Genomic DNA, 270,387 nt, shown 5'->3' on the forward strand with positions numbered 1-270,387 from the left:
AAGCCTAAGGGACACTGTGAGCCTGTCTGTGGCTGCTGCCACAGTGTGAGCTCTGGACACTCCTCAGAGGGAAGCACTGAGCAGGGAACAAACAGCCTGAGAGTTCAGTCAGTCAGGTTCAAATCCCAGCTCTACCTGAAAAAGATACTTCTTTGGACTTTACTACCATTTAAAACATCCCTACAGATGACATTGCTCCCTCTCAGTAAAACACAAATACTTTTTTGGTTACTTACAAGTGAATTGAGTATTACACTCTTCCTTCCCTCCCATTTCATTCTTTTTTCAAGAGACATAATTTCAAAAGATGGGAGAAAACTGCAACAGTGGTGCCAAAGTCTCCTGTTGGTCTCTTCAGAAGCTGAGAACTGCTGGCACTAGCCCAGGAAAAGCAACAAAGAACAGGAGGAGTTTGGAGAGCAGCTAGACTTGCAAACCTCAGAGCACTGTAGAATAAACCCAACACAAAACAGAAAGATGATTGGCAGGGATGGGATGACTCTGATGCTGGAAATGAAAGTGCTATGAATAATCAGGCACCTCTGACCCGGGAAAACATTGACTTCATTGGCAGCACAAAACTGACTGCAGATGGTATCTGGGGAGGGGAATCCAGCTATTCACTGTGCTTTCCCTTCACCAGAAAAATTCATTTCCTCCGTACTGTTGAGCAATGAAATGCACCTGATTTGATCTGCTGAGACAGCTGCACACAGAAGATCTGGAATGAAAAAATTAAAGAGTCCATGGGGTTGATGCTAAAGGTAATACTATTAGAAGAGTGGGCTGAGAGGCAAATGCACATAGAACTCCTATTTTAATAAAGAATTAAAACCCTTAAAGGAACAAATTTATTTTGGACATTTCTTTGAAATCCTAATGAGATTGTTGCTGAATTGGATGCTGGATGGCAGTGCAGGAACAAGGACATTTCTCATTCCCCACTGCTCCTCCCATTTGTTCCTATTACAGCTCGCTTCTTCCTGCACTTCCAGCTGCTGCCTGCCTCCCTTCCCTTCTGGGCCCACCTGCCAGCCCTCCCTGCTCTGCCTCAATCCCTGTGAGTGCCCCTTCCTGTCCTGTCTGCAGGGACAGCTGATGCTTCACCCGGGGCTCTCAGCACTCCCTGCCCGCTCTGACACGTTTCCCATGGCCAGGACTCCAGGAGAGAAGGGAGAGTGAGGCAGGATTTGGCTTCTTTTCTTTCCTGCCGAGGTTGAGATAAAGACACGGGAAACGAGGGGTCGAGTTTGGACTTGGTTGTTTATTATATTTTGTTTATGTACAGACTCACAAGCTGTGAGCTCCAACTAGCAAGCTAGGAAAACCAGGTAAAATGGAGAAGCTTCTAACTTCTTCTATGGTTATTTAAGTGAACATCACATAATAACAAGGTGACACCTACATTATTTATACTTTTGACATAATAATGACTACATAAGGCTTGTAATGCAGACCTTTACAGAAAACCACCTAAACTCAGGAAGAAGAAGGAAGAAGGAGGTGAAGAAGGACTTGGACAACACCTAAAATCCTTCATTTGGTCTCACATGCGCTACTATATCTTAAAACCTTAAATTTAAGTTTTTCACCCTGTGAGATTACACACTACTATTCAAACTACACCCCCCAAATTTTTAACTTCCAGGGTTCTAACAGGAGGGCAGCAGCAAAGGCCCATCGTTGCAGCAGGCTGTTGGCCCTGGCTGCTCCTGTCAAACGCCGTGTCCTGTCCACAGCGGACACCAGGACACTGAGGCAGCTCTGAGTGGAAGGAAGCCTGAAGATACAGAATAACATTATCCCTCCTTAGCCCTGGGCTCAGCCCTTGGCTGGAGGAGAGCAGGATGGAGCAAAGCCTGGCTGGGAAGCAAATGCAAACAGCCCAGACTGTCCCTCTGGCAACCTCCATTGCCTTCAGCATGTGCATGTCTGACACACACAGGTCCTTGCTGGAGCTCAGGGGTCACAGCCCCTCTGACAGATGCTGCCTCTGGACAAATGAGCTTTAACACTGGCTTTCCAGGGCCATTAGAAATAAAATCCAGAGGTAAGGAGGAGGAGGAACAGGAGGATGCATTTGGATTTTTTTCTTGCACCTCCCCAGCATCACTGGAGGGCAGATGTTTGTCACATCAGGAAATAAAAGGGGGGAAGGAGTAGGAAGCTCAGCTTGGGTTTAAGGCAGGTTTGCCTCAAGAAGCAACAGGTACTTACCTGTAGTTAAAGGAGCCTGCTGTGGAATTGTTGGGATAACAGAAAAGCCAATCACTTGTCAAAGCAGACCCATCCCATTCCCACACCTCTTCTCTAAGCTCTCTACTAGATCTCTCTTCACCTAAACAGGCTATACTTTTTTGGTCAAACATTTGCATTTCATGGAACATCAGCAAATGGAAATCTTTCCCCTTTCCTTGCATACTTTCCCCTTAAAAAGAGACAGAAGTTCCTCAACTAAGTTGGCAAGACCAGGCAGTCCCAGTAAGCAACACCCTCAGACCTGCATTTCTTAAAGTGATGCTTTCATTAAGCAGGATATTTTCCTTTCTCTTCCTGAAGAAAATGCCAAGATTTCAAATGTATGTGCCTAAGACTGGGCACACTTCTGCACAGCCTTTTGTCTTGGCAGGTTACATTTTCAGTGCATGAACTTCACAATTCCTAAACCAATAATTAAATCTTTGAGCAAATGGCCTGATCTTCTTCAGTGTTGATCACACAGTGACTTATCCCACCTTTGTTAGGAACTGAGGGGTGCAAGGCTCTTGAGAAAACAGAAATGAAAAAAGAAAAACATCAGGCCCCTTCCCAGGGTACACGCTGGTAGAATTAAACAGGTAGCTTGAAGTCAGCACTTTCAAAAATTATTCCCTCCATGCTTTTATATCACTTGCAAGCCTACTGCCCAACACATTTGATACCGAAAAGCAAATTATACCTGCACACATGAATGCATGAATTTACCTCTGGATTCAATTTAGAAGTATTTTTCACAATAACACAGAAACATATGAACTGTAGGAAAAGACCCAGCAGAGTGTATGAGCAGATGAAGTCAGACCTTGGTGTGGGTGTGAGCTGAGTCCTGGGCAGAGCGCGTTTGTTCACTGCACAGACATTGGTTTTAGGGACCCAGGGTGTGTTTCCTCCCTGCTCCCTTGGCAGGGTCAGGAGACAGACACATTCCAAATGTGGGCACTTCTAACAGGGCACTTCCAAAGCACCTTCCTGCAATGGGATTTGACAGCATGTCCGTTAATCTCTCCAGTTACAGCCATTTGGCTCTTGCAGGGCATGCGGGCAATTTACATGCTAATAACAAAACTGTTAGGAAACATGAAATTACACCAAGTGAGACCCACACAATTTTGATCAGCCGCACAGCATCAGGATCAAGAGTCTCCTCATATTAACCTTTGTTTCCCTTATAAGCCAAAAGCTTTCTAAGAACCTTTAGGCTTTATTGGATTACAAGGAGGGTAATTATAGCACTGAGATGAATCCAGTGGCTCTCTTGTAATGGAATAGAGCCAGTTCCAGCTACTTGAATGCCAGCCTGACTTGGCAGGGCCCCACAGACACTGTTCTTTCATGGGTTTTTTGCCCGTTCCAAGGGATGAGGTGACTGCTCCCCAGACCCAGGCACCCTCCCCAGTGCTCAAAGGAGGCCTGAAGAATGAACAGTGTTTGCAAACCAACAGAAGGATCTCTCAAGAAAACTTTTGCTATAAAAGTCTGGGGATAATGGAGGACTTTTAGCTTCCTTAGTTATTTCAGAATTTATTTCAACAGACACTGCACGTGCATTGTATTGTGGGGAAGGGAAAGAAAAAGCAGAGGTGATGGATCTACTGCTAAGAAAAACTAAAATCAGCTACAGCATAAATAAGGCTGATTGGGTCTTTCTGCACTCAAGGCACCAGGTGAGCTCCAGTCACTGGGCAGTGCAGGGCTGCAAGGGGAGACAAGTGCAGGGGAGAGGAACAAGGCAGAATTCAGCCAGCTATTCTGAAATAGAATATGGAGGGAAACACCAATTTTCATTGCTGGAGTACTGACCCAGGGCACCTGTGCAGGTGCTCAGTTTTTCAGTGGAAGTCAGGAATGAGTTAGTAAAAAACCAGCCATCAGGGTTGGTACAACTTGGAACCGACCCAGGCTCAGCACAGGCCCTTCAGAACCATCCCCTGAGCCCTTTTCCCCCCACTTTTGACACCCATGGCTACACCAGCAGCATTATAGAGTTCACAGCTGTTCTGCAGAACAGTTTGCAAAAGATGATTCGGCTGCAGAAGTAACGAGGGCAAAGAGGAATAAACCACAAGATGTTCTTAGGAGAGAGGAACCCAGACAGCATCTCCAAATCTGTTTCCTGGGAGGCCAAGCTCTGCCATCTGCACCTTCAGCCACGGCTCAGGGAGTTCCTGAGGTGCTGTGAAATCCCTTTCCAGAGCAGAGCACAGGGCTCCTGCTTTGGGAAGGAGAGGAAAAGTTACATGAAACATCTTTGGCAATTAAAATTCTGCTGACAGCAATGTCACACCACAACCTGGTATTGTGACTTAGACATGTCCTGCCCACTGGACACATTTACAGGCATTTGGCAGAACCTAGAAATAGTCACAGCTCTGAAGGCAATTTTTATGCAGAGCAGAGCTCTAAAATTTGTTAAAAAAATATCCACACAAACAGCAATAAAGGTCACCTGTCCCTGCCTTGGGAGTGAGGGAAGGGGAGGAAAAGATCAGAAGGATTACCTGAATGGACTTATAAAATCCCACCCTTTGGAGCTGTTTCAAAATGCCTCTTACTCACTATTTTGATTGGAAAGAGCAAAGAACAAATATTAAGGGTAGGAGGAGAACATACAAACAATTACAGAAAATATACATTTTTGACAACTTGTTTGATTATCATTCAGTTGCTGCAGGGGACAGATTCCCTGCAGCAGGAATGCTGCAAAACAAACAATCTCAATAACCAGCAGCTTCCAGCAGCAGCTCTTTCCAATGTAGACATTGGAAGCATTGGAGCAGCTGATTTAATAACTTTATTTAAAGCCCTCCATTTTTCTCTTACTTGAACTTAATTGGAACCATGGAAAACAACAGGTATTTCAGTTGAGGCCTGAAAACCTAAGTTCCTTCACTGGGTGTGAGCCAGGACTCTGTGACTTTCCCTAAGGCAGGTTGTTGGTGGCATGGAAAATCCGTGATGTCTGAAATAGCTACAGTGCAGCACAGCCCCCTCCATGCAGAACTTGGTGACACCCACTAAGAAGCAAAATCAAGATATGCAGAAAATGTTAAGAAATTCTACTCCTCATACAAATCCTAGTGAGGAAGTTCCATCGGTAAGAGACAGGACCAAGCAGCTGATGGAAACAGCTGCCCTGCCATGGAGGTGCTGCATCTCTCCATGGCCCCTGCCAGCAGCTCTCAGTGAGACAGGACAGGACAGCTCCAGGGAGGCCCAGGCACAGCTCAGATTATCCAGTTGTTAGTCCTGCTAAATGCAGGAAAAAACCCAACAAAAATCCACATCCTTTGCCCAGTAATTGCAGTAAGGAGAGAGAGGCACTCAAAAAGATGGGATGTCTAGTCAGTGTGATCCTGCTCATTTCTAGGCACTGACTTTCATAGAGGAGATTGGAGTAGGAGGAGGAAGGAGTTTGCCATGGACTGCTTGTACCATTTACAGAACAGCGTTTGGCATCTCTTGCTCATATGTCAGATACGTGCCTGCACAGTGTGCCAGATGCAGCTTCTGATGAATTTTTAAAGAGGAATTTAATGCTGACATAACAAAAGTGATAAATTGCTCAGCTGTTTGCAGGGTAAATCCTGAATGTACCCATAGAGAAGCACATGGAGCTGCTGAAATCCTGCCATGGCTGAAGCACTGAGGACCTTTGCAAGCTTATGCATTCGTATCCAGTAGCAAAAATCCCTTCTTGGATATGGGCTCTCTGGCAGCACAGGAGTTTCCAAAAGGTCAGTGGTATAATGGCCACGGCTAGTTTTTACAACCAGAAAAAGTTGCTCAACCTTCCAGAATACAAACTTTTATTTTAAAGACAATTATACACTCTTACTGAGTATCACAAAGTTTCTCTTTTATTTCCCACACTGGTCACATTTCACTACCTAGGTTTAAGTCAGATTTCAGAACAGATTTTTTTAAACGTTAGATAGACAGAGGGAAGAACAAAAACCTGCAGTAGCTGAATTGTGTTATTTACAGTGACATTAGACTTTCACAGTCATTCCAGGAATACTATGCTTTATGATCCTTATGATTTACTGGGAGAATCATGCAAGATGCACAACACTTCACAATTCACTTGCCAATATCTTCCTCAGACTTTGGCTTTAAGGTGAAACTGGGAACTAAGCCAGGAGAAACAATGGAAGTTGGCCACACTGGTCATGTCCTGTTTGGTATTGTGACAACAGATACCAGATCCCAAATCCCCTTCACTTTGGAGATAAGAGTTCCAATGGACAGTTATATTGAAGTGGTTTTACAGGTTCTACTGCTTGCTCATGAAAGGAGATACGTGCCCAAGGCCTGAGGATACAGTGAAGAGCCTCAAAGTATTAGCAAGAGGCATCCCATTAAGATGTTATATATAACATTATCACAGCCCTCCAATCTTGAATCTGGCATGACTCTGATAGTTTTTGCTTCTCTTGGTCATTTTAGACAACTTAAAACACTCTTTTTACTATCTACATTTTCCAAACTCTACAAGCAAATCTCATCCTGGTGAGAACTCACAGCCTTCCCTAATCTCCAGGAGATGTTGTGCCTCAGAAGCTCCTGCCCTGTTGAGGTCAGCAGTCCTGCTGGTGACAGCTCTGTGAAACACCCTCTGGAGCTCCCCAGCCCCACAGAGCACAAGGGCCTGGTTATGGCTGGGGGAGGAGAGTTGCCATATGCCAACGCATGAGCAATTTTTGACTCGCAGTCAAAAGCATCCAAAAAAAGTCAGTATGCAGGATTTTCTGCCATATGGAGGAATTGTGATTTGGCCTTTTCCCCAGCTGTATCTCATTAAGCAAAAAGGAAAGAAAGAAGGGAGAACATTCTTTTCTTCTGTGCAAATCTCACCCCAGGGTTCATCTTCCTTTGAGGGACAGTTCATTGCTGGTACCTGGAAAACCCCACCAGAGCAGAAGGAGCCTGTAAGAATCCAGGTGCTTGAGGACAGGGCTCTGTTCAAGTCAAAAGGTTTTTTTTCTAAGTCTTTTACACTTTGAACATGATTTCTTTCAGAGAGGAGGGAGAAGTGCTACAGAGAGACAGGACTGGTTCTACAGGACTGAGAAAGATCAGAGTAGAAGAAGAATCTCATGTTCCATGAAGTCTGCAGGGGTGCATTACAGTAAGGGATGTTATTTCCATGTACTGAAGCATTTTACACTAACAGCAATTTTGCTTGTGAGCTCTGTGGTCAGTTTTGCTCCATGTGGAAGGTTTGTTTAATCTGAGACTTGGCTGGGATTTTGCCCTTACCTATTTCATAGATACTGACATGGCATTAACATAAGGCAGACATCAGCATGGTTCAATGTGACAGAGAGGACACCATGGCTGCTGCCCAAACAGGTCACCACACCTGGGTTTCAGAGACACCTCAGAGCCTCTGTGCTTCTTTCCGATCTTCCTCGATGTAGAAAGATGTCAGGAGGAAAAAGCCTCCTCCAAAGACCCCAACAAAAGCACAGGTGACAAAGCTGTACTGCATGCTCCTGAAACTCCACTGCAGCGAGGGGATGTTCCTGGCCTGGATAGCGTTGGAGATCTGGGAAGGGAACAATTAATCTGCCATTAATCTGGAATAATAACACCTCCATCCTCTGCTGCTTTAAACAGACTGTTTACAGCGTGGGCCTTGGAAAGAATAAAAGAGGCAGGCAGGGGTATGAGTCTGCTCCCAAACTTTGTCAAACCCAGTACCCTGCACACCTGTACTCCATGGCTCTCCAGCTTCCAAATGGTCAAGGAATCTCATGTTGTTTAACACCTTCAGTGCCTCCAGTCACGAGGGCAGGAAACACATTTCACCATTCCCGAGCCCATCTCCAGACTGCCAGCTCAGGATGGGCATTTGGCAGTGACCTTCAGCATTTCTTGATCCTATTCAGTGACTTCCTGCCTCCCTTATTGGCATCCAGTGGATAGAAACGGGGCCAAGCAGCAATACAGGCACAAACAACAACACTCATAAGACAGGGAAAAGATGGAAATTAACCTAAGACAAGAGTGGGGTCTGCTTTTGAGCCAAAAGGCATTTGAGGAGTTATGGAATGATATTGTGAGTAAGTGGGAGGAAGAAAATACCAGGCAGGTGCTTTTTGCACTGGAGGGAGAATGAGGTTGTAAAGGCTATAAATGATACACGTGAATTTTATTTTTGTAGACAGAAGGAAAATCTGATTTCCAGAAACTCAGTAGGATTCAACACTTAACCCAGGAACTTGAAATCTTTTCTTAGCATAAACAAAAAAGATAAATGATGAAAGCAGTCATTTTTATTCCCGTATTTGTTCTTGATGGTTAGAATACACTGTGTGACTTGAAATGCATAAATATGAGACTCTTCAATCTTTGCTGGGTTTCTATGATTATTTATGACAGTTTAGGAAGATAAGAGGAAGCTTAACTCTAAATGGGTACCTAGGGACTACAGCAAGCATAATGGCCACGATGCAAACCTAATACATTTAATTTTAAAATGCTTAGTGAAAAAATCTCTGGAGTGCAGAGGGAAGAAAAACAGGCTTTGAAAAATAAAATTCCCTGATTCTTCAGGCAGATTTTAAGCTTGGCTGAAGTTTGGCTGAAGCAGGTTAGGAAACACTATCAGGACATGAAAGTAGAAGATTTGGTGTTTAACCAACAGCAGTCATGGGAAGTGTTGGTGGATGTGTCTGGTGTGTTTGTGCATGGTGTCTGGAATGTCCACAGAACAGCTCAATACACAGGAACCCACTTGGACACACAGTGGTTTCATTCCTGGATTTGTTGCCTCTGTTCTGTGGGAAGTTACAAGGTTACCTGAGATTAATCTCATTTGGATAAGCTTTTTTTTTTGGTCTTCACTCTTTTGATGAGCTGCTCTTCAAGGTGACAGCTGCAGGTCCGGCACGCAGGGACAGGCAGGATGCAGCACAAAGCCTCAGTTCTGCCCATGCCCCAAAGAGGGCAAAAGAACAGCAGGCAAGAGACACAAACAGTTCAATCTTTCAGGTAGAAAGCTTAAATCAATAGATTGGTCGAAGGGAGAATGAACAAGGTATATTTCAGTTTTTGGGGTACCTCCTATTTTTGCATCCCATTTCAGCCATTTTCCACAGGGATGTTGGTAGTTGTGTCCCAGCACACATACAGTCAGCTAAGTGTGAGAGCAGGAGCTTCCTAACACCTACGAGCAAAGTGGTTCCTTCATTTGCCAAAAAAAGGAAGTCAGCAGGGGTAATCCCTCAGGGAGAGGGGCTCTCTTCTCTGCCAGACAGATTGTGCAGCTGAGACTCTGGGTTTCACACAGCTGGGGACAAGGGGAATCCTCTGTGTGGCTGGGCCGCAGCAGCTGTGCAGGCATAGCTCACTTGGTCTAACCCTGACACTGTTAACATGGGGTGGACGTCTTGAAATAAACTTTCATACAAATTAAACTTTAAATCAACAACAAGGACACAATCTCCCATGTCAAGTAAAGCAGAAAACTCAAAATGGGTGCTTTGTTGGGGATGGATTGATGGATGGATGGATGGATGGAAGGAAGGAAGGAAGGAAGGAAGGAAGGAAGGAAGGAAGGAAGGAAGGAAGGAAGGAAGGAAGGCTGACAGATATAGTCCACTGGAACTAAAATTCATGAACTGCACAGAGAAAGCAGTAAGAGGCTGATCTGCACAGAAGCACCAAAGATCAAGTAAATGTAGGAAGAAATCAGGTCTCAAGAAAAATGGGAATTCAGGGTTAAGATGATTTGAGACCAGAGCTTTAAAGGTCAAGTAGTATCTAAAGACAACCATTGCCCCACTTTTGTTCTGAGAGATGATTGAAATTGCAAGATTTCAAACGTCAAGATTTGAACTAAGTCTTGGGTTTTAACACATTGAATTAATTTCCATTAAACTCCTCACAATCTTAGCAGCAAGTGCTTAAATCCCATTACACCGTCTTTGCAAAAATGTATGCCTCTAAAAATACGAGTCTGCAAATTTAAAATAAAAGGAAATTTCTACACACTGCATAGAACTAGTCACACCTACAAGCAGTGTCACAGGACCAAGTGCTTCATGCAAGTGAAAACATTTAGAAAAATGTCTCTGTGTCCCAGACTCAGGGCCAGCAATTTGAGTAATTTCTGGGTTTAGACCAGGTAGTGCCTGTGATTCTGCGAGTGTCTGTCTTTCATTTTTTAAATGTTTTATCCTAAGGAAAGCTCAATAAAGAGAGAATTCACTTACGACCCCGATGAGGTATGGGCTGCCTGCATCTCCCAGCAGATGGCTCACCAAAATCTGCAGGGCGATGGCTGTGGACTGTCGCCTCGGCGTCACCACGTACTGAAACAAAGCACAGCCCACAGCAGAGGGAACATCAACACACAGAACTTCAGGAGGGTCCAGCTGCTCCTGGAATATCCCACAGACATCAACAGAGCAACTTTTATGTATTTCATATTCAAACACTCTTTACAGCTTTGGAGACAGGACAGTTATTCGGAGCAAAAGGGTGCGCTGCATGTTTTTCTGAGGAAAGAAACCACTCAAGAAAGGAAGACACAGAAGAAAATAACAATAAAGTAGCTGAACTGTGACTCCCATGCTTCCATACACAGCTCAGAGCAGCTTGTACAAATCCCTTTGGCCATGCAACCAATAGAAGCCTCCAGCCAGTATCCCTTGCAGTCACAATGATCTGCTCATAAGGATTCAGCACTGACAGTCTCAGAAAAATATCTTATGACCTGTGTCAGCAGGCCTGGTCTAGACTGCTGGGGGAAAGTGGGGTACCTGGAACCTGGAGGAGCTGTAAAGTATCACCTGAGGCCTTGCGGACTCCTTGAAGACTGAGGGTGAGGACCCAACCTGCCAGAGCAGAAAGTGACTGGTGATGTTCTGATGGTATTGCCTGTGACACAAGGTACTGTAGTAACAACACCTCACACTGATTTTGTTTTTCAGTGCACACAGTTTAAAAAACAAGCTGGAGAAGAAGACGTGGTGCACATCCAGAACATGGCAAAGCATCACATAGGTTAGAACTATTTTGTCAAATGAAATGTAGTAATTTGGGGGTAATAAGAGCTCTATGCCTGTGCTACTGAAGATCAACTGTGCCTGAAGAAGCCTTTCAATAATACATTTATGCAAAAAGCATTCACAGTCAGAATGCTTCAGAAGCAATTTCAAACCTTCGTACCTTTGTTTCCCAACCACTTGCTCATATCAGAAATAAAATGCTTAGTATTTCCTCAGTCCGCTATTCCACAGTTTGGGGGGTTTTCTTGAAACTCACCCAAATGTCACTAAGTATGTCTCACACAATGATTAATAGAGACATTGGTGTTTTGCCAAGGGACAGACTCGAGGTGTATGATCTGTACTGTGGCTCTATCACTGCCTTCAAAGAACCATTAACATACGTGGTAAGTTTGGCTTAAAAAGACCCTGCTCTCACATTTGATTTAGAGTTTTGGTCCTGCTTACCACATACTGCAACCAGTTTCAGTAAAGAACCAGAGGACACTGGCAGTGCCTCTCTTAGGCACTTGGCCTCAAGCTTGGATACACAAATCACTCTTAAACCTGAATTTCTGCACCCAGTAAGAGAGCTCTGAGCAGCTGAGTTAGAAGAGACAACATCCTTCCTTCACACACGTGCAGCTAATGAGTAGCCCACTCCACTCCTAGTCCCTCCAAAGTAGATATTTCTAGGCATGGATAGAACATTTCTTTTTCATTAGGAATATTTAGGTAGAATGCTTCAACAATAGTAAATATTAAACCAGGGATGCTTTGGAGATCTCTTCAGAGTTACAGGAGACCACTGTGATTTCAGGTTGCCACGACACTGCATCCAGTCTGCAGACAGTGTAAGAGCAGAGTTACATGAGATTGGCTGTTCTGAAATCCTTGACACCTGTGGGATGAAGGAACAATTCAACAGCTCCTTCTCACTATGGCCTAGACTGAGGTGTGCAGTCTACCCACGTTTTTTTTCTCTCAGAAGCTGCCTGGATGATGAGCATACAACCTTGGGAACAGGCTCCCTTTTACAGAGACAAAAAACCTACAATAGAAAACTCTGAGCTTGGAAAGCTGACCTGGCCATGACAGACTGTACTAGACTGGAGACTGTCAGCTCTTGGCTCTCTGAGCTTTTCATGTCATCTGTCCTAGACTCAAATTTCTTTCATGGATAATGACAGGCTGTGTTTGAGAAATGCAAATCAAATACTGTTATGCACTTAATTTATCATGGGCATTGCAAGCATGAGAAAAGCTAAATGTGCTTTGGCTCTCCCAGTGCCTTGCACCACTTCCTCACTACCTTTATTTAACATCCCATATCTGCAACTACAAGAGACAGGACAAAACTCTAACAAGAAAAATGCAAGAGAAGAACGGGATTTTCCCTGTAGTTTCAGGGCTCATACAAACTCTGCCTGGGCTATTACTCAGGTTCTTCTGCACGACAGGCACTATTCTCAAGAGCTCAAGGCACTGTGGGATTCACTAGGAAAAGAAGAAACAAAAGACACCCTCCCACAGAGACTCTCCATGGGGTCCTGCCTGGCCACAGTGACTGCCCAGGACCCCACACCATGGCAGGAGTGAGGTGACATCCTGCACTCCTCCTCCAAGGAGATCCAGCCCAGGTGCCTGGGCAGAGAAGCAGGTGCCCCAAACAGGTTTGCAGATCGCTCGTGCTGCCTCTGGAGGTTTCAGAGTACCCCCTGCAGACTCTGCCACAGAGCTGTCAGCTGAAAAAGCAGATGGAACACACAAGCTGCTGAACACTGCTGTGCCTCCCAGGGCACTTCCAGAGACAGGGATACATTGGTAGCCTTCCCAAACCCCTCCAGTTCCAGCATCTCCTGCACTATTAGTTGCCAAAAACCTAAAAGACAGAGTTCTATAACCTCACAGAGGGCAAACATGTTTCACAAGGAATACTTCAAGTACAGCCTCCCAGTAAACCAGCAAAGCAGCTACAGCACTTCTCCACTTGCCCATTAGGACTGCAGGTGTACAGCAGATACATTTGTGTTTACACCGAATAGGAGGCACAGAGGCGGCTGCATGCAATGCCTCTTGATGCACCAGCCACAAGGGAAGTCCTTATCATTCAGTCAGCATCTTCTTTTATCTTCAGCTCCACAGGTTGCAGGAGAAATTAATTCCTTGCTACATTGTCTGGCTAGTAGTGCCATGTGGGAAGAAAGAAAAGTCATTTTCATGGCAAAATAAGAACATGCATTAGCAAATCCAGCTACATTATCAGAAATCCTACCAGTTCACATAGGAAGCAAGGCTGAAAGAGAAATTACTGCTGTTATCTATGGCACCCTTCAGTCAATATGACAGCAGTAATACACTGAACTCATGGGGCTTCAACAGGATGAAACACAACTCCCAAGTGAGATTACCACGGAATGGGCAGACATCTACAAATTCAGCTCAATTCCATCATTTTTCTAATAAAACAATTAGTAGCATTAAGAATTCAAGAGATCCAACCCAAAGCACATTTGTGGTAATAAACTTGATGTCTGTTCCCAGGGGAACACAGCACCACAGACCTCTGCTACACCAAACTTTGCACCTCCTCACTTGTTGCCAATTGATACAATATTGCTGGTAACTAATCCGACAATGTTCTAAAAGAAATGGAAGTTAGGGCTGTTGTCACCTGGGAGACAAGAACTTCCTTCTCTTCGAGATTAACAGGGATCCAGGATGTGGCAATGATGCTCCCCACAGATTTCCTGTGGGCTGCAATGAGATGCAGTGTTCCCTAAGAAGGTTGAAACTGGAGTGATGGAACTGAACAAAAGCCCTGTTCCTTGCAGGCTTTGCAGTTTGGATTCAGGAAGGAATTGAAAGAAAGAGCTGATAGTAACCATCTGCCTCACTCTCCTCACTATGTATCACCATTACCTAACTCAGTGATGTCCCCTTCCTCTTCAACAGTGACAGAGGACAGAATTAAAATGCAGATTTAGGAGTTCAAAGAAAAGTAAATTGAGGAACTTAAAAAGGTTGGTGCCTCAACTCATGTAAAAGGAATGGAAATGGTATTTATACTTGCTTCTGGTGCAAAAAACCCCAATCATTTCAAAATAAACTGAAATAGAAGATAAGCAAAAATGTCAGTCTGGACCAGTGAAAGCCTGCACCTGTCCACTGCTGCAAGGCTTCAGCTCTTTTCTCATAGGATAATTGTTTCTGACCATTCTGTGAGAGTCAAGTAAATCAAAATGCTCTTGGCTGCTGGCTGAGATTTTAAGCAAGCAGCCAACTGACTAATGCTGACTGCATTATTTACTATTTTATTAAAATTCCAGAGTGCAGAAAACTGACATGTAGGAAGCAGCACCGTGAAAGAGAACATAATGCACAGTCAGTGTCAGCAGGGCTTTGCTGAAGACCCATGAAATGTTAGTATTTCCATTCCTTCATCTCAATCAGAATGTAAAGAAAGGTTCTTCATCTATGAAATACAAAGATAAACAGGCTCATGTCAAGGCAAGCTCAGGCAGTGGAAGGAGAGTCCTGTAGTGCTTCACAGCTGGTCACTAGAGAGTGCTCAGCATTTGGCCAAGTGCTTTCTCATCCTTTTACACAGACACTGTAAGAGGGATACTTTTACCTCTCCTCTGCTCAGCTTGTCCACTACTGGAGTTCAGTCAGCTGGTAGAAATACCGAACAAGTTGTGTATCTGAGCAGCTCAGACCACAGTGCCAGGAGCTCAGGGGTAAACTTCCAGGTCCTGTGACAGCAAGGGACAATGACCTGTGTTCCACTGGAGCCACAGGCTGCAAGGTTTTTTTCCTGTCCTGCTTGTGGACTGCTATTGTGCATTGCTGCATGCACCTGAATGCACTCCCTGTGGTTCTTAAATGAAAGATTTATTACGGCTGTGGAGTTTGCAGCAGCAAACTGCAAATAGATTTCAGCTCCCTTAGAATGAAACACTATTACATAAAATGGGAAACACTCATGTGACTCTTGCTTGGGAAGAAACAAAAAATCTCTGTTCTGCTGTCCCTTAACTTTGTGCCTTCTCTCACTTGTCCTGATGGCTTTACACAATTTCCCCACTTCCAGTGCCACCTGCAGCAGCATTGTGCCTGTACCACACTGTCTCACAGGGAGCTTCCTGCCTGAAATACTTGGGTTACCATCACATCCACGGATTTTCAGCGCAGGGATCCCAAAGCAAAGAGTTTGGGTCCCTTGGGTGATCTGGTACTCTACTCCTAATAGAAAAAGGTAGTGTAAATTTAAATATTTTGTCTTCTGCCCATGGGTAGCAACAAGAGAATTGTCAATCATATAAATAACCTTGGTATTTAAATCAGCTTTCTGCAGTCTGACTATCAGATATGAGCATTTCTTTGCTTATTACACTGATAAACCATATTCAACTTGTTCATATGATGGATTATTTTAAAAAAAATCATATAAACTACTTGATAAGACTATAATGATCTGTGTAGTTCAGCAATCATAGTATCTGCCCCAGGGTTTACACAGACATCTATTAGTGACTGTGGAGCTACAACCTAAATGAAAGGTTGCCAAATTTTTATTTAGAGTAAAAACTCAAGTAAAATTACTAACTCTAAAAACTTTGGAAATAATAAAATGAAGCTGCTCATGACAGTCTAGACAAACTGTGCTACAAGATGTGTGCTTTTCCCATCACTCCTTTCTAAAGAAATTACTGATGACAGAATCCAAATGAAATCGTGCACTGCTATTCCTTGGCTTGTGGTGTCAGTCCAGGAACTCCCAGGAGCCCTTTAAGCATCACTGCTGGCCTGATGCTCTGGCAGTGTAGCACCACAAATGAATTGGACTTGCAAGAGCTGGAATTCATCTGCACTGTATTCTGAACTAAGGAGACTTGCTAATAGTTCATGGACTATCAACTTTGTCTCATTTGGATCATCCTTTCAAACCTCTGGAAAACAAATAGAAAACATGATTATGGACACAAAATCTCCTTGTTTCTGGTGCAGGCCATTTTCTAGCAGATATTTGACAGCACAGAGCTGTACAGAAGCTCAAAATACTATGGGTACAGGCAGCACTAGAGAGTACCACGTGCATGAGTTCCATCCAAATCAGCACATCTTTCTGGGATTATAATAACTTGGACTTGTGCACCACCACACCCTTATTGCCTCTGGCATCCCTGCCCAGCAGTGCATTGTGGCAGTGATTCCAAGCAGGATACCAAGAAGGGGATTCTCTGTAGGAGTTTGTTCATCTGTCCCCAGAAAGCAAAGATGCAGGCTTGGGAACAATATTACATTGACAAAAAGCTTGAAATAAGGAAAGAGTTTCATGAACACTTACCAGCAGTATGTCTGTCACAACAGCCCAGTTTACAGACAGGAACAGTTCTCCAAATGCAATAAAAATCTGCAAAACAGAAAAAAGCAGTGACTATACTATACTATACTATACTATACTATACTATACTATACTATACTATACTATACTATACACTGCATTCCCCTTCTATAATGTGAAGATGAGGCAGGCTCACTGACTATGCTGATCTATGTAAGAGTTGTCCTACATACCCATTACTTCTAAATTAAACACCTCTGTCGATGCTTACAAACACTAACTTCATCTTAAAGGTGGGGAAAGGAACCAAAAAAGGTATTTGTGTCACAAATCCTCAGCAGAAGGGCCAAAATAGGAAACCCTCCAGAATTAACTGCTATGTACTACTGAACCCAAGAAGAGAAAAGCCAAAAACAAAAACAAAAAAAAAAAAAAAAAAAGGAAGAAAGAAAAAAAGAAAAAAAAAAAAGATGGAAGAGAAACATTCAGCACAGCTTTACAAAGTGCACAGGGATGCAGATGAAGCCAAGTGAATACCTCTGTGCCAATACAAGTAAGGGCTCCTTCAGAGACAGAATTTCCAAAATGGAATGGACTCCAAGGAACAGGCAGTCTCAAAACATTGGTGTCCTATGGGAAATCCCTAATCCATCACAGATGGAGACCCAGCCACGAGGAAAAGGGGTAGGGCACCAACCAGTTCCTACAGCTGTGGTCTCAGAAAACATTAACCCTTTCAGCCAGCCCTGGACACAGACTGGAGCAGCCTGTCCAGACTAAGCAAGACTAGAGCAAAGGATTAAAGATACACTATTGAGGTGGAGCAGTGCTAGAAAGCAGAATCACTTCAGAATCACAGGCCACAAATTCACATGGCACCTGGCACATTACTCTTACCTACTGATCAGACTGATGGCACACTGTTACAACAGGGGCCAGCCTTGTGTTTGGTAAGGTCAAGATGTTGCCCCTGGCTGATGAAAACACAGTCTAGGAAAGGCACAGTGACAAACTCAGATGTTTTTGGAGGGGTGGCTTACATTCTCCTGAGGAGAACCAGACCTAGTATACCCAGATTATCCATAGATATCCTGTAGGTAATAGATAGAGGATAGACCTAGGATATCCATACATCCAGTGGTTTTTCTCTGTTCTGTTTATTTGTTTTCTTCTCCAAACCACTTTGGGGAAAAGAGTTCCTTTAAGCACTGACATACTTAGTATAGACCATTATCCAGACATCTTTTGCTTCACAAAGCCTTAGACTAGATACAAGGAAGAAATTCTTCCCAGTGAGGGTGGTGAGGCCCTGGCACAGGGTGCCTAGAGAAGCTGTGGCTGCCCCTGGATCCCTGGAAGTGTCCAAGGCCAGGCTGAACAGGGCTTGGAGCACCCTGGGATAGTGGAAGATGTCCCTGGCCATGGCAGGGGAGTGGAACTGGATGAGCTTTTAGGTCCCTTCCAATCTGAAGCTCGGCTTCCATGATTCTGTGACTCTATGATTCTAATAAAAGGTATATTTTGGTAGTTCCAACCAAATATATTGATTCACTCATCGAACACAGACTGGCAAATTAAACTGTTGTTCTCTGCCTTTAATGACAAAAAATCCCCTGAGGAACACACTAAGAGTGGAGCTATGTGGGACTCTGAGAAGCAGAAAAAGACAATGGTGAATTCTTCTGGGCACGCGGATCCCCACTCTTGGATCCAAAAATAATCTTTCATTTCACAATTTGCTTTGTGTTCACATTCTCAGACAGGAAAATCCACTTATGTTTTCTCTTGGTGTAAAGGTGTTTTTCCACAGAAATACACATTCCTGAGGAGTCAGAAGGAAAACCTCTTTGAACAAGCATTATTCTTAGAAGCAAAAAAATCTGCAAAAGTGCCCTTTCGCAGAGAACTGTTGATTACTGTAATTTACTTTACTTGGATCCTCTTATTTATGTTAATCATGGTGATTTTGGCTGTGGAGTCACAGGAAAAAAAGCACAGGAGGCTTTCCCTAGCTGTTACCAGATTATAGTTGAAATAGGGTTTACATTCAGTTCCCTCTTACAGGAATTTTTTTCCCATTCCTAGTAAGTTTCTGTTTTCCCCTTTACTAAGAATGGAATTCAAGTGATTTATACTTCAGTTTGCATTGCCAAAAACTTGACTTTGAAGATCAGCTAGTGATCTGGGGCTTTGAAGGTGAGGGCTAAATTATTCTTAGGAAGAACAGCGTGTATTGTACAGTCCCAACTACACCAACCTTTAAGTATTCAGAGAGCAAAAATAAATAAGAATACTAAATTAGCCACAAAGCATTAAAAATTAACATAAGATGGAGACTTGCTTTAACTGGATTTTTGCATAAGGGGCATGTTTCAATGCAGCCAAATGCAGTTACTATTCTCTCCTTCAGTGTGGGCACTCTGCAGGACCTGAGGCGCAGTTTTTGTGCTCTGTCTGCCCTTTATACTGTACCAAGGACTGCCCAGCATGGCACTCACAGGACAGATTTCAGCTACAGGAGCATCAGAGCCCAGAGCTTACCTGGATACCTTGTCACAAGTCACTGAAACCTCTTAATGGTCTAGAAGACTGCAGAGAATTCTGCGAAAGCCACCCCTCGCCTCCTCCTCCCCCTTCCCATTCTCCCTAGGATGCCAAAAGACATTTTGCTAATTGTCACTTACAAAAGTGGAAAGGATGTTTGTCTGGGCCACCATCAGTGCAATGTAGAGGCACAGGGCAGAAATGAACATGCTTGTGGCACAGATCAGAGGATCAGCTTTGTTGTTTCTTTTCCTTAATCGTCTCGCAGCTTCTGCCCCGGCAATAATCCCCAAGATTCCTGTCCCAATGGTGATGCCTCCAAATATTAGGCTGGTGACAAAGCAAAGGATTCAGCTGAGCATAGTAAGACTGTACTGTGGAAAAATAAATGGTGTTAGCTTGTACCTGTAGTTTCAGAGGAATCTTTAATGGGGAAGCTGAATTTTATTCCACTTGATGTAACCCTCCCACTCCTTTTAAATGGATGCAACCCCAAGCCTTAGCTGAGGCTTTGGCTCTGCTATGGTGGCTGTATCCCGTGGAGAAGATATTTTCCCATTTACAAAGCAGGTGTTATGCACCCAGGCTCAAGGAGGGCTCTGCTCAGAACAATCTGGCTTGTACATGCTGTGATTTAGAGGAGACACAGTCATCGTGGTTACCCTGTGAATCAATCTACCCAGTCATCCCTGAAACACAGATGGAGTATCCCTGTATCACAATCTGCTGCCTTGGAAGAGATCCTAGCACGTGGAATGATACACATCTAAATTATAACCCTCTGGTTAGCACAGCTGAGATGAGTCACTTCTGTGACTATGGGAAACACCTACCACTTCCCAGAAGAGTTCAGAGAATACTGAGTAGGTAACTACTGCCAGGTCCATGTAGCATTTTCTGAACTCAGAATTTCCAATACCATTCAGCTCTGTGTGTCTGCAAATGCAAATGTGTTCTTCAGGAACCACAAGTTCATGTTTCAAAAGAACATGTCTGAATAGTTTAGAAGATTCAGCTTCCAAAGGGATTTCCATGTGTGCTTTCATCTCTGTCCCAATGAGACGACCCCCCCCACTGACAAAGCAAGTCTCTTGCACAAGATCAGTGATGCCACTGCACTGTAATTCTCTGAAGGCAAGCAGGGACAGGACCAATATATTCTGAGCACAAGCACTTCTGAATATTTTAGAGTGCTACACAGTAATTTCTGTACATTTTCCTGAGCTTTTTCTAACTGCAAAGCAAAGTAACAAGCTGGGATATGATCTGTTCCTGTAAACTACAGCACTTCCACTTCTTAATTTCTTTCTGGCTGATTAGGAAGACCTCAATAATTCCACAAGAAAAAAAAAGGGTATTGTTATGCAAGATAACAAACTATAAGCAAATCTGTACACTCCCTGCAAGTTTTTCAGGATTCTGATCCATCACTGAGTATAGCTTGATAGTGATATAATAGATTGTCACTAGGCAGACTAATCTCAGGGATTTGTTCAAGAGAGGCAAGTTCCAAGGTGACATTAGTTGATTGAAGCATTCACGGACTTGTGTTTAGAATATTCATGTATTGTAAACTGTAGTTGAAATAAACCTGCAGCTGGAATAAAAGAGAACGGCCAAAACTAAATCCAAGCACAGTTCAGTTGACAGGCAGTAGGAAAGTACAGAAACCTCGTACCGGGTAAAGGCTCCTATGGGACCTTTTAGCGTCTGAGAATGCTCACTTATCTCTCTGATCTGTTCCCAAGTGTTTGCACAAAGACCTGAACAAAGACTTCACACCTCCTATTTCTCTACCTTGAAAGGATTGAGACTTGAGTCAGTTGTGGTGCCATTTGAGTCTGTGTTTCCGAGGAGTCTGACACAGTCCTGATCCTTAAACAAAGTCTGAAACTGTTGAACAGCCAGAGGGAAAAACATCTTTTAAGTATCCCTGGGCAGGCCTGGTAATGTGCAGCTCAGTTTCTCCAGCACCATCACATCTGACATAGTAGTTTATATTCTGTTTCTTTACATCCCCTTGGAATAACAATCCAAAACCAGCTTCTGGCATGAGCTTATGCCAAGGTTATATTTAAAGCATCCTATAAGAAGCAGTACATGAGGTTAAACTATCAGATGCTCTGTTTCACTTCCCTGTAGACCATGTCTGCTCTAACAACACTACTGTGGAATAATAATTCAGAAGTGGATTAGAAAACAAACTAGAGGCTAACACCTTCTACTTAACAAAGGAAATACTTACACTGCATCTGTGAACAGATACAGCCAAATATCTCTAAACTGTTCAGCTTCCCTCATCTGCCTGCCCTGAGCCAGACTCCTGTGTTTCACTCCCTTCCCAGTACTGTTCATTGACAAGTAATGTGCCACTGGTGGCATCCATTCAAGGACAATTCATTTCCCACTGAAGGATTTTGGGATGACTCTTCAATCCACCTGGTTTTTCTACAACTCAGAAATCACTTCTGAGTTGACTCAGTTATTCCATTGCAGAAAACCAGAAAAATCCCATTAGCACAGGTGTGATTACTACATTTCCTTATAATTTACCTGGAAAGGCCACACAGTAAGCACTTAGTTCTTTGCAATCCATTCCAAAAGCAGAGAACGAAACAAGACTTGGGATACCTCCCAGAGAAAGGGAGGATATCACTGACAGGGAGTCAGTCAGTCCCAGTGCTCACTGTTACTGAGGGAAGCTGTGAAGACTCTAGAGGAACACTGAACACGTATTTGTATTCTGGACAACACACTGTGAAGAAAAACTTCTCTTCCTTGGTGGGGAAAGAGGATCTACAAAAAGGTGTGTTGTGACTATTTCAAAGTGTTCTACTAGTGTAAATTCCCATTCTTATACAGTATTTGATAGTATTCATGCATCTTCATTGGTCTGGACATGCTCTGTAGGCAAAGCTCTGCTGGCAGCTGTTCACAAGATCCTGGTTTGGTGTGATGATAGGATACTACATCAAAATCATCAAGCTTTCTTCGAGCTGGGAGCCACAATGAACTCACCAACATGGTAGGGATTATAAAACCAGACTAAGAAGATAATAGGCAAGTTACTAAAACACAGGATTTAAATATACTTAAATGGGTATTTAAGTAGCCTGGGATGCACAGTCATTTGTCAACTAAAACCTCCTTGCTAAAGCTGTTCCTTTTCCCCCACAAGTGCTGCTATTACTGCTTCTCCCTACTTTACTTAAATAGGGCTGACAGCATCTTTCCAGTTAACTGTGTGATTATAAACAAACAAAAGGGAGTGTCTCTGATACCTGGAAGCAATTTAACATTCACAGCCCATTGCCTTCCCAAGAAATGCTCAGTCACATTCTCCCTTGTGCCTTTGGAAAGAAGCTGTGACTGAGCCCCGTGCAGCGTTTCCAGGTCCGCTCCCACAGGCACAACTCACCTGTTAGATGAATTGCACGACTCTTGGAGGCACGGTGGGACAATGCCCTGGACAACCTGAGCTCTGTACAGAAACAGTGGCATCCACATTCCCAGGGCTCCAGTGACAAAGGCCATGGCAGTCAGACCCAGCGAGGAACAGACAAAACTACAGCTGAAAGTCAAAAGAAAACAACTGAGAGATATTTGGAAGAATGGTGTGTGAGGAAAAAGGGAAAACCTACCTGCAACACCCAGGATTTCAAGCAATAACAAAACAATTCATTCAGACTTCTTGTAATCAAAATCCACTCCCTTGAATATCTGAACTCTGATCAGGCTTTATCATGAAATTCAACAATAAAGTACTAATTAGAGCAAAGGGTATGACCTACTGATTTCATGTTAAATCCTGGTCTCTGGCAGATTTCATGCCAACTTCTGCCAAAACAATTGCTGTGAATTTTTTGATAGCAGAAGTATAACAATAGAGAATGAGCAAGAATTTAATGGCTTAGTAGCTAAAGGAAAGGGTTCTATGTGCAAGTGTAAATGCCTCAGGTTTTAAGTTGTTTCTGTAACCAGTATAAATGAGAGTAACATCTGGGTCACGAACTGTGAAGTTGCAGTGGCTGAAGCACTTCTTAACTCTACCTGAGTGAGTAAAAATAGACTCAACTTCCACAGCAAGTTTCAGACAAAAGGGGAAGCATTTTTGAAAACTGTCCAAACCTTGTCTCCTTCCTGCCCTGTTCTAGGAGAAAATTAATTTTTTGTCGGACTCTTTGTCATCAATAGTTCAGGAGAAAACCCCCTTTGAGGTCAATAGGGACATATGAAATCTTAAGACTGCTGCAAATGATCAGGTGACCACCAAACTAGAGGATTTGTTAAGAAGTGAACCTAATTCTCCATTTTCTAAAGATAAAGTGCTCTTGGACTTGATTAAAAGTGGAACCACATAGGTTTTTTGCAGTATGTCTTTATACTTTGGAAATTAAATGCCCAAGGAAAAGAAAATGGAAATCAATTGCTAAAGGAAAAGAAAATTAAGATACATTTTTACACTGGAACGTCTCTGTAGGAAAGCAACTTTGGAAATAGTCTAGTTGTTGAAATGTCAGAAAGGTTCATTTTTGATTCAGGAAAATTATTTTTTTATTCACTTCAGAATGTAGTGCCTATAAACTGTGATCCTACAAAACCGATCTCTAGTGCACCTGCTGTTCGGGATGTACAGGGGATGCAGATTTAGCGGCAGTTAGAAAACGCTCGATCGTCTGGGAGAACACTCCAAAGACAAGGTCCAGGAAAGCAGGTCTTTAAACGAAAAGCGTTGGGTGGGGAAAGCAGCGGCAGCGCAGAGCCGGGTCTGGCGCAGCTGCACAGCGGCACCTGCTGTTCCCAAAGCTCCAGCTCCTCGTCCTGCCCCGCACTGTTCCCTTTGCTGTTCCCAAAGCTCCAGCTCCTCGTCCTGCCCCGCACTGTTCCCTTTGCTGTTCCCAAAGCTCCAGCTCCTCGTCCTGCCCCGCACTGTCCCCTTTGCTGTTCCCAAAGCGGCTCCAGCTCCTCCTGCCCCGGCACGGCTGTGCTGTCACCATCTGACTGCGGGGTCACAGGAGCGAGGGAGGAACCTGCTCCAGTCCGGATTTGACTTCGTCCTGCAGGTCCAGCTGCATCTTTAATTTTTGTGTGGTTAAAAGGAAGGTGTCATCTGCCAGCCACAGCTCAGCCCATCAAAACATATGGACAATTAGCTCATAAACCATATTGGGGTCCCACAAACTCTGACCTCGTGCACAGCAGGCTCCCAAATACCACAGAGAGTGCCTGAGACATGCTAATCCAGCCTTCCTCAGGCACTAAGAACTATAAATAAATTTACAGCAGAAAATTATGCAGTTTTATCAATCTAGCTTCCATAGGGAAGGGAAAATTTAGTAGAAAGCAGAGCTTTGGATTTAAATAGGAGCAAACTACCATCATAACTTTACCCCCATCCCCCTCATCAAAATGGGAGGATAGAAGAAGCAAAGAATTTTTTCCATCTCTTTTGTAGTGTCCCTGTAAAAAAGTGGAAGAAAGATTTTTACTAATGGTGTTTCCATTCTCTTGCCCAGAGCATGTGGCTCAAAGGAGTGAAGCAGGATTCAGTGGACATATTTCTTTTAAAGGAATGGTGACTCCTCAACAGAGGGAACCTTTGTAGCTCAAACCACTTACTTTTTGACAAGTGATCCCACATCTTGACACCAAGTAGTCTTGGCAGTTCTGTGCACACCTGGCTTCTCATCTGCTTCCAGTATCGTGCCAGAGATGCTCAGTGCTCTGTGTACTGCTGTCCTTCTCTGGATCCTGTGAGGGACCAGTAGAATCAGGAGAAGCAGTGCCAGTCCTCCCATGCAAGGAGTTACCTGTAGACACAAGGTTGGTTAGATCACAGACCCCTGTTTTCCTATAGTGAGAACTCCACAGCAATTCCAGTTGCATTAGAACCACTATCAGAAAGCTGCAGGTATGTTCAGAAATACATGTGTGCTGGTTTAGGTCATATTTGTAAAGAAAAAGAGTGACTCTGGAGACTTTGAAGGAAAGATAACAGATCCTTCCTTCCCATCATACAGATACATGATCGCTCCTCCCCCTGATTTTAAAGAAAAACAAGTGAAGAAAGAAAAATGTACTTTAGTATTCTAGCCCCAAACACAAGAATCACTGATACAGTCACCAGTGTTACCTGAATAACATCAGTGTTACTCCAGTAAATATTCTGTCCCACTCACCTGCACGTGCTAGCTGGTTTTGTATACAAGACACGAGGCTCTGACAAAGTGCTTCCAAAGCACTGAGTGAGTGTCTCAGTGAGAGACATCATGACAACATGACCAGAACAGAAGAGGTTATTTTCTTGAAACCCTCAAATAACAGAAGTTGTTCCCAACAGCATTCCAGAAAACTGGTGCTACCAGTATAATGATCATTTTATCTTCAAATTCCTCTCTTTGTGGAGGTCTTGATGCAGTAACAGCCATTCCAAATGTGCCTTCAGGTAAGAGGAACATCAGCACCTGCCCTGGCTGCTGTACAAGTTCACCTACACCTATCAGAGCTAGGCATTAGTATTCCACTTGTCCTGCAGGAAAGCTTCTCCTAAACACCATGTTCCTGACCTGTCAGAGGGTAGAAAGTCCTTCCACTGCTCACCTTTAAGACAATGAACATAAAGAATCCAAACCCCAGTGATGATTTTGATGTTGCAGAGAATGGGAGTGAGTGACTCACCCTGAATGCCCAGGGCCAGTCCCCTGTGCTTTTTGCCATGCCAGCTGCCAGCATATAACCACAGCCACTGTAAACAACAGAAAGCAAGGATCAGTAACCAGTGAACTTTGGATGGCTGAAATGACATGTCTTGCCAGCTAAGGAGGACACACAGAATTGTTCTGTCATCGTTTTCCAAAGGGATAAACAGAAATAACCCTCATGGTCTGTGCTAGTCTGCTTGCCAGCCAGTATTAAAAAGAAAGTCTAACCTCCTCAGAGCAGACTTGAGATGATGACAGTAATGTCCCACATTCCCCTGGGAATACATATTCTGTAGAATGACACTGCACACCTGGATCAAAGAGCCCATAAAACATTTTATTACCTACTCCCTTCTGTGCTAGCCACAGGAATTATGCCCTGCAAGAATTTCTTTAGTTTTAATCTCCCTTCTGGGCCCAGCCTTGGCTGCCTGCTCTGATACAGAGTATGACTCTAAACAATTTGAAAAGCCCTTCTCCACCTTTCCTTCAGACAAATGTCAATTTAACTAAAAGAGGAGAGGGAAGTACCAGGTCTTTCTTGGGAGACATTTAATGGAGGGTTCTTGAAAAATCTGTCAATTAAACTAATATCTAAAAGCTTTTGTCTTCCAAAACACAGAAATAAATTACATACTCTCAAGCACATATTTCTTTTAGAATTGATTCAATATTTTATTCAAAGCCAGAGTTTTCAGAGTCTAGATTTTCCCTAAAAGATGTTAGGGGGGAAAAGCTAATTTTATCAAGGTAAGTTGAAAAATACACCTATTCAGCTCTACTCAAACTTGCTAAGGAAGTGACAAATCCCTTTGCAAGACCCAATGCAGAAATACATCAAAATAAATCTGATTAGGGCTCAGGGTATATTGAATTGCAGGTGTGGTCAGACAGCATTTCAAAAGGCCACTGCAAGAAAACCAACCTTCCCACTGGAATGAAGATGTAGAAGATAGATAACGCTGTGGTCCGTTTTCCCTCCTCAAACAGGTCTGCAATGATGGTAGGTGCTATAGTGGAGTAACTGGCAGAGCCAATGCCAACCAGTCCTCGTGAAAGAACAAATATCCTGTAATGCTGCAGGGAAAAGACACATTATGGCAAAAAAAAAAAAAAAAGTCCATGCAAGAAAGAAAGCTTACTGTTAAAGAGGGGCATTTTAGTGGATGAAATCTACCAGAGGAAATCAGAATTGGACTGCCTTTTGCCTATGTCTGTATTCCCTCCCCTCACATCTCACTGCTCGGCTTTCTCTTTCTGCACAGCAGTGACTTCTCAGAGTGACATCCAGAGGGAATTTCAGGACAGGGTGGATAGAGCACCAAGCTGCCACACTGTAAAGTCATAAACAACAACCATTCAGGACAAAAATAAAATCCCATCAATCGCAACAATAACGTGCGGGCTCTCGATTGCCTAGGCTGGACTCCAGCGTCCTATGAGGCATTCCTGCATGGAGTACATTTAGCCCAGGCTTAAGGCTTGGGAAATGAGTGGTCACTGATGCTTTTCCAAATGGGATTAGAGAAGGACTGTATCAAGTCCTGCAAGATGTATGCAGGTTATTTTCATAGCACCCTGTAAAAAAGCAACACACCGACTCAGTGATGAACGAGCTCCCTAAGGTGACACCAGACCAGAAGAAAAGACCAGCTCCAAGGATGATTTTCCTGTTGTAGCGATCTCCCAGGTATCCAAAGATGGGGGCAGCCAGCATGTAACACAGGGTGAAGACTGAAAATCCAACAATGAACAAAGAGAATATTCGTCCAATTATTTTTGTCATATGTACTTCTCACCCCCCACATAAACTCAGGTTATTTTTGGAGCAGGGGTTAAAGGCAGGGCGAGTTTGTAGGACTAGGAGGGGGATTGATATTTGGAAAAAGATAAACGTAGACTCAAAGTATCTACACAACAATAAAATGTATGTGAATTACTCAACTGGCTATTCCTTGAGAAACTCTCCATGTTTTGTGATTCACATTCTGTGGAGTTTTTGAAGGACACGACTCCAGTCTGACTTTGAGTTTTGCATTATAGTCAGCCTGCCCACAAGTGGAAGTGAGCAATACCACATACAAGGAGGAACTAGAAGAGGTAAGTAACTGGACTGTGTTTTAGGAGCAGACCACAGAGGGGGAAGGCAAAGCCAACTGTTTGACCCGAGGAGATTTTATTACCTGTCTGCAGTAGACCTGCCTTCCCATCGCTAAGCCCAAAGTATTTCTGTATATCCAACAGGATCCCTGTAACAGAGACAGATAGTGAAGTACCCTGCTCAATCCTGGTAACTACCAACTCAAACCAGGGCTTGCAAGAGCTGCAGCACATTTAGTTGGTGGTTTGGATGTAAGCCATTACTCTGCCACAAGCACAAGATGCACAGAGACTTAAAAATTCTTATCACTATAGATAAAATTAATGATCTTCCACTACAAGGGTATTATGAGAGTCAGTTTACCCACTGTTTCAACCACACCTGTTCTGCTTCTTTTGCACCATTAGCACCTAAGTGCACAAACAGTTTGGAGTTCAAAGTTTAATGGACACAATGTGGAACAAGACAGTGCATGTTAAGACAAAAAGGTCATTTTCTTCTCTATACCATGCCAGAGCTGCAGATCTTCCATCTCACCTATCCTGTATTTCCAATTTGCACTGCTGAAAACCAATTAAAAATAGAAGATGCTGCTTTGAAAAAGCATACCTGTCCTCCAGTGTTAAAAGATATCAATTAAAAAGGACATTTACTTCTCATGCCACTTCAGCTTTGTCAAAATAGATAAAGTCATAACACTGTTAAGAAGATGAAACCACCACCACATAAGAGAACAAGTTCTGTGTAATTTGGCAGCTGTGCTCACATCTGCAGCAGAAGGGAGTGGGTGAGGTCAGCAAGGGGCACCCCTTCTCCCACACTGTGTTTTACATGTTGTGCCATGAACTACACTGCTCCAGCCACTTAAAAGGAATGTAGGACCAGCTAATTTAAAGCTAAATCCATGTTCTCCCACAGTCCCCATGGCTGTAGGATTAGTCCTCTCACTATTTACTGATGTGACTTCAAGTCATCTTAGATCAAAGTCCAGCCTAACAGCAGCTCCAGAGGTTTACAGCTATTTCTCAATGACTCTTGAATATATTTTACATTTAAGGGTTTCCTAATGGTTTCAGAAGTTTAAACAAGTGATTTAATTCAAACATTTTGTATCATCAAAACAAGACAATCAATTGTAGCCTTCCTTTCTGGCAGCCAGTGATCAATGCACAGAAATACTGTATTACAGGAACTCAGGTTTGGTCTCATGGAGTATTCAGAACAAATCACAGGAATTCAGGTTTGGTCTTATGGAGTATTTAGAACAAATCACAGTATTTTGAACAGACCCACAACCTCATCTCAAACTAACATTCACACTGAACACCCCTCCATGTAACTAAAATAACTGACCTTGCCAGTTCCTGGCAAATTACAAAGCATTGATTTGAACAGCTTGGTGGATAGAAAAGAGGGGAAAGGTCTCCATGGTCACTAGTTTCAAGAAACTGAAGTCAGCAGACAATTAAGGGGAAGAGCTTGTTTTCTGTGATGCAAACGCTGTCAAAGCCTGTGAGCAAAACTATCCGGAAACCACAGCTTTGTAACTGCTGCCAGTTTACTTCTAAGCAGATACTCACACCTCCCCTTCCTCCCTTTCCTGTTAGCTGATACCTAGCAACATGGTCATGCACTTGGACAGCCAAACTCAAATGCAAGAACTCTTGTTGCAAGAATTCTGCAGTGGCACTGAATTCTAGCAGGTGAACAATATATTGCTGTGGGGTAAACTGCAGCTTACAGACTTCCCCCATGGCCCAGGAGACACAGAACTAAGTAACAAGTGGGTTAGTCATAGTGTAATTAAAGGAGGTGTCTCAAAGGCCTGGGCACTATCCCCACCTCTGCTCTTGAGTTCTTACATGTTCCTGAAGGTACCTCACTCACAAGAGCGTGTTGGGAAAATTTAAACTCTTAGAAGGTTCAGGAGCCCCTGAATATTTCAAAGCCTGGAATGAACCAAATGGCTTCTTGATCTTAACCCTCCCAAGGGGATACCCTTCTGGCATCCTAGTTCTTCCTTGAAGATCTTTTCATCCTCTTCAGTCCCCTCCTCTTTCCAAGGAAAGTTACTTGACAACTGAACGCATACACAGAAGTTTTTCACTAACAGCCTTGCAGTGTCATTCAGCGTGCACTCCAACTGCACTCCTACTTGCTTCCTTCCCTCTTGTGGTGTTAAAAAGTACTCAAAAAACTCAAGCTGAAACTCCTAAACCCACTACACTCTCCATTTTTAAAGATACTGACTTTGTGTACTGGAACTAGGTACTAAATCCAAATTCAATAATCCTTCCTTTGGGTTTTTTCAAGGTTTAAAAACATTTCTGTTTCCCAGGCCACTCAGAAGTAAAATATAGCAAGCTCACAACAAGTGTCTTCCCTATTTTCTAAATCAGATCCTTGGAAGCATGGTAGAAGCTTAGGATACTAAATAGAAGAACTTACACAGACCACAATTTATATGGGAGAAAAAAAACCCACAAGAGTTTCCTTCCAGTTTACTATAAGCAACTCTTGGTTGTTTTCAGCCAGGGAAAAAATATAGTTAAAAATCATATCTTGGAGGAAGGATATTATTTATTAGACAACAAATCATAACCTGGGTAGGGGAAGGTTTAAGGAAGTGGGCTGGATTCTCTTCCCACAATCATGTTCCACTCTTCATTGCAGAAATCACACAACTGCCAGCAGCTCACAAGGAAGATAATGCTCTCCTAAGCAAACTGACATAGATAACAAAGTTATCTCAAAGATGACACAGTTTTTGAACTTGTAATGGAGGGAATGGCATCAGTATTCTTCAGATAAAGGAATACCATATAGAATTTACAAGATGCAAAGGCGGCTTTGTAAACTGCTGTGTGCAGTAAAGAGAAGCTCCTTAGTCAAATCTCTGTAGAATCCAGCCACAAAAATGGACCAGTTGCTCTGTATGCTGTAGTCTGTTTACAAGAGACCTACATTTTAAAGTATTACTTTATTCTACTATTAATATCTAATAAATCACTCCTAACACTTTCCAGATTTAAAATTAGAAGTTTCATTAAGAATATGATCAACAGGCTAAAGCAGATTAATGAGAAAAAATAAAAAGACATAAAGCATAATAAAGCATATCCTTATTTAGAAACATTTGTAGAGTTTAGAAACATTTGTAGAGCTGTTAAGAACTGAAATTTCTTTTTCTTTAGAAGAGGAAAATGGGTCCTCACCTGGCACAATGAACCAATCAATGAAATTTATGAAATTCCCAAAGCACAGCACAGCAAGTACCAGGCAATCCCTCTTTGCTGGATTGTTCCTTGACACAGACACTGATGGACATCGTGTCCCCTCTGCTGCAGCAGCTCCATAATTCTGTCCCTCGAGCAGTGCCTGCAGCAGCAAGCCCGTGTCTTCATGTTCACAAGGGGGTTGCATGTTTCCAGTGCAGACACTCAGCAGGGATGATGAAGCATTTCCTCACACAGAATTGATGTGTTGGGGCTATGAGGAACTTCAATCACTACAGTCATTTCCGGCACCGAGGCACAGCCACTAAGAACTGAACTGAAATGTTCCTTGCAGACAGAAGAACTTACAAAGAAAAAAGCTGCAGTGCTGTGTTTTGCAAAAGTGCTGAAGAGCATGGCCTTGAAGACAAGGAAAAGTAAATGTAAACAAAAGCAAAGTGATCCATTGTGCACCCAAGAAATAAAACAACTCTGCAGTGATCTCACAGAAGCTCCAAATGCAAAAATAACAATATTCTTTGTTGTCAGTGAGTTGCCAGAGTAAAAAATAGTCTTTCTACAGAAGAAAGGGAATGGAACAGAAGGGAAGGGAAGGGAAAGGAAGGAAAGGAAGGAAGGGAAGGAAAAGAGAAAGGGAAAGAGAAAGGGAAAGAGAAAGAGGAAGAAAGGGAAAGAAAGGGAAAGAAAGGAAGAGCAAACACAATCAGCCTTTAAAAAAGAGCTGTGTGAAAGAAAGAGCGAGCACAATCAGCCCTAAAATAGAGCTGTGTCTTCCCGTTTCTCCCTCAAAAAACAGGTCTGAAAGGGAGGAGGAGAGGGCAGAGGAAGGCATTTTTGTTCTTTTGGCACATGTAGACACCTTTATCTGCCTTCTTTCTTCTGTCCACTCACATTTTTAGAAGGATTCAGTCACATGTCTTTTGAGTGACTTTGTGGATTACCAGCTTCAGAAGCTAATTTATTTTTTGCACCCTGTTAAGAAAATTTCAAGTGAAAATTACCAGCAAACTCTAAGAGTTTAAGAGTGAGGCAGCTAATTTGAATAAGGACTGCTTATGCTTTATGACTCATGCATGAAGACACAGGTCTGCGGTTGGGCTTTTTTTAAGAACTGGGTATTTCACACTTTAGGCTAACTGAAAAACAAAATAGCACCTACCATCCTTGGTGCTTTTGGAAAAATGCAGACTCCTTTGCTTCCACGTGCTCGATACGAGTATTCCATTCTATCTTCCCTTTCTTTTCTCTCTCTTTTTCACACCACAGAACGTTCTCTGAGCAATGTCACCTTATCCGCACCATCCCAGCGCTTAACTAAACCAGCGAAGTCAAGAGTTCCTTGGAAGTTCCTGGAAGCAATAAAGAGCAGACCCAATTTTGAAGGAATTAAGAGCTGTCTCTGGGACGCCAGGCGCGGACAAAGGCAAATCAGAAGCCCCTGTTTTTCCATCACCAGTTAGTTCAGAGGCCCGGGACGAGCGGAGCGGGCTGCAGGCGCGCGGCTGCGCCGCTGGGTGGCGCCCGAAGCCCGCCGCCGCCCCGCCCGCCGCCCCGGGGCCCCCGGAGCCTTTCCCGGGAGCATTTCCCGTCTTTGATGCCCGGCCGCACTCGGACCTTGCGAGGCAGGCTCACAGGGCAGCTCAGCAGCGTTTACCTCTCACTTTAATGTCTCTTGATCCAAGCGTGCTCGGAGTATCCGGGGCACATCCTACATTGCTCTCAAGTGACGCTTACTGCTAGACCTGATGTTCTGACGCGGCCAAAAGCAGGTTTCTAACTACAACTGCTGTGGCAAGAAGACGATTCTGCTTTTATAGAGCAGAATTTCCAAATTCCAAATTTTCCAAAGACGGAGTCAGATTAAACAAAATGTTCCTCACAAACACAAACCCATCAGTTCTAAACACTTCTTTTGATTCCTTTTTTTGCTCCTCATTGAAGTTTCTAGATACCATTCACGCTTTTTGTTGCTGTACTACCCGGCCATCACCTCTGCCTACACATCCCCCTCCTCCCTTCCCTCAATGTCACAAGCCACCTCCTTCCACCCACTCTGGGTTTCACTGCTGGGTACAAATCTGCCGTGGTTTTTAAAAGGGCCCCTGTGAATTTGCCTTCCTCTGTCAGCTCCTGTAGCCATCATTCCTTGAGAGCCCTAACTGCATGCTTGTCCTGTTCTCCAACCACAATTTTCATATTTTTCCAGGCTGCACTGCGCCAAAAACTTCCACCAAAAGTTTGTGACAATCCACTCTGGCACTGTGGGCATACAGAATGCCACTGTACAACACAAGCCAACTTTTGTTAGGCAAGATCACAGCTCACTTCTTTATAGCCAATTAAACTTTTTCCTTATTTGTTCTGTCAGTCAGGCAGTTCCTTTCTTGGAACAAAGCGGAGTGTTTGCCTCCACAGCTTACCCTGTTGGTGCCAGGTGCCCATGCAATATAAAAAGCAGCTTTTTATCCCTGTCATACTCCTTCAGAAGCTCCGTTCTCTTGGTGGTTCATTTGAGCACGAGATCTCATAGCTGTGCCATGCAGTTAAACCCTCCCATGAGAGCAGCAAGTCAGAACCTCTTTATTCTCATGTTTGGCACTAGTCCAGACACAGAGCAACATATTTTCTTACACCATTTGGAATCTGGCTGTGGTACCAAAAGTGGTTTTGATGGCTGAACCTGACAGAGGCAACTGAGACCCCCCCTCCGCCAGATGAACAGAGATATCAGTAAAGTAGTAAAATAAACTAAAGTATCACAAGCTTGGTGATAGTTAAACTGGTTGGCTGATCCTCAGCAGGCCAACAAATGTGCCATGCCTGAATCCCAGTAGGACTGCTTACACACCACCAATGTGAGAGCATCCAGCTTTCCCTGAAAGGATTTCCAAGTATTTACTACAAAGTGCCTTTGAATGTACTTATTTATCCAAATATCCTCTAATGGTGGATGCTGCCACATCCGTGAACAGCTTTGGAGGTTTGCCAGAGCTTTCCCAGAAAGCTACATTAGAAGGGGGATTAATAGTGAACCAAGATGTCAGAAAGATATAAATTGAAAATATTTTGTTATCCCGATTAACTCCAAATCATTTCCATACATGTTAAAAAAAAAGAAGCTTATTAAGCCACTGAACAGCAAACAGCAGCAAAATCTGTGAAAAACTAAATATGAAAATAATAATCATTGTTGACTAGATCTAACAATACTGATTTTAGGAAGGAAGAAATAAGCCGCTTTTGGTATTTCTCTCATGCATTACCCAGACAGAGAACATGAAGTAACCAAAAGAAAATGAACACTTGTATTTGCAAGTATATATTTAATTGCTGGAATATAGTTAGAACCAACAAGCATGCATTTAATGCAGAACATATAAGACTGGTCTGCATTTTGAGGTGTATGTATTTTAAGCCCGTTGTGATGGAAGCAAATTCATAAATCATGAGATTCTGCAAATAATTGACATTTGGATTGGTGCAAAGCTTAATAATTTTCGTGTCTGACAAGATCAAAAAAGTGAAATTTAACATCATTCTGGTAGACAGACAGCTCAATAAATGCATGTCCAGACCCACCTGAAATATTCCACTCCAAGGAGACTCAAAGACAATTACAGTGACTGCAAAAAAACTGCAGAGTGACAGAGATTCAGGTAAGAGGCTGTGGGGTTTAAGATCTGTCACTGCTTGTACCAAGGCTGCACAATAACTCGCTTTGGTTCTGAACCCAGTCTGCAGTGCTAAAACATAAAGACAGACTTGGACTGAGCCATGAACATCTGGGCTGCAGGGGCAGCAGCTGGACAGTTTAAACCAAGCAGTGACCAGCCTGGCAGGAGGGCAGGCAACTCAAGAAATGTAGTCATGGATAAAAGTAGCACGATTTTCAGTTACAGATTTATTACAGAGTCAACACTTGGTCCTGCTCTCATAAAAGTCTGTATTACAAAACTCCAGAGATGACTCAGCTACTAACGTGTGTATTTTTCTTGCCTTTCAGCCCTCCAGACTGATGCACATTTGCCAAGCTGTTATTGCCTTGGAATACACAGCTGAGAGGGAGGGAGGTCGGAGAAACTCTGCACCTGTACTTTGTTGAATCTGCTTTATCTCTGTGTGGTGCTTGCAGCTACATTAGCTGTGATTAACACTCAGGTAAACAACTGCTAATGACGTCAAAAGCTGATAGGAAATATTTCGTATTTTAGCATGAAATTTAGGACTTGAATAATCAAAACTGGAATGCCAACAGTTTTTCTTCAGTTTGCAGGCAGGACTACATGTGTGAGCAATTATTTCAGTCCCTGTCCATATCTTGTGGAACAAATATGCTGCAACAGCCTCAACCATCCAGACTAAACATCTTTATAGTAGTCCACTACTACCAAAAACTTCAAGAAAACCAGCTGGACCACCTGAGCCACTATACACTTAATTGGAAAATACCTGCTAGGAAGATTCTCATTCTGTGAGTTTCAATAAATACTACATTTTTAGTCACCACATCCTTTTTACCTCCTCACCCTGCATTTCCATTGAAAATTCTTTCTTTTTTGTTGCCTGAGTAATAGCACAAAACCCAGGGTGGATTCACTGGAACATATTCTAGCATTGTGATAGCAGCACATAAAATTTACACACACTAAAGTATAAAACCTACTATTTCATTATTACTGACAAATAAACTCTATATAACTTCTTACTTCTTGGAATGCAGATCGTGCTTTTGGTTGGGCAGAGGAGCTAATTCAGACTCTTCTCCTTCATCTTTTAAATTAGGAAACAAACTGCAGCTTTGCAAAAAATTTCTTGGGGCTCTTACCTAGATAACTTATCTCACAGGTGACATTCTCCTTGGTTATATCCATATAATTCTGTCCCAAAAGGTACAGCAGAAGAAATTACAGTTCCAGCGCATAATGACAGAGCAGCAAAAGATGAACACGCTTCAATTCTATTAACTGCTCCCTTCTTCTTCTCTGGGAAAACAAAAAGAAAAGCAAAAACCTCCTTTGCAAATGAGAATATTTTGCATTAACACCAGACAAAGGAGAAAGTTGCACATGGCTGGAACAGAGCTGAGATTTAGTCAAGCACACAGCAGCTCGTGGAGGTCAAGAGAAGTGAGGAATTACAGTAACTGTGCACCAAAGATACTATTTCACCAACCGGTTTATCTGCTTTGGCCTGTACCGGTTTTTTTAGCTCAAGCTTATCTTTATTGGTGTAGCTGATAAGTGAATTTCTTGCATTTTGGGATTCTGAATGCTTCTGACACAATTATAGCAGAAAAGGGCTGTGACATCTGCTCAGATCCTGGAAGAAAACTGTAGAATTAAATGTCTATTTAACCTATGTTTTGACCTTTGTACCACAGTGAAACAGTCATCCCCAGAAGAATCATTAGTTGACCACTGCAGTCTTCACTGTGATACACCAGAGTCCTCTTCATTAAGACAACAGCAAAGCAGATAAGAGCCATTTATTATGAGAAATGACAACCAGACAAGCATTGATAGAACAAAAATGGAGGCCTTTCCCTATGAGGCCTCTTTCCAGCCTCACTACCTTCAGACTGAAAGGGAAGAACTGCAGTGAACACAGCTTTTTAATCATTACAGCTTTTTTAATCACAGAGAATGTTAAAGTCAGGGTTAACTAAAAAATTTGAATAAACATTGATTCAAATTAAAAATAGTCTAATTAAGTACTGAGAATGTCTTTCTTTCCCAGAAGTAAGTCCTGCACAAAGAGATTTACTGTCACTCTCAGTGCTTCCAGTAAGGCAAAGTGAGTCTGTCTTCACCCTTTTGGGAAGGGCAGGTTTGTGAATTCACTATAGCCATGCTGTGAAACAAATTCTGCCAGCAACAAAAGAAAAGCTTGGTCAGTTTTAAGCACTATCCCCAGGATGCTGATTTTTATGACAGTTGTTGTGAAAATATTTGTAAGTTCTTCGAGTTATAATGCAATTTAGATAGGGAATTGGGATTAAAATATATCTATACTAACATTGATAGGTACCCAACTTAGGCAGAGGGCAGCTCCCAGTCCAACAACAAGAGAACAAATGCAGAAAGTGGCCAGAGTCACCTCTTTCCTGGGCATCTTCTGTTTGATTTTAATCCACTAGAGATAAAAAAGTCTGCAAAAATCTTTACCAATCAAACATCTGCTGTTAATGAAGCAAAATTAAAATAAAAATCCATGAACATGGAGCAAAAAACCCATGATGTGTGGAAAGGATTGTCTATCAGTTATACTGGTAACCTGGGAGAAAAGAGTTGGGAAGAACTCCTTGCCCTGCTACTAAGTTCCTTTGCTAAAGCAAAGGGACCTCAAGCCTTCAGTCCTAAAGCAAATGGTGCCATAAATAATTTAAAGGGAGAAAGAAAACAATAAGCATTAAAACTTTGAAACACTTGCACAGTTCTACTAAACATCTGATTCTTGTTAACTAATGTACAAGATGTTTTCAGGCTTCAGCACTTGGTTCCTAAAGCTCTGGTTTGCATACAATGGTCTTCACAAAATGTAAAACCACAGTAATAAAACTACTATATGAATAATGTATTAATTACTTATCCATATTAAAGTAAAAAGATAGAAATTAAACTTCTTTCTATTCATTTCATTCACAACCTCCTTCCATTCACTCTTTATACCAGAAATTTTACCTGCTCTGAAGATGGTCTCAGGACATCTTGCATATAAAATGAATCAGTACATGAATAAACTCTGGCCTTCCTTTCTTTCCTGGAGTCAAGTTGGCATTTGCACACTTTACACACTTTTGATAAAGTATAAGAACACAGAATCTCAGGCTGCTGATAAAAGAATTTTATTCTCGTGATTTCAGAAGCTACTTTTCCTTAAGACAAGTTCAGTACCAGTGGAAGAACTATTATCTCTTTATTCCTATGAGCCAGCAAGCAGCAAAGTCTCTTTTCCATACTTCAAAGTAGCTTTTTGGATACTGTTCATAATAAAGCATTAATATCAACTTCAGCTGGTACATTTGCTTTAAAAAAAAAGTGTTATGAGATTTATAATTGTAAATCTTGAAGTTGAATGAAGCTTAGAAGAGGCTTTGTTTCGAGGTCCAGAATGGTTGCAGGACTTTAACGTGAAGAACTGCAATCACTCAATTTTCCAAACTATCCAAAAAAGAGAAAAATCCTTTACCTTCCAAGAAGGCTTATGTCAATAGAATATCTTCTGACTGGTTTCATTGAAATGTTGCCTTAAGAAATGATTTAAAAGTACAGAATAAGGACAGTGTAAATCAACGAAGTGATTAATCTGTTCAAAAAGCCAAATATAACTGAAGCCACCTGTGTTTTCACTGCCTCCATTCCCCCTCCCCCTTTTCTCCTCCTCCAACAAGTTCTTAGTCCTGACAGAAAACCAAAGCAGTCCTACACAGCCACACACTGAGCTCAGCAGACTCCACAGGTCTGAGCCATTCATCCCTTTCGTCCACTCACCCGTTCCCACAACAGACCTGCCTGCTGCTCCAAAGCCCAGCTTCTCCTTTGGCCTGCAGGTGAAATTAAATGCACTTCCAGGCTTCTCATGTATAACATAAGAATTGTGCTCGTAGAATTTTCTAGTAGAGGCAAATATTGTATTATATGATAACCCTACAGCCTATTGATGGCTGGACTTGCAGTATCTTCACCTATTTGGCTTCCCTGAGGAGACTAATCCTCAGGGAACATCTCTAAGTGCATCCACATTAAGGGATTTGGCACTTGAGGTGTGCAGTACATTGGTGTTGCTCATACTGTCACTGAGCCCTTGTGCAGGTGACATTTGTATTCACTGCTCCCTTCTTCTCTGGGCAATTTCTATCCCATCCCTCCCTGGCTGCAGGCATATTTCCTTCCCTTTTGTGCACTGCACTAATTCTGTACTCGCAAAGGCACCAGAATGTGTCAGGTACAAATCTGAGCATATCTCAAAGAACTGCAAGTTTACTGTTCCAGGAAAAAAATGAACTTTCTTGCCGAGTCCATTCTATACCTCATAATCAACAATTTCTGGACACAATTTGAGGTGACAGGCATCAACTGGGATACGTTTTGCAAAATGGATTTTTGGGATATATTTTATCAGATATGAGCAAAAGTAAAGAATTTAGCAGGTTAAAAGGAAAAACAACTTTTAAAGTGTAATTCTTTATTTTAAACCAAGTGTGCCTGTTCTTTTAAAAACAGCCCCATCTAAAATAAAATGTGAAATAAGGGCAGCCCACACGCCATGAAATCCAGCATCACAAAGTACAGAATATACCAGTAGTTCAGGCTTGCTGCAGAAATTTCAGAGAAAGTCAAAACACTGAACTGGTGGGTGTTACTGAGTAAGTGGCTGGAAATAGCATGTGGAGTGCTGAACCAGCTCCTTACAGCAGAGCTGCATCTGCAGGTGCAGAAAGAAATGTCTTCATCTGAGTTTATTCAACAAGTTCATTTTGATGCCTGCTTCATTAAGAGATGGAAATCAACATGGATTTGGAAAAGGAAGGCAGTTTGATTTTTCCTTTTCCAAACTTTGTGCGAAATCAAGGTGTGGGATGCTTAGCTCTAACTTGTGGGAGGATGAGATCTGGTAATATGAATATCTTGGAAGCGGGGGGAGCTAAACCCAAATTTCCATTTCTCATTTTTAATGATTCCTTTGTGCATTTTAACCGAATCCCATCAAATGTAACTTAACAGAAAGAATCAGTTAAAAGCTCACAGCATGTAATAAACAAAATAGTAGTTGATGGAATAAAGAAACAAAATCAGAAGTTTAAAAAGATATATGTTCACATATCTTAAATCAATGATTCCAGTCCTACTGGCTGTCTAAAAGTAACATCATGCCAAGCACATGGAATCTGCTATTTAGGAAGCCAATTAAAAATCATAAATATAAAATAGATTATGTAAATTAGTATTTCCAGCTTGCCATTTTAAATCATGAATCAAGTATTTAACTCTCTTGTTTAAGCCAACAATATGAAAAGGAAGTAGTGAAAACAGTATTTTAACTTCTGGCATCAAATTTACATACAAATAACCATTCTTGAGTATATGTCCTTGTTTCTTCAAGAAAGAACTCTGATGTATATTTTCTTCCAGTAACATGCCAGCAATTCAGAAAAGGCAAATCAATTACGACCTGCCTCATATTTCACATCTTTGTGTTTGTTCCAAGGACTGAACACTGACACAGCAGTGGATCTCATGACTGCTTTCCATCAGGTATATTAAACTGATTGTGAATTAGGTCAGGCTTTCAGTTACAGAGCAAAGATTTCTTACACTCAATTCTTTAGAAATATGAGTAAGAAAATTGCAACTTTCATTTTAGTTTAACCCTTCCCATAGCTATGTTGGATTTAAGATAGTTGTCCATCATTAATTTCTGCTGTTTTTGTTTGCAGATTTATTTTGATGTTGTTTTTTGCTAATCATAAGGAAAGAAATCTAATTCTAAAGCAATTATGTCCATGTTGTGTAAAGTGAACACCTCTCAGGGGTCATTTTACCCTCTCCTACCACTCACGACTAGGCATGTCTCTGTTTCCGAGCTGAGAACGCTATCAGTTTAAGTAATAGTTTAAGCTTATACAAATAAAGTTTGGAACAGGGTCATTCTGGTTTACCCAGGTCTTAAACAGCACCTTTCTGCCAAAAGCCTGAATCAACAGCGCCATAAGAATCCATAAGGATTTCCTGCAGTTCCAGACACTGTTTTACCACAACCATTCCTGTCAAGCCTGATTCATACCAGAAATCCTACCCAAAAGTCAGGTTAAAACACTTTGTTTAGGTGTCACCCCTTAGTGAACAACTTGGTCTGTGTCTGAATCTGCTCTCCTTGGCTCCAGCAATCACTGTCCACACTCCATGCCACAACTAAAGCCTTTCGCTGTGGTCAGTGACCTAGAGGGAATACTGCTGCATTTATTAAGGAATGACAGACAGACACATGGTGAGGTTTGAACATTAGGGTCATTGTGGTTTCGTTTATCAGGGAATGTAAGTCAGGACTAGCTCCTATTTCTGGCTCCAGGGCTTGCCCTGGTGTCTTGGGCAAGAAAATTTAGCACCAGGGACTGCCCTGCATGTCCATCCTGACTCTTTGGACTGGTAGGGAAGAATGGAGATTCTTACCTCTCCAGGAGATCATCAAGGATTAGTGTTAACCCAGCAGGACCCTGATCTGGGCTGGAGAAGCTGAGCCACAATACAAAGTCACTGTAAAAATATTTTCATCATGCCCTGCATGAAGGCAAGTTCTGAAGAGATGCATTACAGCAGCTGCAGCAGTTCCTGTGCCAGGCTTCCCTCTGTTTGCCATGCTCCTGACTCACTGGTCCCGATTTTTCCAGGAAATCACACTTCTTCACATACACACCCACTGCCAGTGAAACGTGAGCCCAACAACATTTCAGTAACAGTTCAACTTTTGAACCTGTTCTGTAGGAGTAGCCTTGAACTCAGCACAAATACTTGAGGCCAGACTGATGTGTTCAGCCCAAGTTTAGACCCCGCTCATTTATAGGTCACACTGGATTGGGAATAAAGCAGCTTGTAGTCCTTGTTAAGCTCTTATTCAAGCCAGCAAGGAGCTATGAATCAAACAAAAAATACAATGAATTGCTATCTCCTTTTTCCCAATTTCTCTCTTCACAAGGAGTTTTCAGACCATTTTTCCTTATGATGCATATCCATAGTAATGGTCAACTGTTACCTCTACACACAATATATGAAGAAATAACTTAGATTTTACTACTCACAAGCAAACTCAGTCAAGGCTTATTCAGAAAAGAGATTCCTTAGAGCAAACTACTTATGTATCAATAAAAGCACAGCAAACCCGAGTGCTAGGGGGTAGACAGGAACACAGAACTGCTCAGCAAACTGACATTATTTCCTGGTGACAACTTGGATCAGGAACATAAGCCTTTAAAACACTTAGCCTTTACTGTTTGCTAGATATAAACTGCAAGAAACCCAAGCCTGCAAATGTTATAAACGACATATAAATGGTCCCTTTTTGCCTAACAGGAGCTGTTTTTAAGCCTAAAAACTGATACTTCACAATGCTACCATTTAAAATGTCTCTTCACCAGCTCTAGCTTGTAAAATTAGAGGAGCCTTGCAGAACATGTTTCAGGGAGCTGTGTCTGTCTTACCATCAGCTTTTTGAGTTTGCCAAGAAGCCGAAGTAAGGGAGCAGATGATGTTAACAGTGTGAATCCACCTGGAAGACTCTATAGAACAGAAACCATCTACTAGTGTAATCTGTGATTTGTGTTGTGAAGGAGGAACTGGGAAGAAAGTCAAACAAAAGACATCATATTCGAGAAAAGTAAGATGCTGAATGTGAAGCTTTGATCCTTTTTAAGGTGACAGAAAAAGTGCCAGGGTTTCCTGTTCTAATCATGAGATGAATTATTATGATAATATACCCTTGCCAAGGGAAAGATTAATGCAGTAAGGACCACAGCAAATGGCTGTCAGAGCTGAACAGTCATTATACCAGAAATGGTCTCAGAAAAGAGAAAGTAATCTAAATTCTTATTACCCTTCCCCTCAATGCAGAGATGGGAGAGATGGCTGCAGAGAGGCTGCATGCCAGGGACAGTAAAACAAATTCAAACACCTATCTTGAGATCTTTTCCTCAAATGTGGTGCATGTTGCCTCAAAAAACAGTAGGACAAGGTGCTTGTGCATATTAACAGAATAAAAGATCATCTAGCAGGGAAAGGCTTCTCCCTCTTTTCAGACAGCCTGGTGTGTTAAAGGACAGGCAACATGAGATGCAAACCAAGAGAGCTCCTCTCTGCTGTGGCATGACAGCTCCATTTTCATGATGGGATTCCACAGAGTCTTTACTGCTGCAAGGAAACACTAAACTGGTTTCTGCCTGGGTCACACACCTGCCCTCACCACTGTGGCCATGCTGGACATTTTGCAGCTGCACACAAGGTGATTTCACAGAGCAGTGTTACAGCACTTCAAACTGCCAATGTTCCCCATAATGAAGCATACTACTTTTATATACCAGGGTTGAATTTGTTGCCAGAGTAAAGGAATCCAGGTCATTCGTGCCAGCATAAACCAAATCCTTTCTTTTCCAACCTACAGTCTCCTATGTTCCTTACAAGGAAAATCATACACAAGTACAGGAGACCACAGAAAACTTCCTTTCTTGAGTCAGGTAATTGCCACCAAGTGGCCCAATGGTGAACAATACAGAATGATTTTGATTAACAGAATGTAATAGAAATAGAGTTGTTTCATATAACCTTTCAGTCTTCAGTGCTGTAGTTAGGTCCTCTATTAATAGAACTGTCAGAAAGTGTACTCATGCCTGAACTGACATCAGGTACAGAAAGTTGAGTGAGTGAATTTAGTGCTGGCTTAACTGACATTGTGAACAAAGCCTACTTTTTATTCCTGAAAGAGAATTACCATCCACAGTAGTGTCACTTCCCATCAACATGCCTGAATTCCAATCTGGGTAACTGTCTCTTAGCATAATAAGTTTACCAAATGCACTTGCACATGATAGCCTCCTATGGACAGATTGTTTTTAAGATTGAATGGACCTGACTGAAGCACTACAAAATACAAATACAAAATACATTTAGGAATTAGGGTCAACCTACAAAGGAGAAAGGCTTCCACAAAGACTTTTTTTTTTTTTTGTCTAAGGACACCTTTATGAGATGAATTTCAGTAGTGGTATCATACACTAAGGAATGTCTTCTGTTATCCCAGTTTAATCATCGAAAAGGACACAAATTTAATCAGAACTGCAAGAATATCTGGGAATAGTATTCTGATTAATTGTACTAGCACAGTAATGAAACTCTCAGACTATACTGGGCCTTCTAAATTGGAGCACAGGAAATGACGTTACCATTGCTCATTCTCTTTCCTTTTGTTGCAAGCCAGTTTTGGTGTTCACAGAATAAAGCCCTTGTAGTAGAAAAAATAAATTTTAAAAATGCCTTTTTAAAAAGGATTTGAACATTTTGGCAAACTGATACAGGATGAATCCCTTTGTAGTAATTTCTTTCTGCAATAGTGGGGCGTTTCCTGCTTTCTATCACTGGTAATATTGCTTCATCCAATTAGCCAGAAACTGCATATACTTGAGGACCGAAATGTAAAATTAGGGAATCCAATGAAATACTTAAAGCCAGAAGAGCAGAGCAACCCATATGTTTTATTTCAGAATTGCACACACCTATTTATTGCACACTGTATTTTTCACAGTCAACATGTGAGACTACAGACAATTTGTATTTTTGTGAGGTTTCTCCTGGCGATTTACTTATTTCCTTGGCATAAACTATCTTGATTTTTAGCTCTTTCCCTCTGCAGTGCCTGTCCTCAGACTCGTAGTCATCCTTCAAAAGCCCTTTTTCTGAATGTTTTTGCTGGAGATCCAAACCCAAGCCTAGGTTGCCCTTCAAGGATACACTAATGTAGAAAAGCCCCTTTGCCCCAAAAGTGTAAGGGTTGATTTAGGCCTTTTATCTCTCTTTTTCTTCCCTGGGCACATCCTCAGTGCAGCGGCACAGTGCTCCAAAGCATCCCCATCACACACACAGACAAAAATGTATGTTTTGCAGCAATCCTGTGCGAGCAACTTTTACCTGGCAGCTGGTAACTCTTTTAACGTGTCCTGTTTAGCTGCTCTTTTTAGCTGCTCCTCAAAACCTCCTGTATTTAGCGGGTTGGGAGATGGCAGCGGCCTGGGGGCCAGCAGGGCTCTGAGCACAGACACTGTCTTTAGTTCCTCCCTGTATACCACAGTCCTGTGCAGCCTGGTGGGGAGGGCAGATGTGTCTCAGGGGCTGCTGAACCTCAGCAGAATCTTTTTCCACCCCCTGCCATGGCCAGGGACACCTTCTACTATCCAGGTTTGCTCCAAGCCCTGTCCAGCTTGGTCTCGGGCACTTCCAGGGTTCCAGGGGGAGCACAGCTTCTCCAGGCAACTCATGGCAGGGCATCACCACCTTCACAGGGAAGAATTCTTTCCTAATAATTCCTTCCTTCATGAGGGCCTTTGCAGATCCCAGGATCGTTAGGGTTGGGAGGGCTCTCTGGAGATCACCCAGTCTAACCCCCTGGCCAAGGCAGGGTCACCTGGAGCAGGTGACACAGGAAGGTCTAGATCAGTTTGGCATTTCTCCAGAGAGGGAGACTCCACGCCCTCCCTGGACAACTCTGTCCCAGAGCTCTTCCACATTCACGTAAAGAAGCTCTTCCTCACGTTGAGGTGGAACTTGCTGTGCTTTAGTTTATGTCCCTAAATGTCCTCCGTGAGGAGATGCCCCTCATGAAGCGCTCTCCCTTCCTCCTAGCTCCCTCCGGCTTGACTCAGGGAGGGAAGGCAGGGACCTTCCCAACATGGCGGCCAAGCCCGGCTCCCCGCCCCTCAGCCGCTCTCAAGATGGCGGCGCGGAAGGGCCGGCGGCCGGCCCCGGTGCGCCTGCGCGGGCCCGAGTGCGGTGAAATTCCTGGCGGGGGGAGCAGGAGGTGGCGGCGCTGAGGGCTCGGAGCAGGAGGCGGAGGGCGGCTCGGAGCCACGGCCGCGCTGCCCTGCCCGGGACCCTGCGTGCTGTGGCGGCCGGCGCCGAGCCAGACCCCCGGCGGGCGCGGAGCGGACGGGCTGAGGGACGCTCGCCGCCACCTCTCGCAGCGCCAGGAGCCGCGCCGTCCCCGCCGCCGCTGGGACTCCCTCCCCGGGCAGAGCGGGGGAGAATGACGGAGCTCCAGTCCGCCTTGCTACTGCGGAGACAACTAGCAGGTACCTGGGCCGGCGGCGGAGGAAGGAAGGGAGGGCGGCGGGTGATCCGCCGGGGGGAGCAGCGGCCGGGCGGCCTCGGAGGGGCCGCGGCCCGCGGCGGGGGAAGGAAGGGGCGCCGGCTCGGGGAGGGGGCGGGCGGGGAGTGCGTGTGTGTGTGAGGGGGAAGGGGAGATTACGGCCCCCCCTCGCCGTGCTGTGCCCAGCCGGGAGCCGAGGGAACTAGGCCGAGCGGGGGAGGGGGAGCCCGGCCGGCGATTGCTGCCAGGGGAGCCGGGGGAGGGGAGCGGGGCCGGCACGGTGGCGGAGCGTCCCCTCGGCTGCCCCCGTCCCGCCGGGGGAGCGCCGGGTGGCACCGGCCGCGCTCGTCAGCCCCCCCCCCGCCCCCCCGACCCCCGGTACCGAGCCTGGAGGACTCCTTGTCCCCTCCCCTTGCGCTCCGGTCTCCCTCGGGCGGGGGGAGAACCGAGCCGGAGCTCGTCCCGCAGCGCGGGGGATGCGTGCGGGCTGATGTTTGGGGGTGTTTCTGAGGCGCCGGAAAGAAGGGGAGGAAGGAGGATTGTTCCCCCACCCCCGGAACGAGGCGCTCCGGGCTCAGGCTGCCTCCCCGCACTCGCACCCCTTCCCGCGGGGACCTGCGGTGCCCTCGTCCCGCCTCCCCTGGCCGGCTCCCCCTCAGCTCCCGTGCCCGGGAGGGGGAGGCCGCCGGCCCCTTTGTTGTCAGGAGGAGCGGCGGGGGCTCCGCGGGCACCGGCGGGGGGGAGCTGACCGGGCAGCGGCGGCGGCGGGCGGGGGAGCGGGTGGGACCGCTGCGGGGGGACCCGCGGGGAGGGCGGGGGGGTCCGCCGGGGGCGAGAGGGCGGGACGGGCGCGGCGGAGGAGGAGTTGGGGAGCGGGCTGGGGGACGGGCACGGCCCGGCTGCTGCGCCCGGGCCGGCGGCGGAGGGCAGCGGGGGTGTCAGCGGGGTGTCAGACGGGCTCGGTGTCGCCGCGCCCCCTCCCTTTGTCCCCGGGCGGGCGGCCGAGCTGGCCCGGCCCGGCCCCGCCGAGGGGCCCCGCATGCGCGGGGCCGCACAATGCGGCTCCATGTGTGCGCTGCCACACTTAAAGGGAAACGAGCCGGCAGCGCTCCCTTCCTCCCTCCCCCACTTGCACATGTTCGCCGCATCCTCTGCCTTGCCTGGGCCGGGGTACGGCGATCCACCCGAGGAACCGCACGGGTCTGCACGGGACCTTGGGAGAATCGGCTCGCCTTTTTCGTCCCTTTACGTAAAAATTTGCTTCGTGCTTACTTAAGGGAATGTGTGCCAGGCGTACCTAAACTCGGGCAATTCCAGCGCTGGCTGGAGTTGGCAGAGTGTCCGTACAAAGGGACAGGGTCACTGGGTGGCACAGGAATTCCCGGAGGAGGATTTTGGCCCGAAACTTCAGTTCATGTCGTTGGAAGCCTAAGGGTGGAAGGCAGCATTGTTAGCAGTAAGGAGATGAGGTTGCATAACCGGGTATAGCGAGCTGGATGGTGTGTTTGTGCATCTCCAGCACTGTTTTCTGGGTTTGGTTGATGATCAGTTTGAGAAACTTCAACACCCTTAAGTACTAGCACAGAATGTTTTACCCCTTTAAGGTGAAGCTCTTAAAAAAAAAAAAAAAAATCTTGTACCGTGGCTAAAAATCGCATACTGTGGCCTTAGTCCTGAGCATAAGCATGCACCTGTTAATGCCCTGGTAACTGCTGAGGTTATTAGTGACACTCAGTGAGGTGTCTGCACGTTCAGATAAGCTAATAACGCCTCGGTATGGGCTTACTGCAGGAGCTCCAGGCTGGATGGGAGGTGAAGCTTCTCTCTCCTATATATGGTCCCTTAAGGAGAACAACAGTGTAGGATAGTTGCTTTCTAACTTGATAAAAAAAAGCATTTGGTAACCTAGGATAGTTGTTCAGCTGTCTGGAATTTCTCTTTTAATCTACTAAGTGTGCTGCACAAAAGAAAGTTGGACATCTAGTTGAAGTCTCTTGATAGTAAGTATTCAGCTTCTGTGGTGTATTTTTTTTTTTTTTTTTTTTGACTTGTGAGGTCTTAAGACCTTTTGTAAGCACAGACTGGTTGGATATGTAAGCACATTTGTAGACTACTAGGTCTAGGGGTTTAATTTCTGTTTAACTTTCTGCTCACTCTTATCTGAAGGCTTTATGTGTACTGGTAAAAACTGGTGAGCTTTTCTAGTTGCCCCTGTTCCTGATCCAGCTGTACTGACTGCGGCCATTTTCCTGCACCATGCCGCTGTTGTGGGGGTTTTGTGCTTTAAGTAATATCAATACCTTTAGTGTCCCTTTACATATACTAAAAGAAATCGAAACCATATTAAAAGTGACTTTGACTGTGCATGAAGTATGGTGAGCTTTGGAGAAGAGTCTTGAACTCTTCAAAACTCCTCTGTGGAATAAGTGACCTGAGGAAGTTACCTCGTATGGAAGGAACTCTTTTCTCTGGGATGTCTGAACTGAGCTGGCAGTGCACTAACACTGGTTTTTCTGGTGTCAGGCTGCTTGGAGTTGTAGTGCAGAGGCTGAGTGAGCTTCATGATCTTCCTTGCCTGCTGCTGACTGTCTTCCAAATCTCACCTGCTCCAACACGTCCCTTTGTTAATACCCACAGGATTTCTTCTACCTCAAACCAAAAGTCACTGCTCTGGTGGTATTTGCCCTGGTGGGGCTGATACTCAGTCTCTGTGCTCCATGCAGTTTTTGCCTGTATCAAGTGTGGTGTGTCGTGGGGTTGTACCTGGTGGTTGGGTTTTGGAGGACAGTAAACAGACAGTTGTTATGAGTTATGTGATCTAAGCTGATTTAAGTTGCTTTAGATCATTCACTTGTGCTTCAGTAATGACAAGAGATCTGAAGTTGGAGCAAGACATGCAAAAATGAAGGGAGGTTGAAGCAAGAATCTGAAACCTGTACAATGGGGGAGCAGTTGAGGAGTATAAAAATTCTTTATCGGTGAGATCCTGGTTATCTCTCTTCAATGCCCAGAAGAAAAAACAATGGCAGGAGGAGGGAGGAATGTTAAACAGTAGTTCTTAGAGTGGACCTGTTTGGTCCCCCATATGCTTTGGTTCTTAATTATGGGGAAAGGAGCTGTCTGGCATGGAGCACTTTAATGAGTTGTTTTAATTCCTGAGTACTTTGTCAAAGTACAGGTCAACTGATGAGGCTGCTGGTTGTCAGTGAGATGTAAAACAACAGCTCTTACCAAACAGAGCAAAACTTGGCAACAGAACCTGAAGTTGCTCCAATGAGTGTATGAAGACAGACTCAAATTTGTTGTTTTTTTTTTGAAAGCAAGCTGGCTTGTAACTCGAGTAGGGAGCTGGTACCACAGCACCATGTCCAACATGCTTGTGCACTTCAGTGGCATGTTCTGGATGCTGATAATGCTCAGAGAGAAGGGACATTCAATGACAGTCACAAAATACAACTTCAAGTTACATGTGAGTTATTCTTTTAGTCTCCCAAATTCTGTGTGGCTTCACAGTGCCTTTGCTAATGAAATTCTGAGATGGATCCCCAGGGACTAAGTGTAGTAGCTGTTTTTATATTGACATGTGCTTGCCCCCATTTGGGCACCAGAACAATTCAAGGTAGTAAGGATATTGGGTAATTTTTATGGTTTGGGGGTTTTGGGGTTTTTTTTTTTGAGTCTTAAGGCAGTGATGAATTGGGATCTCTTAATAGCAAAGCCATTTAAAAATGGGTAGTCTAACTAGAGCTGGAGGATCAGATATCTATGGATATCTGTGGAATTAAATGCTGTTCCCTCTCAAATCAACTTAATTGTAAGCTGTACCAGCTTCTGGAAATATCTTAAAATTCAAACATATTTGTTCTTTTTTTTTTTTTTTCCTTATTTTGAAGAGAGGGGCACTTTGTAGGTTGCTATTAATGTGAAATAGGAGCCCTGACCTGTCCACTTCTTCCAGGCAGGGTGCAGGAAAAAATAAAAAACCCCAAAGTGCCCCTGAACTTCAAGGAAAAAACTCCAAGGCAAGTATGTAGATTGGTGTAGCACTGGGTTAGCAGAGTTCACCCCTCAGGGGAGCTGGTGGAGGATAAACTGTTCCTTTTACAGCCCCAAAACTTTGTTCCTTAAGAAGAGATGCAGACAACAGGGTGTAAAGCTTCTCTTCCAGTCTCCAGAGCTGTCAAGCCCTAAGGTTTTACAGACTGAGGTATGTCTCTGAACACTTTTATTTCATCCTTCTGCCAAATTCTTGCTGACAGAGGCTTCAGAGTGGGCAGACTTGTCTAGTTCAACCAGCAGAATCACACGGGAGGACGCAGGTAAATCAGCAGCACACAGGGGAACTAGAAGTGCCAGTTCTTTCACATAAACATGGGGCATTGGAAATGGCAGTAACCATGCCTTTCTTGGCTGAAGTTAAGCTGACTTGTAAATAATCTCCAACTTCGGATACAGAAAAAACCACACTAATGCTTTCCTTAAACATGAGAAACGTGGCATTATTTCAGTTTAAAGTGTATACAGCTTCTGTTTCAAAGCAGAAATGATTAATTAAAAACTAACAAGTTGGAAAATGGTGTCAAATACTTAATGTGACAGTTGAACAATTTTTACTTTCTTCTGTGGAAGAATCTTGTGTAATGCTGAGCTAGTTGAATTTTTGGCAATTAGATAGGACTTAGTTTTTTAAAAATCTATTTGAGTGGTGAATGGAGAGGGAATTGCAGAGTAAAGATCACTCTATACATCAAAGCTGAGATGCATCTTTCTGGGGTGGCTGGTGTATAAGAAACCTTTGTTTACAGCTGAGCGCTGTCTTAAAGTAAGTTTGTCTATAAGATAGTCATTTAAGTAGCACTGATGTGAAGTATTAATTTGGTACTAGATTGCTTGTTACCTCCTTTGTGAAGGTCTATTCATATGGACAGTAATATTTTGTATTATCCCAAATAATTAGGACTCCAAGCTCCTGCACATGTAAAACTTAGCATTTTAAGTCGTCCTGAAATTATAAACACCCCTGCATTTTTTTTTTTTTTGAAGACACTTTCATATTTTTAGTTTACCATCAGTGGTTTTGGTCTGATGCTTTTTGGGGTGCTTAGGTATAGCACGTGTGTAGCAGTCACCTCAACCCCCTGTCAGCACAGGGCCCTGTTACAGCAGATGAGATAATTCTGTTTCTTGTGAGGTTGTGCTGACAGAATTTTCAAAGCTCCCTTTCTCAAGCTGACTTTATAGACAATATCGTTGCTAAAACACAGGCTTTGCTCAGACTGCAGTCACTCCAACAGCACAAGCAGCCTGAATTTCTGTTGCACTGTAAATAACATGATAAATGTGCCCAATGGCAAACTTTGCCTACTACGTGTTAGCTTTCCAAATGCTTCTCTTGCAGAAATAATCTGAACTTTGCATCTTCAAAGGAAAGAATATTTATAACAGCAGCCACCAGCAAAATTTCAGGGGTGCTGGCAGTTTTGTAAAGTGATGTTTAGCTAAACTCCAGAATGAAGGGCTTAATGACTCAACCACTTGCTTAAACAGGATGAAGCAATAACCTGCCTCATCAAGGAGTCACTGCCTTGGCTCTGCCCAGGTCAGCTTACTAATCTTTCAGGGAAAGAACCAAACTTACCATGAACTCTGAGTTCTTTCCTTCTCAGCTCCCCCCAAACAAGGCATTGTAAGTTACACTGAGGTAAGGGCATTATCTGGATCTGGCAGTAGAGTGATTTTTTTCCTGTTTTGTTTGAGGATAGTGGAATGGGAGAACATTGCCTGAGATCCTCTGAAGTAAGGAGCAAAATTAATACCATTTGAGGAAATACTTGCTTCAGAATTTTTGCTTTGTTGGTAAGAGCTTCATTTGGAGATGTTAAATCATTCAAAACCAACTAAAATGCCTTGACTTGTGTTGTTGATACTGATTCCAACTTCAGCATTGTAGTTATTTGCTGCAAACTAAGGATTTATTGATTTGCTAGATACGTATATTTCTTTAAGAGAAACTAATAGGGATAAATCAAGTAGAGTGAATGGTCTTCAGGTTAAACCACATGTAATTATAGCTGATTCTGCCTTGATGTTTCTGTGCATTGAGATTTCTTTTTAATGCAAGACAGACTTGGAACAATACATGCATATTCAACTAATATAGGATTATTTGGTCCCTTCTGTGGTTGGTACAGGTTGGCTTTTAGTTCCCCCAAAGCCTTATGTTAAACAGTTTGAAAATAAGTGACCTTTGTAGATGAAACTCAGTTTGCTTCAAGTAGGCATTCTGCTGAATTTTCTTCCTGTAGTGTATTTAATCAACCTCTGTTTTGTTGTAAGATACAACAGTTTGTTCCCAGCATAGAGACAGGGTTCTAATGAAGTGGAACTGATCTGAAGCGTGGCTGCTGCTCTGAAAGCAAGAACCAACCAAGTACTAAAATGAGTGTGCAGACCTGGGTGCCTGGAGAAAGGAGAGCAGGTGGCTTGTGTGAGGAAGGGGGCATGCGACTCCTGAAACTCTCCTGTCCACTTTCTGTTCAGTGTATGGGAACGGAATCAGGGCAAGGCTTCACGTGCAGGCTTTGCTCTCGCCAAGCTGCACCTGCTCTGTGCTTCACTTCTGAGTGTGCAGATCTGTCAGTGACTGGTTTGGATGAGATCTTTCACTTACAGCCTCTAGTAGGCTTGAGCTTTAGGCCACCCTGCAAGACTAAATGTTCATACTTGCTTTTCTTTCCTGCTCTCAAGTCCAAGGCATATCAGCTGGAGCAGAGATCAGATATCCAGGCCTTGTAAGAACACTAAGTATAGCAATCTAATTGAAATGGAGTTCCATGAATATAACTGCTCTCCTGGACAGAAATGTTAGCACTTTTTGCACAGGTTTAGGATAATAATAAAAAAGACTTTGATAGAAACCCTCTGTAAAGGTTTTCACATACAGTCTCTGTGTGTGTGGATTGTTAAGGGAAAGGTATTTCTGTGCTGTCATCATACACCTCATAGGTCAAGCTGGCTGTTTTTTTAGCTGGCTGGCATTTGGTGCTGATCTAGAAGATGGTGCTGTCAGGAGTCATTTAAAGGAATGTCTTAAAACAATTCTAAATAACAATGTGTCTCAAGTGAGGATATGCAAACCTGTTATTCATATTATAAGCAGGAGAGAAAACAAGCTGGAAAGTTGTCCTTGACTTGCACAACAACTTGAATGTTAACATCTCTGTCAGATGTTAACATCTCCCTGTGGCATAGGCATGCCACAGAGACTATTCAGTGGATTTTTACTGCTGTTCTGTTTTTGTCTATGAGCTACACACATCCTAGAACCCTTGGCTCTGGGCAGCAGTGCTGTTTCATGATTGTGTATGTCTGCTCAGAAGATACTTGAATGGAAGGGTTTTTTTTTTTTTTCTTAGCTTTAGTCTGTTGGTAATTAGCTTTTAAGAAGTTCATAAACTTCTCCTGTCCCTGGTTAAACTCAGCTACATTAATGGCACCTAGGATGACACCTGTCTTGCCAAATTCCAGCAGTTGTGTACAGTAGGCACCTGAAACTTGTAGTCCTTTGTAGATGAGAGAAGTACGTGTGTGTAGAGTGTGATTCATCTGATCTGTTTTTGACACCTGCTTCGGGTTGAGATAATTATGGTGTCTCAGAAATTACTTACCCTGATGAGATCTCTTGAGTGCTGCTGAGGTGACCATCCCAAAGGCAGGTGCAGATACCCACTGGATACTTGTCTAACTCTTAGGAGTGGGAACAGGCATCAAACATGGAGGACAAAGTGGAGATGGCATTTCTGTCACAATGAGGGTGACAGATGAATGTGGCTCTGTGCTGCAGTTGACTACAGGCAAAGCATGAATATTCCCTGGTGACATAATTGCTTCCTTTTACATGTGGGTTTCTGTATCAGGGTTCTTCCAATTCTTTTTACTATCCTTGTTTTTTTCCCTTCCTCATAACACTTCCCCTCAAAATTCAGAACTTACTGGGAATGGTTTTGTTGTGGTCTTTTAACAGACCTTACTCTATCTCTATTTTCACCTCGGTAGTATAATTGTGCTGGGTTCAGTCTGATGGGATACACAGCATGCTTCTAGCAGTCTAGTCAAAGAAGGCTGTTCAGGAAACACTTTATCTTGGTTTCTACCAATATTACATAGCTGATGTTAATTTGAACATATATTCTGAACTTATTGCTGGGAACCCTAATTCTGGAAGCATAACATTCAAAACTTCCAACAATACTGTGGCATTCAAAGGCTTTCATCAGATGAGTGTGTTCTGTATTTCCAGGGATTCGAACAGGAAAGTAATTTGAACATCACATTTGTTTTGAAAGAAAATATTTGTGGGCTTAGTAGGCACAATGTAGTCCACAGCACCTTAAGTTACTGAGTTTAGATATTTGCTTAATGGCAAATGCATTGGGGGAGGGGGAGCAGACCTTCCTTCTGTAGGGTGGGATGTTGGAAAAGGGCTGGTTTGTGTGTGTGTACACAGAAGGGTCCATGTATGAAGAGTGCTGCAGAAAGGAAATGCCTCAAAATAGGTTGTGACTGTTCTTGCCTGTCTTTAGGACTCTCAGGTGAAATGGTGCATGGAAACAGCTGGGTAACATGGGCTGCCACGTTAGAGCAGTTGCTGGGTGTCTGTGCTCTAGCTGAGACTGTCTCAGAGCTGCATTTGAGAGCCATGAGAGAGAAATCTAAAGGAGCATTGACAATGTCTACTGATGTCCACCTCCGTGGACTTGGGGGATTATGGGGAACTCCTTAAGAACCAAGGCAGTACCAAAGACCTGCAAGCTCCTGGCTGCAGTGTGTTAAGACTCAGTTTTCCCCTAAACAACCAACTTGAACTTCAAATTGTCTGTCTCCAGTTGTGCCATGGCTCATATGACTGTGGAGCTACAGAATATACAGAATCAAGAAACTCAATTTTTAGCTTAATTCTACAATAATGAGATACCTTACTCATAAAATAATTCCAATCTCTAGTTACTCAAGTTCCTCTGGTACCTTAATCCTCATACCTGTAGCAGCAGTTTTAGGAACTTGGGCTAGTGCTGCTCTCCACTTGTTTGCAGAGCTGAACTGTGGCCATGGCTAGGAATTTGACTGGGAATAAAACCAAAAATCAAACAAGAAACCTCCAGCCTTGTCCTCTGTCCTTTCAAAACCTGCTTCACTGTGCAGGTCTAAGGAAGACTTCACAGGTATAGCTGAGGCAAGTGGAGCAGTACACAAAGGTGTGCAGCGCTGCACTGACACACAGCCTGCCTGTTAATGCTAACAACCCTTCTTACAAATCTTCTGAGCTCGGAGAATGATTTGTACAAGTCTGAAATGCTGCCCTTTTTAAGAAGGAGTGATATGTGGAGTGCTTGAAATTAGTTGCCAGGCTAAAGTCAAACCTAAAGCTTCTACTGAAGTGGTTGGTAGAATGTCTGCTTAATACAGGTTTGTCTTTACCACTTTAGTGTCCCTTCAAAATAGCTTCAAAGTCCTTCAGAGGCTTAATCTGTTCCTAAGTGTTGTCTGTTTGTCACTCCCACAGTGGCTATCAGGAGTGTGTGTGTGTTTTGTGCTACGTTTTGTCTAAACTTCTTGGATGAGCTTGTGGAGCAAGACAGAACATGATGAAAGCAGATGGAATGGAGAGCTTGGGGAATACATCTCCACAGAGAGATCATGTTACTTTATCATAATCTCAGCTCTGGTTCTCTAGAATCTGAGATGTACAGCTGGGTCCTGCAGGCAACAAAGTTCTGGAAGTCATAGCTGACCTCAGTGAAGTAAATAGGACAGTATGGAAGCCACAGTGTGGGGTACAGAGAAGGAGAGTCTACAATGAGGATTTTCAGTGTGAACAGTTACTAGAAGCTCCTGGACTAGTGCTGAGCCTCACAAGAAGCCACGAAGGCAACCCAAGTCTAATGTGCAGCAGATGCAAGGTGCTGCTGTGGCCTGCCTGCTCTGAGAGCTGTGTAAGCCAGCTAGATGGTTTATCCTGAAGCTTTAAGACAGAACTTGGGCTCTGTTTTTGTGTTGTACTTCTATCCACTGGCTGCACAAAACTCAAACACTGTATAACTTACTAAAGAGGCTGCTATTAAAAAAATATAGGAGCTCTTATTTTTTGAAAGCTTTGTACTGTAATGTAGCTTAAAATACTCCAGGAGTTGCTATGCAGTGGCTGGCTGGGTGAGACGTCAGGCTGAAAGGTTTGGATGCCGTACATTGCTGTTCCAGGGAGCTGTGGGGCTTGTTCTGCTTAGTCACTTTTGTTGATGCTGTTTTGCTCTGGGATTGGTGAAGTCTCTTGGCTTGTATAAAGGCAGCTTCAGTGAGTGTGGGAACATCAGTAGCTTGATGTAAACTAAACACTGAAACTGGAAGTGCAGCCCATGGTGCTGTGCTGGCTCAAGTTTAAGGCGATGGTGACTTAGTTCTGCTTTAGTAAGAGCTGAAGGGACAGACAGTGTGTTGTGTGGCAGATCATGTGGAAGAGGAGCCTTGGGGCTTTAAAATCTGTTCTGGGTTTAAACAACTCCGTTGGATTATGGGCCTTTAGTCTTCCTCACCTTCCAGATCAGGTATTGGATTTAATCCCAGTTTCAGGACTGGGATTAAAGGAACTGAATGTCTAATTTATAAGCAGACACTGGGTTCTGTTCCAAGTATGTTGCTGCTTGGCAGCTGTCCAGCTGTGTGCTGCTTTGGCTGTCAGCTGCTGCTTGGTCTGCAAAGGGCTCTACCTGAAACTGCTTCTAGACTGAGTGTAAGAGTGGTTTGGATTTTTTTTTTTCTTTTGCTGGGTAGAAAAATGCCTATTACGTTAAATAATCAGAAATGCAAAAAATACTGTCAGAAATGCTAAACCACAGACTGTAATATATAGTAATTGCAAGTAAATGGCATTTAGTTAGGCATGCACGTGATGGAAATATGTTAATGCACTCATTTATGTTTAAAAAGTACAGCATATCTTTAGCTGAACAAGAAATCTCAAATTAAAGCTGTTGGAAAAATAATGTGGAAGGATCCAATCCTTCATAGGTGTGTCTGGCTTCTCTGCTTTCCCAGGACTTCCAGGGCAGTTCTTCAGCAGGGCTTTGTAGAGGACCTGCCCTAAGAGCTTGTTCTTTTCTCCTGCCTGGAGAAGGAACTGAATCCTGTGCTTTATCCATGTACTTGTCCAGGGGAGCTCCTGTTCAGGCCGCAGGGAGTTAATGCAGTGTTTGGTGGGGCCTGGCAGGCGCAGGGAGCAGGTGTCCCCTGCCCTGGTGCAGCCTCAGTGTCGCTGTCGGGGCCTGGCTGCAGCCCCGTGTCACTGAGCCCTGTGTGTGTGTCTGTTCCTTGGGGATTCTGGTGCGTGGATTTCGCTGTGTGAGGCTCAACTAGCGAAGAGAGAGGCAAGACACAGGTGGTGCTGCTGGTTAACTTTGCTGATACACAGCCCTGACTATATCCAGGGAAAAAAAACAAAGCCAAACAAACCTCGGGCCTTGGCAGGTTTTAATGAGGAGCAGCTATTGGCTCTCCATGGTAAAGCAGCCAAGGATGATGCTTTTCATGTCTCAGTGCAGAACTTTCCTGAGAATTCCTTTTTTGTCTACCTGCCAGCCATGTTGTTTAGTTTAGCATAAATAATCTGGATGGAAACGCTCATTTGTAAATTGCTGTTGGTAATTCTGCATACCTCTCTTGGAGAAGGTGTGTGAGCTTATTGTTTTTCCTCAGAGTATTTCTGCAATCAGCAGCTGTTTGAGCTGTGCTTCAATACTGCTGTCAGGGAAGGAAAATAACCTTTTCACAAGCCACCTCCTGTAAAAGAAGTAATGTGCTCATTTGCTTTACAGGCAACATCCACTAAGCAAACTTCTTTAACTGCTTTAACTGAAGATTTTTGTTAATGATTGTCCCTTTCACACAGTTTACAGGTGTTCAACAGTAAAGGAGTTGGCATTCAGGAATCCTACTCCTTCTCACAAGTCCTCTTGCAATATACATGGTCCTAGGTGTGAGTTGGACTGTAAGAGCCGTCTTCCTTTGGGAATAAATACATGAAGAATGTTTTGAACTACTTAGGGATAAAGTTGTTTGAGGCTGAGAGAGATGTAGAAAGAAATTGAAACAGAACACATTAAGAAATAAAGAAAATGTGTATATTTGCTTTGGAAATAATGTGGCATATTTAAATAGAGAGAAACATTCTGATTTTTTTTTCCAATCTTAAGTTCTGGCAGTCTTTAAAGCCTTATCAGTGAGCAGTGATAATTTGCAAACAATAAAGCAGTTAAACGTGAGCAGTTTGAGTTACAGCAGTTCACACAGAACTTGCATCTTGGTTAGAGAGCCTGTGATGTTGCCTTTTCTTTCAGGCATTGTCTGGAAACAACATGGTTGGGCTCAGTACCCAAATCTTTGCCTTGCACCTTGGGGGCTGAATGGCTGACCTCACCTCCCTTTCGAGTAGCTCCTAGGAAAACCCTTTTTAATATGTTCCGTGGGATTTTAGAATTAAGTCATCTTTGTGGATAAGTTTGACTAAATTAGTAATGACCAAAGTTGTTTCTGCTGTGTTCAAGTGAGCTGAGCACTTGGTTTTCCCAGTGTGGACTTGGACTCCTCTGTGTAGGGCTTGAATTCTTAATTCTTCTTGCCATTTTCAGCCACACTTGAAATAATTCAGAACTTAACTGGCCACCAGTGATTGCAAGCTTGTGGGCAAATCAGTTTGGACTTAATGGCAGCTTTTTCTCCGGAAGGTACAAGGTTCTCGCTTGAAGTTCCTCTGCACGTACCTGAGGGCATGATAAGGCCCTCTGAACTTGAGTCTTACAGCTTTTAGGTTTAAAAAATGGGAATACTTAGAAAAACTGTACTGGAACAGAATAATGAGGATTGCATAGTGTCTGACAGATTATAAAATGAGTGTGGTTGTTTTTTGGGGGGGTTTTCACAATAACATTTTTAATTTAATCTGGAAATTACTGACCACTTGAAGGAGTAACTTCTTTCCCCTTCCTGTATCCTAAGTACCTAAGATCTTTCAGGACTTTGCATGTAGCGTTGGAAATGCTGGATGAAGAATTTGAATTTGGCATAAATATGGCATTTAATGTAATTTCTGACCTGAAGCTGTCAGTTAATAGATGTTCTCACCTTCCTGCCCTCACCACTGGATTATAGGCAAAACTCCTTTGAAGTGTTTAATTCCAAATCTTACAGGTTTTTTTTTTTCCTGGAGCAGGCTGAAAACAGAGGTTCAGTGGAGTCTAGACCTGGCTGTGACTTGTGTGGAGCTATTTCCAGACAAGCCTCTACCTGGCAGTAACTGTAGCCAGGTGGAGTATGAAGTAGCCTATACACTTAGAATGCTCTGTTGTTTATCACTGATGGTAAAAACTGTAAGCAAAAGGAAGAAACAAAAACACACAACCCCATACCTGAATAGCATAGCAGCTTATCTTCTGTGTTCTCTTGTACTAGTTCAAAATATAGTAAATCATTATCTCCAGAATTCACTGGCACAGGTCTCAAATGCTTTCAGATCCTGAAAAAAAAATCATTTGAACAAAGCAGAATGTTACTTTTAAATAAAAACACATTGTGACTTTGGTCTTCTGTTAACATTTTCTGGAGTTAAAGACAGACTTTAGTTTAAGCTGGCTCCTTGGAGTTCTTTAATGCTTTTTTATTATTAGAAAGCCTGTTTCCTGACTTAAACACTCGTTGGTATCCAGTTTAGGAGAGCATGTCCCACAGTTGTGTGTTGTTCTGGCCCCTCTCCTGACGTTGCACTCAGAGTTTTAGGGTCAGACGTGCTCCCAGCTCTGGCTGAGGTGTTTGTGGTGGGGGAGCTGAGGGAACTCACTCAGGCACCATCGGCAAGCACCAAATGTCACGGGGGGTTTTGGTCGTGTATGGACACAGGAGCAAAACCAGCAAGTGTGTATTACAGACACCTAAAGTTACTCTTCAATTCTTTTTTCTACACAGAGCTCAACAAAAATCCAGTGGAAGGCTTTTCAGCGGGCTTAATAGATGACAATGATCTTTATCGATGGGAAGTCCTTATTATTGGTCCTCCAGATACACTATAGTAAGTACTGATACTTATACAGAAACTTAAGTGAACTGGGATTTACTAGTTCTAGCGTGCCCCTAGTGAGCAGAAGCTAACCAAAACCTTTGTGCTAAATTAACTCTTCTGTTGCTAGCAGAATACATGTAAATAGCTGGATTTGCTGTGTACAAGTTCTAAACTGCTTTGCTCCCGCGGGAAAAGGCAACACTGATCTCTTTGTACTTGTATGGAAAAGAAAAAGAATAGGTGCACTTAGAGGCAGCTTCTGTTTTCTTTCACATGTAAGTAAGGCAGATAAAATCCACTATCTGCTGCTGCTAGGAGTCTGTAGCTCAGCTGATAGTGCTGTGTTGAACCATTTCAACTTCATGCCTGTGATGGCAGGAAAATATGCAAATATGAATCAGGATGTAGTTGAAATTGGCTTCAAATCCTGTCAGTTTGAGATGGGAGAGCTCCCAGTTGTGACCTGGAGTACTTCGGGGTGATCATCTACTGCAGTTTCTGGGAAAAGGTTCTATGCCCAGGAGAGGTCAGTTTAAAGTGTACTCCTGAAGATGAACTCTGTTCTCTTCATTAAGCTGTTGCAGTGGTAAACTACTGATACAAAAAGCCTGGTGACATTTACCTGAGGTCACTTTTGGTTGCAGCATGAAGTTGTGTGTGTGTGTCAGCAGACTTTGAATAAGCATTTAAAGCCAGTAATCAAATTGCTTGCCTTTTCCTGAAGCTCTCTGCACTGTGGTTCCCATGTCTTGCATGAGATGGTTTCTCCAACTTTTGTTGACCTTTTCTGAACAGTCTTGTGGTTCTGTTCTATTCTCATGGCTATTTTATAAATACTGTCAATAAAAAAATGCTGCTTCTAATTGGTTGTCATCTTAGGTGTTAAAAGTTGCAATAGGGGGTTTTTAACTCCACTTTTATAGGGTCCTGAGCTTTTTTTTGAGGCTTTTAGGTAAGTAGCTCTCTTCTGTTCAGTCCCTGGTTGCTATTTTTCAGGGTAGTATTACACTGAATCCTTCTTCCCTGGGCTGTTTGATGAGGACAGTCATATATAATAGTTTAGCTTAAACATTTTTCAAACATCAGTCTCATTCCTGGTCCTACTTCATTTATCCTGAGTTTACTTGAAAAGACTTTAGACTTAGTGCATTACTCTATTGACAGAAACCCTTTTATCAGGTATATTGCTAAAAATGGCATTGATGTCCCTTAATTGACAGCTGTATTTCATTAACTGATGATACCTAATGTATATCCACTTTAAAACCTGTATTTATATGCATTTGATATGGGGCAACCAGGAATGCCCTACAGCCTAGTAGCTTTAGGATCTGCTTCTTTAAAAAGGGAAAGAAGGACTTTTTCAGTTTGAAAGAAAGGGTTTGACTGGTTTGGGGCTATCAGCAAATGTAATCTAGCTCTCCTTTGTCTTGACATCATGGATGTTAAAATAGTGCCTCTGGGATGAAGGATTCTTTGGAAACTGCCTGCCTTTTCTAAAATCTGGGAAAAATAAATGCTGTGGGTTCAGATCCCCTCAGCTGCTTCAGAGAGCCAAGTTACTTAAAGGCTTTTTGGGGTTGTGTTTTTGTTTCGTTTGTTTCTTTGGGTTTTGGTTTTTTTTTGAGAGACTTGCTTGAACTGCACCCCTTTGGTTAGTGGTGGTAAAACATGTTGTTTTTCACAGTAGCTAGTGCACTTTAGAGACTCCTACTCCTTTACAAATACAGGAAAAAAATTGCACTGAACAGTTCTCTGTTCACCAGTACTTTTGTCTGTGTGGCAGTTTCTCACACCGTGCATCCCATGCCATCTTCTTTGGAGGTTTATGTTCCACTTTTTGTTCTGCCTTTGCAATTCCAAATTTTGTTACAACCTTCAGTTAGAAGAAATGACAGCAGCAGGACAAATGTTATATTATTGACATTAGCAAAGTATTCCATCTGTAAACCTTTCCATCTAATACAAGCCTTCACATTTTTCAAAAGGGACTATTCCTGGCCTGTAACGCCACAGAAAACCTGGATGTCTCTTGTTTATTATTGTTTTCCAGTTGAGTGGGTAACTAATGCAGAACACCTCACTGTCATGCCTGAGTTGCTTTAGCTTACTGTTGAAAAGGTGGCATTGGAAGTCTTTTTACATTTAATGCTCTGGACACAGCCAGAGCTTTCTGCAGTTTTTTTCCCTGCGGCTCACTGCTGCAGACTGAGACCACAAAATTAGGACTGAGGTCTCTAACAGAGGAAAATGGGTGTCTGCTGGGATGGACTTGAGAAAGGCAGTTATTGGCAATACCTTTTTTTTTTTTTTTCCTGTTAATAAATGTACTGGGAGGGGAAAAAAAAAAGTAAGTTATGATTCCAGATGGTAAATTCTTTGGCAGTTTTTTATTTTTTTTCCCCACCCCCATGGTTTTTCCCCTCTGGAACATCATCCTAGTTCTAAAAAAGATCATGTTGGGGAACTGGCAGTATCTTGTGAAAGGATCTTCTCAATGTAGAAACTCTTTACTTTGCATATGGAAGTGTTGATGCTGTTAATTACCAACATGATGTGAAGTTGTGTGAGGCGTAAACTTAGAACTTCAGTAAGTTCCGATCCTCAGCTTAAGCTTACAAGAAACTCTACTAAGATTTTTTTGATTCCCCAGTGAAGGTGGTGTTTTCAAGGCTCATCTTACTTTTCCAAAAGACTACCCACTGAGGCCGCCAAAAATGAAATTCATCACAGAAATCTGGCATCCGAATGGTAAGAAATGTCAAAGTTTCAATTTCTTTCTGCAGTGAAGACAAATAGATACATTTCTGTTTGTGTTAGAAATATGAAACTCTGCTTTTACTTTGCCATCCTCACTTAACAGAGAAGTAATAACAATGGTAGAGGTTTTAATATTGCTGCTCTAAAAAAAGTATTTTCAGAAGCTGTTCAGAGTAGGTTCTTGCATTCTTGGTAATTGTTCAGGGATTTTTTTCCTTAATTTTTTTTCCTAAGTGCAAAGTACTAGTCTGAGGAGAAACTTTGACTTCTATAGCTGCCTTGTGTTATACCTTCAAATATTTCATCTTGCTGTTACTGACTTGGCAGTTCAGTATAGAAGGCCCAAGGTTGTCCTCATCTAGTGAAGCATGAAAAGAAATCTTTTAGTCCCTCTGAAGGAGACTTCTCCTAACGTCTCCTTTACCTATGGACTGATGGAGGTTGGATGGGAAGGTGAAGTAAAAGGGAATATGGTTTTACTGGGAAAGAAAAATGTTCTTCAACTTCAAAGACTGTAGATGTTGAAAGGTGGGAGGAGACAGTGCTCCCATCAAAAGGACAGGGAATATTTTAATGCTGTGTCAGTTTCAGCTCTGGAAATATCAGAGTACTTGTCAGGCACTTTCTAATTCCAGCAGTTTAAACAATATTTCAGTATGTTCCAGTAATATCCAGCTGATGCTGTTGCTGTGGAAAAAAGTCACTCTCGAGTTTGCTGAACTTAACAGAAAAAGCTGTAGTGGGAGCCTGTCTAAATAAATAGTCTGGAGAGCTGCAGCAATGATGTCAGACTTAGTCCTTCCTCCCCCTGTGCCCCCTCTGTCAGGAGTCCAGGCACGTGCAGACTTCCACCAAGCCCTGTTCATTACAGTTGAAGTTCTGCAATAGTTAATTACTTGCCTTCTTTATAAGAAGTGTCTCCACTAACGTGTCTCAGACTAGCTGGAATGAAGATGAAGAGTTCCATGACTGTCCTGAAGAAGTGCCAGCATGTTGTTCATGACTGAAATATGCCTTGTTCTATTTTGTAGTTGACAAGAACGGCGATGTCTGCATTTCAATTCTTCATGAGCCTGGAGAAGACAAATATGGCTATGAAAAACCTGAGGAACGCTGGCTTCCGATTCACACAGTGGAAACTATCATGATTAGTGTTATTTCTATGCTGGCAGATCCCAATGGTGATTCTCCTGCTAATGTTGATGCAGCGGTAAGGCTTTCCTTGCTCTGCCAGTTGTCTCCAATGTAGAAACCTTGCAGTGGAACTCTGTTTCTAGTTTAGCAAACAGTAACTTTGGGAAGATCCTTTTCTATCACAGGCTGAGGCTGCCATTGTGTTGGGAAAAGCAGTGATGTCAGACAGAACTACTAATGAGCCCTGGGAAGTTTCTTTCTCTTCTCTAGAACAGTCTTCCTGTCCCATGGATTAGAGCAGCAGGTTTGACTGTGCAGATCTGTGCTCTGAGGAGGTACCCAAAGGCTTTACTGGGCATCTCACCTTCAGCTTAACAGAGGGTTTTCCCAGGCTAGACTGGCTCAGGAGTGAGGGAAAATGGTTGGATTTACAGTCAAAGACAAGGGTGAATCTGCAGGTGTGAGATGCAGCACAGTGTTCTGGACCATGGCCTGTGCTCTGTGTGTGTAAACAGAGGTCTCTAGAGCTCTCCAGAAGCACCGTGCTTAGGGCAGAATATAACAATGAGGCTGAAAAATGTAAGGGGTGGGGAGAGAAAAAAGTCTCAGTTCTGGAAGGGCATAGGGGGACAGACTTCAGGCCCCACTAATGGGACAACACTGACATGCTCCTGAATTGCAGTTCAGCAGTGAGTGTTGTCTTCTCACAAAAGAGAAGTTCTAGCTCTTTTAACTGTGGGAGTGAGGAAGGAGATGAGAGCTGTGAGATGCAGAGTTTGGAAAAGAATGTTAACCTGCTCTGTCAGCCAAGCTATACCTTTCCTGAAGTGGGTGGGAGTTTAGTAGTTTCCTGGATCCTTTGATCTGCTGTGTTCTGAGTATTTTCAAAAGTGGTTGAACTCTGCTGAAAAATCATCATGGGAACAGACTCGTGGAACAAATTCAATGGGAAGAAAACAAAAAATTGTAGTGAACAATTTCCTTATTTAATCTTTAAGTGTTGGACCTCCCTCTTTTGTGTCCTGTTACTGGTGGAAACAGACACCCAGGAAATAATGGACATTTCCTGTTCAGAGCACCGGGAGGAGCAAGTTATTAATGAAATTATAGAAGTGCAAGTAAAATTCCTCAGTTCACAAAGTCATGTATGTTGAATGTAGCTGGCCTAACCCTGGAGAAAGCACATGCTGATAGCTGTGCTTGTCACCTTCCTCACATCAGACTTTTTGTATTGTGCCCCACTCTGACAACTACTTCATGAGTGGGTTTTTTATTTCTGTTTTTGCCTTAGAAAAGTTAGACACAAAATTAATTTGCCTTAGGGTAAAGGGCAAAAATGAAAACAGCTTTTCCTAGCCCAGCTTGAAAGAACAAAAAAATCCAAATTTGACTGTGAAGATAGTAGTGAGGCATCACTTTGGATGTTAGAAACTATTTTTCTGACTGTGGCATTACGTATTTCAAGGAACTTTTAAAGTGCTGCTTGAGCAGTTGGCTTCTCCTGTTGGATTGTCAATCTCTTCATGCTAGCTAAAAACATATTCATCAGGGTAATGAAAAATCAGCAGCTCCTGTGTTTACAACAGCAATAAAATGTGGAAGTTACTATCAGATACTTTGTCTGCTGTTATTAGTTTCTGCTTTTAAGTGAGTCTAATAAATAAGGTGTTTCAGGCAGTTCACAGGATTATAGGAGGAGGGGATATACCTGCTTTCAGGAAAAATGAACTATCCAGGTTGGAGTACTGTCTCTTGGAGTGGGAGAAAAATGAGGATCAAGAGCCTTAATAGATATTTTGAAAAGCAAATAGAACAGTTCATGACCTAAAATTACATTTTAGGAGATTTCAGCTGTCAAATTGGAAACCTTGCTTGCTTTTCAATTCTGAACAATTCATAGAACTACAAATACAAAAAGTAGAAACAAAAACCAAGGCTCTGAAGCTCAGAGGGCACAAATTCAATGCTTTTCTTGGCCTTAAGCCATCTTGTGTAAGCTGTCCTGTGTCCCAATCCAAGGAACCAAATGTTTGCTGCATGAATTGCTGAAAAAGAACAAACTGATTGGTAGCCTTATTTGTGCTTTCATAGGCAAGTTAAAATGTGCTGATTGTTGAAGTGAGCTTGGAGGTGATGAATGTTGGGTTTGCCATTTATCACTCAAATCTACTACAGCCTTCACTCCAAGTGGGGGTGAAAAGGGGTTGTGTGCTAGATCAGGTGAAGCAATGGGGGGGGTTTAACCCCTTCCCTCACCCCTGCAGTAAGAATATATTTCTTGTATCAAACTCAGAACTGTAGAACTTCATGAAATAAGGGGTTCTTGGTATTTTCCCCACCACTTCTGACTGGAAGGCAGTACCCAGCACATCAGTCTTTACCACACCTGATGCTCCTGTGCTTTCATCTGAGCTCGTTGTGAGCCTGGCACAAAACAAACCTGGCTGCACTTTCTCCTGTAGGTTTTTGTGATACCTTGATGTGTGCATCTCTGGGTTCAGACTTTCCCTCTTACCTGCCTTCCTGCTCATCTTTATCTTGGCTCTTCATCTCTGCAGTTTTGAAGTCAGATCCCTGTCACAGAGACCAGCTGAGTATTCTGCTAAGGTCTTCCTCACAGAGCCAGTATCTTATGGCCATAGGAGGTGTTTGCTTTTGAAGGACACTGCTGTGCCTCTTCTAGATACTGTGACTTCTGTATTTCTGTCCTGGAGTGTCCTGGCTAGATTGAAGGGAACTGAAACTGTCTTTAAAAAAAAAAAATCTCAGTAACTGCTGGCTCCACAGTGCCTGTGTACCTTTTTCACCACTCCAGTTAAAGACTATCTCTGTACACATAACAGCTTGTGGTCTACAGGTTGAGTTTGCTGCTGCTTTGCAGGCTGAAGCAAATAGATTTTAGCACAGACAGTGTGAAAAACTGGTAAGCCACCAGGTTAGTCTTGAAATCCAAGGGGAAAATTACATCCTCACTGTCTTGTGAGCAGCTGGCACAGAGCCCCAGAGGAAACTTTCAAAAGCCCTGAATATCACAGGTTTTCAGTGAGTAGCTCAATGACTGTAAGCAAATTTAGGTGTTGACTAGATGGCTAATGTCTGAAAACATAAACACCAAGAGTCTTCCTAGAGCTTGTACAACTCCTTGTTGTAGGACTGACATCTGAAAGCTGTCTATTCAATTACAGAAAGAATGGAGAGAAGACAGAAATGGAGAATTTAAAAGAAAAGTTGCCCGCTGTGTAAGAAAAAGCCAAGAAACTGCTTTTGAGTGACACTTATTCAGCAGCTAGTAGCTTCACTTTTTTCAGGGTAAGTATCCTTCTCAAGACAAGTCAGTTACCTGAGTTGAGGATTTCCTGCTTAACTGTTGCTGAACTATTTTTTTTCCCCCTCCAAAGCAAAAAGGAAACCCCCAAACCTTTCTTCTCAGCTGCATGATCTCAATGGAGCTCTTTGGCTGTATGCAGTACTAAAGACTAAAAGAATTTAAGTGCGCTTGACAGCCCATTCTGCCAAAATTGGGGAACTTCTCTTGTATTCTTGTGTTTTATGCTGTTCAGAAGTTGAACTTCTCTTTATCAGAATTCTTCCTGCTTTGTTAATGGCGCTTAGAGGTTACTGGAGCTGTAACAGAAGGGGGTGATAATTCCTTGATATTCATTATTGTGAAGAACACTTATTAGAATCTTAAAAGCATCTTAAAAGTCTTGTTATCTCAGGAGTTGTGGATTATCTTGCAGATGTTGGTGGCATGTTGCACATAGGAGTTAAAGGAGACTTCAGTGAGGTTGTCAGGAACCACTGAGAAGGGTTTGCTTCAGGTATCTGTGGGAGTTTTAACAGAAAGTCTCCTGGCACAGCAGAAAGCATCAAATTGAGATATTACCCCAAATAATACCAAGAAAGGTGGTGTTCTCTTCAGCAGCCGCAAAAACATCTTTAGTGAGGAGGGCTTGGGAATAGCTTCATAAAAACAGCTGTGTTCTGCTTGGAAACTGAACTGTGGCATATCTGAGAGCTTGGGCAAGTTTTGACCTGAGAATAGCTGACGTGATATTTGCATTTTTTGCCACCCTGTTAAAGAGCTTCTGACTCAAGAGACTTAGTCTAATTTACACAATCCCATCTCAGTTTTAATGGGACTTTTTTTTTTTTTTTTAATAACCTCTTGTAGAAAGTTCTGTATTAAAGCATGGCCCTTAAATCCCTGGCCTTTGGTCACTTTATCTTGGGTATGCCAAGGAAAAACTTCCTCCATGAGCTAATAATTTCCCACTCTTGCTTTTCAAAGCAAAACAGAGCTTCATGTTGAAGCTGCCTTTTCTTAATGGTTGGTTTGGCAAATAAACTGCTCTGACCCATTTGGCTGGCAAACTCCAAATTCATATTTACTGGTTATCTACAGCATACATAATTCACAGGGACAGAAATATGGCACTGGATATAGTTCAGAGGGGTTGTACTGACTGAACCAGAGCAGCTTACTGCATTCTTCTGCTGGATAGTTTTTTTAATCACAATTATACAGGAGAGAGTTCCTTTCTTACCCTTTTGTAAACGCTGGGGGGGTTGGGGGAAGGCTCCATCTGTGACAAATTCGTTCTGCAGTCTCTCTTTGCTGAAATACTTTGATTGAAAGGAACTTTCTCCAGTACAGATTAAGCACAAAAAATGCTTAATATTGATCAAAAGGCTAAACAAAGGAACAGAAAGTCTTGTACAACTGCCTATAACTGGAGTGCAAGAATTGTTAATGCAGCTGACTCTTTTTTTCCTGTCTTGGAGAAAGGGAGTAACTGTGAGTAACACTCCAGAGTATCCTTAACTAACCTCAGCTCTGTTGCCATGTTGAACTTAGCTATAGTGAAACAATGCTCTTGACAAATATTTGAAGTAATTGGCTGTGTTGCTTTTTTGGAAGGGGAAAGCTTTTCTAAGTCTGGTGACTCCTCCCAGGGGAGCGATGGGCAGGGGATTGGACGAGAGGGGGCCACAGCTGGTTTCAGAGTAGCCCAGGGTGACTGGGGGCTGTGGTGTCAGTGCTTGCTAAACACTGCTGCGCCATTTGTACCCACTGATCACAGTAAGTAATGCACAGACTTTCCAGTGATAAATCTGCAGTGTTCAGCCCTGTGTGTGAGTAATCAAAGCTTTACACACTGTGCATGCGACAAGCAACACGAGTTCCAGGAGCCAGAAACTGATAATTGAGCTTGGATACACAGTGTGCTGAGCTAACTCCAGGCTTTCTCAGGTGATGAGTTTGGATTTATCCATCTTCTGTTCAGAGGTATGTGAAGCTCTTGAACAAGTAATAGTTATCTTCTTGAAAAACTAATTAACACCTTGAAAATAATTGAGGGTGAGAAGGGGTTTTATTTTAACACCTGTGATTTCTTTGCAGGTCTCCAATTGAGAAACATGGCACTGTTTTTTTTCCTGCACTCTACCCACCTATTGCTGGACTTCTGTTGTTACAAGTTGGCAAACACTGGCTGGAACTGGGCTGCAATAAAACATGCCAGTTATCAATGCTGACAAGAGCCTAACAAGTGCCAACACAAGATGATTACGCATTTTGAAATCTAATGAACTGCTTTAACCTTCAGGAAAAATTGTAAAGATGTGTACATAGCACAACATGATCCGGATAATATATATACTGTTCATGTACATCCACAAATACACATTGTACCAAATAATGCTGTCTGTAGTTAGGGATAGAATTGTGTAAATTCTAAAGATTTTAGCAGGTTTTTTTCTCTCCCTGTTCATTGTTTCCTGAGTTTAAAAAAAGAGAAACAGCAACTTGTGAAGCATGTCAAAACCAATTAGGATACTAAGTTGGTTTTATTGGTTTTGGGTTTTTTCCTCCCACTTTAATTTTCCTTTGACCCACTGAGGCTTTATTAAAATTTCTTGCTTAATAAAATTTAGTATCTTTTTTTTTCCCCTTTTTTTTTTTTTGGAAATATGGTCCCTTTTATTTTCCCCATCAGAACTTAAAATTTTCCTAATTAAACCCTGAAAGAATTTGCTATCAATTACTTGTCTTCTTTTATGATGACCTTTGTAGTCTCAAAGGTGCTTTTTTTTTTTTCTTTCCACCCCTTTTTTTAAACCCAATTATTCATCCTTCTTGAATTTGGTATAGCAATAAAACTGGCCATGGAGCACCCTTGAGCAGCCTGATGGATTTTTAACTTCCAAGGACTTGAGTGCTTTCACTTGGAAGTTTGGTTGACTAAGTTAGTCCAAGATAGGAATGAGCTGCTTTTTATGGGTGAAGTTTTTGGTTTGCCTTTTTCATTGCCTGTTTGTGGGGTGGGGTGTGTGTGGGGGAGGCTTGTTTTTTCTCGAGGTTGAGTTCAAGCATGCACATCTGTAGGCTTTCAAATGACTAACTTCTGGGTTTGGTATCAAAAATAGTTTCCCTTCTTTACTCTCTTCTGTGGCCCTTCATCTGCTTTGCCTTCTACTTCAGAGTTTTCCTCACCTAATGTACAAAGAAAATGGCGATGTATATTTTCATGTAATTTGATTTTTGGAATTCTGTCACCTTCTGTAGTGAGTTCTTCCAAAATATAATTTTTTCCAATAATCATGTGTCAAACTGGCTGTGTTGAGTATCACAATAAGGAAGGGTACCTGTAGCTGGAGCATCATCGACAACACAACACTAGCAAACACCTACGGAGTTGGATGTATTGTGCTTCATCTTGAATAATGAAAGAGCAAACACAACACACAACTTTATCCCTGTTGTACCCACTTTTGGCCCTCTGATCTCAGTATCTGCTCGCGAGAGTTTTCAAGCCTTTGACCAAAGAAACTTCATAGAAGAACATAAACTACTCACTGACTATCCTTTTTCACTTAAAGTTGGGACTGTGCAGAATTTCAGTGCCATGGTGTTATTCTTTCCATTAAAGAAAAGACTGGAAAAAGCTGATCTTAAACCTACCAATGGACTTGCCCACAGGCTGCCCTTCCTTTTCAGTTTCCAGAGTGTCTCTAGAACTGAGGCAATTGAAGGTATTTGCTGCTTTCACCAAGTTCAGCAGTGGTCTCTGGTTTGTCTTCCAAAGTACCACACACAGTTCACCCTGGACTCATCTATAACTTCACAGAATGGTTCAAAGCTTTATGTCTGTGCTCTCCAGAATTGCTGCTTGTTCTTTAGTGGGTAGGCCTGGAAATGTTTGTCTTGCTTCAGCAGTATGGAAGAACTGGGAATTCCACAGTACTGCTCATCCCCCTCTTTGTAAATTCAGATATATATATTTGCCTTACCACGATGGTTTGTGATCCCACCTGACCCAGATACTCCCCGGGGAGCAGCATTACTGTGGGATACTGTTGAGATCCACAAGCTGCACGTATGGCTAATGCCCAGTGACTGAATGAAAGAGGCAGCTCAGGGTCTGCTGCCAAGTGTCCAAGCTTGTAGGAGGCAAGGAAAGGGCCTATTTCACTTTCCTGTGATCACAGCTGGCTTTTTGTTTGTTCCTGCCCCACACTGAAAGGGCCACTGGTGGAAAGCTGTTAGTGATAAAACCAGATGGGAACACCCCTGAAGAGCTGCAGTATTGACAAGAGGATTCTTGGTGAAAAAGGAAGTAAACCAGCATTCCTGAGTTTTCCTTGCAGCAAGACTTGGTCTCTGGTTTGGTTCGTGGAGGCTGTTTGCATCCTGGCTGCTCAGTTAACACTGTAGGTTCTCTAGGGGTTTGTCATCCTGGCTGAGGGTTTGAGCTGATATTTGCCCCTACATGGTTTGCCCTGCATTCCAGATATCACTGGGGGAAAAGGAAAAGCATCAAATACTAAGGAATGTCTAACTGATGTGGCCATCTTAATTCCTGTTTTTTATTCATGCTGCACCAGAGAAGATCCCTAAAACCCAGGACTGTCAAGTGTCACTCTAAAATTCCTTCTGCTGCAATGCCTGAAAACACTTACTGGAACTGGATAATCAATAAGCAGAGCAGATGAATTCTGAAGTGATTAGAAGTGTATTTTGGGCTTTGTAGGCTGTGGGGTGGACTCCACTGTGTCTGTACCATCTGGTGCACTGCTCTTGGTGCAGTGCCATCCCTGCACACAGAGCAGCAGCACGAGTCCCTTCAGAAGCAGCACGAGGGATTCTAAACCAAATCAGAAGCTGGTTAGGGTTTAGAGACTGTCATACAACAGCTTCCTGCACAGGCAAATCCTCAGAGATTACAATTCCCTTGATACAAAACATGGCAGTGGTTTGAAATCTGATCCCTGTTGTTACTGAGAAATTAAATCTGATGAGGGAGCAATAACGTGCTTCCTCACAGCTCCTCAGGAGGATCAATAGCACCACGAGCAGTGGGGTAATTTGCTATACAGCAAATTCATACACAGCTGTCATCAAGCCGTGCAAAATGAGACAGTTCGTTTCATGGTCTGTCTAGAAAATGACAGTCTGTGGCCCTCCTAGACCCAGCTCCGGATTTGCTGTTTTATCCAACACCAAAATAAATATGATGCAGAGCAACTTTTCAATGTTCACTTCAGGGTGGAGTCCAGAAAAAATAACGTCTGTAAAACAATACTGTACATAAAGTCTTCAAACGTTTAATTCAAAGTTGCTCCTCAAAGCAAGCAACAAATTTGCCGTTGGACCAGCACCGATTATTTGGCATTTCTGTTGCATCTGAGCAGGAGCGATGATGAGCAACGACAGCCGAGGGGGCAGCTATGTTGTACACGGGGCTGGGAAAATGATCCTCATACTGCTGCTTGGTGACTGCCCGTCGACTTACAACCACTTTTCACCCACCGGGCACCAATCCAGTGACCAGGGGGCACAGATACAGTGTCCAGGATTGTTGGCTGTGAAACAAAAGCAGGAATTGCAGTGAGGATCTGCAGTGAGCCCGGCGCGCAGAGCCCCGAACACCCTCGCTGTGGTTCCCGCAGCCGTGCGGCAGCTGAAGGTGCTTTCCGGGCTCAGGGCTGGCACGGGTGAGCGGAGGTGAGGCACAGGTGAGCGGAGGTGATGCCCGGGTGCGTTTTCCCCCGGTGCTGGGCGGTGTTTTCCAGCGTTCCCCAAGCCGTGCCAGTCCCGCGCTCCGGCCGGGATCACCGGGCGCCTCCTCCGCCTGGGAAGCGCATCCCCGAGGAGGGCACGGTGCTGCGCCGTGCCGCCAGCCCGCGCTCCGTGCCCCGGGGGCGGGACGGGCCGCGGGACAAAGCGGGAGAAGGCGGGATAACGCGGGAGAGGGCGGGATAACGGGAGAGAAGGCGGGATAAAGGGAGAGAGGGCGGGATAAAGCGGGAGAGGGCGGGATAAAGCGGGAGAGGGCGGGATAACGGGAGAGAAGGCCGGGATAAAGGGGGAGAAGGCGGGATAACGCGGAGCGAGCGGCTCCGTCCGAGCAGTGCGGCCGCTGGCGGCGCTGTTGCGCTGCTCTCGCGAGACCGCCGTGCTCTGGCGCCGGGGCGGGCGGCGGCTCTCGCGAGAGCTGCGGCGCCGGAGCCGACATGGCGGAAGGTGAGGGGGGGAGCCCGGGTGAGGGGCCGGGCGGGGCCGGGGGCTCCGCCGCTCCCCGGGCACGGCGGTGTGCGGCTCCCGCCGTTCTCCCGGGCCGGACGGGCTCGGCCCTGCCCGCGGCGGGTGGGGCGGGCCGCCCCCGAGGTGAGCGGGAGATGGCGGGGGCCGCGGGCGGACACCCCCGGGCGGGGCCGGCCTGGTGCGGGCGGCTTTCCCTCTCGGGCCGGGGCTCGGGGTGGCCGCGGGCGGCGGGAGCCGGGCAGGACGCGCCGCCGAGCCCTCCCCGCCGGCCGTGGGTCAGGCGGGGCTCCTGCCCGTCCCGTGGGGCTCATCCCGGGCTCTCATCCCGGCGTGCCCTGCCCGAGGCTTTCCCTGGAGCAGGGCGGGCTGCCTGTGCTGCAGCCACTTATGCCCGAGCCCTTTTGTCAGGCTCAGGTGAGAGCTGCACAGCTCCTGGAATGCCGCTGGTTTGCTTGAAGACTGTCAATTGCACCGTTCAAATTAATTTAACTTAATGGGATTTGAAAAAGAAAAAAAAAAAGCTTGGATTTTTACAGTTCTGTTCGTTTCTGCAAGACAAGCTTCCTCTTTTTTTTTTCTTGGAGGGAACTGAGTAGGCAAACGGAGCTAAAATGCTCCAAGTTGCAAAGGAAATGAAGTTAGAGCCTTCAACTGTTGAAGTGCAGCTCTTGGACAGTGGTGAATAGTTGTAGAACATTGTCTGAGATGGAGCAGATGCTGCTGGTCTGGTGTGCATCAGCTGAGGGGATGCTGCAGTCAAGCTGCTAAGTCCTTAGAGGAATGCCGAACTTCCTGTGTGCTGGAATACCACTGCTTCATATTTAGCTAACCAACCTCTTATGCTTGTTTTTAAGCCTTGGTGACCCAGTTCTGGAGGGTTTTAGATATCCAAGTTGGCTTCAGGTAGTGAAACTTTCCCCAGTGAGCCCCTCGAGGATGTGAGGCTCTGGCTCAGAGTCCTCCTTTGCAGAATTAACCTGCAGCTGATACAGGCAAGCTCTGTTTCAGACAATCAGTACTTCTCAGAGATTCTTCCCTGGCTTAAGTAATTCTCTGATCTTTTGGCTGAAGAAAGCACATGACCAATGAATGATCCTGTGTGAAGAGAAATAACAAGCTGGAGTTATCACCCTTCTCAGTGCCTCAGGATGTGTTGGATGAGGGGCTCATTTTGTCCTGTGAACCTGCAGCCACATTTCTCTGGTTAAGAGCTACAGTTGAGTCAGCTGAAAAGTGAAGGCTATTAAGGAAGGGAGCTTGTCAAAATGTGGTTATTAGCTTAGAAGCCAAGTGCTTTTTTCTCTGTCTAGAAAAATGCTGCATCAGAATTTTTGCAGTTGCTCCCTGCAGGTTGACTGAACATCTGTTAAGATGAGAGCCAAGTTGGTGTTTGTAATTTCTGGGTCCTGCACCTGCTAATGCCAGAGGTTTCCATGGGTCACAGTTGTTGGATTAGTGCTTGAGTGTCAGGAAGCAGTAGCTGTAGAGCTTTGGGGTGGTGGCAGGGTGAAGATCAGAAGTATGCAGAAGTGAGGAGGAACAAGAAAGAGTGACTTGTACATCCTTGGGGAGGGAAGGGTCACAGTGTGGAGCAGTGGAGGGGTAAAGAAATCATAGGGTCTTCTGGAATATTTCGCTTAGGTCCACTTCATCAGTAAACAAATCTGTCTGTATGGCTTCTGGGAGTGCTTTTGGTGGGTGGAATGGGCTGTGTGATGGCTTCCACTAGACCCTCCCTCTCATCTTTGGTATGTGCTATCTGTCTCCTCATTGCCTTTTGCCTCCCTAGTTGCATTCAGCTATTTCCTCACGAGTATTTCTGTGCCTTCTCCTACAAGAAAATGACAGTAGCCTTTCCTGAAACCCTCTTCAGTGTCTTTGCTATGGAATATAAACTTCTCCCAGCTCTTGTGATGCTGATCAATCTGCCAAAAAGCTGTTAGCAAAAGCTGCTCTTATTTACCTGGCCTGTGGCTCAGAAGAAGAGGCATTTTGTGTTTTCTGCTCTGCTGGACCCAGGGATCCTCTTCACTGAGGCATTTGGGTTGTTGTTTAGCCAGAGGCTTACTGGTGTCTTACTGAGCCTGTCCTTTCATGTCTTGAGGCCAGGACCATCATTAAGTGTGTGTGTGTGTGTGCCTGCAGTAATTGTGCATTTTACTTGTTCACTCTTTAAGTGAGCAGTTTATAGGGAAAACTGAGGCTTTGCTCTTGTGCTGTAAGTGTTGATTAACTGGACATCGAGGACTCGCTTGAATGTGCATTTGAAATGTGCTGTAAGATCAGATACTGTCCTCAGGTGTAACTGCTACACAACGTGTGTGCAGGTAGTCATGTAGAATAAGAGAAACTCTTTTATTTTACAGTTCTTGTAATTGGTACAGTAAGCAACTACCCATCAGTGCTTGTCACTGAGTTTGCAGGAAGCATGTGGTGTCAGTCTGAAAATGAGAGTTCTCAGAGCTTTGGCTCTTTGAGGTGCTTTCACTGCTGGTGGGGATTGTCTGGGATTGCCCTGAGAGCAGCAGTAACAGCCTGGATTGTTGGTCATGCACCAAGCTTCAGCTACTGCTGTTTGGGGGTTTAAGGTGCTTCTGCAATGTATCCTAATGATTTCAGGCTAATCTGGAGCTAGTGAGCTGGCTTTGGTAAAATGACAGGATTTACAATGTTCCCTCTGGTCTGGATTCTTTGTTCCCGTGGTTTGAGTGGAAGATGTAGTGTTTCTGTGATGTGCATGCAGTGAGCTTCACTAGGCAGCTTCTTACTCCTAGCATTTGAGTTTGTATGCCATCTAAAAGTCTTCCTGCATGAACAGTGGTGCTGTTCATACACTGAATTTTGGTGCAGCTCTCAGTGTCTTTTATCTGGGCTCCTGTCAGACTCCAGTTCTAACAGTGGGACTTGCTTTGTGCCCCCCAACACCATCCTTATGGGGAAATGAGGAAGGAGTAGTTGCTCAAGGGGCATTCCTTCTAGTTCTGGGAACACCAAAACTGCAGTCATCTTCACACAGAAACACTGACCACAGCAGGATTTCAAACCCTCCTTGAGGCTTGGTGTGGTGCTGATGGCACCATTCTGGAATCACAGTATATTTCAGTACAAAAAGGAAAGGTATCCCAAAAAAGATGGGATCTATGAAATTTTGAAGGATGAAGCCAATGAAAAGGCTGTGGAAGGAAGCACCTGCCAAACCTGCTTAGGCAGCGTTAACTGAAAAATAAAATGGGACATGTTGCCTTTTGTTTATTCATTACAAGAGTTGTTAAGTTAAAAGATTCATGAGGAAGCATTTGCTGCAGGGTCTGTAGAGGACAGCCTAAACAAGGTGTTCTGTCTGCAGCACAGCCAGAGACTGATGTCTGCCCTGGGGACCTGTGTCGGAGCAAGGCCAAGGTCAGCTGTGCTGTTCAACTTTGCTACAGAAGCAAGAAGAAAACACTGATCAACAGAACTCAGTTTCTCATTGTTTGTACTAGTGATGTTTAGTAAATATTTTAGAAAAGTCATTGAAATATAAGTTCCTGGCTAGTGGGGAGTAATTTTGTAGGAACTTTCCCACCTAAAATCACTGGTTAGCTTCCAAATTTATCCTCCCTGCCTCCTCTTATTTTAGGACTGGTTTGGGATTTGGCCTTACTTGAAAAATCGACTTAATGATAAAGGGAAAATAATGAACCCTGTGATTAATAGCAAGCATATAGTTTTTACAACTGATTTAATCCATAAATAAGCATTTATAAGTTGGTTTTAAATACCTGTACAGATGTTTCCCTCCAGCAGTGAAGTGTAGAGGTTTTTCATAGAGTTGAGTTCAGTGAACAGTTTACCCCAGCATGTTGTGGAGTGACCAGTTAAATGTGGTGTAGGAGGGGGCTCTGCAATGGGATGGAAATGCCTGTTCAAGGATCACATTCCCAGGTGCTGTCCCTGTGCTGATCCTGAACTGAAATAGCCATCATGGGCCTGACTCCATTTGTGCTGCCTTGCCAGTGGAGGAGTGTGTGTGCCTGCAGGAAGTGGTTTTATATATTCTTGAGTGGCCTTTGGCACACAGATTGTGGGGACAACCTGCTTTCCACTCTGGCCGTTTTTGGGGGAGTTTCTTAGCTGACAGGTTGAGGAGTTCTAAACAGGTCAGTTAAATACTCTGAGGCAGACATGGTGCATCAGCAACTGTTCTAATGCTCATTTGTGGTTTGAGTATCAGCTGTAAAGTCAAACAGCATCTTAACTAGGCTGAAAAAATGGGTAAGAACCAAAGACTTAGTCCTCTGCCCCACCATAATTCCCACAGAAATGGACTCCCATAGGAACTCTATGGCATTCCTGACCAAACAGAATTCAGAGCTTTCTTTGTAAGTGGCTTTTATCGCTGTGTTATGACTTTTCAGTATGTTTATGAAAATGACACAAAATAGAAGGTTTAATAGTGGGGGTGAGATGCTCAGGTATTTGGAAGAGGAGAGACTCACCTTGGAGTGTTGTCATTAAACAAGTGTAATCTGAGGGCTGAGTTACCCTCAGGTGCCAAACAAAGGTGTGCATGTCCCAGGCTTGCAGTAACCCTGTGTGCCTTGCAGAGGAGGTGGCCAAGCTGGAGAAGCACCTGCTGCTGCTCCGCCAGGAGTATGTGAAGCTGCAGAAGAAACTCGTTGATACGGAGAGGAAGTGCAACCTGCTGGCTGTGGAGACCAACCAGGACAATGCCAGTGACACCTTCATCAGTCGCCTCCTGGCCATTGTGGCTGAGCTCTACCAGCAGGAGCAGTACAGGTGAGGGATCCCCCTCTGGGGAAAGGGGCATTTACAATAAAACCTTGGATTTTATGGATGCACTAGGTCCTGGACTTAGACAAGGAAAATTCTTTGCTGCTGGGTGTGAATAGGGTCCTGAGCTGGTGTTGTAGATGGAAGAGCATGCTAAGGTTGTGGCATAATTAATCCAGTTCTTGAATTGAGAGCTCTAAGCAAAAGTTCATCTCTCAGACAAATTTAAGAAAACTAATCATGATCACTGTCAGCAGGAAAGCTCCCTTTGAACAGTAGGAGTTTTGAACTGAACCATACTTAGTTGATGGATTAATTACACAATGTGTCTGCAAAAACTGTTCCTTTCTTGAAAGGTTTTGTCCTAAAACGTTTTCAGTTCTGTATTCCTGTTGTGCGTGAAGAAGCTTGAAATAATTTGGCTTGTCTAGTTGTATTAGTGATGTATGTGACTTAGTGATACACTGTATTTTTGAATCTCAACACAAAATTATGGTTAATAGTTTCTTTTCCATAGGCACACTAAGAATCCCTTCCATATTCTAGGTCCCTGAGCTGATTAAGTTCTGTGACTACTATGATATTTATCAATTTCTTTGAATATTTATCTGTGATACTTATCTTACTATGATATTTATTTTACTATAATATTTATCAATTTCTGTTACTGAAAGCAATGCCAATATAGTAAAGGAGTTCAGTCATGTAAAGAAAATCTGTTTTAGTTAAAATTTCCTTGCACCAGCATCTCTTCATGAGCCTCCCTGAGAAAAGGCCCTGCAAGAACTAACTTACTGTAGCCTGCTGGGTAAAAGATTTGATAGGTAGTATATGTCAGAAGAGTTGGAGCACTTTATTGCTGTTCAGCTTCTTAGCTTTTAAGGCATTGAACAGTTGTCTAAAAGGGCCTAAATGTCACAGAATGAGAAAGGTAGCAGGTCCCAGTGCAGGTTTCACTAAGTAACATCTCTGTGTTGTGCTGTAGTTTATAGCAGTGCTTTGATTTGGAAAATGATCTGGAAAGCACACCTACACAGCCAGAACATTTGCAAGGCATGGGATTTCAGAAAGAGCAGGGCAAGTATTTTCTAACTGCAGTGGATAAACTGGTGCAAAGGGTCAGGGTGAAAGGGGTGTTCTTGGCAGCTGGTCTGCTGGGCACTGGGGATTCTGCCCTGCACTCAGGCTGCTGTCAAACACCATTGCTCTCTTGCTGGTCTTGCCTGAAAGCATTGGGGCTTAGCTGACAGCATTAGTATGGACACTGTGACAGAAATATTTAACTTCAAGACTGTTGGCTTTTCCTAACTTCCACAATAATTCTCTTGCTGTTTATTCTGAAATGGTTTAAAAAACCAAACCCAACCAAGCACTTGAAATATGAATGACTCATTGCATTTCTCCCTAGAAAAATAAGAATTGTCATTTGACAACATGTTCTACTTAACCAATTGTGTTCTCATGTCTCAGACAACTTGAACCTAAATGTGGATACCCAGACATAGATACCATGGAGATGCTGAATCTGTACATACCTCAGAGCAGGAGAAGCCTGCATAATACATGTTTGTGCTTTTTTCTTGTGTCAGTGATCTGAAGATAAAGGTTGGGGACAAGCACATCAGGGCTCACAAATTTGTCTTGGCGGCGCGCAGCGACACGTGGAGCCTGGCCAACCTTGCCTCAACAGAGGAGCTGGATCTGTCAGGTCAGTCACTGCTGAGTAATGTGATGCCTCAGTTGTCTTCAGGGTGACTTGTGAAAGGGCCTGTTGGGAGAAGGTTGCTTCAGTGCCTTTCAGTCTGGTGCCGTCCACTGAAAGTGGTGCTTACTCTGTTGATGGCCAAGCTCTCTCTCTGAAAAGTGGTGGTGAGCTTATGAACTGGGTGCTAGTGGTAGTTAAATCAATAACCTGCCTTCTTTCTCTTTAACAAACAGGGCTTGAGGTTGGTGGCCTGTTTGTCTTTTCTAGAGTCAACTAAACATAATGAAAAACAAATCTGTATGGAGGAGCTTGACTTCTTCCTTTTTGAGGAAGGACAGGGCTTTTTGAGGTAGTGTGCATCATTTCTCTGAAGCGTGTCATGGAAATACCTTGCTGCTTGTTAACATAGTGTGTGTGGGAAGTGAATGCAAGTACTGATGTGTTACTGAAGTTGTTTGCTTTGGCACTTTGATACCTTTGTAAAACAGGTGAGGAAGAGAAGTTTTCTAAAAGACTATCTTCTACATGAGTGTTTTGTTCTGTTGTAGCTGTTTCTTGCATGTACTTACACTGGGCAGTGCTTCTGCAGATTGAACCTCTCAACTGGCTTTTCTGTACTTAACAGTGTAGGAGAGCCTTATACAATTAATTTGTGAGCAATAAAACCAGTTAAATAAAACGAAGTTAAGCAGGCTTGCTGACTGGCATCTTGAATATTAAGCGTTGACTTCATGTTTTGTACTTAATCTTATCACGAATTCTAAGTGTAGACAAACTGGAAAGCAGCAAGTCACAGCAAGCTGATTTTATGGGACAGCTTGGGCTTCCTTGCAACATGATTTGTGGATCTTTCTGCAGCCACAATAAAACAGATGCCAGGGAGTTTTGAAACTGAGTGCTATGCTAACAAAAATTACTGCTGAAAAGCTCTTGTTAGCTGTAGTGTCATTACAAGTGTCAGTCCAAAGCAGTTCCAGCTCCACATCTAAGCTAGTGTGAGAATCTCAAATGTAACTGCAGTCTTACATGTTTAACAATGCAAACACTGCTTAAATACATGCTAGTAAATAATACTTCCCACTGTAAAATTGCATTATTGATTTTTTAAAAAATTTGATTAGCTTATGAAGTAGCTGGAGCAAGAAACAAGCTGTTCCCTGGTAATGGTTTTCTTAAGGGGTTCTCATAAGAATTTGCAAGGTGAGATTGCCTGAATCTTATCTTCAGAATGCAGGCAGCATTTGAGATTGAGTGCTCTCAGAGTTCATGTAATCTGTAGAATTTTCTAATCTTTAAAAGAGTAGAAAGAGATGAACACATGTTCTCTTACTGAGAGGGAGAAAATGCACTCTTACTTCTGCCAAGGCAGAGCTGATAGTACATCTCAAGTAGGTTTTCCGATTTCTTTGAGTTTGGCAAAAAATACTTGTCTTACTAAAACCCTGTGATTCCTGGGAGGCAGTGTGCATGCCAAGTACTGCCACTACTCTGCAGATAATCTGGGCCAATCCTCCACCTAAAGGAGGTATTTTAGGATGGGTATTTTGGTGTTTTTAATGGTTTTAATTCAATTTAAAAAAAAACCAAACCAAACAAAACAGCTCAAAGGACTTAGATTGATTTTTTTAAATGAATGGCATTTCTGTTGTAGTTGATCTGATCTTCTGAGGTTATTCTTATCTCCATCCTTGTAAGATGGATTGCCATTTTATTTGTGAGTGGGTGACAAAGGTCCTTGGCCACTGGGCTTGTGTAGTGTCCCATGGTGTGATTTTCTGTTTCTCCCGCTGTGTAAAAACATCTGTTTGTGATCAGTCTTGTAAAGACCTGAAATCTAACCAACTCCTTAAACTGGCTCTTTTGCACTTTTCCTAGAAATGCTACCAGCAGTTTGAAGTGCTTTGTAGTCATTAGCAAAGTGTAACAAGGTGTAATTTGTTGGAATGCAGCAGTTCAGGACATCGGGCTGTTAAATGAAAAAGGGTCAGGTGTGGATGTGCATTAGGCCATATGTGAGGGACCAAGGACTTTACAAGGGCCCCTAAATATGCACCATTGGTGTGTAGATGTTACAGGGCTCCCTGCATTCTCCACAGTGTCACAGTGTAAGAAGGTTTTCCTGCTTGGTGCCAGCACTGTTACTCATTTCAACTTCTGACCAATTTCACCAGTTCTGACATTTTGAACTAAGTACAGTTTCAAAACAAGTCTATTTTTTTTTTTTTTTTTTTTTGGTAGCTGTGACTTTTAGAAGTCAAAGGAGTAGCAACTGCTAGGATAGGTGATTGTTTTTAGGTGTTTTATTAATCCTGTTGCTCCCTGTACCAGATGCTGACCCAGAGGTAACCATGGCAATGCTGCGGTGGATCTACACTGATGAACTTGAGCTAAGAGAAGATGATATCTTCTTGACAGAGCTCATGAAATTAGCTAATAAATTTCAGCTCCAGCTGCTTAGGGAAAGGTGAGTCTTAGTAAATATACTTGAACTCTTGAACCTTGTTTGAACAGGAATAAGATGATAGCTGCCGGCAATAGGATAAAACTATGCTTTTTCAAAGTCTTGAGCTTTTAATAATCCAGCATGTCATTCAGTTTATCAGGGGAAATGATGCATTGTGCTAGAGTTAAACTGTAGCAGACTTCTCACAGTCTTTTGTGTTTACTTTTCAGTTCTTCTCCCAGTCAAACTAATAACCCCAGTCTGGTGTTTAGAGGAGATCAGTGGAATAGCATCAGGTTCAGGAGAGCTGCAAGAAAGGAATTGTTAGAGAATGCTAGGAAGAATCAATGGCAATTAGTTTGCAGTGTTGAAGTGGCACAGGTGAAATTTTTGTAACTTCTGTGCATCTTGTGCAACTTTTCTTCAGAAATAAGGTTAGTGTAACAGTATGATGCTTTCCCATTCTGAGAGTATGATTACACTGTGGCACTAGGGGCTAGGTTGTTATCTTGAGTTACAGAGTGTTTAAAACTGTTTAGAGTTAGTGAGAAGCCTGAATGTACACACTGAAACCTCGTCAAGTTTTGTACAACTTCAAAGCCTTCAATTTAGTCAAAGTACCCTTTGATAGAATAATCCTTTGCCCAAGGGGTGTCTGTAGCAGTATGTGGCATTCATAATCTATGATTTGTATGCCTTCAATATAAAGCAACTAAATTGCTGTCAGGTGTTCTGACCAGAGAAGTTGTAACCTGTAAGGCCAATGCTGAAGCTGCTTCAAGCCTTGTACCAGCCTAAAAGCTGCCCTAATGTTGTGCTGTGAGCTTAGCAGGTGTCTGGTCATAGTAGTCCATGTGTAGGATGCCACTGATAATTATGAGATGCTTTTGTGGGTATAGAATCACTGAATAATGGAATTGTTTAGGCTGCAGAAGACCACTGAGGTAGAGTGGTCAACAGCCCAGCACTGCCATTGAGCATATCCAGGTGGCACACCTGCACACCTGTTAAATCCCTGCAGGGACGGTGACTCCACCCTGCCCTAGGCAGCTGTGCCAGTGCCTGACCCTTCCAGTGAAGACATTTTCCTAACATCCAACCTCAACCACCCCTGCCTGTGATCACTGTAGTACATCTTCTTTACTTCCCAGCAGAGAATGAGCTGCAGTTTGTGCCCTTGGGAGAACTGGGGTGGATCTGTCTTTGCAGACTCCTGCGGTGTGTTGTTATCACGGGGCCTTGGCTAGGTGGATTCTGGTAGAAGTCTGCTCTTAAGGCAGGTGTCTTCTAGGGCTCCTCCTGAAAGTATGTTTATGCAGTTTAGCCTTCTAGTAAAGCAGGTCCCTGCCATATTCCACCAGCATCTATGAAAAAGCATATTAGGACTCTGTTACAGCATGGGAGGTTGATTAGGTAAAGCTTTTTGATTACTGCCCAGTGTCTTTCCTGTTCTGACAGATGTGAAAAGGGAGTTATGTCACTGGTTAATGTCAGGAACTGCATCCGATTCTATCAGACTGCCGAGGAGCTCAGTGCCAGCACCCTCCTCAACTACTGTGCTGAGATCATTGCCAGCCACTGGGTGAGTCCTGCCACAAGGAAGCAAGATGAAAAGTGTTTGCACATCATAGAAACTTAACAGTGGAATTTTGCTTATCTTACCACACTGTCTAACATCAGTTACTTGGTCAGTTGTCTTGAGAATGTCTTGGTGAGGGGGAGGAACCTCTGCCTAAAGACTTGTTGTGTTCCTTGGAAATATTTCACTGTACAGAGTGTCTCAGTTTCCTAAACATGAGCAAGATAGAAGGGACTGTCTTCTAATAAGCAAGAGGGTTGTTTATCAAATCTGGCTTCCAAAGTGTTTAGAAGTTCAGCCATAGTTGGTCTCTGTCTATACAAATCAAAAATCCCAGGCCTGCTTCTACTTCTAAAAATAATTCATGGAAGCCAGGGAAATTTATCTTCTGTAATGGAAGGAGAGGCAGCCAGTCTTGCAGCCAACTTGGAAGTTTCACTTGCTCTGATCTCTCATTTTGAAGAAAGTTTGATTAACTGAATAATGAATTAGCCATTAAAATAAGACTTGTCAACAGTAGACTTCTGGGGGGGGGAGGGGGGCTTTAGGTTATTCTAAATCTGAAATGCATACTCTAGATGTGGAGGTTTCTTTCCTTGGCTAATTCTAATGCAGAAGGAAATGTTTTGATAAATTAATGCATTAAAAAATTACTATATGAGAACTTGTGGGTCAGCAGTTTTAACTCTTGACTTTATTCTTGACTCCTAACTTTTGATGCTTATCTGTACCTGGAAATGAAGTTGCTTTGTTTAGTCAAATGAGCACTAAGTCACACCTAAGATCTTTTTATTCCTAACCTTCTGTTTACTTTTATTCATAATTGTATGAATCAGTCTTAACTCTGACAAAAAGTCCTACAACTATTGAAGAGTAAGTTAGTAGAGGGTTATTTTAAAGACTAGATGTAAATCCACCATAGTGTCTGGTAAAATGCTAGTTTTCCATGTCTGTAGACAAAAAGGCATAAAAATTTCACTAACTGATCTTGAAACTGAAGTGTAAGATTTAAAGCTTCCTGATTGTTTCTTCCTAATCCTAAGAGACTATCTGTGATTGTTCTTGCCAAAACGTTATCAAAATGGAACTTCTGACTGAACTTGGTTTGTGAACTTCAGAATTACATTGTGCAATGCCTTGTCTATAAATAAAGCAGGAGTATTGCTTACCCCTCTCTTGTTTTATCGCTCCCAGGATGACCTGCGGAAAGAAGACTTCAGCAGCATGAGTGCTCAGCTATTGTATAAAATGTTCAAGTCAAAGACCGAATACCCTTTGCATAAGGCCATTAAAGTTGAGAGAGAAGATGTAGTCTTTTTATATCTTATTGAAATGGATTCACAGGTATAGTGAGACTGACTTGACCTATCTTCTAGAATTTGGTGTTTGAAATAACTAGTTCCTAAGTACCAGTCTGAGTCTTGTTAGTGACTTTTTGTCACTGATTCTTATTTGCATGTTTGGCATTGCCACTGCTACTTCTTTGTCTGTAATGGAGGTCTGTCTAGCAGTAGCTCCATGGGGACATAATTTAGAAGTGATTCATAACACTTAAAACATCTTTCATGCAGCAGAATATATCTAATAAAATCCATTACCTGATATTGCTATGCACATTTAAAGCTGAATGGTTGTAAGAGACGACTTTGCTGCTTCATGGCAGTTCAGTAAGAATCATTTCCTTGAACAGCTTTTCTGTTGAAAGCTGAAGTAACAGGTATTTGTTCTGCTTGGATGAAAACTCCAGACAACTAGCAAATAAGTTGTCCCCCAACAAAGGGCAAGGAAGAATTACTCAAGTACTTCCAATGTCAATTGGCTGTGTTTTTGTTGTAGCTTCCTGGGAAGCTCAATGAATTGGATCACAATGGAGATCTTGCACTGGATCTAGCCCTGGCCCAAAGGCTGGAGAGTATTGCAACTACACTGGTCAACCACAAGGCTGATGTAGATAGGGCAGACAAGAGAGGCTGGAGTCTGCTCCATAAAGCCATCCAGAGAGGTAAGGAGATGGGATATGAAGCTTTGTTAACTTCCAGTTGTTCCCACTGTGGAATGCATATTTCACAGTCTGTTCCTGTGTCATGTTGTAGTTGACACTGCAGTTAGAAAATTGTAGTGGAGGATGAACTTTGTCCTGTTTGCTTTTTTTGTTTGTTTGTTTTGTTTAGACATAAAAGCAAACAGACTATCATTTGAGATCTGAGAGCCAGTCTGCTGGCTGGGCAAACTTATTCTATGTGACATCCAGGTGCAATCTAGTAGAACATTGCCTGCTAAAAGAAGAAATACTGGGAATATTCTAATTTGACAGTATTCTTTCTGACAAACACTTAATTTGAGCATGACAACATAAGGGTCACAAAGATGAAGTCTTTTTCTAGACTTGGGTTGAATGCAGCATATGCTTCTTCGAGAGATGGTTAACAGTAAGGGTCCTTGCTACTGCACAGCAGTTTCAGAGGAGGAAAATCTGACTGAAAGAAGATGAGGAGCAAGTGGAGGTACCTCTGTCCAGCCTGAATATTTTCGAAGCTCCAGTGCAGTTATCAGAGTGGAATCTGAGTACAACTATATGATTATATTGAGCTGTTCTGCACCTTAGAGTGGAAAATGCTTCTGAGGAGAACTGGAGCACAGCAGGTTCTGGTTGCCATGGCCACAGTACTGTGAAGGCTTTGGATCAGCAGCATCTTGGCCTGTGGTCAAAGTGCGGTGAAAATCTGCAGCAAACACCTTGTGCTGCTTCTTATTTCTGCAGTGTCTTTGGCAGCTCTGTGCAGAAAGTTTATTTCTAGCACCAAACTGTCTCGGACCCCTAGAAGTAAAGGAAGAAGTTGGGAGCTGTATTTTAAGCTCACAAAATTTAAATTAATCTCCTACATGTCTAAACAGGGTAATGCTGGCATCTGATCCTGTGAGTGAGACTTCAGCCACAGGAGTAGGAGACACTGTAGGCATAGGTCAGTGTTGTGATGGTTGCAACCATATAAAACACTGGAAAAATTTCAGCAGGCTGCTCTTCGTTCTTAGTACTGGCATTTGTCCTTAGTTCTAATGTCTGCTTTCACTCTGAGCTAGAGCTCTGAGAATGAACACTTGCTTCTCAGTAACCACAGCTTCAGTGAATTAATCACAGTTAACAATCACATGTTCTGGAAATGTTGCTAAAGCAAATTGTCTGCACTTGCCACATGATTCTTACTACTTATGATCACTGAAAAGTGGAGCAATGTCTGATATGGAAGTCAGAAAATGGGATTTTTGTTTTTGTTGGCAAAGATAGTCCAGCAATATAGATTGAAACACTGTTCTTTGTTCTCTGGTCTTGCATTCAGGCCAAGCAAAATGTGAATATGTCTGTGCAATGTAGCCTTTGAAGCAAGGGCAGCTAGTATTTTCCTGAAATATTCTTTGCGTTGGTGTTTCAAGTTCAAGGTTTCATGTGTCAAAGTGGGTCTAAGTTTGAACTCTCAAGAAGGAGTTCTTGGGAATGCTGTGCATGGTGGGTCTGCACTGCTAAAGCCATTACCCTGTATGTATATGAGGGCCTGAATTTCCAAGAGCAAAGGCAGTGTTATTACTTGTTTATGTAGTAAGGCTCAACAGACTGACTTGGAAGTTTTTGACTAGTGCCTTGGAATAGTACCTTTTGTTCAAAAAATACTTGGATGTTTAGTATCACAGTTTGTCCAATGTTTTATTAAAACAACAATGGATTTGTCTTGATAGAGGAATGAGCAAAGTCAGTATCTCTGTAACAATAAGCTGGTGTGAGAACTTGAGTCACAGGTAACCTGTGGGCAAAACACTTTTTCCAAGGACTTGTTATGAAATATTTTAATCCTGACTTTGCAGTGAAGCATTGTTGAAGTTGCTTGTTGCTGAGGCATTCTAGGAGCAGATACTTGTGTTGGAATGAATGCATGGTATGGAGTGAAGTCATGTGTATCCATCTCCTGGAGAATAAAACATACAGGCTACGTTTATCCATTAATAACATTGTTTTGTTTCACAAAAGGAGATAAATTTGCTGCGAACTTCCTCATTAAAAATGGTGCCCGTGTGAATGCTGCTACACTGGGAGACCAGGAGACTCCTCTGCACCTGGTGGCATCCTACAGCCCCAAGAAGCACTCACCAGATGTCATGGCAGAGATGGCACAGATTGCACAGTCCCTCCTGCAGGCAGGAGCCAACCCAAACATGCAAGACAACAAAGGCAGGTAAATACTGGGGGAAGGAAAGTCTGCTACCAGTGTGACAATGCTGTGGTGATCAGAGCCAACCTCCTATGAACCTGTTGAGGTCTTTCAGCAAAGTACAGCTGATACAGGAAGCAGGAATTCATTTACCCGGTTTGAGACTTGTTGGTAGCACTCTAAGTAGAAAGTTGTGCAGGCTGAATGGTGCCCTGTCATGGCCAATTAAATGTAACCCAGCTACAGAAAGCTGGGGTGAATTGATAGTGTTAGAACACATGGCACACAGTTAAATTGTCTTTATTGACTCACTGAATGATAAAAGCTAAGATGACAAATAGCATACCTAAAGCTGTCAGGGAAACTAAAATGTTCTCAAAAAACACCAGTTTCTGCAGCATGTTTATCTGAAGTGTAGAGCCTGTAAGCTTTTTCACAGGTTAGGTTGGGCTGGCAAGCAAGTTTATAAAATAATACAGAAGACTTGGAATGTATCAGCTGCACAGTTCTGATAGGTGAAGCTATTGTGCTTCTTCCTTTAAAGTTACTTCTTACATGAATGAGTTCCTTACTTACCAAATTATTTGGAGTCAAGTTCACTAAACGTTTAGATTTCTCTTTTAAGAAGTGATTGTGCCCTTCTCCTTTAAGCAGAGATGAAAGTTAGGCCCACAGTTCTCTAGGGTATGTTGGTGCCTGGGGCCAAAGTCTGAAGTGTCTCACTCATTTCTGTTCTTTGCTCCAATTACAGGACCCCGTTACATGTGTCCATTGTGGTCAGGAATGAGCCTGTGTTCAGTCAGCTCCTGCAGTGCAAGCAGTAAGTCTCACATGAATGTAAAATACACTGAGGTTCCCTTCTACAGTGAAGATAGGAAAACTGGTTTAACAACTCTTTTGTGCCTTTTTGCCTTCTAATAAGAGTAGTAATAACTTGGGATGCCAAAGTGTAAAGGCTTTGCATAAGTGAAGATGCTAAAACCATGCCAGAAGCTGTGTAAGTTTTTGCCCTACTGTAAAGAAGCATTGAACTGCATCACTGTGTTTTTCACAGAAGCTGAAATGATTCTAGAGGTGAAGCAATGTAGGAAACTTGATTTGTAGTGGAGCTAAAAGGAGTAATAACACTCTTGAAATATCTCAGTATAGTCTTGAGTTCAACTTGGATTCTCCTTAGGGGTGACTTCTTAGGGTGATGAAGCAGAACACTTCATTTGACTCAGTTTCATTGCAGCTGAATTTGCAGTTCTTGTGCACAGCTTACTCAAGGGGATTTACCTCTTTCTTACACTTAGTGGGAGCCCAAATCTACCAGGGATTCTACACTTCCCTAGGAGCAATGAGCTTGAACCTAGTAGTCACTACAAGGTGCTGTGCTTGTTTCAGACTATTCACAAATTCTCTGAAGTAACTGGAGTACAGCAGGCTTCTTGGCAAGCAAAAGTTGTTAGAGAGGTATTGATGAACTAGTGCAGCTGTTCAAACACTTGCAACTTCAGCTGTGTTGGGAAACCACTTTTTAAAGTACAAATTGGGGGACACTAACTCTTATTTTTAGACTAGACTTGGAGCTGAAGGATCATGAAGGAAGCACAGCTCTGTGGCTGGCAGTCCAGTATATCACTGTGTCATCTGATCAGTCTGTGAACCCTTTTGAGGATGCCCCTGTTGTGAATGGAACCTCATTTGATGAGAACAGTTTTGCAGCAAGGTTGATCCAGCGAGGCAGCAATACAGATGCTCCAGACACAGTAACAGGTAAACCAGAGGTTTGTATTTCATTGTGGGCAGAAGGCTTGTGTGTAAATTGCTTAATGCTGACTGCACTTGGAGGAGCTGCATGAGATTTCAGCAGCATTTGCTCCATAATGAATTGTAGGTGGTAGTTGCTTTACCCAGAGCTGATGCACTGACACAAGCTGAGGTAGATTTGCAGGAACTGACAGAAAATCTGGACTCATTGCCAGGTTCTAATATGCTCTTCACAATTTCAAGATGTGTAATTACTAAATAGAAATGCATGTGAGAGTCCAGTGTTGGAAAGGGGCTACTAGTAACCCCAGTACCAAGGGTTTTCCTTGTTCACTTCAAAGTGTAATGTTGTAAGGTAGTGAGGAAGGTGTTAGCACACCTGTTAATATCAAAGTGTGGTTGCAATAACAGTGTTCATGGTTTTTCTTTAGGAAACTGCTTGCTTCAGAGAGCAGCTGGTGCAGGAAATGAGGCAGCTTCTCTCTTCCTAGCAACTCATGGAGCAAAAGTCAACCACCAAAACAAATGGGTAAAAGCAGAAACTTAGTCTGAAAGTTTCCTTACTTCTCTTCAGAAATGAGATAGCAGAGATCTCTTAGAGCTAAACCATAGCTTAAAGCAAGTTGGAGCACTCTGTGAACCTTTGCATATTTTCAGGTATTTACTAGTGACCGCTTGCATTCTTGTGGCACTGTTCTTGCAGAATCACCAGTTGTTAACATGCTTTTAGTGCCTGGTGTAATAAAATCCTTAGTAAAAGCTAACTCATGTAGTTTGGAACTCCTAACGAGCTTCAGCTACTAGGAGTGAAACTCTTCACACCAGCTCTTGTAGTTTTAATAGTTTAAAAGCTGCTTCTCTTCATGTCTCAAGCTTCTAACCCAGCACCCTGTTTATTAAAGGGAGAAACCCCACTGCACACAGCCTGCAGGCATGGCCTAGCAAACCTGACAGCAGAACTCCTGCAGCAAGGAGCCAATCCCAACATCCAGACAGCAGAAGCAGTACCTGGGCAGAAGAATGCATCTGCTCCTCCATCAGCAGAGAACGTTCATCTGCAGACTCCCCTTCACATGGCTATTGCTTACAACCACCCAGACGTGGTGTCAGTCATCCTGGAACAAAAAGGTGAGTGTCCAGACTGTTGGTGCTGCAGTGAACTGGTGTGTTAGGATGGCATCCAGGCTGCTTTGACAAACCACTAAAGAAAGCATGTCTTCCTGTAAACAGTGTTTAAGTATAGCAATCAAGACTTGCTAACTAGTCTTAAACTCAAATCATCTGCGTCTTAAAACAAGAAATTTATTTTGTCTATGTTTTTATATTCTCCACTGTAGATAATGGACTTGAACAGTTAGTCTCGGGTTCTATTCCTCCTGTACAACTGAGATTCCTTCAAAGCATTTGCTTCAGGTGAATGCTGAAATCAATTTTGGATAAAGGCATCTTTCTGTGATGAGACTTCTGCCTCCCTCAACTCCTTAGTAAGAGGATTTATACAGAGCAATGCTGGTATTATAATAGAGTTGAGACTCGAGTGCTCAAATAACAGCAGATGAGTTCATTAAATGCTACTAGTCAACTTCTTTCTAGCAGCAGGAAGGGAATTTGACAGCTGAAGCTGGGCCAAATTTGTCTCCTACCATAAGTGGGATTTAGAAGGAAGTAGGTGAACTGGGATAAATATTGTCCATCCCAGGGAATGGAGAAGGAGGGATGCTGACACCATATTGTGGAACCTCCACTCTTCATTTTCAGGGCTTTGTATATGCCCCTCTATTTGGAATTGCAGCTAGAAAGGGCCAGGCTAAGCTTCTTAGCTAGAAAATTGATTTTTTCTTAGTATATGTATTAAGGTTGGGCAGCAGTGGCAATGTGGTCTGAATGCTAGGCAGTGTCACATCAGGGGAGCTGAAGGTACTTGCTCAGATCTTACAGCCTGGCTGCTAAAGGAACAGCCTACTACAAAATGTGACATTGCTGCCACAGCTTTCAGTGTGTGTCTCCAGGTCAGGTACAAGAATGGCTAATTCTTTATGCTTTCTTGTAGCTAATGCTCTTCATGCTACCAACAACTTGCAAATTATTCCTGACTTCAGTCTAAAGGACTCAAGAGACCAGACTGTGCTGGGATTGGCTCTTTGGACAGGTATGTGCCTTCAGGATGAGAATTTACAATGATAGGGAAGCTACATGTGAACAAGATTTTCTTAAAGATAAAACAGCTGGTGTGTGTTCATGTTCTGGCTTGTGCTGCGCTGCTGGGGAGGAGTTGTCAAGGAGAGCTTTAGATGATTCTTCATATTTTAAAATTAGTGTTCACATATGACTTAGTGAAAGATTTCTAGTCCTACAGCTTCTGCCCAGAACTGTACTTGCAGTACAGTGGAATTCTTCCTCTGTGAACTCCCTGGTAGTTTTCATATCAGATCACTGTATTGTCTGTGCACATTAACTCTCTTCTATCAGCGTGTCTGTTTTATAGTGCTGAAGGTAAAATACTAATGAGCTTGAACTGTTCAGGCATGCACACAATAGCAGCTCAGCTGCTTGGATCTGGGGCCTCCATCAATGACACCATGTCAGATGGGCAGACACTCCTGCACATGGCAATCCAGAGACAGGACAGCAAGAGTGCCCTCTTCCTGCTGGAGCATCAGGCAGATATAAATGTCAGGTAAGATCCTAACTGATACAACTCTCACCTGTTTGTGTATCTAGGAGCAGGTGGTGACTGCCTTTGTATAATGGCTTGAGATCTTTTTCAGGTGGTGATTTACAGTTATTTGTTTGGCACTGTTTTGTGGTGCTAGTTATGGCTGAGGGATTGCATGTGTTAACTTGCACCTATGTATATCTCCATTGGTCAGTACCTCGAGGCTGCAGGAGGTCCCACTTAATTCTGGGTTAAACAGCATCCTCTGTAGCAGACTGAAGTCCTAGAGACACTGAACTTCTATTGTCTCATCCATTTGCCAGCTTGTTAGAACTGCATGTTTGCTACCATCCAAAATAATTAGATACACATCCAGCAACAGGAGTCTGATAAACTTGCCTCCTCAGTATCTCCTAGACAACTTACATTAGACTTAACAGAACATTTGTCTGCTTACATGACTGACAGGCTGTCTGTTAAATTTGGCAAGCTGTACTGTAATGAATGTCACGGGTACAAACTGCCTAATGCTGCTGTTCTAACTTCAACTTTTTAACAGTTGGTATTTGACTGTTGCTTGAAGTGTTGCCACGTTGGAGACAAAGCTGTTGCTTTTGTGGCAGCAGGCTGGCTCAGAAGGAACTCTGTTCAAATAATGGCTGCACTGAAGGAATTGAATGTCTCTGAGCTGAGAACACTAACTTGTTTTTCCAGCTTGAGAAATCAATCACTTGGTGAAAGTGAAGGGGGGAAGAAAGGTAGACTGCAGAGCTGTGATGAAATACATGGTGTGTTTGTGGTGGTCTTACCACAGCAAAAATACATACGAGGGTTCATTCTTGGCTTTGCCAGTGAAGTGCTGTCTCTGAGCTTTATAATGCATCTGTAACACTTGGAAGTGTCCCTGCTGCAGGACCCAGGATGGACAGACAGCCCTACAGCTGGCCATCCAAAACCAGCTCCCACTGGTGGTGGATGCCATTTGTACCAGGGGAGCAGACATGTCTGTGCCAGATGAGAAAGGAAATCCTCCCTTATGGCTCGCCTTGGAAAACAACCTGGAAGATATTGCATCAACCCTGGTAAGACTCTTCAGCTGGCTTTAGTCTCTCTTTTGTTCATCTTGCTAGCAACAAAAGGCTTCATCAGCAAAAACCAACTCAGTGCATGAAGAGAACAGACTAGTCAAATATTACTAATTTCTGGAGATGTTTTCTTCACCAGAAATTCCTCTTTGCTGCAGGAATCTTATAAATACCATAGTCTGCATAACTAAATATCTTGCAGGCCCTTTAATAAAAATATATATTCTATATATATTCTGCTGTCTGGATTCTTGATCTGGAAGGAGTAAGGATCTGCTTAGATCAGTCTGTAGCATACATGACTTGTGTAATAATCAGCTTCCTGAATAAAACTCATTTTATGCTTTAGTGTATGTGCTGCTTTTTATTGCATTGTAAAATTGAGCCAAGAAGGCCTTTAAAGGCTTATATTTACTTTAAAGACTGTTTACTCTCAGGCATGGCTGATATGGCAGGAGATTTCCTAGGAGACACAGGTGTTTCCTTGTGTCTTTTTCATAAGGAAGTTACTTGAAAGCCTTTTCCAGTTGCCTGCTAAAGACAACTATTTAAAAACTCTGCTACTGACCTGAGAAATATGTCTTGTAACTGTTCTTGACTGTGCTGTTATTGGATAAGAACATTTATGAGTCAACACTCTTAATTACTCGTGTTTAAAGCCTGTCAATAGTTTGTAAAGTGGAGTAGAACTAGTCTTAAGTGCCACATTGCTCAAGTATGTAGTTCTCTAGTTGAAGAATATAAATATTGGCAGTACAGTTCGTGGAAAAAAAGGCTCTCTCTGTTTAGCTGAATGTCTAAGAAAGCAGGTAAATGGGCCAGACCTTCAAAGGCAATGTCTGCTGATCCTGCTTGATTTACTGTAGGTGCTTGTCATTGCTGAAAGTGAGGTAACTAGTCCAGCCTGCTTTAGATCTGTCTATCAAAGTATATGGGCAAATATTTGAATTGTTAATAAATACCACCTAATTAAGGATTACACAGTAAACCAATAAAGTATTGGTCTGGAAGACTTTAAAGGAGCTTCCTGAAATTCAGGACTGCCACAAGAATAGACAAAGCGTTACCTGTAGGGGAGAATGTTCCAGAAGCATTAGTCAGGGACTGTAGTAGGAGCCTGTTGAAAAAAAAACCTTCACTGTGTCAATGGGCTTCTCCTTGCAGGTCAGGCATGGCTGTGATGCAACGTGTTGGGGGCCAGGACCAAGTGGCTGCTCACAAACCCTTCTCCACAGAGCTATTGATGAGAACAGTGAACAGATTGCTTGCTTCCTCATCCGCAGGTCAGACGCCTTCCTAAATACAAACCTTCCAACATGCCTGCAGGGATCTCCCTGGCACAAATTAAATGAATGCTCTCTTAAATCAGTAACAACTATGTACTTCCTTAGACTTTTGCTGGGTGGGTGACACTTCGGGAATTCTGACCAATCCAAAAGACACATTCTGTTATCTATAATATCATTAGATATCTGTATCTAAATGTTCTTGATGATGAGAGTCAGACCAAAACCAGGAACTTGTGCTTTTGTAGAATGTGTCAGCAGTTGCTGGATCAGCCCTTGTCATCTTTTCTGTGACCTTTTTTGAAGTTTAAATCTGGATTAAACATAATCAATTGACTGCACTTTGTTTGTTTTAGTGGGTGTGATGTGAATAGTCCCAGAAAGCCAGGCCCAAATGGAGAAGGAGAAGAGGAAGCCCATGATGGACAGACCCCCCTACACTTGGCAGCCTGCTGGGGACTAGAGGAGGTGATCCAGTGCCTTCTGGAGTTTGGTGCCAATGTCAATGCTCAGGTATGTGGACATACCATTCACCATTTTTAAAGTAGGTTGTTTGCCTCCAACATACTGAAAACAAACTTTCCTCTCAGCTGTTTTGCCTGATAGAGAAAAGAAAATCACTGAGCCAGTGCAATAACTGGATGCAGCTCTGCTTTCTCTCCTGTCCCTTTTTACCAGACCTGCTGCTTATCTGCCTATATGGTGGTTAATTCAGGAAGCTATGCTGAAGGAAAATGATGCAGAAAACTTACTGCAATGTTAGTTATTTTCTCATGTAACAGTGGGATTCAGTGTCTTCTGTCCCTAGTGTGAATTAAAGGCAGGAGCAGGGCTGCAATTAATCATTAAATCAGCTACAGTGTAAAACTCCAGAATACTCTACTTTGTTAGTGTGTTTGGGAAATGTCTTCTGTTACTGAGTAAACTGAGGTGATGTAAATATGAGTTACACTTCAGTTTTGATTATGCAGTAATCCTTAGGCAGAAGCTTTATAAATAACAACAAAAGAAATGAATGGGTAACATTTTTAGGTCCTGATGATGTTGAAAGTGACATTAAAACGAATCACAAAACACAGTCACAAAGCAGCCTTGACTGTGAACTGCTGCTTGATACAAACAAATGTTTAAACACTTCAGCTGACTGTGCTATTAAATTTGAATGCTAATCTCTGCCCCCAAAATGACTGACTAAATGGGAGATGTTATGGTGAGCTATTTAAAAGGCTGTATAGCACAGGATTGAGGTCAACCTGTTGTGAGAAACAAATCTCAATTTGCTTTTCTTACACTGTGGGTTTGAGCTTGCCCTGCAGCTGTTTGGTGTCCGTGCTGAAGGAATCTGGGCAGGTCACATGTAGGTCATGTTTCCCTGACCATTCAGAATTAGGGAAGGATTTATGTGCCACTCAGTCTGTATATAACAAACTTCCTGGTTTCTTTCTAGGATGCAGAAGGAAGAACTCCAATCCATGTTGCCATTAGCAACCAACACAATGTTATCATTCAGCTGATGATTTCACATCCTGATATTAAGCTGAATGTCCGTGACAGGCAAGGAATGACTCCCTTTGCTTGTGCTATGACATACAAAAATAATAAAGCAGCTGAAGCAATTTTGAAGAGGGAACCAGGAGCTGCAGAACAGGTAAGCTGGGAGTGTTCAAACCATGCTGGGTTTGTTACTGCATTAAGTTTGTGGTAACAGCTGTTCCACAAGCCAATTTTGTTTTATCCTTTTGTGACTTTACATGCAACCATTTGCCAGATGCCAGTTCTCTTAAACAGGATTTATTAGGAAACTGTAGGTGTGTATGTGGTATGTGTGAGTAAGAACATTAAGGGTTAGTGTCTTGTCAATACTAAATTGAGAAAAAGGCATATGTTTGTATGATGAGAAAATCCTCACTCTACTCTTGACTTGTGCTGGACTAGGACAAAAATAATCTATTTCCCAGCTATCCTAAAGCTATCCAAAACAGAAAACCTGACCTAAAATAACTGAATAATAAATGCTATGCTGCTCTGCTGAACTGTAAAACCTCCAACTGTATCTTCAGGCTTCTGGTGTGACACTTCAGGCAGCTGTTCAGGAGATTTTTCCTATCCTGTGTAAATTTAATTACTAGTAAAATATTTGAGTCCTTAGCGAGCTCTTGTAAAACATCTAAAACATGGTTACAAATGCAGCCATTTTAAATATGCTTTAACATCAGCTGCAAGGCAAAGTGGAACAACAGCATGTACTTGGTATTAAGCCAAGCCCATGAATTCTCAGGTTGCCCAGAGCAGCTGTGGCTGCCCCATCCCTGGCAGTGTCCAAGGCCAGGTTGGATGGGGCTGGGATAGTAGAACGTGTCCCTGCCCGTGGCAGGGGTTGAGACTGGATCACCTTGGAATGTCCCTTCCAGCCCAAACCATTCTATGGTTCTGTGAATACACTTCACATCAGTGTGGCAGGATTCCATGTTGCTTCCTTCTCCTGGATTAATTGACTGATAGACTCAAGCTTGTTTCACTTAACTGAGTTTTTCATTAACTACTGCTCACTACTTAACCACAACAGCTGTTTACCTTTTGTCTGTCTAACAGTAATTTCCAGTGTGTGGTCAAGCAATGACAAGGTTATAAAATAGAAATAAAGTAGCGTGAGGCAGACTGGACTGAGCAGTTGCAGCAGGTAATTTCTCAGTTTGTTTTTTTGATTGTCACTTCTATCAGATAAGTCTCTAATGTCAAGCAGTGAAAGGAACAAGATTCTACAGTTCAAGCAGAGGGAGCAAGTGTCTCTGTCGTTGTAGGACACAAAAGAAAGACGAGAGACTCCAAATATTTCAGAAGGCAAAGAGCATAGAAAAAAGGCTTTATTGTCTAATTCTTACTACCTTTTCTACCGTGTTCCCATACACACTTAACATGATTGGTGAATAGGAACGACACCTCTCTAATGCCACGGGTTAAACTAGAGAAACAGCAAAACACCACCTGGAGAAGGATTATTTTGAGAAAGGAGAGTTGTTTGCCAAGATGGTTTTGAGAAGAAACTTTCCTGAGAAATTTTGCCTTGGAAAAAAGTTAGCAGCTGCTAGCAGGCTAAAATCGCTCAAACCCAGAAATGTTAGGCCCACAGTCTCTTAGTGAAAACATGTCCTACTGCATAAACCACCTTGTTCTAGAGGAGTAATAAATGAATTTGCTGTGCCCTTTCTGCCCCAGGTGGATAACAAGGGCCGGAATTTCCTCCACGTGGCAGTTCAGAACTCGGACATTGAGAGCGTGCTGTTCCTGATCAGCGTGCAGGCCAACGTCAACTCGCGCGTGCAGGACGCCTCCAAGCTGACCCCGCTGCACCTGGCCGTGCAGGCCGGCTCCGAGATCATCGTGCGCAACCTGGTGTGTGCTCAGATCCCCTGCTCAAAACGTACAGCTGCCCTCCTCACAGGCTGAGAAATCACAGCACAGCGACACCATTTCTGAAACAGAAAGTTCCCTCAGCTTGTCCTGTTAGCTGAGCTGCCAGCGTAGCCTTCACATGAGCGTGTTGGGTTTGCAGCAATCACTAGGCAGTGTGCTTCTGTAGGAGCTTCTGTCTACGGTAGGGAGAGGGTTCTCTGGAGACCTGAGACACTCTTAGAACACGTGGTTTATTGCAAGGGTCGTGGGTAAAAGGGCCTTGCCTTCAGCCACCAGCCTCGGCTGAAGGGGTGCCCCAAAGACAGAGGGGGAGAGAGAGAGAGGGAGGGTGGAGCAAGGGCAAGAGGTAAGAGGCAAGGGTAAGAGGTAAGAGTAGGAGAGAGAAGGTAAGAGGATAAAAGACTAAGGGGTAAGAGTAGGAGGTAAGAGAGCTAGGTCCCCGTTACGATACATTATATCTCCTTTTGTGTTGAATATTGTTATTTACAGTGACCAACCGGCGCAAGATACAAAACCTGCAGACTTTGCACACAGCCTGTGAGAAGTGCTGTATTACCATATCACTCTGTATTCTGAACTCTAAAGACTACTTTCTTATCTACCTTTTCCCTGATACCTTGGGGGGCTACTCCCTGGAGCCCCTTTGTTTGCTATCACTCAACTCATCTCCAGCTAACCGTCTTCCTGCCTGCCATGCCTACATCTCAAAACTAGCTTTCATTTCTATTTCACTCACAGGTTTTATATTTTTAGAATCTCTTGCCAAGCAATCATATCTGTAAGCTTTTCCTGTCTCATCTTTCCCAACATGCTTCAACTTAAAGAATCTTTCCTTGCCCTTCCTGCACGTCTGAACACAAACATAAGTTGTAGCAGCTTAGTGATGATACCATTTTATGCACTCTGGAGGGCTACAAGTATCTCTGTAGAGTAGATTCCTGTATGCTTCATTCACAGAAATAAACTGTTGGCTAAAATAGCCCTGAAACCATCTTTGAACATACTCCTTCTTTCATCCTGACAGCTGCTTGCAGGTGCCCAGGTGAATGAACTGACCAAGCACCGTCAGACTGCTCTTCACTTAGCAGCCCAGCAAGACCTGCCCACCATTTGCTCAGTCCTTCTGGAGAATGGAGTGGACTTTGCAGCTGTAGATGAAAATGGAAATAATGGTAAACTCCAAGTTACACAAGTAAATGCACAACACTGCAGTAGGTCTGTTAATGATGTCTCCTAGTGGTAGCTCACTGGAAGTGGGCCTGCACTGCGAAGATGAAAGAATGAAAGTGCAGGAAATCAAAGCGGATGGAAGGAGTTGTTTGAGAAGGAGGGTTAGGAAAGTGGAAGGAGGATGTTTCATTTAGTTATTAGGCTGTAATTATTGCTGATGCTCAGAGTCTTGAACCTTCATTTTTTTCTTTACTGCTCAGCTCTGCATCTGGCAGTGATGCACGGCCGTCTGAACAATATCCGAGTCCTCCTCACAGAGTGCAATGTGGATGCAGAAGCCTTTAACATCAGGTAATTATTTATAGTCTTAACAGACTAAAAGAACCACTTTGTATTTTAAAATAAGTGCTGAAATGCTGCTTAAAATTATCTGGCTTTTATTATTTATACATGAATTTGGAAGTGTGTAGATGATGCTGAGTCTAAATTCTGTGCAAATTATATGTATGCACCAAGGAAGGAAAGTTAAGCAGGGAGTTGTGTATGATGTAGAGTTACTGAGATGCAGCATTGTTCAAGTCTGAACCAAACTTGAAAGCAAGAAGAGTTGGATGAGTAACTGCAGTAGCAAGCAGACTTTGATCAGGATAACAAACTCTTTTCCCCAGAGGCCAGTCACCAATGCATATTTTGGGACAATATGGGAAAGATAATGCAGCAGCCATCTGTGAACTCTTCTTGGAGTGTATGCCAGAATACCCTCTAGACAAACCTGATGCTGAAGGAAACACAGGTAGGTGAGACTCAACAACTCTTAAACTTGAAAGTCACTCGAGTTGTATTTGTGGTATGTCGCTGTTAAAGCTGGAATAATTGGCAATAATATGGTAAATACAGTAGAAGGCACACAATACATGTAAACTTAAAAACTAAAGGTCCTGTCTGGACTGAATGTAACACAATCTACCACTCTGTTAGCAAGGAGCTGTCTGGCTTTTATTTTTCAGTGCTCCTCTTGGCTTACATGAAGGGAAATGCTAACTTGTGTCGTGCAATAGTGAGAGCTGGGGCTCGCCTGGGAGTTAACAATAACCAAGGAGTCAATATCTTCAACTATCAAGTTGCTACTAAACAGCTTCTCTTTAGATTGCTGGGTAAGTACCACTTGCTGTGGTGGGAAAGTATTTCTGGCTTTTGCTTCCAAGATACTTCAGAGGAAAGAATTCCGGACATTTAACTTAGATGGCAGTAATTCCAGAGAAGCAGAACTTGTCAATTTTATATTACTATCAGTGCAGGGTAGAAATACTAGTTTTTCTGGTGATTAACTGAAAAGTTGTACAATGCAGACTGTTAGATACTACTTTTTTCTGGAAGGATAGACATGAAAACTCTTGGCTGGTTGTGTAGTGTAGCTTAAAACACAGACACTGCTTTTTAACTGGTGCTGTTCAGTTGCTGTGGACAGTGTGATGGAAAGCAACTGTAGATTATCTACAAACGAGACTCCAGCTCCTGCAAGAGGAATTAAATCCATTATGCTGAATGCAACCTAGAACTGGAAAAAGCCTTCAGGTTTAGTGTACTCAGGAGGTGTCTGAGCACATTTTGCCTTCACATTTTTACCTCTTAACAGATATGCTGACAAAAGAACCTCCCTGGTGTGATGGCTCCAACTGCTATGAATGTGCTGCCAAATTTGGAGTCACGACAAGAAAGCATCACTGGTAAGATGAGCCACCTTGCTGCGCTTACAGGGAAATGGATTCCTCCCCAAATGTACCTAGGCTTGTTCCTTCTAGCAGTTTAGGAAACTTCCATGTTAACACAGGTGTATAACCACTAATCCAGCTGAAGCATTCCATCCTGTCTTAGATCAGAAACTTGTAGTCTGTCTGAAATCATATTTTAAGCAGTTTGTGCATTTAATATTCTGACTGGTTGTAAGTGAGAAAGTCCAAGTGCCAGTGGTAAAGCAGGATTTAAACACCCCGTTGTCAGAGCACTTCACTCCATAGAGGAGCAACAATATATTTTATTAAGACAGTGAGTTGACAGAAGTTTAATGGTAAATGTGGCAGTGGTTTGTCAGGACTTGGTGGCAAAGGTGCACTTGATTATTTCCTGCATAGAGGATGGGGTCAGGGAGAGCCTCCTGTGGAGGCATGAGGGTCAGAGAGGACGGCCACTGGGGCTGTGGCTTCCACAGGAAGGACAGGAGGCAGCACACCACCACCACCACCACAGTGGTGGGATGACCTGCTCCAAAAGAGGTGGCAGTCTTGGGCAGGTGTTGACAGCTCAGGTTTGGGATCCTGTTGTGTTGTGTGGAAATGGCTGAGGATGAACATGAGCTGCTCTTGTGTAGATAGGAGTTGCCTTTTTTCAATAGTTTGAACTTGTACAAAACATGCTGGGTTGGAAGGGTGTTAAGCTAAGATTTTTGTTAGCTCAGTGTGCTGGAGAAGCTCCACGTGCATCAGTTGCTGCAGTAGCAGGTGACTCACTGGTACAGAACCAGCATGTGCTGTTGGCATTAGTCAGTTATTCCATGACAAATACCAGGAGATACGGGACAATCATGGCATTTCAATTGCTAGTGTGTATTTCGTGATGCCATCATTGATAAAGAATGTCAAACTGTAACATCCTGCTGTTCACTAGGAGGGAATTCACTTTTCTCCCACCCCTCTTCTACCAACAGCCGACACTGTGGACGCCTGCTCTGCCATAAGTGCTCAACAAAGGAGATTCCTATCATAAAATTTGATCTGAACAAGCCAGTTCGAGTTTGCAACATCTGCTTTGATGTCCTGACTCTGGGAGGAGTCTCCTAGTATGCTGTGGAAGTAAAGGGATTCCCAGTCAGTGCTCCTGACAGCAGCTCTGCTTACAAGCCCTCTGGATAGGGAAGAGGAGGCCTATACATGTCTTCTGCAATAGACTGAACTAATTAAGGACCCTGTTATGATATACTCTGGTATCAATGATTTTGTACGACTGTAAATGTATCAGGCTGCGATAGACTTCACTAGGAATCAGAGTGGATTGTTGAAACCAAGTGACAAAAGAATTTAGACCCTCTTCTAGTTGCAGTGGGGTATGGAAGCTGAAATTTTTACTGATTGACTCGGCATAAAACAGGTCTGTCCTCAACATGGTGCTTTGCACTGAGCAACTCTATTAAGTCCTGTGGCTTTCAGGCTGCTTAGTAGAGATGGTATTAAGTTTCAGGGTAACCAGGTATCTTCCTTTGCTTTGTCTTAAACGTTCCCCTTCTCTAGAGAAGATTTTTTTGTGAAGCTAAACTGGGCTGTTGCAACCACTGTTCAAGAAACTCTTCAGACCCGGGGGTAGTTTTAAGTATAGCTCAAGAATTGTGGCCTTACAACAGAAAGCTTTACATCTGATGCAAAGCAGTCAGAATTGCAGATCCACATCTTGATACCTCCTCAGCAAATGATTCATTAGCTTTAGCATGTTCAAGAGAAGTGCAAGGTTGTTTCAGGAAATGCTCTTGCCTGCTGGAACCGTCAGTGTTCGTTGCACTTTCATATTTCCATTGCTGGTCCTTCCAGTTCGTGGCACTTGTATAAATGACCATGAGTTTGCTGAAAGGCCTGAGCATGTGCTAAAGGAGAAACACTAAAACTGGTGAAGTCCAACTCACAGTACAGCAATAAATGCTGAAGTGCATTAGGAATCCCAGGAGGGAGAGTAACACTTTCCTGGGGCTTCAGGGGCCTGGTACCTGCTGGGGGAGAGTCAGTAACCCTACAAGTGTAGAATGTGCTGCACCTCTAGACACTAAACCTGGGTCCATTTTCAGCAGGATTGCTGGTGAGTGGCACTGTACATGGAGGCTTCCTGTTAGGAGTAAGCTGCAGTATTTTAATCTAGGCTGGTTGTACTCTCTTAAACATGCTGAATCTGTGGAAACCACCTACCACCACATTGTCTAGGTAAGCAGGAAAGTACTTCACTGGAAGACCAGCTTGTGATTTGGTGGGCAAAGGCTTCAGTTAGAAAAAATGGGTACTTAAGCAAAACTACATGCCATGTTAAGGCTGTTTTTATTTCTAGAGATTAAGCTAGTATAGACTCAGTTCAGCATTCCTCATCGTTCCTCCATGAATTGGTGTGCATGTTTTAATGACTGTTATCTCCAGTGAACAGTATGGACTGGTGGATGATGTGTTGCCCTGTTTGGAGCAGTGACTTGTTGGCCTTAAAGAGTAAGGTGAGATGATGAACCAGACTGCTGCTGTTCCAGGAGAGGATAGGAGAGGGTGTAATTGCTGATGAATTTCACATCAAGTCTCACTTGATCTGCACTTTGATCTTCCAAAATGCATCTATTGTAACTGGAATCACCCCTGTACCACTTAGGGAAGAATAATGGATGACAATACAAACTTGCCTCACTGTTTGATGTCTGCTGCTGTCATGTTCCAACAGAATGCTCTGGGTAACACAACTGGTCTCTAACACCGTTATTAATGCAAATGGTGCATCTCTGGCATAATATTGTAGGTGAATGAGGGAAAATAGTGGTGTCAGTTAATGTTAGCTGCAGTAATTGATGGTGTCAGTTAACTGCAGGCTACAGTTTGGGGGTTTTTGAGTGAAAGACATGTTGGAAAACGTTGTACTTTGATATTTCAGGGTGTCCCTGGTTGCAGATCTCCAGCAGTGAAAGGTAATGATGGAGAGAGTGCATTTGGTGAAAGTCTTAACTGTAGTCCCATGATAACATGTTGTTTTCCTTCCTGGTTTGGAGCTGAAGTGATGTGGAGGGGTAAGAGTGTGCTCAGAACGCTGACAGACAGTGCAGGGGAGGGGTTTTCCAAGGCCACGGCCTGTGGGCTTCAGCCTCATTGGGAAAACTGCACAGCATGTAATTGTCAAAGCATTTAAACATCACTTTTTCAGTGGCTTCTCTGATGTAAGGGCAAGGGAACAGGGAGCTCAGCTCTAACAGATTAATTCAGCAAGCTTTTTAATGATGGAAAATGTGGATCTGGTGAAAATTCAGCTTAACTGAATGGCAAGTTAAGGCTGGGTAGTTGGTCTTCTAAAATATAAGATTGATTATAACTGTAAGACTGTGGGAAAGATCTGGGAAACCACCTGTAGTGCTCCTGGTTTGCTGTTTACAGCCAGTACTGTCCCAGCTTACTTACTGAAGTCTGAAAGATTATTGTTAAATATACAGCCTGAGGTGTTCATTGAATTTAAAGCAACTAAATTCAGTAAATTTGATCCTTTTTAAAGTGCCTTTGAGATAGTTTCCTTCCAGCCAACTCTAAATAGCTTTCTACCAGAGCTAAAAGGGAAAAACTCACAACTTGAACCAAAACCCAAGTTAGTTCTTTTCTAGCTCAGCTGAGGAGTTGACCCCAGCAGACAACTGGTGGGACTCAATCCCTCACACACTCTGCCTAGTGTTGGTCTGAACTCTCAGACCACTGAGATTTTTTGGGGAGTTTTGCTGGCAATGCTCCACTACAGGGTACAAATGTGAATGAGGCACTTGGTAATGTAGTGGTGGTCAACACATTTCTAACTCTAAACAACTGCTCTTCCCTTTTTGTAGCATTAAACAGTTGTTACCAAACCCCCCACCCCCCTTTCCCCTACTTTTAGTGGTGTCTATTAACTCGAGACTCAAGTCTGCCATGCATTGAACAAAAGGTTAGATGGAAAATCAGTTTGTGTCCCTGCAAGTGCTGCTGTCACGCTTCAGGCACTTCAGCAGGGCTGCATGGGAAGTCAGGAGGTTCATGCTGTAGCTTTTTGTTCTGAGACTGGATTCCTTTTGATTGCAGTCATTCAGCACTCTTACACAAGCAGATACCCTGGTCCAGCACTCTTGCACAAGCACAAACCGTGGTCTGGCTGAAATTTTGTCTGTAAAAAGATGCAGTCACTGTTTCACACCACTGAGTGGAGTGAGAATGCTGCTGTTGGAGGTACTAACAGAGCAGAGTAAGTTGCTGGCTAAAAGCTGACAGATGCCTTAATGACTTCCCGTGCTCGAGATAACAGCTTGTCCAGCTGCTCATGCAGTGCTTATAAACTAACATGTAACAGTCTGGGAGGCCAAGGCTGGATTGTTTTGTACATCAAATGTTAACAGGCAAGTCCTTTTTTTTTTCTGTAACCAGCAGAGGTGGTCACTGCAGCAAACTCGTCTCTAGAAAAATCAAAGCTTGTATAAGTGACAGAAATAACTGAACCTTCTAATACCCTCTGTGAAATAGAAAAGGAAGTCTTAGAACAATGGCATTTTATCTGCAATGTTTGTCTGGAGTCGTTGTAAAAATGTATTTTTCCAATATGCATTACTTTGTTGTGTAATGATCCTACTTGTAATAAAATGCAGAACTAGATGATGCGTCGTGAGGTGAAACCTTGCTAAGGAAGTATCTGCTCCTGCAGAGACAGCTGCCCCTCTGCAAGCTCATCCCTACAAACCACGAAGAAACAGGGATACAACATCCAACCGGCCATAACAACTTTATTCTTTGTTCTGAAATTAGTCCAGATATTCATTTTCATGTTGTGGAACTGCTACAACTGTTCTTTTGGCTGTCAAGGTCTGGTGTTCTAGTTTGTACCATGTAGTCATCTTGAATGCCTTATTTAGACTTACCTATAATCAGTCTTGTGGAACAAACCTGAGCTCCCCACGGGCCAGAGCTGGAGTTCATCAGTTCAAGTTACAAACACTTGGTGCACTCAGTTGTGTACTGGAGGCAGCTCAGCCCCCCGGGAGAGCAGAGAACTGCTGCAGCTTCACTTCAGGAAAAGGAAAACTTCAGTGCAATAGCAAACCCAGCCAAGACTTCTGGGTGAGATTGTGATGCATTAGTCTTTTATTAATAAAACTTACTGATGTACAGATGAATGGTGAGCTTTATTAGAGCACTCTCGGTGGTGACTTGAGCCCTGTGTAGCTATCACTGCTTTCTATCACTGTTTTTCACCCTTTTCCACCATGGGAGAATCCAGCTGAGCTGCTGAATGATAGTCTTGGAGCACTTCAGGTCACTGAGGGTGTCTCCTTGTTTGCTTTAATAGATGACTTATTCCTAGAGCAAGACAAACTTTCCCCCCAGTGTTTCCAAACCCTAAACTGAGGAATAAGCTGTGAACTGCTTTTCAACCAACTTTAACTTAAACCAACGCCTTCCTGCCCTTTTTGCAGCAGTTTATTTGATTTTTTTGTAGGTCTTGCAATCAAAACCATTCCCCCAGCACTATTTGCACAGTGATTGAGTGTTACAGCAAGATGAAACTTGCTTAGGTCAAGCTGGTCCACCTTCACTGGGACTGGTTTGCCCTCACGAACTGCTTCTTACAGCATTTAACAGTCTGGAATTTGCTGCAACTTTTAAATAGCTTTAAAAAGCTCCTTTAAAGGCACCTGCCAATCATTTATGGAGATGGTTTCGCTACTTTAAATGCAATTTCTTTTTAAAGCGGTGGTGTCTTTTTAAATGTGGCAAAGGCCAAGCCGTGGGGGCAGTGAAGTGCTGCCTTGCAGCTCTTTCCTGCACCCCCAAAGGTGGCTCCAGCCCAGGGCTGAGGTTTGGTTCTGCCTCACGTCCTGCTGCCCTTTGAGTGACCCGAGCTGCCACAGCTGGGCAATGCCTGCAACAGCTTCTCTTCAGGATGATGACGGGTAAAAAAACCCCAAAACACAAGCCCCGTGCCCCTCCACTGTTAAAACAAGCATGGACATGTTTAAGTTGCTGTGTGGCTTCATCCCTGGCAGCTGTAGCATCCTCTGAGCTTTTGTCAGTGAGAAGAGCTGTAATGTCTCCTGCTGCAAGGGGGGAAATGCTAATTAACTAACTGATCACTTAGATTTTGGGACTCTCTTTAGAGGTGGTGGGAGCTAAAAATCAGTTCATGAACACTTCCCAGCTGCTTATACATAGGTGGCAGCTGCCTTAAGGAGAATTGACCACAGCTCAGCAGGGGCCTGTGCCACCACTGGACCTGATCTGTGTGTCTCTCTCAAAGCTCAGCTACACCAAAACTGATTTTAACAGCAGATTCCATGAAAACCAGCAACTGCTTCCCTGCAGCTTGAGGTCTGCAGTGCCTGAACCCTGGGCAGGTATTCCTTCCTCCCTTTTAGCCCCACCCAGAAATGGCAATAACCTGCCCTGCATTTCTGGGAGTCACTCGTTGCCGAATCCTGCCAGTTGTGATACAGTGAGTGTGGAGTTTAAATGTGCTGGGTGTTCTAAGGGCACATCCAGCTCAGGCTGCAGTCTGACAGGCACACACCAGATGGGAAGAAAGTCTTAGACTAGGATGGAAACAGGAGGCAGATTCCAGTAGGGTGGTTCTGTTGCCACCCAGGCAACAAAAAGAAAGCTATTTAAAACTACTCATTCCTGATCAGATCAGTCTGAGAGTGGCGAATCACAGACCAGGAGGGTGAGGTTAATATCAAGCAATCCTCATAGGTGGCTTCAGTGTCTTGGCACAGTATCTAATGCAAACACTGAATGAGGAAATACAGCTCTGGCCTTTGCCTTCTCTACTCCAAGAAATTTGATAAAGCTTGTGTGTAACTAAACTGGGCAAGTTCCTAGATACTGTGGACCTTAATTGCAGAAGACATCCAGGGTTCTCCCTGCTACCTTTAAACTCTGGAGTGAGTCAGGTGTCTGGGAAAGAGCATCAGCACTGCCCTGCAGCAGGACCTGAGGACATGTGTGGGCAGTGATGCTGCAGCAGTTCCTGTGCTCACTGACCTGGCTGCCTTAAGCCACCACTGTGCACACAAACATCCACTTCCTGACTGCACAAAAAAGCACCTCTGAAATACAATTCAGGCTGTGCATCTTTACACTTGGTTCCCAGGTGAAAAACACTTCCCATAGAAATAAAGAGAAATATTACTTGATTTTTTTAGCCACTAACCTGGCTGAAGTGTTTCCTCCTTCTCTCAACTCCACATGTTAAAAAAAGCATCACAACTACCATGAGATTGTTACTGCTCCCTTTGCAGGGACAGGCGGGAGGGATGGAGCCGCCCACCCGCAGCACAGTTCACTGCAGGACTCCCCGTGCCCCGGGTCAGCCCGTGGGGAGGACGCACTGCTCGGCCAGGGGCTGGCAGCCCTCGTACTGCTGCAGGTGAGGGTGGTCCAGGTCCCCCGTGTCGCTGTGCTGGGAGGAGTCCGGCTGTCCCCAGGGCGGCCCCGAGCTCCTCACACACACACAGCGACTGCCCCGCCCGCCGGGGCTGAACAGCTTCCGAGGGACGCCGGCCCAGTCTCTGTGCACGCCCCCACTGGGAATGCAAAATGAAAATTCATTACAATTCAAACCCGTGAACGTGCTTCCAGTCAACAGAGAATCCTTAAGGAAAAAAGAAAAAACAAACAACTAAGACAATCTGGGAAAACTAGAACTAACGCTGAGGCAGACTTTGCTGCCAGCAGCCACCATCCCACAGCTGATACCTTTTTATTGGCTGTGCTTCAGAAACCTGTGGCCTGAACCTGCTTTCATCACTGCTGCTACAGGCTCTGCCCTTCTGAGAGTGACCAACTCCTGCAGTCCACGTTTCCACTGCTGGAAGAGGAGTCACAGCCTTCTGTGGCACAGCAAAATACCTTTTCTGGAGGCACCTCAGTGCTCACAAGTGACCACACATCTTCACAGAATCAGAGGCTTGGGTTGGAAGGGACCTTAAAGATCATCCAGTCCACCCCCTGCCATAGCTATAACATCTTCCAATAGACCAGGCTCTTCTAGGCCTTCTGTGCCTGATTAAACACAGTATTTGGAGAGCTGGGGCAGAAGAACAAGTACTTCCCCAACTAATTCATCATCTCTCTGTGGGCCAAATCCTGCCTGTTCCCCAACCCCTGCAGCTTTCCAGCTCCTTACACAAGTCACTGCCACACGACACCTGGTGCCAAGGCTGTCCCCAGCTCAGCCACACACACAAGCAGATCCCAGGGGGGCACAGTGCTGCTGCTGGGCTGACATGAAGCCCAAGCCATTTGCAGTGCGGTCTGGGAAATGATTTCATCTTCAAACAGAACAGTCCTGAAGCTGAGAGAGCTACTAACAGGAAAGTAAGTAGGAAATGATTATTCAAAGCTCGACCTCATTTTTATGTGGTTTAAGTGAAAATGTTGTGGTATCAGCCTGTGAGGCAGGCTGTGAAACTGCCTGAAATACACAGGTTAATGCTTGTGTTCCTGAGAGGTGACAGAACCTGTTTGAATCCCAGTCCTACTGGGGTTTCTGTCCTGTTTTGCTGAGGACGGGAGGATCACGTGCACTTGTGGTAAATTCTTTGATTCCAGTGTGACAGAAGAGGTTCAGTCTGGAGAAAAGGAGGCTCAGGGGGACCTTCTCACTCTCTACAGCTCCAGGACAGGAGTTTGAAGCCAGGTGAAGGTCGGGCTCTGCTCCCAGGGAACAAGGGACAGGGTGAGAGGAAACAGCCCCAAGTAGTGCCAGGTGAGGTTTAGGTTGGACATTGGGGAAAATTTCTTTATGGAAAGGGTGGTCAGGGCAGTGGTGGAGTCCCCATCCCTGCAGGGATCTGAAAACTGTGGATGTGGCACTTGGGGGCACAGGTTAGTGCTGCCCTTGGCAGTGCTGGGGCAATGGTTGGACCTAGTGGTCTCAGAGGGCTTTCCCCACCTGAACAACCCTGTGAATTCAGGCAGGGACAGAGTCCATGCCTGGCACATTCCGGCCCTGGCGGCATCACTACACACACAACCTGTGCCAGGTCACAGACCTCACCTCCCCATGGAGTGTGGTGGCTGCAGGAGCCAGGACATCTTCCCACACCCCTCCTGCCAGCAGAGGCAAGAACAAAGCACAGGGCGCACCCAAAAAAAGGCTCTGCTCTAAACAACTTTACCTCTCTGTGGAGCACCAGAAACGGGTGCCTTTAGCAGGGCTCCATTCAGAGTTGCAGGGTGGGAACTGCTGCTTCTTCTGCTCATTTTCTGCTTGGAATTTGAGAGCTTCCTCAATGGCAGCCTCAGCCTCCCTCAGGGCTTCTGTCGGGGCCCCATTTTCATCGTAGAATCTGCCCACCAGCTTCCCTGGGAGAGGAGATCAATTAAGACCACAGTCTTTCCAGGCAAAGAAAATGCATACTTCTGGTGGGGTTTTATTTTTAATTTGTTATTTAAAGACAAAAATAAAAGGAGATGTCACCACGGCCCGATTTTAGAACCGAACTGAGCTTACCTTGGATCACACAGCAATTTACCCCTATCAAAAAATCCATGCAGGATAAGCTTAGGCACAGACTCATCACAGACCTGAAAACCAAAGCCAGTTTCAGCTGCACAACCCAGAAGCCGTTCCCACCCATGCACCTCATCCCCCAAAACAGTTTCCCTGCACTGCTGCTCCTACAGTCTCCTGAGTCTGGTGATTTCAGGCTGGCTCCGTGCTTTTCGCTAAGCAGAGACAAAGCAGGACAACAGCCAGGTGGGACCACCATTAAACTTTCCCTTGGAGGGAAGCAGACCTCGAAGATCTGGCTTGGCTGCAGCTCCAGCTGGTCGCTGGGAGGGCTCAGGACCTCGGGCTGCGCATCCCTTGTGTGAGCCCCCCAGCCCGGCACCTACCCACGGGCTCGTAGGTGTCTCTGTAGAAGCTCAGCCAGCTGTGGATGGAGAGCAGCTCCGGCGGGGACAGCCCCGACACGTCGTCCACCAGCCCCGCCGGGGTGAAGTCGCCGCTGGCAAACGCCCTGGTGGCATCTCTGCCTGCGGGGCAGGGCGTGGTGAGAGAGAGACACCGGCACAGAGTGAATTCCACAGGCAGGCAGTGAGCCCCCGGCACGGGGCGAATCCCCCGCCGCGGAATGACAGCCCAGCCATGGAGCGGGCTCCCCGAGCGGGGCCCGAGCTCTCCCTCCCGGCAGCCCGGGCTGAATGCCCCAGGCACGGAGCGCGCTCCCAGCCCGCGGTGGGACCCGGTGCACACACTCCCCTCAGCCAGGGGGTGAATTCGCCTCACCGGGGGATGATCCCCTCCCCAGCCAGGCCTCGCCAGACCCGCGCCCAGCCCCCCGCTCCACCGGAGGTACCTGCGAGCCCGCTGTACGCGCCGCCGGGCCCATAGTGCTTGCGGCCCCGCTGCACATCGAAGACCCGTCCCAGCAGAGCGAGGTAGAGCCCGGGCTGGCCCGGCGCCCCGCGGTAGCGGCGCAGCTCGGCGGCGCTGAGCAGGCGGACGCGGGGCTCGAACCCGCGCCGCACGATCCAGGCCGCGGCCAGGCACAGCAGCGCCGCGGCCGCGCCCCGCCACATCGCGCCGCGACACCACGGCGTTTGCGCGACAGTTTCCTCGCCGCACGGCGGCGTGGCGGCCAACCGCGTCCAGCGCAGCGTGCGCGGGCCGGCCGGCCCGAGGGCGCGCTTTACGGCAGTGTGGCAGCGGAGCACGGAAACCGTCATGGAACGGCTTGGGTTGGATGGCACCGTAAGGATCATCTCCTTCCACCCCTGCCCTGCGCAGCCACACCTTCCACTAGCCCAGGTTGCTCCAAGACCTGTCCAACCGCGCCACGAACACTTCCAGGAATCGGGCAGCCACAGCTTCTCTGGGCACCGTGTACCGGGGCCTCAGTACTCTCACCGGGGAAAAAATTTCTTCTTAATGATGTTGTTCTTAAAGACACGCACAGAATCTTTAGGGATGTTAGTGCCCTCTGGAGATCACACAATCGAAACGCCTGCCAAGGCAGGGTCACCTGGAGCAGGTGACACAGGAAGGTCCAAGTGGGTTTGGAATTTCTCCACAGAGGGAGACTACCATGCCCTCCGTGGGCAAGTCTGTCCCAGTGCTCTGCCACACTCATGTCAAGGAGTTTTTCTCCTATTGAGGCGAAGTTTGTCGTGGTTTTTCTCCATGGCCATTACTCTTTATCCTGTCACTGGGCACCACTGAAAAGAATCTGGCACTGCCCTACTGGCACCCCTTGAAGATACTTCTATGAATTAATGAGATGATCCCCCCTTAGTCTTCTCCACACGAGCCAGGCCCAGGTGCCGCAGTCTCCCCAGGAGAGAGCGGCCCCAAACCGCTCCGCCCCCGATCTCGTCCAGCGGCTCCTTCTCCTTCCACCGGCCGTCCCGGGGACCGGCCCTTTGCGACAGCGCTGGCCCGCTTTGCGGCGGTGTGGCGCTTTGCGGCGGTGTGGCGCGGGTGCCGCTTTCCGGCGGTGTGGCGGCCCCGCGCTGACAGGTGCGGCGGGCGGGAAGTTGCTGACTAAGGCGGGCCGGGCCGGGCGGGGACCGGCGGGAGCGGCGGCACCGGCGGCGGCGGCTGCGAGGGGCTCCCGAACGGCTCATGGGGACGGCGGCGAGCCACAGCAGCGAGGAGGAGGAGGAGGGCGCCGAAGAGGGCATGGAGGGAGCGGCCGGCGCGCCTCAACCCGGCGCGGCCGCGCCGGCGCTGCCGCCGGCCGAGGTGCTGCTGGAGCAGGCCCGGCTGCGGGAGGCCACGGCGCGGCTGCGGGAGGCCGCCCTGCCCGAGCCGCTCGTGTCGCGGCACCACAGCGCGCTGGTGCGATGGCTGGAGGAGCGGCTGAGCCGCGGCGACGAGGCCGTGAGCCTGGAGCAGTTCTGCGAGGTGCTGGAGAGCGTGTCCCGGCTGGCGGCCGGCTCCCGCGGGGAGAGCGAGGAGGTGAGAGCCCGCGGGGAGCGCCGCCCGCGGGGATCGGGGAATGCCTCGCGCAGGGAGGGGACCTTGAGGAACATCTCGTCCCACCCTCTGCCGCGGCCGGGGACACCTTCCGGGTGCTCAGAGCGCCGTCCAGCCTGGCCTTGGACACTTCGGGGATGGGGGTCCCCTGCAGGGACCCGCCTGGCCGGCAGCCGCGAGCCTCGGGGGTGCTGCTGGGGGTCGGGCTCCCCGAGCCCTCGGGGAGGGGCTGGCACAGAACCGTGGCCATCCACTCCTCCCGGAGAGCCCGGACACGCGTCCCGGAGCATGGGGACAGCCCGGGCCGGAGGGTTCTGCACGAGGTTGGAAAAGCAGCTGCTGCTGTTGATAGACAGCCTGTCAGCTTCCAGATAGCCCTTCAAAAAAAAAACAAACCTTACGTCAGTTATCAGTAATCATGCTCAGCAACCTCTGAAGAATGAAATGGGTATTTACAGTAATACTTCTGCTGGTGCAGCTGAGAGCACAGGTGTGGTAGGAAAAGCAGGCAGGAAAATCCTCAGGTAGGAAATCCTGCCTGAGTAATTCCGCTTGATACTAGCGTTATCAGCAAGTCAAAGTTTACCACGCTTAACTTTATTGTAGCCTTTTAAAACCGGCAGTGAAGTTCTCAAGTATCTCTTCTATGGTAAAGTAGGACTTTTGGAAAAGTTATAAGCAGTGTAGCAGAGATCCCCTTCCACAGCCAGAAGGTGTTGTGGTCACCTTTTAATGGTAGAAGAGAGTAGTTTCCTTCCTGCTGGGATTTCCAGTTTTGCCCTTTTGTGGGAAAGGATATGGAGAATTTAATGTCTAGAGCACTTAAGCTTTAGCTTTACTCTGTAGCAATCCAAAAGGCAGCAGAGTACCCTGCTGGGAATTCCACGCTCACTTGGGAAAGTGGCCGTGTCTGAATTCCTTAGTGCGAGCAGTTCCTGAGGCTCAGCAGTCACTTCCTGCTTTGTTTTGCTCCCGAGTAGCAGAATAACTGTGTAAACTGTAAAATCACACACACGCCTCAAATCAGTGCTGACAGGTGAACAAGGCTCCTGGAAACTGGAAGGAGATTCATTCTCATGTACAGAGAGGTGTGGTTTTACCAGATTGGTTTAAGTAGCTTGGTAAAATGCTGCCTCCAGTTCCTTTACCAGAAGAGCCAGTAACAAGCACATCTTCATTTGTAGCAACAGCGAGGGTGAAATTAGTCCATTGGGGTTCTTCCTGCTGGCACAAACAGCTGAGCTTTGTGGGCTGCAGAAATATTTTGAGGATTGTCTGTATTTCTGCATGAAGAATCTGTTTGTTTTGGTTTCATTTCCTGCTCTAGGGAGGGGGGAAAAAGCTTGTCACAGGATTTACCATGGCACGGATGTGTGGTCACATCTGGCCTGTCCTGCAGGGTTGAGATGTTGAGAGTTCTGTGGAAAACCTTGATGTCATCGTTTCTGTAGCTGGCACTGACCCATCAGCTGGGCTGTGTGAGCTTCCCTTTGACACTGATGAGAAGTCACTTGAGGGGTGGCAGGCAAGAGGTTTCACTTTTTAATTTCTCTAGAGTCCTGCCTGGCACAGCCCAGGTTTGATCTGCCCTTTCGCTTTCCCTGTTCTCAGTGCAGGGCTTTGAATACAGATCTCAGTGCAGGGCTTTGAGTACAGATTTCAAGTGTTTTATGACCAATGTTTAAATGCAAAATCTGTTTTCTAGAGAAACTGAACCTCTGAATCCTTCTTAGTACTGCTTCAGACCTTATCATGTCACGTATCCAGCTTTGGCTGGCAACGTTAATGCTGCAGTTCCACTGAGAGCAGAGGCTGAAATATGAAGTTGTCCCATGTCACCTTTCAGATTCCTTGTTGCGCCATCCAGCCCCTGAGCTGTGAGATGAGGGGCTGAGTTTTCCAGGTGCCGTATTTCCAAGCAACCGTCTCAGCCATCGTTTCCTGTGAAAGACGCTTCTCACTTGCTTCTTCATGTGCAGAGTTGAACTGTGTGCAGTTACTGCTTTTATTTAGGGTTGTGTAAGGCTGCTGCTGAATTGTATCATGTGCCAGTCCTGCACACAACTCAAAAATTCTTCGAGTGCAGGTTGACACTCTCATTTTTTCCCCACTTTTTTTTCCTTTTTCTTTTCCCCCATTGCAGAGGACACCAGTGGAAATTTTGTATGTTTTTTGTCAAATACAGAGCTAAGTTATACTGAACAGTCAAAAATAATTTTAGAGTTTTAGGTTTGGTGCAGTCTCCTGAGGTCACAGGAAGAGTTTAAAAATAAAATAACAAAATACTGCATTAGGATGTGAAGAAAAGCATACATGTAGTAATCCCTCCTTACATGAGAGTATAAAAAATTGGTTGAAAGTAGGTGTCAGCAGATTCAGCCTTGTTGCCTCATGTTTTATTGTCACCAGTGACATCACAAAACTTGTTCAATTTGTAGTTTAGTAATTGTGCAGTTTGACTTCAGATATGAGGAAGAATGGTGAGAATGGTGTGATGTGAAACTGTACCTTGAATTGTTTTAGCAACTGAGTCATGTCTATTAGAATTTATTCCCTCTGGCTTGTTGTCCTCAAGCCAAGGTGTTGGTTTTTAGTTTTGGGATCTGCCCAGTGCCTGGGCTGGACTGGCTGTGGTGCCTGCTGGATGCTCAGCACCAGCTTTGCTGCTCCAAGTAATTTCTTAAAGGTGATCATTATTAGCTTGTGTTCAGCTGTGTGTATAACAAGACTTTATAAAGCTTCCAAGCTAAACTCCAGCTCTGTGGCACAGAGGTGCCATGAGACCTTTAGTCAGCTAAAACACTGTGCTTCAATTCTGTTGTCTTCTGAGGACTTTGCTCTCGATTAACTGGTGTAATTATGTCATGGTTAATTGGCAGGTTATTTTGAGCTTATCCTTCCAGGTTACTACTCTCTAGGATAGCACTCTTAATGGTACATCAAGTCTGATTCTCAGGTAACAAACCAAGAGATTGAAGCAGGAGCTTCCTCCCGAGCAGCAGCCATCCCTTGACTCAGACACCTGTGACATCATCTGTTCTTAGAGACCAAATTCACTTGCCTTGTGTGGCTGAACTTGGAATACAAAGTTCAGGGCACTGAGATTAAAGTCTTCCTTGTGAAGAAATATCTTTTGTAAGTGCATTCCCAATTTAAATGAGAAGGGTGGATGCTCCTGAAATACTGCATTTCTCTTTTGGAACAAGTTGTAGCAGTTAAACAGAAGTCTGTTTCAAAATTAAACCTGATGGTGAAAATATAGCCAGATTTTTAATAGTAGTGTGTCACTACTGTTAAATCATGAGTCCTCTGAAATGGCTAGTTAAAGTTAGTTACATTTATGAGCTTAGTTCTGTTTTATAGCCTCAGCTGAATAAAAATACCTTGCGCATTTGTTAGCTCAAAGTTGTGAAATGCTGCGTGAGTTACTTTTTGTACATGCTCAACACAACTTTTTATATTAAAGATTTTATTAAAGTCAAAGTTAATAAAGCTGTCAGTGGTTCTCTTCAATAAAAAATATCCCAACCCTTCTCTTCAGTCTCTCCACTGTTTTCACAAATACTTAGACAAACTATATTAAACTGATACTTTGTGTAGGAGGACAGTTTATGGAAGGAAAAAAATCAAATGAAAAGATATTACTGTTCTTAGGACAATTTCTTAACTAAAGAAAATATGTAAACCCTGGAGGAATTTGAGTGGCTGCAGTGAGAGAGGGATGCAGCAGTGATGAGTAACTGAGGGCGTGGCTCTTGGAACCAAACCACCCTTAAACTGGGGAGCTTTGTGGTCAGCACCTTCCTCCCAGCCCCAGCTATCCATGGATGGATCCTGCTGATTCACTGCTGTTTGTGATGGGCTGGCTCCACCTAAACATGACTCCAGTTGACTTTTATAGGAAGGCAGTGCAAATACCTTCAAACTTGCTAAACACTGCACATTTCCAGCCAGGCTGCTTCCTGTTACCATGAATTCAATACTTTGGGAAACGGATTCTTTTCATTTTGCTTCAATAGTGTTACGATGTTTGTTGCCATGGTTTCTATGAAATACCTTGCTTTAAGGAAATATGCTGAAAGAAATTTTCTTTTTTTGTTACTCTTCAGGCCTTTGCACAGTTTGATGCTGAAGGAGATGGCACTGTCGATGTGGAGAACATGCTGGAGGCTCTCAAGAATTCTAGTGGAGCAAACCTTCAGGGGGAGCTGAGCCACGTAATCAGGCAACTGCAAGCTTGTTCACTGGTGCCAGGTATGAGAGCAGAGTGTTGGAACAAAGGATTTCACAAGCCTTGCCCCACAGAAGGAGTGCTGTGTCAATAAATTGCTTTGATAGCATTGCTTGTCCTAATCTTATCAAAACCATCCTCCAGAAGGTTCTTGGTTCTTCAGTGTCAAGCAAGTGGAGTTGCTGTAAATTAAACATTTCCCAGAATTACATGCAGAACTTCCTTTCACAGATAGCCACTGTTTCCTTCTCTGTGTGAGTGGGGAGTGTCTTACTCCTGTTCAGTTTATCTCACAGACAGAAAAGTGTACTTTGCAGAATTTTGGTGAGTGCCCAGCTAATGCAGTCTTGTATTTGATAACTGGGGGAATAAATCCTCCATGGAGTCTGTTCCAGGGGATGAGTCACATATTTTATTATTATTATTATATTGTTATTCAGCATTTGAAATCCTGATAAAACATAATTCAGGTTTTATGGTTTATAGTTCAGAAGGTGTCAGTTTCCAGAATTTGATTTCTGGGATAAGTGTCAGTTACTGGCTTTCCTTCCAAAGCATTTGATGATAAGTGGCTAAAGGGGATTTGCCTTAAAAGGATCAGACAAGAAACACTAGAATTGGCTGCAGAGAAGTCAGAGGAGAGGACTCAGAGAGTACAGTTGCATGCATGTAAATGCACTGGCATTCAGAGTACCAGTGCTCAGGAGCTGACGTTTCTGACCAAATTGTGGAAAGCATTAGGCACCTCTCTGGGAATAATCCACAATGCCGAAAGAAAGGGTTCAGTGTAGTTCAGGGTGAGTGATGCAAGCACCTGAACTTCTTAACCAAGTAGCAACTGCTTCACTTAGATTTTGAAGGTAGGGGTTTGGGGTGAAAAAAACAAAATAACCTAAGGTTTTTAGTAATTGCTTTGAACTCCTTCAGGCATTTCAAGTCACTGGCAAAAATGCTTTCCTGCACTTTTCCCTGCTGTAGAGGTTGCAGACTTGAGCTACATTCTCTCATAGCTTTATATCCTTCTTACATGGTGGTGCCTGAGGAAATCACGTCTCTTTCTAGGGTTTATTGATATCTTTTCTGAATCGAAAGAGCGCCTGGGCCTCCATGCCTCCATGATCCTGAGATTCCTGCACAGGAACCGCATTTCCAGCACTGCCATCCCTTACCCAGTGCTGGAGTACTTCAACAACATCTGCACCATGCGCTCCTCCGTGCTGAAGGATTCTCTGGATCGACTTCTCCTCAAAGAGAGAGGTAGGCAAGGGCTTCCCTTCTTTTTCGGGATGCTAGTGTGACCATGGCTTGGAAAAAGAGACTACAGATAAAATGAGAAGCTTTCTTTACTGTGTCACCTCTAACAGGCCTCATGTTTTCGGAAGTTGATCTGCATGCTTCTGTGGACTTTTGTTGGTTTTTTGAAGCACATAAATTAATTTTCCGAGCTGCCCACCAATCTGAGTAACACTCTGGAATGTTCTTATCTTTCTCCTGGCCTGTTTCAGAATGAATGGTTACTCATTTGTGATATTCTGTATTCAGTCAAATATCTCTCCTAGTTGCTAGAAACTTAGTTTCCATGTGAAGGGGATGTTTTCTGAAGTTGATTGTTCAGTATTAAAAGATACTTTATCATTTTAGACTGGAGGTGATGAATCTTTTACTGTATCTCTGATGGGACTGGCCTGGTCCCTACAGGGAGGGTTCCTTTTCTTTGCAGCTTGACTAGATATTTTCAGATTTCTGCACTTTCTATTGAAATAGATCAAGTTACGTGGGAGAGAAAGTGCTTTGTCCCTTCCCTAAAATGCATGAATTGAAGTTTTCCCCATCATAATTTACTTTACCCTTTCATCTGTTTGTATTTGGGCACAAAAATAATAAAGCATTGGTGAGGCCAGTAACGAAAGGAGTAGATAAAGGTTGTTGAGCTCCAGGGAATGGAGGTGTTTTCATACTGAGAGTGGTAGATGGAGATTATTGCAATTTCATCTGAAATGAAGCTTTGCTGTCTCCTAGCTTCTGTCAGGAACAATCCTTCAGGGGCTGTGTTTCATGCCAACAAGTTCATTTGTGTGAGATAGCTCTTACAAAGGTATAACAACACTCAGAGCAGGCCAAAGAAAAACATTCTGAGTGATTTCTTTGCAGAATACCCCAGCGATCTGAATGGCAATCAGGAGTCAGACAAGCTGAAGTCTGTCACCAAGTGCTACACACACATCGAAACCTCCTCCAACTCGGCCGATATCGACAAGATGACAAACGGGGAAACCTCCTCCTTCTGGCAGTCGGACGGCAGCGCCCGATCCCACTGGATACGGTGAGCTGAGCCTCGGGGCTGGGGGGCCTTGGGGTGTTGTGGGGGATCGATCCTGCCTGGATGCCAGGTGCCCCCAAGGCTGCTCCATGAGTGCCCTCCTCAGCTGGGCAGGGGAGGGAAAATGTAACCAAAGGCTCTTGGCTCAAGGGCAGGGAGAGCTCTCTCACCAGCTGTCGGCGCAGTCAAAGCGGGCTCCGTTCAGGGAATTTAGTTCAGGTTATTAAATCAGGGTGGGGTTAGGAGAAACAAAACCAAATCTTCCCCCCCACTTCTTCCCAGACTTAGAGAAAAAGGGAAGAGAAGTTATCTCCTCCCTTCCAGAGTCGCAGGGGGATGGGGAATGTGGGCTGCACTCAGTTCATCACATGCTGGCCCTGCCTCTCCTTCCTCTCAGCGGCAGGACTCCTCACAGCTTCCCCTGCACCAACCTGGGGTCCCTCCCAGGGGAGACAGACCCCCTCAAAGTGCTCCAGTGTGGGCCCTTCCCATGGGGTGCAGTTACAGAAGCACAGGATATTGAGCTGGAAGAGACCCCCAAGGATTGTCAAGTCCAGATCTTAAGTGAATGGCCCCTCTGGGGATCAGTCCTTCAGGAAAAGGCTGCTCCAGCATGGGTCCCCCATGGGGTCACAAATCCTGCTACCAAACCTCCTCCAGTGCACATTGCTCTCCCCATGGGGACACAGGTTCAGCCTCCAGCAACTTCTCACACCCTGTAGCCCCCCACTGCTAAAACCTTGTCACACAAACCCTAGACAGGTGTAATTGAAAACAGCTGGAATTAATGAGGGACAGATGAATACAGATAAAAGCAGAAGTCATTAATCTCTGCATAAAATTTAGAAGCCTGACTGCCAAATAAAAGGTCACCTGTAAAATGCCTGTATCAGCCTTGTTGTATAGTGAAGCTTTCCCAGCTGTAATACCAATGCAGTGGTTGGTGCTTGAATAGAATCACTTTACCACTGTCCAGGAAGCTCCATGAAACAGAAACACCCAATGAAACAGAAATGTTTAGTGGTTTTTTTTGTTAGGTTTTTTTTTTTTTTTTTCAGTGGTAGCACTAGGAATGTGTGCTTCTAAGAAGAAAAAAAAAAATCTCATTTTGGTCATTATTGACATGGCATTTTTATTCCTGAAGAATGAATTCTCAGTTGAAAATATAAATAGAAAATTCTACAATCTCTCAAACAGAAGCAGTTGTTCTCTGAATCAAAATTTTTTAGGTTGTTCACCATTGTATGAAGAACAGCTGTGAAGCATTAGGTAAATTTCAGAGGATTTGTGTTTGTGGAGGAAGAAAATGAGTGAATAATAATATAATATTTATAACGTATACATATGTATAACATTATGATATACAATAACAAAACCACAATGCTTGTCTTACCTTCTCTTCACAAGAACTGTTTCATCTTCTTTGCTTTGCAGTTTAAAGATGAAACCAGATGTGGTTTTGAGACACCTGTCCATTGCAGTGGCAGCTAATGACCAGAGTTACATGCCACAGCAAGTCACAGTGGCAGTGGGAAGGAATGCCAGCAGTCTCCAGGAGGTCCGAGATGTTCACATTCCAAGCAATATCACTGGCTACGTAACACTGTTGGAAAACGCTAACATTAGTCAGATGTGTGAGTCAATAAAGATACCATTGGGATACTGGTTTGGTGCTGTTTGGAAGGTGAAAGGTTGGGTCAGATCATGGAGAGATGTGTTGAAGTGTCACTCACCAGGGGTGACACTTTGGGTCTTCTCCTTGGGTCAGAGAAATTGTGTGAATTTTAGTTGAATTTCTAGCCTGTGAGAGAGTCTTCCGAGCCTTTCTCGTGGTCTCTGGAATGTGGGCTAAGGGTTGAAGAAAAAAAATTACTAAAGATGCAGTTTTAGCCTTTCAGTGTGAAGACATGGGGCAGTTTTAAAATATCCTTGCTTGCAGAGTGAAAGCATATGTTGGCTGATAGTATCTAGCAAAAAATCTGCTTTTTTTTTTTGGTACTGAAACGCTGAAGTTGGTCCAATGTAAGGCAGGTTTTATGCTTTCAAATAGTGTTATTTTTGATTCTGGTAGCTCTGTGGGTGCTATATTGAAATCAATCAATCAAGAAAAGCTGCTCCTTCCTAAGATGGTTTCTGCGGCTTCAGGAATTTTTGTCCCTCCAGTTCCAATGAGAGGAGCTTTCACTGCCACAGAAGTGGGCAGCAAGGATGTTCTTCTTCAAAAGTAATCAGGACAATGCCATCTCTGCAAAATGCTCAAGAACTTGTGTGAAAATTTTTATGTAACTTTAAACTTTGCCTTTAGGCTTTGTTCCTTTTCCCTATTATCTCCACAACTACTTGCTTCCGAGACACTTCCTATGTAGGTAGGTAGGAAGGTACTGGTGAAGTAATCTACAATCTTTTTTCCACTTTGAGGATATTTTATTACAATTTTTCATAGTTTCTAGCCGTAGCATCTGTAATGGATCCAGAGGCTATTTATGCAAAGGCTAAATTTTCCAGCTCAGAGGTGCACAGTGTGTGTGGCTGTCCATATCAGGCAGTGCTGTTCCATATCTGCCCTTACTTTTCCAAGAGATCCTTCACTAATTTAACGTTTGGGATATCTGGATTCTTCTAGCTCCAATCTAGCAGAAGAAATGGGGGAAAAAATTCTATATTGTGTTTTGACAGATGTACAGATAAACATCAAGCGTTGCCTTAGTGATGGCTGTGACACCAGAATCCACGGGCTGAGGGCTGTGGGCTACCAGAGAGTGAAGAAGGTGGGAGTGTCCGTGTGCGACGCCTCGGCCATCTGGTACTGGTCCCTGCTGACCTCTCTGGTGACAGCTTCCATGGAAACAAACCCAGCATTTGTTCACACCATTTTACAGAATACTCAGTAAGTAACAAACCTACGTGGGGTGTGATTTTTATCTACTCCTTAATTTTTTTAAAAAGTACTTCTGACTTTAGTAAGCAGTGTGCCGTACGTAACTGGTTTCCACTCCCTCCATTAAGGTGTTTAAACATCTTTTTCTGTCTCATTGTTCAGATTTTTGATGTTGTTCTTCTATCCATTTGCACCTACTAGAACAAGTGTAATTCTCCTGGCTGTTTAATCTAATCTAGTTGTTAAACCGTGACTGAATGGACACTGAAAAATAGATTTTTCACCGATCCATTTACTTGTAATGACTTTGAGCAGCCTAAAATTAATTCATTTTTCTTGGCCAGTATTAATAATCAATAAAATTAACGTCTTCCCCTTAGGGCTGAAGCTTAATTTAGCTTAATTTTCAGCAGATTTCTACTTATGTAATGCCTTGTCGTGCATTTTATGGGGCTATAGTTGACTGTATGCACCATCTCTGTGCAAACGTTTGCATTGACCATTTTCTGTGTAACGTTTCCTTGTTTGATTGCCAAACCCTTCTGCTCCATGACTTGAGGGATTGGAATCCTAATAAAACCTCTCCCCACCCACATCAGCTTTTGTAGAGCTCAGTTAGCACGATGTCACCACACTGAAGAGCAGGGCTGTCATTAGGTTAATGAATCCTGTAGGCTAAAGTCCACTAAGCCTGTCTTTTAATTTATGTCATCTGTGAAATCTCTTTAAAGTTTAGATAATTTCATACATGCCTTAGACAGGCCCATAGTTGCAGGCTTTGCTGAAACTGAGGGCCATCAGTTTTGGTGAAGCTTAGATATTTTTTAGAAATCTAACATGAACACTGTTTTAGAAATACATAATGGAGAAATCCTGACTAAAATCATGCTTTCAGGAGTTAGATTCGGTGTTTAGAATTATAAAGCAAAAATCCTAAACTTTAGAACTGGATGGAATAACTGTAATACTGAATACTCCATCCAATACTGGGAAAACTTCAGTATTGGATAGAATAACTTTGGTGAAACTGCTTAAGAATTCCTGACTTCAGGCGTTACCACATTATCTTTGGAAATTCAGAAAAATGCTGATTTGAGCCAGCAAGTGTCTCTATTAGTTTCTCAAATTCTTCTGAGGGAATTTCAAGTCAGCTTCCCTTTATTCACAGGCTCTTGCTCAATTCTAGACCAATTTAAGATGAGGCAGTGCTTGGACACTAAGCTATTTCTAATGCTGTCACAGATTTAATTTAAAACTGCTTGATATGTTTGTCTCATTAAATCTGAGACTGAGACTAGATTCAAGATTACCCCGCAGTCATTGAACTTTCCCTGCCTATTGTGCAATACTGTTGTTCCCTTTTGAAGGCATTCTCTGTGTAAATAGATTTTGTGCACTCAGAAGCAATTTGCAGAGACCTGCCCACACAAGGCATGAAGATTCAAGCATTTAATTCACATCAGGAGGTTCTTTTCTCCAGTTCTGCCTGGTTTCCTGACATTATGTTTCATTTTTTCCTAGGAAAGCACTGCAGCACATGCCGCCTCTATCCCTAACACCAGGCTCCACAGATTTTTCAAGCTTCTTATCACCAAATGTTTTGGAAGAAGTAGATAGCTTCCTTATCAGAATAACAAGGTGAGCTTGTGTGGTTGATGCAGTGGGAAGTAGTTTAGAAGAATCTGTAAATCAAATTTTTGCATCTTTACTCACACATGCTCTTTTTAGAGTATCTTAAAAAATACAAATACATCAAGAAACAGACACCTGAGAGATTCTGTGACAGCTTGTCTTTACTGAAAAACAAAATGTCCCAAATTTTCTTTTCACCCTGTGGTTTTTTTCCCTCTCAGTTGTTGTACTACTCCAGAGGTGGAGCTGACACTCCTGGCCTTTGCCTTAGCCCGGGGGAGTGTTGCCAAAGTGCTGAGTTCCCTGTGTGCCATCACTGATCACCTGGACACTCCATACAAGGCTTCCTCACTGATCTCTTCCATGGCAGCAGTCAGGCAGAACCTGCTGTATAAATATGGTAATGGAACAATCCTGGATCCTTTACTGCACAGCCCTAAGGAAATACACAGCTTTGAGTTGTTCCCCTCGTTGGGTTTTTAAATTATCCAAATCTTCTTAATTAAAAACTGTCACTGAAGTCACAACCTAGCAGCTGAACTGCCTGAAAAGTTGGTGATTGATCAGCTTTCTGTGATCAAAAGAAAATCAAGAGTATCAAGTAGGATTTTCTCAAGAGAGAAAATGTGAGGTTTGTAGATCATAACCCTGTATCAGGATGATGATGATGGTGTTTGTGTTGCTTAAAAGGCAACTGTCAGGAAGTATTTTTCTTCCTCCAGTGAGACATTTGAGTAGCCTCAGTGAGTGCTCTCACCTGCAGGCATGTACAAATTTAAGAGGCCTTTTAAATGTAATGTCATTAGCATCTCTTTAGGGTTCTTTTTTTTCACTTTTATAAAATGAGTTAAAATTAAGTTTTTATGATCTGAGTATGTCATGAGTGTAGAGCTGTTCATGGTCTGGCATCAGGTGATGGTTTTGCAGTATTTGCTGTACTTGTTTGATAAATCTGTATTTTCTCAGGTATCAACTTCTGAGATTCTCATTAGTGTCTCATGAAGAATTCTACCCTTTATTTGCCTTTTAGTATTGTTTTTTCAGTACTTCTTGTCTTGTGCCAAAGAGCACATGGATTATTTTATAATTATCAGTATTTACTTTTGCAATTTCCCCAGAGTAACCAATGCCTTTTGTAAGACAAGTGGTGTTTCATGAGTTGTGAATTCCAAAGTTGCAAAGTGTGGCAACAGTTGTAGGAACATTAATTGCCATGAATTTCATTGTCCTACTGTCTGTATCTAAAGCCCTACTTTAGATTAATGTATCTCTCATATTCCAGTTTCCCTCCCCCTTTTTTGGGACTGACGGTGGTCAAAATCTCATAGTATTGTAATTTTTTCCATTTTTTTTCTGAATGAAGAACTTTGGAAAATATATTTTACCATTTTAAATGAATTTGACAAACCTGTTGGTTTTTTGACTTAGGAAAGCCTTTACGACTCACTCTGCAAGCATGTGATGTAAAGGGAAAAGAAGATAAATCAGGGCCTGAAAACCTCCTTGTAGAGCCATGGACTGGGGATGGTAAGAGCCTGGAGTTAAAATCCGTAATATTACAATCATAAAATCATTTATGATTATTCATTTGTGTATAATGAGTATGTATTGAGTATTCATTTATGATTAGTTAGATGATTCCATCAAACATAATGATTTCTTACAGTGCTATGGTGGTGTTCCATATTTACTTACATATATTTGATTCTTTATAGTTTTATGCTATGGAAGATTTGTAATTTTAAAAAAAAAAAAAGGTAAACTAACAAGCAAAATCCCAAACCAAAACAATATATAAATTTGATTTTGCAGCACTGTGCAAAATATTTCTCATAAACCAGTTTATTGTCAAAACAAGCCAACCAAACAAGAAGATTGGATTTTGGGAAGAGTTATTAATATTCTACATGGATGTCAACAGTCAGCTGTCACAGGGAATATTCTGTTAGAGCACACTTTGGGGGTTGAAGTCACTGTTAGTTTCCTAAATGTTGATGGGAAGGGAGTTTGTAGAAATCATTTAAATTCTCACTGCACGTGCCTATTAATTCTCCCTTAAAGCCTCTCTTTGTTAATGCAATGCTTTTATGTACTGGATACAACCTAAACAAAGAGATTTGTGTTTCTTGACCTCCTTTTTAAGTGAAATGCCACCTAATCTTTTTTTTTTTTCTTTTTTAAATGGTTTATTGTCTTGTGCAATGCTACTGCCATTGTGACAGAAAATCAGGCACATTCTAGATGCTTATTTCACACCTCTGTTCATGTCTATTATTTGAGTTTATTCTTCAGTTGTTTTGTGGCTTGTCTACTGTTGTTTGGTGGGTCACAGTTTGGGGGACTGTTCACTGAGTTCAGTGAATAGAGCCACCAACCAAAGTAATATTTGGGAATTACTAATAAACTTTAATAAGAAAATATTCTTGAAACTGCTGCAGATATTGCAGTGCTCACAGAGATACTGCCTGAGGAGTTCTGTGTAAAATACAATCTTTTAAGTAGTCCCTTTTAGTTGGAAATATTCGCTAATGAGCATTTCACTGGAAGAGCATTGTAGTTTTGTTTCTTTTCCCCCTTCAGCCCACAATCCCAGTATTCCCTTTCAGACACTTTGCACCAACCCTCACTCAAACACATTCTGTTCCCACTGCTGCTTTAGGTTTTCTTACTGAAACTGGGAAAACCAGAGCAAGTATCATTCTTTCTACTGGAACTGAATCTTCATTTCAAGTGACACAAATTAGAATAAAGGTATGTAGTTGCTGTGAGCTTGTGAAGTAGAAGACTTACTTTTTTCCCCTAGTGGTGGAATTGAATTTGGATTTTTTTTATATGAACTAAAATTTAAATTCATGATGAAATTTTGTTACTTTAGAGTTTTTCTTCAGTGTAAGTCAGGGAAGTTCAGAAAAAGGAGGTCTTAAATTGTTCCAGGGAGCCACAAACATGTAGTAAAGACATTTATTTTATATTGATTTTATCTGTATCTTGCAATATATAGCTCAAGCCAGACACTCTTTGGTTTGTGGTTTCTCTCGGAAGTGTGTGGATTTATATGCAAGGTCTTTTATCTTATGTTTAAAATAACTTTTTGACTCTGTGAATAGCAGGTATCAAGATACAAAGCATGTGAGTTTAGATCAAGTGAAAGTATTTCAAATTCTGTTTAGAGACACCAGTGTAACTTGTACACTTGGTGTGGCTGTTACCTGGTTTCAAAGGAAGGTCTTGTGATTAAATCTCATGGCCAAGACAAAACTTCAGTGAGGCTTCTGCAGCTGAATTGACTTATTTAATTAAGGCAAAGCAATAGTATAATTTAATTCCCAGAGCAACAATCCATATTTCTGTGTCAAGGAAATCTAAACACGAATGGACTTCTGGCAGGTAAATTCTAACTGGAGCTGGAGAGGCAGCTGAATTGTTTTGTAGTGTAGTGATATTAATAGGAAAACACGATTTTAGTTTTATTTTTTTAGAATGGAAAAAGAAAGCAGAAGTACAATGGGAATTAATATGTGACACTCCAGTTAATGTTAGGGTGCTGGCAGGGTGATAAATACAGTAAATAATAATATTGGAAATCGCGTACATTGTTTCAATGCAATGGATTACAGAATAATATTTCCTCTAAATGTGTTTCATGTTCCTGTGCAATTCCAGAGAGCAGAATTGTCAGGGTTTGGTTGCTTTCCATCAGTTCTTTTCTTTCCTTACTGCCCTGGGTTTGTCCCCCCAGGTGAGGCGGGGTGCCATCGGGGCGCAGTGCGGGCTGGTCTTCGCCTACAACGGCGCCTCAGAAAAATTCCATGCTGAGGAACACTTCAAAAGGTTTGAGAGCTACGACAAGTGGAAGCTGAGGGAATTCAAACAGTTCTTAAAAACCAGGTATAAATGGATTTTTTGCAATGTATACATGGAAAAGAAATGTTATATTTGGTTGTTGTGCAGTGCCGCTCGAATTACTGAGAGTTGTGCTGAGTGACTTCAAAATGGTGCATCATTTCATTGTTATTTGTTTGATTTTAATAATTTGATGTATTGAACGAAATATGTACGTAGCTGGTGTTTTCAGCCGCTTGATTTAAGGGCCTGGTATAAAAGGGATATAGAAAAACAAACCTACTTGGGGTGTAGATCAATGATAACAGAAATGTTGAAATTAAGTTTTATTAAATCAGTTTTCAGAATTGCTGCTTAGGAGTAAGGGGAGGTTAAGGGAGCATGACAAAAAATATTTTCTTGAAAGTTTTTTTTTAACCTTGCACACAATAGTGAAACTTTCTGTTGTCTTTCTTTTTCTTTATAGCCATAACGTGCTCTAAGTTTTTTGGTAGAGTATCAACAGCTTTGCAATGTCTCTAAACTTTCTCTTTACAAAGTGTGTTACATTCCTTCATTCACAGAAGCAGTTGTTCATGTGATGATTTGGGAGATGATGATCCTATTGGCTGGTTTGAAGTAGAAGAAGAATGGGATGAAGTTGATGTCAAAATGCAGCAATGCAGAGTTTCCCAAGTAAGAACCCCCAAAACCCCCTTGGCCCAGGGGCTCTTTTCTGTGCCAACTGAGATAAACCTAATTCTATTTTGTGAGGAGAACTCTGCTGTACAGAGAAAAAAATTAATAGGCTTCTAGTTAAATGAATAATTCAACTTTTGTCCTCTGAATTTATTCTTTTTCTCTGTATGCACTTATATTTATAGCTGTAGTTAAGTGGCGCTTCATGATCAAATTTAATGCAAAGTTATGTGATAACGTGCAGATTACTGTTTTAATATGATTGTTGCTTTATTCTAGTATCTAGACCATTTAACTAGTGTGTAGTCATAGCATTTATTCTTTCAGAGCCAGGTTCTTCAATCCATGTTTCAGTGGGAAAACAATTACGAAGCCTTTCTATCAGTTAGTTTGCTGCCCCTGGGGAATGGAGACTCTCATTTCCAGAATGGCAGAAGATGCTTTTAATAATGTAGTGCTTGGTGCATTTGTAGGGAATGTTGCATTTCAGATCATGGTCTGGAATCAGCTGTTTTAGTTCCCCAGTCCATCTGCACTGTGGGAATTAAGAGAATTGGTGACATTGTTGTGTCAGCTGGGATTTTTCCTAACTCTGCTGCTGCTTGCTAAGTCACTGCTGCTGCAGAGTTAACTGAGTACATGTGGCTGGCAGGACTTGCTGTTCCTTCTGTTTTGTGCTCTGCACCTCACTGAGAACAGACTGATCAAAGTATGTTCTGAATAGTACATATTGATCCTCTGCTTGCTTTTAAATCCAGCTAATAATTCTTTAACCTGCAAGAATAGTGTAGCAGTGGCAGGGAGGAGCAATGTGTGCAGAGTGAATGGACTGATCCTGAATTAACTAACTTTGCAGCCACCTGCAGAGGTTATAGAGCTGTCCCTGTGACTTTTTGGAAGTAGGGAGAGATCAAACTTAGCCTGAATCTCAGGCTCAGTATTTTAAACCTCTGGAGGTGATAGACAAGGGACTAAGGCTCCCCCCCTCAATCCTCACCTGCGTGCACTCATGTCTCTTAAAATCCCAATTTGTGCCAGCTTTGAAACCCACATCTTGTGCTGTTTTTCTATCCATCTTGATGATAGATCCATCTTTTCTATCCATCTTATCTAGTACCTGATGATAAAGTTCTTGTGCACGAGGCAAGACTCGGCAGAACGGCTCGGGGTGCAGGGGCTGAGTGTCCTGGGCTACCTGCGGCCCCTGCGAGACGAGCCCTGCAGGACCATGAGCTGCCTGCAGTGCAGGAAAACTGAGGATGACACAGTTTGTGGCACAACTCTGCTCCTGAAGACACTTCATTTCATCCAGCAGCTGGCACAGGACTTGGTATTTTCACTTCTTAGGGTTTTTTTAAGCTTCTGTTTGCCAGGCTCAAAGGAATAAGGCTGTGCAAACAGCAGTTGTGAATGGGCTAAGATAAGTTGGGGACTTTTAACAAAGGTTCTAAAGCATGTTGTGGAAAAAAAAATTACTGCTGAAAAATAGAATTCTGTGTATGTTTGCTGAAGGTTTATTACTTCCAATTAAATTAGATGGAGAGGTAGAAGTTATGAAGTCTTCTGGTGGTGAAGAAAAAGGATATGATCCTAGAAATCCAGAAAGAGAGGAGGATTCTGTGAATAAGAAAGTTTCAGCATGAGCTGTCACATTTAGACACCAGGATATCTCTGAAAGAACTTAAACTGGAGTTAATGTTAGCTTCAAATTTACAGGAAAGCTGGCTGAACTTTATTCTAAGCCTAGTGCTCAGGGATTTGTTTTATAAGTATGTTCTGTATAGAGTTAACTTTCCAATCCTGCATTTTCTTTGCCTTTTTAAGGTTCAGCAGAAGGAGAGTGGATTAAAATACAAGTCATTTTTAGATTTCACAGGCCTTGATTTGCAGCTGTTCTGGAATTTTTACAATAAACTGCACCAAAAGTAAGTTTCTTCTTTAGTGTCTGCTGAAGCACTAATCAGTGTGTGCGTGTATAAATAAAATATCTTTGTTTAGTTACAGCAGTTTGTTCTTCCTAAACTACATCATTTACATAAATAACATTTCCCTACTGCTGCCATATGGGCTTTTAACTGTAAAGTTATGTAGAAGCTCAAGCTGTAGATTAATCGAGCTGGTAGCTACACTTCCTTTGGCTATGCCTCTCCACTCAGTGGTTTTTGTCTAGCTGAAATGGTGACTTTCATAGCAACACTTAATTGATGCAGAAGAGCTGCTTTTTTAGTTTTTGCTTCTATTTGTTATATATCTTCTTACAGCCCAAGGGAAGAATGTATCTTTGCTCAAACACTGCTGTTGCAGCTTCTCCAGAGCTGCTTCTCTGTACTTACTGGAGATAATAAAACTGCTAAACCTCAAGAAACTCCTCAGAGCAAAACAGCTGGTCACACAGAAGCTGCAGAAGCACTTTATAGACATTTGTGTGAAGGTAATTTTTATTCAATATATATTGACTGTTTTGTCTGTTAAAGTTTGGGAAAAGGTATTCATTCCTAGAGGCCAGGTCAGCTCCTGTTCCTTTGTTTCTCCTTCAGGTCAGTGTGTGCTAATTAGTCTATCACTAGAAACTTTCCTTGGCCCAAAGAAATGGTTCTGTAGACTTTCTGACAACGTGGTCTGGAAACAGCTGCAAGAGCAAGCTGCTTTTGAATGTGTCACCTGCTTGTACCACCAGGAAATGTGACCCTTTGGCTATCACATTACTGGGGTTTACTTATTTCTGATGTTGCGTATCAGTATAAATGAGCTCATGAGTAGACTGTGAGGTTTACAGGAACACAGGCAAGCTTGTGGAGCCAGTGAAGAAAATGGGAATTACACGTTAGATTTCATTGGAAGTAGGGTGGCACGCTCTCTATTCAAGTGTAATTTGAAGAGTCTCTTGCCAAGCAAGCTAGAGGGAAAACACTTTATATAGAATCTGTCACATCTTGAAAATTTCATTAGCTTTGATGGGTGTCAAGTTATAATCTTCCTAGAATTCATTTACTTCGTGAATAGATATGTTCTTTCTTAATGTAAATCTTCCTTGCTGTAAGTTAAAAAGTTTCCCCTCATTTTCTGTGTGTATAATGGGATTGCAAGGGCTTGAAGTTGTGTAGACTAACATTTAATTCAGTTATGCCTCTAACATATTAGATGGGGTATTAATTAGAACTTGTAATTTTGTTTCCTTTTTGTATGAGCAGTAGTGGATATGGGGGACAGTAACTTCATGCCAATGAAAATGCTGAAAGAGGAAGTTAAGAACACCTTACTCAGTGGAGCAGCAGTTTTTTTCCCAGATAGACAGACCAGGCGACACCAGCTCTTCACCATGATGGTAAACATTGAATGAGAAATTGTTTGTTTAGTGCCTGTTTTCTTTATGCAGAAAAGAGGACAAATCTGAGTTGTTATTCTCAAATAATGCATACTTTGTCCCATTCAAGTAAAAACCTTATTTTTTTTCTTTGCCTCTTTTTACCCTTCCCCTTTTCTCTCTGCAGCTTATCCAAAGAAAGAGGAGCTAACCCTGCCTTTCTTACCAAAAATGAATAATAGAACACAGAAATTAGAATTCTTTGTCACAGAGGAGGAAAACAGAATGTATCATAAAAATAAATCTCTTTCCTTTTCTAGAAAAACATCACAGAGCAAGAACATAAGCAATCTGTACATCTTGCCTTCAGATCCTTGTGTACCCACTTCAGGTAAGGGTTCCTGAAACTGAAAATATTTGTCCCCGCATTTTTTTATAAGTTTGTATTTAATCCTTTTTAGAAACATTACTCCCCTGAACAATAATTCTCTGGAGTAATCAACTAATGTTGTTTAGAAAGGACATGCTACTACTCAATATTTTTTATTAACTATAAAACACTGGCCAAGGTTGGTGCTGGAATCGCAGTATATTGCTCTTAGGCTTCTCCTAGGCTGTCTTCCAAATATTTAAGTAATTGTTTGTCAGTGCTGATGGTTGGTATTGGTTTAATTAGTCTGGAGTCATCAGAACACAAACTTCTGATTTTCATTGTAATTATACAGTAGGAGCTGTACAGATTTGACACAAAAATTACTACATTTCTGATTTGGAACTCCTTGCTGCTGGGTAGTAAAAACATCTTTGTTTTGTAGTGATCAAGATCCAGGTGGACTCTTATTATTACCAGAGAAAGGAGTTTCTGCAAATTTTGACATAAGTGAAGTGTTATCAGTCATGGACACCCTTCTGCTGGTGGCAGCAAGAGAGGTAACTGCCTTTGCTCCTGCTTCTTTGTCGTGACTTTTGTAGGCTCTCCACCACAAGCTGCTTCCCTGCCATGGATACCAAGGACCAGCTTCCCTGTCCTTGTGCATGCAATTGTTCATGGCTGTGCAAGTCAGTAGGATTAGCTTTTCTAACCAGCTGAGTGTTTTCCTTTAAGCATTAACATTTCATCATAGTAGAGTAGGAAATGAATAATGTTTTCCCAGTACGAAATATGTAAGATGTGGTGCTTTTCCATAGCATTGGAAAGACTCTGTGGAGAGACACCGGGATACAGAAGGACTCATTCCATTTTGAGATAGGATTGGGCATGTCACTAAGGGAGGTGGAAATGGAGGAGGGTTATTTACATATGCAGCAAAACTGTGCTGAGAACATCGAGTGACTCATATGTAGCTGTTCCTATTTAAAATTGGGATCTATCAAAACAAAGTGCATCTCTTGCTCCATGGTGTTACATGCTGCTTGTCATTTGCATTTCAGCTTTTTCTGGGCTGAGTGGGATGGTTGTGTCCATCCCAGTTTACTTGGTGCATACTGTGTGTCATGCTGCAGCAGAAGAGGCTCCATTACATTCATGAATGCTCCTTATTTTTCAGTGTGAAATGATGATGCTGGATGTTGCACAGCAAGAGAGTGGCACGGTCTTGTCTTCCTTATTCTGGTCTGTTCAGGGCAGCCTCCTCTCCTGGTGCTATCTGCAGCTTAAAGGCACCGATAGTTCAGCCAAAGATCTTGCAGTAGAAATCCTTAAAAACTGTAAGTGCTGGGATTGAATGCAGAATTAAACGTGGACTTTAAAGTGTGATTTTGCAAATTGCAGTATAATTAGGGATCACAAAAGGTTGCCTGAGGCATACTCGGAACTGTGACAGTATTTTTAATCTCTCTAGGAAGTAATTAGTAGGCATATTAAGCAACTTGAAGTTTTAGCTGTACTGATCATCTTACATCGGGAGAATCTTCAGTAAAGCATTTCAGTAAGTTTTGGGGCCAAATACTGGGAAAAAAAAAACCCAAACAACAAATAGTTACAGGCTTTCATTTGAACATTTTAATTTCTTAGCATCCCTTATTTTGGTAAACTCCTGGGTGGTGATGTGTGCTTTCCTGGATGTTTGTAACAGCAAGAAGAAGGGAACTTGGTTAAGAAGCTGAGTGCATCTAAGGGGGTTTGTTGGGGTTTTTGTGGGCTGGATTGTTAGTTTTCTTTAATGCAGCAGCTTAGTGTTAATTGGGCCAAATACTTAACAAAGGTATAATTTTATATGAAATTACATCATATTTATGTTATTTGTATATAAATAAATACGCTGTGTTCCTGCCTTACATTTAAAAATGGAGTAAGGCTGTAGCTAAAAATTCCTACCCTCAATTGTCACTTCAGTTGCATTGATTAGCTGTGTATGGAAACTACTGGATACATGGAGGTTGTTGAAACAATCTTGGGGTGTTTGATGAAATTGCTCATCACTCATTTTTTTGGTGCTATTGTTGATAAGCATGACTTGTTTCCACAATAGAAATATCACAGAAAACTCTTCAGGAGTGTTGGGTGGTGCAGCCTTGGGGCAGCAGATCCTTTCCTGCTGTATTTGTCCTTGTGCACATCACCATGCACCTTGTGTTTGATAAAGTGGATTGTGAGAGCAAATCCTTAAGGTAGCTATTAAGGATCCTTTTTTTTTTCCTCTTTAGATGTGGGCCAGTTCCTGTCAAATATCAGAACAATTTTGCAGTCACTCTTATCTCAATACAGTGGCAAAACAATAGTGGAAAAAATAAGTAGCTCTGTCTTTGCTATGGCAACTCGTCAGCTGGTAAGTGACCTGTGGGGTTTTATCCTGTTCCTGGGTGGCATGGCTGTGAGTCTGGCATTTTCCTGACACCTCTGTTTGCTCCTAGGTCATCTTCTTGTTGGATTTTTGCACTTTAGACATTCCGTACTGTACTCTGCTACAGGGATTCAGCACTTTGATAGAACCACTGAAAAGCCTTTGTAGTGAACCTCATAAGGTAACTAAAGACACAGGTGCTATTAAACATAATGAAATAAAAGCAAAATTGCAAGACAGACATAGAAAACTTGAGTGATTCTGTTGGTGAGCATTGGGAAAGAGCTAGCAAGCTTCCAAAAGTGTGGGATGTGTAATGAGTAAAGAACAAGAAACATATCTACTGATACAGGAGATGGGCAAAGTGGTCAGAAAATGCAACTGAAATGAGCAGCCTGGAAGGTAGATAGGAAGGAGAGGATTCTGAGGGTGAAGAGGAAAACAAATTAAAAATAGCTTATGCTTAGCATTTGTAGCTTCACTGCTTGTGGTGATGCAAATAAAGTCTGTAGTATAGACGTTTAAATCTGCATTAGTCATCCAGACTCTTTTTGTCATGCCTGAAGACTTGTAGTCACTTGTGGGTGAGAGTCTCCTCCTGAGTCTCCTCCTGCAGTAGACTGGGTGGGTTTTGCTTTAGAAGTGCTTCCTTCTTGGGATTACCAAGGATGTCTTCCGAACTAATCTCAGTGTAAATCAATGCTGTAGCCTTTTAAATGCCATTTGTGTGCACGTCTGGCAGCTTAAATGTACAGACACAAAAGTCTAGTGTGGTAAGTTACTTCTTTCTTGCCTTGGTATCTAAGAATGCATTTTTGTTGTGCAGATGGACATGGAAAGCTGGCAGCAGGAGCAGCCTGTAGTATTGCGAACCTGGACAATGGAATCACCTCATAACTATGAAAATAATTGCCATGAGGTCTCAGTCTTCCTGTGTCATGGGGCAACTTACTTTGAGGTGGAATTTGATGAAAAATGTGAAACTGAAAGGAGGTAATTTAATCCTGTGCTGTGTTAAATTCCAGTGTCTGTTCACAGAGGGGCAATTCATGTTTCAATGTGCACTCCACACGTGCCATTTCAATTTCTTCATTGTCCAAAGCAATGTGTAGTTTTGAATGACCTTGTGCTGAAAGCTACCTCTCCTGGCAAATTTACAGACATGCTGTTCAGATGAATTTTGCTTCCTTTGGCTTTGATCCGTTGGATAATAATGCTGTGACCACCACAGTTTGTGCTCATGGTATTTATTTTGCCTTCTTTCTATTGGCTTGGTTTCTCTTGGTAACACATCAGGCTACTGCTTAGTTAAAGCATTTGTCAGATGTTAGATTTGGCATCCATTACCAAATCCAAAGTCCTGCAGGACAGCAGATCTGTGTTTGCTGGGACCTCTGCATTGAAACATGAAATAAATTCCTTTGCAGTCACATGGTTCAGAAAGAAGTGACAGGGTGCACTTAGAAACAGCACTTGTGAAAATCGGAAAGCAAAACCATCCTCCCCCAAAACTTAAAAAGTGAATTTGGAAGTAATGAATTGCAATTTTCACAGGTATGATTACCTGGAGTTTACTGATGCCAGAGGGGCAAAAACTCGTTACGATACAAAGGTTGGCACTGAGAAATGGCCTAAGGTGAGCACCTTTAAAATTCTGAACCAAATTATTTATCCAGTCCTAGGAAGTCCTTATGATTCCTGTGGAAACTTATTATGTAAAAGGATGTGTGCTTTTGTGCATGGGTGTGTTTATTAGGTTTCCTAGGTGGGGGGCAGGAAATGGGGAAGAAAGTCTGAAATGCTGCAAATAAAAGGAGTAAATGAGTAAAGAATCCCTCTTTGCTCCTGTTATCAAAAGAGCAATCAGTTAAAGTGGAAAGGAATAATCATATTTAACTGCCAGTAATATATGGGTAAAACCTGCTCTACCCTTGCAAGTTTTTGTATCATAAGACAAGTATGGCTGTGCTCTGTCCTCAAATGGGATGCTGCTCTTCTGTTTTGTGGCTCTGACTTTCAAAGCTCAATCATATATAAAATTGCTCATTAAGCTCTTGAATAGAAATTTTAGCTGCTTAGTTCTCATTGAGGTAGTGGGGGAAATTAGATCTGTTTTATGGCCAGAGCATAATACTGAAACCCCAGAGTTGCTGAAGGGAATTCATTACCCTGAAACGTTCTCCTGTCATGTACATTTGGCAAAATGACTGTTTTGTTGCTCTGTAGAAAGTGACCTTTAAGGCTGGCCCACGGCTGCAGTTTCTCTTTCACTCTGACAGCAGTAATAATGAGTGGGGCTACAAGTTTTCCGTCACTGCTTACGGCCTCCCAGACGTTGCCGTGTCTTGGGGCTTGGATTTACAGCTGCTTGTCTCCAGGCTGATGGGGCGCTTGGCTTCCCGGAGCATGGCCCTCAAATCCCTGCGAGGTGAGTGCCTCCCACTGCTGGGCTCCCTGCAGACAGCAGCCACAAGGGCTTCGTGTTGAGAATCCCCCGGGAAAATGAAGTTCCTTTCATGTTTCCCTCACGCGAAGGGGGAAGACTTGTGCTGGAATTCTTGGAGCTTAGATTTTGGGGTTTTGGTGTATAGCGATATATGTGAGTCAAGATGGTGGGCTTTGGGCACTGGAGTCTTCCTCCTCCCGCCTCCTCCCGCCTCCTCCCGCCTCCTCCCGCCTCCTCCCGCCTCCTCCCGCCTCCTCCCGCCTCCTCCCGCCTTCTCCCGCCTTCTCCCGCCTCCTCCCGCCTCCTCCCGCCTCCTTCCGCCTTCTCCCGCCTTCTTCTTCCTCCTTCATGGGTTTGGGTGGTTTTCTGTAATTGGCTGAAAAAGGTCTGCACTGCAGGCCTTGGGTGGCCATTATTGGGTCAAAAGCATAAATAATATAGGTGTCACCTCGTTATTGGTAATTAGTGCTTATAACCTTGGAAAGAGTTACAGGTACTCCATTTTGCCTCGTTTCTTTAACTTGCTAGTTTGAGCTCACAGCTTGTGAGACTGTGAATAAGTAAGAAATAATAAACATCCAAGTCCAAAATCGAAACCTACGTTTCCCATGTATTAATCCTGAACTTGGCAAGGAAAAAAAGAAGCCAGAACCTTCACAGACTTGCTGTGTTGCAAGTCCATGGGAGACATGGACACGTGGAAGTAATCTTATTAAGCTAAATTACATTTATGAACTATTATTTATTTAAAATTGTTCCCTGGTGCTGTCATCCACCCCACACTGGGAGTGTGAATATGGAGCCAACAAAGTGAAAAAATTACAGGGCTTAGGACACACATTTCTCATGAACATTTGGTACTGAATGAAATTTGAAGTCACAAATGAAGTTTGGTTAATTCCAGTAGTTAAGTACACTTAGGATTTGGGCCTTGAAGATAAGCAAAATAAATTTTAAAAAATAAATTTTTAAAAAATGTTTATTGTTTAATTTAAGAACAAGAACACTTCTCTCTAGCTTCCTAAATCTGAATCCTTCCACCACTTAGAAGAAATTAAATAGGGCTAGAGAGTTCTTGCTCCAATCAGGTGGTCCATATTTACCTTCGAAAATTTGGCAACTATTTACCTGTGAATTCAGGGAACTAATTGAAGTGTGCTGCCATTAATTAAAGGATACATCAGTTTTCTGTACCATGTTAGAAAAATAGAGAACATTGTTATATTGCTTGTTCAGTGTATTTGCATTAACTTTTTGTTGTATATCTGGTTTTTTTCCCTGCTGGATGTTTAACATTATTTTCATTAATCTGAAAAATGAAGAAAATAAGATAGTAAAGTTTTAGTAAAAAAAAAATGAAGTAAAAATGAAGAAAATGATTTAGTGACTGACAGATCTGTTCTGAATTTCTTGCAGAATTAGGTAATGAAGCAGACTTGCCTCCTTTGAAAGTAACATCAGTGCTTAATTCCCCTCTGTGGAAACCTGTCTTCAGGCATCAGATGTGTCCTGAGGCACCCCTGGGAGCCAGGCAAAACAGTGCCAAGCACCAAGACAAACACGAGGTACTTGTGTTCCCTTGGCGTGAAATCCCAGTGTGTCACACAGCTTCATTTGGCTTTATGGAGCTGGAATGCCCTTAAGCTCGTGCTGCTGCACTAAACTCATCATCATTTGTGCTCTTGGATTCAAATATCGAGGAGGAAAGTGTTGTTCTGTGCCCTTCGTTAGTTTCCATTCTCATGAAATCATAAAATGGTTTGGAAAGACCTTCAAAGATCATGTTTGCTCAGCTGCAGTGGATAAACTGCAAGTTGACTTAGGGCTGCAGCTCGTGGCTAGGTTTTTTCTCAGCCAGTGTTGAAGCTGATGCGTTGTGCCCTTCTCTGCAGGCTCGGAGCTCTCCCCACGACGTCTGCCGTAACTTTCTTATCGACTTTGCAAAATCAGATCCTGCCCAGGACTTCAGTGGGCAAAAATCTGAACTTTTCAAAGGACTTATACAGGCATGTAAAAAACAGACCCCAAAGACACATATAGTTGCTGGTTCTACTGTTGATCAAGCTGTGAACTCAACATTTGCTGCTTTGGTGTATCTCACTCCAGATTTATTTGAGAAGCTTCAAAGATATGGTAACTCTAATATTATTAGATTATCTTAATAATGAAGACTTACTGAGTTTATAACATTTAAAAATCAGTTTAGTGGGGCAATTTAAAGAAGATGTTCTCTGTACAGGTATCATTTAGGCAGACTAGGTAAGCTTTCTCTCTAGAGTGTTAATTTTTTTATTAACATATATTTTTGTCTTCAGAGCACTGGAAAAATATTAATAACCATCAAAAGCTACTAATTCTGTAAATCTACACCTAAAGAGGGTAGTGATGTCCTCTGGGGCTATAATTCAGTACAATGTGGATCCAGTTATCAGAGGTTCTGGGATCATTTTCTACATTGTACCTTTTCTAAAAAGCCAGCAACAATTTTTTTTATTAATTGTTGGGGTTGGAGGAGGTGTGAGTTATCTCCCAAAATACCATTCTGTGGAAATCAACACTGCCACCCTCAGAATATATACTTAATTTTGCTTTTTTTCAATAGAAGATAATGTTTTGCTTTTAACTTACTGGCCATTGTATTACAATATATGTATTTTTCAGTTGGTAAAATGAACAACTTTTTGACTTACAGCATCCTTCCATTAAGTTTACTGATATGTTTGAAGTACTGGATAATAAGATGTTACTTGGTTTTGAAGGATTTCATTTTAGGTTTTCACTTTTTGTCATAATTTTGACACTAAACATTTTAGATTTTCATAGAATGATTGAGCTATTTTTTGAGCTGTGAAGTTATGAGTAAAAATGACTGACACAGAGACTGCCTTGATGACTAATGTGGTTACTGCCTTTAGTCATTTTGTCTGTGTCTGACAATTGAGCTAATTTTCTGAGTGACATTGAAAACTGGACAAATATTAATGAGTGTTTAAGAAATCCATCCCACTCTTCTGTCAGTATCTTCATCTGCTGGCTGTGCTGGAGCAGACTAATTTCAGGAGCCATGCTCACCTGTGCTATGGGAAGTCTGGAGAAGGGATGCTGCAAAGAACACAGGAAAAAAATTAGGAAGAATGGAAGAGAGAAGACTGAATATGAATCTCTTTTTCTCCATAGTCATTGTCAGGGGAGTTTGAGTAGAAACTGATTTGTCAGGCTTTTAATTTTTGCAAATTGGTCTTGAAAGTCCATTCGAGAAGTTTATAGTGTCAAACAGTAGAGAAAAATACATCTGTACAGCTTTTAGTTACTACTAAGCATTTGTTGATTTTTTGATAAGTTTGCATCAGTGTTATTGCATGCATAGGGAAGGATTTTATTTTCCATGGTTTCAGGCATCAGTTTTGGGAAAAGATGAGAAAGATACTTGTAAATTAACTTAGTAAGTAAATCAGTCAAGGTGCAGTTCATGTATTTAGGACATATGAAAGTCGGCAGGTTTATTCTCTATTTTTCTTACAGGTATAATTCCAAGTATTGACTGAGAGATGAAGGGAAGGCTGTAGCGTAATTTTAGTTAAGTAGTTGTATAAAAGTGGAGCTGTAAATAAACAGGACTTTCTTCTTTCTCTCATTTCCAGTCAACAGTGAAGGCAAGGTGCCTTTGAGTGATGAGTTTGCACAAGTGTATTCCCTGGCTGATTCCATTAGAATATGGATGGTAAGAACACTCAGGTGGATCTCTATTAATGTCATTTCCTTTAGTACTCTACAATGCAATGTTAAGGAGTAGGGTGGAACAGTTTTCCCTTCAGTTCTACATCAGCTATTTTCACTTAGAAAGAACATATGTTTACTTTGAAACTTTGGACTTAAACATTTTAGTGCATCCTTACACTCCTCTCCTTCCCTCAGCCCCAGATGTGTCATCATGGGTAGCTAGGACTGAATTTGACTGAAAATCAATTAAGTTTGTGTTATATTTTAGCAAGAACATATGTTGTAAATTAGAAAGACTTACATTGCAGTTGGGGTTCTTTGGAGGTATATCATAGAAGGAGGTGTGTCTTAAACATCATTCCATTGTCTTGTGACTTTCTCCCTCCTCTTTTCTGCCTAAGAATTCCTGGCAGGGTGATGTACTGGAGTTACAGTGGGTGCAGATGCATGTTAAGATGAATAATTGCCTTTACCCATTGCATGACAGGTGATGTTTGCATCTGACAGAGCTTGCTAGTGGGGTGTTTTTGGAGGACTTTATCTCACTAGATGTATGTACTTTCCTGAGTGCTGAGGGTAAATGAGAACCCTTCTTTTCCTTGGAGGACTGATGCACATCAAATCACAAGACAGGGAATTGTCTTAGCCTACAAAGCTCAAGCAGCTCGGGGTGAGGCTGTTACTGCTCTGACAGTTCAGGTGCTGCTCTTTGAGGCTCCAGCTGGGAATAGTAACTACTGTCAGCTATTCCTGAGATTAAATTCCTTTCAGTCATTACGGTCTTCATCCTGCCTTGCTGTATAGATACACAGAGAGAATCATATTGTAACTATATTAACGTCCTGTCTGCAGTTGGAAATGAAGCAGAAATCCCTGATGGGGAGGGGAAATGATGCTGAGGAGAAGCAGAGCACAGAGGCAAGTGAGGTGAACCCAGAAACTCTCGGTGAGTGTTGCCTTGTATGTTTGAGCATTTCAGGTAGCTTAGGAAGGCATTTTCTTGTAAACCTGAGGACATTGTTTTTGCTGTGAAAGGTAAATTAGCAACTGGGGTTACTTTTTTATACCTTAAGAAATAACCTAGTGTACATTGGATTGATTTTCTGGGATTGTGTTCTGCTATTCTTTGCAGAAAACGGTAAGAAAATTCTGCAGGGAGTGACCTTTCACTTGGGTCAGCTGGTTCTGAACTTAGGTTCATCTGTTTTTGTAGTTACCTCTTACCACTTTTAACTGATGTTTAGAACAGCAGCTGGTTGTTACTAGAACAAAATGTGTTCTCACTGACTATTCTGTTCTTCATATGGTTCAGTGTGATTATTCAGATTTAACATTTGGAGATCTGAACAAAGCAATCGGTAGCATCATGATCAATATAAAGAAAAACAGTATTTTCTAGCTGTCTCAACTGAGAAGAAATAAGATAAATCACTTTCTTCCTAAGCATAAAACAGCACAAATTTATTGTACTATTGTTGTGATTTTAACTCTTCCAATTTTTATGCTACAGCAAAACTCTGTGTGCAGAAGAGCCTTTTGTTACTGAATTTTTTGCCCGCAAGAGCAAAGACGAAAGATTCTGCCTCAGACAGTTTGGAAGCCCAAGACATGGATGATCCCCAGCAGTATGTGAGTGATAAATGCCAAAGACAAGGATCAGCTGTGGACATGGACTTCCAGGCAGCAGAGTCAGTGTCGTCCAGTGCAGGAATTCACCCTGTTTCCAAAGAGAGGGCTCAAACATCACAGTCTGATCTGAAAGTTAAACAAATTCCAGATCTCCACCAAGCAGAAGCTGCATCTGCATTTCATAGTAAGCCTGTTGAAAATACAGTTTCACAGCAAGAAGATGTGTCATCACCTCCTTCCACTCCTACCAGGAAGTCTCAGCTGGGCCGTGGAAGACTGAGGCTGCTGTCCTTCAGGTCAATGGAAGAGCCAAGAGCTCTCCCTACTGTGAAGGAAAAATATCCTATTTTGAAGAACATATTAGACTTTATTAAGGATCAATCACTTTCACATGAAAGGTAAGCAAATTGAAAATGCTCTCAGTTACAATGTACAGAAGCTTGTCTTCACACCTCTTCAGGTGGAATCAAATCTTTTAGCAGCAGGATAATATGGCAGAATAATTTGTATATAAACAATTGTCAGACTTAGGAATCAAACTTCAGTTATTCACAAGGATGTAGGGATTCAGAGAGTACTTTTTCATTTCATTAGCTTCTATCACATAGAAAAGAATGTAAAAAACAGTCACTTGGCAATTTATTGTCTTGCTTCCTCACATATGTTTGCAGAGGCATTTTGCTTTTTTATCTACAATAGCAAAGGCATGGTGTATCACTATTACCAATCCTTGGCACCAAGTAGAGACACAAGTTGCATCTCTCATTAAATTACATGGTATTCTGAAAACATAAATCAAAAGAGGGATTTCCATTTCTCAGCTTGTCTATTTTGGGCTCTAGAACATGGAGTGGTGCAGGAAGAGCTGGATTCTGTTTGAAGCTTTATCACTCACTCCAACTAATACACTGAAATACAGCTGGAAATTCAGATACTAAGCAATTGTGTAACCAGTCAAGCACTTCTTGAATTGTTCTGTTATTTGTGTTGTTTTAAGCACAGTCTTTTGAAGCTTTCACTGATATTTTTTGCTCTCAGTGTTTTAAAGGTTCTTGCTTTGAGGAAATCCCAAGGGCAGAGTATTATGGAAGTGCTCAAGACCATCCGCCAGTGCCTGGACTCGCTTGGGCAGCCGCACTGCTTTCACCCACCCTGTGTACTTTTTCTCCTAGAACTTCTAGCCTGTCAGAAAGATTTTACAAAGTAAGTAATTATTTAGGCAAATCTCAGCCACGTGATTTACTGTGTTGATTCTTGTCTTCCTCCAGGCACGTGTATTGATGAGAGTAGAAAGTTCTGCTTTTTAATCCATATGGATAATAAAAATAGGACTTGAGGTTTAGTTTTCAGGCTAGTAGCCGTATCGTGTGTATTTCATTAAAAAAAACCTCAAAATTAATAATTATATTCAAGTGAACTTAGTTGCACAGCTGTTCATGCCATGAACATGTTCAGATCTCATGCCATGAACCTATTTAGATCTGATTTCTGTGTTATGTCTGGCCAGTGCTGTCAGAACTCTGTCACTCACTTGTCTTTTCACTTGTCATGAGCCTTCTGTCGTCATCTTGCTATGCACTGATTTCCTTTCAGATCTTGATTAGATTTTCATAAAGCGACTTTTCAATTTAAAGAAATGTTCTCTTCTTAGTGCTGTGAGAATATTCTCTTTGCCTGTTTTGTTTCTTCACTTCTGATTCCTGGTATAGGATTCTTTCATTTTTGTTTGAAACTTCTAGACTGTGTTTTTAAATAAAACTGACATCCTTCCCACTTGTGGAGAGGGGTTAAAAAGGCCCTGTTTGTAAAATTTGCACAAATCCTGCTACCTAAAATATCACAGTGAATTCTAGGCTACTAAACCAACTCTTTAACTCTTTAATTTGCAGCTACTTTGGCAATTTGGAAGGCTGTGGTGCTGAGCTACACAAAGAGATTCGAGAGTCCTACTATCAGCTTGTTTTGTTCCTGGTAAACTCTGTGAAGGGATTTAGTACCATTAATGACAGGTACAGTACATTGCTTGCTTTATTTATGTGATTTTTTTTTTTGCATTTCTCCACACCTCCTCCCTTGTAATATGTTATTTGTCATTTAATGTCGTAATTAATTTTGTCGATACTTTCCATTATTTACAGGACTAAATGAGGAGCCTTGATTTTGTGATCAAAACTGCCAAGTTAGCTTTTTATTACTGAAGGAATAAAGGAAAGCACAAAAACTTTCCAGTGTTAAAAACTTGACTTAGTGCATTTTGTAGTTACAATTCTGCAGTGTATCTCTGAAGCTTAGTAGTAAAATACTAGAACTAGCAAATTTATCATGGAATACTTGGGCAAGGGTAATGCCACAAGAAACATGGTAATTCTGCAGCCATGTTTTAATGTTAAAACTCATGTTTTGACAACATTCTAGTTAGAATTTGGAGGATTTATAGCAAAGTGTCCCAGAGAAATGAGAACTTTATGGCTATAATGTCAGTCTCTCTGACAATAACTTTCAAATCCTTTGTTCAGTTTCAAGAGAAAACATCAAAAGGGTTTCAAACAGAATAAATTCCTGCAAATGCCAAGAAAATGCTGTACTGTGGAGAAGAGACAAACCCTCTTGCTAACACTCAGGCAACAGCATTAGCTTGATCTTAACTGAATCCAGAAGGAGAACTGTCTTTATTTTGAATTCCATAGTCTGTACTTGCTAAATTGTGGAAGTTAAATACTTTGATAAACCTGAGCTCCTGCCACAGAGTTACTTTAATGCATAGTAAAGCCTGGAAATCACTGTGCAGAGGTTTTTCTACCCTTCCTCCCCACACACACAATTTCAATTCTAGGTCTGACAACTTTAGGTCAGCTTTAGAGCTGTCATGTTTTAATGTCTTTTGTTTTTATTTAGGTCGTTGCTTCCTGCCTTATCCTGTGTGCAGACAGCTCTCCTCCACCTCCTGGACATGAGCTGGGAGCCCAGTGATCTCTCCTTCTTTGTTGAGATCCAGCTGCCTCATCTCCTCATGACAACGTCACAGGAGAACATCAGCATCCATGACAGTGTCATTTGGTGAGTCAGGAGGAATGCAGCTTTCCCATGCTACCGAATACTGATCCCGTTTAACCCAGAAAGGTTCCTGAGCTTTGTGCTGCAAAAAGCAGTAAGGCTGCTGTTAACAAGTATAATAATTCTGGTCAGTATCCAAGGGCTTAACTGAAGTATTTCAATTTCTTTTGCCGGTACAAAAGCTATTGTAATTTTATGTTTAACCTGATCACTACTGGAACACTTTGCTTGTTTGGCACTGTAGCAGGAGGTGTACAATACTATTTCTTGCCTTGATGAATGTCAAATGTTTTTAACACCTTCATATGGCAGTTGTATAGTAGTTGTACTTGCACAGGAGCAAATGTGAAGGCCAGAAAACCTTAAAACATCTGATCAGATCTGCCAGCATTCCAAAAGCTGTTTCATAAGAGTAGATTTTCCTGATTTTTGCATTATGGTCCCCATATGTATTTAAGAACATGTCACAGAAGCAACAAGCTGGTGTCTGTATGGTCATTTATTAACAGAGTGAATGGGATTTCTCACAATTCTGTTTTTATTAGCATGTTATAGCATTTTGTTCTTCATTAAAAAGTAAAGCTTTATTAAAGGGAAGCCTGATAGCATACAAACTTAATTTTAAGCTTACTTTTCTTTTAGTCAGTGGAGTGAAGAAGATGAAATTGCAGACTACAAGCAAAACTGTGAATGGATGGATGAATGTCAGGATGTAATGTTTGAGACCTGGTATGAAAAGATAGCTCAAGCTGATCCAGAGAAGCAGAGAAAGGTGACCTCATGTTTTGTATATTTATCTGCAGAAGGGGTGAATAGGAGACCTTTAAAAGCCGAAAGGGGAGAAAGGAGTCTGGTTTACAATTAATTTTTATTAGTTGGATCGCTGTAGTCTTTCAAGAGTCTAAAATGTTTAAAAGATCCCCGTTCATTTTTGGCAGGGGGCAAAGTTCTGCTTTCTGTCTGAAGCTTTCTCAAAGTCAGAAAATAATCCTGAAGTAACTTGTGTTCATTTATTGCTGTAGATGCACATGTTTGTTGCTCGTTACTGTGACCTATTAAACGTGGACATATCCTGTGATGGCTGCGATGAAATTGCGCCGTGGCATCGCTACCGCTGTCTGCAGTGCAACGACATGGATTTGTGTAAAACCTGTTTCCTTGGTAAGAGCTGCAGTGCCATGACATGGAGCTGTGTAAAACCTGTTTTCCTTGGTAAGAGCTGCAGTGCCATGACATGGATCTGTGTAAAACCTGTTTCCTTGGTAAGAGCTGCAGTGCCATGACATGGATCTGTGTAAAACCTGTTTCCTTGGTAAGAGCTGCAGTGCCATGACATGGAGCTGTGTAAAACCTGTTTCCTTGGTAAGAGCTGCAGTGCCATGACATGGAGCTGTGTAAAACCTGTTTCCTTGGTAAGAACTGCAGTGCCATGACATGGGGCTGTGTAAAACCTGTTTCCTTGGTAAGAGCTGCAGTGCCATGACATGGGGCTGTGTAAAACCTGTTTCCTTGGTAAGAGCTGCAGTGCCATGACATGGGGCTGTGTAAAACCTGTTTCCTTGGTAAGAGCTGCAGTGCCATGACATGGAGCTGTGTAAAACCTGTTTCCTTGGTAAGAACCATTAAATAACCCCTCCAAACCCTCTGTTTGAAGCCAAAACACTTGTGAATTATACACAAAATAAAGTCAAACACACTTCTCCTGGGTTCTTTGGAAGTTGAACTGTTCTTTCCCTAGTATGAATGTGAACTTGAAATTAGGATAGGTCCTTTGTCAGAAAGATTTACAGGGAAATCTTTCTTTACAGGTGGAGTTAAACCTGAAGGACATGAGGATGACCATGAAATGGTGAACATGGAATATGCCTGTGATCACTGCCAAGGAGTTATCATAGGTCGGAGGATGAACTGCAATGTTTGTGATGACTTTGACCTTTGCTATGGATGCTATCATGCAAAGAAATACTCTGACAGGTATTGAAAATGTGATTTGCTTTCCCTCATGTGGCTGAAAGACAATATTTAGTAGCTAAATGCAATCAGTCATTCTCATGGTGCTTCCTATAAAGCTGTGTCTGACATCAGAACATCTCCTTGGTGTCCTTTGGGGAAACAAAGATAGGACCAGTTTGGCAGCAGTGTCTGGAAACCTGCCTCAACCCGTGAAGTCACTTGGTAGCAATTGTTTTCTGGATGTGGCTAGGAAAGCTTCAGGAGTTGCCAGTCTTGTGTGACAGGACAGAAGAGACAATCACTGCTGTGGAAAACAACAGTTTTCAGTGCTTGACACCAGAGCTCATAAAAACCAGGTCCACAGTTTGAACCTCTGGAACGTGTTGGGTTTTAAGTGGTTTCCTGAGAAAGTGTTTTGTGTTGACTGACTGTGTTGGTTAGCAAAAAACCAACTGCATTCCTAAATGCTGTCCCTTCTACCTGCAGCCACCTGCCCACCCACAGCATCACCGTGTATCCCATGGTGACCATCCGGATCAGCGACCGGCAGCGCCTCATCCAGCCCTACGTCCACAATTATTCCTGGCTTCTCTTTGCTGCCTTGACTCTCTACAGTGCAGACCTGGCAAATGGGGAGGAAGTGGAAGGAGAGAAACTGGATCCCCAGGTCCTCAGTCATGCCAGGGTTCTGCAGCATCAGTGCATTCAGCTCATTGGGGACTGCCTGATGAAAGCGCAGCACGGAAAAGGTGAGTCAGCTCCTCCTGAACAATGCTTTCTACAAGTGTCAGAAATGCCTGTGGTTACTGGCTTTAGAGTTTCCAAAGGAAAGGGGAAGCTACTGTGTACTTCACTGAGAATAACTGTTTATGTAGAAAGCAAATGTAGAACAAGTGTCGTTCAGGGTCGTTGGAACATGGAAAATCGAGTGCTTGAGAAAACTAATTTTATGCTTACATAAACATTGGAGACAACTTGGCAAGTCTCTGGTTGTTTTTTTTTCCATCTTAGCTGTTGTAAAGGGATCAGTCAATACAGCTTCATGTTCTTTTAGTAACGTATCCCTGACAGCTGAAGGACAGCAAATAACTTGGTGGAAAAAGTTTTTTGTTCTGCATCTCTTGGGAAGAGATTTTTAACCATGGTTGTGGTATAAATTTCTGGCAGTGATGTTCATTTCTCTGGAAATGAGGGTTCCTGTGAACAAAGACCTACAGAAAACAGGGTCAGACTATATACATTTTTGAATGTATCAAAAATTTTAGACTAAAATTCAAGTAAGTTCACTGGTAGTTTTTGTGAGCAGCTCTAATACAACTGAACTACCACCACCACCACCAAATACTTAATGCATACTCATTAATTAATCTTTGAGGTGGAAGATGTCACCCATCTGTTCATCACTAGTATTGAATGGAACTACGTAATTATATGAGCTTGATAGAAAACATGTTTTTGATGGAGTTAATGTTTAAAAGAAGTGTGTAAGAAGTTTGTGGTTCTCTTTTAAAGTATTTCAGTTCTGCTTTTTGTCTGTCTTGCCACTCAACAGCTGAATAACTTCCATAATTTTTTTTGCTCCCAGGACTGAAAAATTTAGCTCTCCTCTGCATGTTACCAGAAGATGAGTCCTTCTCAGAGAATGACACTGTTTCAGGCAGTCCTCCCACAGACAGTGCTCCAAAAAGCCATCCTAGTGATAGAGCAGGGAAGGGAAGAGATGAGAAGCGCAGCACAGGCTCTTCGGTGCGTCGTAGTGTAAGTACCTGTTCTTTCCAGAGCCCCTGATACCAGATATGTGATCTGATAATAAACATCTTCACAGGCTTCAACAGCCTCTTCTGAGTGTGGGACTGAAATAAGGGATAGTAATGATTTCATTTGTAGGTAAAAATTGAGGGGCATGGGGACAATTGTTTCTTTCATTAGATCCATCTGATCAAAAACTTCTTGTTCTGGGCTGATTCACAAAAGTGTTGCAGGACAGGGGCATGTCTTGTTCCTTGTGAAAGGGCTGTCATTTCCCCTGGTTGTTAGCACTGTTGAGTGGGAGTATGAGTTTCCTACAGTTTTATACAGTATTTAAAACTATTATAGTGTAATAATTTTATGCAGGGAGATATGAGCAAAATAAAAGAACATAATTTAATTCTATGGAAGCTTAAGACGTGAATACATCAAGAAATTCTTCTCTAGAAGGTTTTGATACTCAAAGAAAAAGGTTTTACAAGTGCAGATGACTGAATTCTTTCCATGCTTGCTCCTGCAGGTGTTACATTTTGTTTTAATCTTTTAGTACTTCTGTTTTATTTTTAGGGGAAAGGAGATACTCACAAGGAAACCCAGTCTCCTGCAGAAGATAAAGTAGGCAAACAAGAAACTGAAATCAAAGCTGTCTCTGCAAAGAAAGCTGCTGTGAGACAAGAGTCAGAGTCATCTGTGGATGGGAATGTTCCTGCAACAGGTAAAAAATGATTTCTCATTTTCCCTGTCACAGAAATATCCACTCATCTGCAAACAAGCAGCTGTCCTTTTTATTCCTAATCCAGTTTTGCATATTTTCAAATATCTGTGTCTGCTTTGTGAAAATCTGCCAGACTTTGCTTTGAACAAACGTCTTGCAGTCTGTTTAAAGGAGTCTGGAAATCAGGGTAGATTTCCACAAATATTTATCCATGTATGGAGATTATAGTCGCTGTTGATCTAACACAACACTTGTGTGTCCTAGTGCACTTGGAACCAGAAAATAAGTGTCTTATCCTGTTAAAGACTGGGATTGTAAGAATTGTGATAGCTAAATGGATCTGTCTGTAGCGCTGTCCTTTATATGTTTTTATTAGATGGTATAAATTTCTTTACCGTCTCTTTCCATACACTTTTATAAAGACTTTATTTTCAAATTGTAGTAGTTCTTTTTATTGTTTCTATTTATTTTCAGATTTGGATTATAAAAATTAAGATATCACTTATTTCTTTTATTTTTAATATCACTTAGGGATTTTCTCATTTTGTTTTTATTTACAAAACAGGTGACTCCCTCTCAGAGGATTCAACCCAAAAACCAACAGAGAAGGTTTTAATACCTAGCCAGGAGCAAGTTTTTGCTGAATGCTCTCAGAAGAGGATTTTGGGGTTGCTGGCAGCTATGTTACCACCTTTCAAATCAGTTAGTTCTTTTTACTTCCATCTGGGTAGTTTTCTAGGTGCATAAATAATGTGAATAAATTCACAGGAATGAAATGTGGGATATGGGGCCCATGTTGCTTACATGTTATGAAATGTCAATTAGAATATCTTCTGACCTTGACATCACTGAGGAATGTATGGGTTGTTCCTGGGTGGGGGGAGAGGGAAGAGAATTTTAATGTATCTGTGAAGTAGTGTCTTAACTGTTCAGCAGAGTTTAAATCTTTAGTTTAGCTTCACATGTCAGGTTACACTAACAGGCCAATAACCAAAGTAGGAATGTAGCTTCTCATTCCTTCTGTCCCATTTGAAAGACCTTTAGAACAGAAGCTTTTGCGTGTGCTGACTTTGACTAAAAATCTCGTTTTCTTTCCCTGCCTCACCGAGATCTTCCTCTCTCCACAGGGCTCCACAATGTCCCTGATCAACCTGGAACAAATACTTCCACTAATGTTTCATGTTGTAATCTCAAATGCTGGCCACCTGAATGAAACTTATCATTTAACCTTGGGACTCCTGGGCCAGTTAATCCTCAGGCTTATGCCTGCAGAAGTGGATGCTGCTGTGACTAAAATCCTTTCAGCCAAACATAATTTGTTTGTACCAGGAGATGGGTCTACAGTGCCAGAAGGATGGAAGACAACTCATCTTCTGTTCAGTCTGGGAGCTGTGTGTTTAGACAGGTGCTTCTTACCTTAACCAAATTAGTTAATTTCTGCTGAACAGTGATTTTCTTTCATGTGTGCCTCGTGCATAGAGGTTTTTTAATAGAAAGGTAATTAAACCTGTACCCTGGTCATGGAAGAGGCATAGCATCTGCAGCCTTTGTTGCAGTGGAAATCTTAATTTCCTTCCAGAAGAAGGCTGGCTGCTGAAGCACGATTTCCTGTGCTTACCTTCACAGCATGTCATGGAGGAGGAAGTGAGGTTTGGAAACAAGGAAAACCAGGAATACAGTCCTTTCTTTTTTTGTGTGACATTAATTCTCTCACATTGTTACAAATCTCTTGTATAACTTGGGAAAGGAGGAGGGTGTGTCTCATAACTATCACCAGTGCTGAGTTCTGGATCTGGCCCTTCTATATAAAAGTATTTGAGAGAGAGGTTTTTATAGTAGAATTGCACTGGAAAGAGCAGGGAGGGACAGATTTTGAAGATCCTGAGAAAGCTCTCAAGCATTCTGAGATTAATGTCATGCCTGTTAAATGTGACTTATTTTTTATTGAAGCTGTGTTTTACAGGGAGGGTTCATAAACATATGAGATTTAAAGGCAGAATATCCAGAGCATAAGCTGAGGGAAAGGGAAAAGATTTTCTCAAAAACTAACTTTAGTGTAAGATACCAGTCCCTGTAGGTTATTTGTGTGATCCACAGAGTGAGCAGGTGGTCATGTACATGGGGAATAAACCTCTTGCTGCCATGCAAACAGAAACTTCGGAGTTCTAAACTAAAATTCAGAGTTAACAGCGGCAGTGTTCAGGCACGCTTTGATTTGGGACTGTAGACCCTCTCAGAAAACAGAGTAGTATTTATGCTCCGTGGAAAACAAAGCAGAATTCATGTGTCAACTGGCATGAAAGCTTCAAGTATTCAGAAAAACAGCTTTGTAATAATTTGAAAGCTGCAGCTGTGACAGTTTACCAGTGATGTGCTGTCTTGAATAGCTGCAGGTAAGTGTGCAGTCAGCCCTCCTAATGCAACCTGCTCTTGCTTTGCAGTCGTGTGGGGCTGGACTGGGCCAGCTCCATGGCAGACATCCTTCGCTCCCTGAACTCCTCTGCCCAGTGGCACGATGTCATTGCTGCTTTCACTGACCACTGCATCAAGCAGCTGCCCTTCCAGCTAAAGCACACCAACATCTTCACCTTGCTGGTGCTGGTTGGCTTTCCTGAGGTGAGTGGCTGTCGGTCCTAAAGGAAACAAAATTGGTTAAAGCTTTAAAGCTTTAGGGATCTCTTTCTAAATAATATGGATTCTGTCAATCAAAATTGTCAAAATTCAATTGTCAATCAAAAAGTTTGTCAATTCAAACTCTCAAAACCTGCTGTGTGGCAGAGTTCACATCTTTCCACTTGCGCACAATTAACATGGATCTAAAGAAGAATGATGAGCTGGTTTTGCCTTGCATTTCTTTGGATGCTACTTATAACTGCTACAAGCAAACCAGCTTCATTTGTTTCAGTGTCTAAAAGGACTTTTGTACGAGCAAAACAATCCCTTCTCCATCTTGATGTTCATACGTGATACATTGCCTGTGTAACATTAAGTTGGCTGTTGTAAACATTTCTTTTATAGACTCAAATTTCCATTTTCTAAAGATCAGCAAATACCAGGCATCAAGCAGGGATTCAGCTCAAAAATACAATAGCAAGAATAAGCAAATGTAACCAATATAAGACATGGCTGTGTGTTTGTAAATAAGTATTCCAAGTCCTAACTGAAATTCTGCTGCCATCACAGGTGCTGTGCATGGGCACTCGTTCTGTGTACATGGACAATGCTAATGAGCCCCATAATGTGATCATCCTGAAGCACTTCACTGAGAAAAACAGAGCAGTGGTTGTGGACATCAAAACCCGAAAGAGAAAAACAGGTTCTGTGGCATTTTTGTTTTATCAGAGAATCACAGGGTATTTCCTTGCAGTTTGTTACAGATACCCAAAAGCAAATGTCAACTAGAGCATTGTGCAGGTCTGCAGAGTTTGAGTTCCATTATTAGTCTGACTTTCTGCTCACAGGTTACCAAATTCTGCTTACAGGTCACTGCCAAGTTGGGAAGCTTCTGCAGTAATTATTTCAATTATCTTTATTCAGAAAAGGGTTTAGAAAAACTGTTGAGACCATTCTGTTAATGGAGAAATCTCAGAAATGGGCTTTTGATGAAGATGAAGCAGTTGTTTCTGTATCAAGATTTGTGTAGTGCTTGTGTCTTATCCATTACAAACCTGTGCTTAATGTTTTAGAACAATTTGCTAATTTAAAAACAGTTTGGATATCCCTAAAATTTGAGACCAAGTAAAACATTTAATATATAACAAATCAGTTGGGTTTTTAGGAGCAAGGGCTTTTGTCTTTGTATGACCTAATATTGGGAAGTTAATAAAGCAAAGGTTGGCCTAAGATTTGACTACTGAAGTTGTGTAAAAGACATTTGGAAAAATCAACAGACTAAACTGCTTTCTGATCTTGAAGGAAGATTTGAATATAAAAGCTTTTCTTTTTGTTTAACTGTTGACATTTTAAACAGTAAGATCAGCAGTGTTTATTCCATCATATCAATTTCAGGTCAGAATTTTCTCCATTTTAATTGTAAAATACAACATCTGCTGCTTTGCATGCTGTACTGCTAATGTGTACATCTGTGCTATTGCCAGGAGTGACCTGGGGATTTTTAACTTCTACTGAAAAATGAAATACTTTCTTGACTGTTCAGGGAATCTGAGATAATTTTTGTAGAAGACCTTTATTAGAACATAATTGATGTAAGGATGTCTCATGTCTCAGCCTACTCGTATCTACTAACAGATGACTCTACAGGATTTTAAGGTGAACCAATTGTGGTTTTTCTCTCTTGCAGTGAAAGACTATCAGTTGATTCAGAAATGTGGGCAAGAGGGCAGTGATTCCCAGACCCAGCTGAGACAGTACCTGCAGCACTTTGTCCTCATCTCCACCCACCTCCTGCAGACCAGCATGGACAGCAGCTATGCTGAGGCAGTGGAAACAACTTGGGTCTTGTCACTTGCTCTGAAGGGGCTTTACAGAACCCTGAAGGTACCTGACACAGAATATGAGAGAGAAATGAGAATTCATGTTCTGCCCTGTGCTACAGGAGCTTGAGTATTGACTGAGCACACTGGGGAATTACCACAAGGGCATTTCTGTCACAGCTGGATCCCTTTATTCCTGCTCTGTAGGGGGTTGAAAATGTTGCTGGGCTTGAAATACCTTTTGTGAGTCTGAGCTGGAAGTTGTTTTGCTTCTCCTCTGTGGGGACCAACCATTCAGGAGAGCTCAGGAAGAAATTCCTAGAGATAACATTTTATGGAGTGAAGCTCACTTTTCTCACTCCTGAAGTATTTGAAGAGGAAATTTTTCTTCTTTTTTTTTTTTTTTTCTTGACTGTCAGATGAAAACACATACTTAGTTACTACTCACTTACTACTCTGTGCATGTCATAGATGATACCCTTAAGGGATTTGAAGTGGGGATTTTTATTTTAGGGAAACGAAAGAAAAAGATTCCCAGTGTAGTTCATCTGGCAGGAAGTTCACCCAAGGCTGTGTGACAAGCACTGTGATGCATTGTTCCTTTTTTAGTTGTTTATTTGTGTGTGTGTCTGTGTGTGCAGATTCATGGCTTTAAGGAGATCCAGTCTGCCTTTCTTCAGTCTGGTTTACTCAAACTTCTAGTGAAGAAGTGTAGCAAAGGAACTGGCTTCAGTAAGACTTGGCTTCTCCGAGACTTGGAGGTAAGAAAAGTGACATTTTGGAAAAAGTCAGGCTTCACACAGTGGCATGAAAGGTTATGGCAGTACACTGCCCTCCTGGGCACTCAAGATTATTTCTACTTAGTCTCTGAAAAAATGTTCACTTAACTGTATCCCTGAATCTGCCTCCTTCTGCCCATCATAATCATGTGGATAGTAGACTAAATTCTTTAAAGCAGGAGCTGATTTTCACTAATCAGATTTTATGTGGAAAAAAAATTGCAGGATGTGACATTACTCACCTACTCAGATTGTTTTATGGATTTTATTTACACTGTTGTTGAAAATTCCATTCTTCAATTTAGAAAACAGTCTCAAAAGCACGACTTGCACAAGGTTTTGCTGCAGTGCAGGTGGGGAGATCAATGCACACGTGGGCATATTCTTTCACAGTGGTTGTTAATTGCTGAAAGATAAGTGTGGTTCAGCTGTTAGTTATGTTTTATCTTAGGCAGGAGCTGTGTTAATTCATTTTTAGGACTATGATGAAGCCAAAGGACTGTTTTCAAAGGAGAAGGGTGTGTAGGGGCATCACAGAACCTGTGCTCTGTTTTTGTCCTGGAATCTTCAAATCTTTGATGTACTGAAATGGTTAAATAATTATTTTCTCAACTTCCTTTGCACTTTCAGCTAATCACTGAAGTTGTCTTTGCAGCAGCATGGAAGGTGTACCTCATTAGTGAAGTGGGAAATGGTTTTGGTTTGTGTTTGGGGTTTTTTATATATATATATATATATATATATATATATTTATATATTAGGTGTGCTTCTTTGTAAAATACCATGTGTTAAGCACTGTCTAGGTCTGATAATGTTCCTCTAAGATGCTGATAGCAAATAATAATACCTACAGCTGTCACACCGTATGCTACCTTTTTTCTGTGTAGATTTTGTCAATAATGCTGTATTCCTCAAAGCAAGATATCAGTTCCCTGGCTGAACAGGAGGATACTGACCTGGAAGAGAGGGAACAAGATCAGGATGTGGAGCAACCTGTTGTTGGTCCTGTTGACTTAGAGCAGAACAAACTTGATCCTCTGGAGGGCCTGGATGAAGCCACCAAAATATGTTTCTTGGTATTTAAATTAGTTTACCTCCTTTTGGGTAAATGTGCATTTGCTAGTTGCATAAAACCTTTGGGAATTCATATTGTTGTTTTCTTTCTAAATTTATAGAGTATAGGTCTATGATTTCAATGCATCGTTCTTTAAAGAAAATAAAAATGAGCTACAGTAATGAATGCTACAGAATCATTATACAGTGTTTTGCTAAATTGCTTCTCATTATTATTAATCCAGATACGGAGTTCATTAATTCTCTACCTGCAAATTGAAAAATAATGCCTAGGTCATCCTTAAAGAAATGCAGTCTTTCTTTTCCCCCTCTAATGTGTTTTTGGGGGTTTTTTAATTTCTTTTTACTCTTTGCTCAGATGACACACGATGCACTTAATGCACCTCTCCACATTCTTCGAGCCATGTATGAGCTGCAGATGAAAAGAACAGATTCTTTTTTCCTGGAAGTTCAAAAGAGGTAAGTGAAAGTCTGGGTCCAGCAGAGAGACGGTGCTGGGGGAAAATCTAAAATCTTGGTGCTGAGTAGAAATTCTTCCAAGGATAAGATTTGATTTTCATGTGTGAAAAAGTAAGGAAATAAAACTCCTGCTAAGTTGTATTTATGGAAGCAAGTTACCACATTCTGAAACACATCACATGCTCTTTTCTGTGTGGTGACTCCCATATGAAGATCCACTATGGCTCTGAATTCTGTGAACTGAGGAAGAGTCAGGAGCTCACAAGTGGCTTCTGGTACTCAAAGCATCTCACAGAGACACCATGTTCTCTCAGAAATGAGTGATTTTGTAACATTTAAATCCTTTGGCTTGTTAGAACAGGAGAACAGTTAACGTGATAAAAATAGGCAGAGCTTAATCTTTCCAAAACAGAAGGTGGGAAGATTTAATTTGCATTTAACTGCCCTAATTGAGTCTGCATTACTTTGAAAACACATTTGTGTATTTTTGATTTCCTTTTGCCTCTGCTCAGGTTTGATGGGGATGTGATCACCACAGATGAGAGGATCCGGACGCTGGCTCAGAAGTGGCAGCCCAGCAAACGCCTGAGGCTGGAGGAGCAGAGCTCCAAGGCAGTGGATACAGATATGATCATCTTACCCTGTTTGGTATGGACACCTCTACAAAAACAGAATGAAAAGAATGAATTTGGGCATTCAGTAGCTTCTGTTTAGTAACATCAAACCTGAGAATTTATTTTTTTTTATACATCTGAAATAATCTGTTATCAACAGTTTATGTCAAAATGAATGAGCAGGTGCAAGAAGCAAGTATTCCTTCCTTAAGGAAGTGAAAGAACTTGATTCCCAGGTCAGGAGAACAAATTGTGATTGCAGGCTGTAATTTCCTCCCCTTACACAAGAGAGATTGTATCTCATTGCTGTAAGCTTATGCCTTGCTACTGTTTTAGCAGATCATTGTTATCTTACAGTAAGTTCAGCAGAACAAGGAAGCAATGAATTTATCTTGTAAAGTAGACACAACACTTGCAAGCTTTAGGTTTTGTATTCAGTAGCAGGGTCCCACAGCTCTGCTTTATTTTGAGGGCTCACTCCTGGCCGTGTGGTGTCACCAGCACAGCTGTTTATCAGTTGCATAGCAAAGGGGAAGGAGCTTCCTGAAGCGGTTTCACATAATTATAAGGGAAAAAAATAGACCTTTCAACAGCTTCTACAGAGGCTGTAAAATATCCACGCCTGGAAATTGGCCAAACTTAACTGGACAAAGCCCTGATTTCGAAGTTATCTCAGCCTTAAGTCACATTTGGACCAAGTGATCTCCAAAAGTTCCTCGTAACTTGCCTCATTTCAGGGCACTTGGTAGCTTTACCTCTGCAGGTGAGCTTCAGTTAACACTTCTGGTTAGAATTCTAACTGCTGTTTCCACAAATGCATCAGTGTATAGTGAGGTGTGTAGACATAAACAGTGTTTCTCAGGAAAGCTGTAGCTGTGTGAGAGATCCCACTCTTGTGGGGTTTTTGGCAACTTCATTTGTAAATTCACCTTGCAGTAAACATAAGGCAGTAAATTACTGACAGCGTGTTTGCAAACTTGCATTTCTCTCCTTGCAGTCAAAGCCTGTCCTGTGTGATAAAGCAACAGAAGAAACCAATCCTGTTGCCCAGAAACTCATCACCAACACAGAGAGTGACCTGCAGCTCAGCTACGCCAAGCAGCGACGCACCAAGAGCTCCATCCTCCTGCACAAGGAGCTGGACTCCAGGAGTAAAAAGGCTGTCAGGGACTACCTGTACCGTGTCAACGAGGCAATTGCAGTTCTCTATGCCAGGCATGTGCTGGCATCCTTGTTAGCTGAGTGGCCTGATGATGTGGCAATCAATGAGGAAATCCTAGACCTCAGTGGCCCAGCCCATATGACATACATCCTGGACATGCTGATGCAGCTAGAGGAGAAGCAGCTGTGGGAAAAAGTAAGTGGATTTCACTTAGACATGTGAACAAAACCTTGTGCCTACGTGCCATGAGACTCTGACTAACAAAAATACTTGCAGTTCCTTTTTTCGACTAAATTGAAACTCCAAAATTTAAATTAGTTCTGAAAGAACAGTTGGAATCTGTCAGTGTCTTGATGTGCTGATCTTATTAACAGAAAATGGAAAAACTAGCTGTGGAGAGAGAACTCTTTCAGTTATGAAAGAGAAATTGGTAAAATAGGCAGTCTGTTTTGAAAATAGACAATCTAGATGGTAATCTAGGGAAATTGGTAAAGTATGCAGTGCCTTTTAAAAGCTGCTTTTTCTTAGATCTCAATGTGTATATTGTAATACCTGCTACTCCACTGATGAGCTGCTGGTGGAAGTGATCTTGGAATTACAATAGAAAGTTGAAATGAAAGTGTCAGCTCAAGGCTTCACAGCAGTCAAAGCAAATCAAGTGCTGGGAATCTTCAAAGAGGGAATGAAAAATAGAGCAGAAGGCATTGATGTGCCACTGAACCAATACTATGCACTCTTTTGGACTGCAGTGTCTCCCTCATCTCATTAAAAAATTAAAATAAGATGCAGTACAACTGGAAGAGGCCTAGAGAAGAATGGATTATGACAGCCATGGAATAACTTCACTATGAGGAACCAACTGTTTTTCTTCATTCTGGATCTTTCCCACGTGGGGCATTGAGGGAGAAGGAGTAATGGAAAACTCTGTTCCTCTTTCTCTGTATATTTAAAGCAGTAAATAGCATGCAGAAGTTAAGAGCAAGTATTATTCACTGTCCCTCCCAGTAAGAAAACAAAGGAGTGTCAGATTAAGGTAATAAGTGGCAGATCCAAAACAAACCAAAAGAACAGGTTCTCAACACAGTAAGTCATGGAAATTATTGCCCCAGGGTGTTTTTATGGGTTCAGAAAAGGGCAGGATGAAGTGATAGAATGAAATCTATTAAGGCATATTAAATGCGAAAGCCTAGCCTTTGTCTTAAGGTGTTCTGCAAGTGCAAGGCAAAGAGTGCATTCAGGGAACTGCTGCACGCTGCCTTTGGTTTTCCAACTCTTTCTCCCAAGAAATCATTTTTTGGCTGATTTGGAGATGAACCTGTTGGCCTGAGCTGGTGTGTTACATTTTATAGGAGGAGCTAGGAGATGGCAGGTGAAGACGTGGAATGAGTTGCTCTGATCACCTGAAAGGGCCTCAAGTAACAGAATTCCTGATTCAGGGCTTTTATGCACTCTTACAAAAATAAGAAAAAGGGAGAGTCAGGTGGTTCTGAATTATATTTAGTGTGTCCTGATAGATTAAAGGGCATTTGGGGGTGTTTTTAAACACACTGGACTTGCATCTTCTACTTTCAAAACTTCAGCCATCCATCATTTCTTCTTATGCACAGAGTTGTACTTTTCTTTTCTTGTTTTGAAGGCTGAAATATATGACAAATTCTATTGGAATCAAAACCTGTAGGTATAGAAGGTAAAGGTGCCTGTTTAGTATGTTAACAAAGTTGTTTATCTCACTTGATTACAGCTTGAGTTTCCTGTTAATTACTTTATGGATTAGCCCTGATTCTAGCAGTTGTGTGAAGAGACATAGCCAATGTTTTCATCAAATAAAGAATGAAAGATCTAGAACAAAGGGCAGAGGGAAATCTTTTGACATTCAGAGTGAAAAGGAGATGACATTTGTGGGCATCATTTGTGAATTTATCTTTTTTCTTGCTGGTATACCTTGATTCCTTCTTCCAAAATACTCTGTGACTGGACATGACTCCTGTCAGCCATTGGCATGTACAGCTGTAAACGTTCTTGTGACAGTAAATTGTATTTACATGACATTCCTCCTCCCCAGATTCTCCATAAGGTGCTGCATGGCTGCAAGGAGAACATGCTGGGGACCATGGCTCTGACAGCCTGTCAGTTCATGGAGGAGCCAGGGATGGCAGTGCAGATGAGGGAATCTCAGCATCCTTACAACAACAACACCAACTTCGAGGTAAGGCAGACTTGGGTTGCGGTGCAGGACTCGAAGCTGAAATCACCCAGGGGCTGGAGCACAAGCCTCTCAAAGTTCCACGTGGGTTTCTGTGGGACTTCTGTGCTTGGAGTGCCTGTGAAGTTTGTCTTGCTTGGAAAAGGCTGATGTCAGACAGCTCAGGCCTTGCCCTGCAAAGAAACGTGTTCAGTCAGGCACTTTAATGTAATTCTAATTCAGTCATATGAAAAGTGCATAACTTACATGGGTTTACTGTGAATGTGTTTGAAGCAGATCAGATTTGTAAATGGTTTCAAGGCCTTAATGATGAAATGTTTCTACCCTTCCTTCCAAAAATTTGTTTCAGTTGGCCTGTTACTCCCTTGTGCTGTTCGATGAAAGTAGGAGCGGTGTCTTTTTTCTTGTATTTCTCATTTAAGACTCTTTCCCTAACACAGTTTCTGATTTTCTTCTCTTGATACTGTTTGAAAACATTTTTGCCGATATAGTTTGGTAAATAGTTATTGCCTGTGGGCAGTCTTGGGCTTTTTTTATTTCCCTGCTGCTCTGACTCTTGTGATTTTTATTTTTAAAATGCATATAACCCCTTAGGTTCTGGCAGTGAGATCAATATCAGCAACAATTACTGCTTTTGAAAAAGGAAAGCATTGCTGGCAATTCACTTTACATGCTTAACAGCTAATGTGAACAATAGGCCATGCTTTACATTTATTAAATTAGCTCTGGGTAAAAATATCAAAGAGTTTTTTACTCACAGAGATGCTGTAATATTTTTTTTATTTCTCCCTTGTTTGTATGGTGAAAGTGAAGTGGGTTCTGGGCCTTGTGACAGGACACAAAGCTCCTGTGTTTATTCCTCAGGATAAAGTTCATATTCCTGGTGCTATCTACCTCTCCATCAAGTTTGACTCTCAGTGTAACACAGAGGAGGGCTGTGATGAGCTGCTCATGTCCAGCAGCAGCGATTTCCAGCAGGACCGGCACAGCTTCAGTGGCTCCCCTCAGAAATGGACTGACTTTGAGCTTCCAGGTGAATATGCACTGATTCAGGGTTCTACACACATTGCTGGCACTCCTGAGAGAGACTCCTGATGAGTTAAACGTGGATGTTCCTGAGATGTGTAGGAAAAAAGCCAATCCTTTCCTTGTCCCACTCTGTTTGTTCTGACATGCTGTTCTTGCATTTGTTTCTGAAACGTGGCTTATCTGTTGTCGTACTGTGACCTTTTCTTTCCACCCCTCAGTCAAAGCATGCACTCAGCTACTGGAAACAAATTTGATTTTGATTTTGTTCCAACACAGTCCTTGTTCTGCACGATATTCACTTACATTGTTTATGCCTTGTCTTACTTTCCACAGGAAGCACATTTTTTTTATTTAAAAAAAAAAATATGCTTATCTTTGTTTCTGTGCTCTGCTGCTGCTCTGAGCAAAGAGAGCCAGTGCCAGCGCCTTGGCTCCAGCTGGTGCCACAGAGCACAGCTGGAAAAATCGCAGGGTTTTGACTGCCAGCTGCACTCTGGATTCTCTAAGTACATTTGTGAGAGCACAGTGAGGAGCAAATGCCAGGGAGCTCAAGGACTGCACGGTCCCCTGCTTCTGATTTTGAACTGTTTTAACCCACTGAGCATTGGGGCACTGCAGGAGACTCTTGACTTCAAGGACTGTCAGCACCTGTAAAGAGATTTAGGAACTTCTTTAGCAAACCAGTTTGGGTTACAAGGTGCTGGGTTTGGGCTACAAGGTGCCAGTTAAAAGCAGATGTGTGTTCTGTAGAAATATTTTAGATTTTTGTGAACTTCTGTCTGTCTTCTTTTTCCTCCCTATGAGTTGCCAAGGAGCTGAACTTCGAAGCCCATTGTTTAGAGTAGCCTTGGCTGTGAAACTTGAATTTCACCTTGTGGAAGTTCATTTCCAACCAAGGCTGTCTGGATTAAGGCTCTTGATTCCAGCAGGTTTTAGCTGAAACCAGACATTTAAAGGCTTCTGGGCTTTTCATTTGATTGATGGGCTTTCTTCTATGAGTAGGAGAGAATACTGTCTCCATTTCATGATTAAAAGGGAAATTCTTTTACAGATATTTTCTTTTAAATCCTAAAAAATGTTTTCAAAATTTTTCTTGTTCATGAAACTTTAAAAATTCTGCTTCCCAATGAAATATAGCCTGCTTGTCCCAGGGTTTCTCATGAGGCAGAAAGATACTTTAAGTTTTAACAGCTCTAGTATTAGAGAGCACAGTAGGTAAGATGTTTTGTGTAGTGTTACAGTCAGCTACCAGGATTTATCTCTGAAGGTGTAGATGCTACAATGGCAAAAACCTTTTGAGTGTTTTTTGCCTGATTGTAAAGTCATCCTTCTATTTTTAAGTGATTAAGTTCAAGAGTTTTCTTCCTTTGAGTAAAAATGTTCAATTAAATTTTTTGACGTGTAAAAATTTTACTTTCAAATGTTTTCAACCTTTTGTCCCATGAATTCAGGTGTTGTTGTAAAGAACTTGGCTGCCTGTATAGGGGTTCTTGTTTCATAAATCATAACTGATCCAGTAACACAACTGGAAAAGTGAAATTACACGTGCAGAATACGGAGTTCCTTTAATTTCCTCTATTTAGTTGTCAAATATGTAAAAGACATTATCCTTCCTATCCAGGATCTTTAGACAGGGGAAACCATTGTGGGTTTTGCTTCAGCCTCCTCTTTGTCACCTGTTCTTTGTGTTTCATAGTTACCAAAAAATAGAAGACTACCTCTCTTGAATGAAGACATCTAGGATTAATTAATTTCAGACTTTTCATTTAAGTTGTGTTTGAGATGGCAAAACTAACTCAGAAGATGTAATGTGGGCTTTCTTCCTTCCCTGCACACAGGAGACACACTCTACTACAGATTTACTTCTGACATGAGCAACACTGAGTGGGGTTATAAGTTTACAGTGACAGCAGGTCATCTGGGAAGGTTTCAGACAGGTAAGAGATGCTTAGAATGTATTGAAAAGGGCCTTTTTTAGTCATTTTACTGACCTTTGAGAGTCTTATGGTCATCCCTTTCCCTTGACTTAGAATTTGCATTCAGTGTCTTAGAAATAACGTGATCAGTTTTCTTCAAGTTGAAACTCAACTGATGTCTCTTGCTTCCTGTGGCTTTGGGGTAGAACCACAAAATCTTCACAGAGACTTGGAAATTACAATTATAATAATGTAATTTGCATCCAAAATGTCATTATATGATAGTAATTACAGAGTATTTAGTAAACACTCCAGGATGCCGTAATTGGAAACAGAAGTAATGGTAATTGCATTTTTCAAAAGTGGTTATCCATTAAAATAGGATGGTTCTGGGGCTAATTTTTAGCATAAGAGGTTTTGTTAGTTTATTTTAGAGTTTAAATATTTTTAATGAAATTGAGGCTGATGGATAATTTGCTATCAGCAAAACTCTACTGCATTTCATATAATAGGAAGGGCCTGTGTTTTGTTTGCCTTATTTGGGCAAAAATTTAATTTTGGATATGATTCTTTCCAATGTTTATGTAAGTTTTGCCTCAGAAACGAATTGCCATGTCAGGGTGTAATGTAGAGTTATCTCAGATTTTTGTTTGGTATTTTAATTCAATATCTCTGGCTTGCAATACTTGGTGTATGGAGAAAACTGACCACACGAGCAGAATGTGTTCCTACAAAACTGAACAGCTGTTTGAATTTTTTTTTTTTTTTTCTCCCAGGCTTTGAAATTCTAAAGCAGATGCTGTCTGAGGAAAGGGTAATTCCTCACCTTCCACTGGCCAAAATCTGGGAGTGGCAGGTGGGGGTGGCGTGTCGCCAGACGGGGCACCAGCGCCTGAAGGCCATCCACCTGCTGCTGAAAATAGTGCAGTGCAGCAGCCAGGGGTGAGTGCACTGCCCCACACCCTGCCCCACACCCTGCCCCACGGCCAAAGGGCAAGGGAACAAAAAGGCACTACACTGATACTGTTTTGAGGCAAAAAAAATCCCCTGTGATTTGAAGCGGGTGTTCTTAATTTGCCTGTCAGATGCAATTTGCAGTGCTTTGATAGCAGAAATGCTTTACTCTCTCTTCTTTCCTGGCCTTTAAAGAAGTCTAATGAATTCAAATGTCATTGGAAAGAAAAAAAAAATCATCACGAAACAGGACAAAGGTAGATTTCAATCAGTTTTCTAGAAATTTATTCTCTTTATATTAGTTATACTGCAGAATTAAGGTATGGATGAAATAATAACCTGGTGAAGTGATGATCTGATTCTCTGTAAAGTAAATAGCTTTTAAATTATTATTTTTAGTTCTACCACTAAGCCTGTAATTGAGTTTTAGAAGGGATATGTGTCCTTAAGCTTATGTATGTATGGGATGAGTATTTCTAGATGCAAGAGCATTTGGCAAAGTGGTTATTTTTTATTTTTAATTGTCACAAATGTATGGTTTTTTTCTCTTAAATTTGATTTTGTTTTGGTTCCCCCTCCCCATTCCCAGAAATGGGCATGGTGGTTACTCCCTACTGCATCACAATTTCATTTAAATTACTTTTTTTTTCAGTGACTGTGACCTCACCTTATTGAAGCCACTTTGGCAGCTTTTCACCCATATGGAAAACAACTCTTGCCATGACACAGCCAAGCCTGGTATTCTCCTTCCTCTTCATCGTGCACTGGCGGAACTCTTCTTTGTGACAGAAAACAGAGTTACTGTAAGCAGTGGCTGTGTTTCTATCCCTCCTTTCCTCAGTGCTGGGAATGGCAGAGAATTCAGTGTTACACTAAATGCAGTTTTCCTCTGTCCCTCAGAGCTACAGAAACATTAACAACTTTCACTTATGGAGTGTGGCAGCAAATTCTAATTAGAGGGGAATTCTGTTACCTTATCCATCACTGGACTTTAAGTAATAGTCATGACTATTAAGGCCCTAAAACCACTGTTTATTCTGAGAGGAAATCTGATTTAATAATTAATTTAAAGGTATTTGCATGTGGTTTTTGTTGAGTTGGTTTTGAACTTTAAATATGAACGGTGTCATGAGCTCATTTCTGTGATCACAAACTCTGCTCTAGTCTGGGAGACTCTGGTGTGCAGCTCTGATACCTTTGGTTCTTGGGGACTGCTCTAATGATCAGCATTTTAATGTTAATTAGTAGAATATCACCTTTGGTAGAAACATTGGTGTTCATTGCACGTTTTCTGGCCACAGGAGCTTGGATCTCTACAGGAGTATTTGCTTGCCTTAAATACTGAAGATCATCTTCATCGCTGCACAGCACAGGTAGGATTGCACAGCCCCAGGGCTGGCTGGGTCTGGGATCTTTGTGGCAGACACTGAATGATTGCTCATTGCCCAGCGGAGTTTATAAAAGAGATATTAATGTACTTGGTCATTGCAGTACCTTGACCGGCCTCTGAAAGCTGTGAGTGAACTATGCACAAATGCTTTTCTAGGATTTTGGGAAGAAATTCTTCCCATGAGGGTGGGGAGGCCCTGGCACAGGCTGCCCAAAGCAGCTGTGGCTGCCCATCCCTTGAAGTGTCCAAGGCCAGGTTGGACAGGGCTTGGGGCAACCTGGTCTGGTGGAAAGTGTCCCTGTCCATGGCAAGGGGTGGAATAAAATGATCTTTAAGGTCCCTCCCAACCCAAACCATTCCATGATTCTAGGTTTCTATTTCTGTTTAGTTTCATACGATTTCTTTACACTTTAGGCTTGAGGAGAATATTTGGTGTGACTTTTTTTTTTTCCTTTTCTCTTCTAGGCCCTGAAAAACATTGCTGCTATCAGCCTTGCCATTAACTATCCAAACAAATCAACAAGTTTCTGGAATGTTTAATACTGGCTCAGGCCGGAGTGCATGGGATAGAGTAGTTTGTCCATAGGACATTGGAACAAACATCTGAACTCCTTTTAGGAGAAGTTCCTTCAGCTTCAGTGTATGAGCACTCTGCAGCCTTCCTTCCTTCCTTCCTTCCACCTTGATGTAGAATTTGTAAAAGTAACAGCGCACTTCAATGAAAAAGCACATCCTGAAGTAACTCATGCGTCGCCTACAGTTATGTATGCACATATTGTAGCATGTTAGAGTAAACAGAACAATATTGTTTTTTATTCAGAGGAAGTAAAGGAAAGAAGGTAGCTGAAGTAGGAGAATGGAAGGCCCCCATGTTTGTGTCATCTGCTCCTGAGGAAACCTGATCCGTGAAATGTGTCAGCTTCAGAAAACACTGCTGATCTCGGGGTTATGCCATCAGCAGCATCTGTTGTACATCTTCAGAGTGGAACAGGCAAACCAGAGTCTGGTGGCTGCTGCAGCAATGGTCCAAGCTTGAATCCTGTCATTTTTGCTTTGGAGGCTACTTCCCAAGGAAAAGGATTTCGATTCTTACTAAACAAATTGTGGGTGATGTGCAAAGCAGTTGAAGGATTCCAGTTTCACAGCATCCTCGTGCAAGAGCTTTATGTTTCTCCTGTTCTTTGATTCATCCATCTGGGTCACCTGTTCTTACCTTGCTTTATCAATGTCTCATTCCAAATAGCCCATTATTGTAGTGCAGAGAGCAAAGGCTGGCCTTCAGTCACAAGGCAGTGCTGATATGAAGACCTGAAGAACTTATATGTTTCTCAAAAATCACATCTTTACAAGAAATTGTGAGGCTTTTCTCCCCTTCAGTTATTTTGATATTAGTGGCTTAGGAGGTCCTTGGCAATGGTTGGGAACCTGGACTCCCAGCACTCAGGGTGGGGTTAATGATCAATCCACTCTTATCTTACAGAGCAATAACCACATTTCTCTTGGTGAACATGGAATGAATTGCAGACCTTCTATGCTGAAATAAATTTGCCTTCTTCCTGCACAGCTACATTGGTTATTCCCTTTCCAAGGAGTTCAGAAGAACATAGAAAGATTTGGGGGTGTATTTTGTGTACCGTTGCGCAGTTTGTAGAACTGATCTTGTCAAATATAAATTCAGATAACTTTTAATGCTAATTATTTTCTTCTTCACTTCTTCACCCCAACACTGGGAGTATGGAAAAAAGGCAGCCAAAAGCTCTAGTAGTAACTGAATGCAAGTTGTGTAAAGCAGTGGCTCTGTCAGAAGGAAATATATTTATTGACCTTGCTTGTCCAAAATTTAAGTGGTGCCCAAATACGGGAGCCCTGCTTTAGGGGGTGTTCTCTGAACTGATGGTCTTATCAGCTGGGGCTGGAGTTTAAGGGTGGCCCAATCTCCCTCTGAGAGGGAATCATGCAGTAATGCATCCCTTGGATTTTTTTTTTTTGATGGCCTCTAGTGCTGCAGAGTTTTGTTAAAGACTTCTGTTCAGCTAAGTGAGTGCACAGTGAGTGCTTGAATCAGAATGTGATTATTCTGCTTGAAAGACTTAAAACTGAAGACCAGGAAGCACCATGGTGAAGCCATTGCCTTCAGGAACGCAGTGGCTCTCTTAGCAAGTGAGAATACCAGGATTCAGGAAGAGTGTTGTATTTGTGAAAGACTGAAAGGAAGCAGAGAGATGCTGCTCTGAAAACCCTCCTTGAGCATCCTGTGTTGATTTCCTTCAAGACATCAGGATGGGAAGGGAATTACCAAGATCGTGGTGTACCTTTAATGCACGGATCACTCTGTTCCCACATCCCCACAAGGTGTTTGAGTTTGCAGCCTCCCTGCCGGGCTGTCAGAGATCCCTGGGGAACCAACTGCTTCACACCTTGTAATTGTTTGAACATGTTCTGGGCACGGGGAGTTGCTCCACCAAAAGATGTTCCTAAACTGATGTTAGGGAGTCATGTGGCTGGGGCAGGTGAGCACTTGGAAATTGCTTCTCTGGAGCAGTAGGACCTGCTCTTCACTGCCTCCATGGCTGAGGAATCACGGATATGCAATGGGCTGCTGAGCTGGGCAGCTGCTGGGAGCTGCCTGTTCAGTCAAAGAAGGCTTTTTCTTTTTTCACATCAGGGATGAAGACTGTAAATAAACCATTCATAGAACCTGTCACAGCTCTGTCATAGTCACTTTTTTTGGTTTTTTTTTCTGTTGGACTGTCCTTTTGCTTTCTGGATGAAGACATGAGGCTGCAAGGATGACACAGGAGTGGCCAGAATTCCTTGCTAGGTATTACCACTCAACTTACTCTACCAGCAGTGACTGGCCTCATGAGTCAGTCGTCTTGCCCTGAAGGAACTGTCTAGGAACAGTGTCCACTAAATATAATTTCTACCCACTAGATGGAACTGAAGGACCGTGACCTGAGTTGACACTGAATCTGTTGCTGCCTTATAACTCAAATCATTAATTACGGATTTTTTAACAGACAAAAAAACACTGATTATTTTTTTTTTCTTCTGGTAGCTCTAAAGAAAGACGAATAGAATACCAATAATGAATATTCATGATCAATCACATTTTGAAAATTATGCAGAAGTTCCAAGTGGATGTGAATGATGCTATTGAATTGTATAAAACTGTCTGGAAAACAGGTATGCTGAAAAAAATGTGCCTAATATAAGAAAAACTAAAAAAGTTGTCCTGCCTGAATCACCTATGATGTGTTTAAAACAAACCATATTGTTCCTAATGATACATTTGACTTGCTTTCATTAAACACTTAAAAACGAGAGTTTTATAATTTCTTTTCTTACGGGTTTACTACTTTGCAATTTTTATCAGTTGTTTAAAATATATCAGACCTTTAGATTTATTCCAGTTCAGTTCAACATGTAAAAAGAAAGCTATAGATGTGGGTAAAATATGCAAATGAAGAGAAATATATTGTAAAAATTCTATAAAATCAAAAAAAGTTCAACACGGTGTCTGGTTTTTGTTTGTTTTTCTCCTCTCCTCACTGAATGTTTAATGCTGGAGTTTGCAGTGAGATCCAGGGTTTTTCTCAGGAATCCTCATTTTCCATGCCTGTAAGCAAACCTTCTTGTCCTCATGTGGTTGGTAAATATCTGATATTACATCAAGCTATGCAGGAACCAGACTTCTGGAGTCATCTCTAAATTCCAGCCCTGCTGTTTACATTCCAGTGGCCTTGCTCTAAAAATTCAGTTTTCCTGTGGACATCCATTGGTTTCAGTGCCTGTGTATATTTATTTGAGACCTAAAACACACATCTGGAGGCCCCAGATGTCTCCTGTAAAGCTGAGATTTGTATTAGTAGGCGTTGATTCTAATTAGTGATGTTTATCAGCAGAGGTGCTGGTGCCTACCTGCTCCAGTGGGTTTAATTGAAAAGGTTGTTTGCCTTGGGCTTGGCTTGAGGAAAGGGCTGTGTCAACCTCAACATCTTCCTGTATTTGCCCAAAGCTGCAAGTTGTTTCCTTGGAGAATGGTCTAATGAGGCAATTTTATTAAACACAAATAAATAATAGGATTGTGAGGGTGTGGGAGAGTGAGGACTGTTCCCTGAGGTTGGAGTTTTCAGCTGATAAACCTGAAAATTCAGTGTAATTGCTCTGAAATGTAGTGTGGTGCCAGGCACTGGAACGTAACAGAGGGCACATCCATAGCACTTCGGATCTGCTTCTCAGGTCAAGTTCATTAAGACTTTTTCTTCCAAGAGATCAAAAGTAGGCTGCAAGTTAGCTTAGAGGTGGGTGACTTTTTAAAAAACCTACTTTTAGGAGAAGGCTGAGCTGTGTTTAAAACAGAACCGGTCCAATCAGTCCCTGTGTTTCCACAGCCCAGCGCAGGTCTGGTGTTTCCAGTGGGTTTTGTACCTTCGCAAACATGAGGGCAGCACCTGCCTGTTTACACCATTTGAAACCTGGAACTGACTGTCTGCAACTCTCTGGAATACCTGGGAGTATTTACCCAGGTATTATTTTATACCCTGCTATAAAATCTGGACACCCTGGGGCAGAAAAAGGCCCAATAATCTGAATTAGTCCTTCCCTTTTCAATGGTGAATCCCCCTGAAGTGAATTGTGCTGGGTCTGCTGGGGACAAACATCGTTCCTGTTTCCAGGGCACAAAACCACAACCATGGGAGCCTTGAAGAGCATGAGCTGGCCTTTAGGGAAAGCTCTAGAATGTTGGAAAACACATCAGTATATGTAAAGAGGTTGGTTTCCAGCACTGGACCAGGAGGGCAGGCTGGATAATAACTGGAACAAAGAATGTCTGTTGGTAACATGGCCTAGAAAAACAGGAACTGTCCTGGGTTTTGTGGGGGGAAACTGAAGTCTGGCCCACCTCACCTCTGCATTTAAAGCAAAGTAGTCAACTCTGATTCAAGTGAGTAAGAGAGAAATCCACTGTGAATAAGTCAGGAGTGAAGGAAGTGAGATTAAAGCGCATTCTTTCCACGACGGTCAGGCCTAATGTAATCAGGTCTGTTCTGCAGTAAAATCTTTCCTGATTTTTACCTAAGAAAGAACAAATAACAAAAAGCTGGTACCCAGCTCCAGCCCAGACTGCAGTGGGCCTCACATGTGGGTATGCAGGAATAAACACTTGAAAAAGAAACCCCAGACTCTTCTTTTTCCTCCAACTGGAACATCCACAAGCATTCCTGATAAACAGATGGAAATCTTGGGCAGTTTTGTAGTGGTTCTTGGCAATTAGAAATTCCCATTTCTTGAATATAAAAAGAATAAATATTTGCATTTAGGGAGCATGGGAAAAGAGGGGGAGAAGAGAGAACAGGTCGGTGTCAAAGATGGGGTCTTTCCTCACAAGTGCTGAGCAGTTGGCTGGGGAGCTTTTCCTACTAATCCTTTTCTGACAACACCAATGAATTTTTTTTCAGCTGGTTTCTTCTTTCCATTCCCCACTCTACTGTCTGACTTTCCATAATCTTACTGCATAAATCTTATTGCATTTTGGAGGTTTTTTTTCTTAACATTTGCAGTGCAAATAACAAATATTTAAACTTGCATTGCATGGAAAAGTCAGTTTTATGAAACCTAAGAAAATGTGAATTGAAGTGCCTGCAAATGTTTGTCAGTGGTAGCTTCTCTTACAGGCTCGTTTCCAAAACACTTCATTGGCATCTCCTCACAGCTGGATCATCACATCCAGTAGGTGTTGGTGAGGCCACACTAAATTCTTTCTTGTCTTGGTTTGGAAAGACAGGTGTCTGCTAAGGAAGGCAGAAGCGTTCCTTGAAGATGTAAACCCTTTCCTTCCAAATTACAATTTTGAAATTAAGAGGCTCTCAGGCAAAGATATGGGATTAGGAATAACAGTTCTTTACTAGGAATATTAAAAAAAATGTAGAAAAAAAAAACACAAAGAAAAAGAAAATACTGAAAGAGTGAGAATACAACCTGACACCCTGTTGGTCAGGGTGTTGGCAGCAGTCCAGTTAAGTCCTCCTGCAGTGACAGATGTGGTTCAGTTGGAGCAGAGATGATCCTGTAGAAGGGTGAGTTTTCCTCTGAAGGTCCAGTGGTGCTGAGATGGGTTTGGTCTTCCTCTGGGAATCCAGTGCAAACAGGCTGTGCTGGGGTTCTGAATCCCAGGTTTGATCCAGGCAGGAATGCTGGGCTCCTCCCCCTGGGTGGAGCATCTCCCCATGGGATGATGGAATTGTATCAGCCCTGCAGGGAGCCTCGATGGCCCATGAACAGCAGATATCCCCTGGAGGGAGGATGGGTTCTGGAAGAGATAAAGAACACTGCCCCACCTGGTTTGAACAGCTGGTAACAGAATACACACTGCTGGTTGCATCTTGCATTGCAACCTCCGACATTTCTAGCTCTGTATAATGTCATTCCCCTTACACTGGCACAGGGTGCCCAGAGAAGCTGTGGCTGCCCCATCCCTGGAGGTGTCCAAGGCCAGGCTGGACAAGGCTTGGAGCAACCTGGGATAGTGGAACGTGTTCCTACTCATGGCAGGGGTGGAATGGGATGGGCTTTAAAGTCCTTTCCAGTCCTATTCCATGATTCTCTGATCTTTTACACACCTTTGAGTTGTGGGCTGGACCTCCGTTCTCACCTCACCGCCCTTCAGACACCCAAAGGTTTTAACTTCCTCATCCACAAGGCATTTCTTAGAACCAACAAAACACCTCAGGAATCACAGGAAATGCTCCCCCTTGGATTTTTATACTTTCTAATCAGCAAAAGCATCCTGTGCAGATTTCCCTCTCCAATAAGTCATCTATGATAAGACTTCAATGTGCGTACGTAGGTAGACATTTACTGGGGCTTCAGTTCATCACTGTGTTTATCTTGGATCAAGTTAAATATGGAATTAAGGTATAATCTTAAGCGCATCTAGTTTTGCTTTTAAAGGTAGGCTTTAAATTTGGTTTGTTGCCTTGGAGCCTAAACAGACCGTGCTGTTGATGGGAAGTGCGCAAATCGGGTGGCTTTCCCTCGCATCCAGCAGAATCTGCAAAGGCAGAAAACAAAAAGATGAATTCTTGAGTCAGGAGAAGTGTTGAGTCAGGAGACCTTTAGTCTCATCATTTTGCTTGAGAATAAATCATGTCTGCGTTTCTTACCCTTCTCCTCTACATCAACCACCCACAGAAAGCTCATTCATCAAAAATGTCAATGGTTTCCCAGAAATCTCCCCACTCACACCTTGGGGTTTTTATTCCTCTGAGCAGCAGGTTGGGCTCTTTTCTCCCCACCAATTTTTTTTTTCCTTGAGGGTGGAGTGAAGGGGGAGTTGTTTGTTTGCTTGTTTTGGTTTCTGGTTTTGTTCCTTCCTACTGTGACTGTTAATATTTAAAAAGAACATTTCATCATCTGTGGGGTCAGAATTGGATGCACTGCTGGATTTTAAACTACATCATTTTTTCCCCCCTCTCAATCGCCAGTTTCAAAATACACCGTGATGTGTTTGACCTTCTGCCACCTTATTTTTCTGCAGAAGATGGCTCAGCTTCTTCAGAGGTGATGGCATCTGGCAGGGTGTGCTCAGTGCTCGCTGCTCTGGCTCCTGCCTTTTCCTTAGGTCGAGGAAGGCAATCCTATGGGGGCAGGACCTGGAAATAGTTGCTTTATTTACCAGGAACTCAAAGCCTCTCTGATGGTAAAGCAAGTCTCTCCTCACTTTTGCACTAATAATGCACCAGCAGAGCTTGTCTGTAATTAAGCCGGCATAGAATTGAGGGGGGACATCCATGGATGAGGAGCATGGTCTGATGCCCAGAGGTCCCAGTGCCTGTCCCTTGTGCCTGTGCTTGCCGTGCACTGTAGGAATTCCTCTGCTCCACGAGGCTTTCTCACAGCCAAAACCAGTGTTAGAAAGCACAAGGAAGATCCCTCCAGATCTTTCCCCGGATCCTTCCAGATCCCTCCAGTTCCCTCCAGAAAGATCCCCGGACCAGCCTCAGTGGCAATTGAAAATAGGGATGGGAACAATCTAATAAGACCGAAAAATACTTTAATAAATAGCCTGAGCCAACAAAGAAGCCAAACACAGTATGGGGCCACCTCAAAAGACCCAACAATGGGGCAAACATAACAATACACAGACTTCATCCTGGGTAGCACGAGCCAATGAACATTAACATTACCTTATATGTAAAACATTGTTAACCAATCCTAGACAAGAACTCGGAACATAACCTTATATGGTGCTACCTCATTAACATAACTATACCCACAATCCCGTTCTTCTCTCCTTAACAAGATATTTCCCTTCCGAGCATCTTGTTTCCCATGGCCTTAGATTGATGCCGACTTCACTGTCAACTTCACTGCCAAGGCCAACTCACTGTCAGTCCCAGCCAGTCCAACTCCCACATTAAATCACGTTTCCTCCCCGGCTCCTTGCCTCAAGCACACCCGAGCCCTCGCCAGGCAGCTGAGTGTGGAGCTTCACCAGCTGGGACTGGTGTGTCCCGGCCAGGAGAGCCCGTTCCACACAGCCACGGTCATGGCCACGGCCACAATCACAGCCACAGCCACAATCACAGCCACAGCCGCTCGGTCCCGGCGCTGCCCACGAGCAGCGAGGCCTGGCCAGGCTCTGCAGGCTGGAGCAGCTGCAGATGCATCATCCTCCCTGGCTGAAAGCAGCCTCTGAGGCTTCTCCAAGCTGCCAGCCCCACGTGTGACACTGCAGGGACAGCTCTGCTTTTTGCAACACGTGTTTTAGCTCCTGCAAAAGAGGAGTTTGCATTCTCTGGGGGAATTCTGGATTTCCCCCGAAGAGCGGCACCCTTGTCCCTCACCTTAGCCCAGGACCGGCACTCTGAGGCAGTCCCGGCCTCCCTGGTTTGTGTTTGTTCCCTCCTCAGAATGTGGCTTGTGGCACACGAGTGACCCATCAGCCCTTTATAACCCTGATATAACCCTTTATAATCCCATTTTCAGCAATGATGCCACCATGGGCTGCCAGCGCCAGTGGTCCATCCTCTGCCCGAGGCAATCTCTGGCTTTTTCCTTGTAAGACTTCCTCCTTGCTGTGGAGTGGCTGTACATGAGGTCACACAGTTGACAGTGCAACTGATCCTTGGCTTTAATTACGAACTGGTCCACTGGAAAGCCTCAGATGAATTAAACCAGAGAATTGCACCCCAGCCCCAGCTGGTGAGCAGTTGGTTCACTTGGGCATTCAGGACCCCGTCTGTGGCGGAACTCGACCTCAGTGTGAATCTCTGTGGGCAAAGGCTGGTGCTGGGGTCCCACCTGTCGTCCCCCGGCTCCCAAGCCTGGCTCTGCAGTTTGACCCTCTGAGCTTCTCTTTGCTGGCACAGCCAAACTCTTTCCTCAGACATCCAGTTCTCTTCTGGCTGCTGGATCTCCCAGGAGGTTTTTGCTGCACCAGAGCCTCACTTTCTGCAGGGGTTGCAGAAGAGACAAGGCAAGACAGGAGCCTGGGGCCGTTTAGAGGTGCTGCACCCTCAGACACCGTGTGATGGCTGTTGGGTTGTTTGATTTGTATTGACCTGCTGTTGTTCATGGTTTTGCTTTGAGTGCTGCCATCAGGCCTCTTGCAACAGCTGCACAACTCAGCAGCAGCATTCCACCTCTCCCACTGTGCCTGGGATGGGAGCAAGGGAGGCTTGAGAGTGGTGTCCAGCTAAAGCACCGGGCAGGGCACCTGCCCTCCCCACCCACACCTTGGGCACCTTTACAAGCCCCAGGCTGCAGCTGCAGAGGCGAACACAGGAAAAGCAGCATTTGGGCAGCAGAGGTGGGTGATGCCCGAAATAAACCACAATAAACAATCCCTTTGGGGTGCCTGCTGCAGAGCTGGGACCCTGCCATGCTGCTGGGAGCAATGGAGCAGCCCTGTGCACAACCACACATTTCCCTGAGCTGCTGAGACCCCCCACCCTGGCTCCGGCCCCGGGGGATGCTGCAGGAGGCAGATTTGTGCTCAGTGCATGCCCCCGTCTTGATTTTTCAACAATTGCCTTCCACTGCCTTGATCCAGTCCCGGCGCCTTCCCGGGAAACCCTGCCAGCCCATAAACCACTTCTAATCTCTCAAGAAGGTCTTTTGTGCAGCCTTTTGTCAACAGGGCCTGTCCCATTGCTATAGCTACGGCCCCTTTGCTGCCGGCCACACCTGTTTGTTTTTCCAGCTCCTTTCTGTTGCGCTCAGATTTCTCTGCCACCTAAATGAAAATCCTAAGAAAAGCCCTGCCCTGGTCCAGTGCCCTCCTTGCCGATTAAGGAAACTCCTTGCTCTCCTGGGATCACTTTTCTGCAGGCAGTGGGCTCAAAGCAGCCTGCTCACCCAGGGCCCCTTGGCACGGGCTTTGTTTTCTGGTTTTACCCTTGAAATTACTGTGTGGAGCAGGGCTGGGGATGGTGATGTTTGCAGCCGGGCCCCCAGGTGAAGCAGATTCCTGGGAAAGGGTCAGGAAGGGTGATGTCCCCATGGCCCCTCCTCAGGGATTTTGCAGATACGTCGTGGGGTTTTCTCACTGAACGCTTCTCATGCATAAAACTCCCCCAAATGAGTGCTTTTGGGATATCAACCTCAGGTGTCCACTTGGGCAGCTGGCAGTGCCCCAGCCCCTGGGCTCAGCATGGGGTGGAGAAAGGCTTTTCCCCCAAAGGACTCTGCTTTCCCTGGCACCAGGAGTCCTCCCAAGGGTTTGCACTGCCTTTTAGAGACACTTGAGAAAGGAAAATATTCCACATTCATGAGTTGTGGTGGTTGTGCTCCCAGAAAAAAAACACCCAGAGATGGAAACTCTCCAGGGGAAGTTGCTCTTCATTTGCAAGGTGTTTTTCCTGCACCAGGTTTGGACGGGGATGGGTTTCAAGAGCAATTCCGTGAGCAAAGAGGGCTTGTGGTGACCTTTACCGGGTGAGTTGACCACAGGAATTCTGCTCTTGTCTTCCCGTGTTTCACTTCTTCCCCTTCCAGATGCAGCTGAGGTTTGATCCCATCACTGACACGGCAGGATCCGCTCTTGGTGCCTCCCTGCTCTGCCCCTCGGCACGGCTGAGTCATGCTGACTCACCGAGATCCCGGGACAGCTCCGGGAAAGCTCCGGGAAAGCTCCGGGAAAGCTCCGGAGCCAGGCAGGGAAAGGGGAAAGCCACCCCCGGGCTGCCAGGCTTCATCCCCCTGGGCCAAAGCCCCAGTGCTTCCTCCTGGCAGCCCCAGTGATGCTGACAAAGAGCAGGGAGACGCCTCGGGATCCACAATTCCAGCCAGGCAGGCAGCCGATGGTGTTGGTGAAAAGGATGGGCTGGGGCAAGGAGCAGTTCCCAGGGTTTGGCCCGACTTTTGTGCAACAAAACGATTGAATGAGACCTCTCTATTCCACCCCAATGCTATTGCTCTTTATTGTTCCGCTGCTTCGGCGTAGCTCCTAAATATTTAATGTGTTGGAAATTGTATTTCTGATTAATGGGATGTGTTTGGTGCGTGGGTGAGAGTTTTAAAAGGGAGAAAAAGATGACCTTTAATGCTCTTAATGAAACAAGGCTGGGTTTGGCAACACCACCGAGGCCTTGCACCTCGTCTGCCCCTGTGCTGGGCAGTCCCCCTGGTCCAGCTGTCAGGCCCTGCCTGAAATTCAAGATATAACATGAGTCAGGTCCCCAGTCCCAGCTCTGCGGGGACACACCGCTGCAGGCTTGCAGTGATGCTGCACATCTGGAGCACAGGCACATCTGGGCAGCTGCTCCTCTGGGAGGACATGAGCAAGCAGGAAGGGAAGGGGAACAGCTGGAGGATTTCAGAGATGTCCCAGCTCCCCCCCTGCTCAGTGTCCCACGGGCAGACAAAACCAAGCTGCTGTTGGGTGGAAAATGAGCATTTTCCAGGAGAAATGGGTCACACACAGCTGGAGGTTCCTGTAACCCAGGGGGCTGTAGGGAGCTGTGTGTGGCTCGGCTGCCCTGAGCACTGTCCCGTTTGTCTTGGAGGAAAACATCCAGTTTTGATATTTAAGATTTCCAGCAGTGGAAAATTCACAGCAGCCGCGGGCTGGGGAGCCAGGCGCTAATTGGCGGAACTTGTAGGAAGAGTGTCCCTCCAGCTCTTTTCCACTGGAAAATCCAAAAGCTTTCTCCAACTGTTGATTCCTTGTAAAAACTAAAGCAAAACATGCTGGGCGGGGAAGTAGGGGTTAGGGAAGATCTTGAAAGTGTTGGAGCAGCCCTTTTCACTCCTTCAGGACAAATATTTACATTTTTTTTATTGTAAAGTTACTCTTGTTTGGAAATAATTTGTTTTATTTTGTGCTCTGTTACCAGCTTTGACAAATCACAAAGAAAACAAAGTGACTTCGCAGAAATATGATGTTTTGGCTAAAGAAGAACAACTGGTTTTATTCCCTAATTTTTCCTGGGAACATTGACATTTTGGGGCTTTTTCCAGCATTCAGAGCAGGCTCTCGTCTCTGTTTCTCCAGCTGTATCATGGAATAATAATTCTTGAAGGGTTAATAAATCTTATAATAATTTTTTAATCCATCCTGTACAGCCTGGTTCTGGGGACTGGAGCCATCTGCAACACTTCCTATTGCCGTGCTCAAACCCACCCGGAGCATCTGCTGCTCCTGCCAGCAGCACTTCTGGGATTGAGTAAATCAATTAGAAATCATTAACTAACGAGTGCCGCAGGTCACACCTTGAGATCATGCAAATAGCATTTGAAAAGAAGATCTCCTATTGCAAACCCATCTCTGGCTGGGTGAGCACAGGTGTGTTTCCTCCCTGTAACATCCCTCCAAGTGTGTGAATCGCTCCAGGGCTTTTCCCTGCACTGGAGGGGAGGGAGTGGTTCAGGTAATTAGTGCTGGGAATAGACCACAGCTAATGGGGCCAGGGGAGGGCTGGGGAATCCCTGCCCGTGGTGGGAGAAACAGATAAAAGGGGAGGGATGGGAGAGGTCCCGGGAAGGCTGAGAAGTTGCTCTTCATCACCCATGTGGCATCATATGACGGCCACATCCAGTCTGATCTCGGGGTTTTCCTCTGGGATTAAAGACACATCGAAGCACTGCTGTCCCCACAGCTCTTCCGTGGGTGGCAGCAAGGTGGACACAAGCACATTGCATCCCAAAGTTGGTGCCACCACCACACGTGTCCCCAGGGCAGTGGCTCCAGGCTCACAATGCTCGTCATCCCTTTCCTCCCCAAAATCTCCTTTGACTCCTGCGCAGTCAAACTCCTCCGGCCCCAGCCACTCTCCTGCTGCTGTCAGAGCCTATTGAGATGCATCCCAGCACCCGTGGGTGTGGAGAGGCTCCGTCCCGCTCATCCTGCAGCGCCGTTCCCGTCGGGAGCTTTGCTGCAGGGGGCTGGGGGTGGGTGCCAGCCCCTCCCCAGCAGCACCAGCCTCCCTTGGGGATGTGCTCGGGAACAGCTGAGGTCGAGCTGCTGGGCCCATCCCACGGGGAGCAATGAGCACAGCTGGGAGCTCTGGCCAGCGGTGTCCTCTGTCCCAGCCGTGGGGAAACTGGTCCTGATGGCATCCCAGGCTCCCAGCTCATTCCTCACCCAGGGCTGGAGGGTTTGCATGGGGTGCAGAGGGTAGATTGTGGGACAAACACCTCAGTATCCACGAGCTTTCTGCTGGAAACCTTCCCTTTTTGTGCCACCATGCCCTGTACAGCAGTGAGGGAATTTCGTCCAGGCTTGGAGGTGTAGGGAGCCGGTTCAGGTGTGTCAAAAGGACTGAGCTCTGCCTTAAGGAAGGCCAGTCCCTCCTTAAAAGCCCTTTGCAGGGCGCCCACAGCCCTGGTGATGTGTGTTGTCCTGCCCGGGGTGGGATGTGCAGGCTGTGCACAGGATGCTGTGGATGCACAGGGCATCAGGATGCGCAGCGTTTCTTGTGTGAGATCTCCCTCTGTCTCCAGCAGGGCCAGAATCTCCTCCCACCCTGCATCTCCTGCTCGCAGCTCTCCTGGTGAGCAGGTTTGCTGGACCCCTGGGCCAGGCTTTCTGTTATTCCCCCCTTGACTGCTGTGAGACACCCTCTTGTCCCGGTCCCTGGTGTGAGCTGGGTACCAGTGCTGGGGACAGGAGAATGGGCACCCTCTTCAGCTCTGTTTTTTGGGATTCTCCAGGGAAGAGGCTCAGCAAAGCCCCAGGGGGGCTGGTGGGGGTCACTGCTGTGCCTCGGCAGTGCTGGAGGGTCCTGGCTCACACAGGGCTCCATGGTGCTGCCTGTTCCCTGTTCTCCTCTGGCCCATCCTCTCGCTCAATCACTTCCTTCCTCCCATCCCGTTTTTCCAGCAGTGCTGCTGCTGCTGTCTCCTGTCCCAGCAGCTGTTTTATAGCACTGGCTATTTTGACTACTCAGTTAACTATTTATCCAGATGGAGCAGCTCTGGTGTCATGTGCCTGGCATGTTTTTTCCATATACAAATTCCGTGTTGGAGCGGAGGCGACAAATCCCAACCATCTCTGTGAGGTGTCCGGGGAGTTTGCTTCGGCCACGTTCAGCGTCCCCACGTCCCAGCCCATCTCCAGCCCCTTCTAGACCAGATTTGGGGGATTTGTCCTCCCCACCCCTGCTCCTTCCCTCACACGGGTCCCACCATGGGACCTCGCCCTGGCCCAGCTGCAGTGAGGAACTGGCTGCCTTTATTTCCCTAACACTTAATTTTAATCAAATGCAAATCCCGAACGCTTTGCAAACCCGGTGACCTGTGCAGATGTTAATTGCTCTGGCTGGGGATGCTATTTGCTGCCCTGGGAAGGACTCCCTCACCCCGCTGGGAGTGGTGGGGAGGGGTGGCCCCACTGCCGTTCCTGGCTCTGCCCACCACTGAGGACACACAGGGAGGGAGCTCAGGGAGGATCCTGTGACCTGAGCATCCCCCCCGGGCCCAAACGCTTCACTGGGGCTTTGAAGCTGCATCTCTGCAGCCCCAGTTAGAGCACAAACCCACTGCAGAGCCCAGCTCCCAAACATGCTGCTCGTTCTCCTTTTTCTGTTGCTGCGTGAGGACTCCTGGCTCACAGCTGCCTTTTCCCCAGCAGGGTGGTGTGGTCACCTCACAGCTCCCCATCCCCACTAGGGATGAGAAACAGCTTCACCTGAACTCCTCCTTGAGCAAATTCCTCTGAGGATTTCCACCTTCATCTGACCCTCCAGATGGACTGAGGATTTCCCCGGGAGCCAAACCTGTGGCAGATCCCAGCAGAGCAGAATCTGCTCTTACCCCTACAACCCCCTGGAACATTCCAGAGGCCCGGTTTGGCTGCTCAGCAGCATTTGCATTGAAAATCCCAACTTTGAAATGCAAAAAGTGATGTGATGGAAGCAATTGCAGCGGGGAGTTTACAGAAAAGCCTAAATATTTATTTAGAAACATTGTGTTTCTCCTCTGCTCCTGAATTTCATCTTTCTTTCCTTTGCTCCATCCTGGGCCGGGGATGAGCACAGGCTGCCTCAGCTTAGCCATACCGGAAGGGACCTTTCTCACCATGTTCCAGCAAAACCAGCTGAAATTCAGAAAACCATCCCCAAACTCTCTCCTCCAACATTTCTTTTCCTTCCAGCTCTTTGCTTTGCCGAGAGCCTGAAGTTTCCGAGCGCACTTGTCACTCGGTGCGTGAAAGGAAAGTTGGCAGCTCTCCAGCCTATTGTCACGGCCCCTTATGAAACTCAAGGATTTCAGCTACATTTCCTCCCTGCTGACCTTATCGAGGCTCTGCATGTTTTTGGCATTTCTTCATGCACTTGCAGGGTGCAAAACACCCAAGGCACCAGGCACCTCACCCCGAGGTGCCTCCAGCCCTTTGTAGGGACGCACCGCCCGTGTGAGGGTATTTTAATGAAGATAAATTACTCCCAGCACAATTTATTTTGTAAATTCCCCGTGGCTGGGTTCATGAGTTGTCAGCCAAAGTTTTCTGAGGGGCTCGAGCTTATTTGTAGCTGATGGTTGGTTCTCTGAAGGCTTTGGGGCAGCACCTTGGGGGTGCATCACTGTATCCTGGGACTTCAAGTACCCCTTCACAGGGCTGGGATTTATGGCAAGAATGTGTTCCATGAGGGGCTGAGGGATATAAGAGTGAAATCAGGTCAGAAATGTTTATTTTCAGTCTGTGCTGGTTGCAGGACACGCTGCCACCCTTGGCTGCTGCCAGCTGAGCTCGGCGGGTTGTCCCCAGGGCAGGAGGGACCAGCCCTGCCGTGTTTCTGTGGAACACAAGAGCACCCTTGGCCAGCAGCCACCGAGCAACAGCACCAGGGTGTTGGGCTTCCTCAAGCTGCCTGGCCACGGAGATAAGCAGTGGAGCAGGAAGTGTCTCACCCCAGGCCGGGATGGAGGAGCTTTGGCTCGGGCTGGGAGCTGCAGGGCAGCACCTGAGCCCCCCAGCACTGCTGGGGATATCCCTGGGGTTTGTTCCATGCTCCCCTGCTGGCAGCAGTCCCAGTGTGGCTGTGGTGGGGTTGGAGGGTGCAGGAGGCAGCAGGCAGTGAGGCAGCACCTGCCAACATCCCCATCCTGCAGCCATGTAACCATCCTGGCTGTGATCCTGTGACCCTGCAGGTGACACAAGCAGTGTGGCACAAGCACCCCAGGGCTGGGTCCACACTCACCCCAGAAAGGCAGGTTGGAGGTGATAAGGGGGAACGAGTTCAAACTGGAAGAGGAGAGATTTAGATTGGATATTCTGAATAAATCCTTCCCTGAATGTGAGGTGAGGCCCCGGCACAGGCTGCCCGGAGAAGCTGTGGCTGCTCCTGGAAGTGTCCAAGGCCAGACTGGATGAGACTTGGAGCAACCTGGGATAGTGGAAGGTGTCCCTGCACTTGGAAGGGAGAGTTGGAACAAGATGATCTTTGAGGTGCATTCCAAGCCAAATCATTCCATGACTGAACGGAGCCTCCCCATTTCCCGGGGGAATGCAGCATGGCTCTGACCAGACACAGAAATGAGGACACCTCCATATGCTCCACATCCACAGCATCACTGTCAGAGCCAATCTGCCTGAGGAAAGGGAGCTTCTGGCACGCTGTGCACAAGTACTCAGGGATCTGCTAAATGTGGGGCATGGAAAACCCCTCTGCCCCAGGGATTATGTCAGAGCAGGATGCTGCACCCTCCCCTGAGCCCGTGTTGGTTGGGAGCCGCATCCAGCACGGCCACTGAGGTTTTCCCAACAGCAATTAGTAAACAGCCCTGCCCATGGTGCATAAAGAGGATTCCAATCTGTCTCCAAAAAAGCAAATCAACCCCAAGTTATCTTCGCAAACCAAGCCTGGAGATGCAGGAAGAATTCCCGCACCCTCTGCCAACAGCGTCTGCCCTCCTCCCTGCCGGGGATAATTGCTCCATCTACCAGCAGGCTGCTCCTGGCAGAGCTTGGTGGGACACAGTGTTCCAGGCTGCTTCCCTGGCGCCCTGAGTGCTGGCACAGCCACCAGGTGCTTGCTGCCTGCTGTCTCCTGGGATTGACCTTTGGAGCAGGGCAGGCAGCGAGTGGGATCAGTCACTGGGGCTGGAGGCTGCTGGAGGGTTTGTACAACAACAGCTCTTGCTAAAAGACACTGATATTTTATAGAATCCTAGAATCCCAGGCTGGAAGGAACCTTAGGGATCATCTGGTCCAATCTTTCTTGGCAAAAGCACGGTCTAGACAAGATGGCCCAACACCACATCCAGCCGAATCTTAAAAGTCCAACGCTGGGGAAACCACCACTTCCCTGGGGAAATTATTCCAATGGCTGATTGTTCCCATTGTGAAAAATTTTCCTCTTTTGTCCAACTGGAATCTCCCCAGGAATAACTTGTACCCAGTGCAGGGTGTGATTTTTTCCTAAAGGGCTCTTGCACACAAGCTTTTCCTGGAGGGAGAAAAAAAAAAATAATCAGAGTAAAAAGAAAATAATTGGAGTAATAAAACAGGGGTTCACTTAGGGCTGAGCATCAGCAAATGCAGCATGTCCTCCAACAGCAGCTCTGCATCCTCTGGGTTTTTTTAATGCACTGAATACAGGAGAGAGCAATGGTTTGGTCAGCACAGCCAGAATGATTCCAGTTGTGCCTGGGATTGGGTCTGTGGTGAGCTCGAGGAGAGGGACCTGACTCAACCAGTCACTAGCAGATCATTTAGGAGTTTTATTTCTTTATTGGTGATTAATGGCCGTGCTTCGTTTCTAATGGAAGGAAATAGGGAGGAAATGGTTTCTTGCCTTCATTTGTCAGGGGTTTGTTTAAAAGGGCGCTCGCGTTCCCTGGAAATAGGTCAGGGTTGTGTATTTCCAGGGATGAGCAGCTGGTCAGGCTGAGGCTGGATGTCAGATGTTTGGATGATGGAGGAGCCCAAGCTTTCCTGTGTGAGGCCATTCCCCTCTCCCTCCCCATCCCCGTGCCCTGGGCCCTGTGCCAGGGACACCCTGTGTCCTGCTGCTGCTGGATGGAAGGAGAGGGTTTGAAGTTCTCAGCTGAGGCAGCCTCTGGCTGCACAGAAGGTCAGCAGTTAGTTGGGTGGAAATGAATTTTCCTGGAGTGTCCCTGCTCTGCTGAGCAGGTCTCTGCTGCAGGCAGCGTGAGCTGTGTAAGGAGGGTGCATCAGCCCTGGGAGCTGTGTGCCTCCCTGAGGGGCTCTGGAGCAGGTAGTCATAGAATCACAGATTCCTACGTTTATGTGGGTTGGGAAAGCCCTCTGGGATCACAGAGTCTGACTGTTCCCCCTGCACTGCCAAGGCCACCACTAACCCATGTCCCCAAATGCCACATCTACAAGTCTTTTATACCCCTCCAGGGCTGGTGACTGCACCCCTGCCCCGGGCAGCTGTGCCAGGGCTGGACAACCCTTTGGGTGAAGGTATTTTCCCTGATACCTGAAACCTCCCCTGGCACAACTAGAGCCTGTTTTCTCTGGTCCTGTCCCTGTTCCCTGGGATCAGAGCCTGACCCCCCAGATGCCCCCTCCTGTCAGGGAGTTGTGGGCAGTGAGAAGGTCCCCCCTGAACCTCATTTTCTCCTTTACCTGCTCCTCATCAGAGTGCTGCAGACTCTTCCCCAGCCCCACCGCCCTTCTTGGGCACACAAATGCATTGGGCACAGAGCTTTCCAAAGAAAAACCTTGGTTTTGAGTGGAGTGAATGTATTGCCCACAACTCCCCATGAAAAACAGGGACTAGGAGGCACCACTGGGCCAGCCCCACGGGCAGAAGATGGCAAAGCCACTGTGCCATGCCCTTGCTGCTGCCAGAGCAGAAAAGCTGAGATGGAGTCACTGCCACTGGAACGTCTGCCTTGTGCCATGACTTGAGTGTTGGCCACATGGTGGGATGCAGTGGGAAGGTGTAGAAGGGTTTAATGGGGCTTGGCCCCTCACTGCTGCCCTGGCCTTGTGCTCAGCGTGGCCCTGGGGGAGAGTTTCAGAGGTAAATAAGAATGTCTGGTGTTTTATAAATGCCAGTTTCTGGTCGGTTCATGCACTGAGGTTGAGATGTTTCCATGAGTTCAGAGCTCAGGGCTGAGCAAACTCAGGGCACTGGGTCACTTGAGGTGGCTCTTGCCACCATCCCAAGCCCCACAGCAGACACACTTCGATGTCCTGGAGACCTACAAGAGCCAAAAGTGTTACTGACAGTCTGAGCCGTTAAAAAATCCATTTGGGCACTGAAAGGACTCAGCCTTTGGGAAAGTCACTCACGTTCCTCTTCAGCTGAAGTAACCCCATTCCTGGTGGCCGTCCTTCCCCTCTGGGCTCTCAGCCTGGCCAGGCAGTCAGAGCCCGAAAATCCTAGCAACAATGACATTGTTTGCTCCATTTGCATCACTGAAGCCTGAGCAGAGCCGGTGACACACCGCCGAGCTGGCAGTGGAGCCGCTGTCGCTGCCATCTGCAGAGAGCCGCCTCCACACCGGCTTCAAATCGAATTTTCTGAACTCCTTGGTCTGTGCTCCCCCAGGGGCAGCGTTCAGGGTGCTCGTGGTGGGCACCACAGTGCCCGGCCAGGAGCCCGGGGTGGCCCGGGACTGGGAGGATGCTCTTTGCACCTCTCTGAGCACGGATGCAGAGATGTCACATCCCGTCCCTTTCCTTGGCACACGTTGTGTGCACAGGCTCCTTCCAGACATCCCGCCCTCCCCATGAGCAGTTCCAGCAGCAAATGTTCTTGTGATTTTTCTTATTTGATTTGATTTTTTTTTTTTTAAATCTTTTTATCCCAGGCTGTTTCTGGTGTAGGAGCCAAGGGTTCAGCTTTGCTCCATCTTCACAGAGATGCAGCTGGGTGAACTGTAAACCCTCTGAGTCTTTGTGCACCTGGGGACTCTTGTGTTTTAAATGTCAATTTGGCTCTTTGTATTTTACTTAAAGTGCATTTGGGGACTCATGAGCTTGTGCGATCAGGTTGACTGAGGGGAGAGAGCTTCTGTCTTCACAGGGAAGCTGGAAAACAGCACGTGTCATTTCACAGGGTGGGAGGAAGGAAGCCAAGTCCTACAGTTGCATCCCACCAGTAGCAGGAGATGCCCTGCGTGGTCCTTCCTCCAGAGCTGTGAATTTAGACCTTAAACAAAAATTCAACCTTGTTTTTAAAGAAATGCTGGATTCTAAATATATGCATCCTGGGGTTTACATTTGGAGAGCACTCGCTGCATGTCTACAGCTTGAAACTTGGAGTGTAAAAATAGCATAAAAGCCAAGACTGGTGTGAGAGACTCCAGGAGGAGAGGCAGGCACAGCACATGCCAGCTCACATCAAACCACTTGTCCCCACACAGGGGACATGGTGCAGCCCTGAAAGGCTGTGGGGGCTGCAGGTGCCGTGAGGATCCTGCACTGGGGGCTGTGCACAAGGGGACAAAGACAGCGAAAACCAGCTGGGAGGGCTGAACGAAGCAGTGACAGAGGAGGTTGGGGTCAGCTCTGTTGAATCACTGGGGTCGTGCTTGGTCACTGCAACCCCGCCGGCACAAGGTGAGCCTCAAAATTGCTGACTGCTCCCTGCTGCCAGGAAGGGAAGCCAGGCCAGCCAAGGGAGGATTTCCCTACCTCTAATAGGGCTGCTTGTACTTAGTGCATGGTGAAGTCTTGCAGATACTAAAAATAATCCATGTAGACCAAAACCACGCCAGGCCAGATGGCCCCTGAGCAGGCAGCCCTATAAAAAGCCAGCCCCAAAGGAGCCCATTTTCCTCTGACAGAGTCTTTTCTCATTCCCCAATGCAGCAGCAACGCTGGTCATACCCACTGGACTGCTCTTCCTGCCATTCCTCTTCACAGCTTTGTCCAGGAATAAGAGAAGTGGCTTTGGGAGATGAGTTACCCCAAGGGGCTCATTTTTTTCCCCTTGAGACAAGGGGTTTATTTTCCTCCACGTGCCTGCACCTGCTGAGCCCAGCACAGCCATGGGTTTATGGGCAGCATTTCCCACGGCCACCATGGAATCAGAGGCCACCCCGTGGCACTTCCATGGGAATGGTGACACTCCAAAGGCCGTTGTGTTTGGCTTCCCCAGCCCACCATGTCCCTGCCCAGCAGCGGAGCCGCTCAGCATCCTCAGTCCCGCAGGGATTTGGGGCTGGGGGGGAGCAGGGGGGTCCCGGGGTGATGGAGGAGCTGTTGTTGGCAGTGGGTGGTTCTGCCACATGGACTGAGCTTGGGAAGAAGCCTCTGGCTCTGTTTGCATTGACAGTGACCCCTTGGCCCCACGAGCACCGGCCCTGTCCTCGCTGCCAGCGCTTACAAGGCAAGACTCCACCACGAAGGAAGCAGCTCCAGTTACCAGGGAAAGAGGGATAACCAGGCTTAGAGGGGCCCTGCCTCTAGCCAGGTAGAGGCTAGGGAAATCCGTATTTTTTGGACTGTGTGGATTCATTGGCCTGGCACCTTAAAACCACAAAAATATGAGGCCTTGGTCGACACTGGTGTGCAGTGCAGAGTACTCCCATCAAGACATGTGGGGGAAGAATCTGTTTCTCTTGCTGGAGTGACAGGGGGATCACAGGATTTTACTTTGGTGGAAGCTGATGTGAGCCTGACTGGAAATGCATGGAAGAAACACTCAGTTGTGACCGGCCCAGAGGCCCCATGCATTTTGGGCATAGCCTTCCTCCGAAATGGGTATTTCAAAGGCCCAAAGGGACTCAGGTGGGCACTGGGGATGGCAGCTGTAGAGACAGAGGGTGTTAAGCATTGAACACCTTGCCTGGACTACCAGAGAACCCATCTGCTGTAGGACTTCTGAAGGGGGAAGAGCAACGAGTGCCAATTGCCGCTTCAGCAGTGCGCTGCCGAGAGCGCAGGAGCCGGGAGAAGCCTCCGTGCCCATGCCAGGGCTGAGTCACCCTGGTCGTGAGGAAAGGAGCTGTGTGCGTGTGGGGAATTAGGCAGTCAATCATGCTTTCAGCAAGCCTGAAATCATCTGTGATATTTTTATTTCCAGATTCCTGGCTTCGATTTCTGTGGGAAGGTTGTTCCCGACGTCCCGCCCGCGGTGACGCCGCGCCGAGGGCAGCCCTGGCACGGGGCTGGTGAGCCAAGCCTGGCTCCATCCCATCCATCCCAGAGCTCCCCTCATGCCTGCCCCACAAGCTGAGGACCGGGGGCAAATTTCAGCAGTGAATTTGCTTTTCAGCCCCTCGGTCGCCCAGGGGAAGGTGGGCACATCTTCTCTTTGGCTGCCAGCTCTTCCCTGCCACCCCGGCACACCTCAGGGGCTGTGACACCTGCCGTGGGCAGGGAATGGTGTGCAAGTGAGAACACTGTTTTGGGAAAACCTGGGAATAGAAGGAGCCTGCTGGTGATGCCTAGAGAGGCTACCTGCAACAGAGGCTAGACGGAGTTAAAGGAATAAAGTCATTATTTATTAAAAGGCCTTAAAGGATGCACCCCGGGCAGTCCAAGAGCCTGGCCAGGGCCGTAGCCAAGATGGACCCAAGGCTACACCTAAGATGGACTCCTGGTCACGAATTTTCACACTTCCATAAGTTTTGGTTCATTTACATATTGGGGTTATTTGTCCAATTACAGCTTCAGGTAATGAAGTCGCATCCTCCCAATTTGCTCTCTCCAGTTCCCTGTTGTTTATACTTTTGGGGCCTGAAGCATCACTGGGAAGGAGCAGCCATATGAGCCTCTGTGCTAAGGTGAGGAGAGCAAAGCAAGCTGTGCCTTTATAAAAGAGCATACCGAAAAAAAATAAAAGCAAGTAAGTCGTCCTTGGTTTCAGAAGGATGAGATGTGGCATTTGCCCCTAGAGAAGCTGTGCCTGCCCCTCCCTGGAAGTGTCCAAGGCCAGGTTTGATGGGGTTTGGAGCAACTTGGTCTAGTGGAAGGTGTCCCTGCCCATGGCAGGGGGATTGGAATTAGATGGTCTTTAAGGTCCCTTCTAACCCCAACCACTCCATGATTCTCTGATCTCAGGAATGTGTTTTCTCCCAAAGCCTCAGCCCCTGGGGCAATGTAAAGAGGAGGATTTCAAAAGGTTGTTTTTTCTGGTTGGTTTTTCTGGGTTGGTTTCTTCATTTTTTGCCTCCTTGGTCCCTGGTTTCTGCCCACAGGCACAGCCTGAACCCGCTTGGCCCAAGCCCAGCAAGAACAACTAAAGCAGCTTTGTTTGGAGGGATGCTCATGAACGATGCTTGGAGCTGGGAAACCACCACCAATTCCTCAAGCTGGAAGGAAAAAATGGTGGGAAAAAAGCTTTACATCTCCCACAAAAGCTTTGGTGTGAACAGCAGTCGGCGATTCCAGGCTCAGAATCCAAACCGAAACTGAGCAATCACACACATTTTTTTTCCTTGTGGAGCCAAAAGCTGTTCCTGTCAGGCTGTATATTTGCTCTCTGATTAATATAGGAGATTTTCCCTTTTTTTTTCAGGGAAGAGAAATGGAGAAGCTGACAGCAGCCTGTGAAGTATTTGGCAAAGGGTGTCTTTGTGTCTTTTACGTTGCGTGTAGGTAGCGCTCGGTATATTTGCAAGCTATAAATAGCCCCGTACTTATATACCTCCCTCCACATATTGTTTCCACTTCTTTTGCAGACTACCTGCAAAACACAGACACCCTCTGAAGCTGTAAATACAGCCATTACATTGACTGACAGCCCATTCTCCAACATTTTGGTGCAAAACGCCTTTGTGTTTTCTGAGGAATGGTGCAGGGACGTGGCCTATATATTCTGGGGTGCCAATGCACCCAGAAGAATAAGGTGTCCTAAAGCTGTAGCAATGTGCTGGATATTTCATGGCAGATTTTCAGATGGTTGAGAAATTTTCTTGGTGTGGGTGTCAGATTGGGGTGGTGGAGACTTGGCTTCTCCTTTCAAGATGAAAAATACAGTAAAAATTTTGGTAAAGGGAGCTACAGTAAATAAAACCTTTTGTTTTGGTCCCTCCAACCCAAACAGTCCTGTGATTTTTATCATTTGGGATTCCTCCCAAACAGAGGTAAATCTTTAAAGGGAAGAATTCCCATTTTTTTCCCTTAAGAAGTGCTGGAACAAGATCCTGGGACTTTTTTTTGGGGAAAAAAAATGCTGCTACCTTGTATTTTTCCTTGCTTTTTCCAGCTTGATTTCTCAGTCAAGCCAGCCCCTTTTACACCCAGTTGCATTTCTTTGGCTACGGACACATCCGTACAGTCACCGCCGTGTTTTCCCAATTCTCCGCCTGAACCATCCATCCTAACACTGCACAGAAATGTGCTGGGTTGCCTTTTTTTTTTTTTTTTTTTTTTTTTTTTTTGTCTCTCGAGGGCTTCCCTGCCTCGAAGCTGAGGGCTTGTGGAGGTTTATCTTTGTTCAGCACTCACTCAGGAGAAAGAGGAAGGAAAGGCGCTGTTGCCCGCCTGCTGCTCCGTTAAAAATAACTCGGCCGGGGCTCCCAGCCGGGCTGAAGGTCACTCCCCCGAGCCCCACTGGTGCAGATATGTCACAAATGACCCGTTTTGGCACGTTTTTCTGATGGTTTAGAGGCAGCACAGAGCCTGGAGGAAGACAGGATGCTCACTGCCCAGCTCGGCTCCAGGCTGTGCATGGAGTTTATTTTCCATCCTAGTGACACATCCAGGGTTCCCCCTCCTGAATGTCAGGGCATGACGGCCCTGGTGGGATCTCTGCAGCTGGAGGGATGATGCTGGAACATCCTGACTCCCTTTCTCCCATGCTGGTTGGTGCACAGGGCCCGGCCCCCCAGTGGCTTTTAATTTTTCATTTTTAATATTTTTTTAAAAAAAATTCAGATTACTTTTAAAATTTTTATTTTTAATATCTTGTTATTTTATTTTTTTTTCTTTTAAAATGTTTTAAAGTTTTCTTTCTAAATTAAGTGTTTTTAAATTTTACTTTATTTTTATTATGCTGTGCAGGTCAGGCACTGGCTGAGATCAGGGCAGCCCCAGGTCTCAGCAGGGTGACCCTGGTGACCTGCAGGGGAACAGGAGACGAGTGCAGGGCAGAGGACAAACTCCATTCCTGTCCTCAGCATGGTTCAGTGTGGGCAGCCAATCTCCTAGGAAACTGCAGGAAGGACTCATGCAGTCAGAACCCCCGTTTCCCCTTTTTCCCACTCTTCAGTCTTCAAAAGAAATTACGTGGTAAAACCGCAGCTCACTGTCCCATGCAGAGTGTGGGGTGCTGATGTCGCCTGGCATTCCAAAAGTCCATGCTGGGATGAGCACCCTCCTGCTGGCCGCAGGGCAGCCACCCTCCCCGCGCCAGGGTGAGGAGGGATGAGGTGGCTTTGCACCACTGTTTACATCCCCACATCCTGTGGGCATTTTTGGCTTCAAAGCCACTGTGATGTTTGTCCCCTGACAATGGACACGAGCAGTCCCTGCTGCTGTGATATCCTGCAATTCCTGCTTGGCAGGGGAGGGAAAAGTGCTGGGGATATGAAAGAGAGAGGCAAACCCTGGTGATGCTGGTCCAGGGCCAAGCAAGTCTCCGGCCATCACCCTCCCCTCGGTGAACATCACATCTCCATGGAGAGCAGGAATCATTCCTTCTGCCTGGTGAAAACCAGACCTTTTTTCCATTTTTGGCTTCTGCTTTTGCTGGAAGGAAACACAGAGTGAAATTTTGCCCACAGGGGGAGGGCTGAGTTAACGACCCCAACCACCAACCCAGCCCCAGGTATGTGAGGAACCCTTGGTGCTGCCTGGGAGCCTCCTGTTGTGTTATTTGTTTTCTCTGTTTCCCAAACTCCAGCAAAATCCCAGGAATGACACACCACAAAGGCACTTTTTTTTTTTTTTCCAGGAGGCATTTTTGCATCAGGGAAAAACCCATTTGAGTGTCAGAGGGAGTGTTGTGGTGTTCCCCCTTCAATGGATATTAATGTATTTTCCTGCCTTTGAAATGAACTGGAATACAGTTTAAAAATATATATATAAATAAATAATGGGCCAATACCGGTCTGGATTAATAAACAGAGGCTCCCAAGCGTGCTGCTGGGGGAAAATGCCAGGGAGTTTGGAAACACCACAGGATCCAAGCTCAATTCTAGTTTGGGCAACCATTCCAGACATGCCCCAGATGGGGCACTGCACCTGGCAAAGCCCCACTTCCAGCTTCATTGTGGACAGGGCCACGGGAGAAAACCTAAAAACATGTGCTTAAGAGCTGCCGCTGTAAAAGTCTGAGGCTGAAGTGAATGTTAATTTTCAAAGCCATTTGCAGTGGGATCAGAGCTGGAAAACAGGGAGACTGTTCTGTGCAGCCATGGCCTCCTACAGAAAATCCTTGTCCAGACAGATTGTCCCTACTCATTTTCCCCAGATGGGACACCCGGCCTCAAAATCCTGTGGCAACCAGGTGTTCCCAGGATGTCATCTCTGCCATCCACGGCCCGAGGTGGGCTCTGCAGAGCTGGCACTGCTGCAGCCCTGTGCTGCGAATCCGCATCATCCCCTGCATCCTGGTGGGATGCACGGCACGCCTGGTGCTCCCCTGCCACCTTCAGTGGCTGCATTTGTGCTCCAAGGAGCCAAACCCCGCCGGTAACCACACTCCCACACCACCTAAAGGTGCAGGGGGCAGCACGGCATGCACAGCCAAGGGAATGTATTTCCAGGAAGGGTGTGAACAGCAAAGCTCCAGCCCTGAGCATCGTGGTGGTGAGGATTGATGTCTGAGCCCTCAGGGAGCAGGATTGACCCACAGCTGCTGCAAGTCCTGGCCAGGGGATTAGAAATAAACCCCTAAGCCTGGCTCTGAAAGGTCGGCTGGCGTGTAACATTTAGAAAAGCCTTAAACTGTTATTTCAAGGAGTATTTTTTTTTTTTTCTCCACAGGAAAAGCAAATATCTAAGCTGTAAAGAAAGAAATAAGAAAAAAAAAAAAAAGAAGGAGAAAAAAAAGCTGTTCCTGACTGTCCCTTGTGGATGGGGATTTGCTTTTTGTGTACTGGGGTATGCAGTGAAAGCAAGCCTGGAGCAGAATGGCAAACGGCAGTGGCACTGCCACATCTAATTAATTAATAAATTAATTAATAGTCCTGTGTGCGACAGCCCTGGGGCCAGGGCAGGGTGTTGGAGCAGCACATGGGGCAGCCGCACCTCAGCCGGGTTGATTTAGGAAGGTGAGAGCTGTTGACAGAAGAGATTTACACCTCCTGGTGCCGCATTAGCTGCTCTGTTCGGGGCAGTAAACCCTGAACTCGGCTCTCCTTGGGCTCGCAGCTCCTCTCCTGGGAGCCACCCCTGCGGGTGCGCAGCTGTGCTGAGCTCAGGGGGTGGCAGCGAGAGCCCTGGGAAGGTGTGGAATGAGCATCCGAGGGCTGCGTCCTGCATCTGCCACCCGTTTCCATCGCCCTCTGGGCGAAGGTGAACTCGGCCTGAGCGAGGCGCGGAGATGCGGACGCTAAACCACGCTGGCGTAGGGACAAAGAGGATGAAACAGTCCTCTCAAAGCCCTGTGATTCCGCCCCAGCCTTTCGGGCTGTATCTGCCAGCTCTTAACCCGCAGTGTGCCGGCGGCTCGGGCTCCGTCAGCGCCTGTTCCCCATCGCTGCCCAGCCCGGCCGGAGCCTGCGGTCCTCACAGCACACAGCCTGCTCTCTCAGCCTTTCCAGCCAACATCATTTTTTCCCCATCTCAGAGCAACAAAGTGGAGAGAAAAGATTAATCTTCCACGGCTTGTAAAACCCTTGGAGTGAGGAGCGTGGCGTGGGTTCAGCCCCTCTGCTGGCTCTGGGGCGGCTCCGGCCGTCCCGCTCCCCTCGCCCCCAGCCAGCAGCAGCACAAATCCACAACTTTTTGGGAGAATTACTCCTGATTTCCTTCTGTAAGAGCAAGATTAAAATCCAAACTGCCTGTAGGCTTTCATGTCTTGTACAGCGATCAGTCAGCCCTGGCTGGGTCCTGCTCTTCCTCCCACGCCGCAGCCGCGGAAAAATAATAATAATAATAAAAAAATCCTCAGTAGCCTGGGAGGTGTTAAATCCATTCCTTTCTTCTTTTTATGGCTCTCTTAAGCGTGTCTACGTCCAAAAGTTTTTTACCGTGGGGGAAGCCAAGATAAATAAGGAGGTTTGCCCTTTGTTTCAGGGCTGACCCGCTACAGAGGGGAATCCCCCACCCTGGAGGGGCTGCCGGGGATGGAGCCCAGCTCCCCCCACAGCCCGGGATGTCTGTGCACCCTTTGCTCGCAATACTGAGCGTGTTTTCAGCCCGTTCTCCCTCACTGACTAATTTACAGCTTCCAGTCGCTAATGGTTTTCGTGGATTGCTTAATTATAGGTGGGGTGGATGGCGCTGCCTTGTTACCAGGGCTGCCAGATGTTCCCTTTGTAACTCTCATCTCAGTTGCTCCCAACCTTGTCAAACTTTAACCTCTGCAGCTGGGACATCATCTTCGTGCTCTTTTCCACCACAAGGACTGGCAGCATCCCATGAAACTGGGAGGAGCAGGAACGACACAGCCTGCACCTGGCCTGGTGGAAGGGACTGGTGTGTGAGGCGGGACACTGCTGGTGTGGGAGAACGTGGCAAAAGGGTCAGGAGACGCTGGGGAGAGCAATGGGGGTCTCCAGGTGGTACATGCACAGCTGTGGTCACACAGCTTGGGCTTTCTGTGTCTTGTTTCTGTTCTCCACCTGCACAATAGGCACTAAACCAGACCTGCACCTTCTCGTGTGCAGGTTTGTGGTGTGGGGCCTCATCTAAATCACGCCCAGGGGGACACCAAGAACCCTCATTCCAAAGGCCTTGCTCCAAGGGCAGCATGTTTGCCCTGAAACAGGCCTGGGCAGCTGCCTGTCATGAGCTTCCACACAGGCTGCAAGGCTGGGGGACGAGGGGTCCCATCCCACCCCCATCTGAGCTGCTGCTCTGAGAGCAGCCCCCAGGTGATGGGGGTGATCTATTGCAACAGGTCCTCTGTGCCCCTGGTCAAGAGCACATTTTTTGTTAATATTTTCACATCACACCACCTCTTCCCAGGCACTTGGTGGAAATCTCTCTAATGAGGACAGGCTGAGGGAACGGGGCCCGTTCAGCCTCAAGAAGAGAAGACTGAGAGGGGACCTCATCCATATCTGTCACTATCTGAAGGGGGGATGTCAAGAAGATGGACCAGGCTCTTCCCAGTGGTGCCAAGAAATAGGACAAGAGGCAATGGGCAGAAATTCATGCCCAGGAAGTTCTACCTCAACATAAGGAAGAAATTCTTTCATTTACATTGACCAAGCACTGAACCATCTGCCCAGAGAGGGTGTGGCGTCTCCCTCACTGGAGATATTCCAGAACCCTCTGGACACACTCGGTGCCGTGTGCTCTGGGGTGACCCTCCTGGAGCATGAAGGTTGGACCAGATGAGTTACTGTGGCTTTTTCTAGCCTGGTCCATCCTGGGATTCTGTGAACCACTCAGCCCCGTGAGCCAGCGAGCTCTGGGGCAGACTCTGGCCGAGGGCAGCACCACTGCCTGGGGGGCTCAGCAGCAGGAACAGCACATTTCCTCCCAAAACTCTCATGAGAGGCAGATGAATATAATGACAGAGCTTGAAGCAAAGCCAGCCTGCAGGGCTGGGAGCTGTGCTTCTTGCAGGAATCCCTGTGACATGCTGGGCTGAGCTCTGGAGCACCCTCTGCCTCCCACGCCTCAGCTGTGGTGAACCGAAAAAAATGAGTTTATCAGATTTGAAAACTGAACCTGCACTTCTTCAGGACCTCTGCTCCACTGGAAGCTGCAGAGCATTTTCTATAAATGAATTTACATAGAAATAAATAAGCTAGAGCTCCTCCCTGAGATGTCTGCTGTCACTTCCTCTCCAGCTCTGCCTTGGGTACATTTCTGTAGAAGTTGGGTTCGTCACCCTCTCAGCTGGAGAGCAGTGCCAGTCACCAACAACTACAGGCCTCTTCCAGCAACTGTGGGAAAACTGGAAGTACCTGAAAGGTCAGAAGTTGGTGTTCACATGGGGAGAGTCACTGGGAGCAGGTTTGAGCTGGGTTATGGAAAAACTGCTGGAGTGAGGGAGCCGGGTCAGGTGCACTACATAAAAAGACCCACAGATGTGGCGGTGGTGGTGGTTACCCTTAGCTGGATCGTACAGTGGATTTTGGGGGCAACCCTCTTTTTCCAGATCAGGGTAGCTCGTCACGGGGCTGCTGGTGGTCTCTGCTGTATGGGGGAGCTGCTAAAAACGGTCATTTTGCTGCTGGAAGAAGTAATTCAAGTAGCCCATTGCAGAAGTGATGTAAAGCCCTTGTGTGGTGTAACTGGAGCTGTGGCCTGTCCAGAGCCAGGCAGGAGGGGGACAGGGAACCTGGATAAATAGGGGAGTGAGATGGGTTGAGGCCAGTCCTGCTGCATAAATCCTTGCAAAAACTGAAGTGCCTCCAGGATAAACCCATTCCTCAAACATGGATGTTCTGCCTTCGGCGTGGGGACAAGGAGCACTGAGGAGTGTGAAGTGGGATGTTCCAGGATGTCTGGGACATATACAGTGAGAGGCTGGTGCTCAGGTTTTACCACACAGGAGGTCCCTTGGATCCTTTCTCTGTCTCCCTGCAGTGACAATTTACATCTCGTATTTCCAGAGACAAAGGCAGCCCGGCCTCTCTCTGCACACAGCACATTGATGGGAACAGTGTCAGTGGTTTCCACAGGTGTCAGGCAGGGATTTGTAATTCCAGGGCTCCTGCTGCTATCACACAGTGATAATCCTGATCCCACCAAAGGCAGTGGACATGGAACTGCCATGCTTCCAGCGGAGTAGGAGCAGGGTTGGGGCACACTCAGCTTCCAGCTGGAAGTAGGGTGCTGGAGGGGACCCAGAGAGCATCACTCTTAGGCAGCCCCCTTAGACCCCACAGCATTCCCACCTCCTCCTATTGCTCCTGATATTTTTTAATATTATTTTTGTGATGGAAACTTCACCTCTCCTCTTAACTTCATAAGACACAGCTATTTCCTCTGGACTGTTTCCACTGCCCACAAACCTGCCCACTTCTCAGCCTGGAAATCTGCCAAAACATCCACAGGCTCAGAGAGCTGGGCTCTGCAGCCTGGAGAAGAGAAGGCTCCAGGAAGACCCCAGAGCCCCATCCAGTGCCCAGAGGGGCTCCAAGAGAGCTGGAGAGGGACTTGGGACAAGGGCCTGGAGCAACAGGACAGGGGCAATGGCTTTAAGCAGAAGGAGGGGAGATTTAGATTAGATACGAGGAGGAAATTCTTCCCAGTGAGGGTGGGGAGTCCCTGGCACAGGTTGCCCAGGGAGGCTGTCCCTGCTCCTGGATCCCTGGCAGTGTCGAAGGCCAGGCTGGACAGAGCTTGGAGCAGCCTGGGACGGTGGAAGGCGTCCCTGCCCATGTCAGGGGTGGCACTGGATGCGCTATAAGGTCCCTTCCAAGCCTCGGCCGGGCGGCAGCGGGGCCGGTGCCGCTGCCGGGGCTGCCCAGGGCGGTGCGGAGCCCCGGGAGAGGCGGGAGCGGAGCGGGGCGGTGCCGGGGGCGGCGCCGGGGCCGGGCGGGCGGAGAGGTGCCGAGGCATCGCCGTGCGAGCGGCGCCCCGTGTGCCTCCTGCGCCCCCGGCCAGCACCCCCGGGCCGGGGCATGGAGGCGGCGCACAGCATCCCCGTGCTCGACGTGCTCCGCCGCTTCGGGGTCAGCGAGAGCTGCGGGCTCAGCCCGGAGCAGGTCCGCCGCAACCGGGAGAAGTACGGCCCCAATGGTCAGTGCGGGAGCGCCGCGGCATGCGGGTGGGATGGGGCATCCCGGCTGGGACCCTCCACAGGACCCGAGCGGGATCGGGATGTGGACCCGGAAAGGTCCGGGGTGCTGCCGTGGGTCCCCCCCAGGAGCATCCTCCCGGTCTCGGCTGTGCGGAGGATCGGTGGGGATGTGCCGCGGGACACCTGTTGGTTAGGGCAATATTTACTGGCTTTAATTGAAGGCTAATTACTGCGGCTACGGGCGGCCAGGAACGTCGGCAATTAGCGGGGTGTTAATTCCGCTGGCGGAGTGACAGCGGGGAGGGCCAGCGATATCTCGTTACCAGGAAGGAAAGAGGGGAAGGGCTCGTAGCCTGTGGGTGACAGGGGGAAGCCCCAAAACCAGCCGGGAGAGGTGGGGATGCGGGGGGATCTGGCTCGCCCCTAGGGCAGCCCTGGCTGCGGGTGCTGCTGTGGGACAGGGAGGCTCTGGGGACACTGTGCGTGTCCCAGCCCCGCCTGTGTCACACCGACCCGGGGCACCCTCTGCCAGCAGCTGGGCATCGCCACGGCGTTGAGAAGGGGAATTTTTAAAACGTGTGTTTGGCAAGTGTTCGGTGTGCCCAGGAGGGGCTGGCTGGGGTGTCCGGACCGACCCAGGTGATTTTAGGGTGGCTTTGTTCAGGCTGTGACCGAGGGCGGTCGTTAACTCTGCACGGCAAACAGGAAGGTTTAGGGTGGTTTGCTCCAGTGCTTTGGAGCAGCGAGTCCCTTCTCAAACTTCTGCGAGGAGATGAGTCTGTAAACTCTCCTGGGGCTGGAGCTTGCTGCATCTGCTTTTTTGCTTGACCCTCATGGATGAAGCAAAGGAAAGCCTGAGGGGATGCTGGCAGGATTGCTGTCTGCATTTCTGTTGGGAGGGCTGTGTCAGGTGGGATCAGAGGGCTGTGACTCCTCCAGCCCTGTGAGCAGCCGTCCTGTGCTGTGCTGAGCTGTGCTCAGGGCCCCCCATCACACCAGTGCTCCCTGTCCCAGGCAGCTTCAGCCCCATTCCCTGAGCCAGCATGGTCAGGGCTGGGCTTGGGAGCTCCTGCCGTGGAGCACCTGCACAAGCTGCAAGCAATGGAGCATCACATCTGCCCCTGTTAGGCTTGATTTTGGAGAGGGGCAGCTGCGGAGCTGTCTGGTTAACTGGGAGGAGCCCCTCTGCCTTGGGGGCTGAAGGCAAAATACATCCTTAATGCAAAATACATCCTTATCAAACAGGTGGTTGGTTTGATTTCAGGGTATAATTGCACCCAATTTCTGCACCGTGCCCTGGCCCCACAGGGACATGTGGCAGGCTGCAGGGTGCTCTGTGCCGTGCAGCAGGGTGTCACCGATGGGCATCGCCATTGTGGGGCTCCTGGTGGCTTTGTCCCCCTTGTTTGCCCAAGTGAATCATCACCACTGAGTCAGGCGTGTTGGCTGCTCGGTGGCACCGGGCTCTGCCTTGAAAAGGGGAGCTCAGAGGTGTGACGTAGGTACAGAGCAAAGGGTTAGTGGTGGCAATTAGTTTGCCTTTAATTGTTTTTTTTTTCTTTTTGCTTCCTCCTCTTGCAAGCAGCAGCTCTGTACTCTCCTCGCTTGGCAGTTTTGTTTCCCGTGCACCACCAGCACTGGGTTTCTCACAGGCTGTTGGTTTACAAGAGCTTCTGACTTTGGGGTGTGCTGTGTTTTTCACCTCTCGAGCACAGCTCTGCAGCTCCTGTACTGCACAGCTCGCAGTGATGTGCCTGAATGTAGAGAGCAGTGATGTGGGCAGTGCAACCCTCAGTGAAATGTGGTCGAAGGTTTTTAAGAATTATGAATTTCTGCAATTTCTGAGCAGTATTTATATTTTTCTCGTGGTGCAAATGAGACTTATAAACAGTTTAGAACAGCTTAAAACCATGCAGATAAGGACCTTGTGTGGTTTGCTTGGTTTAAAACCTTGATTTTAAGCAAAAAGTGGGGTTTTTTTCCAGCATGGTGAAAACTTGCAGGTTGTGTTGTGGCAGCAGGCACCAACCTCCCTGGCTGTGCTGGGATACCCTTGGGTGTCCTGTTCAGGAGAGCTGTCTGGGGTGAGGGTGCCACAAGGGAGCAGCTTGGGACAGCGAGCTGGGCTTGGAGATGGGCTGTATTAAATTGCATTTCAATTTAGGCTTCAATTAAACTCTGGCAGCAGAAGTGTGGGGCAGTTTGGTGACTTGTTTGAGCCCGCACAGAAGAGGAAGAAAAATCTTGTGCTGCTCGAAGTGCAGAGCAGGCCTTAAGCTCCAGCTACTTTCATTTTCGCACCCTCCTGTCTCACATTCATTCATTTCCTTCTAATCTTGAACTCCAAACTGCCAGTGTGGTTGTGAATCACAATCTAAAATACATCATCCTTCTGAAAAACTGCCTCCTGACATGCTTCACAGAGCTGCTGGCTGCTGCTTTTTTATTGCATTTTAAAAAAATACGAGCTGCAACGAGCTCTGACGTTAAGTGAGAAGCAGCTGTCATTGGTGTGACTGATATAAAATTATTATATTTTTTGAGGGCGTTATTCTTTTGAGGCTTCAAATTGTTTTTTTTCACATCCAATGCTCACAAACACATTTGCAGGAGGAAACAGAGAGCAATAGTGATTATTTGGTATCTCCAGTTCATGGCTGGGGAGCCAAGCAGTGTGGTACAGATTACTGGAGTGGAAGAAGATATTTCTCCATTAGGAAGAGCTTGTGTTCTCGTTTCAGCTCTGTCATCAGTGCTGTCAGCGTGGCCTTTCATTTGCCAAGGAAACTGGAGAAGCTGCAGAACATTTAGGTCTCACCATGGCAATTCTGAATCTCCCAAGTCAACTTTAATTAATAAATGCTTTGGATGTCTCACATGTGCCTGGCAGGTGCTTCCCTATTCCTCATCCCATCCACCAGCTCCAAGCTCCACAGGTTGCTTTTAGACCACAAAACTTTTTAAAAAGCCCAAACAAACAAAAATAACCAAATGCACATCTGTTATTTTATATCAGGCTGAGCAGGATGGTACGGGCATGCAAACGTTTTTCTTCCTAAGTGTAAAACCAGGGTCACAATTTTCCTCGAAATGATTTGAGTTTTGCCAAGGAACGACAGATGTAAACAGGAGTTGTTTTGTGGACAGACAAGTGATTTCTCTGTTTTAAATATAGCTCTGATTTATCTCTTCTAAATGGGTTTCTGAGTGTAAATGAGCATACATTTCAGGCAGGATATTGCTGGCATTAACGTGTATGCATAATTTTATTTGCTCCATCGGTAACCTAAATGGGCTGTGAATGTCAGCAGAGTCAAACTGGAGGCTTCGCATAGGGGTGTTATCTCATCTCGTGTTTCATCTCCTCTGACTCCGGAGCAGAAGCCCTGCTGCGGTTGGAAACTCAGCTGGGCAGGGGCATCCTGCCCATCCACCCTCCCTGGGGGCTCACCCATCCTCTCCTTTACCCTCCCGGCTGCGGGGTGACCCCACTGTGGTGCCTGACGCCCTGCAGCTCCCTGCCTTGCTCAAGGTGCAGTGTAGCCGTGTCTGTGTTACTCCAACCAGCTTCAGCACCGCCTCAGCTCAAAGCCCACCAGCAAATTTGCTTGTTGTTTTTTTTTTTTTTTTTCCAACACACCTCCCTGTGTGTCTGTAAACCTCATTCAGGATCCCCAAATCTTGGTGTTTGTTTTCCCATCTGCGTGCCGAGCCTGCCTGGGCGGGAGGAGGAGACGCCCCCCAAGCCCAAACCAGCCCTCTCCTCAAACCCACCAAGGCTCATTCTCCAGGAGCCGGCATGAGCACACACCGGGCCCCTGCTTTGCTAGAAACAGCACTGATGGATTTATTTATGATTTATTTCCATCCTTTTCCCAGGATGTGTGTGTACACGGTGTCTGTGCCCGTGTCTGTGCCTACTCCGCCTGCCGAGCGGGGCTTGACGTTGAATTAGCTGCTGGTTGCTAACGAGCCAAGGTTATGCTCCAGCTCCCTCTTGACAATAATAAAATTAAAAAAAAAAAAAAAAAGAAAGAAATATAATTTCTATTTCACGCTGAAATATTTGAGGTGGCAGTAAGGAGAGGAAAAGCAGCATTTTCTGACTCATCAAACTCTGCGCTCTGTTCCTCTGTGCATCGCCCACCTTTCCCACCCCCGAAACACACGCTTAGCAGTCTGATTCATAAACATGCTACGGGTTGTGGGTTTTTTTTTTTCTCCTCCTCCAAATCCTTTCCCTGAGGAAAAATGCAGAGGCATTCAAACCTTGCGAGCGCCTTCAAATTTGGGGAGAGACTACACAAAGTTTTTGTAATTGACAAGGAAACTTGGGATTTTGATCTCTGCGCCATCCTCTGAGGGTACCTGCATTCACACCTACCTTTAAAAAAACACTGTGAATCAAGAGCAGCGTTCAGAAAAACTGACATCTGCTGTCTAAATGCTGCAGGAACCAGGGAAGGAAGATTTGCAGGGCAAGGAGACACAGAAATTCTGCTGTGGGAGAAGGGATTGTGCCTGCAGGTCTTGTGTTTGCCCCTTGGGTTTGTCTGCCTTGTGGCACAAGTGTTATTTCATGAATATTTTTATTTCATTGCTGGTTTTGAAGCTGAGGGTGGTAGAGCTGGTGCTACAAAATACTGATTTAAGAGGAGCTGGATGCACTGTGGATGCCCAGATGCTGGCTTGGGATGTGCTGCTTCCAGTAAGGGGCTGGAACAGGTCCTCCAAAAACACCATTGGCAGCAAAATACCCCCCTCCTCCCAGGGTAATCCTTTTCTCCAGTAATTCAGGTGTCTCTTCTGAAATACCTACTCCAGCCAAGAGTTTGTGGCCATACTAGAGCCATACTTGCCATCACCACAAAGTCACACCTCTGCTCTTTGCTATTTCAGCACCGTTGGTCTTTCTGCATGTGTTAAACCTTTGCTTATCTCCAGATCTGATTTGAAGTGTTCCATTTCCGTGGTCATCTTCCCCCAGGGCCAATCCCTGAAAAATCCTGTTGATATTTATGTTGCAAGTAAGTTTTCCCTTTCTAAAGCTTCCCTCAAACCCATTTTTCCTTGAGTAGAAAGCATCACTCTGTGCCTGGTGTTGCTGTTGCTTTCTTCCTCCCAAGGAGAATTTTAATTTTTGAGAAGCATCCAAGCTGCTGCCTTTTCGCTCTGCTTTTGATCTGCTCCTGCAGAAGGGATGGTGTGAGAACAGGAGGCTCCTGACTGTGGGTTGGGTCTGTCCTGGCACAGCCACAGCCCAGGTGATGCCTCTGGCATGGACCCCACAGTACATCCCTGACAAGGGGCCAGGATTGCAAATGCTGGCACAAAGCAGGGCTGAGCAAGGGGGACTTCAAGTGACTCGAAGCAGATGGTGGTTGTTCCTGGTGGTGACAGCTGCCCTCTGCAGCTCTCGAGACCGTGGCTGATCCTCTATGCACAAAACCTCCCCGGAGAGCAGCATTCCTGGTGCTGTCCTGAGACTTGCAGCAGGGATCTAAGCCGGCCATCAAAAGGCATCAGAAACCTCACAGGGCTGCTGGCGGCCCCGAGGTGCTTCTATTTCCATAGCCCTGAAAAATGAGGTGGTTTGATGCTTTTTCGTATGCTCAAACCTCTGGAGGAGCCAGCTTTGATTTTTCTCCCACACACAGCGCTTGCGGAGTCAGTTGGGATGCTGATACCCCTCCAAAATATTGTTGGGTTTTTTTTTTTTTAGTGTTATTTTTTTTGGTAAGCTATGAGCCAGATGTTGAGTGTTTGCATCCTGTGCCTTCTTCCCCGCTGGTGCTGCCCCACTCCTGGGGAAGGGGCTCCTCCCTGTGAGGCATTGCTGAGGCTGGACCAGCCTCAAAATCCTTCTCTTGCTCCACCGAGCTCACCTGGAGGCCCAGTGGATGCTCCACCCCCGTTCATGTTTTCAGGGCTGTTGAAAGAAGGACTCAGAAGTTAAGAGCAACACCTGGGCTGTATTCCGTGGGGCATTAGGGCAGTAAAATCAGAATAACAAACCTCTTTGGGCAGGTAATGCCGGGCATGTGGGTGCTGACATTGCACGAGGATGTTCTAGAATTCCTGCTTGCTATTTTCCATGGCAGGAGCCCCTCAGGGCACTCAGGCAGTGCTCCCTGCCCAGTCCCTTGCTTCTCTCTGCCGATCACGAGCAGTGGAGCTGCAGAGATGAAGTTGTTTTCTCCTGGGCTGGCTGGTGGGATGCGGGTTAGTGCATGGATGGGCTGGAGGAGTGTTCCAGAGGGGAGGCACTGGGAGTGGGATGTGGACCAGGAGCTGAGCGGGGTGATGTTTTCTGGCACTGCTGGCACTCATAGTTACAAGGTATAAATACTAAGGCAGGTCATGATTATCGAAGAGTGTTGGGTTTTTCTGGTTGCTTTTTCTTATCTTTTCCCCTTTTTTCCCTTCCCCCTGGTTCTCACGTAGCACACAGGGATGACCCCCCATGGCATCTCAGATGGGGTGTAGGCAATGCAGGCAGCCCCTCCTGCTCAACTGGAGCACCTTGGGCAGGAGAAGCAGCTGATGCTGAGGGCACTGGGATGTCTGGAGGGGATGGATGGAGGAGAAGGGGCCTGTGGCCACTCCGGGTGGGTGGGTGGCAGCAGGACAGAGCTGTCTGGGGCTTCAGTCCCACCCAGTGCAATATTAATACACAGAAAACTCAGAAAACACCAACCCCACAGCCTGTGTATTATTCTGCACCTGATAATTATTTTTTTTTGGTGGCGTCGTTACTCATGGTCTTTTTTTATTTTTATTTTGTATTTCAGTGTTGGTAGCACTGGAAGTAAAAATACAACAATCACCTATATTTTTTTTAAAAATCCCCGGCTGCTCAGTGGAGCTGCTGTTGGAACCAGTTACCTCTCTGGAAAACAGGTAGCGGAGATCTGGAAGGGTAGAAATGTTGAAAAAAAACCGGAGCCAAAAAGCAGCAGAGAAAATTGTGGTTACTCCAGTATTTCCATGACGTGAGCGTGCACCGGAGGCTCCTCCGTGGGCGGTTAACCCCTGGCAGGCCGGGCTGCAGCAGCTGCCTGCTCCCCCACATGCCGGTGAGGACAGAGCTGCACTGGAGCCTCCTTATTCTCCTCATTCCCATCAGGATTAAAGCTGGTGGGTTCCTCTCCAGGCTGTGCCTCGGTGGGTGACTCGCCTTAGTCGAGCCAGTCATCTCGTGAAGGAATGGTCACATCTGAGTCCAGAGTGTTGCTCTTTTGAAGAGGCTCGGAATTAATCCTTGCCAGCGATTCACCTCATGTCTATGACGAGTATTTGCTGGTTTGCTGTGGGAACCTCGCAGTTTCTGAGGTTTGGCTGCTCGTTATCACTCTATGAAAGCCTTTTCTCTTTCTCACCCGAAGAGGTGGCGAGGCTGTGGTCAGGCTGTGGTTTGGTGGTGATCCCATCTGCCCGTGGGTTGCCTGGTCCAGCACATCCCTGGACACTCAGAACATCAATTCGTGACCTGTGATGGCTGAAATCTGAAGTGTTGTACCTCTTGTTAAAGTCTAGATCTGTGGTAGCCCTAAACCTAAGTGTCACTGTCTGCTCTGATCATCAAAATCCTCCTAAAATTTAAATGCTCAGAAATCTGCTGGATGTGTTGATGCAGGTCCTGGCTTTGTACCCTCTGGTCCTACATGAACCCACTTGAGATTATATACAAACTTCTACATCCCGTTTGAGATTTTATATGCATGTTTTTCATTTGAGATTGTACATGTGTGTCCCATTTGAGATTTTATATATATACATATATACATATACATATATATATATATCCCATTTGAGATTATATATGTATTTATTTTATTTGATAACCAACTAATATAACTTTTAATCCACTGATAATTTATATATATATACACACACACACATATATCCCATTTGAGATTTTATATATCATTTCCCATTTGAGATTATATATATGCCTATAATGTCCCATTTGAGATTATATAGCTCTTATTTGATAAGTAGCTAATATAACTTATTAACCTGCTACTAACTTTTATATATATATACACATATATCCCCATTTGAGATTTTATGTATGTATATCTAGAAGATATACTTCTTATTTGATAACCAACTAATATAATTTATGAACCCGCTAGTAACTTTTATACGTATCCCATTTGAGGTTTTATGTATGTATATCATTTCCCATTTGAGATTATCTATAGGTATATAATTTCCCATTTGAGATTATATGTGTCTTACTTGATAACCAGCTAATATAACTTATTAACCCACTGATAAGTTCCACTGGTAAGTTTTATGCATACATATGCATACGCATATACATACATACACATATATATATATACATCCATTTATTTATTTATTTATTTATTTATTTATTTATTTATTTATACAAATAAACAATATCCCCCCCCTAACATTTGCAAGTCACTGCGGGACACCTTTGAACAAGCGACCCCTTTATGGAGGGACAACAAAGCACAACTACTAAATAAGAATCAGTTTGTCCCCACGGGGAGCTGGCAGCTCCTGCCGAAGGGTGAAGCACTCGAGTGACAGCTCTGGGCCCGGCAGGGTCACGGTCCCCGGCGGAGGCGCGATGTTTTGGGGAGGAAATCCGCTCCTTGCTCTTGCGTGTCCCCTGTGCCCCTGGGTTCCTGCCCGCGGTATTTTTGCTTCGGGTGTTTCCTGCTATTTAAACCGCTCGGTGTGTTTTCGAGCGGCGCGGGGGGAGGCGGCGGAGGGATGTGAGTTCATGCGGGAGAAGGGCTGGGCTGTGCCCCGGGCTCTCCCTGCCCCGAGCACACCCGTGGGGTCCCCAAAGCCACCGGCTGTGCCCGGAGCTGGGACCGGTCCCCACAGCTGCTCCGTGTCCTCCTGGGGGGATGAATTGCCAAAACGCCTTTTATTTTTTTATTTTTTTCTTCTTCTTCCCTTGTCTTTCTGGAGAAACCCCCTGGAGCACTCGCAGAGTCGTCCTCAGAGCAAATGAAAGGCTCCGGGTTTTTTGTGTTAGATATGTGCTTTATCAAACATAAAAAAATAATTATACATAAGTCGGGTCGGGGGGTGTGGTTTTTTTCTTTTAGAAGTTTTTATTTGCCTTTTTTTCATTGTTTGTTTGTTTTTGTGGGATGGTTTTTGTTTGTTGTTGATTGGTTTTCTGTTATTGTTATTATTATCATCATCATCATTATTATTATTATTAATGTTTCTTCTTCTGGTTTGGAAACAGTTTTCCTTGCATCGCTTGGCGATAAAAATCCCTTGTTTTTCTGGGGGCAGGCTGTGTGGGTGGGGGAGATTCTCTCCTCTTTTTTCCCCGGCCTCGGGGAGTGAAAGCTCCGAGATCCCGGAGCAGGAGCTGAGCGCTGCCTCCGGGCTCTGGCGTGGCCGAATCCCCCGGGATTTGGGATTTGCCCAGCCCGAGTTTGCGGAGCAGGAGCCGCCTGTTCCCGAGGTCGGGATAACCCTCCCTTCACCTGCCTATTTGCACTTTTTCCTTTTTTCCATTTTGCAGCCTCCCGAGTCAACAGAAGGGCTAAATTAAGGAGTATGTGGGGAGTGAGTGGAAAAGTAAAAATGAGAACGGCTGGCTCAGCAGCGCAGGGCGGGAGAGGGGAAGTGATGGAGCTCTGGTCCTGCTCCGCCTGCTCCGGTTCCCCTCGGGTCACCTTTGGGCTGTCCTTTGGGGGTTTTCTGGGCTTTTCCGTGCTTTGAGAGCCAGGGTGACCCAGGAGAAGGGGCTGCTCTGCAGTGCCGGCTCAGGCCTGTTCTGGGGTTCCTCTTCTGTTTATAAAGCCTAATTCAAATTATTCTTCCCTTTTTCACACAGATATATTTAGATATTCCTGCATATATATATACACACACATACATCTATATATTTATATCAATGTCTATAAAATTTCATCCTTATCCACAAATATATGTTGATATCATGTACGCATATATATGTATAATATTTCATCTTTATAGTCATGCACACAGATATTATACATATTTGGAAGGAGATTATGAAAAAAAAAACCCTAGAAGGGACTCGTATTTCCAGGGATTTCCGAGTATCTCGTTCCAGGAAAGGAACTCCTTCAACTACACAGAAATGTGCGATCCTCAGAGAGTTCATCCATGAAAAGTATTGATTGTCCAACTTACTCCTTTTTCCCATCCAGAAAAACAGATCTTTTCTATCCTACAGAAATTTTTTTCTTCTGATATAATCCAAACTAAGGGCCGGGTAGACTTCATTTTCCGTGAAAACCCATCCAAGAGGATTGCTGAAAATAGACTGTTCTCTGAGAACAGATACCAGAAAAAGCAAAGGGAGGGGTGGGGGCAGGTCATCTGGGGCAAGGAGTTCTGCAAAATAAATTAACGATTGATAATCTCAGTTTGAGTTAAAAGCGGCTCGGTAGCACCCGTGTGGGTCGGGGGATGCAGCACCCTGCAGAGACACTGGATGTGTTTTGTCATCCTGATTTCATTTATCATGGGAGATGGGTTGGGATGGGATGCCATGTTCAAACTGATATTCCCCACAGGTTTGCCCTGACAGAAGCATTTCCTCCAGAAAACAAACAAATGGAAAAAATACTCCAACCCAAGTCCCTCCAGACCACAGCACAGCGAGGATGGAGTTGAATCCGCTCAGCCCCGAGTTGGGGCAGGGTTCATTTCCACCCCAGTGTTCACAGTCTGGGGTTTCACGCCCCATAAATGCGCAGTTTGTGCCCTGGGGCTTGGCTGCAGGCGGCAGCACGGTTGATTAAAACATATATAGATTAAAACAGCAATTAAAACAAACATCAGCTTTTGGAGGGGTCAGGGTGAGCAGGTTCCTCATCTTGGCAGGGAAGGGGGAAAGATGCGGTTTGGATTTAAAAGCAATATCCTGTAGCTCTTCTTGGTTTGGTTTGGTTTTGTTTTGTATTTTTTTCCTTTTTAAAATTGATGCTGCAGGTTTGGGGCTTTATGTAACTTTATGTTTGTGTACATTTGTAATGTGATTTATCATTTCTGTTTCTTACTTATTTTTATTATTTATTGGCTTATTTTCCAAGACATGCAAATGTGAGATCCTTAATGGTGGCTTACAGCCTCATGGAAGTTGCTTGTCTCAGTGTAAAGGGACAGTGGAGCTGGTCCTTGGGGAGGCAGTTTTGCTGTTCCCCCACTGAGCACAGCAGCATTTGCTGTGTTCTGAGCAGCATCTCTCCTCCAGAATCACATACATCCCATAGGAAAAATGCATCCTACTCTCATTTTCTTACCTGGAGTCTTTTCAGCTCAAAGATTTTTAGGAAAAAAATAGGATTTTGCTTAAATCCTTTGGGATTTTTAGGAAAAAAAAAATCCCAAACACGCTCCCACCTTGTTCTTTCCCAATTCTTGCAGAATTCAGCTGAAAGGCTCAGCCCAATTTTTGGTTCCTGCCCTGGGGTGTTTGAATCCTTCCTGGGGCTGGGCACTCTCTGCTGAACTAGCATTGGGGGCATCACTGGGACTCTTGGCACTGTGCAGCTCCCTGTGCTTGGTTTCCTAAACTGCTTCCCAGCACTGCCAGGAAAATGTTATGAAGGGTTTTTTTATGAACTGCAAGTGGCCAGTTTGGCCAGTGTGCCTTGAGGGGGTACAAATCCCCCACTGCCCTGTCCCCTGGCCTGGCTGGGGCTTTTTGCTCCCCGTGCTGGCTCTGGGTGGCAACTGAGCATCTCAAGGATGCGGGGAGCAGCCAAGGGCAGGAGGCTGCAGCAGAGCCCAAAACAATGAGAAAACATTACTGGCCAAAAATTCCCATTTTACTTAACACTAAGCTGAAAAATTAGGTTTAGGGTGATAAAGGAGGAAATAAAACGGTATTTCTAGCGTGGAGGAAGAGAATACATTGAAGTTGCAGCATATCCCTTGATTGGGGTTGCGGTAATTTTGGCAGAAGGTTCCCAGGTGAGGCAGAGTCACTCCCTTGCCTTTCCCTGCAGTTATGGAAAGGGTCTGCTTGAAGCAGAGGTAGGAAGAAGCAAAAAACACCCAACACGACCCCAAAACTAAAAAAATCCACCAAACCTTTAGCTTTATTTTCTTCAAGCTCCTGTAGTGGTTGCGGGGGTTTTGGTTTGTTTTCTTCTTTTTCCAAAACCGTTACTATTTAAATGCAGATTTTTAGCTTTTCCACCCGGGAGCCGGAGCTGGAAATTCTTTCCACTGCGTTGGTGCAGGAGGGAACAAACCGCTGCTTTTAGTTTGCTCAAATAATCCATCCCTGGCTGGAGCCACGGGTTTCCTCCTTCCCTCTCCCTCCCACTCCCAAAGTGATCCTGGGATCTGCTGATGGGGACAGGGGTGATGGGACATCACCCTGAAATCCATTTCCCTAAAGCTTTTTCCTTTCAAATTCCTCCCAGACTTCATCCTTGCAAACGCCACACGGGCGCTGGAGCGGCAAGCCCGAGTGGCAGCTTCATTTTTCAGAGCAAAATGGGCAAAATCTTCTGAACTTACTTTCCTGGCATTAAGGAAAGGAGGTGGGATATTTGCAGGGAGCCAATTTGCTTTTCAGTGTGGCATGGGAGGAGGATGCTCAGGGCTGGGCAGGGTTTATGGCCCTGTGCCAGCACCCCCTGAACTGCAGTGAAGGGAACCTTGTGCTGCCCAACATTTTGGGGATGAGCCATTTCCAAGAACAAGGGAGGTTTGAAGTGGGATGGGTGAGGCTTTCCTTATTTATTTCACATGGCTTCTTGGCCCATTGGTCTGATGCCACACTCCCTCCTCCATTCCTGTTTCCCTCTCCCTGGGCAGTGGGGCATGGTGGTGGTGTCTGATTTTTTGGGGAGAGGGAGACAGTGTTGGGCTGGGTTTGCTTGGTACTTTGCTGCTGTTGGGGGGCACATCCAGGATAACTGCACTTCCTAGTCCCTGACCCGCTGAGACCAGCTCAGCTGGCCAAAAAAGGAAAACATGAGCCTTCCAGCTTTGCCCCTCTGGCTGCTGCAGTGGGGCAGTGGGTGCCTGGTGCCCCCAGTTCCCCACTGGGACCCCGTCACTGTCCTGGGGGGATCCATGGTGCTGGCTGGGTTCAGAACCTGTGAGCTTGGAAGAGCAGTGGGAGGGTGGGATGAGCAGCTGGTCTGGAGCTCTGTCTGCCCCAGGAGGCCTTGTGACCCAAACCAGAAATTTTTGGGGCTGAATTTTTTGCCAGCCATTGACAGCATCCAGGTGCCAGTGAGGAAAACGGTTGGATCATATTACCCTAGAGCATTGCCTGGAAAACAGCAAGGCTGTTTCTGGCCCTTAAACCCCTGCCATGCATCCTCGTGTGCTACTCGCCCACCCCAAGCTGCTGCCATCCCCAGCTGGCCTGAATTTGCTTATTTTTGGGGTGGTGGATCCCACAGCCAGAAGGTTTCTGGACTTCTGCGAAGTGCAGGGCACGGCTGGAGCAAGGATGAATGCTGGGGTATTACAGGAACAGCAAACCAGTGGTGTTTGCCATGGGAAGGGGGTTGTATCTCGTTTATTTTATCTTTCTGATGCCTTTTGAAGCAGCCCTGAATGAGTGGCTGTCGCTGGTGTGAGCAAACCTCACCTGGCACACAGGAAAAAGCAGCTGTGAGGCGATAGGCAAATAAGGTGCTGGGGCTGGAGGGCCTCCCCACCCACGGCACACCCAGAGCCACCAGTGTCTCCTGTCTGGAGGGGAAGGCACAGGAGGAAACCACCCGCGGCTTTGGGACCGGTCCTTTGGGCGGTGGAGGGCAGGGGAAGGGCTGAATCCTCTGGCTGTGGTCCAAAGCAGAGCTTGGCTGTGGCCACGTGGCACAAGGATGGGGATGGCTGCCCCTGGATCCCTGGCAGTGTTGAAGCCAGCTTGGACAGGGCTTGGAGCAACCTGGGGTAGTGGAAGATGTCCCTGCCCGAAGCAGGGGTTGGAACAGGATGATCTTTGAGGTCCTTTCCAACCCGAACCGTCCTGTGATCCCATGCGGGCGTTTTTAAGGCAGGGTTATTCCCCGTGTTCCTCGGGCGGCACAGCTGGAAGTGCTGGTTGCTGCAGGCCTGTGGGCTCACACGCTCTCAGCTGTGCCCAGCCAGGGCTGTGATTTCCATGTGTGGGTGGCTGGGGTCAGCGACAACAGCCCCTCACCGTGCTGGGTCTCGGGTGGCTGCTTGGCTCTTGGGGTTTAACACATGGGGCCCGTCTGCTGGGAGGCTCAGTGAGCTTTGGGGTGTGTTTGCCCCCCATCTTGGTGCAGCAGCTGTGGGGTGTGGGTCCAGTGTCAGCTCCCGGAGGGTGAGGGAGGCCAAGCGGAGCCACCTCCTGCCCTGGCACATGGGGTGGGACGGGAGGTGCGGGGCTGGCTGCAGCGGTGCTTGGGCGCAAAGGGAAGTCGTGTGGGTGATTTAAATCATGCACAGCACTTGGATCACTGTGTTTTGTCCTCTGGGAGCAGCAGGGAGCATCAGCACCGTTAGGCTTTGGGTGTTTGTCACCCCGGATAATGCTCCCGGGCGCACGGCTTGCAAACGCTGGTTTTCACACTTCTCACCTCGAGGATGCGGAGCAGCCCCACACTCCATCCTCGGGTGGGATTTATGGGCTGAGTGAGTGTTAAAACACCCCGGCAAAGCCTCTCCTGGTCGTGCAATCCAGCAGTTTTGTGCAGCGCTGGCTGTCAGCGGGGATGAGGCAGAGCAGACATCCCTCCAGGATGGGATCCTTCCCGTTAGCCGGCCCTGGGAAAGGCAGCCAGTTAAAATAACAGTTTATCCTGCCCGGTGTCTTGTGGGGTGCTGGAAGGATCCCAGAGCAGCCCTGCCTGGGTTCCTGCTTTCTGTCACAGGACAGGAGCTACTCTCCCAGCTGGGGTTGTTTTAGGGTTTTCTTACCCTTTTGACTACTTTTTTACTGCCTGTCAGCAAAGTCTAAAGGAGTTGGATGCATCCCTTATTTTGCACATCCATTTCCCCTTCTCCGCATATGGGAAAAGATATTAAAGGCAAGGGGGGAAAAAAAAAAGGTGATTACAACATAGAAATATAGCTTGAATTAAGTTATTTAGAGCAGAAAGCTGGGCCTGGGCGTGATGCTCATCATTATTCTCCCAGAGGGCATCATGCTCTTCCCACATCATTTGGGGGCAGAAGTGTTTCCCATGAGGGAAATCTGATTTTATCCAAGGGAAGCTCCTGAGATGGTGAGGGAAAATGGAACTTCAGTGCTCACCCTGCAGGATGTTTGCTACTGTGGATTGCACCCCGGACTTGGATGTGCACCGGGGGTTGCTTCACCACGCGCTGCTGGCCTGTGACAGTGTCCCCTTGTGCCTCACTTTCCCCGCAGCAGAGGAGTGCAGTACCTCAGCGCAGGGTGGAGAAACCCCGGCTGCTGTAGGGATGCTCTCCAGGGAATTTTGCTCCTGTTGCAGCAGGAGAAAGCTCCCCCAACGCCACCCTGTCCCAGTTTGTGTTTGCTTTGGCCGGGGCGGCGGGGCCGGGTCTCCCCGGGGACACGGAGGTTGTCACAGAGCCCCGGGGCAGCCGCCTGTGCTTGTGCCCGTGGGTGGCACCAGTGTTTATTTACCTTTTCATCACCTGATTCCCGTGCCCTGCCATGGTGCAGGCGCCAGCCCGTGGGCTGCCAGCCCTGTTTGAGTTGGCAGGAGCTGGAGATTAACCAACCTCCTGCTAAAATAGCCCGACGCCAGCCCCGCGTCTGCCCAGGGCTCCTTGCATGCCCTTAGAGCATCTTGCGGGGATATTTTGCAGCCTGCTATGAGCCAACGTCACCACATGATGTGATGGCACAGCGAGGGGAGGTGTCATGATGTGACGAGCTCAGAGCAGGTTGCAAATGCTCAGCAGTCCCTGGAGCTGTGGATGTGCCCCTGAAAGGCAAAGCCCTCTGAGGCAGTGGGACTGGGGGTGTCTTAACCCAGAGGGGACGGTGCTCTTTTGCTGGTGGGAATGGCCCTGTGACATCCATCACTCCTTGGGATATCTCCACTTTCTTGGCTCTGCTCTCCAAAGCTGTGATGCAGAAGAGCAGGAGCAGAGGAGCCACAGATGTGTCCACAAGCTGCAGGTCCTGTGATGGGGCTGCTCAGCTGGGGAAGCTGGGTACTTATGGTGCATTTGGGTGGCCCAATTTGGGATTCTCTGAGCCACCGTGACCGCTTTCCACTCTTGGTGGTGTCCCTGCATTTGTGTTCTGGCCGTGTCAGGGAGTTCGTGCCCAGAGCTGGGTTTCTGTGCTGAGCCACCATTCACAGAAAGGGGCTATTCAGGTGCCAGCCAGGAGTTTCCATTCCAGCCTGTTTGCACTCACCATGTTGTCCCAAGGGAAGGACAGATTGGGGATTTTGCTGGTTCCCTGCCTGTGGTGGGTTTCCTGGCCAGATGGGACACGGCAGCACTGCTGGTGCCATGGGGCTGGCTCACATAGAACTTGGGGTTTGGAAGTAGCAAACCCTCGTATTTCTATCACCTCATGGCCATGGTCTCCTCACAGGTGCGTTAAACACAAAGAGAGAGGCTTTCCTGGTGCAAACACTCATTCTTATGTCTAGTGAAACTTGGGATGTGACAGGAAGAAGCTCCAGCCCCAAACCTTCATGCTTTCCCGTGTGTTTTTATCAGTTCACCCCCAAAAATGTGGGCTTATTGATGGGCTCATAAACGTGGCTTTCTGCCCTTTTTTCTCTGGGTGTTTGGTGCTGAGCTGCCCCATGAAGAATGGTGGAAGGAGTCCCTGACAGCAGAGAGCTGCCTGGTTATCACTGTACTCAAAATTGGGGTTTGGGAGGTGCCTGCAGCAGCATCGCTGCGTTTGAGGTTTGGTGGCAGAGGTGGCAAAGTGTCAGTGTGTCACTGCAGTGTTTCAGCTGCCTGCCCCAGTGCACGTGTTTCCTGAGTTCACAGAAACCCGTGCTGGTGCTTTAATCTCATGCAAAGCCCTGGCTCTGTGAACAGAGCTGCTGCCAGTCTTGGTGCAGACACAGTGTGGGAGAAGCACTGAGAGCGCTGTGGTGTTTCGGGTGGCTGCTCAGGGTGGAAAGTCACCCCGGGGCACCCCGGCCCAGCCCAGACCTGTGGGACCCCCAGCTGCCTCCCCCAGGGCACCTGCCTGCCCTTAGCCTCCTGCCTTGCACGCTTGCACCCTTAGAAGTGGAGGCTGGATGGAAATAGCAGCAGCGGATCTCTTCTACTTTTAATTTTGGAGGCTCTCTGGGCTGGGGAGAGGAAGCTGGGGGTGGAGAGGAGCTAGCTGTGAGAGGACAAGAGCCACTCTGCTCTGACAGGCTCTGTAGAGTGAGTTGGAATGCTAAAGGTGCTCCAAGATTAATTTTTCTTTTTGCAATAAAAGTAACTATAGGCATTATGTACTGGTCTGTGTCTGACAGTGGCAGGGGATCAGGGCAGCCTGACCCAGTGGGGTTTAAACCAACCCACAGTGGGTGTGTCTGTGAGCACTGAGGACCTGGTGCAATTTGAAGCATGAGTGCATTCAGGCTTCTTGTTCTCATTGGTTGGTTTAGCGAAGGTAGGTTTGGTTTGGTTTTTTTTTTTTTTTTCATTCCTCTGCATGAAAATAGGTGATGGAAAACAGATGAGCAGGTTTCACTTCCTGCTCTCACTTAGGGCTCCACGCTGGGGGTGTTTGGAGGCAGCCACAGTGGTGGGGCATCAGTGTCTGCCTCAGGCTGCTTCCTCTGGCACTCATCTGGTCCCTTATTCCCTCCCAGAAACACAAGGAGTTGGAGAAACATCTTGTTTTATCATGGAATTGTTAAAGGTGGAAAAGACCTCTAAGTTCATTGAGTCTAATCATTAACCCAGAGCTGCCACCCCCACGGGGTGCAGAAGTACACTGAGAGATCTGGGGACAGGAGAAGGCTCTGGGGAGACCTTAGAGCCCCTTTCGGTGCCTGAAAGAGCTACAAGGCAGCTGGAGAGGGGCTTTGGAAAAGGGGTGGACTGACAGGACAAGGGGAATGGCTTCCCACTGAGGGTACGGTTAGATGGGATATTGGTAATAAATTCTTTCCTGTGAGGATGAGGAGGGTCTGGAACAGGTTATCCTGATGGCTGCCCCATCTCTGGAAGTGTCCAAGACCAGGCTGGGCAGGGCTTGGAGCACCCTGGGATAGTGGAAGGTGTCCCAGCCCATGGCGGGTGCTGGAACAAGATGAGCTTTAACGTCCCTTTCAGCCTAAACCACTCTGGGATTCTAATGGGTGCAAATGGAGCCAAGCCACCAAAATCGGAGGGGGTCACTCCTGAGTTCTCCCTGGGCTGCAGCATCTCACAGTCTTGGGCTCAACCTTGCCCCCAGCAGGGCCAGCCCAGCCCTCGCTGCCCAGGAGCAGGAGGATTCCCTTGGAGGATACCAGGGTTTGTGCACTGACGCCTTTTCTGGACTACCTCTAAACAGAGGCCCGACAAAATTAGGAGAATAAAAAGCTATTGTATTTATTGAAGGGCCTTCGGGTACCTTTAGGGCAGATGAAGCCCCCCAGGGTCTGCACCCAAAATGGACAGCAGGTCATGGGTTTTCATACTTTTCTAAGATTGCTCCATTTGCATATTGGAGGTTAATCTTCTAATTACAACTTCAAGTAATGAAGTAATTTAGCCCAAATTTGCTCCCCTCCAACTCACTTTTGTTTACACTTCTCGGGACCTGAGGCAGTGAGGTGTCCTTGGTTCCCAGGCCTGGAGAGGAATTGTTGTGTCTGACGCTCTCACGCTGTGTGTGGAGTTTGGAGTCATACACTAAAGAATTGCAGGATTACAAACAGATGGAAAGTAGAAAAGCTGAAACCTTAAGGCCTCCCCTTGTCCAGTGGCTGTGGGACCCGTTGGTGCATGTGAAGGTAATGGTCACCACCTGGGGATGTGGGAGTCTTGGGCAAGCTCTGATGGGTGCCTGGGAGCTCCTGGGTTTCAGCTCTCAGCTTCTGGCGGTGACTAGGCTTGGGTTTGCCTGGGAGCAGTGTGGATGGAGGCTCTGCACCCACTGGGGTGTGTTCAGGAGGACAGCTTGGAGCAGCTGAGCATGGGCTTTGGATTTGTTTCCTAGACCATTGCAGGCTGTAAAGTACAACAGATTAGTAGGAAATGTGGTCTGAAAGTTACAGTCCCCAGTGGGGCTGTATGGGGTTTCTGGCAGGGCGTTTTATGGGATGGTTGGACTTCTGTGTCTTGGACTTGGAGAGGGCAGCTCCTGAGGAATATTTTTTTAGGCAGGCTGAGTGTAGGAATAAATGTTGCCGGAGCCACTTGCAGCAGGGAAATTATGTTTCCAGGGCTGCTTACTTGGTGTTGGACTGAGAAGTTTGAGGAAAAGCCGCCTTGATGTGGGAATTTGTGCAGAAAAATTTGCATTTTGGGGTACTGAGTGAACTGCTGGGCATAAGGGAAGGGATTGTTTGTCTGGGTCCAAATCACTAATTATCTTTTTTATTTTTATCTTTTTTTTTTGCTGTACTGCGCTCCTTGGGCCGTTGATGAAAACCCACAGAGCTCCCTGCAGAAGAAGGTAAGTCACGGGCTGGAGGTGGTGGTACATGCCTTGAGTCTGCGTGGAGTGTGCTGGGGACAAGGAACAAGGAATCTCTGGGGTCTTTTAATCTTGGCTTTAATCCCAGAGAAAGCTGGGCTGACAGTAGAGCTTCCCTGTGATGGTGAGGCTACCTCTGTGAATAGAAACACAGAGGATTTGGTTCTGGTAGCTAAAAACAGACCCGGTAAAACCAGGGCGGTGCCAGAAGTGAAAGCATTTCATTTCAGAGAGAATCCCCCACTGCGATGCTGTATGTCCTGCCCAATGCCCTTGGCCCTAAAGCAAGCAGGGATGTGGTTCTGTGGGTCTTAAGGCCTCAGTGCTCTGCCTGTCTTGTGAGGATTTTTGTGAGCACTGACTATGCTTGGCTTCATGTTTTCCCACCAGGAAAGTCCCTCTGGGAGTTGGTGCTGGAGCAGTTTGAAGATCTACTCGTCCGCATCCTTTTGATGGCAGCTTTTCTGTCCTTTGTAAGTACCCAGAGCTTGGGGTGGCACCTTCTGGGGCACACCTGGCCTCAGGTGACATCCAAAGAGGAAAGGAGGGCAGGTGCCTGGGGGATGAAGGAGATGCAGCAGCAGAGCAGTGGTTCCTAGGGCATAGTGGCAATATCACCGCATCTGCTTAAAGATAAAACTGGAGGATTTTTCACTAATGCTGATCCATCCAAAAGTGATACCAAACAGGTCCCTGGGCTGCCTTCTGTTCACACAGGGCTGTTCCAGGCTGATGGTTTCAGCCTAGTTTGCAGTGCCCCAGTACTGAAACTGTCAGTTCAGTTTTGCCCACAATCTACTTTGGGAGGAACTCTGCGTGAGGAGATGTTTCCCATCAAGGTGCTGGAGAAGGACTGGTTTTTTTTGCGTGTAAGTCAATGTGTCTAACAGTAGGATGGCAAAGCTGAGACTCTTGTCTCTTCCTTTCAGATGTGACTCATGGGTATCTGAGGGGGATGGCTGGTCCCTTGTGGGGTTTACTGCATTCCCAAAATGACATGCGGTGAAGTGAATGCAGGTAAAGCAGGTGTGAAGCCCTGTGCCAGAGCTCAGGTCCTGGTGCTGGTGGCTCTGTGGCAGAGCAGAGAGGTGTTGCTGTATTGACGCAGTGCAGGTCGATGAGCAGTTAAATGGAGTGGAAATACTTGTGTGTGTGCTTCATTTGTACAATGGTATGAGGCCTTTGTGGGCTGGAGAGGGGGCTCAGGGTTATAGAAGCCACAAGGTCAGTCCCTGCTCTGCAGAGCTGCTCTTACTGCACTGGTTATTCATGTTGCATCACTGACCTTCTGCCCAGGAGGGGCTGCAGTGCTGCCTGGTCTCCCCATTCATCAGCCCATGGCCATGGTCTCCCCACAGGTGCACTAAGCACAAGGAGAGAGGCTTTCCTGGTGCAAACACTCCCTCAGGCATTGCACGGCTGTTTGCTCCAGCCCCACTTGTTCAATGCAGCAGCTTATCCCAGCAGAGGAGTGGAGGCTCCAGCCGTGGGATATGGCAGTTCCACTCTTTGAACAAGCCCTGTGGGTCTGGCCACCTCCAGGTTGTTTCCTCTCCAGCAAACCAACCACTTGTTGTCTCTTGTTTCCATCATTCTTCTCAAAATGTTGCTGCTCTTGTTTGAACCACGCTGTGCTCCTTCTTTTCTCTTGTCACCAGATCCTGGCCTGGTTTGAAGAAGGAGAGGAGACCACGACGGCGTTTGTGGAGCCCATTGTCATTATCATGATCCTGATTGCCAACGCTGTGGTGGGTGTGTGGCAGGTGAGGCACAGCTCCCCCCTGCCCTCGGGGTCTCTGCTCCACGTGGCTGAGATCCCTCATCTAAAGGTCTGGTTGCTTCATACCCTTGAAAACTCATTTTCTAAAGGTTCAGTTTTCACGTTGGCTGTGCTTCCCCATGCCCCTGCACACATGCTCAGTGGCTGGCTGCCTCTTGGCTCATTCTTTCAGTCTTTCTTTGGCAATTCTTGGAGGTTGGAGCTTATCTTGCGGTTATCCAGGCAAAAACTGCTTGTCTCCTGGCCAGGGCCAAATGCATTTTTCGAGGGAAGGTCTTTGCTCTGTCCACCAGAAAGCCACAGTGGCTGCTGTCCCTCACCTCACTGTGTCCCTCCTGGGGGATGAGCAAACGCTTCAGCCAGTGATGCTCCTCTTTTGTATCTCTTCATTGTAAGAATGAATCTGCAGCTTGATCTGAGGCTGCTGGATGGGGAAAAATACAGTTGGTTGGGATACACTGCTTCCCAAACCAAGAATGAGATGATCAACCCCAAAGGTCCAGGCAGTGTCCAGGAGCTGGGGTGGTTTAAACCAGCTGGAATCATTTTGCAGAGGCTGAAGAAGACACGGTGCTTGTCCCATCCATGGTGTAAATGGTTTCCAAAGTCAGGGCCGGGGGTTTGGGTTTTCCTGTCTTTGCAGTGGGTGGGGAAGGAGGAGCCTGCTGGCACCAGCAGCTCTGGCACCAGCAGCTCTGCTCCTCTCTGCTGGCAGGAGAGAAATGCTGAGAGTGCCATCGAGGCCCTGAAGGAGTACGAGCCCGAGATGGGGAAGGTGATCCGCGCCGACCGCAGCGGGGTGCAGCGGATCCGCGCCCGCGACATCGTCCCTGGGGACATCGTGGAGGTGGCAGGTAGGTGCCATCCCCCCAGGGCCTGGGGTCGGCTGGGGAGGTGGTCTTGGAACCCTGGAGGCTGGAAATGTCAGGCTTTCTGTGCTGAGGGGCACTGACCCTCAAGCAGGCACTACATTTGACTTGAGGCCATGGAACAGGCTTCTGAAATTGAGTGGTAGCACTGGGGTTGTGGGTGTGTGGTTTGAATGGTATTGCGTGATCTCACAGGGTGAAAAAACTTGAATTTGGGATTTTAGTATATAGTAATGTATGGGGCGAGATGGAGGACTTTGGGCATTGTCTGGGTCCTTCTTCTTCACCTTCTTCCTTCTTCATGGGTTTGGGTGGTTTTCTGTAATAAGGTGAAAAAGGTCTGCATTGTGGGCCTTGGGTGGTCATTACTGGGTCAGAAATATAACTAGTATATGTGTCACCTCGTTACTGGGTGATTAGCACTTAAACAACCTTGGGAAGAGTTAGAGGTGCTCCATTTTACCTCATTTCACTAACTTGTTAGTTAGTGCTCACGGCTCATGAGTCTGTAAATAGATAAGAGTTAATAAACATCCAAGTCTGAACATGTATTAATCCGTGTATTAATCCCGACCTTGGCAGGGGAAAATAAGCCAGAACCATCACAAGGTGGTACTGGCCAGAGGGGTCCCCCAAAGCTGAGACTCTTCAGCCTGCCAAGGCTTCGCCTGAGCATCAGGCAGTAGAGAAGAGCAGAAAAGAGACAGAAGCATCCATTTCTGCCGCAGGTTTTGTGTCTCGAGAGGGTTTCCCCTGTTTCTGGAAGAACTGGGGGAGCTTTGCATTTTCCGCCAAGGTTCCGCCTTTCTGGAAGCGGCTCTGCCACGGCCAGGGCGTGGGTGCAGGGCCAGTGCTGGGTGCTGCTGCAGGCAGCCTGTGTGGGAAGGCTGGGGCTGCTTCTCCAGCGAGGGTGACAGGCCAAGGGGACGAGCTGCAGGGTGGTTCTGCCTCTGGGTGGGTTGTACCCCCCAGCCCTTCTGTTGGAGCTGTGCATTCAGCAGAGCTTGCCTGGGGGTGTGCTGCCTGCCCCAGCAGAGCTGGGGAGGATGCATTCCAATTATTCCGTTCTGTTTGTTCCTAAAATGATGCCGTAAACCCCCAGAGCCACAAAACTAATCCTCTCCTTTCCTCCTCGTGGCCCTGCTGGTGGAAACATGCTGCAATCCCTCCCGTGCCCAGCCAGCTTGCTGTTATTTATGTCTTCTAGTTGGGCTTCAGCTGGAAGATGAATACAAAAATAATGGAGGGAGGATCAAGCCAGCCAGATCCTCAGCTGGGTGAGCTGGCGGCACTCCCAAACCAGCTCTCACAATGCAGTCCGGCTGCTGACCTGGCCTTTAATTAAATTAATGAATTATTAATAAAATTCTGCCATCTTTCCCCAAATCAAGTGCATACTGCCTGCCCATCAGCGGCCCAATATTACTTTTTAATGGCACAATCAGCATTGCGACTGGAACGGAAAGAGCTGAGCTCGCCGGAGGAGTTTTGCAAATTATTAGCAAATTGTGGGTTTAGGAGGTCATGGAAAGTGGTGAGGGTGTTGTCAGGTGCCTGAAAGGAAAGCACTCCAGGAGGAAAAGCTTTGAACCTGCAGTGGACATCCAGGTGATGCCCTGGATATGTGACAACACAGGCAGGAGGGACTGGCTGCTGTTTGCATGTGCAAATGCAAAAAAAAAATTGGCAGCAGGGAGCAGGAAACCTGTTACACTGAGACAAGGAGGGGGGTGGCTGGAAGTTGGCAGGCTGCTTAAACCCAGCTGAGTTTTGCCCTTTTGTGACAAGGCCATGGGGGTGAGTCCTGGTGCAGGCAGCTTTTGCCTTTCCCAAAAAGTGCCGGCAGAGCATCTCTTCGGTTGCTGTGAGCCCTGTGATGCTCGGGCAGTGCCAGTGGCCATGGCCAGGCAGTGTCCTCCTGTTTTTCTCTCTTTCTCTTGGGACACTTGTGGTGCTGGGAGCATCAGCACATGTTCAATACCTGGCTAATGGCCAGGCCAGGTCTGTTCTGTTCTGTGGGATAATAAGTCACTGTGCACCCTGGAGCAAGTGCCACCCCTGTGGCACCAGGGCTCTCTCTGTCCCTGGCTGTGGCAAGAGTCTTCCTCTGCAGATTTAGCTCATGTCTGCAAGTCTTCCAGTCTTTCCCAGGAGAAGAGGAGCTCTTTGCTCCCTCTAAGATGCTCCAGCCCCCTTGAACAGATGCAGAGTCTGTGCATGAAGTGGATGTTTCGGTGAGGTCTGTCCTGGCAAGCCCCCAGCTCAGTGTCCCCCAGATAGGTGTGACAGGGAGCAGGGGAGGTCTGGCTGGATGGCAGATGCTGCTGCTGCTGCATCCTGGAGCGTTGGGATCTGCAGCTGGAATAACTGGCTGGGTGGTGGAGCGGTGCCAGCCCCTTCCCGCGGTGCTGAGAGGGGTTTACGAGGCCCGGGAGGAAGCACTTGTTAAACTCTGGGATTTGAGAGCATCGTTAGCAGCCAAGCTGGCAGTGCTGTGTAAGGGATGTGAGGGGCTGGGAGCCAGGGCTCCCTCAGCCTCAGTATTTCCGAAGCATCAGAGCGTGGTTGTGTCCAGCAGATAAGGGAGCAGGAGGAAGAAACGCAGCAGGAAAAGCAGCTTTAAATGTGTTTCTTTTTAAGGAAGCACTAGTGCCTTGGAGGGCGGTGTTGGGTGGCTGGCAGTGGATGGGGCAGCTTTCACCTGTGCCCACTGTGCCATGCCAGGAGAGCCAGGGATGGTTGTTTGTCTTGGACACAGAAGATTTTCCACGGTTAACAGCTTCCAGTCGGCCCACAGAAACCTGAAGCAGGGTTAAGGCTGGCATTAGGAAGCTCGGATTACTTCAACATGGGGACGTTCTGGGTTTTTTTGCAGGAAAGAGGCAAGATGGGGGTGCAGGAGGACTTTGCAGGGAAGAGGAGAGACTTGGTGGGGAAGGGGATGCAGCACAGCAGGCAGGGCACCACCAGGGCTTGGCTGGGGGTAGACTTGTAAACTATAGACAGACAAAATTAAGCTTTAACAAAGCTTTAAATGCAGAAATGAGGTATCCCAGTGCAGGATACCCCTCATGGACCCCTCGTTGCTCCAGGCTGGGTGCTGCTGCGCACCTGCATGTGGTTGGTCTCGGTTTGGGGTTTGCTATCCCCATTCCCAGGGTGTTGGGTGCTGCCAGTGCCATGTGCTCTGCTCTTGTCCTTGCAGTTGGTGACAAGGTTCCAGCAGACATCCGGATCATCGAAATCCGCTCCACCACCCTGCGGGTCGACCAGTCCATCCTCACAGGTGCGTGTGTGCCTCATGGAGCAGAGGCAACTTCCTTCTGCTGTCTTCCTGGAGGCAAATTTTGGAGCTGATGCTGGGATAAGCACTTTGCTGGGGTGGGAAGGAGTGTGAGAGCAAGATTTAGATGATGCTTGGACCTTCCCAGGTGCTCAAAGTCACGGCATGGGTGAGATGCGTGTGGTGCTTGGGTATCCTTCCTGCAGAACACAAAGCCTGGGGCTTTCCAGTGTGACATGTGGGTTTGGCATTCCCATGGTGGATGTTTGGATAGTTTGGTGCTGCCCTAGAGCGCTGTGGGGTGTGTGATGCAGGCTTGGAACAGGAATGAGCTGAGGCTGGAGAGGGAACATGGGTGGTCCATCTCTCCCCTCTTGTCTTGGCAGGGGAGTCTGTGTCGGTGATCAAACATGCTGACCCCATCCCTGATCCCCGGGCTGTCAACCAGGACAAGAAGAACATGCTTTTTTCTGTAAGTCCCTTACACCTGTCTCCACCCCTCCTGTGGTTTTCCAAAGTGCAGAGGCTGGTGGATGTGCGAGATCTCTGAGCAGAGAAAGGAAGTGCATGCATAAGACCTAAATCCATAAAAAGAGCCCCAAATCCATAAAAAAATAAGAACCTGCTTCATTTGGATTTCATTTGGGCTGTGGTACGTAAGGCTTTTAAATACCTTGGGCAATATCAGAGCACTTTTTTTTCCGTCAAGTAGGATGCATTATGGATGGGGAAGAGGTTTGTGGTTGAGCCTGGAGCTATTGCAAATTTGGGTTTCCTCCTTTCTCATCTTCTTCTCAAGCAGAAGTCGATTCCTTGAGGGGTTACAACTCACAGGAAGGGCTCTCCTGCTCCTTAGGGTGGGTTTATATAAAAACCCAAGATGTCCCATTTTCTCCCTTAACCAAGATCTCACGTTCTCCTTTCACAATGAGCAACCCATTTCCCTGCTCAAACCAAGAGGTTTCATGCCCACATACCCACTCTGCTCCTTTCCTCCCCTCCCAGGGCACCAACATTGCAGCTGGGAAGGCCGTGGGGATCGTTATTGCCACCGGGGTGTACACCGAGATCGGGAAGATCCGAAACCAGATGGTGGAGACGGAGCCTGAGAAGACGCCCTTGCAGCAGAAGCTGGACGAGTTCAGCCAGCAGCTCTCCAAAGTGATCTTCCTGGTGTGCATCGCCGTCTGGGTCATCAACATCAGCCACTTCAGCGACCCCGTGCACGGCGGCTCCTGGTTCCGGGGCGCCATCTACTACTTCAAGATCTCGGTGGCGCTGGCGGTGGCCGCCATCCCCGAGGGCCTGCCCGCCGTCATCACCACCTGCCTGGCGCTGGGGACACGCAGGATGGCTAAGAAGAACGCCATCGTGAGGAGCCTGCCCTCGGTGGAGACCCTGGGCTGCACCTCCGTCATCTGCTCCGACAAGACCGGCACCCTCACCACCAACCAGATGTCTGTGTGCCGGGTGAGAGCCGGCTGGGCTGGGGTCTGCAGGTGCAGGGGTGTTGGATTATACACTTTGCTCATCTATTTCCTAATTACAATACATAAGAGTATAGTATATATATATACATATATGTGTGTACATATACATATGTGCATATATATAAGATTACAATATGTAAGTGTTTCTTGGCCCATCAGCTTTTGCCACACGATGCGGTTAATGCTTTGAAGCCAGTCATCTAAAATCACCCCTCGTGGGTCCTACTGCAATGCATCTTTCGTAGTTCTGTTTCTCTTCTCTTAGAAAGAATAGAAATAGTTCTATTTCTATCTCTCTATTTATTTCTCTCTTTCTCTCTCTAAATATCTAGTCTTATTTGCAAGGCTATCATCTGAAACTTGTTTCTGGTTCTATTTCTCTCACAACAATGTCTGTCCTATTCCATGGCATTTCTAAGTCAGCATTTTCTATCTTGAGGTTTGCGTACAGATACATATACCATGTGAGCCTTCGGTCAGGCTTTGAGAATTCTCTACAAATCTATTTCTTACACAGGGGAGATGCTTAAGAGCAACCCATGCTGTGGTGATGGGCTCTGTGTCCTGCTCACCAGAGCTGTGTCACGTTAGGAATGTGGGGGTGGGCAGGGAAGAGGGTTTATAGGAAGCCTCGAGGTTCCCCTGGCTGGGGTCTATAAGGATCTGGGCTTTTCTTGGCTTGGGTGTAATTAGAAAACTCGTTTTGATCAGCACACCACTGTGGAGGTGCTGTGTTGCAGTCTCATTTCAGGGGTCACTTTCCAGGGAATGTTTCTTCCTGCTGGGATGTGACGCTGAGACGGAGCTCGTGGAGATGCTGATGCAATCAGCCTCCTCTGCTCTCTTGCTCTTCCTCCCCGTTTTTAACCTAACCAGTGAGAAATCCTGGACCACGCAAAATTACAAAGTCTGGACCCATGGAAAGCATTTCTGATGGAAGGAGCACTGGGGTGGTTTGGTGAAGAGTTTGGAGGCTCCTCATCTACCAGAGAGTTTTGCTCCCACATGACTGGCCATGTGGAGAGGAGACTTGTTAGGAAAGCCTGGACCATCTGAGTATTTCTCAGTTTTCCCATTAATCCATGAGTGTCAGGAAAGCATTTTACATGGCTTTGGCATGTTGTTTTTATAAAAGAACCTTGGAAAATGTGTTGCTGTGGGAAAAAAGGGACCTGGCCAGCGTCCCTCCTCTCTGACACGCAGATAGTCTGGTGGGAAGCCGTGACAGTGCTGCAAACTGGCCACAGGCTTTGGCCACTGGTTAGCTCAGCACAAACTGCAGAGGAGTGGAAATGTCTGGTATTTCTGCCCTGTGAATGATACAGGACAGGGCTGGAAGAAAGTAGGGACCAAACTGCCTGTGTCTCACGTGAGGAGGAGGTTCCCCCCACCCCGTTTTCAGGGCCAGTGATGCAGTGAAGCAAGGACAGGGTGACCCCAGTGCTTAGGGTCTCCCCTGAGCTCTGCCCACTGCAGGAGGAGAAGGAAGAGGGACCATGCCTTCCCAAACCACTTCCTACCTGAGGGTCTGCTCTTTGAACCTGGGGAGAAGTGCCACCATCCCCTGCAGTGTGGCACAGTCAGGAGAGTCAGAATGGTGACACTGAGGCAGGGACAGGGACAGAGTGGGGCAGTGGCATTCAAGGGTTTTGGGATCAGTTGTCATTTGCCGAATAAACTCAGCAGCTTTGCAAAAATGAAAGAAAAAAAATCAATTAAGAAGTCAAAGTATCCTCCAGCCCCTCTGCCCATCACCCCGTTCCTGTGTCTGTTTATTCACTTGGCTGGATGCAGTATCTGTTTATTTACTTGGCTCCCAGGGCACAACACTGGGAGAAGGGCTGGCCCCAGGAGGCACAGGCAGGGCTGTTAATGTTTAATGGACAGGGATCCCCGTGCTGACGTGGGCAGGACGGGGCTGCCGGGCCCTGGGAGTGGCAGGTGGGGAAATATTTGTGCTGGGCAGATGTTGGTGTGTCCAGGACACGCTCCTGTGCCAAACAGCCAGCTCAGCCACGGGGGTGAACAGCCAGAAAACCCTGTCAAAAACCTGGGAAAGTGGATTAATGGAGTGTGATTTCATTAACTTGCCCGTTAATTTGGTGAGCAGGCTGCAGGGCCTGTTGCTGAGCGGGTCCTGCTCACTGTCTCACTGCTGGCATCAGGTCTGTCGAGCCGGGAAGTGACTCCTGAAAGGCTTCAGGGCTGGTTTTAAACCCTCAGCTGGGTTTCAAGAGCTGTGCTGTGCCTCTGGGTGCAGCAGGACACACGTGGGCCCAGGTGGTCAGCAGGGGTGAGTCTGTGCCCCCCAAAGCCCCCCAAAATGAGGTGCTTTGTGCTGGGGACTTCATCCGCTCAGGACGGCCAAGACTTGGGCGCTTTTTTGCTCTGACCTCAAGTCCACCCCAGGTTACAGTAACCAGGCCACAAACCCACTTAGTAAGTCAGAGAAAACCTGTGGTTTGTGTCACTGTATGGTCAGCTAGGGGTCTCTGAGATCACCGTCTCCCCCAGCCCATGGAGGAACCAGGAACAGCCTCCTCCCAACCATGGAGCTTGGAGCTGGGAGCAATGGGAGCCTGGCAGGAGGAGAAGGGACAGAACAGTATCACAGCTCTCTCTGCTCTCACATGTTTAAATCACCCTCCTAAAACTTGCAGCACCCTTTTATGATTCCTACCTCAATTTTCTGGGAAGGTGGCGTTTGAAAATCAGGATCCAAAGTGGAGATGTGGGCTAGGAGTGGGGGGGAAGATGCTGGCACCCCAAGTCTGGGAGGAGGTGGTCGGTGATATTTGGCTGTCTCTGGGATGGCTGCTGGTGTTTTGGGGAACAAGAGCAGAAAGGGGTTTATTTTCCACAACGCTTGCAGCAGAGCCTGGACATGCAAACTCCCGTCCCTGGTGCAGGTGCCCAGGAACTTTGTGGGCACTGTTTGCTTTGCAATCTCCGGGTCCCTGTGCCTTGGCTCAGCACTGTTCTCTCTCTAAACCTGCCCCTAATTACTGGGAGACCTGGCTGGGGGTCCCCAGGGCTGTGCCAGTTGCCAGTGGGTCCCTGTTGGCTGGGGCTGCTTCCAGTGCAGGAGGAAAATGATGCTGATCCATGGATTGATGGATGGAATAGTGACTGATGATTACAGCTCTTACAATCCCAGACAGCAATCCTGCCTTGTCTGCCTCTCGATGAGTAGTTCTTTTAAAGACACTACAGAAAATACAGAGTAGTGGAGATGAATCCTTCACACCTGTCCTCCCCACAAGCCCACAGCTGCTGCCATGTGCTGCTCCAGGGATGGTGCATCCCCAAGTGCCCTGTGCTTCCTGCAAATGCACACCAGCAGCATCCAGCTGTGTGATACAGCACCAGGCCAGGGCAGGATCCATGGGACAGGAAAGGAGGAGAGGTGCTGGAACCCTTTGGGAGAAGGGTGCACTCTTTGTGAGCATGTAGTTACATTTTCCTTCCAGCCTCTCTGGTGCATTAAAACCCCAAATCACAGGCATGGCTTTAAAAGGTTCAGGGCAGGTTCAGGGGGAAGCCCAGGGGTGCTGGTGGCTGCGTTCCCCTGGCTGGATGCTGGAGCTGCTGGTCACTGTGCAGTACAAGAGGCTGGGCAGCCCCTCTGTGAGCCTGACTTGTCAGCAGCCTCCAGCTGAGCTGCAGCATTCCCACCTCCTTCTATTGCTCCTGATATTATTCATATTATTTTTGTGATGGAAACTTCACCTCTCCTCTTAACTTCATAAGACACAGCTATTTCCTCTGGACTGTTTCCACTGCCCACAAACCTGCCCACTTCTCAGCCTGGAAATCTGCCAAAACATCCACAGGCTCAGAGACCTGGGCTCTGCAGCCTGGAGAAGAGGAGGCTCCAGGAAGACCCCAGAGCCCCAATCCAGTGCCTAGAGGGGCTCCAAGAGAGCTGGAGAGGGACTTGGGACAAGGGCCTGGAGCAACAGGACAGGGGCAATGGCTTTAAGCTGAAGGAGGGGAGATTAAGATTAGATATGAGGAGGGAATTCTTCCCAGTGAGGGTGGGGAGTCCCTGGCACAGGTTGCCCAGGGAGGCTGTCCCTGCCCCTGGATCCCTGGCAGTGCCCAAGGCCAGTCTGGACAGGGCTTGGAGCACCCTGGGATGGTGGAAAGTGTCCCTGGCCATGGCAGGGGGGTGGGATGAGATAAGTTTTAATGTCCCTTCCAACCCAAATCACTCTGTGATCCTCTGATCACACCACAACCCTGCAAACACCCTGGCTGCCCCCAGGCTCAGCCAGTCACGCAAGCTGGGAGCAGCAGGAAATTTGATATAACCTCTGGTTTCTGTGGGTTATGTAGCACCTTTTTTTAAAAGGCATGGAAAAATAAAGAACTTGGAATGGTTGGTTTTGGGTTTTTTTTTTAATTTTATTTTTATTTCCCTTTTCCCTTTTTTAATAAGAAGGACAGTATTGTGAAAGTAATAATGGTTTTGTAGCCATGAGCATTTGAAAACAAACAGGCCCTATCAGGCAAACCCATCAGTGGGGTGGGTGCTTTCAGCTTTTTTAATAAATGAGTCTGGTTGCTGTTTCAGGAGTCCATTTTCTGAAGAGGCCAGGAAATTTTGGCTCGCTGGAAGGCTGATGGCATTGGGTGTCTCGAAAAAAAGATGACGGGTGCTTAGCCTTGGTGGTTCCTTTGATGTTGTCTCAGACTGGGAGCATCACTGCAGGTTCTGGGCCTGTCATCTCCTGGGGGTTGTTACCAAAGGAAAAAGGATGTGGTTTTGCTTTCTTTCTTGAGTTTACACCCACTGCCAGAGGAGCCCAGTGCCTCCAGAGGACCTGGGACACCTCTTCTGCAGCACTTTGGCTCATTATCTTCTTCAAAATCTTTCAGGGACGCTGATGGGCCTTCATGGTGGGCCCTGGGAAAGGAGCTGAGGGCATTAGCCCAATAAACAGGGTGTCTGCAAACAGCTGGGAAGTCACAGGGAGGTTGTTTTGGGCTCAGAATTACTCACACAGGAGATGTATGCTTTGAACCTGCTCATTTGCCTAAGCCTGTAAAATGGGGAGGTGAGAAAACCAAACCCACTGGGATGTCCTGGTGTTAAACATGCTGGGAGTGTGCTCCCCTGAACGTGCCCTTTACTGTTTGGCTTGGCCCTGTCGTACCTGGGGACACCTCCTGTATGGGGGAGGCTCACACCTGCCAGCACGGCTGCGCTGACTGTCCTTGTATTATTGATAATAATTAACAACAATAGCAAATTAACCTCTGTTTGTTGCCAGAGGAAACGTGGAAGGCAGAGAAGTGGGTGGTAGCTGGAGCTGTTGCATTCCTGGTGCTGAGTGATGCCTGCTGATTTCTCCAGCATCTGTAGCTTCCCTCTCCTGGGGAACAAAAATAACCAGAGGAAAACAAATAGAGGGAAAACAATTATTTTGAGACAGGTTGGAGCAGGACAGTTTTCCCTGCACCTGCTTTCTGAAGGCACTCAGCAAGTTCGTGGAGCTGAGGAGGGCAGCACTTCTCTGCAGCCAAATTAAATCCTGGCTTCTCCCTGCAGCCAGGGACATGCATTTGCCAAACCAGTTTTATTTTTTTATTTACTTGTTTATTATGTTGCTTTTTGGCTTCAGTGTGGGTCATAAACAACGAGAAATGAGCATCTCTGAACTGTTTCCTTGGCTGGGGTCAGGCCCTGCTCTTGTTCCCAGGGGATGCTGCCCTCAAAGGTGGGCTGTGCTGGGAGGGGACAAGAGGGCACTGGGAGAGCTTGGAGAGAGGGAAGTTTTAATTTTATTTAGAGTTTGAGGGATTTGTCTCATGACAGCAGCAAAATAGTAACTGGAAGGATTTTGAAAGGCAAAAATCACTTAAAACAGAATGTGGGAGATTTTATGGCTAACCAGGGTTTTATTGCTGAGCTGAGCTGTGATCCCAGTAAGGCACAAGGCTGGTGGCTGAGAGCTGGCTGGGAAGGGGTGGCAGGGGCAGCTGCTCAGATCCTGCCCTGCAGAGGCTTTCCAGGGCAGGAGTGGAAACCTTGACCCAGCTCCTTCTCTGCTCCAAGAAAAACACAGGCACCTTCTCAAGAACAGGCTCAGCCTAGGGAAGGAAAGAGCTGGAGGAGGCGAACATGAAAAAGGCAGAGGAGAGCTGGAAGGATTTGGGGACAGCCAAGAGTAGTGGTGACCAGGCCTGAGCCTGATGCCAGCAGGGCTGCAACTGGGACAGTACCAGCTGGTGGGTTTCCAGGCTGGGCACGAGGGTTGTACCAAAGATTTGCTGCCTAATGCTCTGTTTCCACCTCTCCTCCTGGCAGATGTTCATCATGGAGAAGGTGGAGGGCACCCAGTGCAGCCTGCACGAGTTCAGCATCACCGGCTCCACCTACGCCCCCGAGGGACAGATGTGAGTGAGGGTCCCCTCCCCTCCACAGGGACACGGGGTGGCCCTGGGCTGGCAGCATGGTTGGGGAAGATGGGAGGGTGGGGTTCATGGCCACCCCATGAGCTGGGGAGAAAGGAGGCGTTTCCCTGGTGGTTTGCAGTGCTGTCCATGGGGAGACCCACTGGGCACTGCCGTTTGGCCACGCTGGGCTTGCAGGTGTTGGGTGATTGAGTGTACTCTGCTGTTCATGGGGACCAGGGCAGTTGTTTCACTGTCCCTCACATCCAACCCCACTTGACTTGGGTGGTGTTCACCCTGGCTCTGCCTTCCCACCACTCAGCAAAGGGGTTTCCACACGCTTGGCTCTCCCTTTGTTAGCAATCCCAATCAAACGAGCCCACCTGTGAGCCAGGGAAGATGACAAATGTAGGCATGGTGATGACCGAGGCTGTTTGCAGGAGATGATGACTCTCCATATTTCTGGAGCCTGCACAGTTTGGGCATTGCCTGGTGGCTGCTGCCCCTGCCCCAAGCAGAATGCAGGGAGGGCAGCTTGCCCAGGAAACCACCAGCAGTGGGCAAGGGGACATGCAGACAGCTGAAACCCCTCAGGGAAGGTGCTGCCTGAGCCCTGTGTGCGCAGCAGGGGTGGCTCCCGTGGCTGGTGTGCCCAGGGCAGGATCCTGCTGGTGCCAGGGTGTGTCTCAGGGCAGACTGGGGCTTTGCAGAGCTGCAGCCAAGGGCAGGGAGTGGAAGCTGGGGGCTTTACCCTGAAGCATTATCACAAACATGGGGGTTTCTGCTGTTGTATTTATTTATTCCTGTTCCTTTGGAAGGAGGGGGTGGCCCCCAGTGTGGCAAAGTCTGGGAAGAAGGCAGATGAGAAGCTCAGCTGGTGGTGGGGGCACTCTCTGCTCCCCTTTGCTTTGCTCAGTGATCCCAGACACATTTGTCACCATGGTCCCTCCTGCTCATCCGTGAAGCAGCTGTAACTCATCTCAGCCACAGACTTAATTTCATGAATATTCATAGAGCCAATTTGATCCTTGGCTAGGAATCTCCATTAAAAACTTAGCCAAGTCATAAGCTGGTGTCAATCAGCGCATTTCTCAAAACTGAGGAGGAGCTGGGGGCTGAACTTGTACCTGCCATCCTCTGAAGCTCAGTGTCCCCTCACCTCTGGGGACTACATTCAGGGCCACTGTGTTGGTCTGTAGCAATTTGTGTTGCTCCTGAGTTTAGCTTTAGCCCTGTGCCTGCATTGTGTATGAGGAGGGATGTGTGGCCTTGCTGAGGTGTCACGGAGAGACGCCCCTGTCCCCCAGGGCTGCTGGGACTGAAATGCTTGTTTGCTTTAACCTGGCCTTGGCAGGAGGATATTTCCTGCTGGGCCTTGGGTTTGCTCACACAGCACCCAGGCAGCAGCACCTTTGCTGATGTTTTTCCCAGCACATGGGTCTCGCCTGGCTCCATGCAGGGACTGCTGGCGATGGGGCCGTAACCTCCCATCCCTTCCCATCCCTCCCCAGCGATATCCAGGGGATCACATGCTGCAAAAGCTGTGCTTGGTGTGTCTGCAGCTCCCTCCTCCACCCACTGTCCCTTCCTGTGAGCCCAGGGCCAGGCAGCATCTCTGGGCAGGAGCAGTGGATCTCTCTTCCCACTCATAGCCCAGTGCGGCTTCGTCTCCCTCAGCAAACAGATTTTTCAGATTTTCTTGGCTGCTCCGTGTTTTCCGCTCCCGAGCTGTAACAAGGGCTCCAAAATGTTCTTTCCATTGGGAACCAACAGTGGAATAAGCTGATCCTAGTAAATGCCTGACAAATTATTTTTCCAGCCAGCAGATGACCGGCTGGGTTTATACAGCTCTAACCTGCAGTTACCTCTGCTGGAACCAGGATAATTTTTTATTTCCTTCCAAACCACTGCTACCATTCCTACCACCAGGCGAGGAGAAGCATCTGGCTTGCCTGGAGTGTTCAGGACTGCTCTTTTCCGTAGCAGAGAGCTGCTATTTAGGAAGCAGAGATCACAGTTCACCAATTGCTTGGAAGCAGTCACAGCAGTGCAGCTGTTAAAGCTCTCTGCTGCTCCTAAATGCTCCCTTGGGTTCCCTGTGGAGTGTGAAGCAGCATCACAGGGAGGGGAAGGGACTTGCTGTTGGTTCCACAGCTCCTCTGGATTCCAAGCAAATGGAAACCCCTGGGGGAGTGAATGTTAACATGAATTTCTTTGCCCTTTTTCTGGTCCATCACCTTCATCATCAGCCTGTGAGCAGCCCTTGCTTGCTCCTTTGAACTCCTCTGCAGCCCCCCTTATTCTGGGCCACTTCCAGAATTTATTTGCCTCCTGTGGTATTTTATTTGCAATTTAGTCCTGCCCCATTTAATAAAGTACAAAATGGGAACCCAAGGATTTATCGCCAGCACTGGGGCTTTAACTGGGCTGTTGCTTCCACTTTTACAAGAGTGATATATAGGCTATATCCCCCCCTGGAAGGGATCTTTAGGGTGAGCTGACTGTGTCTGAAGGTGTGAGCTGGTGTAAGGCCGTTGGGGTTGTTTTCTGCCCGCAGCCTGAAGGACGAGCAGCCGGTGCAGTGCGGGCAGTACGACGGGCTGGTGGAGCTGGCCACCATCTGTGCCCTCTGCAATGACTCCTCGCTGGACTACAATGAGGTGTGGGGGCACCAGGGCCAGGGCAGGGTGGGGGGATGCTCCTGCTGTGCTTCAGGGCAAAGCCAGTGGGGTTTGTCCCTTGGGATCCCCTTCCCTGGCTTCAGCTCATCCCATCATCAGCAGCTCAAGGGGATGCTCTGGTGTGGTGGGTGACAGCATCCTTGGGGTAGCAGCAGCATGTGGAGGATGTGCTCTAAAGCTTAAGCTCTTTTTTCTGCCCTCTAGTCCAAAAAAGTCTATGAGAAGGTGGGGGAAGCCACTGAAACAGCCCTGACGTGCCTGGTGGAGAAGATGAACGTCTTCAACACGGACCTCAGCAAACTCTCCAAGGTGGAGAGAGCCAATGCCTGCAATTCAGTGAGTGGACATCAGCCCCTGTGAGCTACAGCACTGGGGACAGGAGGGAGAGGAGGGATTTAGGATGTCTGATATTCGGGCAATAAACACTTGCAATGGTCTAAGGGACAGATTTGGCACAAGGATGTGATTTCCAGGCTCTCATGGTGAGCTGTTTTTGGAACAATGGCCCTGGGGGGTTGATGCCAGGGCCTTGAGGACCAGCATACATGGAGCTTTGGAGCAGGTGATTCCTGAGGCTCCAACTCAGTCCAGTCCCTGCTCAGGCAGGAGAGACCCTCTGAGTGATAGCCCAAGCTCTTGGCTGCACATGAGGAGTTTTGGAGTTATCTTTAGGTGCCCAGTTTGCATTGAGCAGCCACCCTCCAACATGAACCAAACCCTATTCCCCAGAGCCTTGCCAGCCCCAGTGACACTTGCTCCTTGGAAATGTCTATTTTTGACACGAAAATATCTTGTGCTGACTATTCCCCTACTCCAGTGTCTCCCCGTCCTCCTGGGTGAAAATACACTTTATTTTGGGTCTGTATTTCCTCCTTTAGATCTTATAATGTCTTTCCTTGCTCAAAGGGCTCTCTGTTCCAGCATTTTTCCCCGGATAGGTCTGTGCAGGTTGTAATAAATCTCCTGACTCGTTTCTGACACGGAAAGCTTGTAAGCTTTTAGCCCTGTCCCATCCTTGCTGGCTCCTGTGGCTGCCTTTCTCCTCCCATGCCGAGGGCTCAGCAGGGTTGTCAGCCAAGGCAGAGGGCACCAGTGTCCCTGGCACGTCCTGGCTCAGCCCAGTGCTGTTCCTGCAGGTGATCAAGCAGCTGATGAGGAAGGAGTGCACCCTGGAGTTCTCCCGGGACCGCAAGTCCATGTCCGTGTACTGCACTCCCACCGGGCCTGGCAACAACTCCACGGGCAGCAAGATGTTTGTCAAGGTAAGGACAAAGCTCCTGCAGGGTCCAGCTCCCCCCTGCACCCCCAGCAGGATTTGGCCCTTGAGATGGGCCAAATCACAGGACAGGGAGGATGCTCTGCAATTCCTCTCACACTCTGTCTGCCTGGGGATCCAGGATCCAGCAGGTAGGCTGGCGGGGTCAGTGAGGAGGTGAGTCTTTGCCACGCTGATTAGGGGAAAAAAGGGGGTGAGGTGATTTAGAGGGAGGAAGAGGTGCTGAGTGTGCTGGTGCTGGGCAAGGGAGAGCTGCCCTCATGCAGAATTTGGGCATTTGTCTTTATTAAAGGCTTGGACCCTCTGGATGCCAGTAATGCCCAAAGAATGATGTCCAGTTTTCCACTGTAACCAGAAATAAAATCGTTCCATAGGGCATTTTCTTCCCAAGAAAAGAGATGCGGTGGAATTTCTCCCCGCTGACTCTGAGAAGATTTGGATATTGTTGTTCCCACTGGGAGATGATCTGGGTGGGTGAACTCTGCCCTCCGGGTCAGGCGGGGACCCTCTGAAGCGTCTGGATCTGTGGCCCTGGGCGAGCTTTTTAAGAGGTGCCACAGAAGGATAGCAAGTTGTATATTAAAGAGCAATGTCAGGGTCCTTTGTAAGGTCAGAAGGGCTGGGGTGGGATGCTGGGATGCTAAAGGAAATGTTTTCCTGAATTGCAAAGGCATCACAGGCATCCGCCGAGTATCCCATGTTTTTTCCGCACCGATTTACAGCCCTCATCCCCTGGAGGTCGGAGCAGGGATCTGCGGGGCGGGAGTATCTCGGGCAGATGTGCAGGTTTTGCAGGAGTCAGCTGGCTCTCCAGCAGACCGTGCTCGTGGTGACCTGGGGCGGATTTGTGCTCCGGGGTGTGATCCCGGTGTGCTCGGTCGGAGGCTGCCATCTAGTGCCCTGAGCCACAGGGCCGGGATGCGTGCAGGATTTGGGGGAGATTTCCTCTGCCTTTGCCCAGACGTGGCGGTTTCCCTCCCTCTGGCACTGCCCCTCCAGCTCGGCTCCATGCCCTGAGCCCTCCGCTCCTCCGCAGGGTGCCCCGGAGAGCGTCATCGAGCGCTGCACCCACGTCCGTGTGGGCACCGCCAAGGTCCCGCTGACGGCCCCGGTGCGGGACAAGATCCTGGGCAGGATCCGGGACTGGGGCATGGGCATCGACACCCTGCGCTGCCTGGCCCTGGCCACACACGACTCCCCCGTGCGCAGGGAGACCATGCAGCTGCACGACTCCGCCGCCTTCGTCCACTACGAGGTACGGCACTGCAGCTTCCTGCCTTATCCCAAAGTTTCCCCGTACGCTCCCGGCTATCCCAGCAGTGTTTTCCCCGCTGGTTTCTCTGTGGGCAGTGTAATGGCTCGTCTCCTCTGCAAGGATATCCTTTTCTCAATCTGAAGGATAGCAAGCTCACTGAGCATGTTTTTCCAGTGGAGTGACTGCTGAGAGAAGGCTTTGGAGACCATTTGTGAGGGATGGGGAGGAGGGGAGCAAAGAGAAAACCTGAGGAGGAGCAGAGGGGATGGCAGCATCCTGTTGGATTGGGGCTGTGTGCATCCCTGAGGCGGTTGGTAGGAAACCTCTTGGAAGTTTATTCCCAGGGGAAATCCCTGTGAAGGCCAGGGTGGTTTCACAGCACGGGGTGGTGGGGCGGATGTGAATGCCTCCCAAGGGGTTAATGTGGGTCTGGGGTGTGTTCCTCCTGCCTAGAACAACCTGACCTTTGTGGGCTGTGTGGGGATGCTGGACCCTCCCCGCAAAGAGGTCACCTCCTCCATCGAGATGTGCCGCAAGGCCGGCATCCGCGTCATCATGATCACTGGTGACAACAAGGGCACGGCAGTGGCCATCTGCCGCCGGATCAGCATCTTCTCAGAGACTGAGGACGTGACTGGCAAGGCCTACACGGGCCGGGAGTTCGATGAGCTGTCCCCCGAGGCGCAGCGCCAGGCGTGCCGGGAGGCGCGCTGCTTCGCCCGCGTGGAGCCGGCACACAAGTCCCGCATCGTCGAGTACCTCCAGTCCTTCAATGAGATCACGGCCATGGTGAGCCCTCGGGGACAGCCTGCCACCTCCCTGTGCCCTCCTCCCCACCCCGCTCGGTCCCTTGCTCGCTGAACCACGGCTTTGTGCAGACAGGTGACGGCGTCAATGACGCTCCGGCGCTGAAGAAGGCGGAGATCGGCATCGCCATGGGGTCGGGCACGGCCGTGGCCAAGTCAGCTGCTGAGATGGTGCTCTCTGATGACAACTTCTCCACCATCGTGTCAGCTGTGGAGGAGGGCAGGGCCATCTACAACAACATGAAGCAGTTCATCCGCTATCTCATCTCCTCCAACGTCGGGGAGGTCGTTTGGTGAGAGCCTCCCGCACCGGGCACCATGCTGTGGGAGCAGCAGTGGGGGGACACATCCCCTGGGGCAGGTGACCTGCAGTCAGCAGCGTGTGGTGCCCAAACTGGTAATCCCAGGCACCATGTCTCATTCCCCAAGGGCAGGGAGATTTTATTTTTTTTGTCGTTTTACAATCCTGCCACCCTGCAGGACCTGTTTTGTTAAAGTATTGCCTGTTTAAGCCCGTGCAAGTGCCTGATTTGGGTGCAGGTATTTGTACACAGGCTGTTGTCACCCAGTCGCAGCTGTCCCTGCTCCTGCCCATCGCTCCTCAGCAACATCGGCACTCCCTTGGGATCACTTGGGCATCCTTTGCCCTTGCATTTCAGCATGGGTGTTTGTGCTGGCAGTGGGAACCTTTGTGGCCGTGGGGATGTCAGTAGCTGGGTTACAACTGCAAAGCAAATTTTAATAGCAACAGAAACAAATTTTAGCTGCAAAATTCAGTGCTAGGGTTCAGGTTCCTCATCAGGGGCTGTGGGTTCATTTGCAGGACTTTGGGTGAGTATGCAGTTTTGGGGTTTGGATCTAGATGCTCTCTCCCCCTTGCATGACACAGAACCCTGGCTGCCCAGAGCTTGTCTAATTTCATATCTCTTATTTTTTTCCCTGCAGCATCTTCCTGACAGCCATCCTGGGCTTGCCTGAAGCTCTCATCCCTGTGCAGCTGCTGTGGGTGAACCTGGTGACGGATGGGCTGCCAGCCACTGCTCTGGGCTTCAACCCCCCCGACCTGGACATCATGGACAAGCAGCCCCGCAACCCCAAGGAGCCCCTCATCAGTGGCTGGCTCTTCTTCCGCTACCTGGCCGTTGGAGGTGGGTGCTGTCGGTGCAGGTGGGCACTGTGAGGATGTTGGAACCTTGGTCACTGGGGATTTTAGACTTTCTGTGCCGGCAGGCACTGACTCCTAAGAAAATACTGCGTTTGACTTGAGGCTGTGGAGAAGGCTTCTAAAATGGAATGATAGAATTGGGATTACGGATGTGTAGTTTGAAAAGAAGTATGTAACATCACGTGGTGGAAAACTTAGAGTTTAGGGTTTTAGAAAATAGCAATATATATATAGCAAGATGTAGTTTTTAGGGTGGAGGCTAGTCCTTTTTCACTTCTTTCCTCATGGGTCTGGGTGGTATTTTGGGATTGGATAGGAAAGTCCGCATTGTGGGCCACGGGCGGTTGGTTATTGGGTTAAAAATAAAAACAGTTTAGGTGTTATTTTTTAATTGGACATTTTACCCTTAAAAGGCCTTGTAGAGAGAGAGATAGGAGCCTGGGTGTCGTGGGGGCTGGGGTAAGGGTGTCTCTCTCTCACAGTGTACGTGGGCCTGGCCACAGTGGGTGCGGCGACCTGGTGGTTCCTGTACGATGCCGAGGGACCGCAGGTCTCCTTCCATCAGCTGGTGAGTCAGCAGGGGAACAGGCTGACAGCTGGGTGGGGGTGTGAATTCATGTGTTGGGGTCTTTCATCTACCTTTCCTCCGTGTTGGTTGTAGTGTTCCCAAATTCCTAGTGGAGATGACAGTAATTTAAAACAGAAGCAAATTCTCTCCCCTCAGGCTGCTTCCAGCCTTGCTTCTATCACCAGCATGATAATGAAAGTTTCAGATTCAGAAAGATTCAGAGAAACTGAAAGTAGCTTCTGTGCCTCATCCCATATTGGAAGGGATCTGTTCCCACATTACATTACTGTAGCTAATGTGAAAACTGCAGGGTAGGGGCAAAGCAGGTGCTATCATGTCCCAATGGCATGTGCCATGCAAGATGGATTTCTGATTGAGATATGTGCTCAAAACCCTTCCTAACTGCACCTGAGAGCCTCAAAGCCACTGTCCAGCCATGCCCCTAAAGTCCAACCCCAACAGAAGCTGGGTCACTGTGGGCAGTTTATTGGTTGCTCTGAACTGTGGGATATCTAACAGCAACCCAGTTCATCGCCTGCCCCCCAACCAGTCGACTCTTCCTCCTCTCTCCTGCCTTTCCTGCTGCTCTGCCATGTATTTACCAGCAGTTTCCTGTGCTGACAGAGGAACTTCATGAGGTGCACTGAGGACAACCCCATCTTCGAAGGAATCGACTGTGAGATCTTCGAGTCGCGATACCCAACGACGATGGCTCTGTCTGTGCTGGTGACAATCGAAATGTGCAATGCTCTGAACAGGTGTGGTGGCCACAGGGCTGCTCTCTTTGCTCTGTGCATGACTGATTTTGTGCAGGGTCTCTTTGAGCCTGTGTGGGTGGGCTGAGGGCTTGGCTTTGGCTCAGCAGAGCCATTCAGAGCATCCTCACAAGGGACCACTGGGTTTTCCATAGAGAAGCTCCTCCAAGGCAGTGTGCTGTGGCTGAGAGCAGTGAAGGAAGGACTGGATCTGCATTTGTTAGTGATTTGGTCATTAATGATTGGCCCTAATCCATGCATTGCTGGTTGTATTGGGCATCCACATTCAGTTTGCAGCTAAGCCTGATGATGAAGAGCCTGGAAAAGAAAGGTTATAGCAGATGGCCTTGTATGCTGGAGGGAAATGAAGTTCCCAGCATGGGCAGATGCAGGGAGGTTTCTGGGGCTAACGTTGTCCCCTCACTTTCACAGTGTCTCTGAGAACCAGTCGCTGCTGCGGATGCCACCGTGGCTCAACATCTGGCTGCTGGGGGCCATCATCATGTCCATGGCTCTGCACTTCCTCATCCTCTATGTCAAGCCCATGCCTGTGAGTGCACTCTGTCACCTCCCTGTGCCTTCCGTGCACAAGGACGTCCTGGAGCAAACTTTGGGTCTGGAAATTTCTGGGGTGGTTGTTTCCAGTAGGTGCCCATGGGACCAGGTCCCATGACTTCACCCAGCATGGAAAATAGGAGTCATTCTGCCCCATGAGCCCTCCCTATGGGCAATGCAAAGGCTCTAGATATATCCAGAAGGTTGTTCAACCCTTAGGGGTTTTCTCCTTCCTTTGCAAGGTTGGAGATGCCTCAGTTGATGCCCAAAGGTGCTTAAGATGAAGTGTGTTTCTGTACCCAGGAGGTTGCATTGTCCCTTGTCACCTGCTAGGCACCTGTGAGCACATAAACACACAGTCCTACCTTGTGCCTCACTTTCCCCATTTGCAGGAGAGGTGAAGAACATATTTTTTTACTCATCTTGGCCAAGAGCCCCCTTGGATCATGATAGACCTTGAAGAAATCCTCCTGTTGGGGCTGTCTGGATCCTCCCTCTTTATACCTGGGATGACCCTCTCTCAACCTTTGCCATACAACAACGTGATCCTTAAAACAACAGAATATCCCACCTGCTTCCCTACTGACATGTACAATCCTTTCCCCCTGCAGCTCATCTTCCAGGTGACCCCCCTGAGCTGGCCACAGTGGGTGGTTGTGATGAAGATCTCCCTGCCTGTTATCCTGCTGGATGAAGGACTCAAGTACCTCTCCCGCAACCACCTGGATGGTGAGCACGGTCTGCACCACCCCGGGTTAGGGTGGCTCTGTGGCATTTTGCTTGGGGTTCCTGGTGGCTTTGTGGACCCCTTGCTCACCTCCTCTGCTCGTGTGATGTCTGTACCTGCATGTTCACCCACCTTTGCTGTACAAAGGGGCTTTTTCTCCTACTCCCTTCCTTCCTGGTGCCACGCCTGGCAGAGCAGTTGGTAATTACATCTGCTGGAAATGCTCCCTTTGGAGCTGGAGCATTAGATAAATCTGCCACAGGTTATTAATTCAACTCCTCTCAAACCTCCAGGAACTGGATATCTTTGCTCATAAAGCAAAACAAATCAAACACTGATTTCTAACAGGAACCCTTTCTTTTTTCCTCTCAGATTTCCACCCCCCTCTGTCCATTCTTATTTTGCGTTGGAAACCTCTGTGCTAAGATCAGTTGAGAGCTGAACACCTTATAAACTGGTTTTAATGGGGTTGCCCTTGGCCAGCTCCGCTCAGGATGCAGCCCTTGGCACAAGCAGAGGAGAAGCAGCTTCTGTGACACTGGAGCAGCAGTTCCCGTGTGCTCCTGGGCTCCGTGCTGTAAATCACAGCATGTCTTTGGGCCGCCCTCCAAAGAGATGATTTCATCTTTTCTTTTGTTTCTTGCAAAAGACATTGCTGTGGGGGATATCTCAGCACTGAGTTAAGCCCATGGGTTTTCCTGGTGGTGGCTGCAGGCCCAGGGCTGCCGAGCAGTGCTGTGCCTGCCACAGGGGTGGCCCCTCTCCAGGAAACAGGATTATTCATTTTTTGGTGGTGAGCTTGCCCTGACAGTGATAGCAGGGAGAAGAAGGGCAGGAAAGGCACTGTCCTTGCTCAGGAAACCTCTGGGGGCAGATGAACAATCTTGAGTGTGAGGACTGGTAGTCCTTCCACACCATCACCTTGCTCAAACCATTATTCACCCCTTAGGCAACCTGTGTCATAGCAATCCCCTCTTTTTTCCCTAATCCTGTAATAATGACCCAAAAAATCTGTGCAAAGCCACTCTTGCCTTTCTGGGCTGAAGGCAGGTTTGGCCAGCCCTGTGAAGGAGGGCTTTGGGGTGTTGTAACAGCTGCATTTGGTTTCTCATGGAGTAGAGCTTTGCAAGTACCTGGAAATATGGGATGGGAAAGTATTGCAGGCAGGAGGTGATCTCAAAAAGGTCTCCCTCTCCATCAGTGTGTCCCAGTGTGCAGGTGGTGCTCAGCTCAGCCTTTCTTCCTGTGTTGAGCAGAAACTCAGCAATTGCTCAGAGAAACAGAGGTGCAGGGCTCCTGTTTTTACAAAACAGATAGAAATTGTTTCTAGCCCGTTCTTATTGAATTGTTTCGTCTCTCATCAGACAACCAGGTCTGTTTTATCCCACGATTACGAGCCTGTAGAAACAATTGTACAGCACCGCACCAGGCTGGGGTGTAGGAGAGCTGGTTAATGTTGCATCCCATGCATGCTCTTGGTCTTCACTTCACCATCTGCGGTCTGGGGCCGAGTCGGTCTTTCTCCCACACTTTGTATTTCTCTATAAAGTCTCAGCACTGTTGGATTTCTTTGGCTCTGCCTGCACAGCTCCAAGCACAGCAAGGTTTCCGGTAGGCACATGATCCTCTCAAGTGCCATCACAGCAGCTCAGCAGCTCAGTTTTCTCCTCCCATGGCATGCTTACAATGTTTCAGGTCCTCTGAGCTTCCCTCATCCCCACAGTCACGATGCTGCTGATGCTCACGGGTTGCTCTGTCTCATGAATCCAAGGTTTCCCATGCAGCTCTTCTGTCATGGCTGTGTGGCAAAATCACCACGCTTAAATCATCAGACTTGAAACTCTTCATCTTCGTGATTCCTCTGGCCTTTGAAAAGCAAAGGAAAGAACCTCCAAAAGCCACTTTTATATGTGGTCTTGTGATTTTTTTACCAGGCATTCTCAGGACAGTAAGACCCAAGATGAGCGGGGAAAACCAGGTGAATACCTGCAAGACTCCAGAGCAAGGGTTGGCTTCCTTACGTGTCTCATCCCTGAATGCTGTATCCCTGTGCTTCCTGCAGAGTCTTGCCTGAGTGTGGTGGGGACCTGCTTGGAATGTGTCTGGGTGGACATGACTTAGATATAGAACAGAGATGCAATAATAGAGCCAAGGGACTCTCCCCAGACAGGGTCTCCTTTCCCACAGTGGCCTCTGTGTTTTGTTTCAAAATAAGGCCTAACAAGCCTGTGAAGTAGCTGCTTGATGGCAGTTTTGGCCAGGGGCCAGGCCAGCACTTGATCTCTGCAGGACAGTGCTTGGGGATGGTCTCCAGCATGGGACCTTCCAAGGGGTGGCCAAGGGTGTTCAGCTGAGGGATGCAAATGTATAGCTGCGAGTTCTGCTGATTCAGGTTTGGCATGGAAAAGTTTCTCCTTTGATGAGATTTATGTAAGTTGTGTTTCCATTATGCTGGATTTTCCTTGCCCTTGAAGTGGCAGAAAGCTGAGACTCTTCAGTTCTCACTGTGGTCTCAGTGCTTTACATTCCTCTCTCCATCACTCTGCTCATGTCCAGCCTTTCATCTCACAGGCTTTGCATATCTGGCTGCCTTCATTCCTCTCTGGCCCCTCTGAGGTTTCTGCTGTCTCGGTTTTGGGAGCTGCAGACGTTCTGGTCAGGAGCAGGGAGATGTTCTCAGGGGTCTGTCACACACTGGCAGCCTCACAAGGGCTCACCACCCTCAGGGACCTCTTGCTGTAGTATCTAATATTTCCCATGCTCTATGCATTCAAGTGTTTGTTCTCTCTGAGTCCTGTGGCATGCAGGAGGAAGGTTTCCAGGCATCTGTGCCAAGGCCTTGCAGAAGTCTCTGTCTCTTTTCTGAGTGGTTCTCAAGAAGTACCAAATCTAGGGGGGACACTGAGATAACCCTAGTGCTCATGTTCCTCTGTGCAGCATCAGCCCACTGCCGAGGCCACCCTGCTCCCCTCCTGCACTGTCCCTGGACCTCCTCATGTTCACTATCTCAAAGCAAACCCCTCACAGGTGTTGGAGTTGCTGCTGGGGTTGTTCTCAACACATTCAGCAGCAGGCCCTGTCTGGGTGCTGAGCATCACCATTTCTCACCTGTGTAAAAGCAGGGACAAAATCCCAAAGCAGGTGTTTTCTGCAACACAACTACATGCCTGCCCTGACAGCAGCAGGGCCACTGAAAATCAGGAGTTTGGATGCACAGGATTTGGCTTGGTGTCTTTTGTGGCAGATTAGCATTCAGGCTGCTGTTTGTCCTTGTGCTCAGTGAGGGCTGCAGCCCCTGGGGTCATTTTGCAGGAGGTGCAAGATGGTGGCCACCCCACCCTGTTCCTGTCCCCACCAGGTCCCTGCTCCCTCTCCCATGGGCAGCACAGTGCCCTGCAGTCTCCTGCCACTGCAGCTGATGTGCAGGTGAGATTGTTCCCTTGGGTGAACATCTCCACCACCAAGGGAGCTTTGGCCACTTCCCTGCAAAGCTGGCTTCAGCATCCTCCCAGAGGAGAGTGGCTGGCAAACGTGGCAGTGCAGTGACAAGTGCATCACACTCCCTGCCAGGGCCAGATGGAGCTCTGCATCTGAGGCAGCCCAAAATCAGGACCAAAATCTCCGTGTCCCATCACAAAAAACCCTCCAGCATATAGCAAAAAGAAGCTGTTCACCCTCATTTTCCCCCATGTACCTGCACCTGGGGATGAGGGAACCCCCCCAAAACTCCCTCAGGAGCACAGGAGCTGCTGCAGCTGCCCGTGCTCCCTGCAGAGGAGGCAGGCATCCCTCTCCCTGGCACGGCAGAGCTGGGAGCGAGCGCCTGCGGCCGTGGCCTGCCCTTGTAGGGTAATCTGTGCCTGGAGCTACCTTGGCTGGGTGCTGGCAGAGGAATGTGTCCCCATGGGCCAAGTATTCCCTTGAGCTGTGGGATGCCCTGCAGGAGAGCGGTGCTGCACCTTCCAGTGCTGGAATCTCCAGCACGGGATTTTACAGCTCTGCTGCCTTGCTTTTTGTTTTTATTTCTCCCTCTCTGCTGTTTTTTTCATATGTGTCAGTGTGTCATGCTTTAGAAATGGAAGAGCAGAGGGAAGCTGCCAATGTTGCTGCCCTGGTATTGCAAAGGGGTGGGGGAACAATTTCCCTTTTGGTTTCCTCCTGGGGTCCAGAGTCTCAGCTGAAGCTCAGGGTGCCCTGGTGTGACAGGGGAGATGTGCAGTTTTCACAGCTACAAGGGCTGCAGCGTTTCCCTTGGTGAAGGAAGTGATCTGAGCTGACAGTGGGAGCCTGCATCCCTCCAGCAGCACTTTTTACCTGTTGAGGAAAGTCAGAAGCAGTAAGGAAAAACCTCCCCAAAAGCCTCAGCTGTCCTAAGGGGGGAGCAGACCTTGGGGGAGCTGCGCTCGCATTGTCCAGTTGCTGGTTTGCAAGTGCTGAAGGGCTGTGACACCCTTGGTGTGAGGGAGCATCCAGAGGGACTGTGACCATCCCATCATCCCTGCAAACGGGTCCTGCATGCCCCCTGCTCCTGTCACCAGTGTGAGGGAAGGACAGATGGACACTGGCATGCAGGGACCTGTAGGTGTGGGAGCTGGAGCCTTGGCTGGTTGCAGGGATCATGGAAACACCTGACTTGCTCCATGCCAGGACTGTGTTACTTTAGAGACCTAAGAGCAACTTTTTGGAGAGCATCCACTGTGGTTAAACACTGCAGCCATGTCCCCTTCCTGTCTCTGCCTGCCACATGCCACGGCATCCTCCTCTCTGTTTGCACAACCATGGGGTGATGTGTTCAGGGGAAGTGCCATGGTTGGCAAATTACCACTGGTGTGTAAGCCAGTGGGGACTGTTCAGCTGCTGGAGGAGAGGGAGGAGATGCTGCTGCAATGGGGAGGAGATTAATTTTGATTATTGCAATGATATTTAATAGAGTGCAGTTGCCAGCATCCCTGCTTTACACCAAAGCCCACAGTGACATCCAGAGGGATGCTGCCATCACAGCAAACCATTTTATCCCAGGACACAAGAGCTGGGCTCTACAGTCAGCACTGGAAAAAAAATTTGGCAGAAGTTGCAAAAAAGCCTTTCCCCTCTCTCTTGCCTGTTATTTATTAATTCCCCTGAAAGCTTGTCGGCACCAGGGTTGGCAGCAGGCTCGCGTAACCCCGGGCAGGACCCTTATTTATCAAGAGCACAGGAACAGCAGTCCCCAGTGAGATGTATTTCTTGATGTGTGCAGTGATGAAAGATAGAGAAATGCAGTCAAAAGATTCACGATAAGGGATTTTTCACGCTCTCCTTAGCAAGTGCTGCTTCTGGATGGGTTTTTTTAAGGAAAAAAAATCTGTTCTGGGCAGACCAAGCTACCCCAGGCTGGAGGGCAGCTGCTGCCTCAGGGATCAGGGACACTCCTGTCAACTGCTTGAAAATTGGGGATCTAGTTGCTGTAAGTCAAGTTCTGGCAGAGATTTTGAGGCTGCTCACATGGAGTTCAAGCTGGACACCATCACTTTCCTACAGGCCATGTGTTTCCTGTCACTTTCCAAGTCCAACCCCATCCATCTGGAGGGAGGGAGGAAGAAAGTGGGAGGGCAGTCCTGGGACAGTGGCTGTGATGAGTAGGTTGGTCCTTGCTCATTGTTTGGGAGGTATTATGGGTGCAGGTACATGGGTGGTGTGTGTATAAGTGGTGTCAGCCCATGGAGCAGTATCCGTGTCTCTGGCTGCAGTGGGGCTGGGGCTCTGGGGTGCGTGAGAGGATGCAGTGAGCTTCCTCCTCTCTGAGCCACTGCTTTTCCCTGCATAATGCCTCCTTAGGAGCAGTGAGGAGGGATCCTGCCTACTCACCTTCCCACATGGATCCACCTCATCCCTTTTCCTAACTCTTGCAGAGATCTTCCTCGCCCAGGGACCAGCATCTTCCCCCTCCTCATGCAGCCTGAACTGCCACAGCTGCAGCTCAGTGCTGACATGTCGCAATAGGACACGAAAGAAAGATGCTTGGCTCCAGTCAGAAGGCAGTAGAAATCAGAAGGTTTTATTTACAATTCTTTCAGCTCTTTTATAACACACTGCACTAAGAGGACACATTATTGGTCCATAGGACTGAGACCTCTCCCATTGGCTAAGTAACAAAAGTAGCAAACAACACTTGTTATGGGAAAGGAATATTGTTTACACAAGGTTGTTTTGGGAAAAAGAAAAACTGTTAAAAAGTTTCCCTTGAGAAGAGCTAGCTCTTCTCAAGCTCAGAAAATACTGACTCCATACAGACAGGATCCAGGTTCCTTCTGGAACCAACCCAGGAGAACCACTCTTGGTAACACAAACATGGAGCTGGTTTGCTTTTGAACCCTCACCAATACTTTTCCTTCTCATTTTTGTCCTTCATTTCAGGAGAAGAGGACAAGAAATGAGTGACACAAGAACGACACTCCAAACCAGAGGATCCCTACCTTGTAACTCGGACTGAAGTCTTGCATGCGTGACCATCGCTAAAGCCAGCAGGACATGCATGTGTCCGACTATCAGACAAATGCGGGTGAATCGTCGAAAAGAAAAAAAAAATACTGATTTTGTTTTGTTCTGTAGCTTTCTTTTTCCTGTACATATGAGTGCAATTACTGGACAGCTGGCGTAGAGTTTGGGGATGGAGCTGTGTGGATCTGAATCATTGTAACGTGGTTCCTCGGGATTTGTTCTTGCCAAATTTGAGACCCTCTTTCCGATTTTCACGCTGACTGAGTGAGCATGAGCAAGGTGGCCTTCATGAGAGATTAGGGCCGGAATTCAGGATTTGACGCCACATGCCCCAGTGGGATAGGATGCACAAGGCAGCTTCTGGGACTGGGAAGGGCTTGGCAGTGAGGGAGGGCAGGGAGAGAGGAGAGGGGGCTGTGTGTTGGGATTGTTGAGCCTTTATGATGTCCATAGTGTTGCTGCTGCTGTGCTCTGCTCCAGTGGCTGCAGCAGCTGGGCATAGCTTCAGAGTGTGTCCAACATTGGTGTGAATCTCATGGATGTGTGTTCATAAGGCGAGGTCAGGTGCATGTGGTGGAAGGCGAACTTCTCCCTATTTATCACGCTGTCCTGTTTGATCCCTGCATTATGGAAAGCCCAGCACCTCCTCAGGCTCATCCAGCACCAAAGCACGATGAAGTCTTGTCTGTTCTCCATCAGGCATCTTGCTAGATCCCATCTGCACTATATAAGGCAGTCCTCCTTGCAGGGGCAGCCATGTAAAGAAAAGCAAGGGGATGCCCACCTTGCATTCCTCATGTCCACCACTCCTTCCTGGTCACACTCTCTTTCCTCAGTGAGTTTTTAACTATTTCCCTAGCAGGAGTAGAGCTTAAATGTTTAGGAGCACATCCATGGCTTCATGTGCTGTGCTTTGGAGAACATCACTGATTTGCACAGGGATCAAGATGGGAATGAATGTATGCTTGTACATAACGTGGTCTTTCTCCGTGAGTGCTGTTTGTTGTGGCATCCCTTTTTGTAAGGCACCAACTTTATCTTGCCCTCTGGGGATTTTTCCGCAGCAGGAGTGAGACAGTCTTCAGTGAGGGTTTGTAGATCAGGAGTGGATTTTGAGATCCATTAAATTTATCTTTCTCCATTGAGCTGCATCAGCTGAGAAGCTGATAGTGGTTGGTTTCTTCTCCAGCTCTCCAAATCCCCCCTTCTGTTTTCCTCACGGTCCCCTAGGATCCACCCTGATGATGTTTAGTTAGCCAGAGCCTGTATCTTTCCTTTCTCTTACATTCCATCAACAGCACTAGAGCCAGGGTCTGGGATAGCATTTGCTCCTTTGCTGTTGGGTTTTCTCTTCTACTTTTTTGCCTCTTACAAGCTTACGGTGTTTTTCTGTATCATCTGGGCAAGAGCATCTCTCCTTCCGTACAGTAGGTGCCAAATATCATTCCTCCTTTCTTTTCTCCATCACCAGCATTGAAGATGAGCAGAGCCCCCAGACCAATGGGAATGTACAGAATTGTTATACTACTGAGCTGATTTATTGTACAGAAAACCTTGCATGAAATGTTGTTACTGTATTTAATATATAATGTATTCAAGGAATTTTAATATGGAGCTCTTTAAAAAGATCTTTATAGATACTCTGTGGTTAGAAGATTGTTGCTGATTTTTTTAAATCTTATTATACTTTGTCTTGAAGAAGTTTTATTTTTCAAATGTGTTCTGTCTAAATGATTTGATCAGTTGATCCCACGGGATAACCAATTCCTCTTCAAAGATTTTCACCATGGATGAGACCCACCCTGGTGTAGAGGACCAGGACATGACCCAGGTACTGTATCAGCCTTCAAAATAAGGCTTCAGTAAGACTAATGCTGTAGACATGTGATTTGCCCTTCCTTAAAAGGGTAGATTTCACCTTATTTTAGTACAGGTCACAGAACTAAAGAACTTTTTAAGTTGGAAAAGACATCCAAGATGATTGAGTCCATCTCCATTGCTCTGTGCAGAAAAACAACCAGTGGGAATTTAGTCCAGTTCCAGCTCAGAGTCATCAGAGGAAGCAGCTTCTGTTTCTCTGAGGGTAACAACTAGTTTGGGAGAAGCTGGGCTGGATTCAGAGGCTAGACTGGGTTCAGAGCATCCCAGCCCTGTTTGGAGGGTCCAGCAGGGCTTTCAGCTGCCCAATGGCATCTCCATGGGACGTGGTGGCCTTGGTCCCTTGTGTCTCCAGGAACCTGTTTGGTCCATTCACCACCTGGGTTATGCTGTTTTCCCTGGATTTAATGTCTAGTGGAGAATTACTAATTTAACCCAAATATGTGTGGTGTGGAGAAGTTTCTTGTGTAAAAGCCCAGGCAGTGTCAGTCTGTTCAAGCAATCTTTGGGTCACAATTGTGAGTTACCAAACCCTGAGCCATCGTGGGCAAGAAACCAGAGCTGTGTCCCAGCTTGTTCTTCGCAGCAGCAAACTGCATTTTATTTCCATTGTGAGCCTTCAGATATGTCTAGAAAATAGCCCAGGTAATCTGCACTAGAGCTGCCTGGAGCAGGTGCCCCCCTTGCTAGGAGGGACCATTTTGACACGTTCCCATTTCCCCTTCTGAATGGTTGATCACGTCTCTTGTCTCTCCCCCCACCCTTTAATTAGTTGGAGTACAGGGTTCACTCCATACTTTTGATTACAGGAGCTTATGTTTCGAACATGTTAATGAAGTAGAAAAATATCCATAGATGTAAGTATTTTTTTTTCCTTTATTCTTCAGTGAAAGGTCAGGATAAATCACAGAGTAGTTATTTATTGCATGTGTGCCAGCAGCAGCATGCTGGGAGCTTTTACAGGCTGGAACATGTTCTTAGGTAAACTTGGAGATCCCAGAGCCAAGACCATCACTTTGGGATAGGCTCTTGTGTCTCACCAAGGCATCTGACTGTGCAATACAATGGAGATGGACGCTGGGTGGCTGCTTTGCCCTAAAGCTTTTTTAAAAAAGCAGCTTAGGGGCAAACCTCTGGGATCCTTGCTTTTCTTGGCAACAGAGGTTAGGAATTATTTCCTTTTTAGTTTTATTTTGATGGTGCTGCCTGGCATATTCTAAGTCTATAAATAAAACTCAGGTCTTTCCAGCAAGACCTTTAGCATTGGTGGGCTGCTGTGACAGATCCTCCACAAGATGCAGGGCGTAGGACATGCTGGATGGCAGCATGGGATTATCCATGAGCACTTTATACTCCTTCCTCAGGGGCCAAGCACAGTGCTGGGGTATAGCCAAGGGAGGAGGGGAAGGTCCTGTGTTCCTGGGGTGAGCACCAGGGGATCAGCTGTGGAAAGTCTTTTGTACTGTTTTGGGCTATTGTGTCATTGTGACCACTTGCTGGATGAGTTTTTCCCCCTGTGGTGTGTGATCCCATGGGGAGGCACATTGGAAAAGGAAAAAGAGCAAAGTGCTGCATCCTGCATTTTACTTGTTGTGTGGCCCAGGTCTGGATGAGGTTTGTGTTTGTGTGTTTGGGTTTTGGCACTGTGAACATTCCGTGTGTGTGTGTTTCTGGTGATGCTCTGCCCAGCCAAGGCTGGATGGCACCACCAGGCACTGGAGAGGGCACTGGGAGGGACAGGCTCTATGGAGGGGCTGGGGGACTGTTCCTGTAAGAGCATCAAATCTGGGACTGAGTCGGAGTTTCTGCTCATGGTGTGAATGGCAGAAGGAGGAGCAGAATAGGAAAACTCAGCATTAATTTTTGGTCCTTCTTTTGGACATCAGGTTGATAATACTGCTTCCCAGTCAGGGTCCTGATCCACCAAAACTCATCAAGTAATGATTTGAGCTGTACAGGGGCCCCGGCTGGGAGATGTTCATGAGGTTCAGTGACCTTGGCATTACATCACTTCTGAAACTCAAACACACCACTACCAACTTGTGAGACTTACTGTAATGTTTGGACCGTACCTGGCATGGCCATCACCTTGTATAAATGATGCCAGAGATTCAGTCCCATCTGGGCTCTTTTTCCTCCCACTTCTCCAGTGGCATTTTCTGTCAGAGGAGACAGCCTGGGACTCAGGTTTTTGCTACCGACCAAGGAGAGGACTGTACCTCATGCAGATCTTGTGTGGCACAGTTGGGGTTAGGATTTGCAGGGCAGCAGTGAAGAGGTGACACAGGGTAAATTGTGCTCCCTGGACCTGTTCTTGTGGTGCCGTTCAGCTTTTGGTGTGAATGGGGCATTAAATGAGCCAAAATCTGTGTGTGCCTGGAGTGGTGGGCACTTGGGACCAAGAGGAGGGTGACCACTGAACTGCCAGTGGGTGCCCTCAGTGGCTTCAGTCTGGGAATATGCTGATTTTTTTATATGAGATGCCTGAACAGCCAAATGTAGAAATCTCTGAGATTGTGCTTCATAGCAAAAGGTAAATTGTTATATCTTGGGGGGTGGGAGGGTGTTATCTGAGGGGTAGAACTGAAAGAAATGAGGTTTCCTATTTTATTACATGAGAGATATTTTTCCACTAAATTACTGCTTCCTAAACCGTGTCCTTTGTCTGACTGTAAATAGCCAGGTGTGCCGGGAAGACGTGGGAAGGCTCCTTGTGGTCACATCCATACAATCCACTCTGTTCACACAATATTGGGCTGATTTGTTTTATACTTAGAAAATTACAGAAATAAAAGCAATTTTACTGGATGACTCTGGATTGGGGTGTTTTTTGTCTATTTTGTTGTTGTTTTACCTTTTTTTTTCTTTTCTTGTCCCATTTGTGGCTGATTTGGGGGACATTTGGGAGCCCATGGAGCCATACGGGAGTGCCTGAGGGCATTCTTCAGCCGTAAAAGGAGTTGTGCTCACCAGATTAGGATTTCTTGTGGGTTTTCAGAGGAGCCAAACTAGAAATGGAGCTGAGCTTGTGCCTGGCATGGGATGACAAAGGCAAAATGAGCGGAGTGGCATAGTACGACTGTTGGGAATTTTTAAATTCACTCGTGCAGCACAAGAATACAAATAACAGTGCTAATTTTGACTGTATCCAGAATAGTCATCACCTTATCTCCCCCAGCTGGGGGGGTAGAAGGTTTAAATAAGCCCTGCAATAACCTCCACAAGAAATAACTGTGAAATAAATAATAATTAAATAACTTGGCTTCCTCTGGGGGGATGGCATAGGGCTTGGGGCCATGTGTTTTCATCTCTGCATCGCCCAGAGCTCTGCCCATGGTGATGTTTGAAGCAGAAAATACTGATCCAGCTGCAGGTCTTGTTTTGGAGCAAATCTGTGTTCATGGCAATATCTACCCTTGGTGCTTTTTTGCTGGGATGTGGCCCCATATATTCCCTCCCAATGCTGTGAGCAGGACGAAGACGGTACACAAGGTAAGCCAAAAGCTTTGTAACCCACAGTGGGTTACAAGGAGGGACATGGGATACCCTGGCACATGCTGGTTTTGGGAAAGGGCTTTGCCTGGCCTCCACTTTGCTGGTGCAGACTAATGTCAGAGGAAGAGGAGCACCACTTCATGGCTGGAGGTGACCCTCAAGCCAGTCCCCCATACCAGAAATGCTGTCACAGCAGTGAAGGCAAAAACACCCCAAATTCCCCACCTGATGTTGTGTCAGCCCCTGGATCCCTGGGTACCATCACCTGGGACTGTGCTTGTCTTTTGAAGGCATGATTCAGAAAACAGGTGTTACCCTACCAAAAAAATCCCAAGGGTCCCTGTATCCCATGGCACAGCCCCACATTGGATGTGCATCCACATTTCTGGAGGCCACACTGGCCACAGGGCCACTGACACCTTTTGGTACCCCCAGCACCTCGGGTCCATGTCTGCTTTGGCATCAGCTAAACTATTGCTGAAGGAGGAGGAGGGCGATTTCCAGGGAGATGTGTTGTCACAGCAAATGGGGATGGAAATGCCACTTCTGAGGGGTGAGTACCACCAAAAACATCTTGTCCCGGGGCGTTGCAGCACGGGACAAGTACAGAGCTGAGCCAGCCCTGCTGGGAAGGAGCGATGAGAGGTCAAGGACAAGTTAAAATTGGAAAGAAAACTGAACATGCTGTTTTGTAGGACCTTGCTTGCTCTCATCTGCCAATTTTTTTCCACCCTCCCCTTTTCCATTGCCAGTGGTGCAGTGTGAGCACCTCCTGCTACTGGTGAGGAGACAAGGGGGCTGTGGTAGCCACAATTACTGGGAAAAGCCAGCAGGTCTCAGGGGCTCTTCTGGGCAACCTTGATCACAGCAGGTCCCCACTATACCCACCATCATATTTCACTTCTTGCCTCCATCTTACTCCTCCCCATCCATGGATCTGCAGCGTGCCACACATTTTTGTGCTGAAATTCCGAGCTCCGTGCTAGACACTGCCAAGCATGAGTCTGGGTTGTGTAATGAGCTTCATCTATTATTTTTATATTTTCTTTGCCCCCTATCAATGTCTGTGAGCCTGGAAATACCTGGTAGCTTTTCTGCCTTCCACAGTGGTGCTTCCTTGGGTGTGGGTGGGCTCTAGCCCCATTCAGAGGTTTTCACAACCCCCTTTGTACTCCAGCAGTTCCTGTCCCAGCTCAAAGCAAGGATGCACTTGCATTTACAAATGCCTCCCTTAAAAATACCAGATTTTTCATTTTTCTCTCAGCCCCAAGCACAGACTTGTGTTTAATGGGCAAGGGGGAAGGAGCTTCTTTTGCAGCCATGGATGGACTCCTGTGCTAGCCCTGCACAACACTGCCAGGGATACCCTTGGAGGGCCACCAGCCCTCAATGCCCTTGGCTTCTGGCCCAGCTGGAGCTGGAGATGCTGGATGAGGCCAAAGCCTGGCGCTGGGGACCAGTCAATGCCAGCTGACCCAGGAGAGTGTTTGGGAAACCCGGCCTTAGGTCTTTGCAATCTCAGACACAAACACAGGGGCTTTAGAGCCTCATTTGCTGCTTCTGCTTCCATTTTCCCCTCCCGTGGGCAGTGGAGCTAGATGGGCTCATTTTCCTTATCTCTACCTGGTTTCAGAGTCATAGAATCACAGAATGGTTTGGGTTGGAAGGGGCCTTAAAGAGCATCTCATTAAAAGCCCCTACCATGGTCAGGGACACCTTCCACTTAGACCATGTTGCTCAAGGTCTCATGCAACCTGGCCTCAACACTTCCAGTTCTACTCTCTGTGTCCCTGTGTTGTCCCACTTGGTCCTTTGTTTTCATGCTGCTCAGGTCAACTCCAGTTCAGTGCTTTCTGTGCCCTGGGCAAACCCATCCTCAGTGCCCAGGACCTGCTGCAGATGAACTCAAGATGCCACTGCTCCTGCAGCAGCACCCATACCTCATCAATCCAAGGCAGAGCACCTCCAGTGCCTCCTGCCTGCTCTGCTTGGAAGCAGCCAAGAGACGCAAAAGTTATTCAGAGGAGATGGCTGTGAGTGTATTGACAGCACCATACCAGTTGGTGTCTGTGGGAACCTGAGATAAAACCATCCCCAAGGTCCCAGCTGTGTGTAGGGATTGGTGCAGAGAGTCATGGGACACCCCCCAGGCCACACCTTACACAGCAGGCTGATAAAAATCTCTCCCTCTTAATTCTATTTTTATTTTTCATTTGGGTGTTATGTAATGTATTTATTATCACAGCAAACAGACATCCCAGCCTGGCCTCAGGACAGCCCAGTGCCTGCACCACAGCTGGAAGCATCACAGCCCCATGATCTCAGCATGGCTCATCTCTGGCCAGTGATTGCCCTGGGCAGGTCAATCAACAGCTGAACAGCCCAAGCAGGGCCCTGTTCCTCGATAACCACCTGGCAGAGGCAAGGAGGTGTGTTGGCAGCCACCTGGCACCACCATGGCACCACCATGGCACCACTGCAGGGCCACACAGGTGAGCAATGCCTGTGCAAACTTAGTAAATTCCCTGTGATAAAGTAATTTAAGGAGTGGCAGTCCCAGGGATGGCGTGGGTGTGAGAGAGGTGTGAGCCCACAAGTGTTTAGGCTGTGGTTTTCTCAAACATTTGGATGCTGTGGCCAAGTAGGTGCCCATGCTGGGTGCTGGTATGAGCCCAGGAAAAGATTCTGGTTCTGCTGGTGTTCCAGGCTGGGGTCTTCTGCTCTCCACATCACTCCAGATGGGGTCTGGTCCCACTCACCAGCTCCAACATGGCTCCAAGAGATTATAAAATGGCAGATGCATATTATCTCCCAATGGAAAGTATTTTAGCTAAATCCATGCTATAACCATTTTATTGACTCCAAGTACCAGAGAAGAGGTTATAAGTGACTCTTTTACAAGTCATTTTGCTGTTAAATTTAGCTGTCCTATTTTCATTATCCCCATGGCCTTGGCAAGGGTGAGCAGCCTTCCCTAAAAGGCCTCGTTTCATACAGTAAGTTATTTGCTTCTCTCCTGACAGATATCTAAGCTTATAAGGTTTGTCTGCTCCACTCAATAGCAGTATCAGCCTTCAATCTGTGTGATTAACATCAGCATTTTGTATTTGCTTTTGGCTCCTTGTCTGACAGCTTTCCATGTTGCTGAGGGCTGGGGCATTGAGATCGCATCACGTCACTCGCAACGTGGGATCATCTGATTTTGATTCCCAGGCTTCATGGTACGCCCAAAAGATTCAGATAAATGTTTCAGTTGCTTTTTCCCCAGTTTTCCTTATTGCCCAGCAAAGATAATTGATTTGTTCCACTTATTTCACAGTTGTCAGGTCTGTAGTATATTGAGTCAAAAGGTTAATATGACAGTGAGCAATTGGCAAGTGAATTTGAGAGGTGGTGATGCTAAAGAAATATTCCTGAAAGGAAAGATTTATCCCAGCAGGTTAGGATTTTTCATGCTTCCAAAACTATTTCCTCCTGCAGAGAGAACCTTTATCCCAGGCTCGGTGGCTGCAGAGAGCCAGTGTCTCCTTTGAGGCCAAGAGTGACAGTAGATGATCTGGGGCTCAAGGAGCCTATCCCTGCCTGGAGTGCTGAAGCAGCTAGGTGCTGGGATTTCCAGGGAAAACATTCTCTCTTTCCCCCAGAAACACATTCCTCCTCAGCCTCAGTGCTCCCCAGCACAGAGCTCACCCCTGCAGGCCTGTGCCCTGCAGCTGCCCAGTGGGAAAGCACCGAGGGCACAGGGTCCCCCATCCACAGCCTCTGGGCTTTCCCCAGCAATGAGCCAACCCCCTTGAAAGCTTCCCATTGTGGCTGTTGGCCCCCCAAATTTCAGTCTGGCACTTTCAAATCCAGTCCCTTTCCCAGTGATATTTGTTTAAAGTGGTGTCTGCACCGCCCTGCTGAGCATCGCTTGCCGTGACCCCGGCTCGCCGGGCCCTGCTCATGGCCGGGCCATTCAGGAAATGCTGGAAATGCTTCCAAATGCACCCAGCCCAGCCCAGTGCAAGTGCTGGGAACGAGCCAAGCCCCAGCTGTCTGGCTTCACGGGAGGGGGCCAAGCTGGGCGCCCTTCTGCTCCGTGGGTCAGCTCCAAATGGCTGAGCTGGGCTTTCGGGTGCTCCCCCTTCTCTTTCCTGACTCCTCTTCTGGGGCAGTTTTTGGGAGACAGAGTAGGACATGGGCTCAGGACACACAGCCTGAGGTGGCTGCAGTGGCCGGAAAGATGATACCCCAATCCTAATTCCCAAAATCTCTCCTGGGACCCCCACAGTCTCTTCCATCCCACTGTTGGCCCCCGGGATGCCTCGTGGTCTCTGCTCACCCTGAGCCCTGCCTGCAGCCTCTCTGTCCCCAGGGAAGGCCCCTGCCGGGCGAGGGAGCATCACTCACGGGCAGATGCCTTCGTCCTGGTGGCATGTGGGCTTGGCAGCGGGGTGGCCCTGCACCCTCCCACACCCTGTCCCACCCCCAGACCATGTAGGGCACCCGCTGTTCCCAGCCCAGAGCTTATAGGAAGAGGAAGCCTCATCCCTGCGCAGAGGAGGAAACCCGACAGCCCAGATGTGCACAGAGGCACGCCGATAGCATTCTTATTTTCTTTTTTTTCCTCTGCAAACAGAGGAGCTGCCAGAGCGGCGGCGGGCACGGCCCAGCCCAGGGCGCAGTGAAGAGCCGGGAGGCTGTGGCACAGCCCTGGCGCAGCCATGGGGCAGAAGTGCATGGACAGGGTGTCCTCCTTCCTCTTCGAGTATGACACCCCTCGGATGGTGCTGGTGAGGAACAAGAAGGTGGGACTGACCTTCCGGCTGATCCAGCTCATCGTCCTGGCGTACATCATCGGGTAAGGCTCCCCAGCACCTGCCGTCCCTAAAATGAATGCTTTGCTGCTGGGTTAAAAAGCAGTGGAGAGAGAGGGGATTCTCTATCCCCTATATCCCAGTGCAGGGGGGTTATTGCCAATGGCTTCACATCCCTGTGGTTGTGGCTGCTCCCGTGCAGCCCAGTGTCCCACCATGGCTCTTTTAGGTGTCTTCTTAATCCCCCTATCCTCGCCAGAAGCTACTGTATGTGCAGGCTGGAGGCTCAGCCCTGCCCAGCCCTGCTCCGCACACCGGGGCCCCGTCTTCTCACTGAAGAGAATCCAAATTCTGCTCCAGCTGCTGGACGGTAGCCTGAGAATCTGTTGTTATTTTTATTTTCATTTATATTAAAAAAGAGGCATGTGGGGCCAGTGCAATGATTTGTGAGACCCAAGTGGCTCAAGACAGGGCCATAAATCTCCCTGTTCACCGCTCTGACGCTGCGGCCGAGACGCAGCTTGGCTCCAAAATTCCTGGTCTTATTTGCTTCTGGGAGACAGCTCCAAAAGCCAACGCGGTGCAAGGGCAACTGCTTAAAAAAGGCAGTGAGTGGAGCAGGCGGGATCGGAACCGGGTGAGGATGTGTGTCCTCAGGTGCCCCGGGGCTGCTGCTGCTCCCGCAACAGTTACTCTGTCCCTGTCCTCTCGGTGTGGGATGATGCTATGGGATGTGATGGAGGGTAAGCCTTTGCCTACTGTGGGCTCAGCCCTAGAGGGAGACCAGCACCCTTTCATGGGGAAGGGCCCCACAACAGAATGTTTGAAAGGAAAGGGGGTGCCTGGCCATGAACTGGAAAACCTGAGAATTTTTGGGGTGTAGAGTATCTCATGCAAAGGAAAGGCAGTGGCTCCCAGGCCTCACTGCAAGCAAGTTTTTTTGGGGAGCAGAGGTGCCCATCCCTCCTTTCAGCATAGACTCCCTGGAAAGGGTAAAAACCTTCCTAGGGGATCAGTGTGAGACCCACAGGCTGGTCTCACCCTACTCATCAGCACTTTGGCTCCCAAGGGTAATCCTCATGCAAAACTGCAACTGAGGTCTCAAGGATGCTCTGTTGCAAAGGGTTTTGCACTGGTGTTACTGGGAGCACCTTTGCTTTTCCTAAGGACTGAGTCTGTGAAGTCCCAGGGCTCCAGTCCCAAATGTGGCTGGGGGCAGCTGCTCCTGTGGATCGGGAACTGGCACAGATGGTTGTGCAGAGCAACTAAGGAAACATGGCTTAAGGAACTTGGCTAAACTGAGACAGGCAACCAGGAGGGAGAAGGAAGAGAACCAGCCAGGGGTGACAGCCAGTGGCAGAGGGGAGGAATCTGGCATGAGAAATTGATGTAATTCCCAATTTTTTCCTGGTTTGTTGGGATTGGGCTCCTCTAGCAAGGGGCTGCTGCCTATGACTGCAGCTGCCCACAGCCCCACCAGCCCCTGGCAGCCCCTCTCTGCTGACAGCACTGTCCCTAGTTCCCTTCCCACAGCAATACTCCCAGTTCCCTGCCCACAACACTGCCCCTAGTTTGCTGCTCTCACCAAGCCACAATGCCTGACATTTTCTGTCCTTTGAAAGCAAATTTGGCAGCCAAATGTGTATTTATTTACCATTCTCCTGGTTTTTGTCCCCCTTTCATGGCAGGCATGGGATGCTCATGGAAATGTGTGCCAATGCATGACTGCTAGAAGGACATGTGTAGTGCCATCAGTGCACACAAATGGGGCAAACCCCCCTGTGAGACCTTCTGTCACCCCTGGGGAGCAGTTCTTTCCTGTGATAACTGATCACAGGTGATAAGGTGGTATCGCTGCTGCCCAGGCGATGCTGGGTGCTTTCTGGGTTTCACTTCCTGAAACCTTGCATGCAAGGAGCTGCAGGCTGAGCCACAGGATGAGGCTGGCAAGAAAGAGGGTTTGGTGGCTCTGCCACATCAGAGAGTGACACCAGGGGACTTTAATAACCTGGGCAGGACTTGCTGTAGCATTTACAGCTACATGGAAAATGGTTTTGTTAGTCATGGCTTTTGTTAGTTAGGCTTTGTGACAGGGGAGGTGGGGTTGCCCAGCCCTATGTCAGCTCTGCCAGAGGGGGATAAGGTCATCAGCAGAGTCTGTGCTGGAGGCTGATCTAGGGAACCTTCTGCCCCGGGTGCTGCCCAGTTCACAACCTCCTGCAGCCCTGAGGGCATTGGGGAAGATGCCCACTGTAACCAGTGTAACCCAGTCTGGTCTTCTGCCTTGGAGGAGGATGCTGGAGCTGGGTGTCCCAGCTAGGGTGGCAGCAGTGCTGAATTTCTGCTTCCATCCCCAGACACTGGAGCAGATGCCATCCCTGAGGTCCTCTTGCCCTCCGTCCCGGGATGCCAATGTGGCAAAGCTCCCTCTCCAAGAAGTCCCCACAAGGTCCAGCACCAAACCAAAAACCTCCAGACAGCACCTGGGGTTCCCCATTGCCCCCTCTGCCCATCAGCCAGGTGTCAGAGGCAAGGTTTACACACCAGGCTGGTGTCATGGGCTGTCCCATGGGTAGCCTGCTGCCTCTGTCACAGCTAGCAGGATCGATGCCTGCGGCAGTGGGGACAAAATCCAGATCGCTCCTTTTTTAGTGCCGAGAATGCTCCTCGCCACTGGGAGCACTACCCGAAATGGTTTCTTGCCCATGTTTATAGTCTCCCTGAGTCAGACTTAATCCAGCAGCAGCTTGTTTATGCTGTAGGTTAAATAGTGTCAGGAGCCTGCCCTAATGACTGTGTGATGGGCTGGGAAAGGCAGGCAGAGAGCCCTGTTCCGGCCACAGCAGTGTCGCTAACCCTGCTCTTGCAGCCCTCTTCACACAGGACCCTGGCTGCACATTCCCTTTCCTGGGTGGGGAACAGTGGCTCTGGATGTGAGGCATGTTCAGACTCAGCTCTATGTTGGAGGCATTGAGTTTTGGAGAGTTCCTCTGCAGTGGATCAAGAGATCAGGCGTGTCCAAGTAGGTCACTGACACCAGCAACTGCAAACCTGCTGTAGGCTTTAACCCCCAATGACCAATGGCTCCTGTGTTCCACCTGCCTTCACACACCCCCAGCCACAGAATGTGTTCCAGTCCCCAAAACACACCATCCTGGCATGGAAGTCGCATTCTGCAGCTACCACATGCCTCAAGCAAAGGGTCGGAAAGTTCAGCAACATGTCCCTTGTCCAAGAGTGACAGGTGGGAAGAAACTTGGCAAATGATTCCCCAGGTGACAGTTGATAGAAAAAGCCCCAGTCCACAGGTCTGTGCTGAGAATTGGGCCCCAATGGAGGAGTGCTGGTGGCCATGCTCATCCTGCCACCTTTCCCTGTCCAGGTGGGTGTTCCTCTACGAGAAGGGCTATCAGTCTCAGGACAGCATTGTCAGCTCGGTCTCAGTGAAGTTGAAAGGGCTGACCGTGACTAACGAGAGTGTCCTGGGTCCTCACATCTGGGACGTGGTGGACTATGTTTTCCCACCCCAGGTAAGGAGTCAGGGTGGGTGGGTTAGGGATTTGCTTTTGTCCCAATGCCTGCTTTTCCCCATGTGCTGGGGTGCTGATGGATCCACGGCATAGGTTTTCCATGGGGCTAACCAGGGTGTCCCTGTGGTGGAAAGGTGGTTGCTCCTGCCAACAAACCTCTTCCCAGGTTCTCCCTGGGGAGCATTTGGTACTTGGGACCCACTGTGACTGAGGAGGCACATTTGAGGCTGATCACAAAAGGATCAAGGTTCCTCCAGTGCCTCTGGAGCAGGATCTCAGGCAGCGAGGTCCTCCACTGTCCCTGGGGCTGGTGGCACTGCAGGTCCCCAACCAGGGAGTGGCTCCTCCCCGAGGAGACCCTGTGCTGGCTGTGAGCTCGTTGGCTGTGTCTCCACAGGGGGACAACTCGTTCGTGGTGATGACCAACTTCATTGTCACTCCTGGTCAGAAACAAGGAACCTGCCCAGAGGTAAACACACTGGCTTCCGTCAGTGGGCTCAGCTTCTGTAATTCAGGGGATTGTGGTGGTATCACTGTGGAAAGACTTCTTCTGACATTGGGAGGTGTAGTAAAAGCCAGAGCCTGGCCCCATATTATTGTTCCTGACTCCTGTGTGCTATGTGAAGACTTTTATTCTGCTGAAAACCAGGCAGCATTCCATGTAAGTTTTCTTCCCTTTGAGATGATCAAGCAGGGCAGACTTGAGGCTTAAATGAAAGCATCTGCCTGGAGTGAATAAATCACCCCTTTTTTCCTGTTTTATCCGGACAGCCTTGGTTGGGAAGCAGGGTATGGACAAGGCTCTGGCTGCAGTAGAGCTGTCAAGAAAAATGCTGTCTGGTGAGGCAGGAGGGACAGAAGGATTGAAGCTTCAGGGTGGGATGCTAAGAGGTGGCTGCTTTCTCCAAACAGCTGCCAGATGCCGGGCTGTGCACACGGGACAGCGACTGCAGCAAAGGGAAATACAGCCGTCAGGGACAAGGTATGGCACACGGCCTCGGGGCATCAGCTCTGGTGTTTCTGGTGAGACAATGCCGAGAAAAGCTGCCTGGCTGGGGTGTCACCTGGCTGGGGGACCTGCTTTGGACAGGGTTTAGGAAAAGCCTCTGACATGCTGGTTGAAGTTCCCACCTGGGCTAGTCCAGCTCTGCTCTTTTGAAAGACATCTGAGCTGCAAACAGCTCAGCCAACAAAAGGTTAATCAGGACTCAGTCATTTCCCCCAGACTCTTGTCCTCTTATCAGCTCAGCATTTTCTTAGATGTGTTTTAACAAGAAAAATCCCCAGCTGCTCCCCTGTACGGCACTGTAAGAGAAACCACTGCCCTGAGCTGAGAGGCCACAATAAATTTCCTGTTTGAGAAAGGTGCCAAAGCCCTGAAGATTTTGTGTCTTGAATGCCCTTGGCAGAGCTGAAGCCCCAGCCAGATCCTATCCATCCCAGTGTGAGGCTGAGATTTCACAGGATCCAGGGGTGTGAGCAGCTGTTTCCCCCACAGGGCTCATGACTGGCAAGTGTGTACATTTCAACAGCACTGTGAAGACCTGTGAGATCTTTGGCTGGTGCCCTGTTGAAGTTGATTACCATGTTCCCAGGTAAGGAACTGTTGCCCTCTTTCCCAGCGCAGCTGCACTTGGTGTGGGGCAGACCAAGCTGGGGCTCTATGGGATGTGGCCAGGACAGCCTGCGTTGGGAAAGACCAGAAGAGGAAGGGATGAGACCAACAGTTTTCTGGGTCTGCTTGTCTCAAGTTGGATGAATTTCCACCAAATGGGGCTTTCTCTAGAGCCTGGAGAGCCCAATGGTGGACACGTGTCTACACTTGTGTTTTTCAGCCCTGCCCTGCTGTCAGAAGCAGAGAAGTTCACCTTGTTCATCAAAAACAGTATCACCTTCCCTAAGTTCAAGGTGTCCAGGTAAGGAGAGGTTTGGGGGAACGGCTCCTGGTTGGTTCCTCCAGCTGTGTCCCTCAGAGGAAACCTGGATGGGTGTAACTGGATGCTTGGTATAGAGGATTGCATACCTCATCAGTGATCCCAGGACTACTCTAACTGCTGCACTGAACCCCATATTAGCTCATAGGAACTGAGACATTTCCCTCCCAAATCTGTCCCACCTCAGCTGGTAGTTGTAGTTACAGGAAAGATTTCTGGAATTAACTTCTCCTGAGTTACCCTCACAAGTTGCACATGAAAATATAGTTTCTCTGATTCTTCATTTTTCTTCTCTGAAGACAAAATTAAAATACCACATGGTCAGGATAAGCTTGGTGCCCCAGAGTCCCCCTTAACATCACAGATCCCACCTGTTTCAGCAAAGGGTGGGGTTGGCCCCTTCCTGGCAGCACTGGGGGAAATGCCGCTGGCTGAAGGCACACTGATAAGAGGATTTGTGATGGCAGTGACCACATATCTGATTTGGAACAGATTAACAGAAGTTATTTGTGCTGAAGACAGCAGATTCTTCTCTCTAAGCTGACCTTGTCCCCATGCTGCAGCCAAGGTTAAATGTCCTGGCAGCCAGCATGCTTGGCAAAGTCCTGAGCTGACCTCACACTACACCCCAAGAGGTGGCTGGGAGAGGGGATCCCCACCAGCTGCAAGGAGAGGTGCCCTAAGGGAGGGCAGGCTGAAGAGGACACAGAGAGGGAGCAGGTGCTGGCAGTGAGGGTGGCCGGGCTGGCTGCTGTGGCAAGGGCTGTGCCAAACCCAGCTGGCCTGTGGGGGAACTCCTTGCCTTTGATCACTGCTGACAATTAACTGCTGAGCATCAGCAATGGGATGAGGTTGAGCAAGGCACAAGTCTTACAAAACCATAGGCTTCACAGACAGGATGTTTTTAGGCAAAGGAGAAGAGTGGGATGGAAGGCAAGAAGCTGCCCTTTCCTTTTAACCCTTGCTGTAGGAGATGGCAAACTCCAGCTAAATGTAAAAGGTGGGGGATACTCTCACTATCCATGAGGTGTCCCAGGTAAGAATTGTTGGTACTCGGAGCATTGCCTAGCAGAGCCCATGGACAAACTGGCATGTGAATGGGAGACCGACATGGGCTGGGCAAGGGGCTTACAGAGGTCCTTTTCCCCCCAAATGATTGTGTTACTGAGAATCTTTCTCACCCTTTTCATTCACAGGCGCAACTTGGTTGAGAGTGTCACCAAGCAGTACCTGAAGAAATGCACCTATCACAAAGGCACTGATTCCTTATGTCCCGTGTTTGAACTGGGGTACATAGTGAAGGAATCGGGTCAGAATTTTACCTTCCTGGCTGTTAAGGTACTTCAATTTCAAATGATGTTCCTTGCTGTTGATGGGAGAGGGACACTGGCAGTGCAGTCATCCCCAGCTGTTGAGATGATTTTCTGTTTTCTCAAGAATTCTTGAAAAAACAAAAGTGTCAGAATTATCTCATAAAGATTAAGAATCTCCTTGGACATGGCCTAATATTTACATTTTTCTTGAAAACTCTTGAGAAGATTTGACCCCCGGCAGTAAATCCCAGGGTTCAGCTTGTTTTGATTTGAGCAGTGAATAACTAGATCTGTGTGGCCAAATCCCATCTGACTGAGCTTGGAAATCCCAGCTGGATGGTCAAATATTGGTCATTGCACAGTGCTAACCGCAGCCTTTCTCCAGGCTCCAAAGTGCAGCTTTGCCTAACACTCTTCAGGCTGGTGAGTGGGAGTATCTGCTACCTCTGCGCTGCAAAACCTTGTGATAACTTTGCCAGAGACTGAATAAAATCAGAGGCTTGCATATATGAACATATATTGCATGGATTGCATCAGATGTCCTAGAGGAGCTATGGCTGCCCCATTCCTGGCCAGGTTGGACAGAACCTGGAGAAAACTGGCCTAGTGGAAGGTGTCCCTGCCTGTGGCAGGGTTTGGAACAAGATGGTCTTTATGGTCCCTTCCAACCCAAACCATTCTAAGATTCTGTATATTAGAGGTGCAAAAATACAAGCCTCTGGGGCACAGCTATTTACAACCTGGAGTAAGCTCAGGAGGGAGGAGGGACTCCTGCATTTCCTGAGCAATCTCTTGGTCATAATCAGGAAAGGGAAGGCTGTACCATGAGGACCCGAAGGGATCTGTGGTGAGCACTGTTTCTCAGGACTGTACCTTGGGCACAGGATTCTGATCAGGAACAAGAAGGCACGAATTTATTTGTGTATCCAGCACTCAGGGCAGAAAGAAGAGCCTCTGCAAGAGGTTTTTTACAGGCCACAAAGTCAAGGCTGCTCAGGAAGGCTGAGGCAGCAGTGGGGTCCATGCATCTGGAGAGCCAGGACACCTCATGGCACTGAGACAGGACACAGATGAGAAGGGAAAGCATTTCTCTGTGTGGGCCAGGTCCAAGGAGGGGCAACCTCATGACTCCCCTCTTGTCTGCAGGGTGGGGTAGTGGGCATCACCATAGACTGGAACTGTGACCTCGACTGGCCCCTGCGGTACTGCAAACCCATTTACCAGTTCCACGGCCTTTACAATGATGACAGTAATGTTTCACCGGGCTTCAACTTCAGGTAAGGAAATGCCTGTTAATTCTCCAAGTGTAATTCAGAGGTGACAGCTTTCAGGTTCCCACTCAAGGCATGGTAGAAGGCCGGAGACCATCCTTCAAAATACTCACTACCTTTACAGGTCTAGACAGCAGTACCAGTGCTCTTTTAAATGGCATGAGAAAAGTGATAATACACCCCTTGGCTTCAAAATTGCCCCATTTCCTTTCCATCTCCTCCACCTTGCAGGATCTCCTGCTTGGCTGAGCTTTTGGAGAGCCCCTTGGAAGGCTGGAGATGGTGTAGGATCATCTCACATGTTCCCATACTCTCTATCTTCTGCTCAGTGTGACACTTTCACTAGTGCTTCACCAAGATCTGTTGCATGCAGAACTTGGTGACATCAGATCAAACAGCATGAGCAGGAGCTGGAACTCCAACCTGCAGGCAGGAAAACTGAGGCACAGAGAGGAGAGGTACCAACAGCCCAGCTCCTTCAGGGGGTTTAAGGAAAAGGTCAGGAGCAGGTCTGTGATAGCACATTCCCAGATCTTTGTCCAAGATCCTGATGCTGTAGGGTTGCAGGGGCTGTTAGGCACCCTGGCAGACCATTAACACTCACCATCCAATTGCACAGATATGCCAAATACTACAAAGAAGATGGGATGGAAAAGAGGACACTCTACAAGGTGTTCGGGATCCGGCTCGACATTTTGGTGAATGGCAAGGTAAGGGTGGATCCTCTGGATCCCTGGGACAGCAGTGCCATATCCTTGGGAAGGTACCAGCTCTGTAACACAGCACCAGGGTCCTGTGGGATCAGAAAAACTAGTGTGAATGCTTTCCTTGGGTGCTGGCCCTCTCACAGGAACTCTTGGGAATTACTGGGGAAGGGAAGAGAGGAGGAAAACATGTTTTATAGGTCATACCTTTCAGCTGTGGCTTGATCAGTGGTTTTGTCTAAAAAACTTGATGATGGGAGTGGGGAGAGGACCTGTGGAAACTCAAAACCTTTTATTGATATTTCCAGAAACTGAACATTTGCATTTTCCTATTTTGTCTTTTTCTTCCCCCTGGGAGAGAAGGCTTTCCTTATTGTGTTCCCACTGAGAATATTCAAAGTGTATACTTTTGTTTGGTTGCTTGGTTTTGGTTGGGTTTTTTTATATTAAAAATACAGGAAGAAAAGTAAGTTCAATTTATTTCAGCCTAAAACCAACCTACAATATTTTTCTGTTTGACCAGCTCTTTCCCAGCTCCTGTTTCTCTGTGTGCTGTGGTTGTGGTTTGGGTTGCTGTGAGGCACTTTTGCCGAGCTCCACCTACAGCTAGAGCACCCTTTTTTTCCCCCCCTGGGCTGACTGTAACTTATCACCTATTTTCTCTGACTTTATCCAGGCAGGCAAATTTGACATCATCCCAACCATGACCACAATTGGCTCTGGAATTGGTATTTTTGGAGTGGTAAGTTCAGATATTTCCAGCCTCTATATGGAGACTCTCAAATTATTCTTCTTGCCTGTGACATCTGTGGGAAGTGTCCTTGAGCTGCAGTGAAATACTGGCTGCTGCTCAGGGAATCAGAGGATGGGAAAAAGGGGGAAAGAAGATGCTCTCCTGCTAGATTCCTATGCTAAACAGATTCTTGCTGGTCCCTGGCTGATGTGAATCCTGCTCCACTGATGAAGGGAAGGCTGGCTCCCTTGGCAGGTCTTGGTATCCTGATAGTTTCAAGTTAGAGCTGGCATTGAGGGAGGGTCTGCAGGTGATTCGCAGTATTTTATACAGAACAGAAACCCAGCATCCGATTTGGTTATGGTCACTAAAGACTTGGGCACAGCTCAAAGGGTGTTGTGCTCTGCACTTACCTAAAGTAGAAACACTTCATTTCTGTTGACTTAAATCACCTACTATTGAACACAGCACACTTCACTTCTGTCCTAAATGGACAATTGGAGACTTCAACAACTGCCATGTTGTGGGATGAAGCAGAAGTTTGCCCCTAAATTGTGGAGCAAACTGGGAAAAACTGGAAGTACACAGTGGTCCAGGTGAGCTTGCAGGGCAACTCCAAACTTAACTCCACTTTGATTTAAGGCCTCTGTCCTCTGTGACCTGCTCCTGCTGCATTTTCTCCACGGACGAGACTATTACAAGCAGAAGAAATTCAAATATGCAGAACCAGAGCCTGTAAGTAACAGCGAGTGCCTGCCCTGCAGAGGCTCTTGCGGGGGTGTGTGTGGATGTGTGCATGAGTAATGACGCTGTAACACAAACATCCACCCTGAGGGGCAACCAGGCGCCTTCCTGAGCCCTTGGGACTGTTAGAGACTGGGATCCATGAATCTTCTCTCCAAAATTACTGTGATGTTCTGTGTGACTCATCGTTAATAACTTTATTCTCTCTCTTTAACCCCAGATATTCCAATATCTGGTAACGCTTGCATTGCTTTAAGGGAAGCAGGGGCAGATCTGTGCTTCAGCAAACTAGAAAATGTGTCTTTTTCTGCTCTTTGAGAATATCTCCATGACCATGGAATGTTTCATGGCCTTCAGAAGGACACAAAAACACTTCCCTTCAAATTCATCTGGAAATATGCATATACACTGGGGGTTAGGAGTTGCTGCCCCATCATATTTTCCCTGGCATTAGAAAGGAGCAGGTCTGTAAAAGAATCCTTGTTTTCTCTCATTTAACCCCCAGTCAAAGTCACATAAGAAGGGAAAGGAGACAGACAACACACAGTGAGAGGTGAGTGGTGTTTCCCCAAGCCTGCTGGCATACATCTGGCAGGAATGAGGGCTATAGGTCTTGGGGTTATCCCAAGGCCTGTGGGAAGGGAGGAGGGTTTCAGGGAAGTCAGCAGGGCTCCAGGGAGGAATGGAGGAGACCTGAGCTGTGGGCTGTAGTGCCTGATGTAGGGTCAGCATTTCCCAGCATAGGCAATTGCATGGGACAGCAGCAGATGCAGGATGTGGGACTGACATCGCATCTTCGATGGCAGCATCTCTTGAAGAAGGGCACTGGGGGGCAAGACACCGGAAATCACTGTGCACCTTTCTCTCAGCAGAATCCACACTGACTGACACACCTGCACCCCTCTTCCTCCTCCTCTTCTCCTAAAACTTGGTCGCCATCCCATCACCTTCCCAAGAGGCCAGCACCAAGACCAGCAGAACAGCATCCAGCCCCAGCTCATGGGAAGGTGGTGCCCTGCAGCCAGGGCAGGGGCTGGCTGGCCCAGCACACAGCCTCTAGTGGGACATGCCACAATGCTGTGGATGGGTCAAACTAAGGGATCTTGGGGCCCTCTGCCAGCCCTACTGCAGGGCACTGGGTTTGCTGCCTTTGCAGGCCCTTCAGAAGGGCTCACGCTGCACCCTGCCTGGTGTGCCAGGGCCGTGCCAGGTCACTTGCACCTGAAGACCCTGGGGAGAGCACAACTGCCTCTTTGGCCTCAGAAGCACCGTTGGACAGCTCCAAATTGAGAAGAGGAGGGAAGGAGAGCTGGCAGGAACCATGCCCAGGCCCTCTGCCTGGGAGAAAAATGGTTATTTTGTAAGGATGTATTTTATTAAAAAAAAAAAATTAAACCTTTAGTTTTTCTACTACAACCCTTTGTGGTGCCTATGCTTGCCCCAGAGCACAGTGTTTGCAGTGATTTCTGGGTTTATGCATACAAAGTAATCCCATCAGTGATGATTCCTTCAGAAAGTGCCCTCCCGTGCAGGGCTCCTGGGCCTCCTGCCACGAGCAGGGGCTGTTATATCGGAATTGTCACTTGGGTTTCCTCCTCAGACAGGCTGGCTGGCAGGGAGCACTGGCACACTGCCAGCCATGGCAATCCACTGTCCTGTGCCAGCTCTGCCTCCACTGCCTATGCCAGTCAGTGTTGGCTGGGCAGAAAGACTTTCTCAGCAGCAGCCTCACAAACCAGCTCTTTGCATCCAGGAACTAAACTTCCCCTCTGTGCTAGATTTGAACTACTCACCACGTGCAAACATCACGGTTTGTGCTCAAACCCCACACCCCTGCGAGCA

General features: G+C 46.0%; 7 protein-coding genes across 13 annotated transcripts; 5 read left to right on the forward strand and 2 right to left on the reverse strand.

The window, feature by feature from the left end:
- Nucleotides 1–7,162: 7,162 nt before the first annotated feature.
- Nucleotides 7,163–34,781, reverse strand: LOC136300028 (protein spinster homolog 3-like). Its single transcript, XM_066202116.1, has 13 exons — nucleotides 34,764–34,781; nucleotides 32,344–32,533; nucleotides 31,164–31,583; nucleotides 28,031–28,096; nucleotides 27,445–27,581; nucleotides 26,773–26,924; nucleotides 25,825–25,891; nucleotides 24,766–24,956; nucleotides 22,565–22,717; nucleotides 19,287–19,476; nucleotides 16,606–16,671; nucleotides 10,479–10,577; nucleotides 7,163–7,807 (listed from the first exon to the last, which is right to left on the reverse strand). The coding sequence occupies exons 3-13, from the start codon at nucleotides 31,369–31,371 to the stop codon at nucleotides 7,640–7,642; spliced, it is 1,497 nt and encodes a 498-aa protein (XP_066058213.1). The 5' UTR covers nucleotides 31,372–31,583; nucleotides 32,344–32,533; nucleotides 34,764–34,781; the 3' UTR covers nucleotides 7,163–7,639.
- A 10,930-nt stretch (nucleotides 34,782–45,711) lies between these two features.
- UBE2G1 (ubiquitin conjugating enzyme E2 G1) lies at nucleotides 45,712–70,627 on the forward strand. Of its 2 annotated transcripts, XM_066201806.1 has the most exons (6): nucleotides 45,712–46,011; nucleotides 60,039–60,141; nucleotides 62,786–62,883; nucleotides 63,924–64,102; nucleotides 67,212–67,335; nucleotides 69,431–70,627. In XM_066201806.1, exons 1-5 carry the CDS (start codon nucleotides 45,966–45,968, stop codon nucleotides 67,296–67,298), a joined length of 513 nt encoding a protein of 170 aa, XP_066057903.1. In that variant the 5' UTR covers nucleotides 45,712–45,965; the 3' UTR covers nucleotides 67,299–67,335; nucleotides 69,431–70,627. The 2 variants fall into 2 exon arrangements, with proteins under 2 accessions (XP_066057903.1, XP_066057905.1); XM_066201808.1 differs by lacking the exon at nucleotides 45,712–46,011 and having other exon boundaries at nucleotides 60,056–60,141; nucleotides 62,791–62,883.
- A 2,762-nt stretch (nucleotides 70,628–73,389) lies between these two features.
- On the forward strand, nucleotides 73,390–106,030 carry ANKFY1 (ankyrin repeat and FYVE domain containing 1). Its single transcript, XM_066202240.1, has 25 exons — nucleotides 73,390–73,552; nucleotides 78,160–78,352; nucleotides 79,936–80,054; nucleotides 82,380–82,515; nucleotides 83,953–84,076; nucleotides 85,268–85,417; nucleotides 85,910–86,075; nucleotides 88,095–88,299; nucleotides 89,027–89,095; nucleotides 89,834–90,033; nucleotides 90,459–90,556; nucleotides 90,930–91,155; nucleotides 92,078–92,176; nucleotides 92,551–92,704; nucleotides 93,597–93,765; nucleotides 94,933–95,051; nucleotides 95,411–95,567; nucleotides 96,502–96,702; nucleotides 98,271–98,447; nucleotides 99,493–99,640; nucleotides 99,899–99,989; nucleotides 100,307–100,431; nucleotides 100,646–100,792; nucleotides 101,275–101,365; nucleotides 102,343–106,030. Exons 1-25 carry the CDS (start codon nucleotides 73,543–73,545, stop codon nucleotides 102,473–102,475), a joined length of 3,507 nt encoding a protein of 1,168 aa, XP_066058337.1. The 5' UTR covers nucleotides 73,390–73,542; the 3' UTR covers nucleotides 102,476–106,030.
- A 573-nt stretch (nucleotides 106,031–106,603) lies between these two features.
- CYB5D2 (cytochrome b5 domain containing 2) lies at nucleotides 106,604–112,132 on the reverse strand. The gene is made up of 4 exons (XM_066202241.1): nucleotides 111,736–112,132; nucleotides 111,272–111,412; nucleotides 110,551–110,737; nucleotides 106,604–108,954 (listed from the first exon to the last, which is right to left on the reverse strand). The coding sequence occupies exons 1-4, from the start codon at nucleotides 112,103–112,105 to the stop codon at nucleotides 108,738–108,740; spliced, it is 915 nt and encodes a 304-aa protein (XP_066058338.1). The 5' UTR covers nucleotides 112,106–112,132; the 3' UTR covers nucleotides 106,604–108,737.
- An 810-nt stretch (nucleotides 112,133–112,942) lies between these two features.
- ZZEF1 (zinc finger ZZ-type and EF-hand domain containing 1) lies at nucleotides 112,943–169,813 on the forward strand. Its single transcript, XM_066201684.1, has 55 exons — nucleotides 112,943–113,336; nucleotides 117,464–117,608; nucleotides 118,648–118,842; nucleotides 119,737–119,908; nucleotides 121,340–121,539; nucleotides 122,582–122,792; nucleotides 124,305–124,421; nucleotides 124,637–124,815; nucleotides 125,844–125,942; nucleotides 127,075–127,166; nucleotides 128,155–128,303; nucleotides 128,822–128,933; nucleotides 130,051–130,266; nucleotides 130,761–130,861; nucleotides 131,198–131,367; nucleotides 132,128–132,261; nucleotides 132,561–132,631; nucleotides 133,056–133,170; nucleotides 133,788–133,947; nucleotides 134,887–135,008; nucleotides 135,094–135,204; nucleotides 135,850–136,016; nucleotides 136,578–136,659; nucleotides 137,250–137,451; nucleotides 138,886–139,034; nucleotides 139,362–139,602; nucleotides 141,111–141,190; nucleotides 142,042–142,135; nucleotides 142,700–143,216; nucleotides 143,857–144,021; nucleotides 144,708–144,827; nucleotides 145,714–145,875; nucleotides 146,515–146,644; nucleotides 146,895–147,033; nucleotides 147,681–147,846; nucleotides 148,312–148,574; nucleotides 149,411–149,583; nucleotides 150,142–150,289; nucleotides 150,855–150,991; nucleotides 151,417–151,694; nucleotides 152,731–152,905; nucleotides 153,473–153,605; nucleotides 154,590–154,786; nucleotides 155,364–155,483; nucleotides 156,389–156,577; nucleotides 156,934–157,034; nucleotides 157,547–157,682; nucleotides 158,646–159,005; nucleotides 160,873–161,016; nucleotides 161,878–162,046; nucleotides 163,881–163,979; nucleotides 164,735–164,900; nucleotides 165,565–165,715; nucleotides 166,214–166,285; nucleotides 166,768–169,813. The coding sequence occupies exons 1-55, from the start codon at nucleotides 113,001–113,003 to the stop codon at nucleotides 166,840–166,842; spliced, it is 8,907 nt and encodes a 2,968-aa protein (XP_066057781.1). The 5' UTR covers nucleotides 112,943–113,000; the 3' UTR covers nucleotides 166,843–169,813.
- A 28,493-nt stretch (nucleotides 169,814–198,306) lies between these two features.
- ATP2A3 (ATPase sarcoplasmic/endoplasmic reticulum Ca2+ transporting 3) lies at nucleotides 198,307–252,830 on the forward strand. 5 transcript variants are annotated; one of them, XM_066201678.1, is made up of 22 exons: nucleotides 198,307–198,487; nucleotides 218,017–218,034; nucleotides 218,446–218,528; nucleotides 219,714–219,818; nucleotides 220,551–220,689; nucleotides 223,910–223,990; nucleotides 224,374–224,459; nucleotides 224,993–225,457; nucleotides 231,791–231,879; nucleotides 234,434–234,536; nucleotides 234,762–234,893; nucleotides 235,694–235,819; nucleotides 236,870–237,088; nucleotides 237,542–237,877; nucleotides 237,967–238,187; nucleotides 238,840–239,042; nucleotides 239,542–239,627; nucleotides 240,252–240,385; nucleotides 240,815–240,932; nucleotides 241,549–241,666; nucleotides 243,599–243,671; nucleotides 248,061–252,830. In XM_066201678.1, the coding sequence occupies exons 1-22, from the start codon at nucleotides 198,370–198,372 to the stop codon at nucleotides 248,134–248,136; spliced, it is 3,129 nt and encodes a 1,042-aa protein (XP_066057775.1). In that variant the 5' UTR covers nucleotides 198,307–198,369; the 3' UTR covers nucleotides 248,137–252,830. The 5 variants fall into 5 exon arrangements, with proteins under 5 accessions (XP_066057775.1, XP_066057771.1, XP_066057772.1 ...); XM_066201674.1 differs by having other exon boundaries at nucleotides 243,599–243,642; XM_066201677.1 differs by lacking the exon at nucleotides 198,307–198,487 and adding an exon at nucleotides 217,351–217,369 and having other exon boundaries at nucleotides 243,599–243,642.
- Nucleotides 252,831–258,066: 5,236 nt separating this feature from the next.
- On the forward strand, nucleotides 258,067–269,955 carry P2RX1 (purinergic receptor P2X 1). 2 transcript variants are annotated; one of them, XM_066202104.1, is made up of 13 exons: nucleotides 258,067–258,360; nucleotides 261,699–261,846; nucleotides 262,244–262,315; nucleotides 262,759–262,828; nucleotides 263,345–263,441; nucleotides 263,682–263,762; nucleotides 264,977–265,118; nucleotides 266,240–266,370; nucleotides 266,984–267,074; nucleotides 267,745–267,810; nucleotides 268,444–268,536; nucleotides 269,051–269,098; nucleotides 269,415–269,955. In XM_066202104.1, exons 1-12 carry the CDS (start codon nucleotides 258,224–258,226, stop codon nucleotides 269,093–269,095), a joined length of 1,173 nt encoding a protein of 390 aa, XP_066058201.1. In that variant the 5' UTR covers nucleotides 258,067–258,223; the 3' UTR covers nucleotides 269,096–269,098; nucleotides 269,415–269,955. The 2 variants fall into 2 exon arrangements, with proteins under 2 accessions (XP_066058201.1, XP_066058200.1); XM_066202103.1 differs by having other exon boundaries at nucleotides 269,418–269,955.
- Nucleotides 269,956–270,387: the final 432 nt, after the last annotated feature.

Source organism: Chamaea fasciata, unplaced genomic scaffold (assembly GCF_029207755.1).
Source record: "Chamaea fasciata isolate MVZ Bird 193981 ecotype frontalis unplaced genomic scaffold, bChaFas1.0.hap1 SCAF_21, whole genome shotgun sequence".
Lineage (NCBI taxonomy): Eukaryota > Metazoa > Chordata > Aves > Passeriformes > Sylviidae > Chamaea > Chamaea fasciata.

Bases quoted from the DNA above. Each gene is read 5' to 3' on its own strand.
- LOC136300028 (XM_066202116.1), bottom strand. From the start codon at position 31,371: ATGCAACCCCCTTGTGAACATGAAGACACGGGCTTGCTGCTGCAGGCA. The intron at 26,925-27,444 runs GTGTGTTGCTTT...TTTTCCCTGCAG, and splicing joins GCTCGTTCATCACTGAGTCG to CATTACAGGATATTTGTTCT. The intron at 19,477-22,564 runs GTGAGTTGTGCC...CTTTGTCACCAG, and splicing joins TCGTGCAATTCATCTAACAG to CCTAATATTTGGAGGCATCA.
- UBE2G1 (XM_066201806.1), top strand. From the start codon at position 45,966: ATGACGGAGCTCCAGTCCGCCTTGCTACTGCGGAGACAACTAGCAG. The intron at 46,012-60,038 runs GTACCTGGGCCG...TTTTCTACACAG, and splicing joins ACTGCGGAGACAACTAGCAG to AGCTCAACAAAAATCCAGTG. The intron at 64,103-67,211 runs GTAAGGCTTTCC...ATTCAATTACAG, and splicing joins CTGCTAATGTTGATGCAGCG to AAAGAATGGAGAGAAGACAG.
- ANKFY1 (XM_066202240.1), top strand. The intron at 88,300-89,026 runs GTAAATACTGGG...CTCCAATTACAG, and splicing joins ATGCAAGACAACAAAGGCAG to GACCCCGTTACATGTGTCCA. The intron at 98,448-99,492 runs GTGTGTGCTCAG...TCATCCTGACAG, and splicing joins AGATCATCGTGCGCAACCTG to CTGCTTGCAGGTGCCCAGGT.
- CYB5D2 (XM_066202241.1), bottom strand. From the start codon at position 112,105: ATGACGGTTTCCGTGCTCCGCTGCCACACTGCCGTAAAGCGCGCCCTC. The intron at 110,738-111,271 runs GTAGGTGCCGGG...CTCCTCTCCCAG, and splicing joins AGACACCTACGAGCCCGTGG to GGAAGCTGGTGGGCAGATTC. The intron at 108,955-110,550 runs GTAAAGTTGTTT...TTGCATTCCCAG, and splicing joins TTCTGGTGCTCCACAGAGAG to TGGGGGCGTGCACAGAGACT.
- ZZEF1 (XM_066201684.1), top strand. From the start codon at position 113,001: ATGGGGACGGCGGCGAGCCACAGCAGCGAGGAGGAGGAGGAGGGCGCC. The intron at 121,540-122,581 runs GTGAGTCAATAA...GTGTTTTGACAG, and splicing joins CGCTAACATTAGTCAGATGT to ATGTACAGATAAACATCAAG. The intron at 139,603-141,110 runs GTAACTCTAATA...TCTCATTTCCAG, and splicing joins TGAGAAGCTTCAAAGATATG to TCAACAGTGAAGGCAAGGTG.
- ATP2A3 (XM_066201678.1), top strand. From the start codon at position 198,370: ATGGAGGCGGCGCACAGCATCCCCGTGCTCGACGTGCTCCGCCGCTTC. The intron at 241,667-243,598 runs GTGAGCACGGTC...TTTTTTTACCAG, and splicing joins CTCCCGCAACCACCTGGATG to GCATTCTCAGGACAGTAAGA. The intron at 243,672-248,060 runs GTTGGCTTCCTT...CCTTCATTTCAG, and splicing joins TGCAAGACTCCAGAGCAAGG to GAGAAGAGGACAAGAAATGA.
- P2RX1 (XM_066202104.1), top strand. From the start codon at position 258,224: ATGGGGCAGAAGTGCATGGACAGGGTGTCCTCCTTCCTCTTCGAGTAT. The intron at 262,829-263,344 runs GTATGGCACACG...TTTCCCCCACAG, and splicing joins ATACAGCCGTCAGGGACAAG to GGCTCATGACTGGCAAGTGT. The intron at 267,811-268,443 runs GTAAGTTCAGAT...CTTTGATTTAAG, and splicing joins GAATTGGTATTTTTGGAGTG to GCCTCTGTCCTCTGTGACCT.